Source organism: Myxocyprinus asiaticus, chromosome 28 (genome assembly GCF_019703515.2).
Source record: "Myxocyprinus asiaticus isolate MX2 ecotype Aquarium Trade chromosome 28, UBuf_Myxa_2, whole genome shotgun sequence".
NCBI classification, from domain to species: Eukaryota; Metazoa; Chordata; class Actinopteri; order Cypriniformes; family Catostomidae; genus Myxocyprinus; species Myxocyprinus asiaticus.
This window is the reverse complement of record NC_059371.1, coordinates 110577-398934: the sequence shown is the minus strand read 5'-3', so window position 1 is coordinate 398934 and position 288358 is coordinate 110577. Positions and strand designations below refer to the sequence as shown.

The 288358-nt window shown below is 40.0% G+C and overlaps 5 protein-coding genes across 9 annotated transcripts; 2 read left to right on the top strand and 3 right to left on the bottom strand.

Moving 5' to 3' along the window:
- Positions 1–58356: 58356 nt before the first annotated feature.
- kcnk15 (potassium channel, subfamily K, member 15) lies at positions 58357–62726 on the bottom strand. The gene is made up of 2 exons (XM_051660437.1): positions 62137–62726; positions 58357–61482 (listed from the first exon to the last, which is right to left on the bottom strand). Exons 1-2 carry the CDS (start codon positions 62417–62419, stop codon positions 60551–60553), a joined length of 1215 nt encoding a protein of 404 aa, XP_051516397.1. The 5' UTR covers positions 62420–62726; the 3' UTR covers positions 58357–60550.
- Positions 62727–109756: 47030 nt separating this feature from the next.
- ogfr (opioid growth factor receptor) lies at positions 109757–141191 on the top strand. Its single transcript, XM_051660425.1, has 7 exons — positions 109757–110037; positions 131588–131656; positions 131768–131849; positions 132541–132619; positions 132773–132839; positions 136685–136833; positions 139084–141191. Exons 1-7 carry the CDS (start codon positions 109933–109935, stop codon positions 140066–140068), a joined length of 1536 nt encoding a protein of 511 aa, XP_051516385.1. The 5' UTR covers positions 109757–109932; the 3' UTR covers positions 140069–141191.
- A 1554-nt stretch (positions 141192–142745) lies between these two features.
- On the top strand, positions 142746–184277 carry col9a3 (collagen, type IX, alpha 3). The gene is made up of 32 exons (XM_051660411.1): positions 142746–142949; positions 143674–143745; positions 144709–144744; positions 146075–146146; positions 146314–146367; positions 155278–155313; positions 160283–160306; positions 160496–160549; positions 162089–162142; positions 163603–163644; positions 164374–164430; positions 164561–164614; positions 164749–164802; positions 171325–171378; positions 171507–171560; positions 173943–173996; positions 174100–174153; positions 174249–174302; positions 174387–174440; positions 174650–174694; positions 175231–175284; positions 175505–175558; positions 177010–177063; positions 177283–177354; positions 178212–178247; positions 178328–178372; positions 178473–178505; positions 179006–179152; positions 180978–181032; positions 181119–181301; positions 182999–183076; positions 183247–184277. The coding sequence occupies exons 1-32, from the start codon at positions 142884–142886 to the stop codon at positions 183429–183431; spliced, it is 2040 nt and encodes a 679-aa protein (XP_051516371.1). The 5' UTR covers positions 142746–142883; the 3' UTR covers positions 183432–184277.
- A 301-nt stretch (positions 184278–184578) lies between these two features.
- LOC127419217 (uncharacterized) lies at positions 184579–234668 on the bottom strand. The gene is made up of 6 exons (XM_051660447.1): positions 234071–234668; positions 217320–217404; positions 216682–216823; positions 215227–215425; positions 187820–187961; positions 184579–185051 (listed from the first exon to the last, which is right to left on the bottom strand). Exons 1-6 carry the CDS (start codon positions 234577–234579, stop codon positions 184926–184928), a joined length of 1203 nt encoding a protein of 400 aa, XP_051516407.1. The 5' UTR covers positions 234580–234668; the 3' UTR covers positions 184579–184925.
- Positions 234669–238675: 4007 nt separating this feature from the next.
- On the bottom strand, positions 238676–287456 carry si:ch73-181d5.4 (death-inducer obliterator 1). 5 transcript variants are annotated; one of them, XM_051660405.1, is made up of 17 exons: positions 287355–287456; positions 285208–285266; positions 284298–285046; positions 282753–282930; positions 282144–282407; positions 267246–267432; positions 252364–252727; positions 249352–249511; positions 249150–249233; positions 248916–249062; positions 245977–246124; positions 245222–245708; positions 244955–245120; positions 244749–244838; positions 244433–244628; positions 244253–244339; positions 238676–244081 (listed from the first exon to the last, which is right to left on the bottom strand). In XM_051660405.1, exons 3-17 carry the CDS (start codon positions 285044–285046, stop codon positions 239739–239741), a joined length of 7650 nt encoding a protein of 2549 aa, XP_051516365.1. In that variant the 5' UTR covers positions 285208–285266; positions 287355–287456; the 3' UTR covers positions 238676–239738. The 5 variants fall into 5 exon arrangements, with proteins under 5 accessions (XP_051516365.1, XP_051516362.1, XP_051516364.1 ...); XM_051660402.1 differs by having other exon boundaries at positions 238676–244339; XM_051660404.1 differs by having other exon boundaries at positions 238676–244339; positions 244955–245108.
- Positions 287457–288358: the final 902 nt, after the last annotated feature.

Below are 288358 nucleotides of genomic sequence, written 5' to 3'. Positions count from 1 at the left end.
ACCCTCTTGATGAGAGCGCCACCAGGAGGGCCGTCTTCAGAGACAAAGTACTGAGCTCGGCCTGCTCCAGGGGCTAAAAGGGGGCTCTCTGTAGGGCAGGTAGGACCACAGAAAGATCCCAAGAGGGAATCAGGTGTGGTCTAGGAGGATTCAACCTCCTCACGCCCTTGAGGAACCATCGGGTGAGGGCCTCCCGTCCAGTGTGTCATGGTAAGCTGCTATGGCAGCCACGTACACTTTCAGGGTAGAGGGAGACAGCCATCTCTCCAGCCCTTCCTGAAGGAAAGACAGCACAAACCCAACGGTGCATCTCTGTGGGTCTTCCCCAAGGGAAGAACACCAGTTTGTGAAAAGACGCCACTTCAAGGCATACAGCCGCCTTGTAGTGGGGGCTCTGGCTTGAGTGATCATGCTTACCACTGCTGGGGGATGGGAGGTCCGTGGGGGTTGAGCTGGCGAAAACGCTCCCATATCCACATCCAGATCGCCCGCGGTGCTTGCCGGCCCGGCTGGCTGAGCGTCAGCCTAGGACGGAGCAGGTTGGGGAGCAGCTGCGGTGGCTCCTTGCTTCATGAAGAAGGAAGTGAGCCTTAACTGCAACGTTCTAATGGGCATGTTCTCGCAATGAGAACATAACCCTTCCACGAAAGCTGCCTCGGCGTGCTGGCGCCCCAAGCACTTGAGACGTATTTCATGGCTGTCCGGAGTGGAGAGATAACGGCCACCTTCCGTCGCGCAAACGCGGAAGGACATCTTTAAAAAGATGGCAAGCGTCTGCGTGAGCTCTTTTAGAAGGAAATATTCTCTTTTGAATATACTCAGCCACCAAAGCGCCCAGGGGAAGCACAACACTCGACCGTGCGAGAGTGACCGCTGATATGCGCCGTAAAATCCAGCAGCGTAAGCGAAAGGTGAGAAGACGAACACAAGCAAGTATTCGGCTCCGAAGAGAAAATCTGAATGAGTGGTGCACGCCATCTCCTTTTATACCCGTATGTCCGGGGGTGGAGAGCGGCATGCAAATTCCACTCGCAAATTCTCATTGGCCTTTTCTATTTTAAGCAAAGGTGATTGGAGCTCTCAAGATCGAACCCCGACACAACGTCGAGTGAGTGACAGATAGGGAAACTTCACATTATGCAGGACAATTTTTTTTAAGTGTACCCATGGATGGAGAGTGCATGCATATCCAATGTTATTCTGCTAATAAAATCCTGTAGGCCTATCAACTTTTTAACAGCTGGAAAAAGCCATTTGAAAGGGAACATAAAGTTAATTCTAAATAAAAATAAACTGTACCTTGGGTGGCAGTGCTGCAGAAGTCATGAATATTAATTATTTTATGCACAATAAGAGATTATTTTAAATCACCCATTTTGATCAACAGTCATTCTTAATGATCTATTCAATCACTCAAATAGATATTTCACATAATATGGTAATTTTATCTCTACATCTGCCACTATCAGTCTTGGGATTTTGTTAGTCAGTAGATGAACACATAGATCAGCAATTTAATCAAGAACATGACTGATTGGTCTAGTGCAGTGTTTCTCAACTGGTGGGTCATGGCCCAAAAGTGGGTCACATGTCTATTTGGTCTGGGTTGTGGACAGCAGGGAAAGAACAATGCCATGGTTCTCCCATCGAAGATTTTTTGGGGCGATTGTCCAAATGATAGCCCATTTAGGACTACCGAAGCAAATTTAATGAAAATCTTGCATTCAGCTAAAGGCTTCTCATCTGCACTGCAATATTTTTCGCGGTCCGATTAAAGCTTTCGCGCGAGTGTAATGGAACTAGCTCGCGCGAGTGTAATGGAACTAGCTCACGCTCGTGATCTGCTCTGCTCTCTGCACACGCTCTCAACAACCTGGCTTCCCTTGATATTGTGGTGCACACTGCGCAGACCTCAAAACTGATGAGACCCATTTCAATTCTAGTGAGACTTTTCTAATTTAAAGCATTACAGAGGAAGTCAAGTCAAACCTTTCAAACAGCAGGCAGCCCATACATGCCAAACAGGACTGAGGAGGAAAGAGCAACACTTTGCTATGTGCTAAAAAAATTTTTTAAAAAATTATTATACCTCATCACCTTTACATAATTGTTTCACGGTATTGTAGTAAAATTAACTGTTATATTTCGACAAAATGTTATAGTTTCATATGAAATAATCTATAGGTAGAATCTATTAGACCTCATTTTTATTTCAACAGTGGCAGATGTAGTTAAAGTTTCAAAATGTGTTTTGGCTAGTACTTCATAAATACTATAATTTATTATTATTATTATTATTATTACTATTAGACTAGCTACATTGACCTAACCATGGTAATGAGGAGCATTTTCTCCTGTGTAATATGTATGTTCTATATGAATGATGTTTGAAATTAGGAAACAAACTGGATAATAATAGGCTCATATAAATAAATATGCACCAACTGCGCTGTTTTATAAATGATTTCAATGTAAACGTGTGCTAGATAGATGTCTTTTGCGGCTTGTTTGTGTTTTTAGATGCCATGTCAAGTTTAAAAGAGCTTAAACTGTTAAACGTCTCAGGTTGAGACACATATGTTTTGCTCTTTTGTGGCGCTGCGTATAATTTTAGTGCAAAGTTTTATGAGTTTTCGAGAATGTTTAGGCCTCAAAAATGTGACTCGTTTCATATCGAACTTTGTCAGGCCGCCACGGACACGCCCTTCAACGAAAACTCAAAGATTTGCAATTTAATATCACCAAGGCCTTTAGATTAAGACTGACTACATATAATGTTGATCTGATTAAATCTCTGGGAGAAGTTTGTTAAAGTACAAGACCTGGAATTGGCTGTTGCCAGTAGGTGGCGCTATGACTATAACTGAATATTGGCACGAAGATGTATTCAGGCCGGGACTATTATCAAACATGTGAAGTTTGGGGCAGATTGGACATTGTATGTATGAGTTATAACAACTTCCTGTTTCATGGCGAATCATCGAACTTTGTCAGACCGTCACGGCCACGCCATGCAGTGAAAAGCATCACCAAGGCCTTTAGATTAGAATAACCAAATATGAAGTAGATCAGATGAAATCTCTAGGAGGAGCTTGTTAAAGTACAAGGCCTGGAAATGGCAAAAACTGAGCAAAAATTGAAGAGAAAAATCAAAATGGCTGACTTCCTCTTGAGTTTAGGATATGGGTCCAAGAGACTTTTTTGTAGGTGTAGGTGAAACATAGCATAAAGCGCACATCGTCGAAAGTTTGTAGGTGGCGCTATCGAGCCATTTTGCCACACCTAATTCTGAAACCCATATCAGATGTAAATTTTCACCACTTTTGATGCGTGTTCAAAGTTTCATGAGTTTTCCGGTATGTTTAGGCCCTCAAAAATGCGATTCATTTGGGAAAACAAAAAGAAAAAATACTACTAATAATAATAATAAATGCCTACAAGAACAATAGGGTCCTCGCACCACTGGTGCTCGGGCCCTAATAATAATTGTGAAAAAAACATTCCAAAAACAATAGGGCTTTAGCACCTTTGGTGCTCGGGCCCTAATAATAATAATAATAATAATGAGGGGTCCCCCTGTCACAGGGGGACGTAGAGCCCTTGCAAAATGTAGCCAGAGCAAACTGGCAAACATTTGAGATGTGTCCTGAGCAGGAGTCAGAAGCAAGAAGCTCAATATGGTTAACGACAAAAGATTAATTGTGTTATTTTAACATTATGTTGTTTGGTTAGAATGTATACTTTCTAAAATAAATGCTCTTTTTTAAAAATAGATAGGTTGCTAAGTTTCCACCATTAGAAAGAAACCAGAAGGTCTAAGAAATAATGGTAGCGAGCTGAAACGATGTAAAATGCAAGTCCATTGATTAGAGATAACCAGTGCAAATAATTTATGGACTCAGAAGAGATAGCAAATGTGTATAAAGCTAGAAGTATGGAACAGTGATGGCAGAACGGACAGCTGGCCTTCTCAGGTTTATTGGTTGCTCAATAAACTATTACCTTTGACATCTGGAACCCCTGACTCTGAGAGTTTTCTTGCAAAGAGGAAAGAATCTTCAACAATTTTCCACGACATATCTTGGCGACCACGAAGAGACCGGAATCAAGGCCAGGAGAGTGGAGGAGCCACGAAGGGTCGGCTGGCACGGATTGCACAAAACCACTGGCACCAAAACTGAGGTAAGCACTTTGCTTAAAAGGTGTTTTCGTGTGATCTGATGTAAGTCTGACCTAGTAAGTGGTTGCTCTGCAAAGCCTTGCCGGTCCGAGCCTAACTAAATTACTAATTGGCTAAAATAAAGAGTGGGGTCCAGATTTCAAATATTGTGCATGCAAATATAAATAGATATTGTAAGTGATTTAAAGTGTGCCAAAAATTCTGTGGATGTCGCTCTCAGCAGAGCCCCAGTGATGAAGGGGAGCCTGCACTAAGTCAGAGGCCCTTAGCTGGCTGAGGGGGGTGTAATCTGAGGATAATACTGTGCCTCAAAGCAGCACTGCTGAGAAACCGGGCATTTACAGATCATACAGAAGCAGCATGAAACCCAGAAGTGGGTCCTCCCAGAAGTGGGATATAAAAATCCTATATAGGTTGCCAGAAGTGGCATTAAAGAAGGTTTTGAAGTATTTAAAAGCCCGGGCTGAGCAAAGTTGAGAGGTTTTACTGAAAATTTTTATATGTGTTTTGAAGTATGTGTGACATTGACCGCATTGTCTGCTTGTATGTGCTGCTGGTTTTGATTATACTGTGCTTATGTTGGCTGCGTTGCGTGCTTTTGCTGATTGCGCTAAATTGTGTTGTGTATGCGAGTGTGTAGTTAAATGTGCTGTAATATAAAGAAACAGGCGTAAACTGTGTATATGATCAGAACAAAATGGATAAATGAAAAGTAGTAAAAGAGGTTAGAAAAAGTATTCCAAAAACTAAGAATGTTCCAACTATCGACTATTTGGACACCATCCAAACTGTAACTGGTGTGATCCAGACAAAGAAACACAGTTGTTGTTAAAGAAATAAAAAAGCGCCTGTTTCTTGATCTCTTTCCTCCCCTCTCAAAACTAATTATGCGATGTGAGGTCCCTGAGAGGGAACGAGGGAGGGGTGGGGTGAACAAGCTGCGAGGAAAAAAAGGCAGATAAGCTAAGTAGTGTGTGTGTGAATCCAGGGAAAATAATGATTAAATAGATAAGCACAGAATATAATTTTCTCTTCTTTCCAGTGTTCCCAACTAAGGAAAAATGCAGAGACTAACAAGTTATGAGAGAGAAGAGGTTCCCCAAAGGCAAGATGAAGCTGAAGAAGAATTAGAAACGACATTAATAGAAACCAGAGGGATCAGTAATCACTTCTGGAGGGAATCGGAGTATGTGGATGTTACAGGAAGCAGAAATGAACTAACAGAGCAAAAGAAGAAAGAACCGCTGAAAAACTTGGTCAGAATTACAAATTTGAAGGAGATAGAATATGAATGGCCATGGGTAAATTGGACAGCAATAGTATGCAAGCATTTAACAGTGGAACCATTGGTAAAACAATTGGAGGGTCTTTACATGTTAAGCCCAACCCAATGGGGACAAATGAGGGTAACAACAAGAAAACCAATCAATTTAGTATACATTCCTTATCTCAAAAGCGAAATTCCATATTACAGAATCCACACAACAGAAAAACCAGGAGAGGGAGGAGCATCTGTCCTGAAGAATGTGACCCTTTATGTCAGTTCAGACATAAAGCCAGTGCAGTGGGAAAGTAGGGTGCTGTTCAGCAGGAACAGTGATGGAGAAATGATGCCAGTCTACACCACGAATGGAATAATAGGAAAGGTGGAAGTGATGATTGGCATAAGAGCAGATAAGACATGTGTGGATGGAAATATATGGAGGAAAGAGAAGACAAATAAACTAAACCAGTAACTTACTCTTGTAAAAATACAGATGATTATTAGCATCTAATTGTTGTACTAATAATAATTTTCTTTATTTATCACACACATATACAGTGAAATTATTCTTTTTCACATATCCCAGCTAGACTGGGGTCAGAGTGCAGGGTCAGCCATGATATAGCACCCCTGGAGCAGATAGGGTCAAGGGCCTTGCTCAAGGGCCCAACAGTGGCATCATGGCGGTGCTGGGGCTTGAACCCCCAACCTTCTGATCAGTAACCCAGAGCCTTAACCGCTGAGCTACCACTGCCCTCTTACTAATTGAAGTATGCAAAAATAAAAAGAAACTCAACTGACGTAATAAGTGAATTATACAAAAATAAAAAGAATCTCAACTGATGTAATGAATGAATTATGAAAAATAAAAAGTCCAACTGTTGTAAATAATGAATGAGATATGTAAAAATAAAAATAGAAGGAGAGGAAGAAGAGGGAGGGGGATACTAAATAAAAATGAGAGGGAAACTTTAATTAACTTCCTTGAACCCTTTCATTTGGAATGTTGTGATAGAAGTGAATTAAATGTTTCTGTGACTTTATGGGGAGGGTGTCAAGTGGAATTAACCCCATTTCTCACTTTTATACACTGGGCAGGAGGAATAACTGCCACAGGTCGCTGGTTTGCTGTAGAAGAGCCATGGAGCTTTGATATAATAACCTTAAGAAGAGACATTATCTGGATGCAGAATAACTCATGCAGGTTAGGAGCAGAGAAGACACCTACAAGACCACTGAATGAAAAACAAATAAATGCTGTTTTAAAATATTTGAGAAAAACTAACAAAATTCCTTAAAAAGAACAGTAACAAGTCCTCAACCCAGCAAAAACCCAGGGGAAGTCAGGGGTCGGATACTTTTAGTGGTCCTTGTCTGGCCAACCTGTTGAAGACTAGGCCAATAGTGAAAATAAGCTGAGGTTAAAGGGGTTAAATAAACATAAAAAGTTTATTTTAATAACAGACAATAATGGCATTGACACCTGTGGAACAAATATGCACAGAATTTCCAGTATGCGGAGAAATCATAAGGAAGGTGTCTAGGGAATGGGAAAATAGAACAAAAGGGTTGAACACAAAATGGCCAGCAGAGGGAACGTCGTGGTTACTTGTGTAACCTCTGTTCCCTGATGGAGGGAGTGAGACGTTGTGTCAATGTAGTGACACTAGGGGTCACTCTTGGGAGCCCGAGACAGCTCTGGTCTTTGATAAAAGGCCAATGAAAATTGGTGAGTGGTATTTGCATGCCACTCCCCCAGACATACATGTATAAAAGGAGCTGGTATGCAACCACTCATTCAGGTTTTATGCTGAGGAGCCAATATAAGGTCCGGCCATTTCAGCGGGTAGTTCAGCGTTGTGGCAGGAGGGACACAACGTTTCGTTCCCTCCATCAGGGAACAGAGGTTACGCAAGTAACCACGACGTTCCCTATCTGTCACTCACTCGACGTTGTGTCGATGTAGTGACACTAGGGGTCCCTATACGAAATGCCACAATTGGCTGAACTGTGTTACGTGAACTGCCGGTGTGTGGTGGGCAGACTACTGTGTGCCTCATAGCCAGCACACCAGGTCGACACGTAACCTCCCCCAACATAGTTATGAGTGTCGAACGGCCCTTTGGGGATGTCGACTACCCAAAAGTTAGAGACAGGCTTAACCCAGTCATGGCCTCTTTTCCCCTTCACTTTTTCCGCTCCCTAAAAAAGAAGGGGGATTATCCGACTGGACCGCCAGGTCTAGGCGGGGGGTGTCCCTCCCAAGGGGAAGACACTGCGGAGATCACACCTCGCCCAAAGAGAGGGGGGGATATTTAACTGGAAGAATACAATCACATGGTCTTTCCAACTATGTGGAGAGTCTTCAAGGTAGATCCTACCCAACGGGGGAGGAGTTACTACAAACATGGAGACTGGGGCAGAGGGGCTCTGCCCAAGGAAACCACAGTTTGCCAACAGGGAAACGAATTAGCGGAAGATATACATCACATGGGATTAGCCTTACAGGGAACCGCCACATGCGGAGCACCTACCCCAGAACAGGACTCTTAGTTAGCACGTGTACTGAGCTGGCAGCGAGTCTCTCCAAAAACTCGACTGCCACAGGGCTCGGAGGAAGTCAACCAGGGAACAAAACTTGTGAACACTACTGGGAATTAATGGCACACGTCTTCTGCTCAGAAGGAGGTGGAAGGCGCTATGTGCAAGCGATACACCCGGCCGGCTATCCCGGGCTTATCCGCTTGTATTGCGTGCCACTACCTGGGATGAAACCAGTTCCACCTGGAGGTTGTAGAACCTTGCAAAGGTGTTGGGTGATGCCCAGCCTGCTGCTCTGCAAATGTCTGTTAGAGAAGCACCCCTGGCCAGGGCCCAGGAAGCCGCTACACCTCTGGTAGAATGGGCTCGTAGCCCTACCGGGGGTGGCATGTCCTGGGCGTGATATGCCATAGTTATGCCATCAATGAGCCGATGGGCGATCCTCTGCTTGGAGACAGCGCTTCCTTTCTGCTGTGCACCAAAGCAGACAAAGAGCTGCTCAGAGTTCCTAAAGCTCTGCGTGCGATCCAAATAGATGCGTAAAGCGCGCACCGGACACAGCAATGACAGGGCAGGGTCTGCCTCCTCCTGGGGCAGTGCTTGCAGGTTCACCACCTGGTCCCTGAAAGGGGTCGCAGGAACCTTGGGCACATAGCCCGGTCGGGGTCTCAGGATCACGTAAGAGTAGCCCGGACTGAACTCCAGGCAAGTTTCACTGACAGAGAATGCTTGCAGGTCTCCTACCCTCTTGATGGAAGTGAGCACAGTCAGGAGGGCAGTCTTCAAGGAGAGTGCCTTAAGTTCGGCTGACTGCAAAGGCTCAAAGGGGGCTCTCTATAGACCCTGAAGAACTACAGAGAGGTCCCATGAGGGAATGAGGTGTGGTCTGGAGGGATTCAGCCTCCTGGCGCCTCTTAGGAACCTGATGATCAGGTCGTGCTTCCCTAAGGACTTACCGTCGACTGTGTCGTGGCGTGCTGCTATGGTGGCAACGTACACTTTCAAGGTGGAAGGGGACAGCCTCCCTTCCAACCTCTCCTGCAGGAAGGAAAGCACTGATCCGACTGCGCATCTCTGGGGGTCTTCCCATTGGGAAGAACACCACTTAGCGAACAGATGCCACTTAAAGACATACAGACCGATTAGGTCTTCTGCGTCCCGTCCAGGGGCCAGACATGGAGATTACAAAGGTCTGGTCGCGGGTGCCAGATGGTGCCCCGTCCCTGAGAAAGAAGGTCCTTCCTCAGGGGAATTCGCCAGGGGGGGCTGTCGCAAGGAGCGTGAGCCACTTGGGCATGCGGCGTAATCAAACAAAAAGGCAACAAAAGATTTTCCACCCGGCCCTCCTCCGGGGATGGATTGGTCTTCTTACCAGCTCCAAGTGAGTGGGTTCCTTTGTCCTTGGGTCACCCGTCTCAGGGGCGCTTTGACGACCTCCGTGGGTTCTCAGGCACCGACTGTGAGACGGGTGGCGGGAGTCCCCAAATCGCCCCCATTGCTAGCCGCGCTGGCCTCATACCCGGAGTTAGAAGGACTGAGGCGGGGAGCCGCTGGGGTGGCTTGCTTTTTTATGAAAGCAAGCCGCAACTGCAACGTTGCCATGGTCATGTTCTTGTAATGAGAACATGAACCATCCACAAACGTTGCCTCCGTGTGGGTCACGCCCAGACACGAAAGACAGCGATCATGACCATCCGAAGTTGAGAGATAACGACCGCAACCAGGAATAACACACAATTGGAAAGACATCTTTAAAAAGACGCATCTTTAAAAAGACGTTCCGTGTGTGCCGCTCTTTTTAGAGAAATATACTCTTTTAGAGGAAAAGGCACTATCACAAAATATACTCTCTTTGTTTTCTGCCAAAGCACCCAAGGGCGTTCTCTGCAGTGCACCAGTGCAGAGGAGGGAGAAGCCGCTGAAATGCGCCGTCAGATCCAGCAGAGGTGAATGAACAGTAGAATTCAGCTCAATGAGCATGACCGTTCGGCTCCAAAGAGAAAATCTTCATTGGCCTTTTATCAAAGACCAGAGGTGTCTCAGGCTTCCAAGAGTGACCCCTAGTGTCACTACATCGACACAACGTCGAGTGAGTGACAGATAGGGAACATTTGATGTAGCTATGTGTAGAGAAATTGAGGCATTAGTAAAACATCATAAGGCAAAAGACAAAGTAAAAAAGAGGGAAGAGAAAAGAGACAAAGAGAGAGGTATACTACAGCTGTTTAAATATCGTGGAATACAAATACTAAGAAATGAAAAACAGCAAAAGAGAGCATTGGATGATAAACATGAAGAAAAAATGGAAAGGCCTCCGCCCTATGCTCCACCCCTTGAGCAAGTTGAAAAGTGCCAAATGCCTGTCATAAAAGGATCAATGGAAATAAGAGGTGAGGTAGAGATAAAGGATGATAGGCAAGAAGGGATTAATGAAGAAAGAGAAAGGGAGGCATCAATTTATGAAGAAAAAAGGGGTTCAAGAGAAAGCGTGGGAGTAATAAAAATGGAAGAAAGTGCAGGGAGGTTTTATTCTCAATAGGAACTACTGCAAATAATAACAGGAGTAGTGGCAAAACAGAATGAAGAAGGTGAAAGCGTGTTAAGGGAAGAGTTCATACCTGAGGGAGAACTGGATGAAATAGTAGAGGGTCTATAACATGAGTTAATAAGAACAGGAAAGAAGATGTCAGAAGAAAAGGAAGCTAGAAGAAAATCAATGAAAATTGTCTTCCTGAAGAAAGACAAAAGATGCTCAAGATCAAGAGTCCCCTCAAGCAGCCTTAAGAAATAATATAAATGAGTGTCAGGCAGACTGCTAATTGAAGATCTGCCTGAAGAGAAACTGGAGTGGCAGAGATGTCAAAAGGGCAGACTGATAAGGAACACAAGCAACATGGACCTAGCTGGTGATTGTTTAAGTGACAGATACCTGGGTAAAAAAGATAATGATGAGCAGAGCTCTCTGAGCCAATCCAGTGATGAAGATTTCAGCGATGGGGATCCAGCAAGTGAAAAGACAAAGCAGTGTCCTATTTTAATAAAAGGAAAACAAGAGCAATATGTGCCATGGGCCAACCAGGATCTAGATGGACTGATAGCTTGACTTCCAGACATACATGAAGGGGCAGGGAAATGGATTAGAATGGTGGAGGAAGAAATGATGGGGAAACTTCTGACTATTGGAGATATCAAAGCCCTGCTAGCTAAGTGTTTGGGAGGCGCCAAGATGAATGAGATTATCCATGAAGCAGGCCTGGGACAGGCAACTGATAACACAGGAGTTGACGGAGTTCCTTTTGCTGCACTAAAATATGGACAGCTCTAAGAAAAGGCTACCCAGCACGAATGGATCCAAAATCACTGCGAGGAGAACCAATAGGTGAGACAGAAATCCCCACTGCCTACATCCAAAAACAACTAAGAAAATGGAAGCAAGAACTGGAAAGAGACCCGGAGAACGATGCAGTGATGACAACACTGTTCAGAACTGCCATAGTAGATGCTATGCCCCTGTAAATGTGCCTACACCTGCTGCTCATCCTGTATTAATGCCCCCTGTGCCTGTCAATCAGAATGTAACACCAATATCTGGAAGTGCCTCACAGCCACCAGCATCAGTGGTAATATATGTAAAACCAGAACAGCCAAATAATAGAAACTGGAACAGACCGCCCCAAGGAGGAAGAGGAAGAGGGCGACAGAACAACGGCCCAAGAAATTATGGACCCCCAGGAGTATGTTGGGGATGCAATCAGCCAGAACACAGTAAAAAAGACTGCCCTGTTAATCCATGGCTAAATAACCAGTCACCAAGCCCAAGCAGTAACCCATGGCAGCAAGAATACCCAGCTCAAGCGCAAGGTCCACTCAACCCATGGCATGGACCACAACAGGGCTACTAGGGCTGCCCAGAGGATCCTACGGGGAGGGGTCAGTTTCCAATGATATCATCTGATGCGGATCAAGAACCTATGCTGCAGGTTAAAATATAGGGCAAAATAACACCAGCTATGCTAGATACTGGAGCTACGTTCACATGTATGAGTCCAGATTATGCCTCTCACCTCCCCAAGTCTGGAAAATATGTAAAGACGGTAAGATTCTCGGGACAAACGCAGCTAATTCCAATGACGGCTCCAGTAAGCATACGAGTAAAAGACACAGAGATAAAAATTCCCATTTTAATATCAGAACAAACACCTGTCAACCTGTTGGGGAGAGATGCTATATGTAAAATGAACTTACAAATATGGTGCTCTCCAGAGGGAATATTCATAGACAGTAGAGGAATCAAACAAATGGTTGTTACAAAACCCCAAGATCTCCAAGAGCCCCAAGCCAACATCTATTGGTTAGGAGGTTTAGGGAAAGGGATAGTGGATACAGTAAGCAAATGGGTAAAATACATTGAAGTGCAGCTCTGTGAATCAAGTGTACCAAAAACTGAATATCACTGTACCCTAATATATGATCAGAGGAGGGGCACACAGCTTGAAAAGAAATGGCTAGATGACACAAAAGAACAAAAAGTTCCCTTACACTCACAGGACATAATTGTGGGGCCAGAAGCAGCTGCAATGCAAATGGAAAAAGTAGCTTTATTGAAAAATGGTTCCAAGTATCAGACTCAACTCCACGTTACCTTATATGTAAGTAAGGAAAGTCAGCAAAAAGAACTAGGACCAATGATGAAGAGAGCAGAGCAGGTAAAATGGACAGGAACAGATAATCCTCTGATCTTCGAATCACCAAACAGAACATACTTAAAAATCTTGTGTGCTACTAATATGATAGGTACTCCAAGGGTTGTGGTTACTACTAAAGAAAAAGAAAAGCCAGAATCAAAAACAGCTGAATTAATGATGGAAATGGAAAAACAAGTACCAGTTAAAGTATGGTCTCAACATGACACAGATGTAGGTTTAGTGAAATCTGCTAATCCAATCAGAATTAAAATCAAACCAGGAACACAACCACCAAGAAAACAGCAGTATCCATTAAAACAGGAAGCTGTAGAAGGTATTAAGAAGACTATTGAGGGATTACTTAAGGCAGGAGTACTGATTGAAACATCCAGCTGTCGTAATACACCCATACTACCAGTTGCTAAAGCAAATAGGTCAAAATGGCATTTAGTGCATGATTTGAGCGCAGTTAATGAGGTAGTGGAAGATTGGCCCGCAGAAGTTCCAAACCTGCATACGCTGTTGACTAATGTTCCACCTGCTGCCAGTTACTTTACTGTGATTGATCTGTGTTCTGCATTTTTCAGCATTCCTCTAGCAGAAGAGAACAGACACCTTTTTTATTCACCTATCAAGGTAAACAGTATACTTACACTAGAATGCCCCAGGGATTTAAACATTCACCACATGTGTTCAACCAAGCACTGAAAGCTGATTTAGAAGATCTCAGACTTGACAGCACATTAATACAATATGTAGACGACCTGCTGATTTGCTCATCAACAATAGAACAATGCCACCAAGATACTATCAAAGTGCTTACTAAACTGGCTGAGGGGGGCCACAAGGTCTCTAAAGAAAAACTGCAATACTGCTTACCACAGGTAGAATACCTAGGATGAATTATTGCACACAAAACCAAGGCTATATCACGCAGTCAGTTGGAAGGAATTAGTAAAGCACCTCAACCACAGACAGTGGGGCAGATGATAACCTTTTTAGGAATGACAGGGTTTAGTGCTGACTGGATAGAAGATTATGCCATCAAAACGGCCCCATTGAGGGCATTGATGAAACAAACAGGACATCAAAATCTGCGAGCTCAATTGACATGGGATGCTGATGCATTGATAGCATTTGAATCATTGAAAAAAGAGCTTCAGACAGCACCTGCTCTAGCAACCCCAGATTATACCAAACCAATTCACTTGTATGTAACAGACAGAAGGGATGGATATGCATCAGCAGTTTTAATGCAAGAAATCTGTAGTAGAAGGAAAAACAACCAATAGCTTACTACAGTGCCAAACTGGACAATGTAGTACAAGTTTACCCACCATGTTATCAGGGGCTTGCTGCAGTATACTAAGCTTATGACAAGGCCTCTTCTGTGACAATGGGGTACCCGGTAGTGATTTACACTCACCATAAAGTTACAGAATTACTGGAACAAGGAAGATTTGCGTTAACCCAAGCTAGGTGTTTGACATACTCAACGCTGCTAACCTACCCAGACGTTACCATAAGGCGATGCACAATGGTAAATCCAGCCAATTACATTCCTCTAGAAGGAGAGGGAACACCTCACGAATGTGTAATGGAGTCCATAGCTTTTGCTCATTTAAGACCAGACCTAGAATCAACACCAATCAATAATGCAGAAGCAGACTATTTTGTTGATGGGTAATGTTTTAGAGACCATCTGGGGAATCATGCTGGGTATGCCATTGTCAAGAGAGGAGATAAGAATTTTGTTCCAGTTGTGGTCCAGCATTGTGAACAACCATGCTCAGCACAACTGGCTGAACTAAAAGCACTCACTGAAGCATGTCTGCTGGATAAAAACAAAACTGTAAATATTTATACAGATTCAGCTTATGCACATGGAGTATGTCATCTATTTGGAGCAGTCTGGAAACAAAGGGGGTTTAAAAAAAGAGATGGCACTCCAATTCAGCACAATGAGCAGATCATTAAACTAATTTCAGCAATGATGCATCCAAAGAAATTGGCTATAGTTGAATGTCAAGCTCATAAGAAAGGCAATGACTTTGTCATCCAAGGTAATAATGAAGCTGACTCTGATGCCAAAAAAGCTTCAGGATGTCAAGTAGCAGTAATGGCAACATCAAGTGTGTTCTTATGAACACACACTCTGGCAACACAGAGGTGCAAGTAGAGATGTAAATGGTATATGGCGGTCCCATGAAGGACACTTGATTGCTCCAACAGCACTTCTTAATATTCTAATCTCAGATGCGCATGGTTTTGACAACTGCGCAAGGGGGGAGGTGATTAGAAAAATAAAACGACAGGGGTATTGTTCTCCATATCTACAGGCAATGGTAGACTAATTTTTAGCTGAATGCGAAATCTGCGCTAAACATAATGTCAGGAAGGGCACATCTGCACCAATAGGTCACATACCAGTTCCAGAAGGATGTTTAAGCATCTGGTAATGGATTATGTAGATATGATAAAAGCAATAAGAGGCAAAAGATACATGTTGGTAATAATAGACAGATTTAGCAGATGGGTAGAAGCAGTACCATCAGCAGATCAGGGAGCACAAACTGTGATCAAATTTCTGACCAGAGAAGTCATTCCAAGATTTGGAATATGAGTGCTTTAATAGATCCCAAGGAGAAGAGGATATGGGAGAATTTAGAGGAAATTGTGCAGTACAGTGGCATCTAAACAAACAAATGTTCAAGCAGGAAAAAGTTTGAAGGGGACGTATATGAAACAGCAACAATAGAGACAAATAGAGACAATAGAGACAAATTTCACAATAATAAAAGGTACGAGGTGTGTGGGCAGACTCACAGGAGATTGCCTTAGAAATTGTGAGAACCAGACTCTAGCTTCCCCTGTAATAAGAATATATGAGGAACAAACAGCAGCAATAGCAGATTACTTTTGGTTATGTGGAGGAAGACAGTTGAGAGCTATACTACCACAAAATTGGAGAGGAATATACACCAGAGTAAGGCTAGTGCAAGAAGTAACCATGTTAACATGGGACCCCCAAGAACTTGAATCCCAGACTATACCCAGAAACATTGCCCAAAAACCAACATAGAGTAAAGAGAGCATATAAGCCAGACCCTAATGTCTACTTAGATGCAATTGGACAACCCAGAGGGATACCAAAGGAATTTAAAGCCAGAGATGAGATAAAATCAGGCTTTGAATCTATATTTTTATGGATAACACCCAATAAGAATGCAGAATGGATTAATTACAGTTATTACAATCAACAAAGATTCATTTATTACACTGATGAAGCACTGAAAGCTTTAGGAGAGCAGTTAGCAGCTACAAGCAAAATTACATGGCAAAATAGACTGCACTGAATTGGCTGTTGGCAGAAAAAGGAGGTGTATGTGTAATGTTTGGAGCTGACTGTTGCACTTATATCCCAAATAATACAGCACCTGATGGCTCCTTTACAGCAGCAATGAAGAAGTTGCAGAATTTAAGAGAGGAAGTAACTGCAAATGCAGGCAGTGACCAACAATTTGGAAACTGGTTTGATAACTTATTTGGGTCATGGAGACAATGGCTAATTAAAGTAGGAATAATGATAGCCACAGCATTTGCTATTTTTATGTTATTATTCTGTTGTGTTGTGCCTTTTCTCAGATCAATGATGGCTAATGTGGCAGCCAAACAGATGGTTAATGTGTCTGTGAGACAGTCCGGGTTTTACATTGTGACCACAATGCGTCCCATAACCATAGGTCCTGGACTGGACGAGCTGGGCGAATTTTAAGATAGTAGGGAAGGGGAGCCTTTTTATTTTTTGACTCTATTTTTACTTCATATTGTTTCTGACACTGAGGGAGTTAGCATATTCATTGTATTTTCTTTTATCATAAAATTTGGTAGAACTCTAAGATGGATAGAGTAGGCAGGAAGATAGAGGGTGTTATGTTTGTTATTTTGGCATATACCCCTTCCTGAAGTTATTAGTCATGTACTATTTCACTCATTAAGTTTAGTTATCAATTTTTAATTATGTTTAAATTTTTAATCAAGTAAAAAGTCTGAATTATAATAGAATGCATTATGATTAAATAAAGTATTTTACACTGAAATATATATATAAAGTTTTGTTAAACACTGAATCAACAAATGCCAAGAAGAGATGAAGAAAGGATCGACAAGCACCTCAGTGCTTAGCAACAAGAACAAGACTCTACTGGAGGTTTAAAAACCCACTGTCTGCATCAACACCACCAGATAGCACTCCAGGCTACCGGAAATGTCTGCGAGTTCCTCTAGCATCGTAGGACATATTTTAATGTAGAACAATTTACTAATATTTTATGTTGATTTACTAAAATAAGTGTAATCACTGATATACTCTAAATCATGCAAGGCTAAGATTACATGCACATGCTTTTACAAGAAATTTATTTGTCTGTAATTGATGTAACCCCCAAGAAACAGTTTAGCTAGGGAGGTGAGATCTTTTACTCCATGACTTGTATTGGTCACCTGACAGGAATGAAGGAGACTGACTTGTGAGGTTGCACTCTGGGAAAGGGTAATAGGGATGAGACTATGAAAAGTCTCAAAGGGGGGATATATATGGTATATTTTTAAGAGTGTGCTGCTGACGTAATTGCCTCAGCCTGGATGAACATTTAGTAAATATATTATTTTTATACAAAGTGACACAACTTTTTTAATTATATTTATCAATGGGACACGGCACTACAGTCGCTACAAAATCATACAATATTATTAAAATAAAAATAATATATAATAGACCAACTGCCAGTTAGCATGCCAAGTGATGTGGCTTCCGATTTCTCACGTGTTGTCCATTAGAGGCAACACCTCGCAACAACACCATGATGTGCCAAGCAGCAATATTCTAATACATATGGCATGCATAGTTCACAGTTAGTGGTGGTTTGGGACAATATTTACTGAAAATTGAGACAAATTTGCAGAGTGATCCCAACTCTAATTCTAGCTGATGGGATTAAGGCAGTAGGTTACAGACGATGGGGCAAGTAGACCAATCAGATGAAAGGGGCATTTCAGTGTCACTCACATGTGCATATCAAATATTCAAGGTGTAAACTAATTTTTAAACACTGAAGGAAATTGTTTTAAGCCTTTTTTCCCCCAATCTCTTTATTCCTTTTTAAATAGAAAATGAAATGTTCAACAGGAAATTAGTTTGTATCTACTTATTTTATTAATCAGTGTTAAAACCAATAAAAAACCCCACATTTTTAGTTTTTCATTTTTGGGTTAAAAAAAGAAAAAGGAATGGATGCAAAAGTAAACGGGCCCCAAAGCTACCTTGTTAAATACAAAGAAATGAATGTATTATGATGTTTCTTTTAACAGCACAAATCACAAATTAATTTATTAGGAACGTTACGCCAGCAGAGAAGGCTTTGCTGGCCCTGAGAAACTGCCACTGGCCATATACGAAAAAATACAATTAGAGTTCATATATTTGAGCATTTATATACACATTTAAATTCCACAAGTGTTTAAAAAACATGCTACATATATGAAAATTGTCATTTTTGTCATATTGTCATATTCTGTATATTGCATATATCTACTGTACATAATTGACATTTTTATATCAGTAAAAACATTTATGAACACTTTCAGCATACAAGTGTTCAGCATATATTGCCATTTTCAGATTTGTAGTCTACTGTATTAATAGCACTTCAAGTTCTAATCACATTTTATTACACAACTTATGGGGATTTTAAGTGAATGTAAGGGATTCTTTGTATAAATGTGGGTTTTGTGTCTCATTCTCAGCATGCAGGGTGAAGATTGAACACTAGCTGTGATGTATGTGTGCTGTCTGCGGTCTGTGAATGTTTAGAAGGATGTTGATAGTGAACGCACAATGTGGAGGAGAAGCTACACTGTTATTATGGAAATGATACAAACATCATAACATATTCCTTTTTTTGTAAACTTGTTAAATACAAAGAAAGGAATACGTTATGATGTTTTTCAATCACCGCATGTCAATCACTCTCACCTGTCTTCATCATTTGTACTCACGTCTGGTTTGTGTCGTGTTTGGTATCGTTGAAGCATTAATTTTTGGCAAAGATTTAATCTATCACATCACATCTCAATCTAGTTGATTGAGAACATGAACTGTGTGCAGAGCTGGAATAGATGAAAGGCTACACTGAAGAAGTTCAAATAGAAGATGTTTCTAATTTAATTTGTTTTGGTCACTGCATAATTTCCATACTTTTGTGTTACTTCTTAGTTTTGATGATGTTATATTCTAAATTCTAAAAACACTAAGATTTTAGCCACGATCTGAGACAAATTTCGGGAATCCTAAAGGATTTCTCTCATCGCAGGGCAAAATAGTAATGTAATTTTAGTGCAGCAACAAATGCATTCAAGCATGTGAAATGCACGTAACATGATTTCAAACATTGCGCTGAAATTTCAAAGAAATATTTTGAATATTAGCTAATATATAGGACTATGCGAATACACAAACATCATCAACACAAGTCTTGGCAGCTTCTAGCAGAATTAAAACTAATAAATGTATTCAGAGGTGAATAGCCTACTACACAACTGAATAACCAGAATAACATTTGCATACAGGTGTGAGGGATGTCAGAATTTCACAAGTAACACAAAGAACAAAGTATTCCTCTCACTTGGTTGTCCCCTCTGTGTGCGAATGATGCGAAGGTCTATTGAGATTTTACTAAAGTTTGTCAGTTGGTGGCGCTACAACAGTGACCCACAATAGCCACATCAATGTGATCAGCCTGCAATAAAAAACATTTGGCTCAATTCTGATGTTTTTAATTTTCTGCACTCAGAAGATATGAGACATTTCCTTATTCCAACTTTTTGATGTTATTTTATCATGTCGCCATGGCAACAACATTCGATATATCAAAAATCCTTTCGCAATTTAGCATCATCAATGTCTTGGCATGATGTCGCACACATTTGGTACCTGTAACATGAAATTCCTAGGAGGAGCGTTTCGAATTCCAGAGTATGCATTTTTCAAAAACCAAAATAGCTGACTTCCTGTTGGGCAGAGCTAATACAAGCCAATGAGAAATATGGCTGTAATGGCAAGAACAATGTCCTCACCAAAACTTGTAAATATCAGACAAACTCTGTGGCAACCACAGCGATAAACTCATTCGAAATGTTAGGGGGCACTATGGAGTCCACTGGCCACACCCAAGACAAATGACAAAAGAATTCTAAAATCTTGCTAAACTTTGATGGGTGTGCCAAGTTTCAAGAGTTTTGAAAAAAGTAATAAGCATTTACGAACTAGGGGGCGCTGTGGAACCGATGAGGCACGTCTATGCTGAATTGCAATATCAAATCAAAAGATGTCCTAAGACAAATGTATGCGTAAACTTTCATACATTTTCAGCCATCATAAACCCCTCAAAATACCACAGGAAAATGTGAAAATCCCACATTCCATCCAACATGGCTGACTTCCTGTTGGGCAGAGTCAAATACAACCAAGTTAACTTTGTCTAACATTATGAGAGAAGTAACCATACCAAATCTTGTGCACATCTGAGCAACTTCATCTCAACCATTGCCTGTGTTTGGAGGCGCTGTAGAGCTCCTCGACCACACCCAAGCCTAAACACTACATAACTTTTTGATTTTATGCAGGTCTGATGTGTGTACCAAGTTTCTTGAGTTTTCAAGCATGATGAATGCCTTATAAATGGGTGAATGCATTAAAAATAAAAATAATAATAATAATAATTAAAGCTGCAAGCAGCGATGAACGGGCTCTCGCACCCTGGTGCACGTTGGGGCTGTTGTGCCAACTCCCTGTGGTGACCATGATTTTTATGACATATATTTGTTCATAACTCAACATTTAAAACACTAGCACCTAATTTGTGATTTCTCAATGTATTACTGAAGCTAGAGGAAATAAATGACATCAAACGAAATATCAATCATTTTATAACTATACATCAAAACATGTCACTTCCTGTTGCCAGCAGGTGGCGCTATGACTATAACTTAATATTGGCATGGAGGTGTATTCAGGCCAGGACTGTTATCAAACATGTGATGTTTGGGGCAGATTGAACATTGTGTGTTTGAGTTATTTCATGGCAAAAAGTTGAAAATTGTCGGACCGCCACGGCCGCGCCGTGCAGTGAAATCTCAAAAGCTTCGCAATTTAGCATTGCCAAGGCCTTTAGATTAGAATAACCAAATATGAAGTAGATCTCATGAAATCTCTAGGAGGAGTTTGTTAAAGTATGAGGCCTGGAAATGGCAAAAACTGAGCAAAAATTGAAGAGAAAAATCTAAATGGCTGACATCCTGTTGAGTTTAGGGCATGGGTCCAAGAGACTTTTGTAGATATTGGCATGTTACACATGTGTACCGATTTTCATACGTGTAGGTAAAACGTAGCGTAAAGCACACATCGTTGAAAGTTTGTAGGTGCCGCTATCGAGCCATTTTTCCACACCTAATTCTGAAACCCATATCAGATGTAAATTTTCACTACTTCTGATGCGTGTGCAAAGTTTCATGTGTTTTCGAGTATGTTTAGGCCCTTGAAAATGCAATTAATTTGGGAAAACAAAAAGAAAAAAATAAATAATAATAAATATAGCTGCAAGCCATAGGTCCATTTCGACTTGGTGGCTTTCGGAAAACAATGCATGATGGACACAGCAACAACTCAACATTAAGGTAAACTTGGACCCTAATCATACAATGAGTAATAGATATATGCCACCATTCCAGTTTGACTACAACTTCACAAAATTTTCCATCAGCAGTGTTTAAACAATTTAAGCAATTGGGGTAAATGTAAGATAACTTTTTCAAAGTCTGTTATAAGTGCCACACTTCCTGCTGCCAGTTGGTGGCACTATGACCGTGACCCACAATAGCCATGTCCATGTGATTAGCCCCCAAGAAAAAACATACAACTCAATTTTAATCTAAATCACACAATGAACGCAGAAGATATGAGACACTTTGTAATATAACAAAGTTTATTTATGCAGTAATATCAATTAATAATTAATACAATGCAGTCAATAAACTTCCGACTTACAACTACAAACTAAACAGTGATATGATTAGATATGGAAACTAAAATAATCCTATAACACATAAGGTGTTTGTGTGTGTGTGGTTAGTACAAGAGAGAGAGAGAGAGAGAGAATTAAGTGACGGCCCCAAATCCGGTTTCGCGATCGTGGAAGAGGAAGCAGCTGTTAGTTTATCACTCAGAGACGCGGTGGACGGCTTGTAAACCATTCCATGTTCTTTGATTCTTTAATGGATAAACTCAGTTTGCCGGTCTCACCTGTGATGGCGGAAATGCACAACAGTCCAATGTGGTTGGAAATCAAATTCGTGATAATTAATACCCTGAGTATTAATAATGAGCGGACATGGCGGTCCGTAAACTGTACAAGCAAAAACCTCGGTACACATCAGTAACACACTATAATATTCTATCGCTGCCCAGACGTAAACCTCTTACTTGAATCGCATGAGGATGCAGAATGTGTGTTCATCCGTCCTTTAATTCAGACTTGGTTCCTCGAGGTTCGGGTGATGACGGGAGGCCGTTTCCTCGCTCTGTCGGCGGGCGGTACGGCTGCTGATTCTCGGCGGGCTGGCTGAGAAATCAGTGATGTCGACTTGATTGAAGATGGAAGAGAAATCTTTTATCTCTTCACTTCTGCAGGCAGACGGATGAAGATGCGGATTGCTCAGCGGTCTCCTTCGGATCCGTTAGGTGGAACACAGAGTAATCTCAACTTGTCCAGCAAGATGGAGATTGTATGGCCACAGTTTCATGTCTGACGTTACTTCCTTGTGCCACAGGGCTGCACCTGAGAACAGCGATGAGCTGCGTCTACACACGGTGAGCAAAGTTGCTGGAAGCAAATCCCGGAAGCATTTCAGAGGTATTTCTACTCCTGATGATGTCATGGTTGAGGTGCGTTCTGTTGTGTGCCTCATCCAATAGGAGCTGAGAGTTCGATCCTTTAGTGAGCAAGGCTTCATGGGATTTGTAGTCTGTTTTGGACTCCCTTTGTTTGATTTTGGCGCGGTTTTTATCAGTAAGATTTACGACTTGTTATGTGGGGGCCTGAGTTAGGTTTTACGACTGTGTTAGGCCTGCCTTTGTCTTCTATCTGAATACATGAGGCCCAACATATTGCAATGAAATGATTTACCATTTTTATTTATAAATCAATCTGATTGGCTGATGAATTTGACAAACTGACTTTAGATGCCTATTCACCTGCATTGTTGAGGGATTCTGAAGGCATGACGGTAGAGATGGACGATACCACTTATTTACTTTTCGATCCGATACCAAGTACTTTTAGGCCAATATCACCGATAATGCATCCTCAACAATGCAAACCGATACCTCTATTAACCTGTTGATGTGCAAACCTGAAGAACATCACTGGACCCTTTCTAGATCCCCTTCAATTTGCTTATCGAGCAAACCGGTCTGTGGATGATGCAGTCAACACAGGATTGCATCATATCCTGCAACATCTGGACAGACCAGGACATATGCAAGGATCCTTTTTGTGGACTTCAGTTCAGCTTTCAACACCATCATCCCAGCTATACTCCAGAATAAATTACACCAACTCTCTGTTCAAATGTCTATCTGTCAGTGGATTACCAGCTTTCTGACGGACAGGCAGCAGTTTGTGAGATAGGGGAAACTCACTTCTAGCACCTGTACAATCAGCACTGGTGCCCCCCAGGGATGTGTGCTCTCCCCACTAGTCTTCTCCCTCTACACCAATGACTGCATCGCCAAGGACCCCTCTGTCAAGCTCCTGAAATTTGCAGATGACACCACTGTCATCGGCCTCATCTGAGATGACAATGAGTCTGCATACAGAAGGGAGGTTGAACAGCTGGCTGTCTGGTGCAGTCAAAACAACCTTGAGCTGAACACGCTCAAAACTGTGGAGATCATTGTGGACTTTAGGAGAAACACCCCAACACTGACCCCCCTCACCATTCTAAACAGCACTGTGGCAGCAGTGGAGTCATTCAGGTTCCTGGGCACTACCATCACACAAGACCTGAAGTGGGAGACCCACATTGACTCTATTGTGAAAAAGGCCCAGCAGATGATGAACTTCCTTCGCCAGGTGAGGAAATTCAACCTGCCACAGGCACTGCTGATACAGTTTTACTCAGCAGTCATTGAGTCTGTCCTCTGCACTTCAATAACTGTCTGGTTTGGTTCAGCTACGAAATCAGACATCAGAAGACTACAAAGGAGAGTTCGGACTGCTGAGAGGATTATTGGTTGCACCCCCCCCCCCCCCCCCACTTCCAGAGTGAGGAAAAAAGCTGGAAAAATCACTCTGGACCCCACTTACCCTGCCCACTACCTTTTTGAACTGTTGCCTTCTGGCCGACGCTTCAGAGCTCTGAGCACCAGAACCGTCAGGCACAGGAACAGTTTTTTCCATCAGTCTATCCATCTCATGAACAGTTAAACTGCCCCATTGAGCAATAAATATGTGCAATACACAGTTTAGTTTTTCTTATATTTATCCAACACATCCAACCTCTTCTGCCATTTCATTCCTCTGGGGAAAAAAACAAAACAAACTGCACTGTACATAACAAATTTGTATTTGCACTGTACATAACAGATTGCATTAGATTTGCTCTACCCATGTGTATGTGTGTATGTATGTATGTACATATGTGTTTAATTAGTTTTATTTATTTTTTTATTATTATCTGTCTTGTTGCTGTTTTTGTATTGTTTTTGTATTGTTGTACACTGGAAGCTCCTGTCACCAAGACAAATTCCTTGTATGTGTAAGCATACTTGGCAATAAAGCTGATTCTGATTCTGATTACTTATATATATATATAGGCCTAAACAGAAAATTATTAGGCTGCTTTGTTTACCCTTAAAATATTAGTTAGTATAAGCCACATATAAAACCTCAAAATGAACCATAGATATTATTATATGGTTACTATTACTGAAACCAAGTTACCATATGGATACTACAGTAATGCTGTAGTAAAACCATGGTTAATTGTATAAAATTGTATTTTAAAACCATGGTTAATTGTATATTCTTGGTTACTGACAAAAAAAAAACAAGGAAAAAAAAACATGGTTACTACAGTCGTGGTTACTAATACAATATTACTACAGTAAAGCCGTGGTAAGTTTTCATAAGGGTATCATTTATTAACGAGGATTAAAGATCATTATCAATGTTTTAACAACTCTGAATTTAAATAAACCTGTAAAAATTGTCAAACAAGGCCATTATAATACATGTCACATCTAGGTTTGTCATTACTTAGTGTGTATAACTCCAGATGCTGTTTTTCTGTCATTACTTCAGGAAAGCACTGCTCCTTCTTTGAAAGAGCACTATCACTGAAAGGGTGAGCGCTGTCTGACTGCTGGTGTATTTGAGCATTTCTGTGCAAGATGAGCAGAAACAAAATAGTTCCGGTGTCATGCAACAATTCGCTCATTTAATTCTTTTTTTCCACTTTGAAGCTTATGAGATGCATTCATATTCATGTACTCTAAATAATAAGTGTGTCATAATTTTGTGTGATTCTCAGCATGCATGGTGAATATGTGCAGTAATAAATAATAAAGTACAGGCAAAGTATATGTAAAGTATGTAAGTTAAATAGGTCTATGTGTAATATGTTTATATATGTAGCACCGTGGTCCTGTGAGGCACGACATTTCGTTACCCTGTATGTCTCTACATATAGCGGAATGACAATAAAGCTCACTTGACTTGAGTTCTAGTCTTACACTGAGGGGCCGTTCAGCCTGGATGAACATTTAGTAAATATATTATTAAATGTCAAAAATGTTTTTTCTTCTTTTCATTTTATATAAAACGTTTTAATAAATAAATAAACAGAAAATACTTGGAGAAAAGTGTAACACGTCAGCAATATGAAAGCATTAGGCTACAAAACGAAAATAAATAAATGATTGCATTTTTAGTTTTTTTCTTTACATTTATTACATACATTTTCTTTACAATGTTATTTTAATTACTATTTTACTTTTAATAAATTTACTTTAAATGTCTGTAAACTTCTTTAGTTAAGATTCACATCTCACCAATTTTATTTATAAATAAATAATAGAAAATAGAAAGATTGAACAATTTATACTGGTAAGTATTTATGGGACGTTTTAATCCAAATCAGCAAATACAGTTGGATACAATTATAGAAATATATATTATGTTTGTGCATTATCTATAGGGAATTTGCAAGCGTGATATATTATCAGCCTTTATGAATTTTCAAAATTTTCTAAAAAGTCATACTATAACCCACCTTTTTTGTTTTCTCCAATGTGAACGGTGAAGTTTGTAATTTTTCGGGCCACAATTCTTTTTATTTCCACAATTAATATTTGCTTGTGGTAGCTCATTATTACTGTAGGCTACCTCCCGCACTCGCGTTCATTCTCAACATCTGTACTTTGCTGTATTTGCGATCAGGCTGTCTTATTATATGCCTATTTGACAAAACCCATCTTTCTTGTAAATGTTAGCCTATGCTCGTCATGATGGAGTGGTATTAGAGCAATGGAAATGCTGATGTCCTGACTTTCAGAGAGAAAAAAAAATGCTCCTCCATGGTGGGCCAATTTCTGCGTTTCGCTCCTATTACGCAACACTCCCGTAACGTGAGTCACGTTCAATGATCGGGATGATTGGGACCACAGTTGGCTATGATGTGTATTGTGCAGTCTGACATAATGTCGCACAGTGTGCCATGGCAATATCAATGCGTTCATATCGAACAGTCTGACAAGCAACAATCGTAAAGGACTATTATAAATTTCATAATAATTTCACAAATAACACAAAAAACAAATTATTCCTCTCACTTGGTTTTGCTCGAATGTCCCCTCCGTGTGCGAATGATACGAAGATCTATTGGGATTCTACTAAAGTTCGTCACTGACAAGGTTTGCTCACAGACTTGGCACTAAACAGCACATGTAGCCTCACGAATGGACACGGAGTGGCTGCATCACACTTTTCTTTGAGCATAATATTGCACTATTGAGCGCTAAGTATTTTATTTATTTATTTTTCAAATAGGGGAGAGAGAATGCAAGGTTGCCAGATTGCATAAATTAAGTATGACAAAAGACGAAATATTTCCTATTTGTGCAAGTATAAATCTCTGCTTGGGGTGTTTCATCTATTATCTGGCAACCCTGCATATTACAAGCTTGTGGATGCGGGATAGGTCCCAAAGCCAGATAAATGAAAGATCTAATAAAAAACGTTCATGATAATTGGACCCGCCGGCGGTAGTTTGCCCTGGTCTGCAATTGAGGGTGCTGTGAGTAAGTAAAGCTTTATTTAGCACCCTCAAGCACCCCTGTAGAACCAAGCCTGAAATAAGAGTGAGTCACTGAGTGTTTGGGAATCATTCAACAATGGAGCTTGGCTGACTTCTATTGGACATTTCTTGTAATTGCCACTCAGAGCTGAGCAGAGACAAATGACAGTATTTCTAGTATTTTTACATTTCATTTGATATTTTTATTATATTTTATTTATATAAAAAATTAACAAATAGGTTTATTAACAATAAACTTTAAAATTCAAACATGCAAAATACCTCAAAACATTTGAATATATGCCAAAAGGAATGATGAGATTTAATGCATTGTCATGGCAACAGTATTAAAGATATCAATAATACCTTCAGAATTTTAAATCTGCACTGTCTTGGCATTATTCTAAAATTTTTCAAAGCAATTCAGGTTAACATAAAAGGGAAATTTCAAAGTCTGTTAAAAGTGACACACTTCCTTCTGCCAGTTGGTGGCGCTACGACCATGACCCACAGTAGTCACATCAATATGATCAGCCTGCAAGAACAAACATTTGGCTCAATTTTGATGATTTTAATTTTCTGCACGCAGAAGATATGAGACATTTCCTTATTCCATTTTTTTGACATTATTTTATCGCTTTGCCATGGCAACACCGTTCGATATATCAAAAATCCCTTCGCAATTTAGCATCGTCAATGTCTTGGCATGATGTCGCCCACATTTGGTACCTGTAACATAAAATCGCTGGGAGAAGTATATCAAATTCCTGAGCATGCATTTTTCAAACAATCCAAAATGGCCAACTTCTTTTTGGGCAGAGCTTATGACTGTCAGCACAAAAGTTGTCCGGCTTGATGAGATGTATATGTGTACAAAGTTTGGTGACTGTAGCTCAAAAGGGATGTGCTACATAGCCCCCCGAACATGCCCATGTTCTAGGTGGCGCCGCAGAGCTACCCCCCCACCACACCCCCCACCTGTACCATTGGCACGCCCTAATGGCCAGCGACTCTGATGTGTGTGCAAACTTTCAAGAGTTTTCACGCATGTTATGTACCCCAAAAGTACTGAAAACCTTGAAAATAATAATTAAAAATAATAATAATTATAAATATAGCTGCAAGCAGCGATGACGGGCCCAAGCACTACGGTGCCATCACCATCTGGTGGCTCTAGGAAAACAAAGCATGGTGGCCGCATGCATTTGAGAGGGTAAATATAGAGGACTTTTTCAAAGTCACACAAAGTGTCACATTTCCTGTTGTCAGTTGGTGGTGCTATGGCTGTGACCCATAATAGCCATATAAATGTGATCAGCCCCCATTGCCAAACATACAGCTGAATTTTCATCAAAATCATACAATTCATACAGAAGATAAGGAAATTCCTGTTTCACATTTTTACTCTTAATTTATTGCATCACCATGGCAAAACTGTTCGATATATCAAAACTCCGTTTGCAATTTAGCATCTTCAATGTCTTGGCATAATATTGCCTAAATTTGGTGACAGTCACATAATTTCCCTAGGAGGAGTATTGAAAAGTTCAGGGCCTGCAATTTTCAAAAAATGCACATTCAATCCAAAATGGCTGACTTTCTGTTGGGCGGAGCTAATGACTGTAATTTTGAAAGTTGTCCGGCTTGATGAGAACAATATATGTAGCAAGTTTGGTGATCATAGAAGAAACTGACCCACACAATTTTTGTCAAAAGTTGGTGCTACAGAGCTCCCTAGCCACGCCCATGTGTTAACTTTTTCCCAGGCCTAATGGTGACAACTGTGATATATGTGCAAAATATCATGAAAATTCAAGCATGCCAAGTTCCTCAAAAACATGTGAATATACATAAAAAGGAATAATGACATTTAATGCATTGCCATGGCAACACTATTTAAGATATTACAAATCCCTTCAGAATTTTAAATCTGCACTGTCTTGACATTATTCAAATTTCCTTCCGCCAGTTGGTGGCACTACGGCCGTGACCCACAATAGTCACATCAATATGATCAGCCTGTAAGGACACACAATTTTTATGTAAAATCACACCATGCATGCAGAAGATATGAGACATTTCCTTATTCCATTTTTTTGATGTTATTTTATCGCTTCGCCATGGCAACACCGTTCGATATATCAAAAATTTTAGCATTTTAGCATCGTCAATGTCATGGCATGATGTTGCCCATATTTGGTACCTGTAACATTAAATCCCTGGGAGGAGTATATCAAATTCCTTAACATGCATTTTTCAAACAATCCAAAATGGCCAACTTCCTTTTGGGCAGAGCTTATGACTGTCAGCGTGAAAGTTGTCCAGCTTGATGAGATCTATATGTGTACAAAGTTTGGTGACTGTAGCTAAAAAGGGATGTGCTACATAGCCCCCCGAACATGCCCATGTTCTAGGTGGTGCCGCAGAGCCCCTCCCATACCCCCCCACCTGTAACTCTGTCACGCCCTAATGGCCAGCGACTCTGATGTGTGTGCAAACTTTCAAGAGTTTTCACGCATTTTATTTACCCCAAAAGTACTGAAAACTTTGAAAAGAATAATAATAATAATAATAATAAAAGTAAAAATAAAAATAAAAATCCTTAGAAGAACAATAGGGTCTCCGCACTTTCAGTGCTTGGGCCCTAATAATGATAATAATAATCCTTAGAAGAACAATAGGGCTCCGCAATTTCAGTGCTTGGGCCCTAATAATAAACGCCTAGAAGAACAATAGGGTCCTCGCACCATCGATGCTCGGGCCCTAATAATTGTGAAAAAACATTCCAAAAACAATAGGGCTTTAGCACCTCCAATGCAGACCTCTTGGCCTGCACCTTCAGTGCTTGGGCCCTAACAAGGGGTACCCCTGTCACAGGGGGACATAGGGCCCTCACAAAATTTAGCCAGAGCAAACTGGCAAACGTGTGAGATGTGTCCTGAGCAGGAGTCAGAGCGCTTGGAATGGCAACAAGAAAATTAGAGATTCATCAAAAGAACTTGATGAGCATGTTGATATAATTCCTGATCTATCCATTCAAAATGAAAGAAGCAATTGATTTGCATCTAGTTTGAATGTCTTGTCTAGATCAGATGCTCTCAATCTACTTAGGTCTCTGAACTCCAAACAAAAAGATATTTTCTATCAATTAAGACAGTGGTGCTTAGAGAAAGTTAGAGGTAAAAAGCCAGAGCCTTTCCATGTATTTGTTACTGGAGGTGAAGGAACAGGAAAGCCACATTTAATCAGAGCTATTCATTATGAAGCGACCAGATTATTATCCCAAATTGCAACTGCTCCAGACAAAGTTTCTGTTCTATTGACAGCACCTACTGGAATTGCTGCTTTCAACTTAGGTGCCAAGACCATCCATAGTACATTTTCAATCGGGACAGATGTAAAATTGCCTCACACACCTTTAGGAGAAGAAAAATATATACAATGCGTGTGGTATTTAGTGACTTGCATATACTGATTATAGATGACATTTCTATGGTAAACCACAACCTACTAGCCTATGTCCATGGTAGGCTTAGACAAATAAAGCAGACAGGTGACTACTCTCCATTTGGTAAAGTTAGTATAATTGCTGTGGAAATTTTTTCCAATTACCACCTGTGAAAGAAAAACAACCTGGTTACTTGCATAACCTCCGTTCCCTCATGGAGGGAATGAGACGTTGTGACGATGTAGTGACACTAGGGGTCACTCTTGGGAGCCCGAGACACCTCTGGTCTTTGATAAAAGGCCAATGAAAATTGGCGAGTGGTATTTGCATGCCACTCCCCCGAACATACGGGTATAAAAGGAGCTGGTATGCAACCACTCATTCAGGTTTTATGCTGAGGAGCCGAGACAAGGTCCGGCCATTTCAGCGGGTAGTTCAGCGTTGTGTCCCTCCATCAGGGAACGGAGGTTACGCAAGTAACCGGGACGTTCCCTATCTGTCACTCACTCAACGTTGTGTCGATGTAGTGACACTAGGGGTCCCTATAGGAAACGCCACAACTGGCTGAACTGTGTTATGTGAACTGGCGTTGTTTGACAGGCAGACCACTGTGTGCCTCGTAGCCAGCACACCAGGCCGAAACGTAACCTCCCCCAACATGGTTATGAGTGTCGAATGGCCCTTTGGGGACAAGTCGACTACCCAAAAGATAGAGACAGGCTAACCCAATCGTGGCCTCTTTTCCCCTTCTTTTTTTCCACTCCCTAAAAAAGAAGGGGGATTATCCGACTGGGCCGCCAGGTCTAGTCGGGGGGTGTCGCTCCCAAGGGAAGGACACCGCGGAGACCACACCTTGCCCAAAGGGGGGGGGGGGATATTTAAGTGGAAAAATTACATCACATGGTCTTGACGACCATGTGGAGAGTCTCAAGGTAGATCCTACCCAACAGGGGAGGAGTTACTACAAACATGGAGACTGTGGCAGAGGGACTCTGCCCAAGGAAGACGCAGTTTGCCAACAGGGAAACGAATTAGTGGAAGATATATATCGCATGTGGTTACCTTACAGGGAACCGCCACATGCGGAGCACCTACCCCAGAACAGGGCTCTTAGTTAGCACATGTACTGTGCCAGCAGTGAGTCTCTCTGAATACTCGACTGCCACAGGGCTCGGAGGAAGTCAACCAGGGAGCATAGTTTGTGAACACTACTGGGAATTAATGGCGCACGTCTTCAGCTCAGAGGAGGTGAAAGGCGCTATGTGCAAGCGATACACCCGGCCGGCTATCCCGGGCTTATCCGCTTGTATTGCGTGCCACTACCTGGGACGAAACCAGTTCCACCCGGAGGTTGTAGAACCTTGCAAAGGTGTTGGGTGTTGCCTAGCCTGCTGCTCTGCAAATGTCTGTTAGAGAGGCACCCCTGGCCAGGGCCCAGGAGGCCGCTACACCCCTGGTAGAATGGGCTCGTAGCCCTACCGGGGGCGGCACATCCTGGGCGTGATATGCCATAGCTATGGTGTCAATGAGCCAGTGGGGATCCTCTGTTTGGAGACAGCGCTTCCTTTCCGCTGTGCACCAAAGCAGACAAAGAGCTGCTCAGAGATCCTAAAGCTCTGCGTGCGATCCAAATAGATGCGTAAAGCGCGCACCGGACACAGCAATGACAGGGCTGGGTCTGCCTCCTCCTGGGGCAGCGCTCGCAGGTTCACCACCTGGTCCCTAAAAGGGGCTGTGGGAACCTTGGGCACATAGCCCGGTCGGGGTCTCAGAATCACGTGAGAGTAACCCGGACCGAACTCCAGGCACGTTTCGCTGAGAGAGAACGCTTGCAGGTCTCCTACCCTCTTGATGGAAGTGAGTGCAATCAGGAGGGCAGTCTTCAAAGAGAGTGCCATAAGCTCAGCTGACTGCAAAGGCTCAAAGTGGGCTCTCTGTAGACCCTGAAGAACTACAGAGAGGTCCCATGAGGGAACGAGGCGCGGCCTGGAGGTTTCAGCCTCCTGGCGCCTCTCAGGAACCTGATGATCAGGTCGTGCTTCCCTAAGGACTTACCGTCGACTGTGTCATGGTGTGCTGCGTGTGGAGGGAGAAGCCGCTGAAATGCACCGTCAGATCCAGCAGAGGTGAATGAACAGTAGGAATTCAGCTCAATGAGCATGACTGTTCGGCTCTGAAGAGAAAATCTGAATGAGTGGTTGCATACCAGCTCCTTTTATACCCGTATGTCCAGGGGAGTGGCATGCAAATACCACTCGCCAATTTTTAGTGGCCTTTTATCAAAGACCAGAGGTGTCTCGGGCTCCCAAGAGTGACCCCTAGTGTCACTACATCGACACAACGTCGAGTGAGTGACAGATAGGGAACCACTGTTTTTGCAAAATGCTCCATTGGATTTGTGGAACAGCACATTTGCGCTGTCAGAATTAACAATCATCGTTAGACAAAAAGACTCGCTGTACCGCATGCAACAACAAACCCAGCACAAGAGAGTCTTTTAAACCAGATCTTTTTCATGAATCACCCAAAAAGAACTGAGGGTTTGAACTCAGGAGCTCAGTTTAGCAGTTTGAATCAGATTCACTTTCTCCATGAATCAGCTGTGAACTCACAACTGGGAGTGCAGACATTTCAAAATAAGAGTCCGATGTGTATTTGGGGCTTCTTGATAATTAAAAGTCCCGTATTGTGTACCACTTTTTTTTCCCTTCTGGTAATTATTGATTGGGATTGGAGTAAAACAATAAACTGCATCTGGGATTTCATTCAATTTGCACTCTTGTTGTCTCTGTGTCTGGGTCATCCGGTAGCAGTAAAGAAAGACTAAGGCAATATTTTAAAACAATTTATATACATATATATACAGGGTTGGGGAGTTACGGAATACATGTAATGGGATTACGTATTTAAAATACAAAATATAAGTAACTGTATTCCACTACAGTTACAATTTAAATCATTGGTAATTAGAATACAGTTATATTTAAATAGTATTTTGATTACTGAAGAGATTACAATGCATTTTATTGTCATTTGTTTCATTTAATATTTAGTCCTTTCAGATGGAAAACATTTATACATATAAATGATGCGATCTAAAGTGCATTTGAACAGCGGTGAAACACTTTCTTATGATGTGGTACATTCATACGAGCAGACAGAAAAGTAAGTTTGAAGTGGAAGAAATAGAAATAAGCCTTGTGTAAATTGTCAGCTTTACACTAAGCTAAAATGCTATTTCTAGCCATTTTACATGCACGATCATTTTTTTTATCAAGAAAATTCACATTGGATCATAATATTTTTCTAGTAAGACCTTTGATATTAGGGCAAAAATCGTATTCTTGATAATACATTTTGTATTGTTTTCCTGTAAAAATATCTAAAATTCCTTAAAACATGATTTATCTTGTTTTAGAAACAACACTGCATAAGATATTCAAGTTTTTCAGAGAAAGTATTTTTAACGTGTTTTTTGTCTTAATGTACTGTCAGAGTTTTTATAGTAAAAACAAGTGAAAAAAAATCTACCAGTGCTGAAGAAGTAATCCAAAGTATTTAGAATACATTACTGACCTTGAGTAATATAACAGAATACATTACAAATTACAGTATGTATTCTGTAATCTGTAGTGGAATACATTTCAAAAGTAACCCTCCCAATCCTGTATGTGTGTATATATATATATATATATATATATATATATATATATATATATATATATATATATATATATATATACATACACACACATACATATACACACACACATATGCAGTTGCAATCAAAATTATTCAACCCCCCTGACCAGCGATACATTCTGGTGATTTGAATTAAAACCTCATTAAACAGTCAAAGTAAGTTTTTAATACACATTTGAGTGATTTTAAGAACAAAGAGTTCAGTTTACCTAAATTTTAAAATAAAAAAATAACTAATTCTCTCCACAAATATCATGTCAGAAATATTCAACTCCCAAAGTCAATCATTTGTGGAGCATCCTTTATCCTTAATAACACAGCGTGGCTGTGACATGGCATGGAGCAGGCCGAGGCGTAACATGGCCTGGAGCTGACTCTGGCGTGGCTGTGACATGGCCTGGAGCTGACTCTGGCGTGGCAGCCATGACGTGGAACTCGGGCTTGGCGGCCATGACGTGTAGCAAAGTCGTGGAAGGTGGAGCCATGGGAGGCTCAAGGGATGAAGCCGTGGCATGCGGAGCCATGGTAGGCTCGAGACTAAGAGTCCTGGATGACTGGGAAAAGACCTCAGTGGTCGTGAACATGAGCAGAGTCTTGGGAGTGACCTCTGTGGTCGTGGGCATGGACTGAGTCTCAGGAACAACCTCTGTGGTCGTGATGAGAGCAGTAACCATACCAAGTCTTGTGCACATCTGAGCAACTTCATCCCATCCATTGCCTGCGTTTAGAGGCGCTGTAGAGCTCCTCGACCACACCCAAGCCTAAACACTACATAACTTTTTGATTTTACGCAGGTCTGATGTATGTGCCAAGTTTCTTGAGTTTTCGAGCATGATGAATGCCTTATAAATGGGTGAATGCGTTAAAAATAAAAATAAAAATAATATTGAAAAAACTTTACAAAAACAATAGGGCTTTAGCACCTCCGGTGCTCGTGCCCTAATAATAATAATTGTGAAAAAACATTTCAAAAACAATAGGGCTATATATACCGAAGGTGCTCGGGCCTTAATAAATATAGCTGCAAGCAGCAATGATGGGCCCAAGCACCATGGGTCCATTTCCACTCGGTGGCTTTCGGAGAACAATGCATGATGGACACAGAAACAACTCAACATTAAATGTAAACTTGGACCCTATTCATACAATGAGTAATAGATTTGACTATAACTTCACAAAATGTTCCATCAGCAGTGTCTAAACAATTTAAGCAATTTGGGTAAATGTAAGAGAACTTTTTCAAAGTCTGTTGTAAGTGCCACATCCATGTGATTAGCCCCCAAGAAAAAACATACAACTCAATTTAATCTAAATCACACAATGCACGCAGAAGATATGATACACTTACTGTTTCCCTATTTTTGCCATTAATTTTGTGAATCGCCATGGCAGCACCATTCGATATTTAAAAATCTGTTTGCAATTTAGCATCTTCGATGTCTTAGCATAATGTTGTCTAATGCGGTGACAGTCTAATGAATCACCATTCAGAGACTCTATTTATCTATCTATCTATCAATTTTTAATTTTTTGCTAACTGATTAATTTTACATTTTTGCTATGATTTAATATAATTATTTATTAGAAAAAATATGTAGATCTAAAGATTATATTGTAATTATTTTATTTACCATTTTTATTTATCCATAAACCGGCTTTAAATTAAGTTAACAAATGTAATTCATGGCATTAGGTGTTAAGATAATCTAAATAGATTTTAATACGAGCACAGAAGTCATTTAGGCTTGTAATTTCTTTGCAATTCTGTTGTTGCATTTTTTTCTCTGTGCACAAAATAAATGAAGAACATTAACTTTGAGTCTGCATTCGTTATTCATATGCACAACTGTTTAAATAGCCTCTAAATTAATGTAGGGCAAATGAGGATATAAACTAGTTTAGAATACTGCATGTTTGCCCACAGAATAATTATTCAAAGCATAAATGATGTGGACTCTGGCATGGCGGCCATGATGTGGAACTCGGGCATATATTACCAACTGGTTACCAACAAACAACTATTTGTCATGGTTCCGGCATTTGTGCCAGCTCATACTGTTGTTTGTTTTTCTCTCACCCTCCAGTCTCACAGGTGGAGCCATCACGCAATCAGCATTTCCATGGGAACGGTGATTGATCTCTGGGAGATGCTGATCACAGCAATGATTTACTTGCCCGATACCATCTGCTTCACTCTGATTGCACTCCCTACTTATTCCTTGTGTGTCACCTCGTTATTTGCCCATTTATTGTTCACTGTCATGTTAACTGTGCTCTCTTTTGTAGTTGGAGCATGATCGTGTGTCTGTTGGTTGCCCCTCTGTCAAGGTTCAGTTACCTTCCTGCTTGCGTCAGCCTCGCCAGTTCTGTGCCCAGTTCATGTGGCGGTGGATTCATCGGTCTCTGCCCGCGTCTTGGGGACTATATCATCTGGACTTTGCACCCCCCATGACACTATTGAACCATGACCTTGCCACAATGTCGTCATGACAGACTGACACCTCTCCAAAGTTACAGTTTGGCAATGAATACAGAAATTTCACTTTTCCGGTTGTCACAACATAATCAGTTACATTGCCACAACTAAAGTTTGGTCATCAAATCACAGTATAGTTAGGAAATGGGCATGTAATTTGGCTAGCTGGAATTACAAAATGGCTGAATTTCCTGCTGCTCTTCTCAAACTTTGCAATGCAATTTGCTGCATTTTTTGGGGTTGTTTTGCAGTGGAAACTCACAAATCATCATTATATACCTCTGTAATTGTGTTAATTACATTTTAAATGCAATTACATGTAAATTTTTTAGTGAATAATAACCGAATATGCAGTTAACAACCAAAAAATGCACACAAAAATAGCATACATTTAGGTGAAAGCTGTGGGTATTGAAAGACGCTTAATTATTTTTGTATCATAATTTTCTGCCTCAGAGAATGCAATAAAACTTATCTAAGTTTAAACTAGATCTGTAAGCTAAAAACACAACTGAGGATTCAATAATTAGGCCTGTTGCCATTATTACATTGTCTGATATTTAAATCTGGTATATGGCCATATACAGCCGTGGCCCGTGCATTTTAAGTCTAGGCCTTCAGTACGATTCATGCATTATGAAAACACAGTTTCACAATGAATAAGACACCTTACGCCCATCCTACATTACGTGGCAGTCAACTAATAATACCAATGGAATTAAAAAAAAAACACGTCCATGCATGAAAGCCAGAACCAAGGAGGTCTAATGCCAAGAAAAAGCTCTCTAATAATATTTGCTATTTAAATTTTAATTGCAATAAATGTTGTTTCGTCAGGGTACACAGTTACTTATAAAAACTTGATCCGACACTGAATGCTCAAGCAGCCTAATTTACACTTAGAAAACTCCTGATGTTGCTATAACAAGGCAAGAAGCACTTACCAATTTGCTTGAAGTGGAAATCAGCCCTCCTTTCCTGTTTAATTAATTAATCGCATGATCATGCAGAACATCTCAGGTTTTTAAATCCATAAGAGCCGTCAGCAAGATCTCGCGCTCTTCGCTTTCAAATTACATCACTTAAAGCATGATTGCATCACTCAGCGCCAGCTAGTAGGCCTGGACTGGGACATATCCTAAAGACCACACCCACAAGAACAAATAAATCAATCTGATTGGCCGACGAATCTGACAATCTGACTTAAGATGCCTATTCACTTACACTTTTGAGGGATTCTGTGGAATTCTGAAGGCTTGACAGAGTGGAGCTCAGACTCACGCACTGCCATGGCTAACGAGCATGGCTTCGGACATGTGATTTGTGAAAGAGTTGTCACACTTTGCTTGTAAGCATCGAGGAATAAATCTTTTTGTTTTTTTGCTATTCGTTTGTAGTTTAATTAGGTGTGGAAAGCGATTGAAAATACATAGGCAAAAAGGTCAATGAGAATGAAAGGATGAAAAAATATTTATTTATATTTGTTTGTGTTATAATGTTATGCCAGCAGAGAAGGCTTTGCCAATAAACAAATACAATTAGAGTTCATATATTTGAGCATTTATGTACACATTTAAATTCCACAAGTGTTTAAAAAAACATATATTGTCTTTGTCATATTGTCATATTCTGAATATTGCATATATCTAAATAATTGAAATTTGTATATCAGTAAAAAACATTTATGAACACTTACTTTCAGCATACAAGTGTTACAAGTGCATATATTGCCATTTTCAGATTCGTAGCCTACTTTATTAATAGCACTTCAAATTCTAATCACATTTTATTACACAACTAATGGGGATTTTAAGTGAATGTTAGGGAGTCTTTGCATAAACACAGGTTTTTGTGTCTCATTTGCAGCACTCAGGGTGAAGATTAAATGCTAGCTGTGATGAATGTGTGCTGTCTGCAGTCCCGCGAAAGTTTAGAAAGATTTTGATAGTGAACGCACAACGTGGAGGAGATACCTACACTGTTACTATGAAGATGATACAAATGGCAGCTGTGCATTTGTATATGTTGCGACTGTTTCATGCTTTTCAAGCATTTGTTTTGCCATTGTCAAATATGAAGGAAAGTGATGGGATTCCCTCAGATTTATGTTTTTTGCAGAACATTTGCAGGAAATATAAAAAATGGCAAGCTACCGCAAATAATGGTTGAATTTGCAGGATTACAAAATCGGTCGTGTCTAGAAGGGATCCCTCTTTCGTCAACTTCTTTCACATGCGCAGTCTGTTATGTATAGTCTAAGTATGTGTAACGGTGTTCATCATTTAACTGTGTTTATCAAAAGAATGACATAAAATTAAAGATCAGTTTGAGATGACTATCAAAATACAAATGGCATGCTCATGATATACAGCGTTTGAAGTCGCACAGCAATGATGAGTGCTAGTAAAAGATTATTTTAAAAGGTCTAATTCGACAAAAAGTCATTTTTGATGATCAGTTCAAGCTCTAAAATAAATAATTAACATAGTAAATTTTATAATTTTATCTCCTTGTGTGCTATTGTCGTTCATGAGATATTGTAAGTCAGTAGAAAAGTATATAAATCGGTGCTGGTAAAAGGAGTCTGACTGAGTGGTCTAGTGGTAATTTATTCACCCATTGTATAAGAGGGTTAGGGTTCTTATCCGCCTGTAACGATGCTGGCAATGATAGACGGACGATGAAGATGATGTTGTGTGATGAACCAAAGTGCACTTTATTATCAATCATAAAATCCAAAAACTGTAACTCCTAACGTGAAAAAAATAAAAAAACATGAACTTGACTTGACTTGACATGAACAATCCAACAAAGTTACATTCACAATACCTGACAATGGACAATGGCAAACATGATGCTTAAATACATGGGCAAGGGAGAAACATGACAATGATAACCAATGACAAGATAGAACTGATAACAAGGTAACAAGACAATAAACCAATGAAAACAAGACACATGAACATGGAAGGAAACATGAAATCACATGACCAAAGAAACAGGAACAAACATGGCATGGAAACAGGAAATAACATGACATGAAACCACATGACCTGAACAGGAACAGGAACTAAACTTTAAAATAACAGACATGAACACAAAATATGAACAAAAACACATCTAGACGTGACATCCCCCCCCCCCAGGGGCGGCTCCCGATGCCCCCCCCCCAAAAAAACACAGAGTTCAAGAGGGGGCTGGGTGGGGGGGGCACGGCGACTTGACGTGGCTACATGGCATGACGTGGTAACATGGTATGGCAGTATCCTGACTTGGCCATGGTAGGCATGGATGCTGACTCATTGGCTGTGGCAGGTGTGAGCGCTGGCTCGTTGAGCGGAGGCAGAGGCAGACCTGGACCGTGGAGCAGAGGCGGGTCTAGACTGTGGAGCAGAGGCGGGCCTGGACAGTGGAACAAAGGTGGGCCTGGACCATGGAGCAAAGGCTTGCTTGTGACATGGCATGGAGCAGTCTGGGGCTTGGCTGAGACATGGGATGGAGCAGACTGTGACATGGCATGGAGCAGACTGAAGTTCGGCTGTGACATGGTGTGAAGCAGACTCAGGCATGGCTGTGACATGGCATGGAGCAGACTAGGACGTGGCTGTGACACGGCATGGAGCAGACTCAGGCGTGGCTGTGACATGGCATGGAGCAGGCCGAGGTGTGACATGGCATGGAGCAAACTCAGGCGTAGGTGTGACATGGCATGAAGCAGGCCGAGGCGTGACATGGCAAGGAGCGGACTCGGGCGTGGCTGTGACATGGCATGGAGCAGACTTGGGCATGTCTGTGACATGGCATGGAGCAGACTCGGGCGTGGCTGTGACACGGCATGGAGCAGACTGAGGTTCGGCTGTGACATGGTGTGAAGCAGACTGAGTCTTTATTGTGACAGGCTCAGGCGTTGCTGTGACATGGCATGGAGCAGACTCAGGCATGGCTGTGACATGGCATGGAGCAGACTCGGACGTGGCTGTGACACGGCATGGAGTAGACTCAGGCGTGGCTGTGACATGGCATGGAGCAGGCCGAGGTGTGACATGGCATGGAGCAAACTCAGGCATAGGTGTGACATGGCATGAAGCAGGCAGAGGCGTGACATGGCAAGGAGCGGACTCGGGCGTGGCTGTGACATGGCATGGAGCAGACTCGGGCGTGGCTGTGACACGGCATGGAGCAGACTCGGGCGTGGCTGTGACACGGCATGGAGCAGACTCGGGTGTGGCTGTGACACGGCATGGAGCTGACTCTGGTGTGGCTGTGACACGGCATGGAGCTGACTCTGGCATGGCTGTGACATGGCATGGAGCTGATTCTGGCATGGCTGTGACATGGCATGGAGCTGATTCTGGCGTGGCTGTGACATGGCATGGAGCTGACTCTGGCGTGGCTGTGACATGGCATGGAGCAGACTCAGGATCCGGGGCAGAAGGTGGCGTAAGCTCTGCGACCATGACGTGGGACCCTGGCTCGGCGGCCATGAAGTGGGACTCTGGTTCGGCGGCCATGATGTGGGACTCCGGCTCGGCGTCCGCCTCCCCCACAGTGAATGTAGAATCACTTATTTGCAGGGCAAAGTCGATATACTGAGCCAGATTAAGGGGACTGCGACCGCCAGCCATCAGGGAAGAGATTGGCTCATTCAGTCCCACCCGGAAAATGTCCTTAAGGGCAACTTCATTAAAGTCCACCAGGCCAGAGCGCAGAAGTCCTCCACATAATTTTCCAGGGAACGATTCCCCTGGTGAAAACGAAGAAGCTGGATTGCTGGGTTCATTTAGATCGGTCAGGTATTCTGTAACAATGCTGGCAATGATAGGCAGACGATGAAGACGATGATGTGTGATGAACCCAAGTGCATTTTATTATCAATCTTGAAATCCAAAAACCGTAATTCCCAACGTGAAAAAAATACAAAAACTTGAACTTGACTTGACTTGACATGAACAATCCAACAAAGTTACATTCACAATACCTGACAATGGACAATGGCAAACATGAGGCTTAAATACAGTTGTGCTCAAAAGTTTGCATACCCTTGGAGAATTGGTAATATATGTACCATTTTTAAAGAAAACATGAGTGAGCAGGCAAAACACATTTATTTTATTTCTTATGGGATTCATATTCAACTGTTGGTTATAACAGAATGGCACAATCATAAAACAAAACATGACAACAAAGAGAAAAATGAAATGACCCCTGTTCAAAAGTCTTCATACCCTTAGTTCTTAATACTGTGTATTGCCCCCTTTAGCATCAATGACAGCTTGCAGTCTTTTGTAATAATAGTCTATGAGGCCCCAAATTCTTGCAGGTGGTATAGCTGCCCATTCGTCTTGGTAAAATGCCTCCAGGTCATGCAAAGTCTTTGGTTGTCTTGCATGAACCGCACGTTTGAGATCTCCCCATAGTGGCTCGATGATGTTAAGGTCAGGAGACTGTGATGGCCACTCCAGAACCTTCACCTTTTTCTGCTGTAACCACTGGAGGGTCAACTTGGCCTTGTGCTTAGGGTCATTGTCGTGCTGGAAAGTCCAAGTGCGTCCCATGTGCAGCTTTCATGCAGAATAATGCAAATTGTCTGCCAGTATTTTCTGATAACATGCTGCATTCATCTTGCCATCAATTTTCACAAGATTCCCCGTGCCTTTAGAGCTCACACACCCCCAAAACATCAGTGAGCCACCAACATGCTTCACAGTAAGGATGGTATTCTTTTCACTATAGGCCTTGTTGACCCCTCTCCAAACATAGCGCTTATGGTTGTGACCATAAAGCTCTATTTTAGTCTCGTCACTCCAAATTACAGTGTGCCAGAAGCTGTGAGGCCTGTCAAGGTGTTATTATTTGTGGCATTGGCACAGTAAAGGCTTCTTTCTGGCAACTCGACCACGCAGCTCATTTTTGTTCAAGCATCGTCGTATTTTGCTACTTGAAACAACTACACCATCTTTTTCCAGAGCAGCCTGTATTTCTCCTGAGGTTACCTGTGGGTTTTTCTTTGTATCCTGAACAATTCTTCTGGCAGTTGTGGCTGATATCTTTCTTGGTCTACCTGACCTTGGCTTGGTATCAAGAGATCCCCGAATTTTCCACTTCTTAATAAGTGATTGAACAGTACTGACTGGCATTTTCAAGGCTTTGGATATCTTTTTATATCCTTTTCCATCTTTATAAAGTTCCATTACCTTGTTACGCAGGTCTTTTGACAGTTCTTTTCTGCTCCCCATGGCTCAGTATCTAGCCTGCTCAGTGCATCCACGTGAGAGCTAACAAACTCATTGACTATTTATACACAGGCACTAATTGCAATTTAAAAAGCCACAAGTGTGGGAAATTAAACTTTAATTGCCATTTAAACCTGTGTGTGTCACCTTGTGTGTCTGTAACCAGGCCAAACATTCAAGGGTATGTAAACTTTTGATCAGGGCCATTTGGGTGATTTCTGTTATCAATATGATTTAAAAAGAAGCCAAACAACTATGTGATGATAAATGGCTTCATATGATCACTATCCTTAAAATACTTTTTTTTTTTTTTTTGCATGATCAGTGATATTTTCAAAATCAATGCCAAAATTTCACTATTTCTGCCAGGGTATGCAAACGTTTGAGCACAACTGTACATGGACAAGGGAGAAACATGACAATGATAACCAATGACAAGACAGAACAGATAACAAGGTAACAAGATAATAAACCAATGAAAACAAGACACATGAACATGGAGGGAAACATTAAATCTCATGACCAAGGAAACAAACATGGCATGGAAACAGGAAATAACATGACATGAAACCACATGACCTGAACAGGAACAGGAACTAAACTTTAAAATAAAAGACATGAATACAAAACATGAACAAAAACACATCTAGACGTGACACTGTCCATATGAAACTTTATATTTTAATTAACAAAGATTGCATCCACACCTCAGTGGATGTATATATTGAGTGGGGACATATTTGTTTGCATTTTTCTTTGGGATTTGACTGGAAAAGAGCGCAAACTGCGGAACTCACAGCAACGAGAAGCACTCGCTGCCCATTCTCGATTCCTCAAATACATCACTGTTGTTTAAAATTAATAGCAGTTCATAAGCATGCCCTTGTTATTTTGCTAGCAACCTTTTTATACAAATCTTTTTATATGTCGTTCTTTTGATAAACATAATAACTGATGAACATAGTTTCACATACTTAGACTATACATAATGTACGAAAAGGGATCCCTTCACGACACGACCCGCAAAATCCTGGAGGGACTGCGAAGTGGTATTTTGGGAATCATACAACAATGGAGCTTTCCCTCTATTGGACATTTCTGGTACTGCATCTGAACAAGTTAATTGCCACTCAGAACTAGGTTAGACATATGGCTTTGATTTTCTAGTATTTTTACATTTCAGTTAAAATTTGTATTATATTTTATTTTTTAATAAAAAGGTTTGTGCATTACATTTTCATTACAATAAACTAAGACTTCTATAGCTTTTTATTTCACTTTAAAAATAGTTTTCACTTGCACAATAAATTACCATGGCAGCAGTATTTAAGATATCAAAATATCCCTTTACAATTTTGCATCAGCAGTGTCTTGACATTATTAAAAAAAAACAATTTAAGCAATTCATGTAAACACAAGAGGGATATTTCAAAGTCTAACAAAACTGCCTTATTTCCTGGTGCCAGTTGGTGGCGCTATGACCATGACCCTTAATAGTCTCATAAATGTGATCAGCCCCCATTACCAAACATACAGCTGCATTTTCATCAAAATCATACAATGCACACAGAAGATTTAAGGAACTTCCTGTTTCACATTTGTGCCCTTAATTTATTGCATCAAAATGACAACACTGTTCAATATATCAAAAATCTGTTCGTAATTTAGCATCTTCAATGTCTTGGAATAATATTGCCTAAGTTTGGTGCCAGTCACATGAATCCCCTAGGAGGAGTATTAAAAAGTTCAGGGCCTGCAATTTTCAAAAAATGCACATTCCATGTGCAAAATATTGTGCAAGATATTTTGTGTGCAAAATATCATGAAAATTCAAGCATACCAAGTACCTCAAATACATGTGAATATATATAAAAAGGAATAATGACATTTAATGTGTTGCCATGGCAACACTGTTTAAGATTTGAAGAATCCCTTCAGATTTTTAAATCTGCACTGTCTAGACATTATTCTATAAAAAAATTAAGCAATTCAGGAAAACATAAGAGGGATATTTCAAAGTCTGTTAAAAGTGCCACACTTCCTTCCGCCAGTTGGTGGCACTATGACTGTGACCCACAATAGCCACATCAATGTGATCAGCCCGCAAGACAGACGCCGTCTTACATGGCTATTTTAAACTTGTTAACTGTTACTGGCCAACAGGTGGGCTGTCTGAGTGTGACTAAAAAACAAATGCTTTGTTTTATATCAAAAACTTCAAATTTAAATTGTTCAAAGAGTGTATTTTTAAAACATGCGACATGTGAGCAGCAGTAGGCTACTTGTGTTTCATGTTCTCTGCTTATGATCCAATCCAATGATTGAATTAAAAACAGCATGCATTTCATTAAGCTTATTTGAGATGGGCAAATTCTGCGCAGAACCGATGACTGTTGATCACTGACAGGTGCGTGCCGGTTAGAAATCTGTCCGACTTTCTGTGATATCATGACAACGTATGTCAAAAATACTCCTGTAAGAGTAAGGTGGCCACAGTTGTAGGAGGCAGGTGGTGCAGTTGCATTTTCCTAGCTGTGTGAACAGCAAGAACGATGAGAAATGACATGCTGACAACACTGCTTAATGCCCATTGGCTTAAACAACCGTGATGTTTTGTTCTTTTTTAATATGTTTGATTTTTTATCTCTAATATAATTTTTTTATGTGTATAAATTATATGTGAATATTCTGACAGTGCAATCTCTGTATGGGATATGTGATTGGTATCATATTTCTGAAATACAGTTGCAATCAAAATTATTCAGCAATACATTCTGGTGATGTGAATAAGTTTTTAATACACATTTGAGTGATTTTGAGAACAAAGAGTTCAGTTTACCCAAATTTTAAAATAAAAAAATAACTAATTCTCTCCACAAACGTCATGTCAAAAATATTCAACCCCCAAAGTCAATCATTTGTGGAGCATCCTTTATCCTTAATAACAGCAAATAAATGTTTCAGGTAAGTGTTCTCAGGCTTCGGACACCTCTCTATTAGAATTTTTACACATTTCTCATGAGCAAAAGCTTCCAGCTCATTAACATTCTTTGGTTTCTGTGCTGCCACTGCTTCCTTGAAATCCCAACAAAGGTTTGCAATGGGATTTTAATGATGGACTGAAAGGGCCATTTAAGGACATTCCACGACCTACCCCTGAACCAGATTTTGGACAACCTGGATGTATCCTTGGTGTCATTGTCTTGCTGGAAAGTCCAGTGATCACCGAGCTTCAATTTACACAGTGAAGGCATCACATTTTTCATGCCAAAATTGCCTGATGCCTGAAAGAATCCATGGTGTCAGTCACTTAGTCAGGATAGCCATTTCCTGCAGCCGCAAAACACCCCCATAACAGGACTGACCCACCTCCATGCTTGACTGTGGGGATGGTGTCATTCTTCTTGTCATCTTACTCCAGACGTACTGCTGACCCATGGGTCTAAAATTCATTTTCAGTTTAGTGTCATACGTCTATAAAGCCTTCTTCCAGGACTCCACAGGTCTTTCCTAATTACTTCTTGATTATTCAAGTCAACATTTCCCTTGGTGAAGTTTTGCTTTCTTCCACACCCCAAGAAGGTTGCTGTTGTACCATATTTAAAAACTTTATGAATGGTGCTGCCAGCTTTGTCTACTGGAAATTGAAGTGCCTTGGAAATGTACTTTTAGCCATGACCTTTCTTGTGTAATGAAATAATCTCCTCTATTAGCTTTTGAGACAGATTATTTTTAATTGCATTTTTTTGCATAGAAATACATTTTTGCTTACAATGCTAAACTTAAATTTTAAAACTTAAATAAGTGCCATTGCAGATTGATGACTTAATTTTGTTTTAAAACAATTACTTGTGTAGCCTTACATATTTAAGAAACAGCTACATGCAATAGGGGTTGAATAATTATGACATGACTGTATTTTTAAAAAATCCTGCTATTTAGAAATATTAGGTTATATATTCACACTATGACTTTGAATGTGTCACTCAACTGATATAGATGTAAAGTTAAAAAATTCTGGGACATCAGAAAAGCTTACTTTTGTAAATCCTTACTGTCTTGGGAGGGTTGAATAATTTCGATTGCAACTGTATCTAAAATACTTGTCTTTATTAAACTAAAATTTATGGAAAGACACATCTTATTGGGGAATTAGATAACAGGTATATTGAGTGTTTTGTTCATCATGTTTATTTTCATTTAAAAGCAACAGAATTTAAATTGCATCCACTTTATTAACATCAAAGCACCTGAATGTGAATCAAACGATATATGCCTTTGATCTCGTAGTGGTTGATCCACTACGAGAAGTGAGAACTGTCTGACTTGACAGTTCTTATTTCACTCCTCCCCAGACTGCACCAGCCTGCTCTCATCTACTTTAAATGAAGGGCATTTGACATCTCAAACGAGCCTAACACGACGGTCCACTAATGAAAATGGACTTATCAATTTTATCCAAAAGGGGGTAACTGCGGGGATAAACAGACTGATCCTCTATTTTTATGTTATAATGTAATCAAAATGTCTAATTTCAATAAAATATTGATCCTTATTTATTTTTATGGTATCAAAATCGATCGCTGTGTCCGAAATCATTGACTCATTCCCTATTTCCTATATAGTGAATGGCAGTGAGTGCACTATAACTCAGCAGTGAGTTAATGAAATGGGTGAGTGAATTTGGATGCTGGCGTATACACCAAGCATCGGAGCTCTGGGGCTATCACAGAAACAACATCACATATGAACTTTTAAAATACTGGTTGCATAAAGCACCTTGTGGCAGCGGGGACATGGTCAAGCGTTCGTCCAGAGAGAAAGAAAGGGGTAAGGGTGCACACCCCTGAGCGCTATAATGTCTAACACATGTTTCTGATTGCAGTAAGCACTGGGGAGAGCGATAAAAAGGGACCATACCAGAGACGAACGTAGAGAGAGTTACCATATACAGCAGAGACTGTGAAGCTGTATGCACTGAAAAGCGTGATTATTGAATGCTGAAAAGCTATTTTGAGTTTTGTAAAAAACAACGAACCCCTTCACACTGGTGCCGAAACCCGGTAAATTGGAGGAAATACACAGGCATGGAGTCCTCGTAATTGGCGGAATTCATCAAGTCCCTCGCCAGTATGCACCATGCACAACATCAGGCCCTGCTTGAGCTGCACCAGGACCAGGATCGCCGATTCCAGGAGGTGCTCCAAGCTCAAGCAGAGGATTGACACTTGATCCAGAGCTTACTACACCAGGAGAAAGCCCCAGTCGCAACCCCGGACACAGCAGCCCCCATGCCTCCGGTAGCCCTCATGAAGATGGGGGCAGAAGATGATCCAGAGGCATTCTTGAACTTGTTTGAGAGGATGGCCAAGATCTGGGGCTGGTCGCATGCTCAATGGGCAGCCAGGCTCATCCCACTGTTGTCCAGGGAAGCTCAGCTCATGGCGCATGATCTGAGGAAGACCATCCTGCAGCAGGTCAGTTGCAGCCCTGAGCAGAACCGACAACTCTTCCGGTTGATGAAGATGGATGTGCGTGGCTGCCCGTATGCCTTCACTCAACAGCTCCAGGACGCCTGCTGCAAGTGGCTGCTGGCTGAGGATCATGATGATGAGGGAGTTGTCGATCTTGTGGTACTGGAACTGCTTATCCGTTGTCTACCAAAAGGAATGGCAGAGTGGGTCCAGTGCCACCACCCGTGTCACTGGAGGAGGCCGTCCAACTGGCGGAGGACCATATGTCGGCGTATATCAGAGGGTGAAAGAGCCCTCCCACTCTCTCCACTACCCCTGTGTCCCCCCCCCTCTTCTCACTCTGTCCCTTTGCTGCAGCCCATCCCAGTTCCCTGAAGGCATGGAAATGTGCCACCAAAGCCAACTCCCTGTTCGCGGGGGTTTGTCCCACCGCCGGTGGCCCTCCCACTCAGGCGGATGTACCTGCTGACACAAGTGCGGGCGTAACGCCTGGGCCGGCCTGCTGGTGTTGCGGGGATCCAGGGCATTTCTGGGACCAATGCCCAGTGATGGAGCTGGGAACTGTGGTCCGGGTCCCCGACACTCCATGGGCTTCCCTGATTGATCCAGAGCATACAGAATACTGGTGAGTGTCAAGGGGAGTACACATGAAGCCTTGGTGGATACGGGCTGCAACCAGACCACTATACACCAATGTTTGGTTCAAAACAAGGCTTTGGGCACAAGCAAAAGGGTGAGTTGTGTGCATGGGGTTATTCATAATTATCCTGTAGTTACACTCATTATTACATTTTGGGGAGAAAAGCATAGAATGAAGGCGGCGGTTAGTTCCCGCCTCACCCATCCACAAATTTTGGGAACTAATTGGCCAGAATTTAAAAATGTATTAAAGGGAATATGTGTCCATAGGATTTTCTGAGGGGGATTTCCTTTAGGCATGCCCTTGACCAAGTGAAAGTTATTGATGGTCAACGGCTCCAGCCAAACATCACACTTTCATATCCATATTTTGCTATTATAAAAGAGCGATTGTATCGAGTGACACAGGATGCTCAGACAAAAGAGGATACAACACAGTTGTTAATACGGTAGAGCCATCAGGAAATGTTATTCCAGATGGCTCATTATAATCCGATGGTGGGTCACTTAGGGCAGGAAAAGACACTGAACCGACTAATAGCCCATTTTTATTGGCTTAGCATTCACGAGCATGTTTGCAGGTGGTGTGCGGCATGCTGTGATTGTCAGCTGGTGAATCCACCGGCCACCCCAAGAGTGCTATTGTGCCCCCTTCCGTTAATCGATGTCCCCTTCAAAAGAATTGGCATGGACCTCATCGGGCCATTAGAGTAGACAGCACGCAGACATCGCTTTGAATTAGTTCTGGTGGACTATGCAAAACGATATCCAGAAGCAGTGCCTCTGCGCAACATCTCAGCACGTAGTGTTGCGGAGGCACTCTTCAGAATAATCTCCTGAGAGGGGATTCTGAAACAAATCCTCACTGATCAAGGCACAACATTTATTTCACGAACACTACGCGAACTGTACAAATTATTGGGTAATAAATCGATGTGCACCAGTGTTTGCCATCCACAAACAGACAGGTTGATGGAAAGATTTAATAAAACCCTGAAAAAATGATTCGTAAGTTTGTGCACGAGGATGCAAGAAATTGGGATAAATGGCTTGAACCCCTGTTCCCTATCTGTCACTCACTCGACGTTGTGTCAATGTAGTGACACTAGGGGTCACTCTTGGGAGCCCGAGACACCTCTGGTCTTTGATAAAAGGCCAATGAAAATTGGCGAGTGGTATTTGCATGTCACTCCCCCTGACATACGGGTATAAAAGGAGCTGGTATGCAACCATTCATTCAGATTTTGTCTTCGGAGCTGAACGGTCATGCTCATTGAGCTGAATTCTACTGTTCATTCACCTCTGCTGGATCTGATGTTCAGCAGCTTCTCCCTCCTCTGCACTGGTGCACTGCAGAGAACGCCCCTGGGCCCGGAGTATATTTTCTGAAAGAGCTTTTTCCTCTAAAAGAGTATATTTCTCTAAAAGAGCGGCACACACGGAATGTCTTTTTAAAGACACGTCTCTTTAAAGATGCCTTTCTGATTGTGTGTTATTCCTGGTTGCGGTCGTTATCTCTCAACTTCGGATGGTCATGATCACTGTCTTTCATGTCTGGGCACGACCCACACAGAGGCAGCGTTTGTGGATGGTTCATGTTCTCATTATGAGAACATGACCATGGCAACGTTGCGGTCGCAGCTTACTTTCGTAAGAAACCCCGCCTCGGTCCTTCTACCTATGGGTATGAGGCCAGCGCAGCTAGCACTGGGGGTGATTTGGGGACCCCAATGGGATCGCTTCCACTGGGACCTCCCATTCCCCAGCACGCTCGTCTGCCCCAGTCAGGCTTCCGGATGCATCATCAGAGAGCGGACTTTTCCAGTCGGACGCAGAAGCCTCAGCTGGGCTCCCCCCATCTGGGACGATTGCCCAGTCACAGGCTGATGCCGAAATGACGGACATGCTTTCCCGGGCGGCCGCAAGCGTCGGGTTAGAGTGGAACCCTCCACTCTCCCCTGAACCCTTGGGGCTTGATGATTGGTTCCTGTGCTCGCGGCGCCGCTCAAAGCAGCCATGCCCCGCTCCAGTGCCTTTCTTCCCGGAAGTGCACGAGGAGCTGATAAAATCGTGGGAGGCACCTTTTACTGCCCGGCCCCGATTCCGCAGTTCCCCCGCTCTCACTACCCTCAATGGTGGGGCGGCCAGGGGCTATACGGCAATTCCCCCAGTGGATAAAGCACTCGCGGTGAACCTATGCCCACAGAGCGCTGCCACCTGGTGTGGACGCCCTAAGCTCCCGTCCAAGCCCTGTAGGCTCACATCATCCCTGACGGCTAAAGCCTACAGCGCTGCTGGACAAGCCGCCTCTGCCCTGCATGCCATGGCTCTCCTGCAGGTCCACCAAGCCAAGGTGTTGAAAGAACTGCACGAGGGTAGTTCCGCCCCAGATTTGATGCAGGAACTGCGCTCGGCGACCGACCTCGCTCTTCGAGCGACGAAGGTCATGGCGCGGTCTCTCGGGTGGACGATGGCCACATTAGTGGTCCAGGAGTGCCACCTTTGACTCAACCTGGTCGAGAGGGGTGAGGCTGACAAGACACAGTTTCCTGCTGCCCCCATTTCCCAGGCTGGCCTATTCGGCAACCCGTCGAGGACTTTGCCCAGCAGTTCTCGGTGGTGAAGCAGCAGACAGAGGCTATCCGGCACATTCTGCCCCAGTGCGGCTCAAGATCCCGCACCCCACCTGCTCGTCGCCAAAAGCGTCCCCCTGCAGTGACTGCACGGCTCTGCCACAGCCCGCCCCTTTGGCCCGGCCCCGGCGTGGAGCCCACTGCAGGAAGCAGACACCACCCGTCTCACAGTCGGTGCCTAAGAACCCACAGAGGTCGTGAAAGTGCCCCTGAGATGGGCGACCCAAGGACGAACCCACTCACCTGGAGCTGGTAAGATGACCACTCCATCCCCTGGACGGAGGGCCGGGTGGAAAATCTTTTGTTGCCTTTTTGTTTGATTTTGCCGCATGCCCAAGTGGCTGCGGTACCCAACAGTTCAGCAAAAGAGCGGTTTCCTTCCTCCCTGGGTCACATACCCAGTGTGCACAGTCATCATCACGACCACCGTCCACGGGTTTTTCCTTGCAGGATTCGCGCTCCAACGGTGGTCTTTCTGCCCCTGAGCACCCAGCTGTGGCACACAGCCGCCCCCAATGTGGCAGTCTCCATGGGTTATGAGGACTGGCCTTTTCCTCACCCATCCCAAGCTGTTCTGGGGGTGGTCACAAGGAGCCAGGTAAGTGCTGCGATGTCCCTAGACTCAGCACGACCACGATGTGGTGTGGCACCTCGAGCTCCGCCCCGCCGTGAGGCCCCACCTGCCAGTACGTCCGACGACGTTGTCCCCTTGGTCCCCCTTGCGCGGAACTTGGATGCGTGGCTTGCGCTTTCCAATCCACCACGATTGCTGATCCGGACTCAGCTACGCAATTCAGTTCGGTGGTATTCACTTCACCTTGGTCAAGAATGAAAATGCTTCTACCTTGCACGCGGAGATAGCTACCCTCCTACGGAAGGGCGTGATAGAACCTGTCCCTCCAGCCGAGATGAAGAAGGGGTTTTACAGCCCCTACTTCATCGTACCGAAAAAAGGCGGTGGGTTGCGGCCAATCTTGGACCTGCAAGTACTGAACCAGGCCTTACACAGACTCCCGTTCAAGATGCTGACACAAAAACGCATTCTGGTAAGCGTCCGGCATCAAGATTGGTTCGCGTTGGTAGACCTGAAGGATGCATACTTCCACGTCTCGATCCTTCCTTGACACAGACCCTTCCTGCGGTTTGCATTCGAGGGTCAGGCGTATCAGTACAAAGTCCTCCCTTTCGGCCTGTCCCTGTCTCCTCGCGTCTTCACGAAGGTCGCAGAGGCTGCCCTTGCCCTGTTAAGGGAGGTGGGCATTCGCATTCTCAACTATCTCGATGACTGGCTAATCCTAGCTCACTCTCGAGACGTGTTGTGCGCACACAGGGACTTGGTGCTCTCACACCTCAGCCGACTAGGGCTTCGGGTCAACTGGGAAAAGAGCAAGCTCCTCCCGGTTCAGAGCATCTGTTTTCTCAGTTTGGAGCTGGACTCAGTCTCTTTGACGGCGCATGCCCAGTCGGTGCTGGCCTGTTTGAAGGCGTTCAAACAGAAAACAGCGGTTCCACTGAAACTTTTTCAGAGGCTCCTGGGGCATATGGCATCCTCGGCGGTAGCCACCCCGCTCGGGTTGATGCATATGAGACCGCTTCAGCACTGGCTTCAGACTCAAGTCCCGAGATGTGCATGGCACCATGAAACACATCGTGTGATCATCACGCCGGTCTGTCACCGTCTTTTCAGCCCTTGGACCGACCTCTCGTTCTCGATCTGTGGTGGTAGACACGATCACTCAGGCTAGGGCCCCCTCTACGAGGTGCCTGTATGCCTTTAAGTGGCGTCTGTTCACTAAGTGGTGTTCTACCCGACGGAAAGACCCCAAGAGATGTGCAGTCAGATCAGTGCTTTCCTTCCTGCAGGAGAGGTTGGAAGGGAGGCTGTCCCCGTTGCCACCATAGCAGCACACCATGACGCAGTCGACGGTAAGTCCTTAGGGAAGCATGACCTGATCATCAGGTTCCTAAGAGGCGCCAGGAGGCTGAATCCCTCCATACCGCACCTCGTTCCCTCATGGGACCTCTCTGTAGTTCTTCAGGGTCTACAGAGAGCCTCCTTTGAGCCTTTGCAGTCAGCCGAGCTTAAGGTACTCTCCTTGAAGACTGCCCTCCTGACTGCGCTCACTTCCATCAAGAGGGTAGGAGACCTGCAAGCGTTCTCTGTCAGCGAAACGTGCCTGGAGTTCAGTCCGGGTTACTCTCACGTGATCCTGAGACCCCGACCGGGCTATGTGCCCAAGGTTCCCACCACCCCTTTTAGGGACCAGGTGGTGAACCTGCAAGTGCTGCCTCAGGAGGAGGCAGACCCAGCCCTGTCATTGCTGTGTCCGGTGTGCGCTTTACGCATCTATTTGGATCGCACGCAGAGCTTTAGGATCTCTGAGCAGCTCTTTGTCTGCTTTGGTGCACAGCGGAAAGGAAGCGAAAAAGAGGGGAAAAGAGGCCACGACTGGGTTAAGCCTGTCTCTATCTCTTGAGTAGTTGACTTGTCCCCAAAGGGCCGTTCGACACTCATAACTATGTTGGGGGAGGATACGTGTTGACCTGGTGTGCTGGCTATGTGGCACACAGTAGTCTGCCCACCACACACCGCCAGTTCACGTAACACAGTTCAGCCAATTGTGGCGTTTCGTATAGGAACCCCTAGTGTCACTACATCGACACAACGTCGAGTGAGTGACAGATAGGGAATGTCATGGTTACTTGTGTAACCTCCGTTCCCTGATGGAGGGAACGAGACATTGTGTCCCTCCTGCCACAATGCTGAACTACCCACTGAAATGGCCGGACCATATATCAGCTCCTCAGCATAAAACCTGAATGAGTGGTTGCATACCAGCTCCTTTTATACCCATATGTCCAGGGGAGTGGCATGTAAATACCACTCGCCAATTTTCATTGGCCTTTTATCAAAGACCAGAGGTGTCTCGGGCTCCCAAGAGTGATCCCTAGTGTCACTACATCGACACAACCTCTTGTTCCCTCCATTAGGGAACGGAGGTTACACAAGTAACCATGACGTTATTTGCAGTTCGATAGGTCCCACAAACCGGGTTTTCCCCATTCAAGCTGCTGTATGGACGGCGGCTGCATGGTGTGCTCGATATCATGCGGGAAGCTTGTGAGGAGGGACCCTAACAGCAAAAATGAAATTCAGTACTGACACTTTGGGTCAACTAACACAGGAGAATTTACTCCATGCTCAAGAACGTCAAAGCCGACTGTATAACAGGGGTATTCGGCTACGGGAATTTGCACAGGTAGATAAAGTGCTCGTATTACCCTCCACATCGAGCTCCAAATTTCTCGCCAAGTGGCAAGGACCTTTTGAGGTCACATGACGAGTGGGAGATCTCGATTATGAGATAGTGAGTGTGTTTTTTCACAGGTACAGCAGAAGCTCAGTGCGCTGCTGTGCCTGTGAAAAAACCCACTCCTCTTGATAAAGTTTTAAAAATTGTAGCAAAATAAGGAAAGCTATAAGAGAGCTAACACATGCTGTCGAGAAACTCACTTTGCAGACACAACACTTCTGTTGCTGACTAATTTTGTGACACAAGATTTAGGATCTTCTAGAGACCACATAAGGACTTCATCTCGTACTTCAATTAGTGTTGACTGTGGCTTGTCTCTCACAAGCTTACAAAGCTCCCTTCTAAGGCCTGCATCCCTAATCCCCTCAATGAATTGATCTCGGATTGCCAAATTCATATTTGATATTGCATTTGATGATTGTTTGAGGATAGAACTCAGAATTTGAGACAAAGCATCAGAGTAAGCATGAATGTCATCACCTTCCATTTGTTTACTGTTATAAAATGTTTGTAATAATTGAAACACACTGTGCTTTTTTCGAAAAGCTTCACTCAGGTACACAAAGAGGTCACATAGTCGCTTTGTTTCATTCCCCATCCATAATCTGACCTCTTCTAAGGCTGCACCCTTTAAGAGGGAGAGTACGAGATCTAACTGGTTCTCTGTGGTGTGATTTCTAGCATGTAACACCCTCTCTACTTCTCAAATGAACTCATCAACGTTTCTCCCATTATTGCTGAATTCACCATTAAAAGGTTGGATGTAACACTCTTTTGGCACATATACATAAGACCTGGTTGGATCTCTACTCAAATTTGCGATAGATGCCATGGTCTCGTCATGCTTTTTGTTGAGTTCTTGAATCTGTCCTTTATCATCATTCATACTATTACCTGTATCATGTTCACCACTAGTGTTTTGTAATATTGAATCATTTGATTGTGACATTTTGAAATGTTTAAATTATCTCAGTTTTACTCAGTAAAATCCGGTGAAAGTTCACTTGTGAGCAAAAAGTGTTGTATCAGTCTGTAATGTTCAAACCAAAGGATATGTTGCAGAATGTCTGTATAATATACTTATTTTCTTGCTTGTAGAAAGTCACTGGATAGGTGTCTCATCAAAGAGTACCCAGAAGAATCAGCATAACTAAGGTGCCCTCTCTTTCTCTTCCAGCAGTCTCGTCACCTTGCCATGTCACCTCTGGCCGACGTCCGTTTCTACCGGATTTTCTTTGTTCTAAATTTTTTTTACACAACATTGGATTATTCACCCAAGCTAGTTAACAAACAAGTAATTTATTTTACTCATTTTAAAGCTAACAACCCAAGGTAAGATTTGAAGTAAAGTTTGAGGCTATTTGGGTCTTACAAATCAGTGGTCAGCACAGAAAAGAAACATTTGCATTTTATGAGATTCCGAAATAAAGTTTCACTATGCGATATTTTTGAAAATAATTAAAACTGTGGTATTATGGCAACAAAACAAACTGTACGGACACCTTCCTGAGAATGAGAGCTTTCATTTGATATATGACTTGTCTATTTAAGTGCTATGTGAAGGACTTTTATATACATTTTAAAATTTCTAAAACGTAACTTCTAGGTGGGGCCAATTTGCAACACAAATTTTTTCAGGCCTTATTTTGTTATTTTATGTAACTAAATGCAAAAGTTATGGGGTTCTCTGAAAAGATCAGATTCCAAGCTTTCAAATGATACTTATGCATCCAGGGACTTCAATGTTTTAAGTGATGTTTTAAATGGTTTGCCATATAACGCCTTCCCACGGATCTATAACAAACACTCAATTTTATCATACGCCTCTTCTGAACATATTTAATGTAATTTATAAGCATTTTGTGTGAATTTTTATATTTACCCAAATAATTCTCAAACAGTGAACAAAACCAGGAGCTCTCTTACACAACATATGTTCTCATGTCTCTAACCAGCACACATGCGCAACACTAGGAGTGCCAGAAAGCAGGTGTTGCAAAACTCCGGTTCTTAAAGGGGCCATAACCAATTTATGTCTAGAGTTAAATGTCATGAAATTTCTCAACTTGGCTACATTTCATTGGACTGTTTTTGTGAGGCAGACCTGGAGAACCCTGGATTAATCTGTGCATATAACATGTCAACCAGATGGCACTAAAGGAATACTCAATATGTGTTATTTATTAACTGCATGCATGGACCTTGTGGTTCATGCGCATTCAAGGACGCACATTCATTAAAGGAATAGATCACCTAAAATGAATATTCTCTGATCATTTACTCCCCTCATATCATGCCACATGTGTATGACTTTCTTCTGCAGAACACAAATTATTTTTAGAAGAATATCTCAGCTCTGTAGGTCCATAAAATGCAAGTGAATGGGTGGCAAAATTTTGAAGCTCCAAAATGCACATAAAGTTAGCATAAAAGTAATCCAGTGGTGTAGAGCTGAGGAGGGTGGGGCCGGGCTGGAATTATGCACGCCCGGTCACCAATCAGCCTGTTGGGGCGTGAGAGGGATAAAGGCGGCCGGGGACGACAGTTCGAGAGAGAGAGAATTACAGGCAGCTGTACTGTGTGTGTTTATGGTGGTGTGTTTTTGGTTAAATTGTTTATTAAATTATTATTTAAGTTGTCAAGCCGGTTCTCGCCTCCTCCTTTCCTTCGAACCCCCCTACAAGTGGTTATATCAAAATCTTAAGAAGTGACATGATAGGTGTCGGTGAGAAACATCAATATTTATGTCATTTTTCACTATACATTCTCCCCCCTGCCCAGTAGAGCGCGATGTCCACAAAGAATGCAAATCACCAAAACAAAAGAACGACTTACATACTGAAATTTTTCTTCAGAAGCCATGGATTTCACCACTGGAATCTTATGGATTACTTTTGTGCTGTGTTTATGTGCATTTTGGAGCTTCAAAATTTTGGCACTCATTCACTTGCATTGTATGGACCAACAAAGATGAAATATTCTTCTAAAGAAATTCAGTTTGTGTTCAGCAGAAGAAAGAAAGTCATACACATCTGGGATGGCATGAGGGTGAGTAAATGATGAGAGAATTCTCATTTTGGGGGGAACTATCCCTTTAAGTTTTATATATATATATATATATATATATATATATATATATATATATATATATATATATATATATATATATACAGAGCTGTGAAAAAGTATTTGCCCCATCCTGATTTCTTCTGTTTTTGTGTATATCTCATACTAAATTGTTTTAAAAAAAAAATCAAACAAAATCTAACATAAAACAAAGGCAATCTGAGTAAACACAAAATACAGTTTTTAAATGCTAATGATATTTATTGAAGCAAAAAAAAGTTATCCAACACCAACTAGGCCTGTGTGAAAAAAAGTATTTGCTCCCTTTTTCAGCAGCATGATGTTGGCTACAAGGTCTCACCCAGTAGCACACTATGCCAAGGTCAAAAGTAATGATGAGGAAAAAGGTGACTGAAATACATCAGTCTGGGAAGGGTTACAAAGCTATTTCAAAGTCTCTGGGACTCCAAAGAACCACAGTGAGAGCCATTATTTCCAAATGGATAAAACTTGGCACAGTAGTGAACCTTCCGAGAAGTGACCGACCTTCCAAAATTCCTCCAAGAGCACAGCGGCGACTCATACAAGAAATCACAAAAAAGCCAAGGACAACATCCAAGGGACTGCAGGCCTCTCTCGCATCAATAAAGGTCACTGTTCATGACTCTAATATCATAAAGACACTGGCCAAAAATGCCATCCATTGAAGAGTGGTGAGGTGAAAACCACTGCCAACCTTGTTGATCCTCAAAGCTTTTGGGAGAATGTTCTTTGGACTGATGAGTTGAAAGTGGAACTGTTTGGATGACAGGGGTCCCGTTACATCTGGTGTTAATCAAACACAGAATTCCACAAAAATAACATCACACATACGGTCAAGCATGGTAGTGGTAGTGTGATGGTGTGGGGAGATTTATTTGATTATGCAAATCAGCAAATGTTCTCTATTACCAGCTTCTGTACAGGCAGATTGATGCACTATTAGTTCCACTAAATGAGTTATTCAAGTGACAATCTATTTTTGATCCTCCAGATGAAATGAGAGAATACCACTGCTCAGGAGAATAAGCAACAACAACAAAAAATAGCTGTTTATGTTGAAAGTGTTAAAAGGGTTTTATTAAACTCAGAGCCTTTATATAGCTAAATAAAAGCTGGTTTGTTAGTTGGTTGATATGTAGATATAAAACAACACTGTCACGTGCTATGGATGGACTGCACAGCAACCAAAGAAATTCAGGCACTGTATAATTATTGATTGTCCACATACAGCATTAACTCTTCTTATAATTTAGAACAATAAATTAGTGATGAAACTAAACATCTTGCTGAGGGGAACTGTGTCTCAGTTTCATATCTCAAGAAAGATATGCCCTTTCAATACCTTACTTGTGTAACTGTGCAAATATTAAGATGTATTAACAATAATTGTTGTTCTCCAAATTCCTTCCATGTGCTTAAATTAAAATTAAATTGAAAATTCTCTACGGGCAGGTTAGTTTATTTTCTGTCACTGCATTCATTTTGTTATGCAGTTCTTATTCAACTTACATGCAGCACAATAGAAAAAAATACAAATAAAACCCACAGCTAATCAAAAGATTATGATAGACATAACCTTAAGCATTCATCATTCATTCTGAATTGTGCATGCATAAAGTAAAATCAAACATGTCATGTACATACTGTACTTAAAAAGTAAAAAGCAGAAATGAGTTTCCCAATAGTGTATCTAGTCATTGATGATCACTTCTGACTGTTAAAAGCTAAAGAATTTTACTATACTGCTTTTACTTTACTATAACCCCTTTGTGCAATCTGGCATTAAGTGTTTTGCTCAAAGGCACTATGGTTGAGTAGAATTAAATATCAGTAAACCAAATATTCTTAAATCACATCTAAATGGGACTGAACCTGCAAACAGGTCAGATCATAAATCAACAGGCCTCCACTTCATGCATTATAATATCACTCTAAAGACAATGTATGGCAGTATTTATTTCTCTCTTGGGGATGATATTTCATACTATATACAGTATATACTGCAGCTAGTTTAATGCCCAGGGTTCAATCTCATTTTGTACAAATATGGATTAAGATTAAAAAGACAAAGCATAATGGGATCAGCATAGTTACCCTTTCATTGTGCCAAACTGTGTCATAACATCAAGAATGGACAGTTATCATGTTTGTTATTTCCTTTCGAGGATTGATTTGCCAGATACCTGAAAATGTATAAAGTATGCAGTTTGGCTATTTGCAGTATGTGTTACTGTTAACAAAGTCATGAAACCTGTCGTGAATCTGAAGGAAATTTTTCGTGTGAAATTTTCTTGTGCGTAAAAGTATGCAAAATCCACGCAGTTACTAGTCAGAGAGACCCATTGTCTTAGCTCATTTGTGCTACAAAAAATAAATACCTATTACAATATACACACCATCTAAAATTGACACATCATCTTATAAGGTCTGTCCAGCATGTGCTACACTGATTTCCTCCGTAAGCGCGGCAGCTCTCTAAAGCTGAGCCCAGGAGAGAGAGAGCTGCCTGGAGAGGACAGGACCGTATTGTCCCTGGTTGAAGAACCACCTCTGATTCTGTAGGACACAGAGTTGTAGTACACATAGTTAATATGTGAGTCAGGGCACTTGTGGAGTGATGGAACAGGGCTGTCACAGAGGCCCAAACGGTAGCAAACGCAGGAGCACAGCATGCCCAGCTGGGACTTTTGTCGCTGTTGATTCTTAAGTAACGGCAGGGGCAGAGGTGAGTACAGACCACGTTCTTCTGCTGGCGACAAGATGAGGTTGGTGCGACTTGTGCCCTCTTCCATGGGCAAGAACAAGTTGCTGTGGCTGTGATTATCTCGCCTGGCATTCATGGCAGTGAGGTTGCGACCCCTCTTTAAAGAGGCCCGTTCCTGCGCGTCCCGTTTCTCATCCTCGCTGTTCATAGTGAGGAACCTCAACACCACCAGGTTGAGGAATGCTCCGATCACCGTCAAGCCCACGAGGATGTACATGAAACTGAAAACCACATAAGGTGTCTTTTCTTGGAGGTCCTCCTTCTTCTGTAGAGCCACAAAGTCCCCGAAGCCAATGGTGGTGAGAGTTATGAAACAGTAGTAGTACGCATGGAAAAATGTCCAGCCCTCAAAGTGGGAGAAGGCAGCGGCCCCCACACACAGAGTCCCCAGGCAGGACAAGAATCCCACCAACACCATGTTCTCCATGGAAACCTCTGTACGATGAAGGCCTATACATTTCTTTATGTGGCTGAGAAGGTAGCGCATGAATGTATTCATTCTCTCACCTAGACTCTGAAACATCACCAGTGTTAGAGGGATGCCCAGAACAGCGTAGAACATGCAAAAGACCTTTCCAGCATCTGTGCCAGGTGCTGCGTGACCATAACCTGCAAAAAAGCTTTAGATCAATGACTTAAGGCAGACACCAGTAATTATGAAGCACAAGTTTGTCAAGACACACTGATAATGTTGGCTTGACTGTAGTTTTACAAAAGTTTGATGGTTAATTTGAATTTCAGAATTGGGTATATGCAGTGTTGGGTGTAATCTGATTTCAAATTAATAAATTACTGTAGTATCATTACTTTTAAAGTAAAAAGTAATGTAATCCATTACAATTTAAATTCTTGTAATCAATTTGAAGAGACGTTTAAAGTTTGAAGATCATATGAGCCTTGTTCAGTTTGAAAATTATTATGTGGTTGTTAATGTGTTCTGACTGGTTAATGGTTGCTAGGCTATAGATCTTGCAGCTGGTGCTACTGTGCCAAGCCAGCATAATTATTAACAAGATATGAGCAAGCCTGTATGGAATGCTAAATCTGCTGTGTACATTAAACACTTGGGTTAGATGACACCAGTTACTGAGTAGCCTATTACAATCTGATTAATTGGTTCCAATATTTCTAAGATAAAGAAACACACATATAAATGGATGAACATTAAAATATTTATAAGGACAGGTCATTGCAGTAGCCTAGTTTCTAAAGCATAATTCTTAAATGCTTTGTTGCTAGTAGGCCAAAATCACTGAAACTTACCAATCGTAGTGATTACAGTAATGGCAAAGTAAAACGATCCAGCGAATTTCCACTGTCTTCCAGCGCGATGCGGCTCTGCCTGCAGCACTACTCGCTCGATCTCCCAATAGTCATCTTCAGTAAAGCGATACTTCCTCTTCATGTCGCTGCGTTTCTGCTCTAAGATGCGTTTTCGTGCGCTCTCGGTCTCGGACTCCAGCGCGTCAAAGACCGCGGCGCCCACAAGCAAGTACGAGAACATGCAAATAATGAGAGAGAGCGTTCGCACGTTCTGCTTCTTCATCTTTATCTTCAGAGGAACTCAAACAGGTCGGGCGATTTAATGCATCTGTATTAACGCTAAATCTGTGCGCTTTCAAGATGTTCGCACCTATGGAAGTACAACGAATCCAGGTTTTGTGTCAGACACGTATCTGAGGAAGAATGGGGTCCATCATTTTCTTCATGTCTTGGTCTTTCTCTCCCAGCCTGTGCCTCATATGTTCGATTAGCAGTTAAAATAGCATGAATTTGTTAATCCTCGATCAAATTAACAGAGCGGTCTCTTTTTAAACCAATCCTCCTGTAATGCGAAAATCGTGCAAGGGAGGTTTAGAAACTAAGTCTGTCATGTCTAGCAAGCAAACAATACAAATCTCCTGAACTGCAGCTGTACGCGCAGTCAGCTGATAGACATGACCAAAAACTACAGAGAGAAGAGATTGTAGCTGGTGCATAGAGTACTGGAGGCATGTGACCATATGATGAGTGCTGCTGACGCCCCCAACAAACTAAAGATCCTCAGTTTACACAGTGGAGTGCTAGTGTTTAAATATGAGCAGCCGTGGCATGTCGCTGTCCAAGGTGCTGAACATGCAATGACATTTCAAGTTAAACAATTGATGAATTCACTACAAATGCAATTTTGAATGTCAGCTGTGTGGCTTGTCAAGACAAGTCGAGTCATTTTTATTTGTATAGCGCATTTCACATCACACATCGTTTCAAAGCAGCTTTACAGAAAATCATGCTTTATTGATATTACAGTTTCATTTTCTGTCAGAGTCATCATTGTGCAGTTTGATAAAAAATATGATTATAAATTGTGTATAAAAATAAGTAAATAATAAATGTATTTTGAACCCCAATGAGCAAGTAGAAGGCGACTGTGGCAAGGAACACAAAACTCCATAAGATGTGGCTTGTGTTGCCACTTTGTGGCCCCAAACATTATTTGGACAATTATATCACTGCATTAAATAAATATCAAGCAATATACTGTATAGGCTATAATATGTAAACATCAGCAATTTTTATGATAGAACTTTAATAATTACAACTAAAATGTAGCAACCATGAATTAATGAAATGTTTTATATTAAACTAGGCAAAAATTTTAAACATTGGTCCAGTAAGCCAAAACCAAAGAAAAAAAGAATGAAAATATTACATAATATCAGTGTCAAATATGATCTTACCTGAACAATTTCAGAAGGTTTTGTCACCTTTCTGTCTACACTGATTGTATTTCTAGAATAGATATGCCACAAAAATCACCAATAAAATAAACAAACAAACAAACAAATAAACATGGAAAGGTCAAAGAACAATATCATTGTTTAAATGTATTCTATGACATAAGATTATTAATGTCACATACATCCCTATGAAGGAAATACAGAATGTCTGTTCGCTTTCAGATTTTTGGCTGGTGGTTGTACACGAGACATTTTTTGTCATTCAGTGTTTCAGTGAAAAAGACTAACAATAAAGAGGTCTGAGATAAAAACTTTCCAAAAGTTACCAAAATGTAAAAGGTTTTCATCTGTTTAACAACTTTAACCTGGCAGTATAACAGACAACGCTGCACCAAACATCAGTCCAGGCATCAGTCCAATTGTCCAGGTGTGTAGACTCAGAAATAGTATAATCCAAAGGCAAACAAATGAGTTTGCTGCTCTGATGCTGCATTTAATTTACACAGAATTTAAGCAGCATCAGAACTGCCTTTGATACTAGGGGATGAGTTGGGTCAGAGCAGGCTTAATTTAATCTGGCTTTTGTGTCTTTACACAGAATTTTGAGCAGGCTCAGAGCAGACTTAACCTGCAATGTAAATACACCTTATGTAGGAATAAAAAAACTTACATCAATTTATTTACACAGAGTCCCTAACAGAGAAAAAGATCTGCAAAAAGTGCAGTAGCAAAACGTTTTTGGGATTACCCCTTCGCCATACTATGCATGTTTATTTATGGGATACTTAGAAGAGAGGTATATTTTGAATAATAACCCATTTTTACATAATATCACAATGTGGAAAAGATATGTGTATGATGGTCTTTTGCATTTTTAAGGGTCCCATAAATGTTTTTGATGATTTTCTTCTATTTTTGAATAACATGTTTTACTCCATCTGATTTAATGCAGAAATTGATCCACACCCGGTTTCGTTACTCGATACAAAAGTTCAATTTGAATCCGGTACACCTACACCTTGTACGTCTTTACATACTAAACCTACAACAAAAACAGTAGGCTATTTTACATGCCCTGAATTATTTGAAAAATGGATTACCATACACACAATTTCTTTTGCTGAAGTGGATCTGTACCTTAGAATTTGATTTTGAGTAGAAAGTAATAAATTGTAAAAGCAATTTTGTTTAAGGGGATATCCAAAGAAGTGGCTTGATGATGCTCTTGATAGAGTGCGTAACACAGCCTCCACACAGATTAAGAAAGATAAACCTTTTTCTGTTGTATGCACTACTACATATTCAGTTTACAGTCAGGAAATAAAGAATTTAATTAAAAAAAAAAAACATTGGCATATACTATTGAGCGATCGTGTATGTGCGTTGTTTAATGATCCTCTGCTTTTTCTCATATAGGACAAAACAATTTTTTTTTTTTTTTTTTTTTTTTTAATCTGACACCTTTACTGCACGTGCGAGAGTTGGATGGATGGTTGTAAAGCATGTTTTTTTTTCCCTGCCTTCATTGTGCTACACGTAAGAATGCATGTACGAGAACTTTCTCTTTAAAGAGAGAACATTTTTAATAGGTCGGTAACTGGCCGAACACATAAAATCGAACAACTTGTTACATGTATTTCAACGAGCTTCACATGTCTGCCTTTAAATCCTCCAAATATTGGCCACATTCACTTCCATTGTAAGCGCCTCACTGTAAACCAGAAATTTCCTTTTTTTTTTAAGAAATGTATTTGCTCTCATGTCCTTGCAACAAACAGTGTGTTGGCAGAACAAATAGACAGATTAGAAAACGTATTATGCTCGGGGGGGGGGGGGGGGGGGTTGCTCTGGCTAAACAGCATACAACGGCAATATTAATTTTGTGTAGCCTAATACAAGTCTTGTTTTAGAGAAGTAAACTGAGTAGATGTTGGTGGCCAATGTTTAAGAACTACAACTATAAACAGTATGTGATTAAATTAGTTTCTTTTTGACAGTCCAATTGAATTGCACATAAATAACTAATACTGGCATTAAGTTCATGCTGTTTAGCCAGAGGGGAACTGGCCCCCACTGTGAGCCAGGTTTCTCCCAAGGTTATCTTTCTCCATTAACCTACATTCTGTGGAGTTTTGTGTTCCTTGCCACAGTCGCCTTTGGCTTGCTCACTGGAGTTTTAAATACAATTGATATTTACTTATTTATTTTCAGACACAATTTACAATTACATTTTTATCAAACTGCACAATGATGACTCTTAAGACATTACAGATATTACAGCTTCATTTTCTGTTAAAGCATGATTTTCTGTAAAGCTGCTTTGAAACGATGTGTGTTGTGAAATGCACTATACAAATAAAAATGTAGTTGACATGATGAAACCCTAAAATGACTGAATAAAATGATGGCTTAAACAACTTTACAGCTCAAATAATATACGAGTTTTAACAGAAGAATTAATGTAAATGCTTTCATAAAATATAAGCTTCACATTTCTGCTGTTAAAGCCTCCAAATATTGGTCACATTTACTTTCATTTTAAGTGCCTCACTGTAAACCAGAATTTAGCTTTTTTTAAAGAAAAGGAGGGATAAGTCTAATAATTTTTTGTGGTAATCAACATTATGCCAAAAATGCTGTCAATTGAGCTTAACGTCTATTAAACCCGGAATATTCCTTTAAGGCTGTGACCAAAGTTAGAGCTAGGGCTAACTTTTTTCCCTAAATTTGTCCCTTTCCCTAAATATTAAACTCTGGCATGTAACTTGTCTTCCACTGTTTATGCTTATAGACATGGATGATCCCTCAAATTGTGCACTAAGAAAGAGACAATAAACTATTAAAAACCAGCTCACCTAATCGAGAGCTAATCGTTGCATAATTAGAGTTTGCATCACTTTTACTATTGCTGTGATTTAAACAAACCCCTAACACTTGTATTTAAACTTGTTCTGCACCATTTATGCTTCAGGCATGAATAATAGGCTACCTCAAATCTTATGGCTCAGTGAGGAAAGGTGTATTATTATTCAAAGCAATTGGACTTGGCAGACAAAGAAACAACCAAAACAATCCCATAGATTTACTAGAACTACCTAGTAATCACACACAACACCCTAGCATTATGACAGCAAGTTTTTAATGGGTAAGCACCTGTAATGATTATCCTGACAACCACTAGATGTCACCACATTGTTTCCTTGTCTTTAGTTGGTTTATGGGTTTTGTAGTTCTTTTTCGTTGTCTTTGTTCATTGGTCCTTGTGTTCATAAGTGTTAGGTGTCCCAAGTTTCATCATTAGTTCTCTGTGTATATGGTCCCCATGTTACCCAGTATTCATTGTCAGTTGTTTTCCTTTCAGGCTGTAGCATGTTGTTTCTTTTGTTTCTTGTTCCAGTGTTTGCATTGCAATTTTTTATTAAAACTGCTATGTTTAGATCCTGTACTCTTGACTCATCATTCTGTACATCATTACAGCACCACTCACATTTTCTTGTAGAAATGTAAAAATCTTGTTGCATAGTACAATCAAGGAGTCAACATTTGGCTGGTTAACATAGTTCTTAGGCACTTCTGGGATATTCTGTAACTACACATTATCGAGGCAAAAAGCATCTTTCTCCATTAACGTCCTTTCAGAAGTAGCCGTGTATTGTGGCAACAAATGTTTTTTGCAAGCAATTTTCATTATATTATAGTTCCGTCAGGACCACTCTGTTTGGAATTTATTTGTAAATGTTTTGTCAGGAAAACTCTGCTCTGGGGGGGTTCAGTTTCCATCAATTAACCAGATAATTTACAAGCAAATTGACAACTGATTGATGATAGATCCAATAATTGATAATAATTCAGTACTAATAGTGATCCAGTACAATGGTTGAGTTCAGAACAAGGAATCAGGAAGATGATGATAACAGTCTATGGCACTGAAAGATGAGGTTATCTCTATACGGACAGAAGATGCATGCAGAAAGGCTCAAGTTTAGCTTGAGCGTGAGTGGGAGCTGGGGATGGGGGTGGGTGAGCAAACCTCTGTGTGACAGACTAGAGCAGTGGTGTGTTCTGAATGGTGTGTTTAAATATACTTCCTAAAGGTAGGAGGTGGAGTTTATAGATCAGCTAAGCATCAGCTGATGAGCCAGCTGGCACTCTCTAGTCTGTCTGAACTACACTTAAGCTCCATTTCAGTCAGAACCACTCTGTGTGATTGGAATTTATTTGTACAAGCTCTTGACAATAGTTTTGGCAGGAAGGCTCCACTCTGAGGGGGTTCAGCTTCCATGCTGAACACATGGTACACCTCGCTGAGGCTCGAACCCCCAAACATAATGACAGAAAACATTTAGTTCTAAGGTTAGTTGAGTAACACGGCTCCCTGACGGGACAAGTAAAAGGTGACGCGCCATGATACTCGAGGAGCGTGGCTCCTTTAACCAAGATGAGGAAGCGTACCTCGGTTACGATTGCAGTGAAGCTCCCTGACGATACAAGGCAAAAGGCAGCGTGCTGTGATACTCGAAGGAGCACGGCTCCTTTAACCAAGGCATAGGTAGCTTACCTCAGTTACGACTGCGGGGAAGTGTGGCTTCCTGCAATTAAAATTTCATTGTTCCTGCAGATATAGCACGTATAGGCAGAAGGCGACCGTCATCCCACAGTCTTTAATGTTAAAGCAGGGATGGTTGAAGCTGCTGTTGGAGTTGTTCCGATGCAGTGGCGAGCAGTATAGGGGTTAGAGGCCAGTCCACGATGCTGACAGATGCGGCGGTGATGGTAGACATGACATTCCCATCCTCAGTAGCAAACAGGGGCTCGTTAGGACTTGCGTGGACTCTGGGACTGGATCATGGAAGAGAAAGGACAGAAATCAGTATTAGTTATGTAGGGCTTTACTGGTTGTTTAGATCAGTTTTACTATCAGAAATAATTGGTAATTATTTCTATAGTTATTAATTAGCATTTAAACTAATTAATTGAATCTAACTCATTAAAACCTCATATGAGGCTCCAGTAAATGTAGTGCACTACGTTTAGGAGCGGGTTTGGTTATTAGCAATAATTAATAATTATCAAAGATAATTATTAATTATTAAAATCAATAGAACATTGATTTGAATCAAAGTTAGTTTTTTTTAATCCTTTAAATCGACAATTATCAAAAATAATCGTTAATTGTTAACATCGATGAAACATTGATTAAAATTAACACTAGCTTATTGATCCTTCAAATTCAACAATCATCAAAGATAATTATCAATTATCAAAAATCAATAGAATATTAATAAGGATTAACATTGACAGGGCACCACCCTAGAATCAGGCACTAATAACCAGATAGCATAACAGTCTCAATATTAGATTGTTTTCTTAGGAAAATCAACATCCGAAAAATATCAAATTTCGGAAATAAAAACAATGAATGAAGGCTTGAATCTGAGCACTGACATCCCATCAGCATGTGACACAGGTGTATGCAAAACAAACCAAAACACTTCTCTTTGAAATATAACAAAGTTTATTTATGCAGTAATATAAATTAATAATTAATACAATGCAGTCAATAAACTTCCGACTAACAACTACAAACTAAACAGTGATATGATTAGATATGGTAACCAAAATAATCCTATAACACATGAGGGTGTGTGTGTGTGTGAGAGAGAGAGGTTGTGTGTGTGTGTAAGTAGGGATGCGCACAAAATTGTGGACGTGACTCTCGTGGAGTGTATGTCATGCGAGACTTCCGGCCAGAGTATATGGCCGCGAATGTGGGCGGAGAGAAACCAGTCAATGGTGTCTACCAGTTTACCGCGTGTATCCGCTTGTACGATAGCTTAGGGACAAAGCTGAGCTTTATCATGAAGCTATCTACTAGCCAAAAATGTGTGCGAGAATGTTTGTGAGGAGTCGCGCGTGCGTGTGTGTGTGTGTGTGCATGTGTATGTGTGTGTGTGCGTGTGTGGTAAGAACACGAGACAGAGAGAGAGAGAGAGAGAGAGAGAGAGAGAGAGAGAGAGAGAGAGAGAGAGAATAAAGTGATGGCCCCAAAGCCGATTTCGCAATCGTGGGAGAGAAAGCAGCTGTTAGTTTATCACGCAGAGACGCGGTGGACGGCTCGTAAACTGTCCCGCGGTCTTTGATTCTTTAATGGATAAACTCAGTGTGCCGGTCTCACCTGCAATGTAACTCTCTCAATGGTGGAAATTCACAACAGTCTAATGTGGTTGGACTACAACACAGCAAATCTCATTAGTGACAATTAAATACCTTGAGTATTAGCCGCAATGAGCGGACTCGGTGGTACAGTTTAAGGACAAGCAATAACCTTGATACACAAGAATAACACACTATAATATTCTATCTCTGCCCAGATGTAAACCTCTTACTTGAATCAGATGAGGATGCACCTAGAATGTGTGTTCATCCGTCCTTTAACTCCGACTCAGTTCCTCGAGGCTCGGGTCGGGCGGTACGGTAGCTGATTCTCGGCGGGTTGGCAGAGAAATCAGCGATGTCAACTTGATTGAAGATGGAAGAGAAATCTTTTCTCTCTTCACTTCTGCCCACAAATGGATGAAGATGCGGATTGCTCGGTGGTCTCCTTCAGATCCGTTAGAGTGTTCGGTAGAACACAGAGTAATCTCAACTCGTCCAGCAAGATGGAGATTGTATGGCCACAGTTTCAAGTCGGACGTTACTTCCTTGTGCCACGAGGCTACACCTGAGAGCAGCGATGAGCTGCATCTACGCACGGTGAGCAAAGTTGCTGGAAGCAAATCCCGGAAGCATCTCAGAGATATTTCTACTCCCGATGACATCATGGTTGAGGGATGTTCTGTTGTGTGCCTCATCCAATAGGAGTTGAGAGTTAGATCATTTAGTGAGCAAGGCTTCATGGGATTTGTAGTCTGTTTTGGACTCCCTTTGTTTGATTTTGGCACGGTTTTTATCAGTAAGATTTATGACTTGGTATGTGGGCCTGAGTTAGGTTTTACGACTGTGTTAGGCCTGCTTTTGTCTTCTATCTGAATACATGAGGCCCAACACTGGTATCAAGGTGATTTTTAATGGATGTATGAAGTCAGTATTGCTTGAAAGTGTGCTTGAGCAATATTTCACACAAAATCTGATTACATGATGCCAAACATTTACAGAAACACCTTTCTTACTTGTCTGACTTGAATGTTTAGGATAAATAGAAATGGTTAGTTTTCAACTAAAATCAGCTAGTGTAATGTATAGGGAAGAGTTGAAAGCCTTAGTTCATTCAGTAAATTCCCCACACTTTAGGAACCAGTAGAAAGCACTGGAAAACATCTTCCTATGGTGGAGGATTTGGACAGCTGTAATGGTGCTTTGAGGGAGAGAAATGGACTCACTGCAGCTTTATGCAAATGAGTTAAAGCTTGTGTGACTTTTGTGAAGGAGTGATTGAGAATTTGCAGACACACTTGTCAGGAGTGTGACAAGTCCACAGACACTTTGTAGGGAATGGTAAAGGTCCCAATGTGCACCTAAGAGGTGGGTGGGGATGAAAGGAACCTGCAGATATACCAGGTAGGGTGTGGAAATACGTGTTTCCACTTCTATAAAAGTGTTAAACTTGAACTGTAAGCACCTGCAGAGGAAATATAATTTTTATGTGAATTCTTCTGTAAAGAAAACAAAAAGGTTAAGAAAAGCAGTTGCAAACTATAAAATGCATAACTGCTTTTATAATGTTATATATAGTTATATAGTATAACGTTAATAAAGCAGTAAAATGTAAATCTTGTACTTGCGCCTCTCAAGTGCATTAAACAATTCCAGCAATTAGGGATGTATATGAATAACTGGTCATCTAACCAAGACCTAAAAATCAAATGGGAAGCTTTAGATTTAGACCATACTGAGGATCTTATTTCAATGAGAGCACCTTGCGTATCAAGAGGTATTAGGTTCTTCGCGTGGAGGAGCAGACTTTCCTCTTACCATTAGAACACAATCATTCAATCAGGCTCTATGTATTGTGTATTGGGCTTATTGAACCAGAGCATCTGCTCTAATAAACCATCAGGTTTTCGTATTCTGTCATGTTTGAAATAGTGAAAATGCGATGAAAACCCACATTTCTTCAAAGCTTAGTGCAATGCTGGGCTGTAACAATGCTCAACTTTACTCACTATTCTCTGGTTTGCGAATGCTTATTTTAATCAATCAATCATTTGTAGCACCATAAAAAAAAGTTGACCACTGCGCTGTACAACCACAATCCATGAGGACATGACAATCAGAAATTTAAACACATACAACACACTCTTCGGTTGATTATAGCCAGATCAAAGAAATAAGTCTTTAGCTTTGACTTAAATTCAACTGTTGTGCAAGCAGATCTGTGGAACACAGGAAGACTGTTCAATATCTCAGGGCCAGCTACAGCAAAGGCACGGTTGCCTCACATCTTTAGTCTTGACCTGGGAACCATCAATGTCTCTGATCAGTCTCTGAACAGGTTTATTTATACACAGTAGGTCAGAAAGAGAAGGTGCCATTCCAAGACTTATGCCCATTTCACATCACATGTTTGAGCAAGACTGTCACATTTGAAGAAAGTCACAAGAGCGGGATCTAGATGCAGCTTAACTTTAATAACAAATAAATCAAATACAAAAACAAGGTAAAAACAAACGTTACAAACAAGATAGCAACTGGAACATGAAATGGTGAAAAAACATAACAACTGACAAATACTGAGCAGACATCAGGGCATTACATACACAAGGATGTATAAACGAGGGGAATACATTCATCCAAGAGTGAAGATCAAGTATATTTATGAAATTGTGATTCAATAATAATCATGCCAGACACATATACATATACAACCCCAATTCCAAAAAGGAGGGATAGTATGAAAAATGCTAATAAAAACAAAAAGGAGTGATTTGTAAATTATACTCACCCTTTGCTATATTGAAAGCACTACAACCACACATTGTATGATGTTTTACCTTTTTTTTTTAATGTACAGTAATTTCAAATCAGCTGATTGCAACACCCTCCAAAAAAGTTGAGACAGGGGCAATTTAAGACTAATAACAATTTGACAAGTTGAAATAATGGATGTGAAACAGGAGATGTTAAACAGGTGAGGCAATTGTGTCATAGTACTGTATACTGTATAAGGAGCCTCCAAAAACAGCCTAGTCCTTCAAGAGCAAGGATCGTTCAAGACTGGTCAATTTGCCAAGAGATGCTTCAGCAAATAATCCAGCACTTTGAGAACAATGTTCCCCAAAGACAAATTAGAAGGAGTTGGGGCATTTCACCCTCTACAGTGCACAATATAGTTTAAAGATTCAAGGAATCTGGTCAAATTTCGCTGCGTAAAAAAAGGGTAAGACGAAAACCACTTCTGAATGCGCATGATTTCTGATCCCTCAGACATCACTGTCTTAAAAAAACATCATTCATCTGTAATAGATGTCATGAACATGGGCTTGGGATTACTTTATTAAACCTTTGTTAGTCAACACCACTTGCCGCTGCATCCACAGATGCAAGTTAAGACTTTACTATGCAAAGCAGAAGCCCTACATCAACACTGTCCAGAAGCACTGCTGACTTCTCTGGTCTCATCGTAGATGTATAGTAGAAGAGTGGAATTGTGTTTTTTGGTCCGAAGAGTCCACATTTCAAAATATTTTTGAAAAACACAGCCGTCAGTCTGACGGGACCTTGGCAGTACTGGCCTGCCCCAGTGTTTTGTGTACCCCCTTTTTGTGAGCGCATGATTCCGGTTGTTTGGGACCGCTGTGCGCGAGTTACCGCCATGTGCTCTCTGGTGATGTCATGGTCCTGTTAACCTGTCAAGCTAGGTTTTGTCTGACAAGGACCATGACATCATCATCCCCTGTCTGTCTTGTGTTTTGTGTATGTGCTTTGTGTGGGCACACGGGTCTGGTAATAGGTTATCGCCATGTGTGAGATACCGCCGTGTGCCGTCCGGTGATGTCATGTTCTTGTCACCTTGCCAGGTTGTGTGTTTCATTCTGACAAGTCCCGTGGCATCATCGTTCCCTGTCTGTTTTTGTCAAAGCGTGTTTATGTTTTGCCCTTATATGTTTCAGGTGCCACTGGCACATGGAATCAGCATTTCCATGGGAACCCTGATTGTTTCTATGGGAACGCGGAACATGTCAACCTTCAGCTGCGAGTGGCAACTGCCCCTTGTTTGTTTCCCTACTTATTTAAATCCACTTGTATGTCATGTCTGATGTTGGATCATTGTTGTTGTTGGATGTTGTTGATCTATGGTTTTATGTGAGGTCCAATGCTTGTTTACCTTACAGTTTGCCTTTGACTTCACCTGAATTCACAGCCCAGTATCCCTGGAGGAGGATTCCTCATGCCTTGTCGGGGGAAAACATCGCCTGGGCTTTGTTTTCAGTTTAAAGACTTTTCCTGTTTACTAATAAACTCATTTAAATATTTCCTCTGCTACTGGGTCCTGTCTCTCACGTTCCTGAGAGAATGATCCAACCACACATGGACCCAGCGAAGGAATCTTCTCTTCACTCCACCCTCTCTCAGCGAGAAGCCCTGCTGAGGTGGCACTAGGATCAGATCTCTGCTTGCGGAACTCACCATGGTGGTTCAACAACTCCGACCATCTTCTGATCCCAGCTTGCCTCAGGACACACCCCCATCGGCTTCGTCGACTCCCCAGATCTCTTGGCGCCCAGAGGCGTGGATCCTCCCTCCAACTCTGTTCTCAGGTGAGGGATCTTGTAGCGCCTTTCTGTATGATTTCCCGAAGGAGAAAATGAAGGTGGCTTACATCATCCTGTGCCTCACCAGAAAGGCTGCTGAGAGGGGAATCACCATGTGGGACAAAGAATGCCCTTGTTGCGCCTCGTTTCTGGCATTCGGCATGGAGCTCTGCCATGTGTTCGATCCGGCTGTGCTGCAGTGTGATGAACCGATCACCGCCCGGGGGAGGAGGAGCCAGATGCCTGCTCCTTTGCCACTGCCAGCGTCCACGGCCATGGAGGCCATTTCCCTGCTGCTGTCAGTGCCAACGGTCACTGAGTTCATTTCCCTGCCACTGCCAATGTCCACAGCCACGAGGGCCATTTCCCTGCTGCAGCCAGCGCCCACGCCTGCCACGGCCAACGTGCCAGCACCCATGCCTGCCACGGCCAACGTGCCAGTGCCCACGCCTGCCACGGCCAACGTGCCAGTGCCCAAGCCTGCCAAGGCCAACGTGCCAGCGCCCAAGCCTGCCACGGTCAACGAGCCAGCGCCCACGCCTGCCACGGTCAACGAGCCAGCGCCCACGCCTGCCACGGTCAACGAGCCAGCGCCCACGCCTGCCACGGTCAACGAGCCAGCGCCCACGCCTGCCACGGTCAACGAGCCAGTGCCCATGCCTGCCACGGTCAACGAGCCTGTTCCTGAAGCCTCATCCATCCCAGAGCCAATGCCTGAAGCCTCGTCCGTCCCAGAGCCAGCACCTGAAGCCTCGGCCGTCCCAGTGCCAGCCTTCTCGGTCATGAATGCTGCTCCCACGTAGGATGTTCCACAGTTGCTGCCAGTGCTCCCAGCCATGGAGGCCGTTCACCAGTTGCTACCAATGCTCCAGGCTACGGAGGCTGTTCCCCTGCCTCTTCCAGTGACTACAAAGTTAGTTTCCCTGTCTCTACCTGTGTTCACAGCCACGAAGGATTTTCCCATGTCACCACCAGTGCCCATGACCACAGAGGTCATTCCCCTGTCTCTACCTGTGTTCACAGTCACGAAGGCTGTTCCCCTGCCACTGCCAGTACCCACAACCACGGAGATCATTCCCCTGTCTCTACCTGTATTCACAGCCACGAAGGATGCTCCTCTGCCACTGCCTGTGACCACGGAGGTCGTTCCCCTGTCCCTGCCCATGCTCACAGCCATGGAGACTCTTCCCCTGTCACTGCCTATGCTCTCAGCCATGGAGGCTGTTCCTTTGCCACTGCCTGTTCTCACAGCCAATAAGGCTGTTCACCAGTACTCAGCCACTGACGCTGTGCCCCTGTCTCTGCCAGTACTCAGCCATGGAAGCTGTTCCCCTGTCACTGCCAGTTCTCACAGCCACAGAAGCCGTTCCCCTGTCACTACCAGAGCTCACGGCCACAGAGGCCATTCCCCAGTTGCAGCTGCCAGTGCTCACAGCCACTAAGTCCATTCCCTCTGCCCTGAGGCCTCCTCTCAGGCCACCAGACCCTGCCTTCACCCTGAGGACTTCTCCCAGGATGCAAGACCCCGCCCTTTCCTCAAACTCCATCCCTGGTTTCCCTCACTTTCCTTCATTTCTTTGATGTTTCCTGTTCTTTGTTACATGTTTGTGTTGTCTGTCTTTTTCTTTTGTTTGATGTTCCCATTGGGATGCCAGGAGGTGTCCCTTTGAGGGGGGTACTGTCACTGTTCTGCCTGACAGGACTGTGGCAGTATCAGCCTGACTCAGTGTACCCCCTTTGTTTGGGATTGCCATGCACAAGTTACTGCCATGCACTCTCTGGTGATGTCAGGTTGGGTTTTGTCTGAAAAGAACCATGACATCATCGTACCCTGTCTGTATTTTGTTTCGTGTACGTACTTTTTATGGGCGCACTGGTCTGGTAGTAGGTTACCGCCGTGCGCGAGTTACCACCATGCGCCCTTCACTGATGTCAAGGACTTATCACCTTGCCAGGTTGTGTGTTACGTTCTGACAAGGCCCGTGGCATCATCATTCCCTGTCTGTTCTTGTCAAAGCGTGTTTACGTTTTGCCCTTATGTGTTTCAGGTGCCGCTGGCACGTGGAATCAGCGTTTACATGGGAACCCTGATTGTTTCCATGGGAACGCTGATCATGACAGCCTTCAGCTGTGAGTGGCACCTGCCCCTTGTTTTTTTCCCTGCTTATTTAAATCCCAACAGTTCGCCTTCGCCTGTATTCACCGTCCAGTATCCTTGGAGGAGGATTCCTCGTTTCTGCCCGTGTGTCAGAGGAAACCGTCACCTGGGCTTTGTTTTCAGTTTAACCCGCAGGGGTCGATGGACGTGCCGACGTATCCTGCTGGATTTTTTTCCTCATAACAGCAGAAACAACTTAAAATACTCTGTCATTTTTGGGCATACAGATAAGTGTAAGACATCATTAGAGACTATAAAGGGTCTACTTTTATTTGTGTACACTCACAATAATGACAAAACCTTGTGCTTTTGTAAAATAAAGAAAATAAACAGGGTGCGCTTTCAGCCGTCTCTGTCTCCGCGAGCATCTTTCTGAAACACGTCACAAAAATGAACTGAAACTCAGCGAATACTTATCAGACAAACATGAAACATATGTCTAAAGAATGCTTAAAATGTCTATTTTAAATAAAACAATTCAAATTTAAAACAAATATTCTCCTGCAATGTAATCTGTACGAAAAAGAGATGCACAGTTTCTCCTGGCTCAGCTAATTATCGCTAATGTGATCCCACCCACGCGCAGAGGGAGCTATTCATACAGTAATGTGCTGAGGCGATCAGTGCAAATGGTAAACGCCCCCAACAATGCCTTAAAAAGCATCAAGTTCATCATCAGATTCATTCACTTTCCTGCACGTTTGGAAGATGGCACGCAACACAGGTGAGGAAGCTGTACAGATGGTCCTGGATAGTGATGAAGAGTTCACATTTTCCTCAGAAGAAGAGCGGGACACCGATGATGAACGTTTGCATTTTGAAGAGCGACTTCATCCAGCCGAGGATACAGTTTCGGATGAGTAAGTCTTTACTTACATTAGTTGACATGCTATTTTATATAAACATGTACATATTTTACTAGTTGGACTATTTCCAGACTTGCCAGCCAGTATTAAGTATTGAAATTTGAAATATGTCCTAATAGGCAAGTTTTAGTTACATTTAAATGTTGTTTCGGCTAAAGCAGGTATTTAAATTGTATGCTGTATGATATAAATATATGATATGTAATATGATATAAAAATAATATGAATGTTTAGATTATATTTTAACTAGTGTTTATGCTGCCTCATTATCATCAACGAAGCATGTGCTCGCAAATATCTGAAGACTGCAGTAATGATGTTGAAAATTCAGCTTTGATAACAGGAATAAATTGCATTTTACAATATATTCAAATAGAAAACTTTAACAATTTAAATTGTAAAAATATTTCACAATATCACTGTTTTTTCTGTATTTTGGATCAAATAAATGCAGCCTTGGTGAGCAGAAGAGACTTCTTTTAAAAACATTAAAAAATCTTACCGATCTAAAACTTTTAAACGGTAGTGTAGGTCAAAAGTTAAGTCATTATGTAAAGAAAATGTATAGTCAGACTAATTATTTTAACTTAAACTTGATTTTGTGAATAAGCTACAAACAATACATTCAATTATTAAGTCTTCACATTCATTCTCTCTCAGTCACATTCCTCATTGATAGGCCCAGGGGAGGGGTCTTTGTCTCTTCAGGTGTGAATCACATCAATATTCATGATCATCCACGCCTCCTTACATATGGCCTTTCTAACACTAAAAGTGTCTTACAGAAGTAAATGACTATATTATGTATGAATGAGTGATCAGGATGGTTTTTTTTCTTCAAAAAACACACATAAACGTTATTTTCTCAAATATACAAACATGTACATACATGTTGCTCACATATTATTGTAGCCCAGCTTTGCTGAATACAGTGTTATCAGACTTTAGCTATTAATATGTTTTTAAGCAACTGAAAAGCACAAATGTCAAGGCATGTCAAAACATCTCCAGGGCCCAAAACACCCTCAGACCCCAGAGGGTTAAAGACATTTCCTGTTGGCTAATAAACTCATTGAACTGTTTCATTGACTGCCCTTGGGTCCTGTCTCTCACGTTCCTGACATCTGGACCAAAGAGAAAAAGGACCATCCAAGCGGTTATTGGCGTCAGGTTCAAAAGCCAGTGTCTGTATGTGCCAGGGGTGTCAGTGCCCATGGCATGTGTAACCCGCACATCTGTGAGAACACCATGAATGCAGACAGATATATCAAAATTTTAGAGCAACAAATACTAATATACAACACCATCTTTTCCAGGGATGTCCCTGTATATTCCAGTAGGACAACTTTAAACCACATTCTGCCCAGATTACGAGTGCATGGCTGTGTGAGCAGAGAGTGTGGTTGCTAGATTGGCCTGTCTGCAGTCCTGACCTGTCTCCAATTGAGACCGTGTGACACATATAGACACACCATACAGCAACGAAGACCCTGTACAATTGTGCAGCTAAAGACCTACATAAAGGATGAATGGGGGAAAATTCCACTTTCTAAACTCTAAACTTGTGTCTTCAGTGCCCAAATGCTGGAAATCACTCGACTGTCCCAACTTTTTGTAGCATGTTGCAATCATCTTATTTGAAATTACTGTACATTTAAAAAACAATGAAATTCACAGGTTAAAACATCACATACTGTGTAGCTGTAGTGCTTTCAAAATAGCTGTAGAGGTTCCAGCAAGAAGGAAGCTGGAGCCGGGGTTGCAGTCCAGGTTAATCAGATTTTTATTCTCACAACTCAAACTCAAAGTCTGCTTTTCAGCCAGTCTCTATTGTTTTGCACACACAGCTTCACTACTAACAATAAACAGTATAATGTTGACAACAACATACAGCTTTCCAGCGTTCAGGGTGTGTGTGCCTCGGTCTCTCTCTCCTTGTCTGTTGCTCCGGCGGCCTTTTAAAGCCTGTCTCCATTGTCACTGAAATGAGACACAGGTGTTCAATATCAATAATCACCAGGTGATGGTCCTTACTGCCTCCTCTCTCCCCAGTGACAGACACGCTACCACATCCTGCTCCACAATAGCAAAGGGTGAATATAATTTACAAATCACTCATTTTTGTTTTTATTAGCATTTTTCATACTGTCCCAACTTTTTCTAATTGGGGTTTTATGCAAAAGCATTGATCACTTCAACTTAAAAAGAAAACTTCCATAAAGAAAAGGACAATTCCCGATGTTGCTTTTTAAGGTGCATGTTGCATTTCGGTCCAAGCGTTCAAGAGTTTTTAGTCCAGATGTAAATAAACAGATAAACAGTCAATTTCTCACTAACCCATGGACCTTCAGGTAGGATTTTCAGTAAAACTGAAGTTCAGTTGTAGCAAATATATAGTTCAGCATGAACGATAATCCAAAGCATAACAAGGCAGTAGTCCAAGTGGGTGACATCAATAGATGAAGAGTCAAAGTCCAAAGTGTAATCCAGTTGAAATAACCTCAGTATTGGATAAACAATCAAAGCACAAAAAACCCTCTAAACAAATTAAAAAAAATCAAACCAATGAAACAAATGAGAGCAAACACTGAATCAAGTAACAAAATAAGAAACAAACAACTTACTCTGAGTTGTACAACACAAGATGTTCCTCAACATAGGGTTTTGGTGTAAATAAGCTATAGTTGAGCAAACACTCATAGCCACTGCCAGCACACCTCTCTAACCAGTCTTGCTCTCTGCTTTAAGAAGGGAAATCCTTCCTGCTAGAGTAATTCCCTAGTGCCCCCTCAAGGTTGGAAATAACATAGTGGTTTTAGCAAATAAATGGAACAGTTTAATAGAACTGTTACGGTGACTGATTGAATTTCAGCCTGCCTGGCAGACATCTCGGCCTGGATGAAGGAAAACTACCTGCAACTCAACCCAGCCAAGACTGAACTCCTTGTCTTTCCAGCCAACCCTGCTGTTGAACACAACATCACTGTGCAGCTGGGTGCAACTACAGTAACGCCTTCCAAAACGGTTAGAAATCTAGGGGTAACCATCGACAACAGACTAAATTTCACAGACCACATCTCAAAGACACAAGATCATGTAGATTTACACTCTACAATATCAGGAAGATAAGACCCTTCCTCTCTGAACATGCCACACAACTACTTGTCCTGTCACTTGTCATAACTAGACTGAATTACTGTAATGCTCTCATTGCAGGCCTCCCTGCATGTGCAATTAGACCCCTGCAAATTATCCAGAATGCAGCAGCATGTCTGGTCTTTAATGAACCAAAGAGAGCGCATGTTACACCACTCCTTGTCTCTCTCCACTGGCTGCAAGTTAATGCACGTATCAAATTCAAGGCTCTGATGCTGGCATACAGAACAGTCACTGGGTCTGCTCCAGCATACCTAAAATAATTTATGCAGAGCTATGCGCCCACTAGAAGCCTGCGGTCAGTTAAGGAACGTCGCCTTATTGTACCAACACAAAGAGGCACCAAAACACTTTCCCGGACTTTCAGCTTCATCATACCACGATGGTGGAATGACCTTCCCAACTCCATCCGTAAAGCTGACTCACTCTCTGTCTTCAAAAAATGACTAAAAACACATCTTTTCCATGAGCACTTAACCAGTCATTAAAAAATGTATGCATTGTTGCACTTTAATCTGTTTTGAATACTATTCTGATACTAGTGAAACTTTGTAAAATGGCACTTTTCATACCACTGTCTCCTTAAGATGATTCGCTTTTGTTTTCCTCTTTTGTAAGTCACTTGTAAAAGCGTCTGCCAAATGAATAAATGTAAAATGTAAACTGTTACACATTCCCCCCCCCCCAAAAAAAAGAAGGCTTGACATAGCCGTAAAACCTTTTTAAATTCTCTACATGGTACGTCTCAGCCTGCTTGGGGTTGGTTGACATTTCAACTTTAATTTACTTGGTTCAACTGTTTTACAACTTTCACAGGTCCTTGCTAATTTGGCTATGAACGCATACCCTGCATGAGACAATGGGTGAGTACAAACCTAGACAAGTTCCCTTTCCTGCAAAATCTCCTGCTGTCTTCTCCGGTTATAATAATTCCCTTGTCGGTTCTGGGATCTCGTGACATTTTCTTTCACTTTCTCCAGAATGGATTGCTGGCGTTCAATAACATCATAAGCAGAATGGTCAGGATTCTGAGGATGATATTCAAATCATTCCAATGGTCCCTTTAGTCTGTATCCTATGGCAATATCTGCCGGGGTATATGCAGTACTTTCCTGCCATGTAGAATTTATCGTGAACCGGAATTCATGGATCCATCAGTCCCAATGTCTGTGGTTATCTTTGACATAGGAGGCGATCATGACCATCTCTGTCAAGTTCATCTGCGTGTGATACGTGGTGGTGAGTTTTCTAGATTACCCCCACTGGTTGCAAGTGGTTTTCAGAAATTGTGAGGTGAACTGAGGTCCACGGTCCGACACCAGGTAAGTCCAAGTTCCCCAGTGGGTAAAGATCTCCTTGATAAAGATGTCAGCCATCACAGGAGTCTTTGCTGAATGTAAAGAAACACCTCCACTCATTTGCTGCAGTAGTCCATGACGACCAGCAGATATTCATTCAATTTTGAGCTCTTTGGGAATGGTCCCATAAGATCTATACTGAGCATTTATCCAGGTTCCTCTATAGGTGTAGACTGAAAGTGTCCAGAGAGTTTGGATATTGTGTAGTTTGCAGTGATTCCAAACATCCTGACGAATTTCTGGCCATTACACTACATTGAGTAGCCGACGTAATATCTTCATACGCCCCAAGTGTCCACTTAATGGGCTGACGTGCAAACTTGATGAAATTGTTGTCGGAGATTTGTTGGGATAACCACTTGCAAAAGATTACCTTTCTGACAGTCAGGAATGCATCTGAACAAGAAGTGGTTTTGTACAATGTACTGAATGTGATCAGGATATTGCGGGGTAAGTTTTGCATCATCCCATAAACCTTGCAGAGCTTGGTCACTTTTCAGACTTTTACCAATCTCTTCCTAGTCGATAGGCAAATCCTTACCTCCCTTGCCTCCTGATCGTCCGCAGGCTCCTCCCTGACCTCTTAATCATCCTCCAGATCCTTCTTCGTCTGCTTGTCCTAGCCTGCCTTCCCATCAATCTTTGGGCATCATAAGTCACCCCTTTGGGGGAGGGGAGGTTCTGTCAAGAACTGCCCTTTGTTTTCACCTTATTTATGGACTTCATTTCCCAGGATGCACCTTTGTTAATTACCCTCATCTGCCCTCCATCTTCCACAGCTGTTCCCTGTTCCATCATCATCCTTCTGTGTATTTATACCATCTGGTTTCCTTCCCTCATCATCGGTTCTTGTTAGTTTGTTTGTTAACATGTTAATTCAAATGTTACATTCATGTTTACCATCAAACTGCTGTGACATTTGATTTGCCTTTTTTCTCAAGTGTTTTATTTTCATCTTATGTCTTTATCTTCTGAGTTACATTAAATAAAATAGTCTGCGTTTGGATCCACACTCTCCCTTCTCATCTCTCCCATCAACATTACAGGTTCTTATTGAACCACAACCACAATTGGATGATATAATTCGAATTCAACAGAAAGCAGGCCCATACGAACACACTGCATGGGATCATAGGGGTGCCAAGAAAGATTCACAAGGTATGTGGCGTTCACATGAAGGACAAATTGTTGCATCAACTTTGCTTCTCAATGATCTTATTTCAGATGCGCATGGTTTTGACCACTGCGCAAGAGGTGAAATTATAAGGAAAATTAAACAACAGGGATATTGGTCTCCATTTTTGCAAGTGAAGGTTGATGAGTTTCTTTCCACATGTGAAGTCTGTGCTCAAAACAATGTCAGAAAAGGAATAATAACACCCATAGGTCACATACCATTACCAGAAGGACCATTCAAACATTTGGTTATTGATTATGTGGACATGATAAAGAGAGTGCAAGGAAAGCGCTATATGCTTGTGTTAGTAGGCAGATTTAGCAGATGGCTGGAAGCAGTACCATCAGTAGATCAGGGATCAGGAACAGTAATCAAATTTCTAACAAGAGAGGTAATACCTAGATTCGGAATACCATCAGAAATTATTTCAGACAATGGATTGGCATTTATACAACAAAATGTAAAGAAAGTATTGCAACAACTAAGAATAAAACAGAGACTAGGATGTGTTTATCATCCACAATCACAGGGAATGGTAGAAAGGGTAAATGGTACCCTCAAGGCCAAACATAACAAAATATGTGTGAGTACTAAGCTCAGTTGGATTGATGCTTTGCCTCTTGCTTTAATGTGCTATCATATGCAAACTAACAGAAATATGCATCTAACTCCACATGAAATGTTTACGGGTCGACCCATGCCTGTGCCAAACTGGAGAGGTCCTTATAAAGGACCCTTGCTTGAGCAATTGCAAATGGAACTGAAAGCGTATATGCAACAACTAACTGCAACACACAAAGCTATCTATTTGCAGGAAAAAAGGAAGGAGCCTATTAAAGCAGAAGTACCCTGTTCAATTGTTCCAGGTGATCAGGTGTATCTGAGAGTATTCAGGAGAAAGTGGAACGAGCCCAGGAGAGAGGGACCCTATAAAGTGGTGAGAGCAATGCCAACAGCTGTCCAAGTAGAAGGCAGCACCACATGGTACCATCTGAATCACTGCACCAGGGTACCCAGAGTGAGAGAAAGGCCTGAAGAGGAATCTGAAGGAAGCAATACTGAAGATCAAGAAACACCAGGAGAAGGGTCACATGATGCTGAAAGAAATGTACAAGGTGAAAAAGGCCAAGAAGAAACTACACGTAGAGAAGGAAGTAGACTGACAGACCATCAGGAAATGGAAGATGAGTCTGATAATGTGCCTGATACTGAGGACAACATACATGCTGCAACAGACACTGAAGGTCCAAGCCACACTGACCCCCAAGTACCAGGAGAAGAACCAGAATTCCCTACAAAAGTTGAAATATCTAGATCTAAAAGAGTCATTAGTCTGAATAATGATGAGGAAGAAATAAATCAAGAAGAAAAAGAGATGCGATAATTTGGGATTGGTTTGACTTATCGTTAGGAAAATGGGGTGTATGGTTAGTTAAAATTAGCATAATGATTGGAACAACAATCCTTGTGGGAGGAATAATATTCTGTTGCGTGTTACCATTGATCAAATCACTCTTGATCCGAGCAGCAGCGAAGCAGATGACATTGATCAATGTGAATGGTCCAATGCAATACAATGATAACTATCCTGGATGGACAGAAAGACAACTGGGAGGAAATTGATTCCTCCAATGAAGATATATATGAGGAGATGAATGATGAGCCATGCCCTGGGATGTAAGTGCTAGCCTAAACTCTCCTGAGTGGAGGCCCTCTACGTTACGCAAAGTAACTGGGTCGAAGATCTTTTGTCAACGGGATCTTTGAAAGAAAATAACTTTTTAGTGTCGGGTTACTTCTACTATTTTTGATGTCTTTGATATAAATTCAGCAAAAAAAGAAACGTCCTCTCACTTTCAACTTAACTGCAAACTTAACATGTGTAAATATTTGTATGAACATAAAAAGATTCAACAACTAAGACATAAACTGAACAAGTTTCACAGACATGTGACTAACAGAAATAGAATAATGTGTCCCTGAACAAAGGGGGGGTCCAAATTAAAGTAACAGTCAGTATCTGGTGTGGCTACCAGCTGCATTAAGTACTGCAGTGCATCTCCTCCTCATGGACTGCACCAGATTTGCCAGTTCTTGCTGTGAGATGTTACCCCACTCTTCCACCAAGGCAGTTGCAAGTTCCCAGACACTTCTGGGAGGAATGGCCCTAGCCCTCATCTTCCGATCCAACAGGTCCCAGACATGCTCAATGGGATTGAGATCTGGGCTATTCGCTGGCCATGGCAGAACACTGATATTTCTGTCTTGCAGGAAATCACGCACAGAACGAGCAGTATGGCTGGAGGGTCATGTCAGGATGAGCCTGCAGGAAGGGTACCACATGAGGGAGGAAGATGTCTTCCCTGTAATGCACAGCGTTGAGATTGCCTGCAATGACAACAAGCTGAGTCCGATGATGCTGTGACACACCACCCCAGACCATGACGGACCCTCCACCTCCAAATCGATCCCACTCCAGAGTACAGGCCTCTGTGTAACGCTCATTCCTTCGCCGATAAACGCGAGTCCGACCATCACCCGTGGTGAGCAAAACTGCGACTAATCAGTGAAGAGCACTTTTTGCCAGTCCTGTCTGGTCCAGCGAAGGTGGGTTTGTGCCCATAGGTGACATTGTTGCTGGTGATGTCTGGTAAGGACCTGCTTTACAACAGGCCTACAAGCCCTCAGTCCAGCCTCTCTCAGCCTATTGCAGACACTTTGAGCACTGATGGAGGGATTGTTCATTCCTGGTGTAACTCGGGTAGTTGTTGTTGCCATCATGTACCTGTCCCGCAGGTGTGATATCTGGATGTACCAATCCTGTGCAGGTGTTGTTACACGTTCTCTGCCACTGCAAGGATGATTAGCTGTCCTTCCTGTCTCCCTGTAGTGCTGTCTTAGGTGTCTCACAGTACGGACATTGCAATTGATTGCCCCGGCCACATCTGCAGTCCTCATGCCTCCATGCAGCATGCCTAAGGCACATTCACACAGATGAGCAGGGACCCTGGGCATCTTTCTTTTGGTGTTTTTCAGAGTCAGTAGAAAGGTCTCTTTAGTGTCCTAAGTTTTTATAACTGTGACCTTAATTGCCTACATCTGTAAGCTGTTAGTGTCTTAATGACCATTCCACAGGTGCATGTTCATTAATTGTTTATGGTTCATTGAACAAGCATGGAAAACATTGATTAAACCCTTTACAATAAAGATCAGTAAAGTTATTGGATTTTTACAAAATTATCTTTAAAATACAGTGTCCTGAAAAAGGGATGTTTCTTTTATTGCTGAGTTTAATTACTGATTTTGATCTTTATGCTGTAATATCCAATGTGTTGTTATGCTACTCTAATCAAAATGTTATGATTTTGAATGGTGTTTTCTGTTATATTCTACATAACCATGAAACCACGGGCAAGTGCTGAACCATTTACATGCTCATGCTTATAACACAATATTCTGTTATAAGAGTGTAGGGTTGAGGGAGACAGGATCTTTTACACCTCTTGTTAAGCGTGGGGGGGAGACGTTTGGTCCCAATGCTCCACAGGAATGCTGATCAGGTCATTGATAAGAGAGACTGTGTGACTTACAATTGGTCAATAGAAAGTGATGGGTGAAGAGACTGCATTGTGATGTAGCACTCTTGAATTAGGCTAAGATATTGGGACTTTGTAAAAATCCCAAAGGGTGGAATATATGGAATATTTTCATATAATCATTCAGTTAATTCATTTTGATAATTGAATGAATATGTATGCAATATGACAATGTGTAATTAATGTACTATTAATAACTGCATTATGAATGTTATTCAATATGTTAGATATTTAATCATTCATTTATTGATTTAATTATCATTTACTCAGTTTAATAATCAAAGTGCAAATCAATGGAAAATACAACTTAAATTCTCTATGGAGAATTACAGCCTCTCTCTGTATCTCTCTTTATGACCCTTTCTGTGAATAACTCAGAATGAGATGTGTGTGTCAGTACTAAAAGGATGATCTGTTTTAATTAGAGCAGAGTCAGGCACTACCTGGTTCCTGAAAGATGCAGATTATATATGTGTGTTAATTAGTGCTAGAAACGAGATGAAACGAATTTATGTGTGTAATAATACTGGAGGGAGAGGGAGAGATGTGTGTGTTGAGGATCAAACACCTCCTGTTGCAGCACATACATTTCTCCATCTTACAGGGATGTTTTGTGTAACCAACGACTGTAATAAGGGAAATCATTTAATATACTAATCAAAATAATGCAGAAAGTAATGATTGTTAGTCAATATAAAATATGTAACCATATGAAGTGATTACAGTGTGTTTTATGCATATAAAATGAAATAGTCATGCTTTTGCCACTATTGAAGCAAGTTGGGTCAGGATGACCAGCTAGAAGGGAGACGGTGGTGATGAAACTAGGGGGGCATAAGATGATTTTATTGGATGAAGAGGCCATCGCCCAAAGAGATAAGGAGAACAGAAACTGTATAAAATATGCATGTTCTAAAGTGTAATTTTAGATGCTCAATGGACAACCTCAGCTTTGTTACTGTGTAATAAAAGTCTATTTTTGGAAACAGAACTTTGCGTCTCTGAGAAATCTTTGACTCGACTGCGCTTCGATTGCTGTTTTGGGGAATCTGCCTTGACAGTGTATGTAAACTTCTGACTTCAACTGTAAAAAACGCTAAAAAAGCATATATGGGATGATGCCAGTTAACGGGCTAAACTAGCTCTTCAGTATACTTACTGTCTGATTATTCATATGACAACTAAAAAAGAAAACATTTGCAACATTTTGTAAGGAATTTATTTAATTTTAATTTATTGTATTTAAATATTTTATCAATTTTATTATGAAATGAAAAAAGTTCACATTTATCTGAGTGTGTATTTTGATAAAATAATTGAAATACGATAAGATGTATCATGCTGCATCAAGGCTTATTTTGTAATCAGATCATAATGATGTTTCTAAAAATGCTAATAACTTTTGATAATTTTAGTCTATTGTCATTGATAGACTCTTTGGCTGATTCCTTGAATGATGTATATTACATCACAAGTGATTCTATTAATTGCTTTTCGAGCAGTTTGCCTAAAATCTTCACAAAAATGCTATTTTCAAATTTTTTAGCCATTCCTGTGCTTGGCCCCGATAATTGCTCCTTGCAGCTACAGTATATTTGTTATTGTTATTATTTTCAAGGTTTTCAGTACTTTTGGGTTATTTAACATGCTTAAAAATTTTGCACGCACATCAGAGTCATCGGACATTAGCGCTGGACAAAAGGTGCAGGGGGGCTCTGTAGCGCCCACTTAAAAATGGGCATGTAATTTTTCACCAAAATTGGTACATATATAGTTCTCATCATGCCAAACAATTCTCATACTCACAGTTATTAGCTGCATTTAACAGACAGTCGCCCATTTTGGATTTTCTGAAAATCGCAGGCTCCGAACTTTTAAATACTCCTCCTAGGGAATTCATGTGACTGACACCAAATTTGTGCAACATAATGCCAAGACATTGTAGATGCTAAATTGGGAACGGATTTTTGATATTTTGAACGGTGTTGCCATGGCAAAGCAATACATTTATGGTGAAAAATGGAAAACAGGAAGTCTTCTGTGTGCATTGTGTGATTTTGATGAAAATTCAGCTGTATATTTGGTAATGGGTGCTGATCACATTGATTCAGCTATTATGGATCACGGTCATAGTGCCGCCAACTAGCAGCAGGAAGTATGGCACTTTTAGTAGACTTTTAATTAGCCCTCTTGTGTTTACATGAATTGATTCTAAATTATTTAGAATAATGTCAAGGCACTGCTAATGTAACATTGTAAAGTAATATTTGATATCTCAAATAGTGTTGCCATGGCAACACATTAATTGTTATTATTCCTTTCTTCCTATATTTGGGTGTTTTTGAGGCACTTGGCATACTTAAAATGTCATAACATTTTCATCATTCATCAGGGTTGTTGGCCATTAGGCCTGGGCAAAAGGTCACACATGGGCATGTAAGGCAGGCTCTGTAGTGCCACCTTTTGACTAAAGTGGTGGGGTCATTTTCACCTACAGTCACCAAACTTGGTACATATATTGTTCTCATCAAGCTGGACAACTTTCAAAATTACAGTCTTTAGCTCTGTCCAACAAGAGGTTGGCCATTTTTGATGGAATTTGATTTTTTTTTTTTTTTAAATTGCAGGCCCTGAACTTTTAAATACTCCTCCTAGGGGATTCATGTGACTGTCACCAAATTTAGACAATATTATGCCAAGACATTGGAGATGCTAAAGTGCAAACTGATTTTTGTTATATTGAATGGTGTTGCCACGGGGAGGCAATAAATTAATGGCAAAAAAAGAGAAATGGGGGGTAATGGGGGCTAATCACATGGACGTGACTATTGTGGGTCACGGTCATAGCGCCACCAACTGGCAGCAGGAAGTGTGGCACTTACAACAGGCTTTGAAAAAGTCCTGTTATTTTTATCCGAAACCCTTCAAAAGTTTTTAGAATAATGTCAAGACACCACTGCAGTAAAATTGTGAAGGGATTTTTGATATCTTAAATAGTGTTGTTATGGTAATAGTGTTGTTGATCAAATGACATCATGTTGTAGTCTATTCGGGTGTATACACTCAGCCATATGTTTAATTACACTTATGACATGAATGTGGCTGTGGTGTGCCAAAATCATAGGACCTCCAGCTGGCAACAAGATGTGACACTTCGAATAGACTTTGAAAAACACAACCCCTCTCATTTTCAGCCCTGTCATATCAAATTTACACAGACTAGTGTCAAATTGAGGGAGGTAAGGGGATTCTTGATATCTTACACTTTTCATAGCCACAAGTCAAATAACAATATTCATTTTTTTGACTGTTCAAGGGTTCACACTTGCCATAATTACACATTTATTACATTTGCCACAACAATCAAAGTTGCTAACCATTATGTCAAAGCAGAAGGTAAGACATGGTGTCTTGTTTACTCGACCAAATGCATGTCCATCATGCATCGTTTTCCAAAAGCCACCAGGTGGAAATGGACCCATGGTGCTTGGGCACATTGTTGGGCCTCATGTATTCAGATAGAAGACAAAGGCAGGTCTAACACAGTCATAAAACTTAACTCAGCCCCTCACATACCAGGTCATAAATTATACTGATAAAAATCATGCCAAAATCAAACAAAGGGAGTCCAAAACAGACTACAAATCCCATGAAGCCTTGCTCACTAAAGGATCTAACTCTCAACTCCTATTGGATGAGGCACACAACAGAACGCACCTCAACCATGACATCATCAGGAGTAGAAATACCTCTGAAATGCTTCCGGGATTTGCTTCCAACAACTTTGTTTGCAGTGTGTGGACGCAGCTCTTACTCTGTGTTCCACCAAACACTATAATGGATCCAAAGGAGACCGCCAAACAATCTGCATCTTCATCCGTTTGCCTGCAGAAGTGAACAGATAAAAGATTTCTCTTCCATCTTCAATCAAGTCGATGTCGCTAATTTCTCCGCCAGCCCGCCGAGAATTAGCAGCCGTACCGCCCGCCGACAGATCGAGGAACCGAGTCTGAGTTAAAGGACGGATGAACACACATTCTGCATCCTCATGCGATTCAAGTAAGAGGTTTACATCTGGGCAGAGACAGAATATTATAGTGTGTTATTCTTGTGTACCAAGGTTTTGCTTGTACAGTTTACAGACCACCATGTCCGCTCATTATTAATACTCAGGGTATTAATTATCACGAATTTGATTTGTTGTATTGTGGTCCAACCACATTGGGCTGTTGTGCATTTCCGCCATCACGGGTGAGACCGGCAAACTGAGTTTATCCATTAAAGAATCAAAGAACATGGAACGGTTTACGAGCTGTCCACCGCATCTCTGAGTGATAAACTAACAGCTGCTTTCTCTCCCACGATCGCAAAATCGGCTTTGGGGCTGTCACTTAATTCTCTATCTCTCTCTCGTACTAACCACACACACACGTGACCCCTCACAAACATTCTGGCACACATTTTTGGCTAGTAGATAGCTTCGTGATAAAGCTCAGCTTTGTCCCTAAGCTACCATTGACTGGTTTCTCTCCGCCCCCATATTCCCTGGCCGGAAGTCTCGCGTGACGTGCTCTCCACAAGAGTCACGTCCGCCATTTTGTGCGCATCCCTCCTTACACACACACTCACACACATACACACCTTATGTGTTATAGGATTACTTTAGTTTCCATATATAATCATATCACAGTTTAGTTTGTAAGTCGGAAGTTTATTGACTGCATTGTATTAATTATTAATTGATATTACTGCATAAATAAACTTTGTTATATTACAAAGAGAAGTGTTTTGGTTTGTTTTGCATACATCTGTGTCATGCTGACGGAATGTCAGTGCTCGGATTCAAGCCTTCTTTCATTGTTTTTTCCCGAAAATCAATATTCTTCAGATGTTGATTTTCCTAAGAAAACAATCTAATATTGAGACTGTTATACTATCTGGTTATTAGTCCCTGATTCCAGGGTGGTGCCCCGTCAATGTTAATCCTTATTAATATTCTATTGATTTTTGATAATTGATAATTATCTTTGATGATTGTTGAATTTGAATGATCAATAAGCTAGTGTTAATTTTAATTAATGTTTCATCGATGTTAATGATTAGTGATTATCTTTGATAATTGTTGATTTAAAGGATTAAAAAAAACTAACATTGATTCTCATCAATGTTCTATTGATTTTAATAATTAATAATTATCTTTGATAATTATGAATTATTGCTAATAACCAAACCCACTCCTAAACATAGCACACTACATTTACTGGAGACCCATATGAGGTTTTAATGAGTTAGATTCAATTAATTAATTTAAATATGAATTATTTCTGATAGTAATACTGATCTAAACAATGTAAAGCCCTACACTTTGTTGATTATAGTAAATATAACCAATCCATTTTGTGTTTTTATTTTGTGTAATCCAAATGAATATTGATTCGAACCCTACTTTGACTTCATCTCTAGCCTTAAATTCATTAGGTATACCCCTGGGTTGACCAATTGCGTCTATAAACACATTAGGGTCTGTTTTATAAGCTCTCTTAGTTCTATTCCTATCTTCCTTCATGAATTGTCCTAATTCCTACTGTGCCATGGTAATTTCCTTAATCAATCATACTCTAACACATATCCCTCTCCATCCTAGCGGTAAGGAGGCCATAAGTTGTTCTTTTCCACAGACCCAAAAGAAGTCTGCCACCACTATTGTCTGATCTTCATACAACTCTATTGAAGGTAACGCTATAGTTTGATTTTCACATTCTTCTGGATATATTTTCATTCCCTTTCTTAATCCTTGTGCTTGAAGTACTGGGGCTCTTACAGGTACATTTGATTGCTAAACATTTGTTTTGTCAAAGTACCAAATATTAGCACATCTTCCCTTGAATTCTCCCAAATCATGAGTTCCTTCAGGCTTACTATAGCACTCATACTCTTGGCTATAATCTATGTCGTACCATTTTGGGATTTCTACCTTTTCTCCTTTTATTTTAATATTTTCTTTTATATCCCCATATCTACACCAATCTCCCCAATGTGGTTCATTAAATTGATCCTTAAGGATAGAATTACTCAAAAAAGCCAAACACTCAGCTGAGCAATAGGGTCTAAAATGCTTTTTTTTAGATGACAAAAGTAGAAATTAAATTCAGCACATTTTCAATAGTCATGTGGATTTGGAACTACTATTACCTTGTTTAAGGGTGATTTGGAACACAGTAGGCAATTTTCCACACCGGTCTCTCTTGCTGTAAATGTTGCCCATTCGTACCATTCATTATTTTGCGCTGTTTCCCATAAAATATCTAATTTATTAATTTTCTCATTACTATTGATATCATTATCAATGTTTCTACGTTGTTTTGATATCTTTGTTTTTTATTAAATTCTTGCTCTGTTGGGGTTATTATTGAGTTGTTATTGGGTCTGACCGAGGGCTGAAAAATCAATTGTAGGGAAGTCTGGTTGAAATTTTGAGTTGTGGTATTGGCTGTAGCTTGGGCTTGTAGTAGAGAAGCTTGGGTGGTATTGATTGTGGCTTGAGTTTGTAGCATCAGATGCAGTAGATATGTGATGATCATCAGACATGCTATTGGACTCATTCTTTCCACTCTCTTGATTCTTTCTGCTTTGCTCAGCTGTTTGTGCATCTCTTTCTGTGCTTTTGACATTCTGCGCTCTTTCATCCTGTGTTTCTGGTCTCTCCTCACTTTTTTCCGTATCGTCTGTTTCAAGTCTCTCTCCTTCTCTTTCCTTCCTTACTCTGGGAACTCTTGTGCAATGGTTTAGATGATAACAGGTGGTGCTTCCTTCCACTTAGACTGCTGTTGGAGTAGCTGTCACCACTTTGTAGGGTCCCTCTCTCCTGGGCTCATTCCACTTTCTCCTGAACACTCTTAAATATACTTGGTCACCTGGGATGACTGGACAAGATGTCTCTGTCTCCTCTATGTGCTCCTTTCTCTTTTCCTGTAAATAGATAGCTTTATGTATTGCAGTTAGTTTCTTCATATAAGACCTAAGTTCCATTTGCAATTGGTCTAGAGGGGGTCCTTTGTAGGGAACACTGCAATATGGCACAGGCATGGGTCGACCCGTAAGCATCTCATGCGGTGTTAAGTGCGTGCTTCTGTTAATTTGCATGCGATAGCTCATTAGTGCAAGAGGTAAAGCATCAATCAATTAAGTTTAGTACTTTCACATATTTTGTTAAGTTTGGCCTTGAGGGTACCATTTACCCTTTCTACCATCCCTTGTGATTGTGGGTGATAAACACACCCTAGTCTCTGTTTTATTCTCAATTGCCCCAATACTTGTTTTACAGTTTTTTGAATGAATGCTGATCCATTATCTGAACTTATTTCTGATGGTATTCCAAATCTAGGGATTACTTCTCATGTTAGAAATGTAATTACTGTTCCTGCCCCCTCATCTGCTGATGGTATTGCTTCTATCCATCTGCTAAATCTGTCTATTACCACAAGCATACAGGATACCTTTTGCCTTGTACTCGCTTTATCATGTCCACATAATCCATCACCAGGTGCCTGAATGGTCCTTCTGGTATTGGTATGTGGCCTATTGGTGTTGCTGTTCCTGTCCTAACATTGTTTTTGGCACAAACTTCACATGTGGACAGAAAATCATCTATCATTGCATGTAAGTATGGAGACCAATATCCCTGCTGTTTAATTTTCCTCATCACTTTGCCCCTCAAGCAATGGTCAAAACCATGCGCATCTGGAATGAGAATGTTTAAAAGTGAGGTTGGTGCAATTATCTGTCCTTGATGTGAGCACCAAATATCTTGTGTGTCTTTCGTGGCTCATCTTTGGTGCTACATGGAATGTTCATAAGGACCTGCTTGTTGTTGAATTCAAATAATATCATCCAACTGAGGTTGTGGTTCTATAAGAACTACTGAATCTAATATTGCTACCTGACATCCTGATGGTTTTTTAGCTTCCAAATCTTCTTTGTTGTTACCCTTAATGACATAGTCATTTCCTTTTTTATGAGCTTGACAGCTGATGACTGCTAATCGTTTTGGTAGCATCATAGCAGAGATTAATTTACCTATCTGTTCAGCATATTGAATGGGAGTTCCATCACTCTTTTTGAAGCCTCTCTGCTTCCACACTGCTCCAAACAGATGACATACACCATGAGCATAAGCTGAATCAGTGAAAATATTTGCTGTTTGTCCCTTTGCTAATTGACATGCAGTCTTGAGAGCTTTTAATCCTGCTAATTGAGCAGAGCAAGGCTGTACACACTGTTGAAATATTACAGGCACAAATTCCTCCATGTCTTTCCTTACAACTGAAAATCCTGTGTAATTTCCCAAATAATCTCTAAAACTAGAACCATCCACAAAGTAAGTGACTTCTGCCTCAGAGATTGGCGTAGACTCAAGATCTGGCCGTAGCCTAATGAATGCCAGTGAATTAGCTACACAATCATGTGGCTCACCTTCATAAGCCATAGGAATCAATTCAGCTGGATTAACTGTATTACATCGCTTAATGGTAATATCTGGATACGTAAGTAATGATGAATATGCTAGAATGCGGGCTTGAATCAGAACAAATTTTCCTTGTTCTAGTAACTCCACAATTTTGTGATGCATATAAATGGTTATTGGGTATCCCATGGTTAATGTAGATGCTTTCTCATATGCGTAATATACTGCTGTAAGGCCTTGTTGGTAACATGGTGGGTAAACTTGCGCTACGTTGTCCAGCTTAGTGCTATAGTAAGCTATGGGTTGCTTTTTCCTACCACTGCAGGTCTCTTGCATCAATACAGCTGATGCATAACCATCAGCTCTGTTTGCCACATACAGGTGAAACGCTATAGTGTAGTCGGGATTACAGAGGGCAGGTGCCCTTTGTAGTTCTTTCTTTAATAGACTCAAACGCTAGCAATGCATCTGTATTCCATCTTAGTGGAGTACTTAAATTTTGCAGTCCTGCTTGTTTCATGATTTCTCTCTGTGGAGCTGTTTTTACTGCATATTCCTCTATCCAATCAGAACTGAAGTCAATCATTCCTAGGAAAGTCATCATCTGTCCTACTGTTTGTGGCAATGGTGTTTTACTTATGCTTTCTAATTGATTTGGCACTATAGCTTTTGTGCCATATGAGATCAATCGTCCTAAATATTCAACCTGAGGCTGGCAATATTGTAGTTTTGTTTTGGATGCCTTGTGACCTCCTTGAGCTAATTTAGTAAGTATTTTAATAGAATCTTTATGGCATTGTTCCAATGATGTGGAACAAATCATCTACATACTGCAGCAGAGTACTGTCTATCATTAGGTCTTCTAAATCAGCCTTGAGAACCTGATTGAATATATGTGGTAAGTATTTAAATCCTTGCAGCATTCTGGTATAGGTATACTTATTTCCAGCATATGTGAATGCAAACGAGTGTCTACTTTCCTCTGCCACCGGAACACTGAAAAAGGCGGAGCATAAATCAATCACAGTAAAGTATTTGGCATCAGGAGGGACATTTGTCAAAAGCGTGTGTGGGTTTGGAACAGCTGGCCAATCCTCTACTTTGATTGCTCGTAAGTCATGAACGAGGCACCATTTAGATTTGTTTGCTTTGATCACAGGCAAAATTGGAGTACTACAGTAACTGTTTGTTTCCATTAATACTCCTGCTTTCACTAGACCTTCAATAGTGTCTTTTATGCCTGTTTCAGCCTCAGGCCGCAAAGGGTACTGCAATTTTCTTGGCATGCGTGCACCTGGCTTAAGTTATATTCTTATTGGGCTGGCTGAATTTACCAGTCCTACACCTGTGTCATGCTGAGACCATAACTCAGCTGGTACCTGACGCTCCACTTCCTTAAACAGTTCAGCATCAATAGTCTCTACCAATTTGGGTGTTGTTATCATCTGTGTTTGTATTTTTTTATTTTTATTAATGACTACTTCCTGAGGAGTACCCATCAATATAGTCTCACACAAGATTTTGATGTAATTTTTGTCAGCAAAATGAAAAATCATTGGCCTAAATCTTTTGCTTTCCAATTTTTCCCTACATATAAGGATACATGTGGAGCAGAATCTGTTACATTAAACCAATTTTTTACAAATTCACTCTCAGTTATATTCAAAGCTGCTCCTTGTTTGCCTATTATGATGTATTGCGAGGTCATTTCGATTTTTGTCCTTCAGTTCCTTCCTGCCATTTCTTTTCTATTTTTGCATCTCTCTCAGGATCATATATCATCGTACAGTGAAATTCTGATTTTGGCAACTGCACTTCAGGAATCTGTGCTTCAATAAACTCTCCCTATTTATTAATTGTCTGTCTCACATCATTTTCTATCTGTTCTGTCCAGTACACATTTGCTCTTGGCTCAGAAATCATCATTTGAGTTCTTATTCCCTGTAAGTCTATATACACTCCGTATGGAGAACACCAAATTTGAAGCCCCAATTTACATAATGCATCTCTCCCTAATTAACAGGAGTCTGATTTGACACCAGGATAGGTATGGTTGCACTCTTGTTTTTAGTTTGGAGACACACTGGAGCAGTCATAGGAATTAGCTGCATTTGTCCCGAGAATCCTAGTGTCTTTGCAAATTTTCCAGACAAGTGGAGATGTGAGGCATAATTTGAATTTCACACGTATAAACCGCTTCTGTGTTTACTAGCATGGGTGTGGTCTTTCCCTCTATTTTAACCTGCAGCATAGGTTCTTGATCAGCATTGGTTGTTAAAATTGGAAGCTGACTCTCCCCTGTAGGTTTCTCTGGGCATCCCTAATATCCTTGATTTGGACCTCCCCAAGGGTTTACTGGGCCTTGAGATGGACCTTGAAATGGCTGTTGCCAACTCCTCTTCACTTTCTCTCTCCCTACTGTTCAATAGTCTACTTCTATTTCTCACCAACTTATCTGTGTCTTGTATTAATTTTTCTGTTTCTCTAATTTTCCTATTTATTTGTGCTTCTATTATTTGTGCTTCTGCTTCAATCTCCTCTTCTTCTCTTCTCACTTGCCCTAATGGTTCTTCTTCACATACTTTTTCTTTGTCATACTGTACTTTTATTTTCTCTAATGCTGTCCATGCCTGTTCATAACAATCTAAAGGCAAGTTTCTCTTACTTTTTCTATCCTGTTTCTTCTTCGGTCTCACCATTTGTTTTCCTTTTTCCAAGTCAACATGACCCTCCATCTGCATTTCTCCTAAAACTTCTACATTTCCCTTGAATATTGGGAACTGACCTTCTGAGGGCACATATGGAGGTGGTTTAACAAAGACCCCTCCTTTTTTACTTATCTCTTTTTCTGCATCCTTCAGTATTTTTCTTGCCTGTCTTATATTTTTCAGATCATTTTCTCCTTCCTTTTTGTACAGTGCTAGCACTTCTCTCTCTTTTTCCCTCTTTGTTTCTCTCTTTTTTATTTTTTTACTCTTATCTTTATTTTAATCATTTATCAGCGTTTCCATTTCCTTGCACAATGCTACATCAAATGTCCCTTCCTTGTGCAAGTCTCTCTCCCTGTCTGCTGGCGGTGTGGCTCTTTTATGCCGCTCTCCCCGTGCTCACTAAAATTAGAGACAGGTGTTAGACATAATCTAGCTCAGGTGTAAGCGCCCTTACCGCTTTCTCTCTCTCTGGATAGATGCTTGACCGACCACCCCCCACCCCCGCCCCGCTGCCACACATATATAATAATCACAGTGCTAATTCCAAATGATCCAATGTGTGTGATTTGCTGGCTAAGTCACAATCGATGACACATGTCTATTTTCAAAATGTGTAGTGGATCGATAGAAGTGGCTGCACTTCATATCATCCACTTATTACTTTTGTATTGTTATTAGTGATGTGTTAAAAACCAGGGGCCCTCTGGTTTGCAACCATGCCAACAACAATCAATTGGTTTGATTTACATGTAGGTGGAAATATTGAAATCTGGGTGGCAAATTTGCTTGCAATTAGTAATTAAATCATCGATGTGTGACTGTAGCCATGCTCATGTCCCATGTACATTGTTTCAAATAAGTTGTTGGAAAGTTGTAAATTGTGCATGTCATGTGTGTCATAATTATAACTGTTTTATGGAAACAGGTTTGTAATGTTGTACATATGAGAGGCTATGTGAATGTGAGAGGTAGGCCAGATCTTCAGTGGATTAGTACTTTCGGAATCTAGGCCATTATTTTGTTCCATGATGTGTAGAGGTTGAGCCTGGCTAGTTTTACTGTCTGTACCAGGTCAAGATGTCATGAGAGTGTAGTGATGAAATTTGTGCACTGTATGTTCATGTCTGGGAGATGGGTGGAACCTGTTCTAGAACAATTGGTGTTGCACAATTTGGTTCCGGTGCTAAACCGGGAGGCCATATAGCTATTTTTGTTTGTGTAGTGCTGGGAGGTGTAAATGGCCCCTTTAGACTGCCTTTGCACCCATCTCCCACATCCGTTGTCCTGGCCTGATGCAGGGGGATCAGAAACCTTTTGGCATCTGTCCCTCACAAAATTGCAACCTGAAATGGGAACAACCACAGAGAGAAAACAGTTAATGTTGAACCTTTAATTAATTTGCATTTAGACATGTGGTACTTTCTTTATTTTCCTCTGATGGTCAAAGCCAAACTGTTACAGACAGCTTTAGTCTCATACTGTATGGCTTGTGCCATCAGGGGGAAGATGCATTTTGCTTTACAAAAACATGTACCATTACAATGTCTAATGCAAATTTAGTTTCAGAGATCAAATTAGACTGGACATCTTTGGTGAGATCTGAATTACTGCTGATATTTTATTTCAGTTTGAAGTGTGTAGCACCTTAAGCTGTTCTTGCAGTTTCGCCTGCACAGTCTGCTGTTGTGAGCAATATAGGCTCCAGTTCTGCTGGGGAACTTTCTGAGTATTTTAATCACCCTTCCACTCATTAGCTCAAATGAGCTGATGCCCATAGCTTTTATTTATTTATTTATTTATTTATTTATTTATTTTATTGTTCTCAACACAGCTCTGTGGTCAAAGAATCAATTCACCTCTTTTGGTGATGTGTTGTCTGCTCAGCATTTTTTAAGGGTGCTATTCACATGTTTGATCATCTATGATCTATGATCTCTGTAGTCTGTCAGGGTTGTGAAATTTCTGCCTGATGTTTAGCATTTTACACACACATCTTTCATTGTCTACACAGTAGAATGGTTCCCCTGATCAGATTTAATTTGAATTGGTGCTTCTCAGCGAGAGATGATTTGTTCGTTATCACATGCCACTATCTTTACAGAATTGATGCACAGCAAAAAATGGCAAAAAACGACCGTATACCCTCCCTCTTGGCACTGATAAGCGAACCAATGAAATTCAATCGCAAGAATTCTTCAAGGCCTGTAAGGTTGTTCGGTTGGCAGTGTCATTACAAATATACATGGCCATGCTTAGCTATTAAAATATAATGCATATTATAATGTGATTATTATACAATTATATTATATTAAAAATAGTATAAATTAAAATAATTTTATTACTGGTCTCTGGAGGTTTTCTGGAATGAGATATTTGTCATCTCACTGCTCTTTTGAGAATACATGCCTTTTGATTTGGCCCTGTATCAGATGCAGGATCATGTGCATTGTATGCACAGGTCAGGCTGAAAGCCTTTGGACATGCTGCTGTAAACACCCAATGACTGCAGGCGCATATTTACATGGGTCATATTTCTGCTCAAGCTGCAGAGCTTTTGTGATTACAATATGAAATTGAATGCAATTTTCTCATTTTTTGACTTAAAATGTCACTAGGTGTATTCTCATGCGAATCTATTTGAATATGAAAAGGGGGCTGGGCAGAGGCAGAGGTGATGCAAGGCACAAAGAGTATTCTTGAATTTTAAAGGGTTAATGAAGTTCTTCCTTCTTTTTAAAGTTACTGAAGATTAATGCTAACTGTGAAAAACTACTGAGAGTTTGGTAATTGTGTAAAATTACTGATAGTCACATGGAATTTTGTACTCAGTATGGTTTAACTGCAGCTATATGGTAAATAGCACAGTGTGCCATATCAGAGACAAACATCTCCGACATAGTAACACATTTAGCTTGAAACTGATGAATAATTTCAAGAGAAACGTGATTACAGTTATTTCAGATTTACACAAGACGAAAAGTCTAGAATGCCCGAAGCATTTACAATTTCTAACCTGTGTTTCTTGTAACACTTACAGCAGAAACATTCAAGTGTTTTCAGAAATAAACTGCATTAGCCTATGTGTACATGCAGTATCACAAACAACTATCATCACGTGTTCTATGATAACAACAGCGTTTAGCAGAGTTGCAAATTTACATGGTACTCTTTACTGATTTATAAACTAGTGACAATTCTTTTGTTACTATTTTTTTTTTCCATCACATCACCCTGTTTTTCCCAGCCTTCCTTTTCATATGCAAATACATCAACATGTTTGTATCTCAATGGCTACTTTTTAGTTGTTTACAGTTGCTACCCGCTCATTCTTTTTAAATGTTGCGAGTTCGTTGCAGCAACGTAAATAAACAACAGCGATGGTGTTCATTGATTTTAGAATTAAAGTTCCAATTGCAATCCTCCCTTGAATACCAGAATAAAAATTTGGATGATGTTAACTCCAGTTTAAGTTTGATCTCTTGTCGCTTGGGCGAACAAAGTGATCATTAATTTGCAGAGCAAGAGATTTCGTTCCTCGTATACTGCCGCTACCACTTCCCTGATACACATGTGGTTTTGTCTAATATCTTTAGCCCCACCGGATTTTTTCGGTCTCCGGTCTAACAGTGGGTATTCCGACCTGTTATATATATGTGTCTAAATGGGGTGCATCTGTGCTTTCCTGAATGGATTTACCACAGCAGGTGGAGACAGGAAAGGAGAAGTTCAAACCTCATGTCCTGTGTGGAATGGAACTGAATTTCACGCTTCGAAAAACATCATTCGCCTGCTGGAGATCACAGAGGATTGTCACCACTTTGTAAACAAAAGGAAAGGGGAAAAAACCAAACTATTTGTTCGATGTCGGATTCCAATAGAATGGCCCCTTGAAGGTCTCTGCATTGTTCTGTCTTTTCTGAGTGCTGAACAAAAACACTTATCATTAATTTGCACTTTATAAATTGACTCCGTTATTACATTTATCTGACTCCAAGTTTTATATTAATCTGACTCCAATTTAAATTGACCTCTAATTTAGATAACAGCTCTAATTAGTTTCTGAATATTCTTTTAATTTGATCTTTTTAAGTTATTGATTACTCTGAATCATCTTAATTTCATTTGTCCTTTCGATCAATACTTGAATGTCACTTAGAGTCTCACGCCGGCTGTTATTTCAATAACGAGGATCTCACGTCACAAGATAGCCAGCTCAGTTCATAGTCAGAGGTTGTAGGGTAATCTAAATATCATCTGATTTGGCTGCTCTCATAATCAGATAATACCATCGCTTAGACACGTACACACAACCTGCTATGACGGATGATAAGCGATGACTGAAGTCTTACATGGATTCTTCTGTCATTAAGCTTCAGTAATGGTCTTATCCTGGTCTCATACTTGCGGTAACAAACAGTATCTTAACACAATCTACCGGTCACAAATGATTTCGGAAGAATTCAGAATAAATCAAATGATAACAATTTATTTGCCAGGTAGGATTTAAAACATATGTTACAAAATCAATCAAAGCCAATTTCACACATGATCAGAATAAACATACATTTCTAAAAATGAAAGACAAGTCAAAGTAACATACCTGGCAATAGAAAGTGACACGCGACGATAAGCGTGGGATATCTGACTACAGATTCCTGGTAGAGAAAACTACACACAGCAATTGTGTGGGATATCTGAGTACAGATTCCCCGAGCTCTTGGCCAAACTTCCTTAAATATTCAGACCTTATTAACATAGAGGAGATCATTTAAATTGTAGGTCAAGGAGGGGGATAGACCTCCAGAATTATGCAGTATTTAGCAAAGAACTTATAACTTTGTCACCATTAGTTTTACCAACATGGGAAAGAGACCATTATACCAGTCGCACAGAGACCTCTTAAACGATATCAAACACATACAGTTGCATTCTTTGTTTTCATGGTATTTGTTATATTTTTACATATAAATCTTGTGTCTTTGCATTGGTCCTGAACTGTTGAAGGGGAGAAGGGGGAAAGAGAAGAGGGGGGAACAAGGCGATTTGCAATTGATCACACGTGGTGATATTCAGCTGTAGATTTCAGCTTTATGAGAGAGTTCTATGATGTTGATTCTCGAAGAGTTCTTTGACTTATACCGGAAATGGCACCTTTTGGGTGTAGACATCCTGGTGCCAGCCTTACACCGATTAAGTAAAGTTATGACATCTCTTATATATATATATATAGAGAGAGAGAGAGAGAGAGAGAGGGAGAGAGAGAGATCAGGTGGGGTTTATCCAGTGGCCCAAACAGGGCATCCTGCCTCCTCCCCCACGTGACGCGTGACCTTACCAACGAGCTTACGTCATCCCTCTCATGAGCGCGTGTCACAGAGATGTAAGGAAGCGAACATTTGTAGTTAAAAAGTATATAAGTATTGTTTTGTTTCTAAAAATAATCAATCGTTTGGGTTCAGAAGAACTTTATTTGTCGACTGGAGACATGTGGATTATTTTGATGCACCCTAAATATGTATTTTGGACCATCAAAAATGGAGTACATTCACTTGCATTGTTTAAAGGAGGAGGCCTGAAATGAAATCCTAAAAATCTTAAATTCTGTTTTGATGAAGAAAGAAACTCAGATACATCTTGGATGGCCTGAGGGTGAGTAAATTATCAGCAAATTTTCATTTTTGGGTGAACTATTCCTTGAAGTATTTGGGCATTTTATACCCAGCAAAATTGAATTGATTTTTGACCCTTAATAAAACGGTTTTCGAGCGATGTGGACAGATGGGCTTCATTACATTTATCTATGACTGGGTTAATGTTATTAAAATGAATTGTATTCCAAAATTCAACTACATGCTACAATCTCTCCCTGTAGATGTCCCCCTCTCTTATTTCAAGCAATTTGATAGCATAGCGAAGTCCTTCATTTGGAATAGTAAACGTCCCAGATTACATTTCAATAAGTTACACAGGCCGATTGACAAATGTGGGCTAGGCTTACCCAAGACTTTGTTTTATTATTATGCATTTGTCTCAGACATTTGGCTCATTGGTCACTTCCACCTGAGAGAGCCCCTCCCTGGTTCTGTATAGAACAGGAAGTTCTTGCCCCTATTTCACCATTGCAAAACCTTTCTATCAAGCTAATCAGAGAAGTTAAGTTACACCCTGTTATTTCACATTTGCTCTCAGTATGGACAAAAGTGTCTAGACATTTTTTTTAAATGTTGCCTCGAGCATATGGCAGAATCCAAAATTATGTATTAATAAGTCCCCTTTCTGCTGGTCAGAGTGGACTGTGAGGGGGGTTACTACACTCGGTGACCTATATGTTAGTTGAGAGTTATATGAGAGTTGAGATTTTTTGAAAATATGGTTCAACATTTTAGGATTCCCAGATCTCAGTTCTTTAGGTATTTACAGCTGCACCACCTGCTCTGTACTATTTGGGGGGGTAGTATACATCCCCTAAAGCAGCAGATACTCTGGAAGCGGTGATTACTGCGTTTGGAAAACGCCATGAGGCATCAGTGTATTACTCCCTGCTAATTCAGAGTCTGGGGGATGGGGCTTTAACTCCGCTCAAGAGATTATGGAAGAAAGATCTAAACTTGGTATTGGAGGAGGGAGTGTAAAAGAGTCTAAAAAACATCAAGTCCATATCTAGAGATGCAAGGGTGCGCATTATGCAATTTAAGATTTTACTGTAGGGCTTTACTGGTTGTTTAGATCAGTGTTACTATCAGAAATAATTAATAATTATTTATTTAGTTATTAATTAATATTTAAATTAAATAATTGAATCTAACTCATTAAAACCTCATATGGGGCTCCAGTAAATGTAGTGCGCTACATTTAGGAGCAAGTTTGGTTATTAGCAATAATTCATAATTATCAAAGATAATTATTAATTATTAAAATCAATAGAAAATTGATGAGAATCAATGTTAGCTTTTTTTAATCCTTTAAATCAACAATTATCAAAGATAATCGTTAATTGTTAATATCGATGAAACATTAATTAAAATTAACACTAGCTTATTGATCATTCAAATTCAACAATCATCAAAGATAATTATCAATTATCAAAAATCAACAGAATATTAATAAGGATTAACATTGACAGGGCACCACCCTGGAATCAGGGACTAATAACCAGATAGTTAAACAGTCTCAATATTAGATTGTTTTCTTAGGAAAATTGACATCCGAAGAATATCGATTTTCGGGGAAAGAAAACGAATGAAGTCTTGAATCCGAGCACTGACATCCCGTCAGCATGACACAGGTGTATGCAAAACAAACCAAAACACTTCTCTTTGTAATATAAACAAAGTTTATTTATGCAGTAATATCAATTAATAATTAATACAATGCAGTCAATAAACTTCTGACCTACAACTACAAACTAAACAGCGATATGATTAGATATGGAAATAAAAATAATCCTATAACACATAAGGTGTGTGTGTGTGTGTGTGTGTGTGGTTAGTACGAGAGAGAGAGAGAATTGAGTGACGGCCCGATTTTGCGATCGTGGGAGAGAAAGCAGCTGTTAGTTTATCACTCAGAGACGCGGTGGACGGCTCGTAAAAGTCCCGCGTTCTTTGACTCTTTAATGGATAACTCAGTTTGCCGGTTTCACCTGCGATGGTGAAAATGCACAACAGTCCAATTTGGTTGGACCACAATACAGCAAAACAAATTCGTGATAATTAATACCCTGAGTATTAATAATGAGCGGACATGGCGGTCCGTAAACTGTACAAGCAAAAAAAACCTTGAAACACAAGAATAACACACTAAAATATTCTATCTCTGCACAGACGTAAACCTCTTACTTGAATCGCATGAGGACACAGGTAGAATGTTTGTCCCTCCGTCCTTTAACTCCGACCCAGTTCCTTGAGGCTCGTGTGATAACGGGAGGCCGTTTCCTCGCTCTGTTGGCGGGCACGGCTGCTGATTCTCGGCGGGCTGGCGGAGAACTTCAGAAATGTCGACTTGATTGAAGATGGAAGAGAAATCTTTAATCTCTTCACTTCTGCAGGCAAACGGATGAAGATGCGGATTGCTCGGCGGTCTCCTTCGGATCCGTTAGAGTGTTCAGTTGAACACAGAGTAATCTCAACTCGTCCAGCGAGATGGAGATTGTATGGCCACAGTTTCAAGTCGGATGTTACTTCCTTGTGCCACGAGGTTGCACCTGAGAGCAGCGATGAGCTGTGTCTATACTCGGTGAACAAAGTTGCTGGAAGCAAATCCCGGAAGCATTTCAGAGGTATTTCAACTCCTGATGATGTCATGGTTTGAGGTGCGTTCTGTTGGTTGCCTCATCCAGTAGGAGTTGAGAGTTCGATCCTTTAGTGAGCAAGGCTTCATGGGATTTGTAGTCTGTTTTGGACTCTCTTTGTTTGATTTTGGCGCAATTTTTATCAGTATAATTTACGACTTGGAATGTGGGGGCTTGAGTTAGGTTTTTACGACTGTGTTAGGCCTGCCTTTGTCTTCTATCCGACTACATGAGGCCCAACATTACATAGATTCTATTGGACCCCCTCTAGATTATATCAGCTGGAGCCCCTTTGTTTCGTGAGTGGTACGAAGAGATGGGCAGGGTAGCAGTTTTGGAAGAGTTGTCATATAGAAGGATGGCAACATGGATTTGTTCATTAGGAGGTGGGGCGGCTATTTGGCCTTTTTGGAGGGCTCTCAGGGAGGGGTAGTGGAGGGAGATGTGTTGTTTTAAATGTGTGTGTTGTAGCCTTTTTGTTTTTGAATGTATACTTTTCATTATGTATTTCTAAATATTTTCTACTGTTTTATTGTCTGTTTGTGTGTCTTGGTCAATTACATTTGACCACTGGGGTATCTGTTGTGTTGGCTGGGTGGGGGTGGTTAATGTTTGGGAGGAAGGGTTTTAAATAATATAATGTGATTCCAAATATTCTGTTATTTTTTTAATACTTTTTTTTATATATGTTATATGGAATCGATAAAATTGTTAATAACAAAAAAACCTGGAAATTTTAAAGGAAGAATTTTAGGATTTTGCATGTGCGATTTACGGAAAAGGGCTAAATAGTTGATCGGCGTGTGTCATGCGCAAATGGCTTGTATGCTTAGCGTGAGTCTCATCACACATTAATAGTGTTTATAGTGTTTATGACGAAGTTTATAGTAGATTAGTGTCACTGAACGGCTGGATGTCTGAGTGGTGTCTAGAGAATAGCAAAGGATTTATAGACAATTGGAGAAGTTTTTGGGGTAGACCTGACCTGCTAAAGAGAGACGGACTCCATCCCTCCAGGAAAGGTGCCACTCTCCTCTCTAGTAATTTGGCTCATAGTCATAATAGTGAGAGTATCTGACTAATTGGGGCCCAGGTCAGGAAGCAGACAAACTGGTTAATCCGCACGTCTGCTAGCTGCCTTGAGACGTCACACAGGTCACATAAACTACAACACATAGAGACTGTATCACCTAGGTATCATATAGAGACTGTGTCTGTCCCCTGAACTACCAAACACAAACCCCTGACTAAAAAGTGATTAAGGTCAAACTTGAAAAATTGTGATAATTAAGATAAACATCATATAAAGGTAGGGCTACTAAACATTAGATCACTTTCTACCAATATACTAATTGTAAATTAAATTATTACAGATCGTAGTTTGGATGTGATCTGTTTGACTAAAACCTGGCTTAAACCGGAAGAATATATTCGTTTAACTGAATCTACTCCCTCAGGTTATTGTTATAAACATGAGCCTCGTCTGAATGCAGCTTAGCTTCTCTTGGGAGAATTACAGTCTCTCTCTGTGTCTCTTTGTAAGGCCCTTTCTGTGAATGTTTTTTAATAAAATAGATTCAGACAATGCATGATTTTTCTGTGTCAAGGAATAATGAGTTAATGCTTTTAACAGAACAGAATCCGACATTGCATGATTTGATGCAGACCATTTGTGGAATTGGGAGTACTGGGGTGAACCGAAGAGCATGCATCAAAAGAAATGGGGAGTACTGGGGTGAACCGAGGTGCATGCGTCAAGAGAAATAGGGAGTACTGGGGTGAACAGAGAAGCATGCGTCAAGAGGAAGTCTCAAGGATAAAAAAAACCACCTGTGGCATCACACACACTTACTCTCACAGGGATGTGTTGTGTGTGACCATTAAACTGAAATAAGGGAAATCATTTAGTATACTAATCAAAATAATGCAGAAAGAAATTATTGTTAGTTAATATAAAATACATAACCATATGAGAAATCTTTGACTCGACTATGCTTTGATGGCTGTTTTGGAGAATCTGCCACGACAAGAGCAATGGCATCTCAGATCATTACCTCATTTCTTGTTTGCTGCAATCAGCTAAAGTCAATCAATCTACACCACTATCGTTTGGGTAGAACTATTCTTTCAACCACTAAAGATAGCTCCACTAATAATCTTCCAGAATTGTCTCACATAGTCAGTAAGCCAAAAAGTCTAGAAGAACTTGATGTAATAACCGAAAATATAAATACAGTATTATCTAGCACTCTTGATAGTGTCGCCCCCCTGGGCCTGGGTAGCTCAGCAAGTAAAGACGCTGACTACCACACCTGGAGTTGCAAGTTCAAATCCAGGGCATGCTGAGTGACTCCAGCCAGGCTTTCTAAGCAACCAGTTGGCCCGGTTGCTAGGGTGGGTAGAGTCACGTTGGGTTAACCTCCTCGTGGTCACTATAATGTGGTTCTTGCTCTCGGTTGGGAACGTGGTGAGTTGTGCGTGGATGTCACGCAGAATAGTGTGAGCCTCCACACGTGCTAGGTCTCCGTGGTAACGTGCTCAACAAGCCATGTGATAAGATGCATGAATTGACTTCAGACGTGGAGGCAATTTAGATTCGTCCTCTGCCACCTGGATTGAGGCGAGTCACTACACCACCATGAGGACTTAGAGCATATTGGGATTTGGGCATTCCAAATTGGGGAGAGAAATTTTTTTTTTTATCTTGGTGCCAATCAGCAGGTTTCATACTTGGGAATGAAACTCAACTCTGTAACCACAGCGGCAACTCCAAGGTTTGTTTTAGGCAGAAGAAAGTCATATGCATCTGGGGTGAGAGAATTTTCCTTTTTGGGTGAAAAAAATGCCCACTTAGGCAGGAAGAGCCATGTAACTGATGTGTAAAATGATCAGTCACAATTGGTTTTGTCATTACGTGCCATTAAATGTCATTTAAGACCACAAAGGGGAAAATTATATAATAACGGATGGCTCAGCAGCTCTGGCTATTGCACAGAAAACACACAGGGGAAAAGCGGAAAACGTAAAAAATGTTTTTATAAATAAATACTGTACAGACCATTTCACAGACATGATAAAGGGGAAAACAAGGAAAAATAGTTTTGATTCCTCATGGATGTTCCATCAATCCAGTCAATCAGGTGCTTCTCAGATCTTGTTTCTATCATTAATGTGTCAGATTCAAATGGCAGAGAGTAAGATGACTTACATTTGGGTCTGTTTCTCTGTCATATGCTATCATATAATGCTATCATATGCATTCAGAAGATAAAAAAAAAAAAAGCAAGAGAGAGAATAAAGAAGAGCTTTTTCATATGTATGCTGTAAACAATTTTCTCTGTTATTATATTTTATTAATTTATTATTGAATTAAGCAGAAATATTGTGTTTCAGTCTGTTTTGTATTCTTAAAAAAGAAAGTCTATGGAGCTTTCCATGTTATTCTTTTTTATATATATATATATATATCAATATGAGAAAATATTTTTTCTGTCACTAAATACATTTTGACAGAGGCATATAGGGGATGTAAGCTATATAATAATGTATAGGTACCTAGGGGAGTGTATTTAATTGTGCGCATAAGGCAGCAGTGTGTATATGGAATATATAGGGCAGTGGTGGTGATAACAGTCCATTCATTCATTCATTCATTCAGTCATTGACACTGAAGAGCGATGCTGCTGTGGAGTTTAGGCAGTGAGCTGCTGCGGGCCCGTGAACATCTGCACATCCAATGGAGCTGCGCGAATGCGCATCAAACTCCGGCCTATTACTTATCGCATTTATTATCACTCATATGATCTTTCGGGATGGACGACGACCTGGTGTGTGAATATGACTCCACCTGGGACACGGAGAGCGACGGGGATGAGCTGCAGGACACCGGCCGCATTAAAAAAACACGGCCCACATTCGTATGTTATTGCTTCTCATTCATCAAACTACTGAAGGATGATGCATTTACATTTTATGCACATATGTAGACATGCAAATGTTATTTTTATGTCGGATTTAAATGTCGATTTTCATTTATGTATTTATTTTAATTTAGGGGTTTTGGGTTAATATTTGTGTTAGACAGTCGGTTGCTCTGCCAATTTCACATGCATCTTATCCTCCGATGATTCACTGAGCACTAATAATTTAATGATAATTCAGTGAGGAAATGTGTGAATAAATACTTTTGAGGGGTTATTCTGGTCCTCTCACTATAGTTTGTTTATTGTTTGTTATTCGATCGCGTTCGCGGCATTAGCGCGTTAGCCCGATATTCAACACTAGAGCTCCGCTGACCGGAAGTGCGTCATTCGCATATGATCTACACTTCATGTGCATCTCGTCAGAGGCTCGCGGATGTTCTATGACAGTGGTTCTCAAACCTGTCCTGGAGGCCTCTCAACACTACACATTTTGGATGTCTCCTCAGTCAAACGCACCTGATTCAACTCATCAGCTCGTTAGTGGAGACTCCAAGACTTAAATTAGGTGTGTCAGAAAAGGGATACATGCAACATGTGCAGTGCTGGGGGTGCCTCCAGGACCGGTTTGAGAACAACTGATCTATGAGACGCGTAAAGTGTTTTTAGCAAGTCAGGTCACTCGGCGGCCATCTTTAGAACGCTCTCGGATAGGCTGAACAAGCGGCATACAAGTGCAGCTCCTATCTGCTTGAATGGGGAAATACAGAAATGTCCAAAACGGTTGGCCAAGATTACGTGAAAATAACATATTTCAAATCAACAGTGCGCTTCTTTATCTCAGATTATGCTAAAAAAAAAAAAAAACAAAGAAAAAAAAATGTTGCCGGGTTTAGTTAATGCGCATGCGCGTTTTCAGTTGATTGACAGGCGATGTCTTTAGCTGAAAGGCGATTGTTTCTTTTTCTTCCTTTCAACATCCGTTGACCGTTGGGCGTTACAATGTCTTCCTATCATTTCATAATACAAGTGACTCGTTTTAGCTAAATAGTCTCAGATCTGCGTTTAATTCAAATACAACTGCAGCATTTACACACTCCAAGCATAATCAAATAGATATTGTAGTAGTTTAAGAATGTAGTATAAATGGATTATAAAAGTATTATCTCTGTATAAATGGAAATATTGGCTAATATTAATAAGGCCTATACAGCTGATTTGCAGTTTTATTTGATCACAGTAGCCTACATATTTTGTTGTCCTTCATACTGACGTAAATATTTGTACACATGCAGTCTGGCTTGCCTCTCATTTTTACAAGCAAAACAAATCTAATGCCACTAGCAAAGTATCATGTTCTTGCCATGTTTTTTTTTTTTTTTTCTTTTTTTTCTGGACATTGTATTGGTACACTGTGAAAATATGTTCTTAATGAGTATCTTTGTCTTGTTTTCCAGTAAAATATGAACATCCTCAAAATAATATAAATTTACCTGAGAAACAAAACTGTGTAAGACATTCCAGCTGAAGTTACTTTTTTGGTGTTAAAATACTTACTTAGGGTGACCATATTCTGGTTTTCCATAAATAGGACACCTTTTTGGGGGGGATTCGGGAGGGGTGGAATAATAGGGATCAAAACAGTGTTACTATGAATGCAAACGTTATTAAGAATTTTCTGTGCAAATCTTCTGTAAATCTGCACTTTCGTTTGGGCATTGTATCCACTCAACTGTCATTTGCTGCTACTGTCAAGCAACTGTTTGATGCCGAACACAACAGTGCTTCACGCGTTCGCGGAGAGATTGACAGGCAAGAATTTGGCCAATAGTAGCTGCAAGCCTCTTATAAATCGACCAATTGGTGTGCGAGAAGGCGGGACTTACAAAGAGGGGTTAAAGCAATGCAAATATGCGCGTACACACAATGAATTATTAGACCAGATGCACATCGTAATGCAACTAAAGCCGAATCCCGGAAATTTTCGCAAATTTAGAAATCCCGGCCGGATGCTTTTTTAAGGTTTTAAGGACATGTCCGGGAAAAAGAGGACGTATGGTCACCCTAACTTACTAATATGCAGCTTGCTCTTATAAAGATCTCATTATTTTATATTTCAAACTATTATGATGCAATCTTATCATAAGACCCAGTGAAAAAAGTTTTACAATTTCCCTTTTTTAAATGTCAATATAGTGTTTGGTGCATAAAATATATATGATAAAAAATATTTATTGAAAGAAAAAAAATATTTTATTCATATTGTATTTGATCTTCTAAATTGAACTATGATACAATTCAATCCATATTTATAGACCAAGGAGTGGAAGTTGTTGGCCAAACTCTCAAATATTTGCTATCTCTGAAAAGCCCAGGGAGTCCTCTGATAATACCCCAAGATTCACCACTGTAGCATGTATGGGCTAAGAAAAACTTAAGTAACAAATATCCTATACAAAAATGAATTGCTGGGCCTCAGGAGGATAATGACCTTTAAAACCTTTTGTATCAAATATGATACATTAAAAAAACCATGTGCAAATTGTTTTTTCTCAATTTATTTGTATATTTTGTCTAATTGTACAAAAAATAGTTTAATGTCAAAAAATTTGCATTTTCTGACAGTAATTTCATATGTCAGGCTTTACAGGTTTAATGGAGGAAAAAAAAAAATCTCTTTCTTGCGTGGTAGCCAGGTGAATTTAAATGACTGTATGAATTGAAATGAATACCAGAGAAGGCTGATGACAGTTCAAACAGCATCCAAAAAAGGCCAGACGGGGGCAAAATGAAATCTGCCTGCTTCCACGTTCATAAATAAAAATCAGAAGTAACCATTCAAGCCAATCGGCTTTCAGTATCATGTTTAGGCTTCAAAAAGCCTGATTGTGGTTAACGCGACAGGTGAAGAGAAACTTTCAAAATAGCCTATGCCAAAGATGGGAAACAAATTATTGGAAATATATGACAAATAAATATGACACAATGAAGCAGTGGAGGATGGAGTTCATCTGCACACACTGTAGGTGAGTAGATGTTACTGCACATGGAATGGGGACCTCCATTCATTTATAAATGTTTGCATTGATCGTAGTCTGTAGGCCTAACTGGTGCTGTTGTATTGACAAGTGTTGAGTTGGTGATCAGAAAGATTATAACCACTGACACATATATATATATATATATATATATATATATATATATATATATATATATATATATAACTGGATCGCTGTTGCAATGTTAAACTGCCAGCAGGATGGGAATCCACCGGAAGTGTTTGAGCGGCCATCATAGTATGCCCAAACTCTCGTCAATGACTGACAGGCGAAAACACCCCCGTTCACCATCTCTGACCTGCGGATGCATTTCGCCCTCTAGTGACAATCATGTTTAATGTTTAATTAGCTTGTTATGGATAGTATTCGTTACGAGGGAGAAGATATACACGGATCGCGATGGCAGAGCATTCACCTACCCCGGTGTTTAGCCTATCATTGCAGCACAACAAGCACCAAAGGCAGTGGGAAAACTGTCCACAATTTATAATGTAAGTAGGAAAAGCTGTAATATCTGCTTGTTTAGGGTGACAACACATCCTTACCCCTGAAAGGGACTTTTAAAAAGTCAGACTGGGATTTCTAAATCGCCTTAAATGCCCGGGATTTGCTTGTTTTCATATTGAAGTGCTCGCTGTAATCATACATGGATACATGTCATAAATTACGTGTTCGTTTGCCATTTAAGCGTAGTGAATCAGTTTGCTTTGCGTGTCTCCCTCAGGTGCTGTGCGTGTGATAGAAGGAGAGAGAGCGCACGCTCTTATTTAAGTGACCGCGAGAAAAAGGCACATTTTGATGAAAACATAAAACAAGTAACTCTGAACAAACACTTCGATGATCACAATAAATAAGTCTGAAAATGTCTGTTTGTATCTTACCTCAGTTTCAGTGAACTTGTTTACATTCAGCTTATCTGTTTGCTGATGAAGTTTGTGAGAGGTGGATACCGCTTGATAAAGATACACATAACTCGCTTGGACTTTCAAGAAACAGGAAAAATTCCCGACTTTAGATAAATAATGACATGTGTAGGGCATTTGAGTTGTAGGGATGTACATGTAGATTTCAGATATTAAATCGGTGATTTAATGACTAATGTTTACTGGCTGAAATGAGATGATTTCTTATTAGTCAATAGGGACATTGGAATGTTTGGGCATAGCAATATGGCGGCGCAGTGGCTTCACTGATATGACCAATCCAGTTCTGTATATATAACAGTGATTATAACACAACAGTAGTTATCAAGACTATTTTAAGACATCATGCCAACAAAACACATATAATAAAACCAGGTTGAATAAAACATATTTAGACCCACTGCAATCTTTTATTGGTTTGATCTTTCAATACTGATTTATACATTTGCTTCCTCTGAAAATCTATAACTATTTAATTGCAAATGCTAGATAACGGGATGTAACTTAACTTCTCCGGTTAGTTTGAAAGAAAGGCTTTGCAATGGCAAAATGGGGCAAGACCTTCCTGTTCAATACAAAACCAGGGAGGGCTCTCTCTCTCAGGTGGAAGCAACCAATGAGCCAAATGTCTGAGACCGAATGCATAATAATAAAACAAAATCTTGGGTAGGCCTAGCCCACCTTTTTCAATCGGCCTATGTAATTTATTGAAATGTAATCTGGGACGCTTACCATTCCAAATGAAGGACTTTGCTATGCTATCAAATTGCTTGAAATAAGAGAGGGGGACTTCTACAGGGAGAGACTGCAGCAAGTAGTTACATTTTGGAATACAATTCATTTTAATAACATTAACCTTCCCAATCATAGATAAATGTAATGAAGCTCACCTGCCCACATCGCTCGAAAACCTTTTTATTAAGGGGTCAAAATTATCTCTAACTAAATCAGACAAATTTGCTTGTAATAAAATGCCCAAATACTTAATGCCCTGTTTGGGCCACTGGAAGGCGCCCAGCTGAAAAGCCGTTACCGGGCAGTATGCTGTCGGAGCCAAAGCTTCGGATTTAGATCAATTGACTCTGTATCCTGAGAACTTAGAAAAGTAATTAATAATTCTGTGTAGGAAGGACATAGATCTAGTGGGGTCGGAGACAAATAATAAAATATCATCTGCGTAAAGCAAAAGCTTATGCGCCATACCTCCCGCCACCACCCCTGGAAAATCATCTTCCTTTCTTATCGCGACTGCTAATGGTTCCAGGGCAAGACAGAACAATAATGGGGAAAGAGGGAAACCCTGCTGGGTGCCCCTATCCAGAGTAAAATAATCTGAAATTAATCCATTTGTTTGTACTGCCGCTACCGGGTGTCTATAAAGTAACTTAATCCATCCAATGAAAGTATTCCCGAACCGGTATATTTCCAAAATCTTAAAAAGATAATCCCATTGTAAAATATCAAATGCCTTTTCGGCGTCAAGTGAGATGGCAGTGACCAGAGTCTGATCATTCGCCACTGACCACATGATATTGATGAAACACCTAATGTTATCAGAAGAGCTGCGGCCCCGAATAAACCCCACCTGATCTATGTGTATAAGAGATGTCATAACTTAATCGGTTAGCCAGAATTTTTGACAAAATTTTTACATTTTGCTGGATCAGGGAAATTGGACGTTAACTCTTACACTCGCTTGGATCTTTGTCCTTTTTAAGTATCAGACTGATCTGGGCTTGTGTCATGGTTGGTGGAAGCTTATCATTCCTTAATGATTCTATATAAACTTCTAGCAAAAGTGGAGCCAGTTCTGTAGCATAAGATCTAAAAAATTCAGCGGCAAAGCCATCTGGCCCCGGAGCCTTGCCTGTAGGCAAGGCCCCAATTACCTCACCAAGCTCCTCCAAGATTATCTCAGAATCAAGAGAATTTTTTTGCTCATTCGTCAATTTAGGGAGTTCTAATGGTTCCATAAAGTTTCTTATATCTTCATCAGTAGACAAAGATGTGGAACTATAAAGATCAAGATAGAATTCTTTAAAAGCATTATTAATATCAATGGCCAAGGTAAAAATTTCACCACCAGCAGATTTCACTGAGGTAAGTGCCTCCTCCCACCCTTATCGGGACCAGGGAGATGCCTTACCTAACTCACTGGAAGGTCACGACATGGTCGAGTGCTCGCTGTGAGGCACGCAGCAGCCTGCCTGTGTCTGCTCCTCCATACCTCGTGACACGGTTCAGGCCGTTTCGTATAGGAGCCCCTAGTGTCACTACATCGACACAGTGTTGAGTAAGTGACAGACAGGGAACGTCTTGGTTACTGATGTAACCTCTGTTCCCTAATGGAGGGAACGAGACGTTGTGCTCCTGCCGTGGTGCTGAACCAACCGCTGACATGGCCGGGACTCTCTCTCGGCTCCTCAGCACAACTCTGAATGAGTGGTGCACGCCATCTCCTTTTATACCCGTATGTCCAGGGCGGAGAATGGCATGCAAATTCCACTCGCCAATTTTCAGTGGCCTTTTCTGAATAAAGCAAAGGTGATTGGGGCTCTCAAGAGCGAACCCCTAGTGTCATTACATCGACACAACGTCTCGTTCCCTCCATCAGGGAACGGAGGTTACATCAGTAACCAAGACATTCTCATCATGCTGAACAACTTTCATTCTCTCAGTCATTAGCTGCACCCAACAGGATGTTGGCCATTTTGGATTTTCTGAAAATCGCAGGCTCTGAACTTTTAAATACTCCTCCTAGGGGATTCATGTGACTGGCACCAAATTTGTGCAACATCATGCCAAGACATTGTAGATACTAAATTGGGAACAGTGTCACCATGGCGAAGCAATACATTTATGGCGAAAAATGGGGAACAGGAAGTGCCTTATATCTTCTGTGTGCATTGTGTAATTTTGATGAAAATTCAGCTGTATGTTTGGTAATGGGGCTGATCACATTGATGTGGCTATTATGGGTCACGGTCATAGCGCCACCAACTGGCAGCAGGAAGTATGGCACTTTTAACAGACTTTGAAATATCCCCCTTGTGTTTACATGAATGACTTCAAAATTCTTTAGAATTATGTCAAGACACTGCTGATGTAAAATTGTAAAGGAATATTTGATATCTTTAATACTGCAATCATGGCAATGCATTAATTGTTATTATTTATTTCTTCCTATATTTGGGTGTTTTTGAGGCACTCGGCATGCTTAAAATTTCATGAAATTTTGCACACACATGAGAGTTGTTTAAAATGTGCATGTAAGACGGCCTCTGTAGCACCCCCATTTTCACCTACAGTCACCATAATTGGTACATATATAGTTCTCATCAAGCCGGACAACTTTCACAATTATAGTTATCAGCTCCGCCCAACAGGAAGTCGTCATTTTGGATTTTTTAAATATTGCTATCTCTGAACTTTTAAATACTTCTAAGGGATTAATTTACATTTACGTTTATTCATTTGGCAGATGCTTTTATCCTAAGCAACTTACAAAAGAGAAATACATTATAAGCGCATCATCTTAAGGAGACAGTGATACGAAAAGTGCCGTATTACAAAGTTTCACTAGCATCAGAATAGTCGAATGACAAGTATTCAAGACAGATTAAAGTGCAACAAGAATTTTTTTTCTTTAGTGACTGGTTAAGTGTTCATGGAAAAGATGTGTTTTTTTCCATTTTTTGAAGACAGAAGGTGAGTCAGCTTCACTGATGGAGTTGGGAAGGTCATTCTACCAACGGGGTACGATGAAGCCGAAAGTCTGGGAAAGTGTTTTGGTATCTCTTTGGTACAACAAGGCGATGTTCCTTAGCCGACCGCAGGCTTCTGGTGGGAACGTAGCTCTGCAGAAATTATTTTAGGTATGCTGGAGCAGACCCAGTGACTGTTCTGTATGCCAGCATCAGAGATTTGAATTTGATACGTGCATCAACCGGCAGCCAGTGAAGAGAGACAAGAGGTGGTGTAACATGCATTTTCTTTGGTTCATTAAAGACCAGACGTGCTGCTGCATTCTGGATAATTTGCAGGGGTCTAATTGTGCATGCAGGGAGGCCTGCAATGAGAGCATTACAATAGTCCAGCCTAGTTATGACAAGTGACTGAACAAGAAGGTGTATGGCATGTTCAGAGAGGAAGATTCTTATCTTCCTGATATTGTAGAGTGTAAATCTACATGATTGTGCTGTCTTTGAGATATGGTCTGTGAAATTTAGTTGGTTATTGATGGTTAACCCTAGATTTCTGGACGTTTTGTAAGGTGTTACTGTAGCTGAACCCAGCTGCACAGTAATGTTGTGTTCAACAGCAGGGTTGGCTGGAAAGACAAGGAGTTCGGTCTTGGCTGGGTTAAATTGCAGGTGGTGTTCCTTCATCCAGGCTGAGATGTCTGCCAAACAGGCAGAGATTTGAGCAGTCACTGTGGTGTTGTTGGGCTGGAAAGACAATTAGAGCTGTGTTTCATCGGCATAGCAGTGGTAAGAGAAACCATGTGCCTGAATGATGGGTCCCAGTGATGTTGTGTATATAGAGAAGAGAAGTGGCCGAATCACTGAACCCTGAGGTACCCCAGAAGTAGTTGATGTGACTTGGACACCTCACCTCTCCAGGCTACCTTGAAGGGCCTACCTGAGAGATAGGAATTAAACCAGTCAAGCACAGTAGTTCCTGTAATGCCCAGAGAAGAGAGGGTGGAGAGTAGGATCTGATGGCTGACTGTGTCAAAGGCTGCAAAAAGGTCTAGCAGAATCAGGACGGATGATCTGGATCCAGCTTTCGCCTGTCTCAGCAACTCAGTGACAGACAGCAGGGCAGTCTCGGTGGAGTGTCTACTTTTGAAGCCTGACTGACTGTCATCCAGCAGCTTGGTCTGTGAGAGATAGGCAGAGATTTGATTGAAAACTGCCCTTTCAAGTGTCTTTGCCATGAATGGGATGAGAGAGACTGGTCTGTAGTGTTCTACTTGTGTGGGGTTAACTGCAACTTTTTTCAGCAGCGGGGTTACTCGAGCCTGCTTAAATGTAGTGGGAAAAGTGCCTGTAAGTAGAGATGTGTTAATTATGTGTGTTAATGCAGGTAGGATGGACGGAGAGATGGCCTGGAGAAGGTGGGAAGGAATGGGGTCAAGGGAATAGGTGGTGGAGTGGTTGGAGAGGAGGACTTTAGAGAGCTCAGTGTCAGTCAGATGAGAGAACATGGAGACAGAAGAGCTGCATACAGAAGGCAGGTATTTGACAGGGTGTAGTGCTGTATTGCTGATGGCTATAACCTTCTTAGTAAAAAATGTGTCAAAGACATCTGCTGTCAGTGATGTGTCAGGCGGTGGAGGGGGAGGACAGAGAAGTGTGTTGAATGTTCTAAACAAGCTGTGAGTGTCTGTGTGCTGTTGATCTTGTTCTGGTAATAGGAAGTTTTTGCAGATTTAACGTTATCTGAAAAAGTTGCAAGCTGATACTTACCCAGATCTGCTGGATCTTTAGATTACCGCCATCTCCTCTCAGCTGCCCTGAGGTCAGTCCGATGTTCACGAAGGACGTCAGAGAGCCAGAGACAGATGCTGTCTAGACAGGTTGTTAAAGTCTAGCTTAGTGTGTCTGTGGCAGTATTTACATCCAGGGTGGAAAATAAGTTTTGTTTGGGAAGAGAGGTAGAGACAGCAGTGGAAAAGCGCGAGGGTGAAAGAGAACGGAGGTTAAGGCAAAAGGAAACCAAAGGCGGAGTCTATTTTAATATAGATGGGAGAGTCATTTTGAATTGAACAAAGTAGTGATCAGAGACATGTAAAGGAGTAACAAGAATATTTGAGTTGGTATATTTACATGTAAATAATGAGGTCCAGCTGGTTGCCTGATCTGTGAGTTGCTGTAGTGCTTAGTGTTTCCAAGTCAAACGAGGCCAGAAGAGCATGAAGTTCAGTGGCCTGGGGCTTGTCTTGGTGTATGTTGAAATCCATCCTCCGGGAAGGAGGATAGCAGGACATCCAACTCCTTGAGAAAGTTTGCCAGCTGACCTGGAGGGCGATAGATGATGACAACATGAATTTTTTGTGGGTTTCTTTGTAGTAATAGCATGGAATTCAAAAGAAGTATTGTTACATAGAGAAGATTGTGGTGAAAATGTCCAGTTGTTTGGAATGAGCAAACCTGTTCCCCCACACCTACCGGTGTGTCGAGGGGTGTGAGAGAAGGAGAAGTTGTTGGAGAGAGCAACGGGTGTTGCTGTATCCTCTGGACGAATCCATGTTCCTGTCAGTGCTAGGATGCTGAGGTTCATGAGATTGTCACCACATTTAGACAAAATTATGCCAAAACATTGAAGATGCTAAATTGCTTACTGCTCAAGATGGCACTGAGTATGGCTGCTGCATTGCGAGCTCCAACCCAATGTTGCAGTTTTTTGTTTGTTTTGTCTACAATTCTTATGTTTTTTGTCTTGGATATTGTCTGCCTTATTGTCTACGATAGACAAACACTTTTGGACATTGGTTCTGCAATAGCACATCAAAAACCAGACTTTAAATACCTCAATGCCGACCCGCTGTTTACAAACACAACAGCAGAGCCCTTTGACTGGGCAGCCCGGCTGCGGAAACGTAGCTGGAAAAGGGTAAGGTGAGCCGGTGTTCTCGTCAGACTAAGACGTCGTGCAAATCGACCCCCACTACCCAGCATTCTACTGGCAAATGTTCAGTCTCTGGGGGGGCCTGGGTAGCTCAGTGGTAAAATACGCTGGCTACCACCCCTGGAGTTTGCTAGTTCGAATCCCAGGGCGTGTTGAGTGACTCCAGCCAGGTCTCCTAAGCAACCAAATTGGCCCGGTTGCTAGGGAGGGTAGTCACATGGAGTAAACTCCTCGTGGTCGCTATAATGTGGCTCATTCTCGGTGGGGCGCGTGGTGAGTTGAGCGCGGATGCTGCGGTGGATGGCGTGAAGCCACGCTATGTCTCCATGGCAACAAGTCACATGATAAGATGCGTGGGTTAATGGTCTCAGACGCGGAGGCAACTGGGATTCATCCTCCGCCACCCGGATTGAGGCGAATCACTACGCGACCACGAGGACTTAAAAGCGCACTGGGAATTGGGCATTCCAAATTGGGTGAAAAAGGGGGAAAATCCCCCCCCCCCCCCAAAAAAAGTTCAGTCTCTGGACAACAAGTTCTGCGAGCTGAGATCTCTTTCCAACGAGAGACGAGGGACTGCTGTATTATCTGCCTTACAGAAACTTGGATGTCTGCGGTGATTCCAGACTCAGCCATTGAACCTGTGGGGTTCTCCATGCACCAAGCAGACAGAGCAAAAGACCTCTCAGGTAAAAGCAGAAGTGGTGATGTATGTTTTATGATCAACAAATCCTGGTGTGATCAGAAGAATGTATAATCTATCAAGTCTTTCTTCTATCCTGATCTGGAATTTCTCATGCTTCTGTGTCGACCATTCTGGCTACCGAGGGAATTCACAGCGGTCATTTGATCACGTGGACTGGGAGATGTTCCGGTCCGCCTCTGATGACGACATCGTGGTCTACGCTGATACCGTAACGTGTTTCATCAGGAAGTGCATAGATGACGTAGTGCCGACCAAAACAGTACAGATCTACCCTAACTAGAAACCATGGATTAATAGCGATGTTCGTGCGGCACTTAATGCGCGGACCTCCGCTTTTAATTCCGGGAATGCGGAGGAGCACAAACAAGCCAGTTATGCCCTCCGCAAAACTATCAGAGCAGCCAAACACCAGTTCAGGGACAAGATTGAAGGACAGTTCAACACCACCTACTCTAGAAGCATGTGGCAGGGAATTAATATCATCACAGACTTCAAAGAGAATAAAAACTCCACCGTGAACACTGTTGCCTCTCTCCCAGATGAGCTTAATATTTTTTATGCTCGTTTCAAAGGAAATAACACCGCCCTCGTGGTGAGAGCTCTCACGGCCGAAGCTACAGAGGTTAGTTCACTCTCCGTCTCTGTAGCGGATGTAACCGATCCTTCCGATGGGTTAATATCCGTAAAGCTGCGGGTCCAGACGGCATTCCGGGCCACGTCATCTTAGCATGCACGAACCAACTGGCTGGTGTTTTACGGACATTTTCAGCTTTTCCCTCTCCTTGTCTGTGGTCCCCACATGCTTTAAAAACATCCACCACTGTGCCTGTACCAAAGCAATCCAAAATGACTTGCTTAAATGACTGGCGTCCTGTTGCTCTGACCCCCATCATCAGCAAATGCTTTGAGAGGCTAATCAGAGATTACATTTGCTCTGTGCTGCCTGCCTCTCTGGACTCACTGCAGTTTGCTTACCGCAACAACCGCTCCACTGATGATGCCATTGCATCTACACTACACACTGCTCTCTCCCACCTGGAAAAAAGAAATGCATATGTGAGATGCTGTTTGTAGATTACAGCTCAGCATTCAACACCACAGTGCCCTCCAAGCTTGATGAGAAACTCCGGGCTCTGGGCTTAAACAGCTCGCTGTGCAGCTGGATCCTGGACTTCCTTTCAAGTAGACACCAGGTGGTTAGAATAGGCAGCAACATCTCCTCGTCACTGACCCTCAACACTGGAGCCCCGCAGTGCTGTGTTCTCAGCCCACTCCTGTATTCCCTGTACACACATGACTGTGTGGCAACACATAGCTCCAATGCCACCATTAAATTTGCTGATGATATGACGGTGGTAGGTCTGATATTATTTATATTGTATACAGTCTTCTTATTTTGTGTATACTGTATATTGTATATTATTAGGTGTGTATTGTGTTGTGTAACAGATGTGTAAACTGTTATGTGTAAATCAGATGTTTATTGTAATTGTCATACTGCTATGTTGCTTGGAACCGCACCCAAGACTTTCACCCACTGTTGCACTTGTGTATGTGGTTGAGTGACAATAAAGGGATTTGATTTGATTTGAATGTGAACAGATTTTTGGTATATCGAACGGTGCTGCCAAGGCGAGGCATTACATTAATGGCGAAAAATGGGAAACAGGAAGTGTCTTATATCTTCTGTGTGCAATATGTGATTTAGATCAAAATTGAGATGTATGTTTAATCTTGGGGGCAAATCACATGGATGTGACTATTTTGGGTCACGGTCATATCGCCACCACCCGGCAGCAGGAAATGTTGCTCTTACAACAGACTTTAAAATAGTCATCTTATATTTACCCAAACTGCTTCAAAATGGTTTAGAATAATGCCAAATACATGTGTGCACCTTGCATTTTTAATCCTGTTCTTTGTGCATCTGTTCAGATCCCAGCCAAAGAAACAAAACTTTAGGCTATGTGAGAGCCCTTATGATGCGCATCACGTACATTCATGTTACATGCAATTTTTGCGTCACTTTCATTAATCTCTATGAAGCTGAGAATTAATACATTTGAAACCTCGTCTTAATAAAGCCATCATTAATGTATTTATGAAATACTGACAAACATGGAAGTTGTTTGTAACCTTGTCGAGGCGCCGAAATTGATTAAATATTACAGAATTTAATTACAGAAATAATGATGTACACATGTAAACTGGCAGGTTCACTTTATATAGCAGATGTGTATACAACCTAAACAAGTTCTCCTTGAACCTAAAATGTATTTATATTTTAATTCTTATTCTTATTATCATTATTATATTATTATTATTATCATTATTGTTTACATTTATAATCTTAATTTGCATTAGTAATTTTCCACCTGTTGGAGACGGATACTTGTGTGATGGCAAAAGGAAGGGTGCTTATATTATTTAAAGCAGTTGGGGGTTGATGTTATACTGTATTATGTCTCATGTAAATTTAGATCTATCTTTAGACCTAATTTAGACCTATCGTGTCGCATGCACAGACTGCGGAGACTGCCTATTGATTTCAATAAAAACATTTTCAACACTTTTTATCCTCTGAAACCGTGTACAGTGTTCCAATGATCAAAATATATGAATCTAACTTATAAAGTGTCCCTTTGTATCTGATAAACTGTGAAATATGTGAGAACAATACGTGTAGTAATTTATGGACTTGAGCAGTTCATAGCTCTAGTTTATTTATGAGCGTTTTTACGTGCTACTTAGATAACAATGCTTTTGGTAAATGTGCTATTGTAAGTACAATTTAAGTACTACTAACATTCAACTTAGAGCTTCAGGAAACTCAGCCCAAGCTTCACCCACGCCGAGCGGGACTGTGCGAATGTCTGTCTAGTTCTTTCTCCTGAATAAATTCAATTCCAACATAACCGCTGCAGTGTCCGGATCCCAATAATAACTTAGTGCTGATGTGCCAAAATACGACAAAGGATTTCTTTATTACTAAATCCTAAACTAAAGGGTGATTTAACTAAATCATCCACATCCATTTCTTGCAATGATGAAGCTGCTGGCTGGGCATTCTATCGTTGTGATAATGACGTGCTGTTACTCTTTTTGGCTTTATTGTCAAAGTTTTACCACTTTAATCTCAAAATGTTATGACTTTAATCACATATTGTTATGACTATTCTTGTCATTTTGACTTTATTCACAAAATATTGACTTTCTTCTTGAAATCTTTGAAAAAATATTTGCAATATTTTAATGCTTTGCATAAGAGTCATTTTTGTGTTGTGGATCTGTAACTTCGTATTAACACAAAGTAAATTCGATCTGTATTCTTCTGACTTTTTTTCTTGCTTACTCTTTTCGCACTGTTTTTGCACCTAAACATGGCCAAAAACATTGCAAACCTGCAATCAGTGATATGCAAGCAAAGAAAGGGTGTCATGAACAGCAAAATAGATTGACCATGCAGAATCAGTCTGTATGTGTAAAAATAAACTATTGCAAAAGTGTAAATTACTTGTTTGTGGCAAAAATATTTACCAGAAATAATCCGATAAACGTCTTTCCCTCTTTCCTTTTGTTACACTCACACTTTTGGCACAACTTTCTCACAAATGAGTTTTGCAAGCGTGAGGGGGAAGGCGGGTCTACCAGCTTCTTGTAACAAATCAAAATTAGGTTTTCGTTGACTAGTTTACTCTGACCTGATTGGTTAAATAACATGACAGACAGCTGCTTCTTCAAATGGCTCAGCATCATTCCTCTGGCGGAACGGTATATCTCCTCTCTTAAATATAAACCTTAATTATTAATACATGTTATTTTATTGTGTGTAAAGTTGAGCCGACACTATTTATTGATATAAATATGAATCTCTGTTATTCAGTTGTTTCTTCTTGTTGCTGTTCATTATTTTAATTAATTTTATTTTAATTATTATTGGCATGGCAGATGGTTGGATGAATTTCATCCATCCATCCAAATGCCAATGATAAAAGTAATTAAAATATAGTGTAAAACAGTGTAATGCATTATATTTTAAATGTGTACATCAGATTACAACTACTGACTTCCAGTTAAGTAAAGTACATTATTTGGGTTACACATTTCTAAAATAATATTTATGTAGAATACATTTTGAAACATTAATTATTTCCGCATGTATGTCTGTTTCAGTGGCATAGCCAAAAACTAAGCTCTGGGTGTGCCAAGAGAAAACAAGAACACTAAAGTAAAGTGACATGTACCATTGACAGTTAATAATTTTTTTTTTATTTTTTGTCCTACAATTTTGATGACTAAATTATTGCCACTATTATCAAAAAATTACGAAGTCCTGTTAATGTATTCAAATTTTAGGTTTAAAATATAGCAATGAAATCTGAAATTCAGTGTTAATTGATTGGATTATTTTGGAAAGATTCATAATTATTTTTCAAAATATGCTGAAGACACAAATGTAAATGGTGGGACAATTTGCACTATTTGGGAATATATAGAGTATGCTAGCCTATTTAATACAAAAACACATCAGGTTGTACTTTCACTGGCTCAAAAAAAATAAATGTGTGATGTATTGTTTGCAACAAAAGAACGCACAGCAGTAAGATCTTTATTGAACATTCTTTGCATTTAGGGAGCTTTGGTTTATGTGTGACTGCAAATATAAAGAGAAACATTATACTGATGTCAGTATGAATAAAGGATAACATGTCTGACTTGATGCAAACTAACAAACAGACGGTATTGGACAGGGTCACAGAACTTAATGGAGTCTCAGAGAGCAAGGGTGTGGATCCAACCTCAGTTTAACAAAGAAAAGTTATAATACAGCCCAAAGCAAAACTAGAATTGAAAACGTCATGGTTACTGGTGTAACCTCCGTTCCCTGATGGAGGGAACGAGACGTTGGTGTCGATGTAGTGACACTAGGGGTCACTCTTGGGAGCCCGAGACACCTCTGGTCTTTGATAAAAGGCCAATGAAAATTGGCGAGTGGTATTTGCATGCCACTCCCCCGGACATATGGGTATAAAAGGAGCTGGTATGCAACCACTCATTCATGCTGAGGAGCCGATATAAGGTCCGGCCATTTCAGCGGGTAGTTCAGCGTTGTGGCAGGAGGGACCAACGTCTCGTTCCCTCCATCAGGGAACGGAGGTTACTCCAGTAACCATGACGTTCCCTATCTGTCACTCACTCGACGTTGGTGTCGATGTAGTGACACTAGGGGTCCCTATACAAAATTTCACAAGGCTGAACTGTGTTACGTGAACTGGTGGTGTGTGGTGGGCAGACTTGCTGTGTGTCTCATAGCCAGCACACCAGGTCGACACGTAACCTCCCCCAACACAGTTATGAGTGTCGAACGGCCCTTTTTGGGGACAAGTCGACTACCCAAAGATAGAGACAGGCTTAACCCAGTCATGGCCTCTTTTCCCCTTCTCTTTTTCCACTCCCTAAAAAAGAAGGGGGATTATCCGACTGGGCCACCAGGTCTAGTCGGGGAGTGTCCCTTCCAAGGGGAGGACACCGCGGAGACCACACCTCGCCCCAAGAGAGGGGGGGATATTTAAGTGGAAGAATACGTCACATGGTCTTTCCAACCATGTGGAGAGCCTTCAAGGTAGATCCTGCCCAATGGGGGAGGAGTTACTACAAACATGGAGACTGAGGCAGAGGGGCTCTGCCCAAGGAAGACGCAGTTTGCCAGCAGGGAAACAAACTAGCGGAAGATATAGATCGCATGGGGTTAGCCTTACAGGGAACCACCACATGCGGAGCACCTACCCCAGAACAGGGCTCTTAGTTAGCGTGTGTACTGGGCCGGCAGCGAGTCTCTCCAACAACTCGACTGCCACAGGGCTCGGAGGAAGTCAACCAGGGAACAAATTTTGTGAACACTACTGGGAATTAACAGTGCACGTCTTCAGCTCAAAAGGAGGTGGAAGGCGCTATGTGCAAGCGATACACCCGGCCGGCTATCCCGGGCTTATCCGCTTGTGTTGCATGCCACTACCTGGGACGAAACCGGTTCCACCCGGAGGTTGTAGAACCTTGCAAAGGTGTTGGGTGTTGCCCAGCCCGCTGCTCTGCAAATGTCTGTTAGAGAGGCACCTCTGGCCAGGGCCCAAGAAGCCACTACAGCATGGGTAGAATGGGCTCGCATGTTTCACTGACAGAGAACGCTTGCAGGTCACCTACCCTCTTGATGGAAGTGAGCGCAGTCAGGAGGGCAGTCTACAAGGAGAGTGCCTTAAGCTCAGCTGACTGCATAGGCTCAAAGGGGGCTCTCTGTAGACCCTGAAGAACTATGGAGAGATCCCATGAGGGAACGAGGCGTGGTCTGGAGGGATTCAGCCTCCTGGCACCTCTTAGGAACCTGATGATCAGGTCGTGCTTCCCTAAGGACTTACCATCAACTGCGTCGTGGTGTGCTGCTATGGCAGCAACGTACACCTTCAAGGTGGAAGGGGACAGCCTCCCTTCCAGCCTCTCCTGCAGGAAGGAAAGCACTGATCCGACTGTGCATCTCTGGGGGTCTTCGTGTCAAGAAGAACACCACTTAGCGAATAGACGCCACTTAAAGGCATACAGGCGCCTCGTATAGGGGGCCCTAGCCTGAGTGATCGTGTCTACCACCGCAGGTGGTACCAAGGGGACAACGTCGTCGGACGTACCAGCAGGTGGGGCCTCGCGGCGGGGCGGAGCGCGAGGTGCCACAGCATGTCGTGGCCGTGCTGAGTCTAGGGACATCGAAGCACTTACCTGGCTCCTTGTGACCACCCCTGGAACAGCCTGAGACGGGGGAGAAAGAGGCCTGTCCTCATAACCTGTGGAGACCGCCACATCGGGGGCGGCTGTGTGCCACAGCTGGGCACTTAGGGGCGGAAAGGGCACCGCTGGAGCCCCAGTCCTGCAAGAAAAAGCCCGTGGACGGTAGTCGTGGTGACGACTGTACACACCGGGTATGTGACCCAGGGAGGAAGGAAGCCGCTCTTTTGCTGAACTGTTGGGTACCGCAGCCACTTGGGCGTGCGGCGAAATCAAACAAAAAGGCAACAAAAGATTTTCCACCCGGCCCTCCACCGGGGGATGGAGTGGTCTTTCTACCAGCTCCACGTGAGTGGGTTCCCTCATCCCTGGGTTGCCCATCTCAGGGGCACTTCAAGGACCTCCGTGGGTTCTTTGGCGCCGGCTGTGAGACGGGTGGCGTCGGCTTCCTGCAGTGGGGCAGCAAGGAACCGTGTCTTGTCGGCCTCGCCCATCTCGACCAGGTTGAGCCACAGGTGGCGCTCCTGGACCACTAGTGTGGCCATCGTCCGCCCGAGAGACTGCGCCGTGACCTTCGTCGCCCGGAGGGCGAGGTCGGTCACCGAGCGCAGTTCCTGCATCAAATCTGGGGCGGAACTACCCTCGTGCAGTTCTTTCTGTGCCTTGGCTTGGTGGACCTGCAGGAGAGCCATGGCATGCAGGGCAGAGGCGGCTTGTCCAGCAGCGCTGTAGGCTTTAGCCGTCAGGGACAACGTGAGCCTACAGGGCTTGGACGGGAGCTTAGGGCGTCCACGCCAGGTGGCGGCGCTCTGCGGGCATAAGTGCACCGCGAGCGCCTTATCCACCGGGGAAATCGCCATATAGCCCCTGGCCACCCCGCCATCGAGGGTTTTGAGAGCGGGGGAACTGCGGAGTCGGGGCCGGGCAGTGAAAGGTGCCTCCCACGACTTCGTCAGCTCCTCATGCATCTCCGGGAAGAATGCCACTGGAGCAGGGCGTGGCTGTTTTGAGCGGCGCCGCGAGCCCAGAAACCAATCATCAAGCCGCGAGGGTTCGGGGGAGAGCAGAGGGTTCCACTCTAGCCCGATGCTTGCAGCCACCCAGGAAAGCATGTCCATCATTTCGGCATCGGCCTGTGACTGGGCTGAGGCTTCTGCATCTGACTGGACAAGCCCGCTCTCCGATGCTGCGCTCGAGAACTCATCATCTTCGCGGGCCCCGAACAAGAAGCCAGACTCGCCGTGCGACAAGCCGGCAAATTCCTCCGGAAGCCCGATTGGGGCAGACGAGCGTGCTGGGGAATGGGAGGTCCGCGGGGGGATACCCGGCGGAGGTGATCCCATTGAGGTCTCCAAATCGCCCCCAGTGCTAGCCGCGCTGACCTCATACCCGTAGGTAGAAGGACCGAGGCGGGGAGCCGCTGGGGTGGCTTGCTTTCTTACGAAAGCAAGCCGCGACCGCAACGTTGCCATGGTCATGTTCTCGCAGTGAGAACATGAACCATTCATTAACGCTGCCTCCATGTGGGTCGCGCGCAGACACGAAAGACAGCGATCATGACCATCTGAAGTTGAGAGAAAACGACCGCAACCAGGAATAACGCACGATCGGAAAGGCATCTTTAGAAAGACGCGTCTTTAAAAAGACATTCCGTGTGTGCGCTCTTTTAGAGAAATATACTCTTTTAGAGGGGAAAACGCTCTTTCAGAAAATATACTCTCTAGTTTTTCTGCTGAAGCGCCCAGGGGCGTTCTCTGCAGTGCACCAGTGCAGAGGAGGGAGAAGCTGCTGAAATGCGCCATCAGATCCAGCAGAGGTGAATGAACAGTGTTATTCAGCTCAATGAGTATGACCGTTCGGCTCCGAAGAGAAAATCTGAATGAGTGGTTGCATACCAGCTCCTTTTATACCCGTATGTCCGGGGGAGAGGCATGCAAATACCACTCGCCAATTTTCATTGGCCTTTTATCAAAGACCAGAGGTGTCTCGGGCTCCCAAGAGTGACCCCTAGTGTCACTACATCGACACCAATGTCGAGTGAGTGACAGATAGGGAACTTACACTACAAACATCCATTGATCCATTCTTCATGTTTGAACTGACAAAGGTACAGGAAACATGAGGGCATAATATACACAAGACTAAATTAGGTTAACAAGACTAATTAACAAGGTACACCGGGGAGCAATAAAGGGGAGCACAGAGAACAGAGACACGACAAAAACCAAAACCAAACTTCAAACTATAAGTCTTAAACCTCTTAAACCTCTAGGAGCTGTTAGGGAAAATATCCCAAATATATTACAGTGTGCAAGCAACATTTTCAGTGGCATTTGCACACCCTTGCACACTCATTGCTATGCCACTGGTTTGTTTGTCTTTTTGTGTAAGCTGAGGAGTCCCTAATGAGTCATTGTAGGGGAGACACATGTGGTGTTGAATATATGGCTTAAGTGTGACAATAAAGAAGTAAGAAATATTTAAATGAGTGGAAAAACAAAAAACAATTCTGTGAAAAGTGTTTTAGAAAGCAACTTAAAAGTAATTAGTAATATGATTATTTCTCCTCATGAATAAATGAGTTATGTAATTTGATTTAACATTTTTGAGAATTAGTCATTTGTAGTGAATTACTTTGAGTAACCCAGTACTGATTACTGTATATCTGTATTATTACTTAGTTTCAAAATGATGGTAAATGATTTTGGTAAATGGCAGAAATTTTTCAGTTAATGCAACCTTTGGCCTCTTTTACAGTGTCACAAGCCAAAGAAAGAAAGCTAAATAGACAACAAAATGAAGAATGGACTGACATGTAGGCCTTCTTCACCCTTCCGAAAGCAGCTAATTCTTAACCAATCATGCAACATAGTAAAGGACTAGGCTAATATTACAGTATGTGACTTGCCATCGATTATGAAAGCACTTTGGTGGATGGTAACGGCTCCTCCGCAGCAGCTCCTCCACTTCCTGGCGAATGGCAGCGAGCTCCCCTGCCCCCTGGCGAATGGCAGCAAGCTTCCCCACCTCCTGGTGGATGGTAGCGGACTCCTCAGCCTTCGGGTGAACTGCTCCAGTACCACCGCATCAAACATCCTCGGCGTCGTGAACCTCCGTCAGCGGCGAGGGCTCTCTGACGGCACGTCTTCCTCCAGTCCCGGGTTTCCCACAGGTGTGGCAGACAAGCCTCTTGTTCATCGCGAAAGGAGGAAGCAGGAACCGGATTGACACTTAACAAGACTTTAATATTAACTTAAAACACTGAACTGCAACATAATAACAGGACAACACAGACACACAGCTCCGTGTGTGTCTCACTATCTCTCCAGCACTCCCGACGACCCCTCTTATCTTTCTCCCGCTGCTTAGGCCACTCAGCACCAGGCGCGCACACTCACAGCCCGGCCACGCCCTCCACCTCATCACACTAACATTAGTCTCTTTATTCTTTCCAGTGGTCCAACTCTTCTTCAAGAAACCTGAGGGCAGCCAAAGACATGCAGAACTACAGGCATGGATATCCAGTAAGTGTTCTCTTCTCACCTAAAACATCTGAAATGAAAATTAAATCCAGTCTGGGTCATGATACTATAAAAAGATGATGACATGATGTTTGTCTTTTACGTCGTTTATAGAATATCAATGAAGAGGAATGCCCAGAAGAAAGAATGACCAATTTAAAATTCTATCTCAATGAACTTAAGTCATCCCCTGATGGTATGTCCTCTCTTAAAGGGATAGTTAATTGAAAAATGAAAATTATGTCTTGTTTTATACACCCTCAAGTCGTTCCAAACCTGAAGGACCTTTTTAGTCCATGGAACACCAAAAGAGCCTATTTAAGAATATTCAGGCACTTGTTGCCATATAATAAAAGTGAATGAGGACTGGGAATGTAAAGCTCCAAAATGACAAAAAAGCAAGATAAAAGTGTCATATAGTGGTCCATACAACAAAATATATTATAAGTCACCTGAAGCCATATGATAGCTTTGTGTGACCAACAGACTAAAATTTAAATCATTATTCACTGAAAATCTTCCCCTCCACTGTACCTCTCAAATAAAATATGTCATGGCTGTTTGGTCATGAGACGCATGAGAATGACATTTGGCTTCAAATGCCCTTTGTTGTTGTCCATTCAAACTTTGCAGTCCATTTCAGAGCTTCAGCGGAGGGAAAGATTATTAGTGAAACTTTACATACTTAAATTTTGGGCTATCACGCAAAGCTATTCTTAAATAGTTCTCTATTTGTGTTTCACAGAAGAAAGTTGTACAGGTTTGGAATGATATGAGGGTGAGTAAATAAATCATTTTCATTTTGGGGGAACAATTCCTTTCAATTTTCAGAAGATAAGGTTTATCAGACTGTGAGCTCTTATTTTGTTACACGCTGTGATCTTTAGATGTGTCAATTGAGACATTTCATACGGAGTGGAAAACTGATTACAAAAGACTGGAGAGAGTTCATTCCTACATTCAGTGGTATGAAGCACATCCTGAAATATACACTAAACTTAACTATTATATTTATTTAACCTCTGATGGAATAAAATTTTATTGAAGTTAGCTAAGGATTTTTACTAGGGTTTCTAGGCAAATTAAATACTTTAAAAGTTAAAGCTGTATTTCACCTAGGTTGTTTCCCTTGCGAGAGCCGGGAGTGAACTACATGGCTGCAGAGCTCACCAAGAAGGAAATCCTGGTGAGTCAGTGATACAGTGGCTGAACCTGAATTAAGCAATAAGGAACAAGAGGCCGTATTGTGAATACAGTCATGGCCAAAGGGCTTTCACAATATAGCTCAGCCTTGAGGGCTTTATTGCATTTCTAAAATAGTTAATACAACATAAAAATGTAAGTAAATTATTATATATTTTTTTTATTTGTTATTTTATTATAAATGTATAAAATATATTTATTATAAACTCATTAAAGATATTGTCCCTGATGTAACGTATTGGCAGACAAGGAGCAGATGAAGACGAGACGAGATGACGAAGATGAAGATGAAGGACCCAAGTGCAGTTTTATTTACATTGAACCCAAAAGGAAAACAAAACAGAATGTAAACCAGAACATTAACTAAACTAGACTTAGCTTTACTTGAGTAGACATGGACAATGACCGAAACAGAACTTGACAGTGTTACACTTCCACAATACTCAAAAAAAAAGGACAATGGCAAACATGAGGGCTAAAATACAGAGACTGGGGCAAACAAGATAACAAAAACCCAATCAAAAGACTGAACCGATAACAAGATAACCAATGAACAGAAATAATAAGCAAGATAACAAGACACATAAACCTGAACCAATGAAAAGACAAGATTAATGAACATGATAACAAGACAATGACCATAAACTAATGAGAACAAAACACATGAAACATGAGGGTCACATGACAAGACCAGAAAATCACATGAAACAGGAACTACATTTCAAAATAAAAGACATGAAATCAAAACGTGAAAACATGAAATTGAACAAAAACACACAAACACGTGACATATCCCGGTCCTCAATGGGCGGCTCCTGACACCCAAACATAAACAACCCTAGAGTTCAATAGGGAGGGCTTCTTTGTGAAATGGCGGACTTGGACCTTGGGGCACTTTGAGGCAGGGAAACCAGGGGACCAGACAGGGCTAGAGACCACAGGGGACCAGAGGGTGCTGGAGACCAGGGCGAACCAGGCAACCAAGATGACCATGGCAGATCTGATGAGAGGCCTGTAGACCAGGACGGATCCGGCGGAGGACCCAGACACCAGGGCAAATCAGGTGAACAAGGCGGAGCCAGCACAGGACCTGAAAACCAGGGTGAACTATGCTACCAGGGCGGATCTGGCAGGAGACCAGGGCAGATCCTGCGGGAGACCAGGACGGATCCGGCGGGAGGCCAGGAGACCAGTGCAGATTCGGCATGAGGCCAGGAGAACAGGCCGGATTCGGCAGGAGGCCAGGAAAACAGGGCAGATCCGGTGGGAGGCCAGGAGCGTGGCCAAGTGAGAAAGCTGTGGAGTGTGGCATGACGAGACAGACGTGAACCGTGGAGCAGGGCCTTGATATGGTAGTGTGGCATGATGACACTGACAAGGCAGCGTGGAATGGTGAGGCTGACAAGGCAGTGTGTGGCATGGCAAGGCTGACGAGGCAGCAGGGCATGGCGAGGCTGACAAACAGCATGGCATGGTGAGGCTGACAAGCAGCAAGGCATGGCGAGGCTGATGAGCAGCGTGGCATGGCGAAGCACCGTGACATGCTGTACATTCGGTGGCGGAGCTGCTGGAGGCAGAGACCCAGGGGACGGAGCTGCTGGAGGCGGAGACCCAGGAGGCAGAGCCACTGGAGACGGAGACCCAGGGGTTAAGTCAGCCTGGCATAGTGGGTTAGACGTGGCGGCTTGGCGGGTCATATGTGGCAGCTTTGCATGGCAGGTCAGACATGGCAGCTTGACATGGCGAGACAACATGGGTTGGCATGGCAGGCGTGACAACATGGTTTGATGAGGCATCTGTGGCAACATGGCATGACAAGGCAGACATGACAGCCGAGGCTTCATGCGCTGGCTCTGGGTTGGCCGAGGCTTCATGCGCTGGCTCTGGGTTGGCCGAGGCTTCAGGCGCTGGCTCTGGGTTGGCCGAGGCTTCAGGCGCTGGCTCTGGGACGGCCGAGGCTTCAGGTGCTGGCTCTGGGACAGCCAAGGCTTCAGGCACTGGCTCTGGGACGGCCGAGGCTTCAGGCGTTGGCTCGTGGTCTGTGGCAGGCGTGGGCACTGGCTCGTGGTCCGTGGCAAGCGTTGGCGTTGGCTTGTGGTCCATGGCGGGCGTGGGCGGTGTCTCATGGTCCGTGACTGGCATGGGCGCCGGCTCGTGGTCCGTGGAGGGTGTGGGCGCTGGCTCATGGTCCGTGGTGGACGTGGAGGCCATGGAAGTGGACTCTGACGTGGTGGTGGACTCTGGCATTTTGGTAGCTGTAGGAGGCCCAAGTTACTCATCAGCCACTCCCACAATAAATGACGAACACCTCAGTATATGGGCATAGTCTATATACTGAGCCAGAGTCCAAGGAATAACGCATCCGGTTGGTTTCACATATAGTACGTTTTAAGTGAACCAAACCCAGTTCGGTTAAAGTGAACCAGAAAGGGAACAAGCCACTAATGACCTCAGTGCTTTTGGTGTTCACAATGTAAGTGGACTAAAAAGAGGACCCAGTTTCTTTTTTAGTCCTCTTCACATTAATATGGTCTCAGACCCCTTGTTGTTCACACCACAGCTCCTTAAGAACTCAGACCCAATTACAGCTAGGGCTGTCACGATTATTAAATTTGGCAGACAATAATTTTTCATAAATAATTGTGAATATTATGATAAGCAATTGTCAGACAAATTGTCATACTTATTAAGGTTCATGCATGCTTATTACAAATAGGCCTACACCTGAAGTAGTAATTAAATTAAAGAATATTGAATTTTTCAATATTTTGAAACATTTTGGGTCCTTTTAGGGGGGGTCTGAGACCACTGGGGTTGTTCACATATACACATTATACCGATCTGACAGCGCTTGGAGTGCTCAAACAAACTAGGTGTGAAAACGCCCTAAGCCTGCATGAAAAAATTGCTTGAGGGAGACCTCTCCAAACTCCGTTGCAGAGCCCTCAAAACTCAACTACGAAGTCCTCAAGGGGACGATTCCCCTGGCAGAGGTGCATTAGTTAAGCTGCTGGGTTCATAATTGGCGGTTGAGTATTCTGTAAAGTATTGGCAGAGCAGGAGCAGATGAAGACGAGACGACGAAGATTAATTAGAACCCAAGTGCAGTTTTATTTACAGTGAACCCAAAATGAAAACAAAACAGAATGTAAACCAGAGCATTAACTAAACTAGACTTGACTTGAACAATGACCAAAACAGAACATGAAGACAGCATTACACTTCCACAATACTTGACAAAAGGACAATGGCAAACATGAGGGCTTAAATACAGAGACTGAGGCAAACAAGATAACAAAACAACCAATGAGAAGACTGAGCTGATAACAAGATAACCAATGAACAGACAGAACTAATAAGCAAGATAACAAGACACATAAACCTGAACCAATGAAAAGCCAAGACTAATGAACATAAATTAAACCAATGAGAACAAAACACATTAAACATGAGGGGCACATGACAAGACCAGGAAATCAAATTAAACAGGAACTAAATTTCAAAATAAAAGACATGAAATCAAAACATGAAATTGAACAAAAACACACAAACGTGTGACACCTGACATGTCAACCAAGGTTAGTTTCTATGGGTGTTATGCGGTGATATAAACAGTAGCCGATGAACCGGTGTTTCATGCCATAGCTGTCATAATATTTTGTATTTCAACTCGATTGTAATGCTGTATTGATTGGTCAGCATCAAAGACCACAAACAATCAGTTTTATAATAAACATTGAACGACCAGACACCTTAAACTCGCTGAGACACATGATTCTAGTTAAATTTTTTCTGTGTATCACATATGGGAATGTCTGTTGTGCGCAGGCCTTCAGGGAGAGCGATGAAGCCAAGAGTCGTCTGGTGGATTCATATGACCTCATGCTGGGTTTCTATGGAATACAGCTGCTGAACAGAGACACTGGAGAGGTGAAGCGAGCTGACAACTGGAGAGAACGATTTGCCAATCTAGAGAGGTGAGACACACGTGGTTATTTTTTTAAATTAGGGATTCATTCAAACATGATTTTCTTTGTGTATCAATTTAATTCCAAATGTAAATTCTCTGTCCATTTATTCTGGTTTGTATATTTGTCCAAACCTTTGTTGAGTTATTTGAGTCATTTAAAAAAAATTCCAAGCCTGAGAAAGACCTGTTGTTACACTGAAACTGTGAAAGAAGAATGTAATAAATAAACTAATAAGAAACAACTATTAATATATATAACATTCTTACTGCTCAACTTTCTTCATTCAAAAGTTTTGGACAGCATCAGTAGAGAAATGCCTGCTTAAAACCAGTAACCTGATACATATATGTTTTACGCCCACCATGGACCAGTAAGAATGTTTTTACTGATGAAATAGTTTTTATTTATAGCCCTGAACTCAAATGGGGGGCTAGTCAAAAAAGGCCAGTGTTTTACCAGAAACCAGCTTGTGGAAATACTTTGTTATTAATGGTTATTAATAATGAAACATGACATGGAAAATAAATATTAGCATGCAAATATTCATTTAGTTTCTCCTCTTTGTAGATCAAAATAAAATAAAAAGTTTAGTTTCGTTTAGAGAAAATAAAAAAAGAAAAAAAAAACTAAATCAGTGCTCTGTTTTTGTTTAGCCATGAAATGGGATATTGTCTGAAATGGGTTTTTCAGTGGCTGATGTCAACATCTACAACATCGAGATCTACATAAAAGGCCCACTAATTGCTTCTCAGAATGCTTCACTATTTCGAAGTGTTCAGAACACTGCGTGCTGAGGACATTTTTTGGATACAGCCGTGTAAATGCAAGTGGGAAGACTCGAGTCAAAAGCAGCCACAATGACACAATGCATTGGAAATTATTTCCTGCCATGTATTTGCCGTATATTTTCAATATCCTGGAATACACAGATCTGAATCTCTAATATGTAGACCGTTATATATCAGTTGGCCTATTTATGATTGTTTTTAATTTGTTTTAAAAACAAAACAAAGCATGTTTATTTTTTATACTACAGAAACACTTTGTTTTGTATAAACAGAAAAATTATTTATGCTTATACAGTTCAATAAACATTTGTAAACTAAATGTTCTGGTGATAACTCACAGACAGTCAGCATGGGACTCGAACTCAAATATGAAAATCCTCAGATATTGGTTGAATACATTAACCACCAGGCTATACGGTATTTAAATTAACGTGAAATTGGGTTTACATGATAGAATAAAGAGTGTGTAGATGCTATCATGAACAATAAATCAAATTCCAGATTTGCTTTTTGTAAAACAAATAGATCTCTTTAAATACTCTCTCTCTCAAATGTCTCTTTCTCATAAACACATTTATCTGCTTGTCTCCAAATAAATCGTCTTCAGACAAACTCTAACATTCTTCACATAACTGACTGCACATTCAATGCATCCGTGGCAGACAAACACAAGTGTTGTACTATGCATGTAGGTAAATGTCTGTGCATGGTGGTAAATCCAAAGAGATGAATATTTTAATAACACAGCAAAGCTGATATCTTCTTGAGTTGTTACCTAGTTATAGTGGTAAACAGCTGCCGCTTGTGCTCACGTTGATGACGTAATCGGACCACGGTTCAGACACAAATAATATAATGTGAACAGAGACCAGTGGGGGATAGGGGGAGGAAGCGAACTCTGGTTTGGACCAAGCAATCGAACCAAGTGTTAAAGCACACTAAAAGTTTCTATGGGTGCTGTGCAGCGATATAGACAGTAGCTGTGTACATATTTTTTCATGCATAATAATTATAAAAGAATTGGCAAAATACTTTTTAAAATAGTTTTGGATGGAGCGTAACTACGCAGTTTTCAAAGGAGCCATGATTTCAATCAAAGCCTACCCTTATTGGTTTCATCTGTGATTCTATCAGGCTTCTTTGACCACCACCACTGTTGAAATGCTTGTCTTGACTAAGTCTAGTGTTTTTTAAGCTAGAACCCAGGGGGTCGCAAAAGACATTATTATTTGTTTGTCACTGCACATGTAAACAAAACAGTGTGGTTTGTGGTCAGTGTCATTTGTGCATTTGTTGACTCAAACATAACTAACAGCACACAAGACATTTTTTTGCATCTACCATCTTACTTGCATCCAAATACTTAGTGAATTGTTTTCTGTTTTGTTTGTTTGTTCATTTCTACATGGTCTCTTACATAGCACTTAAAAATAACATGATTTACCCTCTTAATCTCTTTTGCTTTCAGAAACATGCACAATAACCTCCGGATTACCAGAATCCTCAAGAGCCTGGGAGAGCTTGGTTTTGAGCATTTCCAAGCCCCTCTCGTACACTTTTTCCTTGAGGAGACCCTTGTCAGGAAGACTCTCAGCAGCATGAAACGCAGCGTGCTCGACTACTTCCTGTTTTCTGTGCATGACAAGCATGAGCGCAGGAAGCTGGTCCACTTCGCCTTTCAGCACTTTGAGCCCAAAGACAAGTTTGTGTGGTGCCCCAGAAAAATACAGAAACGCTTCAAGAAAAAGTCTGAGAAGCGGCAAAACTCTTTAGTTGGCAACGGAGAGAGTCCAGCGAACGATGAAGGTCACATGAGGCATAAAAATAAGGATGGAGAAACCACAAGTGAACTAAAACATGGCAACCGAGAATATGACATTATAAAAACTAAGAAGCAAGCTGAAGGTCACTCTTTTATGTGCGTAGACTCTGAAAAACAGTCAGAGTCCTCAGAAGACCTTGAGCCAAATCTGGAAAGTTCTTCAGTAGATTTACCTCTTAACAATGGTACCATGGTTGACAATGGAGAGATGGACATCTGTACTGATGAACCAAGCGGTGTAGAAGGCCAACAAGCGATAGATGATAAAATCAGTGTAGGTGGGTTGACTGAGATTACTCGAGTGGCAGAACAAATACTGGAGCTTGAAACAGATCAGGAGGTCTCAAAAATGAAGTGTGAATGTGTAGCTGGTTCTAGCACCATTTCAGCTAAATGCAATGATGCTCGGGATGATATAGAAAGTCTAAACTGTCCAGTCGAATTTCATGGAGCAACCTCAGGCACAAGAATAGAGAGGACAGTGCCTGAAAGATCTGCACACAATTCAACAACACAGTCTTCACAGAAGCTTCCCAGATCTGACTTTGAAAATACATCTGGAGTGACAGCTCATAAAGAGACAGAAGAAACGATGAACATCCAATTGGTGGAGAACAATGAAAACAATTAAATAAACTGCAACCAATCAAATGGACCACATAAGAAAGAGCCAGTGGACATGAATGATTCCTGAATACTGTAAAACAAGAACAATGAAATGCTTTATAAACCTAACATTATTATGACACAAGAATTGACTGGTTATTTTTTAAATAAGGGATTCATTCAAACATGATTTTCTTTGTGTATCAGTTTAATTCCAAATGCCATATGTAAACTTCTCTGTCCGTTTATTCTAGTTTGTTTATTTGTCCAAACTTTTGTTGTTATTTTCATTTAGGTTTATTTTTTTTCCAATTCTGAGAAAGACCTATTGTTACACTGAAACTGTGAAAGAAGAATGTAATAATTAAACTAACTTGAAACAATTATTAATAACAATATTTACGTAGTGAATATATATGTATAGACAGGTTACTGGTTTTGAGCAGGTATTTCTCTACTGATGCTGTCCAGAACTCTTGAATGAAGAAAGCTGAGCATTAAGAATGTTTTTATTGATGAAATTGTTTTTATTTATAACCCTGAACTCAAATGGTGGCTAGTCAAAAGGGGCCTTTGTTTTACAAGAAACCAGCTAGTGGAAATGCTTGGGTAATAATGTTTTAATATTTGGAATTGGTATAAAGAAAAATTCCAGTTGATCTTCATAACTCTGCATCTCTTTAACCAGAATTGACAAAAAAAGTTCAAATTCAAAAAGAGCTGGAATTGTAAGATGGTGATGTTCAAAAGAAAATCATAAATAACTGTAAGCTCATTGTTTGTTTGTTGTTGATGTTTTGTTTTGTTTTTTACAGTTATGTCTTATATTGACAAGCATAAGCACAGCTGTACTTAGTGCTACTTTATACCTGTCAGCTGTTAGAGGGATTGATTTGGATATCAGATACCTAAATAGATCATATTAATTTCACAGATCAATAATGTGAAATGAATATGATAAGAAAACAGCATTAAAAGAATAGAATGTTCAGGGCCTGTATTAACACCAAATTTTTCATTAAATCACTTTCTGTCCACCGTATATTATTCTACTGTTATTTTCAAAACTAATTTCTTCTATTAAGGTTCCCTGCACACGTGATTATAGGCATTTTAAAAACAATAATAAAAGTGTTTGTTTCATTTTGCTCAATTTCTGCAGTTGATTATAATGAAGATTAGAAACATAATATGCATAAACATAAAAGCTTTTCAAATCAGACAGGCCTCTTACGATCAAGCAATTCATGAGGATAACGCATACCACAGCACATAACGGTAATTGGATTAAGTGTTTTTTTGTTCATGCAGGAAATGTGAACAGCATGAGTGTGATGGATCATTTGAGCTGCTTGCCAATAATCCCAGAACTCACAATGTCTCATTAAAACAGTGTTTCTGGACCTAAATAATACTTATTTAATTACCAGCCTTATTACAGTATGTATGGCAGGCAGGCTACATAGTCTTTTACGTCTAGTTATGTATTCATTGCTGTATTTATGACTGACAAATTAATCCAGATAAGTTTGTAAAAGAAGGCTAGCCACACTAAAAAGTACCATGGTAATACAATGTTTTGGACATGTTTTATGGTATATACAAAACCAATGAATAGTTTTAAAACAGTATTCATTCTATTTTTTCTACATTTTAGAACAATAGTCCTTAAAAATAGCACATATCAAATAATTGGAATTATGTAGTGTGCAAAATGTTAAACAAGTCAAAACTATCCTAAATTTGAGCTAAGCTCTGCACACTCTCGCAGATCCATAGCCTATTCCCTCAGCCATCAATGCATATCTAGCTGTAATCTACTATATCTTTAGGTAGGGTGACCAAACGTCCTCTTTTTCCCGGACATGTCCTCTTAAAAAAACATCCGACCGGGATTTCTAAATTTGTGAAAATGTCCGGGATTCGGCTTTAGTTGCATTACGATGTGCATCGGGTCTAATAATTCATTGTGTGTGCGCGCATATTTGCATTGCTTTAACCCCTCTTTGTAAGTCCCGCCTTCTCGCACACCAATTGGTCAATTATAAGAGGCTTGCAGCAACTATTGGCCAAATTGCTGCTTGTCAATCTCTCCGCTAACGCGTTCAGCATCAAACAGTTGCTTGACAGTAGCAGCAAATGACAGCTGTGGAAACAATGCCCAAACGGAAGTGCAGATTTACAGAAGATTTGCACAGAAAATTCCCATGCTTTCGTCCAGGTCGAGATCCGTGGGAAGCAGAATGTATGACATGTAAAGCTGGCACTTATGTGTCAGTTGCTAATAACGGTGCACGTGATTTAGAAGCACACATTAGCTCTGCGAAACATAAAGGGTCAGTAAAAGGTGAAAGTTCATCAGGTAAATTAACGGACTACTTTTTGCGACCAGGTAAAATTGTTATCACATTGCTTCATTTTCCATGGCCATTCAAAATAATAGTAATAGTAAATGAAGGTACTCTCATGGCATCAAATATTATATTTTAGTACATGGACATTCAAAAGAATGTTGGACATTTTTGTTTATTTATATATACTTATGTTATGCTAATAGAGTGTCTTTTTCACTGTATTAAAGTTTGCATTCATAGTAACACTTTTTTGAACCCTATTATCCCCCCCCTCCCCCCTCCCTCCCCGTGTAAATACCAATTATATCCTCAAAGTTTATTTTTTCATTAGTCTGTATGTGAGTTCTGTGGAATCCTGAGCACGTCCCCCCTCCCTCTCGAGCCCTGCCCCTTCAGCTGCAGCCGTGGTTTTATCTTCAATCATACTTCGAGTCCGTGAGCAGCGGAACCCAGCACAGGCACAGGACTGCGGGGAGGACAGCAGCCATGGCTATGCTCTCAACGCTTCAGCTGCTCTTTCTGTTCCAGCTCTTAACATCATCTCTTACCCAGGTAAGACAGCCAACGAGCGGCAATCTCCGGTTACATTCAGTGGCTGGTTTGCGACACAGAACCTGCGGGATGCTTGAGATGATATATAAATGATAATTGATTGCTTTCTAATAGAATGTCTAAATTGAATATTATAATAATAGAATATTAAAATTTAAAGGACTGGCGTTTATACAAGTTAATTAACTTGCATTGCCAAGTTTATGCAGTTGCAAAATTGTATCTAGCACGATCATTTCAACTGATTATGTATTGTGGAAAACTGTAACATCTATTCACATCGTTGCGTAAATGGCCAGTAAACTCCATAACTTGTTACATTTATAAAAATAAATACAAAATTCTGTGAGTTTTAGACTCTTCTCTGTAAAGTGAACAGCACACATTTTTGTTCATAATTCTGATCAATTTTACTTAAGAAAACTGGGAATATCTCTGTAAATTCATATTGAATTGAATTTCTCCTGTGGGGATTAATAAAAAAGTATATCATATATCGTACTTCCCTGTTGATGCCTACTAATAGCAGTATTAATTCCAATTTCATTTAGATAGGGATCCTTTTGTTCTGGTGCTCAGATCAGGAGACATGACTTGAGGACTGCTTACTTTTACTTTATATACTTATGTTGCCAGTGTGTTTTTTTTTTTTTTTTTATTTATTTATTTATATATTTTATTGGATTATTGTAATATTTTATTTTTGGATTGTTTTTGTTTATAGCTGAGGCCAGGCCCCCATGGAGCACCTGGACTGCAGGGGCCCCCAGGACCCCCAGGGAAAGATGGCATTGATGTGAGTAGACACATATGCAATAATGAAATAATTGACTGAGATGAATGCAAAATAATTAATCTTAAAGCCTGGAGTAGATATGATTATTCAGTTAAACACACAACAAGACTTTTCTATTTCCCTTTTCATTATTTCTTTCTCTTTGCTTCTTTCTTTCCTTCTTTCTTTCTTTCTTTTTGGTGGAAAAAGGTGTGAGAGAATAAAATGAATACAAAAAATATAACAAACAAATTTAATGTATAAACAATACATATAAAAAGCATGTCTGACAGAAAGACAAAAATAGTAATTTTCTTTGTTTGGTAAAGCTGTGAATTGTACTACTGGTTCTACTGCTGTATTGATATGCTGACAGAAATTGGTTTACCTAATTTTCATTCTGTAAACTTCCATTCACCTAAAGCATTAATTTCTCAACATTAGCACGAATATTTGTCTATACTTCTTTGATATAATCATTTTCTCAGGCTAAATTATTGATTTCTACAAAAGGTTTCTTCGTGTATTAATTTAGATGGGTTGTGTTATATTGTTGGGTTACAACATATTCTTGGTAGAAAGAATGAAAACCCTCTCAAGAATTTACAAATGCAAACAGTGAATAACATTGAATGTTTCCTTAGTAAATTAAAACTGGCTTCACACAGACAGAAAAAGTGCAGTGACAGAGAGTCCATTCATTCAGTCTACAGAAATCAAACACAAGCGTCTAAAGTTTCCCCAACCCCCTCTAAACCCGCAATACTGCTCTCCACACATAACCCCCCTCACCTCTCAGTGTTGAGTATGCTGAGTGTTAGTATTCAGTAGAATATGCATAGTATGATAAAGTTTGTTAAAATCTCTAAATAGTTTGTTCAAGTTTATTGGTATAAATCTGCATAATCACTTTGGACTGGTGTGGAATCAAATAAATCAACAGATATGATAGAAAACTGAGTGGTTGTTAATGTTTCTCTGCAGGGTAAACCTGGTCCTGCAGGACTACCAGGAAAGCCTGTGAGTATTTCTGAATCCTGTGATGTGTGATGCATATAAACTAATCTTACTTCCGCTGTGTTAAACATCTCAGCCATGTTTGAACCCTAGCATTGATTTCAGGGCACCACTAACATTCCCAGTTTTACGATAATATTAGCCTGCTCTGGATGAGAAGTGAAAAGTTGTTAGCTGTACAAAGGCCAACAATTTCAACAGTATCACACTGCTAAGTTCTAATTGTAGCTTGAGTAGTACAGAAATTTGAGCAGAAAGAAACAGACACAGATAGATTTTTATATATAATTGCTTATGGAAGAGATGTGTCTTCAGCTGTTTTGTGAATGTTGAGAAGGTCTCAACAGATTGGGTGGGGATTGGAAGCACATTTCACCACTTAGAAATAGAGAATGTGAGTGATCTAGAGAGCCACTTCGTTCCTCGTTGCAATGGAACCACCAGGCGCCGCTCATTCTTTGTCCGCAGGAAGTGAGAGGGGACACAGAACTGGAGGACTGAGATGAAGAATGAGTGTTCTGTTTCATTGGCTGTCCTGAAGGCCAAAGTCAAAGCCTTGTATTTGATATGGGCAGCTACAGGTAGCCAGTGGATTGAGATCAAGAGGGGAGTGACCTGAGCCCTCTTTGGTTGGTTGAAGGTTCTGGACCATCTGCAGTGGCTTAATCATGCTAGTGGGGAGGCCAGCCAAAGAGCATTGCGGTAGTCCAGCCTTGATATGACAAAAGCTTGGACTAGGAGCTGCACAGCTTATTCAGACAAGAAGGGTCTGATTTCCCCGATGTTGTAAAGCGTGTACCTGCAAGACCGGGTGGTTGACGAGATGTGGCAAAGTTTAGCAGCTTATCATACACCATTCCCAGTTTCCTGACTTCCCTGGTTGGCATTAGTATTATTGAATCAAGATAAATTGTGAGGTTGTGGTCAACAGTACGGTGGCATTTCTTCATCCAAAGCAAGACATCTGAAAGGCAGGCTAAGATACTATCTGAGACGATGGGGTCTTCGGGAGCAGTGATGCTGGAAGAGTGTTTATGTCACTCTGGTGACAATACTTTCAGGATTACTCCACCCAAACTTCACCTTTATTTCTGTCATTAGTAAGGTCAAGAAGAGAAACTAGGTTCAGTTGAGTCACAATTTTGAGCTCCATCCACGGACAAAACAACACTTTGCATTTATCACTCTTAAAAAATGAAATGAACATGTGAATCTTTATCCAGTCACTCTGAAGATCTTTATAGCCATACAACAAATAGCAAGAAGATAGAATCAATACACAAATCATATTATATCAAATATTCTTTCAAATCTGTTTCTCTTTTGATTGCAGGGGCCAAAAGGAAAGGCTGGTACACCAGGGGTCGCAGGAAGTCCGGGATTGCCTGGCCTCCCTGGAGTGGATGTAAGTCTGAACAAAATAGCAGAATTTTGCCACATAAAAATGTTTTTATGAAATGTATCCAGTATTCCATGGTTGGTTGACATGTTATTTGTTACTAATAAAAATAATCGTGACATTATTGGTTCATGTTTTTAGTGCTCTTGATTGATGTGTGAAATGTTTTACAGGGTTTAACTGGTTCTGACGGGCCAGCTGGTAAGGACGGACCACCAGGAGCAACTGTAAGTCTGTCTGTCTATTTGACCTGTTGAGTTTAACAGATCTCTTAAAGCTGAAGTGTGTCATTTTGTGGATGCTAATTCCCCCAAAAAACTGTGATATTGTGGCAAAACATTGTTCTATTTGTTTAAGCCAAGGAGGTCTATAATACCTCGAGTTTTAGGCGTTGCTAGACCCTATGTAGGAGGACTTTAGTCCCCCAAAATCTCATCTCAGTCCCACAAAAATCTGTGACTTTGCAATCAGCACACAAATGTGTGATCTCTGCTAAAATCTCTTAGTTGATTTGTTGACACGCAAATTTTAATAAAGTGTAATTAGACTCATTTCGGTAAGCAAAATATATTAACTTGTTGCCACCTACTGGTGTAAAGGTGTGATTTACAAAAATGGTCACATTGATTTATGCCAAAATGAACACTGATTGGCTGATCCACAAGAACGTGCTCATTCTCAAGCCCTTCACCTTGAGCTTTGACATAAAAGGCAACATACAGTGAAAAATTAAAGTCCATTTCATGCTTTTAAGAGCCCTCCAAAAAGAATCAGGCACTGGTAAAACATCTACTATATTGTAATTAAATATTAGCTATATATAATGTGTGTTGCCATCCCCATTTTGAATGGCCGTTTATGGAGTTAGATACTTTTTGCCCCCACAGTGGTACAGTTACTGAAGAATCTGTGTAGCATCTACCAGCAGGGGCTAACGGGTGAACTCTGACCACTGGGTTTGAGCGGCCCCACATGTCAACTTCTGACTCAACCAATAGCAGGTTTTTGGCAGGACCACCTGTTTGTCTGAGTGTTTGGGAAACCTGTTTCAATTCAGTTTGGTGCCACTAGTCACGCAGAAATTACAAACCCGCAGCTTAAACTGGTTTAATTTCATTTCAAACAGCGTTTTGTGGCTCTTAACTGGGTCAGGAGCTACTTACAGCCACTAGCAGTTCCTTTCAAGAGTTTAAAGTGCATCAGGTGATTTTTGGTGTATTTATCCAGCAATGGTTGTGGTTTTACTCTAATCCAGCCAGGAATGTGAAATGTTCCCAGCACAGGGTTTCTGGCAATCAGTCTCTGGGAATCAGTGCAAATCACTGTTATTCTGTGTGACCGCTACCAGTGAACTGTATATTGGCCAGTTGATGTGACAGTGGAGAAAATATGCCATCATTAGCTGTTTGATATTGCTCTAATATCAATATTAAAGGATAATATCTTCAATGAAAACACATCTGAATAAACATTTTAATATGTTAACTGTACATTGGTGAAAGGTTGTTTTTATTGTCTCATTTTTTTGTTTTTTTGTTTTTTTTTCTCTAGTCAATTTGACTTGAAGTGAAATGTGCAGTTGTTTTGGATATTAAAATACTATCTTTGATCTCAGTTTAAAGCTGAAGTGTGTCATTTTTGCACCACTAGCGCCATCAAATGGAATAGCAAAAATAAACATTAGCTGCGTCCGAATATAAATACTTCCCTGCTATATAGTAAGCCAAAACAGTATGCTAAATTAGTAGTATGTCCAAATCCTCAATATTTATAAAAGAGTAAGCAAGAAAAAACCTGAAGACCTACTATTTCCATCGAGATTGGGAAATGTGCATCGACTAGACAGTTTCCTGTCCCGTAATACAACAAAAGCTGAGGAGACGTCATGTTCAAAACGCTGGATTTAAAAAAATAAGGGCAGAAACACACTAACAGATAGCCCCACCCTAAGGCTGGACAGATGGAAATGTTAGAAGTGCCACAGAGACACATTGTTTACACTTTTCAAAGAAATCAAGCTACAAAGAGCTTATAAATGTTTCTGTATATTAAGATGGGACAGGAGAAAGGATTTTAACATTAAAAATTACACACGTCGGCTTTAATAATAGTTGAATAAAAGTAAGCCATTGGTAGGCTGACTTCTGGAAAAGCGTAAATACTGTGAATCTGTGGTGCTTTCAACATATTGGCTATTTTGGGATGGAATGCTAGCTTACTGCTTATGGAAGCTACCAGAGCCGAAGTGGGATTCATATTCAGCTCGCAATTTCATGTCCAAATTACTTGAAAATTATTTACAGTAAGCTCTCTGTGTCTTTATACCACATATTGCATAAGTGAATCTTGAAGGGATAATTCACCCAAAAATGAAATTTCTTATCATTTACTCACCCTCATGCCATCCGAGAGGTAAATTACTTTCTTTCTTTGTAGAACACAAACGAAAATTTTTAGAAAAATATCTTAGCTCTGTTGACCCTTTTTAATACAAGTGAATGAGAAGCAGTGAGAAACAGGGCCTTGTTTCCCAAAAGCATCGTAAGCCTAAGTAGATCATAGAATCAATCTTACGATTCATCTTAGTTTTGTGTTCCGTTTCCCAAAAGCATCGTAACTTAAGTAGTACTTGAAAATGCTTGTAGATTAACGAGTGCTCTGGAGTAATCGTACAGCACTAAGAACATTGTAAGCATGAAGACTTACGCAGACACCTGTAGGACAAACGTGAAATTACACCTGATACAATTTAAATACCAATAGCTACACTTTATGCTCATTTAATATCAGTATACATACGTTTTATTTTATTATTATTTTTAACCGACAAGGATAATAATAATAACAGTAATAAATGCAGAAAATGGTTGTCAAAATTGGGTGAACAGATATATTAATAAGTAAACAAATAAAGTTATTTGTGGACTAGTTGGTAACAACAAAGTGGTGGCATGATTGTTGCAGAGAACTGTAAAAATTACAATCAGAGAGAGAAGAAAAAAAGTCAATAACTTGCTGCCATGCATGAAAATTGTCCGTACATTATATTGGCTCCGCATCCTGGTCTCATCTTCCTCTCTGACACCGAAGGGCGCTCTCACCCGCACCACGCGTTGTGTAGTACTGCACATGTTGTGTAGCATTGCTGTTACCGTTATCACTTTTGGAAGTAAAGAGCAAATCTCCCTTTGATTGGTGAATGTCCCTAAAGCGCAACTTCCACATGTCTCCTTATTTTGCGGTCCGCAATAACACGGTGAACCTCGTTATATTCAGTAAATGCTTGTCATTAGCAGGACTATACACAGGGTCTCCGCTGTCTTCACTGATCCTGGAAGCTTTAATCTCGATCCACAGAGCAAATTTTAAAATTGAAATATTAAAATGGACATCTGACGAACGAAGCAGTGATTGCGTAAAATAATTATATCATTCTGCACAAAACAATTGCAAAACAAAATGCAATTATGTGGTGAATTAAGTTGTACAATTAAGAAAATATTTTTAAATACTTCCAGCGTGCTAAATTACAAACATTTTTACAGTTATTGAACTTTAAATATAATGAAGTTGCAATGACGAGCAGCACTGTATGGTCACATTTCAGCACTTCACTTTTATGGACAGCGTCTCTCTTAAGTAGCACTTAAAGCGCAACCTCGCACGTTCATGTTAATTTGTAATTTTCTTTTTACTTGGAATGCAAATGTTATGGACAGCGGCAATATGGTTACAGTCTCTTTAAGAGGGTTTTCGTGCATGATACAATACTGAAGGCACTCTGCGCAGTTTGCTTCGCTGAGTTTCATGTTTTGAGAGTTGTAAAGTCCCATTATTTTCGTACCATGTTGTGCTGTTGCATATGTATTCATTTACTTTAAGTATTCTTTTATTTTGTGACAATAAACAATATTATTATCATTCTGCAATGATAAGAGTGAGGATTTCAGAGATTAACTGACTGAGATTGTGTGATGCTCTTGTACTAAAGCACGTTCATCCATTCATCTAATAGTATCTGTTCTAGCTGGATCTTCCGTGATCCTTCCCACGCTGTCAATGAAGCATCCGTGATGGAGCAACAGCCAATGTTTCGTCTCTCACAGCCCGTACTCTCATTTTTGGGTGTGAGACAATGAAATATGGTAGAGACTACATTCACTACAATACAGAACGCAATTCTGATCCCTTAAATACCAGATGATGTGGACGGTCGGCAACTGTTATGCAACACTTGATGAAAGTTTATTAATAAACATGCGGACCTGCCAGCCCAGTTTTGACCGGCCCACTGGGAATTTGCCCGATCCCCCCAGTTAGCCACTCCGGCCCTGGATGCAACACATTGGATTGTTCAAAATATTGAAGAAAAAAAAAGTTTGAAAATATTGATTGCATTATGCAATGAAAATATTTCAAACTCTAGTATGGTACATTGTTGTCATTATGTTTCACGTTTAATTCAGTGAGTGGCATCTTAGTCATCATTTTGTCAAATTATTAGGTCATGACAAGTCCCCCTCCATAATCAAATAAGGCCAAATTTTCCCCTCCAATAATTGATATCCTTGTTGCTGTTCTGCTGCAGACCATTATGCACTGCTGTCTAATTGTCATTAGGTTGTTGCAGGAATAACATAATGGTTTAAAAAAGTTTAATTTTTACTGCGCTCAGTAGTGTAACACCGCTCGTCAATGTCATATGAGATAACAGGGACCTCATGGATTATTCCAGTGTCATGCATCAGCAAGCAGTTCAGTTTAAAAGCGTTAGTGTCATGTAAGATGCGCTGTAATTATCTAACTAAATATGCAAAATTTGACCACTGTTTTATGATTGAAATGTTGTACCGGCCATTTTGAATTTAAAATATGTCATGTACAGTATGTGATTTTTATGTCATTCATAATTGTGAAATTGAAAACATTAACAGGGTAGATTTCAGCGAATCAGGCTTAAGACAAAGAGTGTGAATGTGTATATTGTAAAGGAACTGAATGAATGTAGTAATCTGGCAGGCTTTTGAAGGAGCTTTTTTAGAAAATCTCTTGACATTGTCTAAGAAAATTGTCTATCCACCTTTTCCCTGGGGGTCTTACTGGGGAAACGAATGTGGGTGGGACGTCCGCCGGAAGTTCTACACCATTACCTAGCTCTGGCTGCAGTCATTTTAAGATCGTTTACAGCTGGTAATAAGACGCGTTTCAGATGATCCGATTGCAAAGGTCAACGCTAAATATAGTTGTAAACGGGGTGCAAAATGTTTTGTGATTGGATCACAAAAAACACAAACAGAGGTAGTCAAAAAACTACATCGCATTTGAGGTTTAAAACGATGTCTGATGCGTCCCGGACAGCAGCAAAGCACCACTTCTCACCAGTCAATCACCTGCCGAACAAATGTTTAAACTTACATGTGGATTTCAAAGGAAATAACCATCCAATCGGAAAACTTGAAAAAGTGATTACAAGGGGCCTGGTAGCTCAGCGAGTATTGACGCTGACTACCACCCCTGGAGTCACGAGTTCGAATCCAGGGCATGATGAGTGACTCCAACCAGGTCTCCTAAGCAACCAAATTGGCCCAGTTGCTAGGGAGGGTAGAGTCACATGGAGTAACCTCCTCGTGGTCACTATAATGTGTGGTTCTCGCTCTCGTTGGGGCACATGGTGAGTTGTGCGTGGATGCCGTGGAGAATAGCGTGAAGCCTCCACATGCGCTACGTCTCCGCGGTAACGCACTCAACAAGCCACGTGATAAGATGCGTGGATTTACGATCTCAGACACAAAGGCAACCGAAATTCGTCCTACACCACCTGGATTGAGGCGAATCACTACGCCACAACAAGGACTTAGAGCACATTGGGAACTGGGCATTCCAAATTGGGGAGAAAAGAAAAAAAATCACAAAAAAAAAAGAAAAAAGAAGAAGAAGAAAAAAAAAAGAAAAAGCAATTACATACCCAAGTATGAGAACTTCACAGCTCTTAGTGTATCTGTCTGATTTGAACATGCAGGATGACATGAAGACAAGTACACACATCTGAAGCTGATCTAACACAGGTACTCCAATAAAACAACTGATAATTTTGCTCGAAATGTTGAGTTTGTGCTTAGAATAAATCTCAACTGCATCTGGGAGAAACAGCACACCGGTTTTGTTGACGCTTTCTCTGTCTTTTTGACTTTTTTGCAGTTTATTATCGTTCAGTAACACACTGATATAGTGATTGATGTCCATACAAAATCAGACATTTTCTCTTCAAAATCCCAACACTACAATTAAAGAATGAATGGATATATGCCACAACAACAGCTGTGTTAACTTGACAATGGAAGTAACACCCATATTTCTCGCTAAGCATCAAGGGACATAGGAAAAAGGTGGATTAAAAAAACACAAAGGCATTTTTCCAAACGGCAGTTTTGCACCCTTGAAGGGCACTGCAGGAAGGGGACGCCACTCGAAAGTTCGTTCCAAACAAAAATAAGAAAACGTTCTTTCTTTTTTTCACAAAGAGCCCTTTTACAAGATTGTTAGCAAAGGGTACATTCAGTATTAGCAATGCAGTACTTTCATGCTCCATTTAGAGTGCCCACATCAAGAGATCTGTCCTTCAAAGGGAGTAGGGCACAGGGATGATCACTTTCAATTGGAATTCACCCAAAGTAGAGCATTATCACCCACAGATCAGAACTAGAACATTAGACCTGACTTCTATTGTGCTTTTAGGTTTTGGCAAGGACAGTGTCATATATTCTTAATGCAAATATTATTAGGTAATAATTAACAATCAATTTAAGATTTTCTAAATAATTTATTTATGTACAGGTATTTAATTCATTCTGAATTCTGTACAGCATCTCCTAAGAGTCTGCTTTTAAAAGAGACCATTTTATTTTGAGTATGTCCTTGTCAGGTCTTTGCTCAAAAAATGAGCCACCAGTTGAAGGAGTAGTTCATCTAAAAATGGAAAATGTACTTTTACTCATTTACTCACCCTTATGTTGTTCAAAACCCATATGCTGTTACATTTCCTTGGAACATAAAAATATATATTTTTAGCTGCTCCATTCCATAGAAGAACAGTTATATTGAGGACAAATACTGTAAATTGTTATTAAAGGTTCAGTATAAAGACATCATAACGGTCGTCCATATGACAAGTGCACTATATTCCAAGCTTTCTGGGGCCTTAGAAAAGCTTAGTGTTGGACTACTTTTATGCTATTTTTATAATGATTTTCTCTCTCTCTCTCTGGACCTTGACAGCAGTGGTCAACAGGGGTGGGGGAAAAAATCGTTTCAGCGATGCTTCGCGATTCATACTCAAACGATTCTGAATCGGTTCTCAAAAGAATCAGAATCGATTCTGAGTTCAGTTTAAATCACGGCAGAGCAGTGGCGCGCGCCAAAGACAGATGTAGAAACAAAGTCGCGAGTTAAGTGCATACACTAAATTCAAGTGCACAAACACGACTGTTTGCAGACCAGCTGTATCAAACACATGACAATTTGTGCCCTAATGAAACTACGATCCCGAAATTCTTTTACAAACCCACGCACATAGCAACGGGAGAGTTTATTCGTGATAAGAAGCCAACAAACAACATGAAAGACGAGCTCGCACCCATTATTACACTGATTTGCACACAACGGGGGAAAACAGAAGAAAATGATGCATCGTAGCTTTTGCGACAGGGTCGTGCGATCTTCTACTCGCAGAGTAAACAGATGGAACTGCGTACGAGACGCTTGATAAATTTCTGAAGCAACAACTGCGCTATTTTAAACCACTTTACTATCACCTGTGCAGGTGAGGAGAGAAGCTGACAGCTGCACTCTCATAGAAGCAGATATATCTCTCATCCTGGACCAGCAACTTCCAGTTGTGGTTAAAAATGAAAAAGAATAGCATGGCATAGATTAGTCTTAAATAATAATTAAATACTATTAAATGATTTACAATGCTTAAACAAAAATAAAATAATAATAATAATATAATCAGTTGAAGTAATAGTATTCAGTGTGTTGTGATGGAAAACCAATATTTTTTTTTTTTTTAATTTTTTTTTTTTTGTGCTTTTAAGAGATTTTTTATGAGGTTCTAAAGAAAGAAACTGAAAAACTGAGATACTCTTTTAAAGTATAGAACCATTTATTTAATCTTGTGGATGTTCCATGTTTTGTTCACAGCTCATACTGAATGTAAAAGGCCAGTTTATGTAATGTGACTCGTTCTGATTTTTTAAAACAGCTGTTAAATAAAAAGCTGAAAGGGAAAAAATAGAGTAAAAAAATGTTTTTTTGAAAAAACTGAAAAAAAGATAGAAATTGAAGGACAAGATGCATTGTGATGCATCGAGAATCGTTTTATAATCGAATTGTTACCCTTTGAATCATAATCGAATCGAATCGTGAGGCAAGTGAAGATTCCCACCTCTAGTGGTCAATATGAATTGTTTCGTATGGAAAAGTGTTAAGATTCTACTGGGAGGAAAAAACGATGAGGGACAACTTGAGGACAGTAAATAATTTTGTGTATTTTCTTTTGGCTAGCCAGCTGATGTCATGTCATTTTACAGATACATCAATAATGAAAAGAAATTCAAATTATATTCATCTTTTCTTTGAGACAGCACAAAAAAGAAAGAAAAGATGACTGAAACAGGCAAACTGCTTGCAATGCAGACACAGTATTTGTCTTGTACTGTGTGAACTTTAAAAATACAAGTATCTTTTAAAATAAAAATATTATACAATTTTGGGCCTTTATCACATTTCAAGCCTTAATTCAGAACATTATTGCATTCAGCACCTTTAATATATTAAAGGACCAAAGAGGACCATTATATTTGTGACCTCAACTCCCATGACCCCCCCACCCCCAAATGGTTCAGTTGCCCCAGACATGGTCCTGGCCTTGCATCCATGCATATAGATAATTCACCTGCTACTCATACTGCATACTACAAAACAGTAAGAGTAGTATGAATGGGAAACCTGAATTTTGCAAAAATTACACACTTCACCTTTAAAAATAAATGTTTCCCATTTATCAGCCTGGGTCAAATAGAGTTTTCGGGTTGATCTATTTATTTGTGATTTTGATGATATACTTTGTGTTGTTGTAGGGTGACCCGGGACCTCCTGGACCAGGTGGACCACCTGTAAGTGTCAAATACCAATAAACCTGCAGTAAACAGCCAGTTTTAAACATTTAAAGCTTTCTGCAACAACACAGGAGCAAAGCATATTTTACAATCAAACCAGACAACTGTAGCTGCTTTATCATATTCATGTCATGTGCTCACATCTCAACACAAAAGACAAGCATCCTTCTTATACATTATTTAAAAGACAATGGGCCCTGTTGTAAAAGCACTATATTACGTGAAGGGTTTGAAATTAACACTCGCCAACCATCATTCTTAATAGCCACTTTGGGGTGACGTTTTTGAGGGTTTTTCCTGCATTGAAATTTCTATGAAATTAGGGTGACTTGGAGCCGTGCTGCCAAAGAAAATGTAATGGTAGGCTATTCATGCCTCTCACAACGTACACGCGCATCTGTACGGGGCGAATCAAGCGTGCTTTCGCGCGACCGCCGCAGCTCACATCAGCGTGCTCCTGAGATAGTGCCAGAGCTCTCCAAGTACTCCAGGGTGCAGTCTGGACGATGGGGCGTGGCAACATATTGGGGCGCGGCGACACGTGTAGCTCCGCCCACATCTGATTTCACTGGCTTATACAGCACAGCTTATTGGTGTATGGTGTTGATAAGTATGACGCTTTGAAGCTAAGCGTACACAAGGGGAGACTAGTCTCTGGTTGTATGAGGACATACATAAATCATTACGTCTGTGTATTACTGAATGAAAATAAAGCTAAAAAATTAAAGAAAGCGCTAACAACCGGCGCACAGTTTCTCTTAATTATAAGCAATTAATTATAAGAAAACGTGATGTTCAGAGCAGAATTATTAGAGTTATTTTAGTGCAGAACCTGTAACTGAGATTCTAATGTGTATGTATGCCTCTCACATCTGTCCCTCATATCAGACACACTAAATAAGTTCGTGAAGTTTTTGTGCGTTCATGCATTCGCTTTTTAAAATTTTCCGATCGTGCGATTATTTCTGTTTTTAAACCTCACGTAACGTGAATTGTAAACTCTTGTTTTATTATGCAGCGCTCCGCTGCTGTGACACAACGAGCCCAATGTCTGAATGTGTTTGAAGTGGACAGCACAGAACAGTCACAGCTCCTGTTGACTATTATTATGCAGCTAAAATACTTTTAAAAAATGTTAATGCTTAAGGTCACAGATATGCATAGCAAATAAGTGTCATAAGGTTATTTAACATCAATAACTTAAGAATGAAATTTCAGCTTTAATTTAAAAAAAAAAAACTAACATAATTGTCCACATACATGCATATTTTATTAAAAGGTAAATGAGGGACACGTGTTGAGTTTGCCATAACTTTTTATTAGCACTTATTCTGTAATGCAAATTAACTTTATTTTATTTGGCTTGTATTGTAGTGGACATCTTCTAATAAGCCTCTTGCAGCTGCTGGAGAAAGAAAAAAAAGTATCCGTCTCTCTCCTGCTGCCCATGTGAAGGAGTTTTATCAATTTAATATAGCTGCCAATGTATTGAAAACCATCTTACAATATGCCTCCTGCTGCTTACGTTCTGTCTCTGATAAGACGGTATGATCAAATATTTGCTGTGAATGACACTGAGCTATGCTTAAGCTATTAAGCCGCATTCGATTCTCGAACATCGTGTTAATTTTTTATATATATTCATTAACTTTACACCGACCAGTTTCTCTCACCTCGTGCAAGGACAACGTCCTCATGTTTCCCCGCCTTATGAATCGTTCCACTGTTTTAAGTTTGAATTGCTCCTTGTGTCGGAGCTATTCGGTATGTGTCGCCCTGCCCCATCCAGACTGCAATCTCGAGCTCTGGGACAGCGCAGAGCGAAACTTGTTTGATTCAGTCGGAATTCACTCGATATTGCGGCAGCCGGCGGAGACCACAAAACTTATGTGACCCATATGAATTCTACTGACAGCATTCTAGTATAAAGCTCTGTGTGGAAAAACTGAAACCTCTCATACTGATAGGGCAGCCCTAACATTATAAACAGCACTGACGAGGTAAAGTTTTTTTTTTTTTTTTTTTTTTTTTACTGCTGTAACATAAACTGGTAACTTGTAAATATTCTTATTAAATCTATTAGGTTGAAACTATTAGACTATATATATTTTTTACAACTGTGAAAGTTGTAGTTAAAGGTTTCTAAATGTGTTTAGGCTATTAGTAATTTTTATAACAAATACTATAGTTAATTTATAGAAAAGACTATCAACATCAACCTAACCACAGTAATGTGGAGCCATCCATGGTCTTACCTGTGGTAATGGTCTTATCATTACAAATGCCATTGTTAAACTATATAGAACAATGGTAATTTTAATGAAGGGGTTAAAACTTCCATGAATTACAGACAAATTATTGACCTGTTCTATCCTAGTCCTGTTCTAACTGGCAGTGTGTGCCTTCAGATATCTTAAAGGTGACTTACAGTGCATCCGGAAAGTATTCACAGTGCTTCACTTTTTCCACATTTTGTTATGTTACAGCCTTATTCCAAAATGGATTAAATTCATTATTTTCCTCAAAATTCTACAAACAATACCCCATAATGACAATGTGAAAGAAGTTTGTTTGAAATCTTTGCAAATTTATAAAAAATAAAAAACAGGGAAAAAAAATCACATGTACATAAGTATTCACAGCCTTTGCTCAATACTTTGTTGAAGCACCTTTGGCACCAATTACAGCCTCAAGTCTTTTTGAGTATGATGCTACAAGCTTGGCACACCTATTTTTGGGCAGTTTCTCCCATTCTTCTTTGCAGGACCTCTCAAGTTCCATCAGGTTGGATGGGGAGCATACAGCCATTTTCAGATCTCTCCAGAGATGTTCAATCGGGTTCAAGTCTGGGCTCTAGCTGGGCCACTCAAGGACATTCACAGAGTTGTCCCGTAGCCACTCCTTTGTTATCTTGGCTGTGTGCTTAGGCTCGTTGTCCTGTTGGAAGATGAACCTTCGCCCCAGTCTGAGGTCCAGAGCGCTCTGGAGCAGGTTTTCATCGAGGATTTCTCTGTACATTGCTGCATTCATCTTCCCCTCGATCCTGACTAGTCTCCCAGTTCCTGCCGCTGAAAAACATCCCCACAGCATGATGCTGCCACCACCATGCTTCACTGTAGGGATGGTATTGGCCAGGTGATGATAGGTGCCTGGTTTCCTCCAGACATGACGCTTGCCATTCAGGCCAAAGAGTTCAATCTTTGTTTCTCATGGTCATGGCAAACTCCAGGCGGGCTGTCATGTGCCTTTTACTGAGGAGTGGCTTCCGTCTGGCCACTCTACCATACAGGCCTGATTGGTGGAGTGCTGCAGAGATGGTTGTTCTTCTGGAAGGTTCTCCTCTCTCCACAGAGAAATGCTGGAGCTCTGTCAGAGTGACCATCGGGTTCTTGGTCACCTCCCTGACTAAGGCCCTTCTCCCCCGATCGTTCAGTTTGGCCGGGCGGCCAGCTCTAGGAAGAGTCCTGGTGGTTCCAAACTTCTTCCATTTACGGATGATGGAGGCCACTGTGCTCATTGGGACCTTCAATCCTGCAGACATTTTTCTGTACCCTTCCCCAGATCTGTGCCTCGATACAATCCTGTCTCGGAGGTCTACAGACAATTCCTTGGACTTCATGGCTTGGTTTGTGCTCTGACATGCACTGTTAACTGTGGGACCTTATATAGACAGGTGTGTGCCTTTCCAAATCATGTCCAATCAACTGAATTTACTACAGGTGGACTCCAATCAAGTTGTAGAAACTTCTCAAGGATGATCAGTAGAAACAGGATGCACCTGAGCTAAATTTTGAGTGTCATGGCAAAGGCTGTGAATACTTATGTACGTGATCTTTTTTTCGTTTTTATTTTTCATTTTCTTTTTTAAGATTTCAAAAAATCTTCTTTCACGTTGTCGTTATGGGGTATTGTTTGTAGAATTTTGGGGAAAATAATGAATTTAATCCATTGTGGAATAAGGCTGTAACATAACAAAATGTGGAAAAAGTGAAGCGCTGTGAATACTTTCCAGATGCACTGTAAATCAGTAAGCCTGTGTCCTGCTAAACTAATATAATTCTCATTCAAATAAAATCTCCAAACAAATGCATGCAGTTACAATCTCCAGTTAACTTCATCACTTTTTGTGGGGTGGGGGATTTTGTCTAGTGAAAATGCCGAGTGGCTAATGACTTTAGAAACTACTAGCCACAGTGGCTGGTGAGCCAAAAAGTTAATTTCAAACCCTGATTACGTGAAGTGTTATGAGGCACATCATAAATGCAAAGTCAATGGGCATGGTCAAGGAGATTTGAAGTCTAGGCGTTGGCGGAGTAGGTTGGTAGGATTTGTGTGCGCAAAGTGCAAGTGATATAAATGACGACTGCCCATTCTTAAGAATTCTGTACTGTAAGTATAATTAATCATACTGATCTGAAAGACAACATCATGGCTAGTATTAACTGTAATTGTCATGGACATCATTTTATGTTCCACTGTAAATTAAAAGTTCCATGCACTTTGATAGCACCTGCTGGTGGAGTCCCCAAACTTTAAATGCAAAGACTGAGGCCACATTCATACTAATCCATTTATGTTTGAAACCTCAGGTTTTAGTTTCCAAACATCATTGTTTTCCAAAGTATGCAGTAATGGAGAGCATTTTCGCAATTCTAGTGTGGATGTGAGGCATTAACATAGCAAAATCAATGTGTTTTTATATAGTAATTTTTTTTTAAATGAGTGTGGACATGGCAGTTTAGACTTCCCGCTGAGACACAAATTTTTTAGTGAATACTCCTAATGTGAATACACCCAGTTGTGTTGCTCTAACATGAAAAAATTGCACTTACATTAAGCTTTCTCATGAAAATTGGTAGGGTAACTTGTGTTCAAAAATAGGACCCAAAGTGTCACAGGAACAAAACTAGTGTTGTTTCATGACAAACATGCATACCAAACATATGTCTTCTCTTCTCTTTCTCAGGGCAGAGGCAGACCAGGAGCTGCTGTAAGTACAACCTGTAAAACTTTATCAAAGGTTTACAAATATGTTGATCATTTAAATCACCTGTTCACTCGAAGTATGGTCTGGCTCCCACAGAAATTAGCTTTGAATCCAACAAATGAAATTGAAATCCATATAAACCATATTTTGACCAACCAGAATTTGTTGTTGGTGTCCCATTAATAATCTCAGGGTCTTTCTGGAGCTAATGGACATCCAGGTGGAGCTGGACCTCAAGGCCCTCCGGTGAGTATTTGTTGCAAGTTCAAATAATGTAATGATTGTTTTTGTTATGTTATGGAATGATTTATAATTTCTGTTTAAATTTGCTATCCATCATCTATCTACATTGCACATGTGAACAACAACAGTTTCCACAACAGTGTACAGTGTGAATGCTCATCAGAATCAAGTGATTGTTGGTCTGATTAAATTGGACTTTGAGAGAAAACATGAGGATTTGATTTTGAGATTATTAGATTTTTGAAGGATGTGGCTGATTGAATAGCTAGTAGCCTATCAAATAAGCATCCATGATTGTGTCACGACTGAAGCAGAGGCAGGACTCAAACGCAGAGCAAACAGCAAAGACTTTATTAATACAAAAATAAACAAAGTCAAAAACTCAAACTACCATGAAGGGGGAAAAAATGAGGTAAAGGATGGGCTGGAGGAAAAAGGAAAAAACACACCCCAACCAACTGGATGGGGAACAGGACAGACTCGAACAAGACTTGAGGAACAAGACCAACAAACAAGACGAACTGGCACTGGACAGCACACACAAGGAGACTAAATAGGGAGATAAATCAAACAGGTTAACAAGCAGGGCAGGTGTGACTAATGAACTAATAATAAGCAAACAAGGAGGTGGGGTATAATGCAAGACAGAGAGACATGAGGCAAAACAGAAACAAAACAAAGCCACGTACTCTCACAAAAACGCAGACACCCGAATGGCACGAGCACATATCGCCAAGACAATAGGCAATATGCACTCATGCCAACCGACATATAAGACGAGAGAATGCACGGCAACGCTAACAAAGCAATGCCATGCATCCTTACACTAGACAAAGCCTGAGCGTATATCATGAAGCAAATACCATGCTATACATGCAACAGGCGACAAAATGAGACAGGACACCTGTGCAAGAGTTCAGCCACACACAAAGCTGACACCTCAGACCGAAGTGACCAAACCTCAGCACAACGTGAAGACAGCTTGCGACCGGGAGCGCAATGCATGTCCCCGGTCACGAGAGACAGACACGGATTATTAATGTGAGAGGATCCCGCCAATGTGACATATGCCAATACAAGACAAGACATGGAACATTAGACACCATGCTCCGGACATGAAACACGAGACCGACCGAAGAGGGGAAACCACAACCGAAGCCGTGCAATCAAAGACAGAAGACAAAACACAAGACAGACACAGAACAATGATGTCACGACCCTGTCACACAAAAAGCCAGACTGACAGAGTGACACAATCGTGACAGATTTTAGTTTTTTGTTTGTTTTGTTTTTTAACTGGTGGAGAAATGTTCAACAAGAGAATGTCTTGCTTTCAATTTGTGCTTTCTTGTAAATATAGCTGCTAAAGATACTTTCAGAATGAGAGAAATTATAAAAGAGAACATCTGAACAGAGAGTAGTTGAAGAGTTTCATTGAGTCCATTGTGCCCTCAAGGTGGACTTGAATTCAAACTCATTAAATATCAAGCCATGCTAAGCAATATCTTGATCAGTGACACAGGTTTGTGTGATGGGTTTTAGGGGCCTGACGGTCTTCCAGGACTTCCTGGTTTGCCGGGCTCAGATGGACCACCTGTAAGTATCACATACTCTTTATAAAGAGAATCACCCTTTTTATGATTTATTTGATATTATGTAGTAATGTGCACTTCCCTTTAATAATGCATACATTATAAAAGACAATAAATGTTACTAAATGTTAGTCTCTATACTACTCAGAAACTGGCAGTGCAATATTGCAGATACTGTTAACTTTTTTATGATAAATTGCTGCTATGTTCCTCATTTGTAAGTCGCTTTGGATAAAAGCATCTGCTAAATGACTAAATGTAAATGTACTGTTCTGATGCGGACACTTTTTCGTTTGTTTCTAATTGATAAAACACTAAACAACCACTATTATTCTGAATTATAATTTAAGGAAACGCAGTACTAACCCAAAATTGATAACCCAAATTATTTTAGAGAAGGATCAATTAATAAAGTAAAAAAGTATATAAATAAATTATATAAAATGTATGAAATATTTTAAAATATGGGGGGGGGGGGGGGGGGGGGTAATAATCAACTAAATTGAGCTGCATAGTGTGCACATATGATAGAAGGGGCTTCCAGATTTTGGAAAACAATATGTTGCATCGACAAATAGAATATTTAATTTTCTTGAGTTTCATAAAATGTAAGGCACCCTTTATCCATTGGGAATGTGATGGTGGATGAGGGCTTTTCCAGTTAAGTATGTCGTCTAGCCAACAATGTGAAAAAGGCTTAGAAATCAGGGAATTAGATGGGAAGTGGGTGACCTATTGGCAGGACACCAAACAGGCCAATACTGGGTAAGGCGGAAAGTTAAAAGAAGATATGACTGATAGAGATTCATACTTTGAGAACCAAAACAAGGAGAGGGCAGGCCCAGAACATTAGGGTAACGGGCTGAGTGACACCTATTACAGTCAGGATTAATGCCGGGATTAATAGGAGCTCTTAGACCATTAGGATCTATGAACAACCTTACATTGCAGTACTCAATGACGAGCACAGAGTGCAGAACTTCTGTCCAGGTCTCCTCGTCTCCTCGTCTATCTTTATACAGAAGTCCTGGGATTAGGTATCATAGAGAGAGTCAAAGGATGGAGATTGGAGAGAAGAAATCACATTATAGAGATTTAAAATAGACTCTTTAAAACAAGGGTTGACAACTCTCTACAGCAGATAGTGGATTTTTGTCAGGGTAATTAGGAAAATGTTTGTGCTCAAAATCTAAAATTTGCATACAGTATATCTAAAAAAGTGAAACTTGAGAATGTTAAAAGATTGTTGTTAAATGGGCAAAAGAGGCAAAGGTGCCATCAAAATACAGATCAACAACAGAAACAAGCCCATGATCCATCCATTATTGAGCCAGACAACCGACCAGCAGAGCCAAGTTGTTATTTAATTTTTTTTTTTTTTTTTTTTTGTCACACAGACATCCAGATACTTGAAACTGTGTATAAAATGTTTAAACCTTTAATGTATGTTCTCTGTGTTATTAGGGACTTCCAGGAACTCTCCCTGAAGGCAGTGGAGATCTGCTGGTATGGAGATGCTTGTTTGAGTATCTTAATATACAGTCGACTTTTCTGGACACTTAAGAAACTGAATGAGATTGCAATACATAACAAAATGTTTAAGCATTTATTTTACACTTTCTGGATGTCAGACATTAGTGGAACTTATTTATAATTAAAGTGATGAACTATGCGTGTGGTTAACTCTGCTAGGACCTGTGTGAACTTGATAGGAACTGCCTTCACCAAAAATCACCTTTCTGAGCCATATATCCATGAGTTGATTAAAAGCCATTGGAAATATGGCTTAGAAAAGTGAAGTTTATTCTGAGAAAATATCTAGTTTGTTTTTTTAAATTAAATTCATGCACTTTTTTTAAGTGTGATTTTAGTGTCCAAAATTTACAAGATATTTTTATGAGCCACTGTATGTAACAATCAGAATTTCTCAGTTACTGGACAAAGTCAAAGTGATAAGAATTGTGTTGTAAATGTAATGTGTATGTTTTCATATTAGCTTATCTCACAAAAACACACCAAATTCTAGTCACAATAGCATCTGCATTTCATTGGCTCTGTACCTATACTCTACACAATGACAATAAAGTTGAATCTATCTATCTATCTATCTATCTATCTATCTATCTGCAGCACATGAACATTGGTAGTTACTGTTGTCTTTTTAGGGAGGATAAATCTTCAGTGGTCTTGTTTTTCTTTGCATGCAGATTAATTGCATCATTTTCTTGTTTGTAGTGTCCTGCCATCTGCCCACCGGGTCCTCCTGGACCGCCCGGAATGCCTGGATTCAAGGTAATTCACACAAATAACAACAACATCAACATTTACAAGACATAACATCTTTAACCAGTCTTTTACCAGTTCTCGTCATTACATCATAAAGGAGCAGTAATATCTAAGCTAGTTGTGTGTTTAAATTTAGGGTCATACAGGTCATAAAGGCAGTAAAGGAGAGGTGGGGAAAGATGGAGAGAAGGTGAGATTTTACACCATTATACTGGATTGAAACACTATTGTGAAACTGTCCACATATTCTACTGTATTCATGAGAATGAAACTGAAGCAGAAAACAGCTTGTTTCATGTGTTTCAATCTGTGTTTTCTCAACAGGGTGATCAGGGTCCACCTGGTCCACCTGGAATCCCGGGAACAGTGGGTTTACAGGTGGGACTAATTAACACCTCGATTTACCTCAGGCAAACATGTTGTAGAGAGATCTACACCTAATTGCAATGATTATTAAACAGGGAAATAGGTATTTAGAAGGGCCTGTGTCACTTGTGTGATTATATTGGAGAGAATAGTTTTGATCACAAAATGCAGCACACAGCAGTGGCGTAACTATGTCAGCAGCCATATCACCCTGTAGCTCAAGACTGGCTGCCTACTGAAGCTAAGCAGAGTTGAGCCTGTTCAGTAACTGGATGGGAGACCTCCTGGGGAAAACTAAGGTTGCTGCTGGAAGAGGTATTAGGGAGGCCAGCAGGGGGTGCTCACCCTGTGGTCTGTGTGGGTCCTAATGCCCCAGTATAGTGATGGGGACACTATACTGTAAAAAGGCACTGTCCTTTGGATGAGATGTTAAACCTAGGTCCTGACTCTCTGTGGTCATTAAAAATTCCCCCCATTGGCTCTTATCAGTCATGGCTTCCTAATAATCCCCATCCATTAATTGGCTCTATCATTCCACTCTCTCTCCTCTCCACCAATAGCTGATGTGTAGTGAGTGTACTGGTGCACTATGTCTGCTGTTGCATCATCCAGGTGGATGCTGCACACTGGTGGTGGTTGAGGAGAGTCCCTTGTTCACTGTGTAAAGCGCTTTGAGTGTAGTGTCAGAAAAGCGCTATATAAATGTAACGTTCGTTCATTCAACTATGATCTTATGTGCCCCAGTGCAAAAACATGATGTCGCTCGGCAGCTCTTTACTCACATTGATTCAGTGGGGGGAGAAACTGGTTGAAGCTGCTGTGCTAGCTTTAAAAACTCAGGACTGACACTCATACTGAATCACTGCTTGTGGCGCAGGACACTGGCGCTGTAAGATTTCCAAAGAATCTCTACGGCATAGTACCAAAAATGCTCATAATAATTTGATACCTTGAATACAATAAGCCATTTTGATATTCTAGTTTTACAATAATATGTTATGCATAATATATAGAAATGTATTAATAATAGAAATGGTTACGTATAGTGTGTGGTAGAGCTATAAATAGGACGTTGCTCTTTCTTACTGTAGGACATGGAGTCCTTTGCATTTTGTTTTAGCGTTGCTTGCATTTGAAGGGCACAGGCCATCACGGACCCCAGTGGCTGCCCCAAGTAGTTCTTGCTGGACTGTAGATTTAATCCACATAGTCGATTTCCGTGATGTACTGGGTGTTTTTAATGCATATTATATTAGACAACAATAATAGATTATGTTATACAACTTGTTACACATGATATTATTTAGTGTTATCAGTACAGCAGGGGTGCATATTACCTCAATCACGATCAACTTGGCAAGACAACCACCAGTCGACCAACTGGTCAAACTGTAAAGGGATTAGAGAGAGAAACTATTCAAAGAATGAAATTCATAAAGGTGCAATATGTAAAATTTTTCATGTAATATTCGCCTTTTTTTTTTGCCAATGTGTGAACGGCTTGTAATGCAACTTAAAAAACGAGCCCTTCGCGGACTTCCTAGGTTGCCTATTAAAGCCTGTAGACTGATTTTCATGCGAAGGGAGCGGGTCGCCTTTGCCGGGAAAATCCAAAGGATGTGACCTTTATGCGCGCTCCCGAGAGCCTTGCCTTAGACATTAGCTTCTACTGAATCCCATCTGGCTAATCGGGAACGTGATCGTGGTCGAGCGAAAACTAGAGTGAACATCGGCAGGGTATTTGATTCCTGGAGGGACCTTCGTTCGGTTTTGAGGATCAAAACCGACCCTGAATTGGCGTTCTTCTTATTGGACAGGTAAGCTTACATAACTGCAAAGCATGTGAAATATAGTGCCATAATCATTTATCTGTGTAATTTTAGCTAACTTGATCTTGCCTGCTAATGATGACGAATTGCAAGCTACCTTGCTTCGTTTCTTTCAAATAATTTCAACGATCTTCTCTTTACTAAAATTCAGGTTAATGTCAATGTTAATCTGTAATTATTCAGCAAGGTAAACTACAATAATACATGAAATGAATGCTAGACAATGTTCAAGATAATGCAAAAAGCTCCATTCATTAGTGTAACGTAACTTGGTTATACAAAATATATATACATTCTATTATTATAAAACAATAGTGCATCGATATATCAAAATGACAGCTGTGATGGAATCACATCAATACTGAATTGTGTTAACATATTTATAATGTACAGTCTATTTTATAAACAGCTACTGTCATCATCCACCAAATTTAGCTAACAGCTATTGATAAAGCTGGCTAGCTAGCTAACGACAACATAGGCTATCGTATAAATGCAGTCAATATATCATACAAAGAAAAGTGATTACTTCAAACTACAGTCTCGCATAGTCAGATCTATATCCACACTTTGTTTTAGCCCTGTTCCAGCACTGGAGAGTCAAATATAATATGCATTCTCAAAGTTTGTAGTAAAACAATCATAACTGTGTAATTTTACTTATGCTACCTCATCTGTCAGCATGATGTCGGTGAATCACGTTCAGCATCTTTGTACGTTACGTCATTGTTTTGGTCGATGCTTGCTCGCGTTCCTATGGAGTGTGTGCGTGAGCACAAGCAACAGGTAGCTGGCTGCAGTTCACTTAATGGCCACAGGTGTCATTAACAAGGGTTTCTGAATCTTACGTACTGCACCTTTAAACAACGATTTATTTCCTCATTGCGGCTCCCACGCGGGTGGATTTCCAAAACATAAGATGGCAGGAGAACACTCTTTCATATTTGTGAGGACAGCTCTACCTGATTGGTTACGCTTACGATTAGAGGTAGGGCTATAGTTTCTCCAACCAATCAGGTGGCGCTTACCTGATAAATATTACTGAATTGTTCAATCAGGTATTGCTTTCCTCATGACTTTTCCCCTGCCATCCTTTGCCATCCATTTGGATACTTGCCCCCCACGCACTGTCTGACAGACGGCTTCTTTTTGTGAACTTGAAACAACATTTAACAAATTAGTCAGTATTAGTTTTTACATTATGAATCGTCAAAGTCCTCTGGTATTGGTTCCAACAACTGAAATGTTGGTATCGTGACAACACTGCCTGCAATGTAGAGGTGGGAATCATCACTGGCCTCACGATTCGATTTGATTCCGATTCAAAGGGTAATGATTCGATTATAAAATGATTCTCAATGCATCACGATGCATCTTGTCCTTCAATTTCTTTCTTTTTTCAGTGTCTTCAAAATGTTTTCAGTTTCTTCACGTGATAAGATGCGCAGATTGACTGTCTCAGACACGGAGGCAACTGAGATTCGTACTGCACCACCCGGATTGAGTCACTACGCCAACACAAGGACATAGAGCGCATTGGGAATTGGGCATGCCAAATTGGGAGAAAAATTACATCCCCCCTCCCCCCCTCAAAAATAAAAAAGAATGTGAAATATCAGAATAATAGTAGACAGAATTATTTATTTCAGCTTTTATATCTTTCATCACATTCCCAGTGGGTAAGAAGTTTACATACACTCAGATCTGGTGTAACTGAGTCAGGTTTGTAGGCCTCCTTGCTCACACACATTTTTTCAGTTCTGCTCACAAATTTTCTATCAGATTGATGTCAGGTCTTTGTGATGGCCACTCCAATACCTTGACTTTGTTGTCCTTGAGCCATTTTGCCACAACTTTGGAGGTATGCTTGGGGTCATTGTCCATTTGGAAGACCCTTTTGTGACCGAGCATTAACTTCCTGGCTGATGTCTTGAGATGTTGCTTCAATATATCCACATCATTTTCGTTCCTTATGACGCCATCTATTTTGTGATGTGCACCAGTTCCTCCTGCTGCAAAGCACACCCACAACATGATATGCCACCCCCATGCTTCACAGTTGGGATGGTGTTCTTCGGCTTTCAAGCCTTACCCTTTTTCCTCCAAACATAACGATGGTCATTATGGCCAAACAGTTAAATTTTTGTTTAATCAGACCAGAGGACATATCTCCAAAAAGTAAGATCTTTGTCCCTATGTGCACTTGCAAACAGTAGTCTGGCTTTTTTATGGCAGTTTTGGAGCAGTGGCTTCTTCCTTGCTAAGCAGCCTTTCAGGTTTATGCCGATATAGGAGTCATTTTACTGTGGATATAGATACTTGTCTACCGGTTTCCTCCAGCATCTTCACAAGGTAAGGATGGACACACACAAGATGCTGGAGGAAACCGGTAGACAAGTATGCTGTTGTTCTAGGATTGATTTGCACTTTTTTCACCAAACTACATTCATCTCTAGGAGACAGAATGCGTCTCGTTGTTTAAGTTTGCATTAAAAACATCCAGAATGTCATGTCTCTGAACATTTCACGCATTAGCATTAAAACATCTTCTATGACACGAACATCCATTTCATGTTAATATCAAACCCACTAATGTTCTGTTCCTTGATTGCACTTTTAGAACAAAACATAGGATGTTAAGTTTATGTGACAAAACCTGAAAATGTTTGGAAGAAAACAATGTGGTCTGCACTGTTGAAAAGACCAGCATCTGTTGTGTTGTGTAGTGGTCACTGGTTCGTGAATGAATCATACTTTTGCACCAGTTCTTTTTCAGTGAACTGGTTGAACCAGTCCACAAAATTGGACTGAATCAGTGGGAATAGATTGTGTCTTGAGTCAACACTGATCCACAAGCAGTGTTGGGTTACTTTTGAAATGTATTCCACTACAGAATACAGAATACATGCTGTAAAATGTCATTTGTAACGTATTCCGTTAGATTACTCAAGGTCAGTAATGTATTCTAAATACTTTGGATTACTTCTTCAGCATTGGTAGACTTTTTCACTTGTTTTGACTATACAAACTCATACAGTAAGACAAAATACACATGTTAAAAATACATTCTCTGAAAAACCTAAATATCTTATCCAGTGTTGTTTCTAAAACAAGATGAATCAAATTGATCTTGTTTCAAGGATTTTTAGATATTTTTACAGAAAAACAATAAAAAAATTATTATCAAGAATATGATTTTTGCCCTGATATCAAAGGTCTTACTAGAAAAAAAGAAATTATGATCCAACATGAATTTTCTTGATAAAAAATTATGATCGTGCCTGGTAACGTGTGCATGTAAAATGGCTAGAAATAGCATTTTTCTTAGCGTAAAGCTGACAATTTACACAAGGTTTATTTCTATTTCTTCTGCTCCAAACTTACTTCAAACTTACTTCTCTGTCTGCTCGTATGAATGTAACACATCATAAGAAAGTGTTTCACCGCTGTTCAAATGCACTTTGGATCACATAATTTATATGTATAAATGTTTTCCAACTGAAAGGACTAAATATTAAATGAAACAAATGACAATAAAATGCAAGTAATCTCTTGAGTAATCAAAATACTTTTTGAATGTAACTGTATTCTAAATACCAATGATTTAAATTGTAACTGTAGTGTAATACAGTTACTTATATTTTGTATTTTAAATACGTATTCCCATTACATGTATTTCGTTACTCCCCAACCCTGTCCACAAGTAACTCAATCAGTGAACCTGTCTTTTAGATGTGCCCAACACATAAAACATGCAAAAAAATTTCAGATGATAAATATAAATTAATTTGACTATTGTTAATTGTACATGCAAATTATATTTAGGTTCTGACTTTTAAGTTGCTATGAGGTGGATGAGCTGATTGTTATCTTTATATGCATTAGACACAGAACATCTCAGCATGTGTGCATCACTGTCTGTATTGAGTGCTTTAGGTGCACAATGTAGGAAACTTATCCAAGACCTAATCAATATGTGCCAGTCTTTTTCAACATGCAGGATCACTAAATGAAACACTGATGACAATAAACACCATAATTTATATAAATAGAAAAAAGTAACAGTCCAATCTATTCGAATGTGGTGGGCATTTATACCACGATGTTGTCAAGTTTTATTGCGAGCTGAATTACATAAAAGGCATATCATGACATAAAAGAACTAGTGAATTGCTTTTTTGAACCAAAAGAACCTTTTCACGGAAACAAATTGGACTTTCCATCACTAGTGTTTTGTATGTTGGTCTCCAGCATAAAATGCTTGGTTTCCCCAGCAAGCTTAACTAGTTTAACCAGCTAGACTTCCTTGGTCAACTAGTTTCACCAGAAAGACCATGCTGTTCCACCAGCTAGCACTGAGCAATATATACACCAGTTTCAACAAGCATGTCAAGTTAACTGGGGTCTAAGCTGCTCTTTTCTGAAGGGTGATTATGGAATGTGCAGGCAAAATCCCAAACTGAATTCTGACCATTTTATTTCATTACATTGACGAACGGGCAGAAATTCCATAATCCATATCACCATAAAATAACAGAGACTTCCTCAAGAAGACTCAGAGTTGTAATTACTGTTAAAGGATTATGTACAAAGTGGGGGTTAATATACATAATAAATACTTATTTCTTATCATTGTGAGGGGTGCAACATGAACAAAAGTTTATTGATTTATTCTTTTGTTCTGTCATTCACTCCATGACTTTAGGGTTCTCGGGGTCTGAGAGGTCTTCAGGGTCCAGTGGGTGCAGTAGGAGACAGAGTAAGACCCCATGACACTGTACACCAGTGACTTGACCTCACAATATACTAACAAACTGTATATCACAAGTCAATACAAACTTGTGCAGCTTGAGTCATCCCTTGATCAATCACATCTTCTCTGTTTAGGGATTTCCTGGTTTCAGAGGAAAACCTGGAACCGCTGGAGTCATTGGGAAAGCAGTGAGTGTCCCATAATTCTTTTAGCAATCGTTTTTTTTTTTTTTTTGTAATTAACATTTTTTTTAACAATGAAATTATATATATATATATATATATATATATATATATATATATATATATAAAATCAACATTTAAACCCCATAACCCCCAACCCTGCCCCCCAAAAAACAACCCTGTGGTCAAACATAAGTAAATATATAGAAATAAAAATCAAACCGACACTCATATATACAGGTGCATCTCAATAAATTAGAATGTCCTGGAAAAGTTCATTTATTTCAGTAATTCAACTCAAATTGTGAAACTCGTGTATTAAATAAATTCAATGCACACAGACTGAAGTAGTTTAAGTCTTTGGTTCTTTTAATTGTGATGATTTTGGCTCACATTTAACAAAAACCCACCAATTCACTATCTCAAAAAATTAGAATACATCATAAGACCAATAAAAAAAACATTTTTAGTGAATTGTTGGCCTTCTGGAAAGTATGTTCATTTACTGTATATGTACTCAATACTTGGTAGGGGCTCCTTTTGCTTTAATTACTGCCTCAATTCGGCGTGGCATGGAGGTGATCAGTTTGTGGCACTGCTGAGGTGGTATGGAAGCCCAGGTTTCTTTGACAGTGGCCTTCAGCTCATCTGCATTTTTTGGTCTCTTGTTTCTCATTTTCCTCTTGACAATACCCCATAGATTCTCTATGGGGTTCAGGTCTGGTGAGTTTGCTGGCCAGTCAAGCACACCAACACCATGGTCATTTAACCAACTTTTGGTGCTTTTGGCAGTGTGGGCAGGTGCCAAATCCTGCTGGAAAATGAAATCAGCATCTTTAAAAAGCTGGTCAGCAGAAGGAAGCATGAAGTGCTCCAACATTTCTTGGTAAACGGGTGCAGTGACTTTGGTTTTCAAAAAACACAATGGACCAACACCAGCAGATGACACTGCACCCCAAATCATCACAGACTGTGGAAACTTAACACTGGACTTCAAGCAACTTGGGCTATGAGCTTCTCCACCCTTCCTCCAGACTCTAGGACCTTGGTTTCCAAATGAAATACAAAACTTGCTCTCATCTGAAAAGAGGACTTTGGACCACTGGGCAACAGTCCAGTTCTTCTTCTCCTTAGCCCAGGTAAGACGCCTCTGACGTTGTCTGTGGTTCAGGAGTGGCTTAACAAGAGGAATACGACAACTGTAGCCAAATTCCTTGACACGTCTGTGTGTGTTTGATGCCTTGACCCCAGCCTCAGTCCATTCCTTGTGAAGTTCACCCAAATTCTTGAATCGATTTTGCTGGACAATCATAAGGCTGCGGTTCTCTCGGTTGGTTGTGCATCTTTTTCTTCCACACTTTTTCCTTCCACTCAACTTTCTGTTAACATGCTTGGATACAGCACTCTGTGAACAGCCAGCTTCTTTGGCAATGAATGTTTGTGGCTTACCCTCCTTGTGAAGGGTGTCAATGATTGTCTTCTGGACAACTGTCAGATCAGCAGTCTTCCCCATGATTGTGTAGCCTAGTGAACCAAACTGAGAGACCATTTTGAAGGCTCAGGAAACCTTTGCAGGTGTTTTGAGTTGATTAGCTGATTGGCATGTCAAAATATTCTAATTTTTTGAGATAGTGAATTGGTGGGTTTTTGTTAAATGTGAGCCAAAATCATCACAATTAAAAGAACCAAAGACTTAAACTACTTCAGTCTGTGTGCATTGAATTTATTTAATACACGAGTTTCACAGTTTGAGTTGAATTACTGAAATAAATGAACTTTTCCACGACATTCTAATTTATTGAGATGCACCTGTACATATATAAACAAAAATATACATATATATATATATATACACATACATACATCTTTTTGCAATCTTATGTTGTTCACATTACTATCAAGAATGTGTGATAGTGCTGCATGCAAGGACAGATCATGGATTGGGCCCACTGTCAGGAGCCTTGAGCTGGGAGGCCCGCTATGGCCTGACACCCATCAACAAGCCCCTGCAGATGTAAAATTGTTAGACAAACAGCACTTGATTGTAATTAAAAGTAAAATGTTATCTGTTCCTGATCCTTCTTAGCTCCAACAATGCCTTCCGCACACCTTTTTGCAGTTTTGATGTCATAGCACTTTGTTGGCACTTTTGCAATTGTGCATCTTGCAGTGATGAGTTATTTGGACCTTTACATATCACAAATGCAACTACAGGGGGCCTCCAAAGAAGCTGGTGCCCTGGGGCCTCAGACTATAATCTGTACTGGCTGCACAATTTTAGTTATACTAAGGAACACTCAACAATATCATAATTTTCTGTTTGTCTTATCAATAGTGAATCACATCAATAAAAGTGTGATGTGTGTATCTGTGTTTTGAATCTTTCAGGGTGATGCTGGTGAAAAAGGTCCTCAAGGATTTAAAGGCCCAAAAGGAGAGATTGTAAGTCAAGTACAAAACAAATTCAATTAGAGTAGTTTCCTCATTATAAGCATGCTGTCTATTTTAGTGTGATTTCATACTGTCAATGCCGTCCTCTCAATAGGGCAAAATAGGCCCTAAGGGAGTACCTGGAGGTGCAGGACCCAAAGGCGAACCTGTGAGGAAATGTTTTTTGTTAGCGTATAAAATCACATCTATTAGTATTGATGACCATGCCATTTTCCCATAAAAATGGTTCGTGTGGAATTGCAGGGCATGCCTGGCAGAGATGGGAAGGATGGAACTCAAGGACTGGATGGTGAAAAGGTGTGTAGAAGCTTGTTTATGTTGCGTTTCTCCATGTTGACAGCGTAAAACTGATGGATTGTTTGTTTTTGGTTGCGGCTGTAGGGTGATGCTGGTAGACCTGGAGTACCTGGTGAGAAAGGACCTAATGGTCTGCCTGTACGTATAATCAATAACGTTGAGATTTTAATATTTAAACTGTGTGATTAGCTTGTTGACCAAGAAGATATGAAATATTGCAAAGAGCTGCTGGATTTGCTTGTTGCATTTGTTTCAGATGTTTCACCATTCAAGCTTCATTAGATGTTTGACCAGTTGTCTTTCATCATTGTACCACTCACATTCATGTTTATCTGTGTGCAATTCAGGGTTTGCAAGGAAAAGCTGGTGCAAAAGGAGCCAAGGGAGGAGTTGTAAGTACATCTATCCATTGCAATTTACCTGCTAACAAGGACATTAATGGATTCAATATCATGTATATTTAGGAACTGTAAGAATGTTTTAGGACAAAAACAAGAACAGCATCTTGTGTCACTTTAATCTTCATCAATGGACAGATGAGTGGAAAGCTTGTTGATGAAAGATTAATACGATTTGCTCTCAAGACAAATTCAAAACAACAACAACAACAACAACCAATGCAAACACTCAGCTGTATTACGGTCAGTAATATATAAAACCAAAAAAAAAAAAAAATGAACAATGGATCTGTATCTGTATAAATCATCAAGGATTTATTTACAGATCATCTGAAGAGGTTTGTTTGTATGCTGGGAGGCAGACCAAGAGAGATTTGCAGTACACAAGACAAAAACACACTAGGGCTAACAGGATCTGATTAGCATCTTTGGAATAAATTGACATGAGGGATCAATCACATTTGATTTTGGTCGAAAGTTTGTCTAAAACATATTATATAATCTAATATGGTGTATCTTTCTGCATTCAGGGCAATGCGGGAGAGATGGGAGAAGCAGGACCATCTGGAGAGCCAGGTATCCCTGTATGTATCTGACTTATGACCCGACATGCTCTTTCAATTAAGACCTTCATTTTACCTGAGTAGCAATTACTGAGACATGCATAATGAACACAACAAAAAATAAGACAGAGTTATGTGGAGTAAGATCATTGAAACGTCAGGTAATGTTAGTATAGTGCTGTATTACTGATGTACTACATTATATATCCAACTCATGTGTACTGAACATGACTCCCCACAGGGTGAGATTGGCATCCCTGGCGAGAGAGGTGAAGCTGGACCCAGAGGAGTGGCTGTAAGTAACATAAATATTTTAGGCAAATGTCACTGTTTGAATGTTAATGCTCACGAAAAAGACAGATTCACTATTTTTGTGGATACAAAGCCACTGGTTGAAATGCACTGTGCATTTCAGCACCATCTTCAAATGTATATGAACATCTCACAGCTCTCATGTAATTGTATAAATTATTGAGGAGATGTCTGCTACACTATACCTTCCTGCTGATTATGTAAAGAAATCCAAATTTACTGTATTCAGGAACATGATGTTGTAATAGGAAAGCTTTACATTCAAAATAATATTTAAGCCTATTTTTGTTATTATTTATGTTTCAATTTCATAACACAATTCCATCAAATTGAATTGAGTGATCTTTAACTAAATTAAATTAATACAATTTTTAAAGTGAATGTTTTATTCATTTAATTTAAAGATTACTCAAATTAATTTGATGGAATTTTATCATGAAATTGAAATGTGTAAATCTTAAAAATAAGCTAAAATATTTGTTTGAGCGTAGGCTTTGCTAAGCTTACAGGATGTGTTCAGTCGAGCTTTCCAAGCTACAAGCTACTCCTAACCAGGCCCAGACGGAATCTGCTTCTGCAGATTTTCGCAGAATGTCATTCACAAAAGCTCTATACATTCTCTACCCCTTGTTTATGAAATATTTTGCCTAATTTGATAATGCTTTCAGTTACCCATAAGAGTGTAGTACTCTATGTTTAAATCCCTTCTGCAGATTCTACCTAAAAAACAGCACAGATAATGCAAAAAAGTAGTCAAATTGCTCTTTTCAAAAGGCTGTAAGCTATACTACACATAAGTAACAAAAAGAGGCTAACTACATAAAAGCTATTTAAATAAGAAAATATTTATATATCTATTATCTCCTGATATATATTTAGGGTGACATGAAATGAAACTTATACATTTATACAAAATAAAAACCAAAAAACTTATTAGTTAAATAAAATAAGGTTTATTATAAGTTTAACAAAGTCGAAAATATAGTGATAAACAGCAGCAAAAAAATAAAAAAATAAATGTTGCTCAAGTGAATCAGTGAAACATTTACGTGAACAAGATAATTATTATGTGAACTAGTAAATTTACCTGAACTGTCTGAAAGAAACGACTGACTCAAATGAATCATGTTCCCAACATCGAATCTTTTATTTTAACCAGTTTATTTACAAGAACAGAATCATTTTAGAGAATCGGTTCTTTCTGCAGTTTTCCCAGCACTACATGAGAGTGGACGGTTTCAGTGAGTGTGTTTGATTACTTCCTCGACTCTATTGCTGCATTCACAATATAATGTGATGAAGCATTTTGTGACGCTAAAGCACTACTCCCTGGAAAAATGTAGCTCATTACTGGAAAAGCTACACTACTGAAAAATGTAGTAAAGGTTGTAGTATTGCTACGCTGCATGTAATATGTGTGTGTGTGTGTTTTAGGGGGGCATTGGACTACCTGGAAACATTGGACCACAAGGTGTTAAAGGATTCCAGGTCAGTTGCACATGAAAATATTTTTTACATTTGTCTGGGAGCAAGTGCTATTGTAAAAGAACTCTTAATAATCAGAAGTGACTGCTGTGTCAAGAGTTATTTTATATCTTTGCACTATTCCACATCTACATAAGTTGATCATTTATTCTGAATGTTATAGCCCTTTTATCCAATTACTTGTTTTCTATAATGTAATTGTTATTTTATTTTTTCATCCAGGGCATTAAAGGTGCTCTTGGTGACACAGGTCTGCCTGGCCCGACAGGAATCAGAGGCGGGTTTGGTGAAAGAGTGAGTGATGTGATGTCTGTATGAAAATATTTTATAACTTTCCTGGCTCTTTTAACTTGCATGACAACAATACAGCAGTGTGTGTGTTATAACTGATTTACCAAAAGTAAAACAGCACGAAACACACATACACAAACTATTATATAATTATGTTTGCTTGACAAAGCCAACACTGTTATTGTACACACTTATTTCAAGATCCCTAACTGAGACCAAGCCAAGAGCTTTCAAGCTGCATCCAACAAATTAAACTCACAATCAAAACTCCCAAAGATCCATTATAACATTCCTCCTAGAGCCTATAAATATCATAAAATTATCTGTCGCTCTCTTTATTTCTTAACACTATACATCTTACCGTATTGAACCTTCATAAGGGCTATATAACTTTTATAAGCTTTATAAGTTGTCTTCAACTGTCAGAAAATGTTTTGTTTAGCCAACATCAAAGTTTGTCTGGCTGAACCTTCCTTTTTTAGTTGATTCCTAATAATCTCTAAACACACAGACAAACACACATTAATACAGTAATACAGAGACTGTAACACATTCACACATATTGTTTAGTTATTTAATCTCAGACTGTTCCCCTGCATCAACACAGCTCATATATTTTAGTAGGAATCTAAAGGTCCTGCTGACTTCCCTACAAAGTGTGCTGCTGTTCAGAGCTCAAGACGCAGAACAAAGACCGTCTATATTCTGCTGCCAAAGGCCTTCACACACACACACACACACACACACTACATACCTACCCAGTGCACCTACCATGGCACACACTTTCATTTGTTATTTATTTTTAAATCAAGTCAGTCTCTCTCTCTCTCTCTCTCTCTCTCTCTCTCTCTCTCTCTCAGGGTCCAGTTGGAGCCGGTGGTCCAAAAGGAGATATGGTAAGAATGATAATTTTATACTCTTTTACATATTACGAAGTATTGTATGTGTTTATATAGTGCTTATATGTGTGTTCTAGGGAGTTGCTGGAAGTGATGGTTTGCCAGGAGAGAACGGAGAACCCGTATGTATTTCAGTTGAATCAACTGAACCCTGGATGTAATTCAGTTCAATCAACTGAAGTTAAAGATATCCAGGGCTGACACTGTTTCCTTTTATTTCAGGGTCCATATGGTCCGGTTGGGCAGAAAGGAGAGGTGCGATCTATTTTATAAATTGCAAACCTCTTTCCCTTTCTCTTTATAACACATCATACATCAGGACTACATTTTATCTAGTGCACTAACTGTGAGATTTCAGAATATATTTCAGTTTAATTGCATTAATGATGCTAATCGATGGCTCCTTAAACTCATTTTAAGACTTTTCAGTAAGACTCAGGAGACAGAGTTCAACTCCCACAGCTGTGAGAGTCACAAAATGTGGTTTATACATTCTATTTAAGTGATATCGTACAACTGAAACGCATGTTTTAAAACATCTGATTATTGCATTTGGTAGAAATTTGAAAGTAGCTCAGATATATTTCCATTGTTATTCCACTCATGTTTTAAAAGAGATGTTTTAGATTCACATCTAATTCATAGAGTTGTACTGACTGATAAACACAGACTATATAACTTAAAACAAATGAAGGTATGTGACTAAATAAACTTGGTATCTGATGACTATAAATTCCTGTTTTTCTGTGTTATAGCCTGGTAAACATGGTGAACTGGGACCTAAAGGAGTTGTAGGACCACAGGGAGAGATCGGAGGCAGAGGAGCACCTGGAAAACCAGGACCAATGGGATTCCAGGGAGAACAAGGTTTTCCAGGGGTTGCTGGAAAGACTGGTGTTCCTGTGAGTAACTGCCTAATGTTGTATACTGGTGCTGTCTCTACTGTACTACACCAGGGGTTTTGCACCCCACTCATATGAACCAGTTGTTCTCGTTCAGGTCAGTTTGGCTCATAAATGGCTCTGTTGGGGGAACTCTCTAAGAATGAATTGCGGCCGGTAAAAGTTCTGTGGATTTGCACGCGTTGTCTGCACTAGTTTAGCACCCAGTTCACAAAAGGAATCATGCAGATTAGGCAAGGGCCCAAACGTGCCCACAAAATCTGTGCTGAACAAAGTTTGCTTGCAAAATTCCATACTTGCAGGTCGATTCTGAGCACCATGTTGAACTGATTCCTCTAATACAATAATCCAGTATGTTGGGTATTTCTCTGCTTGAACAGAAAGAGCTGAATACCAGCAAAATAAACTGCTGTTAATGGGTTAATTACCTCACTCAAACACATGCTATTTATACATGAGGTTAATCACTATATCCACAACATATGTAATATTACAATTTACAATGAACGGGTGAACTTGAACCAAGTTGTGTGCATCAGAATGCGTAACTTGCGTTGTGAATACACTGTAAATATGCTACACACAATGCAAAAACACATCTCTAAAGCAAGAAGAATTCAGAATACAGGAAGTTCTAAAAAGTTGCTAGTACTGCAGTATATCAGGGATCCAGACTGGTTGCATCTTGTGACCATTTTTCCTGTTTGTAAGAGGTTGCACTGGCGCAACTACAAAGTTGGCCAACTCTTTCTGATGTGCTGTCATTTTCTGTTGGGTATAAGGAGTATGAAATAGCGCTACCCAGATGAATTGTCAGCACTGCTCAAGGACAGAGCTGAACTTATTAGTTGAAATCCTCTTGTCAGGGTTTGGGGGAGAAATAGGACTCATTTGCAGATGGGAACAAGTCAAAATAAGGTTTATTACAAAAATAAAGTCCAAACAGGTCAATAATCAGACAACATAAAAATCCAAACCAAAATACTGGCCACTGAAAAGCAGGCAGGAGGGAAAAAAAAAAAAAAAAAAAAAAATACAGGCAAAGGCAAATACAAGACCAAACAGATAAGCCACAAAATCTCAAAACCAAAAGGGAAAATCCACATGAGTATTGACAAAAGGAACTGACAAACACAATAGGGAACTGACCAAATATATAGGGAGGAAAATCAGAAGGGCAAACAAGGAGAACAGGTGAAACAGATTAATCAATAATAAAACAAACGAGGGGGTGGGGTCCAGAAACGAGACAGAGCACATGGTGGCAAGAAATAAACAAAAGCCATGTGCTAGACAGGAAAACCAAAACACAAAAACAGAAAACGTGATAGGGTCCCGACGGTTAAAAGTATGTAGAACTCCCTGTCTAATTAACAGGTTTGGCTTTTACAGCAATTTTACTGAAAGCAGATCTAAATGTTACACCATAGCATTGTAGATTATAGAGAATTGTGTGATTTCAACTTTGTGGCAACAGTTAGTGGAGGCCTTTTTTTCTATTCCAGCCACAAAGTGAAGTAAATATAGAAATTATTTACCTGACCCCTTGAACACCTTTGGGCTGAACTGAAATGCAGACCATCGGCTAACATCACTGCCTTACCTCACTGATGCTCTTGTTTCTGAATGGGAGCAAATGCCTGCAGCCATGTTCAACATCTTGTGGAAAACAGAACCAGAAGAGTGAAAGCTGTTAAGAGGACCAGCTCTCAGATAATGCCATGGTTTCGAAATGAAATGTTGGCCATGTAGTGTGTCACCTGACACAAGTTCAGAATAAATGATTGGTTTGTTTTATAATTGATGATTTGTGATTGTGTCTCAGGGCAAACTGGCCAGTGAGCAGCAGATCAGAGAACTGTGTGGATCAATGATCGATGGTACGGCTCTTGTTTACCCTCAAATCTACCACATCTTATAGAAAACTGTGCGATAGTGTCAACTTACTGGCTGATGTTCATCTCAGATCAGATCGCTCAGTTGGCTGCTAACCTCAGAAGACCTCTGGCTCCTGGTGCTGTGGGACGCCCGGGACCACCAGGACCTCCAGGGAAGCCCGGAGAGGTGGGATCTATCGGTCACCCTGGAGCACGTGGACCACCAGGCTATAGAGGACTGCCAGGAGATCTTGGTGACCCTGGTCCTAGAGGTGAGAGACAGATCTTTAAATGTCTTTCTCGCAGTTTTCTATCAAATGTCCATTTGAATGAAAATGTAAAAAGAAAAGTTTTAATTTTTTTAAGTATATTCAAACTTAGAAACGATCTGTAGCACATTGAGTTTTACTCAAAAGTGTTAAAGGCAGTAAGTAAACTTGCATAAACGAATAGTTCATCCCAAAAATGAAAATTTGCTAATCATTTACTCATCCTCATGCCATCCCAGATGTGTATGACTTTCTTTCTTCTGCAGAACACAAATGAAGATTTTTAGAAGAATATTTCAGCTCCGTTTAACCATACAATGCAAGTGAATGGTGACCAAAACTTTGAAGCTCCAAAAGTCACATAAAGGCAGCATAAAAGTAATCCATCAAACTCCAGTTGTTTAATCCATGTCTTCTGAAGAGATACGATCAGTTTTGGGTGAGAAAAAAACAATATATAACTCCTTTTTCATTATAAATCTTGACAGCAGTCTCCTTGGTGATCATGATTTCAAGCTTGATTACACTTACTAGTGCTATCTAGTGCTCTTCACATGTGTCAAGCACTAGGAAGTATTATCAAGCTATAAATCATGATCAAACCTAGAGACTGCAATGGCAAGATGTACAGTGAAAAAGGAGTTATATTTTGTTCTGTACTCACACAAAACCGATGGATTTAATCACTGGAGTCATATGGATTAATTTTATGCTGCCTTTATGTGCTTTTTGGAGCTTCAGTGTTTTTGGTAACCACTCACTTGCATTGTATGGAGGTTTCGGAAATTTCTTTTCCGATCAGTTGTCAGAGGATTCATAAAGAACTGTATGTCTCTAAAGCTCTACATAAGTAAAAATGTTTACATTTTAGATGCTGTGAATATTATTTATTAATTTATTTATATGCTGTTGATATTATACATTTAAGTGTCTATCCAAATGTACAAAAATGTAAAAGTAAACTACATACAAATATCTATGCTAGCATTTCAAAATTTATCCCAGGATAATTTTTAACCCTAGGTTATTATTTATTCCACCTGGGTATGTATTTTTATGTTACCTGCTATAACGCTTAACTCAGAATTAAAAGTGGCCTTTGTCCAGGCTCAAAAAAGACCCTAACCAAGGGTTAAGAGTTTCATGACAAGTTTATACATTAGTTTCTAAGTTGTGTAAAGACATCATGTACAGGTTAAACCTGATAACCATGATAAACCTGAGACAAAGTCCAGAGCTAAACCACACAACTACCATCATCTCAGTTACAAGTATAGGCCGCCTTCTCTTTTCTGAAGGGCACTTTTGGAGATGCTGCCTCTGAGCATTCATGGCTGTTATAATGGCTAATGTTAAAAAAAAAAAATCCTTAACTTGGAACAATCTGCATCAGTTTAACATTTAAAAGTGTTTGACATATCGATCTGCCTTTGCTCATTAATGTGCTATGTCAGAGAAAGATATTTCCTCAGCACAGGACGTGCCTTGAAAAATTATTTTCAAAAGCCATTCTCTTGAGACTTTTAACACTTTAAGGACTACATAATGAAGACCAGTTTGGTATAATGTCTGTAAGCACCCAGTATATTAAATGCACCCAGGAACCATTTAACATCATTAATTTACACTTGACATTGTAAATTTGCTTTCCTGATTTAAAAGAAAACTAAGAATTTTCATGTCTCATCTCAATCCTGTAGGTGATGCTGGTGAGCAAGGTGATAAGGGACCTGTCGGTAAAGCCATTGAAGGGCCCATTGGAGACCAGGGTGACCAGGGTACGTACAGCCTTATAATAAATGTATTAAACAGCTGACTATACCAAGTTCACAAACTTGTCTAGTTAGATAATTGCAGGGACAAATCCTCCAAACATTCATGACTGATAAGAGTTAGAGTTAAACCACAGATCAACTAGTTTTATATCATCGTCCTCTCTGCTAAATAGGTCTGCCAGGAGTCCGCGGCATCGTCAAAGACGGGCGTGATGGTGCACCTGGAGACCCAGGAGAATCAGGAGAAGCTGGAAGAACAGGCCGAACAGGACACCAGGGTTCACCTGGAATCTGTGACACTTCAGCGTGTCAGGGTGCAGCCGTTCACGGGAAATCCTCCAACCCAAAGAACCATTAACCAACCTGTCCACACCATCAGGAGAGACATGAGAATTAAAGGGGGGGGGGTGGTGTTGGGCGGTGAGAGTAACAGAATTCCTTTTCATAAATGTTTTTGAGAGGGAATATGGAACTGGAAAAAATAATGTCAGTGGATCATCACAGCGTTTTCAGAGCTGAACAAATGTTGAGATGAAACTCGAGAACATCCTCAGGCTTGAAGAAGCAGCATGTGTAGATACAACCAAAGACTAAATACATCACTGAGTGACACGGTGGAAACTAGTTTATGTAAAAAAAAAAAGATTTCTCCTTCTAATACCACCTCAGATTAAAGTCCCTTTGTACAGTACCAGTTAAAAGTGTAATGACCCTCTAACGATGCATGACTTTGAGCTTGAAATTTGGGCAGAGGCAACAACAGTAAATTCTGGGGAATTGCTTGAGATATCAAAAACAGACGTGTAGAAATATTTTATGTATTACAGCAAGATTTTTAAACAGTTGTATTTTTATTCAAATTGATTTTCTTTGTCATTTTATTCTAAGTTACTTTCTTAAATGTTTAGTGTCCAAAATCACCCTTTGAAGAATAAAAAACAACAACAACAACAAAAAAAAACGCATCTATCTGGATGCTTCAAACACTTTTACTGTGAGAAATTTCATTGGCCATTTGTGGACTTTATAAACCTCACCCACTAGAAACTAGTGCTGTAACTATTAAATCTACATTATTTTAAATACTATTTATTATTTCTGAGTTACTGTTGTATGTACAGTGAATTTCTACAGCGCGGTATTGTAAGAAATACTAAATAAAGCCACTTTTCAGTGAATCGGTTCTTTTAGAGCTCAAGTCTCTTAACCCTTCAAAAATACAGCAATAATCAATGCTTATTTTAATAAATAATACTTTATTTAAACCACACATATTTATAGTACAAAATAAGACAACAAATGGCTATGTATCAGAACATTCCTTGCTTCATTTTCTGAATAAATCTTTTCCTAGATTTTTTGTTTAAATGTGAATTTTGACAAGTTGGCATAAACATGTCAACCATTAATAATAAAAAACAAATGTTAATAAAAAATAGTAAAATGTATAAACACTGAAAGTAAACAAGGATCATACAGTAACAAATATGCAACAGTGGGCTTCCTTTATTAAACATAAGCAGAACGAATTTCAGAAAGATTTTCTGTGTGAATTGTTTGTAAAATTTTGAATTGTTCATAGAAAGTTCTTAAATTGTACTGAAATGAATGTGACCTAAGAAGTTTTCTGAAAAATTTAAACAGAAATATGTTCTGCTCATGTTTTTACAAATGAGGCCTGTTAATAAGAATAAAAATGGAATAACATTACTCTCAAATCTGTTACTTGTGCAAAGAACAGTGCTTTGGTAAACACTACATAATCTGTAGTGTAGAGTGCTACACAAGTTAAAATTTTAAAAGGGAACTCTTTTCAGAGCTCTGAGCATCAACACACAGCAGAAAGAGGAAGTCAGTTATGTGAGGAAGAGTTGTAAGATTGTGTAGCATCTTTAGAGAGTTCTGGATGGTGAACCACTGAAACACAGCTGGGCTTCAGCCGCAGTCCAGTCTTACCACAGAACGTGCCCTGGAAATCCTACAACAAAAAGATTACTGTGCTTACATGCTTAAGAATATTCTGATATTAATCAGAATTTAGTCATATTCCAATTATGAAAGAATCATGTAAATGCATGAACCTGTTTGCAATATTGTAACATTCTATATTTATACGTCCTCCTATCCCAGGTTAAAATGCAAAAACAACTATAAAAGCCTCAATATTCTTCTAGCAGTTACAGAACAAATGGGTGTGATGTAATTTCAGACAAAATCTGGCCAAACTGAAGGTGTTTTAGACCCGGGTTAGACTTGGGTGACTGATCACAAGTGCTCAGCATTAAATACAGTGAGATATGCCACTAATCATCATTCTTTTGTCTGTATTCTGCTCATTTACACCTGTCAGGCACCTATTTATACACCCATCTTGTAGTATCAGTGTTAGGGCTGCACAATTAATTGAGCTGTCACAATTATATAATCGTGAAAAATTATAGCATTCCGTTTAGGTGTACTCCCATTGCACCAAAATTTTCTATTTACAAAATATTTTTTGGGTCGTTGTATGCATGCATGCAGAGGCAAATCTGACGTGTTTAAATTAGTGTAAAGGCATATAAGTAATGCTCACTATCTAAATTATACTGTGAACAATTTATTCCAAATTTTAAAAACACTTTTTGTTTCACATGCAATTAAAATATTAAAGCAATTCAGGAACATAATTCTCAAGTTTTGATGAATAGCCAACATAAAGAATATGGCATGCAACTGCCCCACACAAGATAAGTATTTTACTGTAAATACTATTATTCGAAGTTAATAATCGCAATTATAATATCAAAGGAAATAATCAGCAATTATGATTTGTCATAATCATGCAGCCCTAATCAGTGTCATCAACAGATGGTAACTGGTGCATATTATGGCATGTTAGCACATTAGCACCATGAATGCAAAATGTAAACATGATAAATTACACATTTTACACTACATATACTGTTTAATTAATTAAGGTTTTAGAAGGAGTATTGTGGGTCCTCATATTTAAATGTTCCTCTAAACGCCTTCCCCAGCTGTGTGGCTGGTGTCTGAATGTCGAGCATACTGTTGCTCGAGTATTTCGACCTTCTTTATAGCTCACAGTGTGACCACCTTTGCCTTTAAAACAGCCCCAATTCTCCTAGGTACACCTGGACACAGTTTTCTTGGATGTTGGCAGATAGGACGTTCCAAGCTTCTTGGAGAATTCGCCACAGTTCTTCTACCTGTTTAGACTGTCTCAATTGCTTCTGTCTCTTTATGTAATCTCAGACTGACACGATGTTCAGTTGGGGGCTCTGTGAGGGCAATGGCATCTGTTGCAGGGCTCCCTGTTCTTCTATTCTAATCTATTCTATTTGCAAAAGTAATGTTTGGGAGTCTAACATTTATATTTCCTATTGACACACTAAAGCTGAAGATATAAATAACCATCTTAAGACAAATGCTTTTGTGAAACATCTGATGTGCCTAAGACTTTTGCAAAGTACTTTATTTGTTTGACAATTAATTGTCAGCCAAATTTCATATATGTGACATCCCTAAAGTGAACATTCATTTATATCTGCGGCTGCAACGTCCAAACAAATGTGTGATATTCAGTGTGATAGAAGATACAGACAGTTGTGAAATGTCTTGGACTACAATTACATCTTGCTCTTGTGTGTTATTGTTGAGGACATGAATGAGAAATTAGTTAATTGTTTAATGTTTAAAATGACAAAAATGAAGCATAAAGAAAATGGCAAGAGCATCTCCAGTATTCCCAAGAAGAGAACATCTGGAAAGAGTGTGCATGTCTTAGTTTATTCAGAATATGCTGATTCCATTTAATTAGGGCTGTCAATTGATTAAAAGTATAAATCAAATTAATTAAATGGTTTGTTGATTAATTAATCGAAACACATTTAATCGCATATCAATATTTGCTGAAAAAGGCCCACAAATAAAGATAATTAAATTTATAATAATAAAAATAGTTATTAATATAATATTTAATACAAATAATATTAATTTATAATGAAATAGTAATAATATAATAATAATACCAGATAATTTAAATACATTATTGTGGCAGACGAGTAAGGCATTGATTTTATAATACCAACAGTGGCTTTAGAGGTCAATATATTGTGGAGTTATTTTCATATTATCGAACACAAGCCTATCACTGACCTACAGTCCTCAGCAATCCAGTTTACAATTGAGTTCATCAATCTGTAGACGTGGGCTGTTCTTACAGGATGTTTCCCACATGCGTCAAACAGACGCTTTTGGAGCATCTCACTGTGGTTAGGTCGCATTTCACTGGTTTTCAGCGTTTCTAGCCATAAATGCAGTGTATTTACGATGCTCTGTCAAGTTTAATGTAGTTAAAACTTCAAAAAATAATACAAACAAACACGTCATAAGACCCCAGCACTCTGCTCTGTCCAGCTGTTTTTGAAAAGCTGTGTTTGTTGTCTGAACAGCTGAAGTAGAGCTGACTGCCCCCGGCTGACTGTGAGTTGCAAAAACATGAAGCTTGAATAGCTCAGTTGGTAGGAAAATTCCTAATTACCATAGTGTGATAATTTGCGTTATTTTTTTCTGCAAAAAAATCTATCACTAAATTAACGTGTTAAATCAACAACATTACATTTCATGTAAAACAGTAAGTAAAACTATCCTAATAACTATGAAGCATGTAAACGTCTTTTAACCAGAATGTGGACCTTTATGGGAAAATGATGAACATGGTAAGTGAGATGTTGCTGGAACCTGTTTGAGAGAATCTCCATGTATTTCTCTAATGTATTTCAGGAAGGCTGTAGTCCACTGCAGGGTTGTGGCTTTATCAGTATCAGCGTAACAGAAAGGCACCAGCAGGTTCAACTCATCACAGCACAGACGGATTCTTCTCCTGAGGGCAAAGTGTGAAAGAGATAAACAAGTACAATATCTGTACCAAATTGTGAATGCTATCAGTTAAAACATACTAACCATTAATTATGTGCAAATGTGTTTCTGAGTAAAGGCGATAGCGACGTGAAAAAGAGAGACGATTGTAAACAAATGGCCCCTTCATACCAAAAGCAACGTGAATACCTGCTGTTAGAACATTCAAGTCTGTACAAAAAATGGCACTGATCAACAGTCAATTTCAACAGTACATTTTCGACAGTCAAAAACTACCATGGGATCAGTGCTAAAGACAAGCAAGCGAGTTCTCTAACAAGCAGACTGAAAAAAGAAAACGCTTTTCTCTAAAAGCTGCAGCAGTGATAACGAGTTTGTTGTTGATTTGCTCAACGAGAAAGATTTGAGATAATTTCTAACCATCTGGCAGTATAAACATGTACAACACCGTCTCAGCGATGATTAGAAAGAATTGAGTGTAAACAAATATTAACAGTTAAAACAAATGGTATCAAATGGAACAATACTTAATAACATTTTATTGCAATATACTGTATTCCACTTGTGTTATTTACATTTGTTTAAAAACCCTGCATGTTTTAACTGTGCAGTTACAAATTAAACGTGACAACATCTATGGACAGATGGTTCTCAAGATGGCACCACGGATGGCCGCCTCAGTGTGGAGCTCTCCAATTATTTTGTTGTTTTTGTTTGTTTGTCCTTTTTTTTTTTTTGTCCTGTGTTTAGTAATTTTTTCCAATCGGTTTTACCAGGGACGAACTGCTGAACATTCAGCAGCACATACCAGACAATCTTTTCCCGGTTTTGGACTATTCAGACGTTTTGCTGGACATTTTAGTCATTGTTGTTAAAGCGTGCTATGAGACGCAAGCGAGGGAAATGAGCCCTCCTCCTCCTCACAGATGCATATTGCTCTGTCACTAGAGCAGCTTTGGGACTCTCTGATCACTGTCTGGTTCATCTTCTTCCAACCTATAGGCAGAAACTAAAATCAGCTAAACCTGTAGTAGACTGTAAAAAGTGGACCAATGAGGCAGAGCTGGAACTACAAGCCTTCTTTGACTGCACTGATTGGAGTGTTTTTGAAGCTGCAGACACCAATCTGGATGAGCTCACAGATACTGTAACATCATATATCAGTTTCTGTGAGGACATTTGCATTCCTACTAGGACTTATTTGACGTTCAACAACGACAAACCATTGTTTACAGCAAAACTCAGACAGCTTCATCATGCCAAAGAAGATGCTTACAGAAGCAGGGATAAAATATTGTGTAATCAGGCCAAAAACATACTAAGGATATTAAAATGGCTAAAAGAAGCTACTCTGAGAAAAACAAGTTTTCAGCTAACGAACCTGCATCAGTGTGGAGAGGCCTGAAAGACACTACTTACTTCAAGACACCATCCCCCAACAATGTAGGGAATCAACAGTTGGCTGACGACCTGAATGTGTTTTACTGTAGATTTGAAAAGCCCAGTCTTACACCCCACACCCGCTCTGACCTTAACTTCACACAAACATCAACACCTCCTGGACTTCAGTTCGGCTTTCAACACCATCATCCCAAATCTCCTATGGAATAAATTAACCCAGCTTGTGAGACTGGGTAAATTCACTTCCAGCACCTGTACGATCAGCATTGTAGCCCCCCAGGGATGTGTGCTCTCCCCACAACTCTTCTCCCTGTGTACCAACAACTGCACCGCCAAGGACCCCTCCGTCAAGCTCCTGAAGTTTGCAGATGACACTACTGTCATAAGCCTCATCAAAGATGACGATGAGTCTGCATACAGAAGGGAGGTTGAATGGCTCTCACTGATGCAGTCATAACAACCTGGAGCTCAGCATGCTCAAAACAGTGGAGATGATTGTGGACTTTAGGAGGAACACACCAACACTGACCCCGCTCACCAACAGGACCTAAAATGGGAGACCCACATTGACTCCACTGTGAAAAAGGCCCAGCAGAGGTTGTACTTCCTTTGCCAGTTGAGGAAGTTCAACCTGCCACAGGCGCTGCTAATCCAGTTCTACTCAGCAGTCATTGAGTTTGTCCTCTGCACTTCAATAACTGTCTGGTCTGGTTCAGCTACAAAATCGGACATCAGAAGACTACAAAGGACAGTTCGGACTGCTGAGAGGATTATTGGATGCCCCCTGCCCTCCCTTCAAGAACTGTACACTTCCAGAGTGAGGAATAGGGCTGGAAAAATCACTCTGGACCCCACTCACACTGCCCACAACCTTTTTGAACTGCTGCCTTCTGGCCGGCGCTACAGAGCTCTGAGCACCAGAATCGTCAGGCACAAGAACAGTTTTTTTCCAAAGGCTATCCATCTCATGAACAGTTAAAACTGCCCCACTGTGCAATAATTACATGCAATACACAGCTTAGTCAATTATATTTAACATATCCTACCTCTTCTACATTACATTCCCTTGCACTGTATATAACATATTTTTATTTGTACATATGTATATATATACTTTGTCTTATTGTGTATTTCTATATATACTTATATTTTCTATTGGCTTTTTAAAAATAAATATTATCTGTCTTGTTGCTGTATTGTTTGTGCATTGGAAGCTTCTGTCACCAAGAAAAAATCCAATCCAAAAATCCAAAAATATTGGCAATAAAGCTCATTCTGGTTCTGATCTTAACGTCAAGACTCTGTATAATGCAAACAATTTCATTGCCGTGTGAAAAAAATTAAAAATAAATTAAAATAAAAATCGGCATACTCACCGAAAAAAAAACAAACAACTTGCTTTGTCGCAGCATGTACTGTATGCTCGTTCTCGGTGTGGAAGGCTCTTTAGTAATCCGTTATTTCTATTCAAACTCTCCACTGTGGCAAGAAATTATGCAGAAAACTCACTTAACAAACAGCCATGAGTATGAAGTGAATAATCTTTAAACTTCTAATACTGTGTCTTAACCACGTGCAATGTGCAAAAAGATTGCAGGTGCAATTTTCTGTTCACACTGAAAGTGTGGAATGGGATTTTGACATTTCAGTGTGGAGGCAGAGCTTGACATGAACTTTTTGGCTCACCCGGTACTGTGGCTGGTGAGCGGAATGACTAATTTTACTGACGGGGCATTTATCAGCGACATGCTCGCCTTGCATTATGATCATTGTATATTAAATATAGAACATGACACACATTCAACTTTAGTGAATACAGGTTTATTTATTGAAAACAATTGAATGAATAGTGCAGGACCAAGAGCAAACCTAATAGCCTTTTCTAAATGTAACTGACCAAGTAAAAGTTAGTAACCATATTAAAACAGTCAGGACATTGTTGAAAATAATTAACAGGTAAGCCAAATCTACGAGAGAAAAAATACGCTGAAAAGTTGCACGTATTTCTCGACGTGCAGTCGTGTATTAACCATTGATCTATGACAGCTATGACAATAACAGTTACAATGTAAAAAAAAAAATGACGTGCACACTGAATAAAAGACAGTTTAAGACATTAAGCGGTCAGCACCTCGTTGAAAATAAACATTCTTAATCAGCACATTAAAAAATGGCATTCCTAGCCTAAACAGTCATTTTCTAAGCTACTTACTCAAAAGTATAAATTTTTTGACGAGCAAAATTAACCCGTCGACATGGTCCGTGTAACAATGTGCGCTGGCAATGAAGAAGACGATGACGTAAAGAGAACCCAAGTGCAGTTTATTTACAAGGTGCAGTATCCAAACGTGAGTATAAAACAAAATATAAACATAAACGACTTGACTTGACTTGACTATGAAGCACAAAACACATCCACATTCAACAATACTTGACAATGGACTATGGAAAACATGAGGGTTAAATACATGACATGGGAGAACATAAACCAGTGAACAAACAGAACTCTAAACAAGATAATTAAACAATAAACCAATGAAAACAAGACACATGAACATAGAGGGAAAACAGGACATCACATGACTAGGGAACAGAAACTAGAATTTCAAAATAAAAGACATGAAAAACATGGATCAACAAAATACACAAGACAGTCCGGTGAAAGACGGGACTTGACTCACCTGAGGCGACAATTCTGAGCTTAAAAAAGCCTGTTCAGCGGAAAAATAACTTAAAATCACGCACAGATTTAAAGATGACTCAAATGTGAAAACGTCCGACTTTCGCACCACCACCGAAGTGATTTCTATAGCTACTTGTGCTTTGCGTTTTCTTGTCTAACTAGATGACATTTTCCTGCACGCGCCAAGAATGAGAGAGAGGGAAGAAGCACGTGCAGCCTGCGGTGAAATGAAATTTTTATCTGCTCCAGACAGGGGTGGACTGGCCATAGGTAGAACCAGGACTTTTCCAGGTGGGCCGGCCGCGAAAGGTTGCCGAACGGGCCACGACTGGCTCCCTCCCTGCTCGTCGTGGTGACGAGGTTTATAGTAAATTAGTGTCACTGAATGGCTGGATGTCTGAGTGGTGTCCGCAGAATAACATAGGATTTATAGACAATTGGAAGAGTTTTTGGGGTAGACCTGAACTGCTAAAGAGAGACGGACTCCATCCCTCCAGGGAAGGTGCTGCTCTCCTCTCTAGTAATTTGGCTCATAGTCTTAAAAATGATAGTATCTGACTAACTGGGGCCTAGGTCAGGAAGCAGACAAACTGGCTAATCCGAACTTCTGCTAGCTGCCTTGAGACATCACACAGGTCACATAAACTACAACACATTGAGACTGTATCACCTAGATATCACATAGAGACTGTGTCTGTTCCCCGAACTACCAAACACAAAACCCTCACTAAATTATTTAGAAAAAAACTGATTAAGGTCAAACTTGAACAAAACAAACAAATTAAAGATAAACACCATATAAATATAGGGCTACTAAACATTAGATTTCTTTCTACCAAAGCACTAATTGTAAATTAAATTATCATTGTTTGGATGTGCTCTGTTTGACTGAAACCTGGCTTAAACTGGATGAATATATTAGTTTAAATGAATCTTCTCCCCCAGGTTATTGTTATAAACATGAGCCTCATCTGAAGGGTTTTTTCACTGTACAATTTACAGTGAAGTTTTTGGTGTTACTCAGAGGACAGGATATAAATTTAAGTCTTTTGAACTAATAATGCTTAATGTGACACCTTCAGATATAGATATAAATAAAATAAAAAACTCTGTCGTCTTTTACCCTTGCTACCGTATATAGATCACCCGGGCCTTATTCTGATTTCCTTGGTGAATTTGCACTTTTTTTTTTTTATTAGATCTTGTAGTTACTGTAGATAGAGCTTTAATTGTTGGTGACTTCAACATTCACATAGATAATAATGAAAATGACACATTGGAATTAGCATTTATCGATATTCTCAACTCTCTTGGAGTCAGACAAAATGTAACAGGACCAACTCTTCGCCATAATCATACGTTAGATTTAATTCTGTCATATGGAGTTGATGTTGATAATATAGAAATTCTGCCGCAGAGCGATGACATCTCGGATCATTACCTCGTCTCTTGTATGCTGCGATCGGCTAATGTTACTCAATCTACACCACGCTATCGTTCAGGTAGAACTATTCTTTCAACCACTAAAGATAGCTTCACTAATAATCTTCCAGATCTATCTCATACACTCCGTAAACCCCAAAGCCTAGAAGAACTTGATGAAATAACAGAAAATATAAATACAGTAATCTTTAGCACTCTTGATAGTGTCGGCCCCCTTTCGATTAAAGAAAATGAAAGAAAAAAGCCCTGCACCATGGTACAATGATCACACTCATGCTCTCAAGAGAGCAGCTCGGAAAATGGAGCGCAAGTGGAAGAATACAAAATTAGAGGTATTTCGCGGTGCATGGAAGGATAGTGTCTGTAGCTACAGACAGGCACTAAAAGCTGCCAGGTCAGCATATTTTAGCAAACTCAGAGAAAATAACCACATCAAGCCTAGGTGTTTATTCAGTACTGTGGCTAAATTGGTTAGAAATAAAGCCTCAGAACCAGATATTCCGTCGCAGCACAAGAGTAATGACTTCATGAATTTCTTTACTGATAAAATTGAAATAATCAGAAATAAAATTGGAATTATGCAATCATCTGTCACAGTACCTCAGAAAACAGTGTCTCATAATTTTCCTCATGTGCAACTTCAATCCTTCGCTGTCATAGGTCATGAGAGCTAACAAAACTTATCGAAACATCAAAAGCCACAACATGTTTGTTAGATCCAATACCAACCAAGCTCTTAAAAGAAGTATTCCCAGTAATCTCAGAACCTCTTCTTAATATTATTAACTCCTCGCTATCCTTAGGACATGTCCCAAGAAACTTTAAAATGGCAGTTATCAAACCACTTATTAAGAAGCCACAACTTGATCCTGGAGAACTGGCTAATTATAGACCGATTTCAAATCTCCAGTTTATGTCGAAAATACTAGAAAAGGTAGTATCCTCCCAAATATGTTCATTTCTACAGAGAAATAGTATATATGAACAATTTCAGTCAGGATTTAGGCCTCATCACAGTACAGAGACTGCACTTATCAGAGTTACAAATGACTTGCTCTTATCATCTGATCGTGGCTGCATTTCACTTCTGGTGCTTTTAGATCTTAGTGCTGCATTCGACACGATAGATCACTCTTGAATAGGCTGGAGAATTATGTTGGCATTTGTGGAGTTGCATTAGCATGGTTTAGGTACTATTTAGCAGACCGCTACAACTTTGTCTGTGTAAATGAGGAATTGTACAACCAAACAAAAGCAAAGTATGGAGTGCCACAGGGATCGGTTTTAGGGCCTCTGCTTTTCTCCTTGTATATGCTTCCCCTGGGAGATATTATCAAGAATCGTGGAATAAGTTTCCACTGTTATGCCGACGATACCCAACTTTATATTTTGTTCAAAACCTGATGAGATTTCACAATTCTCCATATTAGCAGAGTGTATCAATGAAATAAAAGATTGGATGGCCAGAAATTTCCTTCTACCCAATTCCGACAAAACAACATCTTCAACAGTGAAGAATTAGGTGTTATATTTGATACCAATCTGTCCTTTGAAAATCAAATTATCAACGTTTGTAGAACAGCATTCTTCCACCTAAGAAATATTGCTAAATTATGACACATGCTCTCTGTTGCTGTTGCCGAAAAACTAATTCATGCGTTCATGACCTCAAGATTAGATTATTGTAATGCATTACTGGGAGGATGTCCAGCAAGATCAATAAATAAACTTAAATTGGTTCAAAATGCAGCAGCCAGAGTGCTTATTAGAACCAAGAAATATGATCATATCAGCCCCATTTTATCATCGTTGCATTGGCTACCTGTTAAATTTCGTATTAATTTAAAAATTCTGTTAACTACGTACAAAGCTTTGAATGGTCAAGCTCCACAGTACTTAAAGTGACCTTCTACCACGCTATATTCCATCACATTCATGCAAAATTCTGGCCTGTTAATAGTTCCTAAAATATCAAAATCCACAAAAGGAGGTAGATGCTTTTCATATTTGGCTCCTAAACTATGGAACAGTCTCCCTAACACTGTTCGAGATACAGACACACTCACTCAGTTTAAGTCTAGACTAAAGACTCATCTGTTTAGCCAGGCATACAACAAATTTATCCTTCAACTCACAATTAGGCTGCTTTAGTTAGGTCTGCCGGAACCAGAAACAGTGATCATGATCTATTACTCTGCAATACATTGAATGGCATCTATGCTAATATTATTTTATTTGTTTCCCTGTCTCAACCTCGGGACTCCTATCCTAAGGTCAACAGAACCGGCCAGATCCAGCTCTGTTCCTGCTTGGTGTTGGACTCCACTCCTCCTACATGTCAAATCAAATCAAATCAAATCAAATCACTTTTATTTTTCACACAACCATATACACAAGTGCAATAGTGTGTGAAATTCTTGGGTGCAGTTCCGAGCAACATAGTAGTCGTGACAGTGATGAGACATATACCAATTTACAATAAACATCAGATTTAAAAATTTAAAATCTAATATATACATAATTACACATAACACAATATACAAATAATAACATACAATGCACAGTATACAATACACACAATATAGAATACACATAAAAATAGTATATATAAAATATACAGTAGGTTGTATTGTACTGTATTGACATTCAGGCTGTCGGTTGATAGTAAGTTGCCAGTGTGTTGTTAAGAGAGAATATAATTTATGACAGTCCGGTGTGAGATATAAGAGTAATAAAGTGCAGTGCTGATGTATTTTGATCGTGAGAGATCAAGAGTTCAAAAGTCTGATTGCTTGGGGGAAGAAACTGTCATGTAGTCGGCTGGTGCGGGTCCTGATGCTGTGATACCGCCTGCCTGATGGTAGCAGTGAGAACAGCCCATGGTTCGGGTGGCAGGAGTCTCTGATGATCCTCCGAGCTTTTTTCACACACCGCCTGGTATATATGTCCTGGAGGGAGGGAAGCTCACCTCCGATGATGTGTCTGGCAGTTCGCACCACCCTTTGCAGGGCTTTGCGGTTGTGGATAGTGCTATTGCCGTACCAGGCGGAGATGCAGCCAGTCAGGATGCTCTCTACAGTGCTGGTGTAGAACCGTGTGAGGATGTGGCGGTTCATTCCAAACTTCCTCAGCTGTCTCAGGAAGAAGAGGCGCTGATGAGCCTTCTTCACAACAGCCTCAGTGTGGACCGACCATGTGAGTTCCTCAGTGATGTGGACACCGGGGAACATGAAGCTGCTGACTCTCTCCACCGGTGCTCCATTGATGGTGATGGGGCTGTGTTCTCTTTCTCTTCTCCTGAAATCCACCACAAGCTCCTTTGCCTTACTGACGTTGAGGGAGAGGTTGTGCTCCTGACACCAGTGTGTCAGAGTGTGCACCTCCTCTCTGTAGGCTGTTTCATCATTGTCAGTGATCAGACCTACCACCGTCGTGTCATCAGCAAACTTAATGATGGCATTGGAGCTGTGTGTTGCCACACAGTCATGTGTGTACAGGGAATACAGGAGTGGGCTGAGAACACAGCCCTGCGGGGCTCCAGTGTTGAGGGTCAGTGATGAGGAGATGTTGCTGCCTATTCTAACCACCTGGCATCTGCTTAACAGGAAGTCCAGGATCCAGCTGCATAGTGAGCTGTTTAAGCTAAGAGCCCAGAGTTTCTCATCAAGCTTGGAGGGCACTATGGTGTTGAATGCTGAGCTGTAGTCTACAAACAACATTCTCACATAAGTGTTCTTTTTTTCCAGGTGGGAGAGAGCAGTGTGTATTGCAGATGCAATGGCATCAACAGTGGAGCGGTTGTTGCGGTAAGCAAACTGCAATGGGTCCAGTGATGGAGGCAGCACAGAGATGATGTTATCTCTGATTAGTCTCTCAAAGCATTTGCTGATGATGGGGGTCCGAGCAACAGGACGCCAGTCATTTAAGCAAGTGATTTTGGATTGCTTTGGAACAGGCACAATGGTGGACGTTTTAAAGCATGTGGGGACTACAGACAAAACGAGGGAAAGGTTGAAAATGTCCGTAAAAACACCAGCCAGTTGGTTCGCACACGCTATGATGACACGGCCCGGAATGCCGTCTGGACCCGCAGCATTGCGGATATTCACCCGTCGGAAGGATCGGGTTACATCCGCTACAGAGACGGAGAGTGAACTAACCTCTGTAGCTTCGGCCGTGAGAGCTCTCTCCGTGAGGGCGGTGTTATTTCCCTCGAAACGAGCATAAAAAGTATTTAGCTCATCCAGGAGAGAGGCAGCGGTGTTCACGGCAGAGTTTTTATTCCCTTTAAAGTCCGTGATGATGTTAATTCCCTGCCACATGCTTCTAGAGTTGGTGGTGTTAAACTGTCCTTCAATCTTATTCCTGTACTGACGTTTTGCTGTTTTTCGGAGGGCATAACTGGCTTGTTTATGCTCCTCCGCATTCCCGGAATTAAAAGCAGAGGTCTGCGCATCAAGTGCCGCGCGAACATCGCTATTAATCCAAAGTTTCTGGTTCGGGTAGATCCGTATTGTTTTGGTCGGAACAACATCCTCTACGCACTTTCTGATGAAACATGTTATGCTATCAGCATAAAGCTCGATGTCGTCATCAGAGGCAGACCAGAACATCTCCCAGTCCACGTGATCAAAACAGTCATGTAGCGTAGAGTCTGATTGGTCCGACCAGCACTGGATCGTTCTGAGGGTGGGTGCTTCCTGTTTCAGTATCTGCCTGTAAGCGGGCAGAAGCAGAATGGAAGAGTGGTCCGATTTGCCAGATGGTGGGCGGAGGAGGGATTTGTAGCCATTCCGGAAGGGAGAGTAGCAATGGTCCAAAACCTGGTCCCCTCGTGTGTTAAAACGAATGTGTTGGTGGTATTTGGTGCGACTGATTTGAGATTGGCTTTGTTAAAGTCCCCAGTCACAATGAATGCGGCCTCAGGGTGCGCGGTTTCCTGCCCACTTATAATCCTGTACAGTGTCGGCTTGTGGGGGAATGTACACAGCTGTGATAATGACCGCTATGAATTCCCTCGGTAGCCAGAATGGTCGACACAGAAGCATGAGAAATTCCAGATCAGGAGAGCAGAAAGACTTGATAGAATGTATGTTCCTCTGATCACACCAGGATTTGTTGATCATAAAACATACACCACCTCCTCTGCTTTTACCTGAGAGGTCTTTCGCTCTGTCCGCTCGGTGCACGGAGAACCCCACGGGTTCAATGGCTGAGTCTGGAATCTTCGCAGACATCCAAGTTTCCGTAAGGCAGATAATGCAGCAGTCCCTTGTATCTTGGAAAGAGATCCACGCTTTCAGCTCGCAGAGCTTGTTATCCAGAGACTGAACATTTGCCAGCAGAATACTGGGTAGCGGGGGTCGATTTGCACGGCGTCTTATTCTGATGAGAACGCCGGCTCTGTTTCCCCTTTTCCTTTTGCGTTTCCGCGGCTGTGCTGCCCAGACAAAGGGCTCCGCTTGCGTGTTTGTAAACAGCGGGTCGGCATTGAGGAATGTGAAGTCCGGTTTACGGTGTGAAATTGCTGAACCAATGTCCAAAAGTGTTTGTCTGTCGTAGACAATAAGGCAGACAACATCCAAGACAAAAAACATAAGAATTGTGAACAAAACAAACAAAACACTACTATGTTGTGTCAGAGCTCGCAACGCAGCAACCATACTCCGCGCCATCTTGAGTCCAATTTCTGCATTGTGCATTAAGTTACCAGTTTTTGCAGAGAGTGGTCTCTCGAAAACTCTCGAGTTAATTTCTCGAGTTAATTTCCCGATCTAAATGGGGGAACAATTTGTCTAGACTCAACATTTTCTAGTGTCTGGACTGCATCTGCAGAGTTTTATGACTATGCATACAAACGGTTTGATATACTGGCAATGAAAACTTTATATGTGAAGATAAATTTCACGATTTCACTGCAAATATCACTTCAGTAATGCTGGAATTGCAGCAAGTGATTTTTAACCTGTCAGCAACAGTGGCAATAGTTTCAAATATTAGCGTGCACAATTATTAGGCACCTAGGTGACCCTTTTTTTTTTCACCACTAACCTAAAATTTAACAGTAAAAAAGTAGCTTTTAGTAAATAATTCATGCAAATAATACAATTACAAAGTAACATTTTGGGCATTTCAAGATATTCAGTGGGTAATATAAGCACACTTCTTTTCAATAACTTTCATGAACCTCCAATCCATAAATTCTGTCAGTTTCGTGATTGGTTCTACACCAATTTTAGCTCAAGCAGCAACCACAGCCTCCCAGATGTCTTTTAAAGATGTGGATTGTTTTCCCTCACTGTAAATCTCGCATTTTTGAAGGGCCAACAAGTTCTCATTTGGGTTCAGTTCAGGTGAGGAATGTGGCCAGTCATTATTCAGTCATCTTTCAAGCCTTTTCTGGCTAGCCAAGCAGTGGAAGACTTGTAAAAGAGCCTTATCCTGCATGAAGATCATGGTCATCTTGAATACTGCTGAATTCTTCTTATACCAATGTTCAAAGAAAGCATCTTCTAGAAACTGGCAGTAGTTTTTAGAGTTGATTTTCTGTCCACCTGCAACCCGGAAAGGTCCAAAAAGCTCATCATTAATGATAGCAACCCACATCATTACCTCTCCCCATTCTGATGGCACCTGACCCGAACCCATATCATGTGTGTGTTAGTGATCCAGCTATGTTTCCACACATCTGGTCCGTCAAGAGCCACTCTTATCACATCTGTCCATAAAACCTTTGAAAAATCAGTCTTCTGGTATTTCCTGGCCCAATCTTGATGCTTCAGCATGTCATTCTTATTAATTTGAAGACGTGTTTCAGCCTTCCTCCCCTTAGCAAAGACTCTGAGAACTAGGCACCTTGTAATTTCGGAGACTCCAAGTGCGTTACAGCTCTGGAAATTGGTGGCACTGGAAGCTAAAGGGTTCCTGGTGGTCTTACATTTCTTTTGTAATTAATTTGCACTTTTACTTCTCAACACATTTTTGCGGCTCTCCTGACTATGATTAATAAAGTTTTTCACTGTCTTGTGGTCACACCTCAATAGGATGTTAATTTGAAGAGAGTTGCATCCTTCTGATAGGCTTCTCAAAATTTTTGCATTTTTTTGTCTGTTAGATCTCTTTTTTTGGCCCATTTTACCTGTAGTAAGAAAGCTGCCTAATAATTATGCACATCTAAATACAGGGTGTTAGTCACTTTAAGCAATTAAGCCATTTCAAGCAATGGTGGGCGGAGCTACTCAGTGCAATGTTGCAGAAATATGAACCAGGGGCCTCATTAATAAAACATACGTACGATCAGATCCTAAATTACATGGATTTAATTTCCTACGTCAAAAGTGAAAGCATGTTGAAGTCCTTCGCAACTGCACGCCAAATCTTAAAGTGTGACTAAACAGCGCTAGTCAGCAGAAGCGCGCAGCCCAGACAAACCCTTCACACGATCACCGCTCATCACGAGAACATCAGGTTTAGCAGCGCTGCAGTGGGCGGTCGCGTGAGTAAACGTGGCTGGTTTGCGTTGGTCATGCTGTGCAGTTGAGCAGATGACAGCCTACAGTTTATTTTATTATTAGTTGCATTTTGCTTTCAGAACAATAGCTTACTTGCCTAGTATAAATAAATAGTTACCGCTGAGATTATCAAGCTGGCATACGTGGTCCTTAATGTTCCACACACACAAGACGGTGACTCTGAAATCGACATAATTAAAGGTGCACTCAGTCATTGTTTTCCTCATTACAAATTTTTACTCAATGAAATGAACAGTAATTTTGAAATATATGTATAAAACCGATCACTCACATGAGATGAAGACTCCATTTTAGTAACCTTATAAAAGTTGTTTTATTCTGCATGGACAGGGTCTGTCTGTCTGTTTGTCTGTCTATCTTTCTTTCTTTTTGGAGGAGGTTTGGCACAGGGATTAACAAGGAAAATTTAAAATGTCACTTGTCAAAAATGTTGCAGACCCAAGCTGGTTGGCTGGTTTCAGAGGGGGTTTGAACACTTTTTAGCTGGTCAGGCTGGGAGACCAGCTAAGACCAGCTAAGGCCAGCATGCCCAGCTAAAAAACAAGGTGTTCAAAACCCCTTTAAACAAGCCTGACCAGTTATGGCCAGGCTGGGCAACCAGCTAAAACCATCTTATCCTGGTTTAAGCTGGTCTTTTCAGCAGGGCAGCATTTAATGATTATTTCAATGACCTTGTAATGTAAACATCATGTAGTATTTACATACAATAATATGGTAGGTCAAGGCCAATTTATTTATATAGCACATTTAAGAACAACTAGTGTATACCAAAGTGCTGTACATATGCAAATAAAACAATAACAGGATACAGAGGAATAAAAGACTAATAAGAAAATAACAACACAAAAACAAAAACAAAAAATTACCCATAAAATCCACAATATACATTCATGTAAAAGCCAAGGAATACAGATACGTCTTCAGGCGTGATTTAAAAACAGGAAGGGAAGGGGCAGACCTAACGTCCAGAGGTATACTATTCCATAGTCTAGGGCCAGCAACAGAAAAAGAACGATCCCCTTTAAACTTTAGGCGAGAGCGAGGTATATGCAGGAGAAATTTGTCTGAGGATCTGAGGGTTCTAGAGGATTGTTGATAACTCAGAAGTTCTGACAGATAAGAAGGGGCCACACCATTTAAAGCTTTGAAAACAAATAACAAATAACTTAAAATGAATCCTATATTGCACCGGTAACCAGTTGAGAGATGCTAAAACCGGTGAAATGTTTTCCCTCTTCCTAGCACCATTAAACAACCTTGCAGCTGCGTTTTGAACCAACTGCAAGCGATACAGCGATGAGTGATTTAGACCCATAAACAGTGCATTGGAATAGTCAAGTCTAGATGAGATGAAGGCATGGATAACTATCTCCAGATCCTTAAATGAGAGCAGAGGTTTTAATTTGGCTATTTGCCTTAACTGAAAAAAGCTACTCCTCACCACAGCATTTATCTGTTTTCCAAAATTTAGCTCTGAGTCAAAAATCACACCTAGGTTTTTTGCAAAAGGATGAACATTTGAAGACAGAGTATCTAGGTTCCTAGTGATATCAGAGACAGCACCAGGGAGACCAAACACAACAACCTCAGTTTTGCTCTCATTTAATTGGAGAAAGTTTTTTTGCATTTAATGTCCATTTTAGAATATTAGCGTGGTCAACTGAGTGGAATGCAGCACTGAGATCGAGTAACATTAGAACTGCAGATCTACCAGAATCCAGAGTAAGCAATAAATCGTTCGACACCTTGAGAAGTGCAGACTCAGTGCTATGTTGGGATCTAAAACCTGATTGAAATGTATCTAGAATATTGTTACCAGAGACAAATAGGGAAAGCTGATTAAAAACAATTTCCTCCAAGATTTTTTTTTATAAAAAAAGGCAGTTTAGATATGGGCCTGAAATTTTTAAGATCGGTCATGTTTAAATTAGTCTTCTTGAGAAGTGGCCTGATCACTGCCTGCTTAAGACATGACGGAACACAGTCACTGTTCAAAGAGCTATTTAAAATGGCCAATAAACTAGAGCCAATAGTTTCCAGCACCTCTCTAAAGAGCCGGGTGGGAATAACATCAACAGAAGAGGTGGTAGGCTTAATCTGTTGGACTATATCCATAAACTCTGTGATGGATATTGGTTCGAACCGATCAAACAGAGCAGAGCAGGTGACTGGTTCAGAGAGGTCAAGACTGCTAATAGTCATACTAGATTGTAGGGCATCCATTTTACCCATAAAAAAATCTAAAAAAGCTGTAACGTCTCAGGTGTAGCATCAAGGCTTGAATTAGTAGTAGGAGAGAAGATTTTAGTTATTATATTAAACAGAACTTTGGGATTATGAGAATTATCTGATATTACTTTAGAGAGATATTTGTTTTTTGCATCTTTTACAGAATGTTGGTAAGCGGATAGTGTTTTTCATGAGTTCATAAGACACATGCAGTTTGTCTTTTTTCCCCATTTACGCTCAGCTTTCCTAAAATCCTGTCTGAGCGCTTGTGTATTATTATTCAACCAAGGTTCTGTCCTAAATTTAGGTTTTGAAATTTTAAAGGAGCGACAGTCTAAGATGGAAGTGCAGATATTATTAAAATGGGTAACTATCTCTTCTATTCCTAAATTTGAGTAATTATTTCAGTGTGCTTTCGGAAAAAGTGGAGAAAGCCTCCGAAAAATGACTAGCCGTAGCCGTGGTAACGAGGCGAGAAAAAGACCCAGGGGAGTACAATTTTAAAATTTGGCCAGGCAATATAACATTAAAAGCAACAGGGTTATGATCAGACAGACAAAAATCAGAGATTTTCAAAAAGTGTACAGAAGTGTCAAAAGATAAAACATGATCAAGTGTATGACCGTGCTCATGAGTAGGGCCAGAAATATGCTGTGTAAGATTAAAAGAGTCAATAAGCTGCACAAACTCCCAAACCAGTGTCTTGGAAGGACAGCAGATCTGAATATTAAAGTCACCAAGAATAATAAGATTGTCCGTAGTAGGCAGAATGTTTGATAGAAAACCAGCAAATTCCAGAATAAAGTCCTTATTATAGTTAGGTGGCCTATAAATGAGAGCACAAAGTACTGGACTAGGCAGCTGAGCTTGTAGTAGTTGTACTTCAAAGGAGTTATACTGATCCATGGGGAGCAATCAGCACTTAAAAATGTTTCTAAAAACTGAAGCCAATCCCCCACCTTGCCCCACAGTCCTGGGGGAACTAAAGAAATCATATCCATTTGGGGAAAGTTCAGTTAAAGGATCCAACTCACCAATGCGAAGCCAAGTCTCCGTTATGAATAAGAGGTCCAAGTCCTGGGACTTAAAGTTATTTAAAATGAATGTTTTATTAAGAAGAGATCTTGAGTTTACCAGAACCATCTTAGCAACATGAGTATTTTCTTCAGATACCACGTCTGGTGGCTCCGAGTAGATCAGTGACTGAAGATTTCGTAGATTTGCTCCTCTTCTGATAATACGTGGCCATGCTGTATCGCAAAAAAATTTAGCCGTATCTGGCAGAATAGGCAATAGACAGGTGTATCGGGGCTCCATGATGTGAAGAAGAAAGAAGTTTCCATATCGGCCGTCGACTTCATGCATATCGCAAAGCATCGTGGACGTGCGCAGAAATCTTTTAATCCTGACCAAAAGGCCGCCCCAGTTTCCACGCTTTCTGTGGCGTTTCTTCCGGGAGAGGTGAGGAAAACCGGGTATGAAAAAAATCCTGGTTACTTGCGTAACCTCCGTTCCCTGATGGAGGGAACGAGACGTTGTGTCAATGTAGTGACACTAGGGGTGTACACCTCTTAAACATCTCTGGTCTTTGATAAAAGGCCAATGAAAATTGGCATACGGGTATAAAAGGGGCTGGTATTCAACCACTCGTTCAGTTTTGTGCTGAGGAGCCAAGACAAGGTCCCGGCCATTTCAGCGGGTAGTTCAGCGTTGTGGCAGGAGGGACACAACGTCTCATTCCCTCCATCAGGGAACGGAGGTTACGCAAGTAACCAGGATGATCCCTATCTGTCACTCACTCGACGCTGTGTCGATGTAGTGACACTAGGTGTCCCTATACGAAATGCCGCAACTGGATGAACTGTGTTACATGAACTGGCGGTGTGTAACGGGCAGACCACTGTGTGCCTCGCAGCCAGCGCACCAGGCCGACACGTAACCTTCCCCAACGCTGTTATGAGTGTCAAACGGCCCTTTGGGGACAAGTCGACTGCCCAAAAGACAGAGACAGGCTAGCCCAGTCGTGGCCTCTCATCCTCTTTTTTTTCCCTCTCCCCCCCCCAAAAAAAGGAATTAACCGACTGGGGCCACCAGGTCTATGTCAGAGGGTGTCCCTCCCAAGGGTAAGACACCGCGGAGACCAAACCCCACCCAGAAGGGGGGGGGGTATTTTGAGTAGAAATACGTCACATAGTCTTGCCAAACTTTGTCGGAAGTATGTCATGTGGAGAAGTCCCATGGTAAGTCCTACCCTACGGGGAGGAGTTTCTACAAACATGGTGACTGGGGCAGAGGGGAGGAAGGAAGACGCAGTTTACCAACAGGGAAACGAATTAGCAAAAGATATACGTCGCATGGGGTTACCTATGGGGAACCACCACATGTGGAGCACCTACCCCAGTACAGGGCTTAGTCAGCACATGTACTGAGCCTGCAGCGAGTTTCTCCACGAACTCGTCTGCCACAGGGCTCGGAGGAAATCATCCAAGGAACACAGTTTGTGAACATTACTGGGAGTCAACAGCGCACGTCTTCAGCTCAGGGGAGGTGAAAGGCGCTATGCGCAAGCGATACACCCGGCCAGCTGTCCCGGACTTACCTGCTTGTGCGTGCCACTACCCGGGACGAAACCAGTTCCACCTGGAGATTGTAGAACCACGCAAAGGTGTTGGGTGTTGCCCAGCCTGCTGCTCTGCAAATGTCTGTTAGAGGGGCACCACTGGTCAAGGCCCAGGAGGCCGCTACACCCCTGGTAGAGTGGGCTCGTAGCCCTGCCGGGGGCGGCACGTCCGGGGCGTGATATGCCATTGTGATGGTGTCAATGAGCCAGTGGGTGATCCTCTGCTTGGAGACAGTGCTTCCTTTCTGCTGTCCACCAAAGCAGACAAAGAGCTGCTCAGAGACTCTAAAGCTCTGCGTGCGATCCAAATAGATGCGTAAAGCGCACACCGGACACAGCAACATTAGGACTGGGTCTGCCTCCTCCTGGGGCAGGGCTTGCAGGTTCACCACCTGGTCCCTAAAAGGGGTCGTGGGAACCTTGGGAACATAGCCCGGTCGGGGTCTCAGGATCACGTGAGAGTAGCCCGGACTGAACTCCAGGCAAGTTTCGCTGACAGAGAATGCTTGCAAGTCTCCTACCCTCTTGATGGAAGTGAGCGCAGTCAGGAGGGCAGACTTCAAAGAGAGTGCCTTAAGCTCAGCTGACTGCAAGGGCTCAAAGGGGGCTCTCCGTAGACCCTGAAGAACTACAGAGAGGTCCCATGAGGGAACGAGGCATGGTCTGAAGGGATTCAACCTCCTGGCGCCTCTCAGGAACCTGATGATCAGGTCGTGCTTCCCTAAGGACTTACCGTCTACTGTGTCGTGGTGTGGTGCTATAGCGGCTACATACACTTTCAAGGTGGAGGGGGACAGCCACCCTTCCAACCTCTCCTGCAGGAAGGAAAGCACTGATCCGACTGTGCATCTCTGGGGGTCTTCGCGTCGGGAAGAACACCACTTAGCGAACAGACGCCACTTAAAGGCATACAGGTGTCTCATAGAGGGGGCCCTAGCCTGAGTGATCGTGTCTACCACCGCGGGTGGTAGGCCGCTTAAGTCTTCCGCGTCCTGTCCAGGGGTCAGACATGGAGATTCCAGAGGTCTGGTCGCAGGTGCCAGATGGTGCCTCGTCCCTGGGAAAGAAGGTCCTTCCTCAGCGGAATTCGCCGGGGGGGTTTGGGCTGTCGCAAGGAGCGTGAGTTCTGAGAACCATGTCTGGGTGGGCCAGTAGGGTGCTACCAGAACGACCTGCTCCTCATCCTCCCTGACCTTGCACAGGCCTTGAACCAATCTTGATGCCGGACGCTCGCTAGAATGCACTTTTGTGTCAGCACCTTGAACGAGAGTCTGTGTAAAGCTGGTTCAGTACTCACAGATCCAAGATTGGCCGCAACCCACCGCCTTTCTTCGGTACAATGAAGTAGGGGCTGTAAAACCCCCTCTTCATCTCGGCCGGAGGGACAGGCTCTATCGCATCCTTCTGTAGGAGAGTAGCGATCTTCACGCGCAAGGTAGCGCCGTTTTCGCCCTTCACCGAGGTGAAGTGGACGCCGCTGAACCTGGGCGGATGCCTGGCAAACTGAATCGCGTAGCCAAGTCAGACGGTCCGGACCAGCCATCGCGACGGGTTGGAAAGCGCAAGCCACACGTCCAAGCTCCAGGCGAGGGGGACCAAGGTGACAATATCGCTGGACGTACCGGTGGGTGGGGCCTCGCGGCGGGACGGAGCCTGAGGTGCCACGCCGTGTCGTGGCCGTGCTGAGTTCAGGGATATTGAAGCACTTACCTGGCTCCTTGTGACCACCCCCAGAACAGCCTGGGACGGGGGAGGAAGAGGCCTGTCCTCGTGACCTGTGGACACTGTCACATCAGGGGCGGATTTGTGCCACAGCTGGGCGCGCAGGGGCAGGGAGACCGCCACTGGAGCGCCGAATCTGCAAAAATGGAATGGTGGACGGTGGTCGTGATGACGGCCGTGCACACTGGGTATGTGACCCAGGGAACAAGGAAACCACTCTTGCTGATCTCTTGGGTACCACAGCCACTTGGGCATGCGGCGCAATTAAATACAAAGGTAACAAAAGATTCTCCTCCCAGCCCTCCACCGGGGGATGGAGTGGTCTGCTTACCAGCTCCAGAGCAGTGGGTTTCGTCGTCCCTGGGTCACCCGTCTCAGGGGCGCTTCGAAGCCTTTCGCGGGTTCTTGGCGGCCGACCGTGAGACGGGTGGAGTCTGCTTCCTGCGGTGGGCTCCACGCCGGGGCCGGGCCGCAGGGGCGGGCTGCAGTGGAGCCGGTGCAGTCACTGCAGGGGGACGCCCTTGGCGACGAGCAGACGGGGTGCGGGATTCTGAGCTGCACTGGGGCAGGATGTGCCGGATAGCCTCCGTCTGCTGCTTCACCGCTGAGAACTGCAGGGCAAAGTCCTCGACTTTCTTACAAAAGCAAGCCCCGACCGCATCGTTGCCATGGACAAATTCTCGCAATGAGTACATGACCCATCCATGAACGCTGTCTCCATGTGGGCAGTGCCCAGACACGAAAGACAGTGATCGTCGCCGTCAGAAGGCGAGAGATAACGACCGCAACCAGGAATAACACACAAACGGAAAGGCATCTTTAAAAAGACGTGTCTTTAAAAAGACGTTCCGTGTGTGCCGCTCTTTTATAGAAATATACTCTTTTATTTCTGCCGAAGTGCCCAGGGGCGTTCTCTGCAGTGCACCAGTGCAGAGGGGGGAGAAGCCGCTGAAATACACCGTCAGATCCAGCAGAGGTGAATGAACAGCCGTGGGAATTCAGCTCAGTGAACATCGACCATTAGGCTCCGAAGAGAAAATCTGAATGAGTGGTTGCATACCAGCTCCTTTTATACCCGTATGTCCGGGGGAGTGGTGTGCAAATTAATAATTTAATGTGTTTGTTTTTTTCAGACCCTGTTGTATTCCCATACCATATGCAAATACCACTCGCCAATTTTCATTGGCCTTTTATCAAAGACCAGAGGAGTTTCGGGCTCCTAAGAGTGACCCCTAGTGTCACTACATCGACACAACGTCGAGTGAGTGACAGATAGAGAACTTATCTCCTTCCGGAACTCAGGCACACAAATCCATGACAGTGGATTTTATATCTAGAAGTGTTTGGCGAAAACTGGTAGCTGCACTTACTTTAGAAAAACTTGCCAACCGCACAGGAACATTCCATATGAATGTATGAATGAACGAATGAATACCTTGTGCATTTGCCTTAATTGTTTTCTGTCTCATCATATTAGGAAAATTGTGGGCATTCTGAAAGGCCATGTGCCATGAGTCCATGTGCCCATTCATATGTGCATGATTTTAAGATGAACTGTGATTATAGTGTAAATCGTTCGTAGTAACATTTAGCAAATTGTCATACAGTACATTCATATTTAAGATCATTCTACGAATGTCTTTTATAAAAAAAAATGTCCTATTGCTTGCCAATGGCCCCGGCTAGTTAGGACACAGCGTGTAAGACTTCTTCAACACAACAAAAATGTGTTTAAAAACTGTAGGCAACATTTATGGGTGGGAAATGTCCCTACCACTTTTTGAAATAGCTTTCGTCAGGTAAATGTCTATTGTAGAAGAAACATTGCCAGTTCTTGAGCAGGAATTTCTATTTAGATTGTGTGTGTTATAATAAGTGGAGATCTGGCGTTGGAATGTGTCACTTTGAATGTTATGAACTGGATACTCTTGTCCAGTAAAATTGCTAAGCACAATGCAAACAAATGTGTCACGATTCATGAAATACATTCACTGATGTACAGAAAAATCTTGGTTTATTAAAATATTTTTTCTTAAATAATTGGTTCAAAAAAATTATAAAGTTATACTAGGGAATACAACAGGGTCTAAAAAACAAACAAACACATTAAATAATTAATTAGCAAGTAAATACAAAACCACTGAGGCTACCTGGATGTTTTTAATATTTTATTGTGCATTAATGTGTGTTTTTTTTTTTTAAATAATATAATACAACATTAAAACTCTAAATGAATTCATTATGAATGCATGTAGCCTAAAGTATGTAGCCTAGCCTATATTGTAACCCTTCTCTTTAGTCACTTGTTTTTCAGCAAGACATGATGCAATAGACCTAATTCACAGTAGTGCCATGTTTGATTTTTAATGAAAATGACAACGAGGCTGTGAGGGATAGACATACTATCTCTTCAATGGCACGCACAGTATAAAGCTGTAAATAGCTCCAAGATCCCATCTGATTTTCCACAACTCATGTTGTTTGGAGTTTTTTGTACAGTTGAAGTCAGAAGTTTACATACACTTAGGTTGAAGTCATTAAAACTAATTTTTTAACTACTCCACAGAAGTCGTTTAGGACATCTACTTTGTGCATGACATGAGTCATTTTTACCACAATTGTTTACAGACAGTGGGTCAGAAGTTTACATTCACTATGTAGGGCTTTACTGGTTGTTTAGATCAGTGTTACTATCAGAAATAATTAATAATTAATAATTATTTCTGTAGTTATTAATTAATATTTAAATTAATTAATTGAATCTAACTCATTAATACCTCATATGGGGCTCCAGTAAATGTAGTGTGCTACGTTTAGGAGCAAGTTTGGTTATTAGCAAAATTAATCATTATCAAAGATAATTATTAATTATTAAAATTAATAGAACATTGATGAGAATCAATGTTAGTTTTTTTTAATCCTTTAAATCAACAATTATCAAAGATAATCGTTAATTGTTAACATCGATGAAACATTAAAATTAACACTAGCTTATTGATCATTCAAATTCAACAATCATCAAAGATAATTATCAATTATCAAAAATCAATAGAATATTAATAAGGATTAACATTGACGGGGCACCACCCTGAAATCAGGGACTAATAACCAGATAGTAAAACAGTCTCAATATTAGATTGTTTTCTTTGGAAAATCGACATCCGAAGAATATCGATTTTCTGGGAAAAAAAAACAAAGAATGAAGATTTGAATCCGAGCACTGACATCCTGTCAGCATGACACAGGTGTATGCAAAACAAACCAAAACACTTCTCTTTGTAATATAAACAAAGTTTATTTATGCAGTAATATCAATTAATAATTAATACAATGCAGTCAATAAACTTCCGACTTACAACTACAAACTAAACAGTGATATGATTAGATATGGAAATAAAAATAATCCTATAACACATAAGGTGTGTGTGTGACAGTGTGTGTGTGTGTAAGGAGGGACGTGCACAAAATGGTGGACGTGACTCTCGTGGAGAGTATGTCATGCGAGACTTCCGGCCAGGGAATATGACCACGAATGGGGGCGGAGAGAAACCAGTCAATGGCGACTGGCGTCTACCAGTTACCGCGTGTATCCACTTGTACGATAGCTTAGGGACAAAGCTGGGCTTTAGCATTTAAGCTATCTACGAGCCAAAATGTGTGCCAGAATGTTTGTGAGGGGTCACATGCCTGCGTGTGTGTGTGTGTGTGTGTGTGTGTGTGTGTGTGTGTGTGGTTAGTACGAGAGAGAGAGAGAAGTGACAGCCCTAAAGCCGATTTCACGATCGTGGGAGAGAAAGCAGCTGTTAGTTCATCGCTCAGAGACGCGGTGGACGGCTCGTAAACTGTCCCGCGTACTTTGACTATTTAATGGATGAACTCAGTTTACCTGTCTCACCCGCGATGGCGAAATTGCACAACAGTCCAATTTGGTTGGACCGCAATACAGCAAAACAAAATCCTGATAATTAATACCCTGAGTATTAATAATGAGCAGACATGGCGGTCCGTAAACTGTACAAGCAAAAACCTTGAAACACAAGAATAGCACACTATAATATTCTATCTCTGCCCAGACGTAAACCTCTTACTTGAATCGCATGAGGACACAGGTAGAATGTGTTTTCCTCCGTCCTTTAACTCTGACCCGGTTCCTTGAGGCTCGGGTGATGACGGGAGGCCGTTTCCTCGCTCTGTCGGCGGGCGGTTGATTCTCGGCGGGCTGGTGGAGAACTCAGAAATATCGACTTGATTGAAGATGGAAGAGAAATCTTTAATCTCTTCACTTCTGTAGGCAAACGGATGAAGATGCGAATTGCTCGGCGGTCTCCTTCGGATCCGTTAGAGTGTTCGGTTGAACACAGAGTAATCTCAACTCGTCCAGCGAGATGGAGATTGTATGGCCACAGTTTCAAGTCAGACGTTACTTCCTTGTGCCATGAGGTTGCACCTGAGAGCAGTGAAGAGCTGTGTCCACACGCTGCAAACAAAGTTGCTGGAAGCAAATCCCGGAAGCATTTCAGAGGTATTTCTACTCCTGATGATGTCATAGTTGAGGGACGTTCTGTTGTGTGTCTCATCCAATAGGAGTTGAGAGTTCGATCCTTTAGTGAGCAAGGCTTCAGGGGATTTGTAGTCTGTATTGGACTCCCTTTGTTTGATTTTGGTGCGATTTTTATCAGTAAGATTTACGACTTGGTGTGTGGGGGCTGAGTTAGGTTTTACGACTGTGTAAGGCCTGCCTTTGTCTTCTATCTGAATACATGAGGCCCAACAACTAAGTTAACTGTGCCTTTAAGCAGCAGTTCCAGAAAATGATGTCAAGACAGTTAGCTTCTGATAGGAGGTGTACTGAATTGGAGGTGTACCTGTGGATGTATTTTAAGGCCTACCTTCAAACTCAGTGCCTCTTTGCTTGACATCATGGGAAAATAAAAATAAATCAGCCAAGACTTCAGAAAACATTTTTTGGACCTCCACAATCTAGTTCATCCTTGGGAGCAATTTACAAATGACTGAAGGTACCACGTTTATCTATATATACAATAGTATGCAAGTATAAACACCATGGGACCACGCAGCCATCATACCACTCAGGAAGGAGACGCATTCTGTGTCCTAGAGATGAATGTAGTTTGATGCAAAAAGTGCAAATCAATCCCAGAACAACAGCAAAGAACCTTATGAAGATGCTGGAGGAAACCGGTAGATAAGTATCTATATCCACAGTAAAACAAGTCCTATATCGACATAACCTTAAAGGCTGCTCAGCAAGGAAGAAGCCAAAGCTCCAAACCTGCCATAAAAAAAGCCAGAATACAGTTTGCAAGTGCACATGGGAAAAAAGATCTTACTTTTTGGAGAAATGTCCTGTGGTCTGATAAAACAAAAATTGAACTTTTTGGCCAGGATGACCATCTTTATGTTTGGAGGAAAAAGGGTGAGGCTTGCAAGCCAAAGAACACCATCCCAACCGTGAAGCATGGGGTGGTAGCATCATGTTGTGTGGTGCTTTGCAGCAGGAGACTGGTGCACTACACAAAATAGATGGCATCATGAGGAAGGAAAATGATGTGGATATATTAAAGCAATATCTCAAGACATCAGACATGAAAGTTAAAGCTCGTCGCAAATGGGTCTTCCAAATGGACAGTGACCCCAAGCATTCCTCCAAAGTTGTGGCAAAATGGCTTAAGGACAACAAAGTCAAGTTATTGTAGTGGCCATCACAAAGCCCTGACCTCAATCCAATAGACAATTTGTGGGCAGAACTGAAAAAGCATGTACGAGCAAGGAGGCCTACAAACCTGACTCAGTTACACCAGTTCTGTCTGGAGGAATGGGCCAAAATTTCAGCAACTTATTGTGAGAAGCTTGTGGAAGGCTACCCAAATGTTTGACCCAAGTTAAACAATTTAAAGGCAATGCTAACAAATACTAACAAAGTGTATGTAAACTTCTTACCCACTGGGGATGTGATGAAAGAAATAAAAGCTGAAAAAAATCATTCTCTCTACTATTATTCTGACAATTGACATTCTTAAAATAAAGTAGTGATCCTAACTGACCTAAGACAGGGAATGGTTTCTACGATTAAATGTCAGGAATTGTAAAAAATTTAGTTTAAATGTATTTGGCTAAGGTGTATGTAAACTTCTGACTTCAACTGTATACTGAGTGTTCTTGAAAAGGTATTTTTCCAATGTTTTGTCTGAGGAACGATCCATAAACGCTTTAAACTGCAGTGCATCTCATTGAAGAGACTGTACGTCTATCCCTCACACTTTTGTTGTCATTCCCATTAAAAATCAAATATGGCGCTGCTGTGAATAAAGTCTAGCATGTGCTGAATAAAACTTTTTTTTTCCTTGGCAGATACCTTCAACAAATACTTTAACAGGTAGTTAAAGGGCAGTTCATTTAAAAATGAAATTTCTGTCATCACTGCTCACCCTCGAGTCTGTATGAATTTTTTTCTGCTGTTGAACAAAAAAAAGAGATGTTAAGCAAAACATTTAATCTCAGTCACCATTCATCGTCACTGCATCTTTTTTCATTCAATGAAAGCGAATTGTGACTGAAACTCCTTAATATCTCCTTTTGATATCCACTGAAATAAGAAAATCATACAGGTTTGCAACAGCATGAAGGTAAGTGATGACAATTTTCATTTTTGTGTGAAATATCTCAATTAAAAGTCAAAACTCGTCAGTTACCTTAAAAATGTCTGTTTGAAGTTGACAATATGTATTGAAAATGTTAACAGATTAAATTATGAATGAGAACTGTGCTGCATAATTAGTTATGATGTATATTGAAAACAGATTATATACTAAATATTAAATATATATATACAATATATTTTCATATTATGTATATTATCAATATTTTAATATTTATATAATTACATTATTGTTTTGTATATTATTGATTTTTTTTTTTTAATCGACTGACTCAGATGGCAGAGAAAATACCTGTATATGTCAGATCTAGAGAGATGGAGATGAAAGATATAACAGGTGTAACTCTGCAGCTGAGAAGTTCTGTTAGCTTTACAATTATTGTCAAAAGTGATGTAAAATAAGGAAGCGCCATGATTTGAAAGGCGTCAAAAGACCGCTCCAACCTTGCGCGCTTGCAAATTGCAACGTTGGCAACTTTTTCGATTATAAGCAGGAGCGACAGTGTTAGCGCATCGCTAGCTTACAGTGACGCAGAAAAAAAGCATTTGCATTTCTGATTAACGGGTTTATGAAGGTTTATACATGTCTAACATCGTAAGTTCAGTAAAAATGCGCTTCCCTGCACGTGCTTACACTAAACTCAAGCATCAGCTTCTAAATGCTGGCTGCACGAGAGACAGAGAGCGAGATTCTGCTGTTTCAAGCCTTTCCTCTATTGATGGCCCAAAATTTAAGACCTCAGCAAACGAAATGTAAGATTTCTTGTAATTTATTTAACTAATTATAATTTACAAAGGCTTTTTAAGACTTTCTAAGGACCCACGGGTACACTGATTAGTTGAAATTATCTGTGTATAACCTAATTAATATTTACGACTTTCGTGGCATGACAACCAGCTACACCCCCCTCCCCCAAACTGTCTTTCAAACCTTATTGAGCCAACATCCTTATAACAAACCTGCGATCTCTCTCCTTTCTGTTGTGTATTTCTCTGCGCTGAGTTTGTTCCTGTGGAGGTCTCATCCTTCTGCCACGCTTAGCACCCGACATGCCAGCACGTGGCTTCCAGTTCTCTGAGCCTTCTGTGACGTTACAGGACCTGAGAGCCCTGGTTCTGGCACGCTTGACCGGGAGAACGGCTTTACCCACTACATCATCTAAAGTGACGAGAGAAATAGACCTTATTCACAGCAGCGGCATCTTTGATTTTTAACGGGAATGACAACGAGGCTGTGAGGGATAGACGTACAGTCACTTCAACGGGCTTTTCCGCAGTTTAAAGTGTTTTTGAATGAATGAATGAATGTTACATTTATATAGCGCTTTTCTGACACTACACTCAAAGCACTTTACACAGTGAACAGGGGACTCTCCTCAACCACCACCAGTGTGCAGCATCCACCTGGATGATGCGACAGCAGACATAGTGCACCAGTACACTCACTACACATCAGCTATTGGTGGAGAGGAGAGAGTGGAGTGATAGAGCCAATTAATGGATGGGGATTATTAGGAAGCCATCACTGATAAGGGCCAATGCGGGAATTTGGCCAGGACACCGGGGTTACACCCCTCCTCTTTTTCAAGAAGAATCGTTCCACGGACAAAACATTGAAAAAATATATTTCCAAGAACATTCTATACTGTGCGTGCAATTTAAGAGACTGTATGTCTATCCCTCATATCCTCATTTTCATTCCCGTTAAAAATTAAAGACGGCACTACTGAGAATATGGTTTATAGCAGACTTTAATCAACCATTAACACTTTAACACATAACTTAAGGGAATAATACCCCCAAAAATGAAAATTATCTCATAATTTACTCACCCTCATGCCATCCCAGATGTGTGACTTTCTTTCTTCAGCAGAACACAAATTAAGATTTTAGAAAGAATATTTCTGCTCTGTAAGTCCATACAATAAAAGTGAATGGTGACCAAGACTTTGAAACACCAAAAGGCAGCATAAAAGTAATCCATAAGACTCAGAATAAGAACACTAAGAAGTTTAATCCATGTCTTCTGAAGTGATACGATAGGTTTTGAGTGAGAACAGACCAAAATATAACTCCTTTTTCATTATAAATCTTGACATCAGCAGTCTCCTTGGCGATCATGATCTCAAGCTCGATTACACTTACTGAAGTCGTCTAGTGCTTCTCACATGCATCAAGCACTAAGAAGTGTAATCGAGCTTGAAATAATGATTGTACCTAGAGGCTGCAATGGCAAGATGTACAGTGAAAAAGGAGTTACATTTTGTTCTGTTCTCACTCAAAACCGCATTTTGATGCTTCAAGTTCTGGTCACCATTCACTTGGTCACATCTGGGATGGCATGATAGTGAGTATATGATGAGAGACTTTTCTTTTTTGGAAATGATTCCTTTAAAGATGAGCAGTGAATCTTACTTTTCATTGTGGTGGTGGTTTGCAGGTCAGTGGTGTCAGTGTAAATAACACACGGTGCTCTCGTCACAGAGTCTGCACCTTTATCTGCTCTGAAACTGAAGGTCAGCTCTTTAGGAATGACCACCTCAGATTGCTGACCACCCTGAGAAACATGACCAATTGGTTATTATGCTGGAATAACACTAAGCAGACAGCAAATCTATGAGTAGTTGACAAATAAAATATGCAATAACTTTAGAATTCATGTATATAAAAACATTGAGAAAGAGTATATTTTACATGCTATAACAAGTCACCCATTCCTTTATGCTTTTGTTTTAGCAGTTTACTTACTTTCCTAGTCCTGCAGTGTGACAAATTAAAAGTACAGATATTACATGTCATAAAAATGCAAGTATAATAATTACACTGCAATTAGAAAAATGCTGTTTAAAATAGCATGTCACACTGCAGGTCACTGCAAGATACTACAAAAATAAAACTGAGCTAGAAATATGAGTCCATTTGATTGAACAGTGCTGACCAATATCCAATCAAATAACCTAATATGAACTGATGAATATTATGATGGTAGGGCTCTCAGCACCCACAATGTTGAACAGATTCCCTCCGTGTGGATAAGTGCACTGTATTTTCACCATCTTGTCTGATATGCTCCACTTCTCTGTTTGTGCATGTGTGCATACTGGAGTCTCCGTAGAATGACACAACATTGACATGAATCTGAAAGACGAATGATGAAATCATTATAATATCAGAGGTTTTGTAGAATAAAGACATTGGGTCTCATTCACTAATAATTGCATACAAATATGTGCAGAAGGTTCCAGAACAAACTGGATTCACAACAGGTGTGTACTACGCACATAATTTTATACTTACCTTTGTCTTAATGTCGATGAATCAAAATGATAAATAAAATGTATTATTATTTCTATGTACCTGCAGTTAGAAATTAGCATAAAACACATCCAAACCCTTGCCATATAATGGCTTTCTGGACAACCTCCGTTGTACAGCCATTCATCACTCTCTGCAAATGCATCTTTACTCTCTCTAAAGGGTTGTTTCTCACAAAACCTGTTAAGGAAATGTCCTGGGCATAATTAACCACAAATCAATACAAAAATATATATTTTGCATAAAGAAAATTAAGCAAAAGATGAATTAGGTAAGTGGTCTCAGGTGACATATTCGGCATGGGTGTAGAAGACCTTCAGCCTTCCCTGGGGGCTTTCATTATTAACAACCCTGACACAAATAAAAGGATTTATACTCCTTCGAATAGAGTCTAGTTTAAAAATTGGGCTCGGTTGAATTTCCAATATATTCATCAATTATTACAGGATCAATCATTCAAATCTTTTGAACAACTGGTAACCGAATTTAACCTCTCAAGGACAGATTTTATAGGCATCTTCAAATGCGAAGTTTCCTCCTCAAGCACCCAAATTGGAATAAGTTAAATGACTCCCCTTCACCGATTGAAAGTATTATAATTGAAGCACAGATTAGGGAAAATGTCAGTAAGCCAATTAGTAGTATTTACTGAGCATTAATCGTAATTAATAAAGCTAATACATACCATGTAAGGAAAAAGTGGGAGTTAGAATTTCAACAGGTAATTTCAGAGGCAGATTGGTCCGAGATGTATGCAGAAACTCATAAAGTGACTAACAGCAACTTATGGAGAGAACTTCAATGGAAAGTCAAAAGTAGTTTTTTCAGGACACCTCAAATAGTAGCTAAATTCAGCCCAAATCAAACTAGCGCCTGCTGGAGAGAGTGTGAAGTGCAAATAGCCACCCACACTCACATATTTTGGAACTGGCCGGTAATTAATCACTTTTGAACAAAGGTACTTGACTTTATTAGAATAAACGTGAAAGTGGAGTTACCTAGAGTCCCTTCGATAGCTATCTTGGGACTTAAACCAGCAATAGGTGAGACTAAAAAACAAATGTACCTGATCAGAATACTTTTGGCGGCAACCAAAATCACAATTAAATGGCTAAAGAAATATTCGCCAATGATAGAGGAGTGGATTCAAATTGTTAAGGAGATTATTGTTACGGAAAAAAATAACATAACTAAGACTCCAGATGAATACATTTTCAGATAGATGGAATACCTTAATTGAGATCCTGGACAATCAGTGGTAGTGGAGTTGGGGGGGGGGGGGGGGGTTTGTTATTCTTGGAACAATCAATGATCCCAGCTAAGGGTTGTTTGAATATTTTTATTTAATTAATATTATAGGTGTTTATATATATGTATATGTTTTTTTGGTTTGTTTGTTTGTTTTTCTTGCTAATGTTTGGTTTAGATGAAGGTTTGTTGATGGATGTTTTCTCATTTTTATGTGATGATTTACATGAGATGTAAGAAGACTGTTGTTTGTAAGAAACCTTTTGGAAAATTAAAATAAAGAGTGGAAAAAAAAGAAATTGCTAAAATGAAAAAAAAAAGAAAAAGAAAAAATGAAAGAAAAAAAAAAAGAAAATTAAGCCTACATGTAGGACCATTAAGTTTTTTTGCATTGTGACATTAATTTCAGAACACTTAAGGACATTTTACCCCCCAATTCTCATTAATGTAGAGTGTCTGGATATTTTACAATGAACTTTGTTTATTGTTTTTTGTCTGCCATGCTTTGGTTGCCATCGTTAATTCTCAAATATTTCCACACTGTTGACATTTCTGCTGATGTTTATGTGCGCTAATGTTTACGAAATGACATACATACACTGGCAGCCAAAAGTTTGGAATAATGTGCAGATTTTGCTGTTTTGGAAGGAAATTGGTACTTTAATTCACCAAAGTGGCATTCAACTGATCACAAAGTATAGTCAGGACATTACTGATGTAAAAAACAGCACCATCACTATCTGAAAAAAGTCATTTTTGATCAAATCTAGACAGCAGCCATCACTCCAACACCTTATCCTTGAATATACAACTAACTACAATAGTTAGTTCCGGTCCTCGAATCTGACTGGACGACAGTAGGGATGTAACAGTTTCAAGGTTTCACAATATACCTCGGTTTTAAAACGGACGGTTATCATACTGTTTAAATATTCTCATTGACGGTATTGCATGAATATAAAGACAGATTTTTTTCAGAACTTTTTATTTTTTAATTAAGATGGAATCTGCGACATTTACAGCATCATATAAACTTGGCGAGATAAGGTAAATCGTTTAATTGCGCCTTCCTCATGTTACATTCGACTGTCACTCAATTTTAAAGGTGACATGCAGGTGTCGTGAGTGCAGTGCATCAAGAGCACATCAGAAGTGCGACACGAGCGGAGCACATCATACAGACATGTCCGAGCCTGAACCTTTATTTCCGCCGCCAAAGCAGCGTTGATGGTTACCCACTCTGTAAAGTTTATCACAAAAAAGGAACGGTTCAGACGGGAAATGCTTCAAACCTTAAGCACCATCTCCGTGAGCACCATCCCACGGAATTTGCGGAGATGATGTAAGTGGAAATACAGTATACAGGATAATAAATTATAGCCCCTGTTTCATAAAAACACCAGATTCAATGTAGTTTTACATTATATGTAATGACTAGTTAGGCTAAAGTTATGTTTATGCTTTCTGTCACATTCACAAATGCAGCAAACTGTTTTAAGCACTCGTTCAACTTTATGATGTGCCAACTGTTTGTTCATTTGCTTGAGTGCAGCACAACAGTAGGCCAACAATGTGTTTGATACTACTAATAATATGTTTTATCTGTAAAACCTAGTACTAAATAGGGTACATGGCTTTTGGTGTGCAGGAAATTGACAGTGACAATATGCATGCAGGAAATTGACAGTGAAATTTTGGCAGAAAATAGACAGTATTGGACAAAATGCCAAAAAATAAACTGCACATGAATAATATATTTTCAGTAGGTATTGTTTAGAATTAAACTAAATCACAAATGCAACAAATTACTGAATGCACACAAATGCATATCTGAAGTGTTAACCTAAGCAATAATCATTAAAAAAATTACAATTCAATTTCATAAATTATAAAATAACAATAACAAAATATTTTTAGTTATAATCATCTGACTACTGTACATGTTGCAAATATATATATATATATATATATATAAAAATAAAGTTTTTATTGTTTTACCTGTTTGTGATTTTTTTTCTCTCTTTTTTTTTTTACCTTGTTGGATTAAGAGTGTCCTGATGTTCAAGATCAAAAGTTTAAGGATTAACGTTGAAGAAATCCAAAATAAAGTTCAAGAATTGGTTATAACTGAAATATATTTATCTGTGTGTTTCAGACATATTTCATAACCAAATATTAAACTGCTAATATCATCAATGCACCTCAATACTGTGATACCGTGGTAATTTTTGTGGTGGTTATCATACCGTGAAAATATCATACCGTTACACCCCTAGACGAGAGACGTTCCATGAGCACTGATGGTCTCACACCATCAGTACTCGGACGCTTCACTGTGTGTATCACTCCGCTTGTGTTCGTGCTGTTCTAAAGTAAAGTGTAAGAGCAGTGCATATGTGTTAAGAGCTATTGTATGTGTGTCTCTTTACATGTATTTATTTTTTTACATTACATATATTAGCCAGCAGGTGGTGGCAAAAGATAATTTTTGTGTGATATGAGCCAGTTAGGTGACGTGAAGTGAATCCGCTTCAGTCAGGGTTTACATACAACAGCTCTATGTGATCGCTCATATTACTACTACACTACTAAAGATAGGAAATAGTTTTAGATGAACAACTTCAGCATTGAGGCTCATCACAGCTGAGAGACACAACAGAATGATTAATTACACAACAAGGTGCTTACCTCTTACCGGACTTTCCATATTGGAGAGGACGTCTGTTTAAAATGGCGGAGGAGATTGCGGTTTCTATACTGAATGACTCTTGCGCACTGGCTACCGCGAAATAGGGCTATTTTTCCACTGAGAAAGCTGATCTTCAGAAAGCTGACAGCATCTCTGCTTGGGAGTGGCAACAGGTGATCGCACATGCTCCATCTCTCTCCATCTCTCTCTCTCTCTCTCTCTCTCTCTCACACACACACACACACACACACACATCCATCCTTGTTTATCCAATGACTTGTTAGAAACAGCACAAGCCGTGATACTATTTCTGAAAAGACATTTTTGAATTATTAACAGAGGCTTGGATGCATCATTTGGTTTGAACCAGCAACGGCAGATTCTGATCCGTCACGTAAGAAAGTAGTTCCATGCACAAATGCATTTTTATGACCGTACTCAGTTTTTCCTAATTTTTTAAAATTTACTTTTTCATTGAACTGTTGTATATAAGCAATATCACACTCGCGATCGTGCTATATGGCCCTAAATCAGCACTGCTGTGATTAATATTGCACTATTGCAATATTGCACTCTTGCTTGTGTGATATTGCTTAAGTAATCATGCTAAATTGATAATTTGGTACTAGAAAATCACTTGCCATTACATCAAACACAGCTGAAAGTTATTTTGTTTGTTAAATGAAGCTTAACATTGTCTTTGTGTTTGTTTTTGAGTTGCCACAGTATGCAATAGACTGGCATGTCTTAAGGCCAATATTAGGTCAAAAATGGCAAAAAAGAAATAGCTTTCTCTAGAAACTCGTCAGTCAATCATTGTTTTGAGGAATGAAGGCTATACAATGATTGATATTGCCAAAAAACTGAAGATTTCATACAAAGGTGAACACTACAGTCTTCAAAGACAAAGGACAGCTGGCTCTAATAAAGGCAGAAGAGATGTGGAAGGCCAGATACAACTAAAGAAGAGGATAAGTACATCAGAGTCTCTAGTTTGAGAAAGAGACGCCTCACATGTCCTCAGCTGACAGCTTCATTGAATTCTACCCACTCAACACCAGTTTCATGTACAGCAGTAAAGAGAAGACTCAGGGATGCAGGCCTTATGGGAAGAATTGCAAAGAACAAGGCACTTTTGAAACAGAAAATCAAAAAGAAAAGGTTAGAGTGGGCAAAGAAACACAGACTTTGGACAACAGATCATTGGAAAAGAGTGTTATGGATCTTAACCTCATTTTTTGTGGGATCAGCTAGACTGTAAGGTGCGTGAGAAGTGCCTGACAAGACACATCTATGGCAAGTGCTACAGGAAGTGTGGGGTGAAATGTCACCTGAGTATCTGGACAAACTGACAGACAGAATGTCAAGGATCTGCAAAGCTGTCATTGTTGCACATGGAGGATTTTTTGATGAGAACACTTTGAAGTAGTTTAAGAAGTTCTGAATATTTTTTTCAAATTGTAATAGTAATTTTTCATGTTATTAATGTCCTGGCTATACATTGTGATCAGTTGAATGCCACTTTGGTGAATAAAAGTACCAATTTCTTTCCATAAGAGCAAAATCTAAACATTATTCAAATTTTGGCAATCAGTTTATGTCAGATGGTGAATTTTTTTGGTATCTGACCATTTTTAAGAGTACGAGCAGATGGGCGCAGTATCGGATGGTACTGGGACATCCATACATTGTACAACAATGGGAATATTTAGCCTTTGATTCATATCTCTACTCTTAGTCTTGTATCTCTATCCAACACTGGCACAACCTCATTATAGATTACATTCACTTTAATTAACACATTCGACACGCCCTCTGAACATCTCAATATCTGGGACCCAAGAACCTGACAGGTTTCGGGCCGGGTTCGGGTAAGTTTTTCAAGTAGGACTTCGGGTTCGGGTCGGGTTCGTATGAATGAAAAAATAAACAGGCTTACCGAACTTGTTTCGCACACACGCTCTCACTCACAGTCACATGCGACCTGTTGGGGGCCGTTCACACCAAATGTGTTTTTGCGCACGTCTGTTCTGACATTTGCACCGTGTCTCGCCTTTTCTTCAGTGTCTCGCACAAGACCGGCACATTTTAAACACCATGTCAAGTTAAAAGGAACTTCAAATTTTCAAAAACGCATGTTGAGACACCTGTGCTCTGTTTCATTCTTTGCGCTACGTCTAATTTGTTTTTAACACAGCTGTCACAAAGATTCAACAATCTGAACAAGTTCAGGCTGCACAGAGGGGACTGTTGCAGTGTTTCATGTTATTCCAGATTGTTCTGCACCAAGCGAAGTTTCAGCAAATAAACGGTAAGTCAATGCTTTTTTCCCCTTCTGCTCTCGTGTTTTGAGGGGCTGCTGTACCTTTTTAAAACTGTGTATGTTTACTGTTTCATTAGTGTTACGAATGTTGCCTATATGCTTACATAAAATACAGCCTATTGAAACAGTACTTGCTAGGAGAATAAATTAGATAATAAGCCATTTCGGGTTCGGGTCGGGCTTAAAATCTGATGGTATTGTTCGGGCCGGGTAGGATCACAAGGTCTCAGGTCGGGTTTTATTTTAAGGCCCGTGCAGACCTCCATCTGGGACCCCATTCTAGAGTATTTCAATATAAGTCTTTTTAAAAACCTGTTTATTCAAATATGTCACCGCTCACTACAGCTGATTAATATATATCATGCTTTTCTCGATTTCACTCCTTCTCTGTCTCCTTCCTTCCCCCTTCCCTTTTTTTTCCTTTCTCCCTCTCCTATCTAAAGTATAAGTTGGAATAATTATCGCTGCTCTACCAAAGCTACTTTGTGGGTACTGCGGTCCTGCGGATGGAGGGAGGCGGTCTGTACTGGTCGTCACGCGCTGGGGTATGTGGGCCCCGGGCTCTCTCCATGGTTTGTCGGCCACTGGGGACTGTTCAATGTTGGCGGTCCTCAAAGGGTTGTGCATGGGTACCTCAATTGCCCCAGTTACAAGAGCTGGACCTGGACAGTAGGGGATAGTCTAACACTTCCTTGAGTATCTTTGGTTTTGAAGTTGCACTGCAAAAAAATATTTTCAAGACAAGTATGTTTGTCTTGTTTTCCAGTAAAATTATCTAAACATTCTTAAAACATGATTTATTAACTTGACAAGCAAATTTCCTTAAGATTTTTTAAATCATGTTTTGAGGAAAATCAAACAGAATCTAGTAAGATAAATGTTTAAAACAAGAAAAAAAAATTGCCACTGGGATAAGAAAAATAAATTTAATTCAAAGGGAAAACAAGTTTCTTACCCCATTGGCAGATTTTTTTTCTTGTTTAAGTCTAAAGTTCACTTAATTTTCGGGGGTGGCACGCCGCGTTGGGGGCCTGGGGGTCTATGTGCCCCCAGGCTGGTTAGATTCGGCTATTAGATCCCATCATTAAGAAATAAATTATTGTTATTACTATTATAATTATTGTTATTACATTTATTATTATTATCATTCTTTTTTTCCCTCGTTTCTTCCTCTATTTCTCTCTACTTTTAAAAATTAACTGTTTAGGGGAGTCACGTGACGTCGTGCAAGGATCGGACGTGTGAACGGCGAGCTCTGCACACTTTGCTAGTTTTAATACTTTTTATGACATAAACCGGTGAGATTCAATAAACTCTGTTCCATAACTGTTCTAGGAGGGCAATATGTCAAAGAATTCAAAATCCTCGGGCTCTGAAGACATTAAAAGACACTTACGTGTTCAAGCTGACTCCCCCGATGTAATGATGTGGTAAACAAATGGATGATGACGATGACGTGAAGAACCCAAGTGCAGTTTTATTTTTCAAACGTGGACCCAAAACTCCAACTACAAACGTAAACTAAACAAAAACAGGAACTTGAACAAAACATAAACATGAACTTGACTCATGAACTTGACTTGGCTATACATAAACTTGACTTGGCATAACAAAACAACAAGGTTACATACACAATACCTGACACTAGACAATGGCAAACATGAGGGCTTAAATACACAGACATGGGTAACAAGACAACCAATGAACAGACAGGACTAAAAACAAGATAACAAGACTAATAAACTAAAACCAATGATAAACTAGAACTGATAACAAAAGTAATCAACCAATGAAAACAAGACACATGAACAGGGGAAACACATGACAAGATCACATGTGGGAACAGGAAATCACATGACAAGACACAACATGACCAGAACAGGAATTAAACTAGAAAATAAAAGACATGAAAACAAGAGCAAAACACATAAACATGACATCGGAGCAGGCCACGAGCTTGGGAGTCGATTTAGTCAGAGAGGTGTGGGAAATGCAGCGAGAGATGCTGAACATGTCGGCAATGCTGACGAAGGTCGTTGCTGACCTGGAGGATCTTGCTGTGATATGTCGATCGATCACCGCCATGGAGGTGAAGTTCACTGATATGGTTACAAGAGTGGGGGATGTCAAAAAACGGATCGATTACCTGGAGTCATCGGAGAGGGAATTATCTGCTAATCCGCAAGTGACCAAGGTGGATTTGGAGCGTGTCTGAGAGAAGTTAGAGGACATGGAGAACCATAGCTGGCGGAATAACATCCATATCGTTGGAATCCCTGAGGGAGCAGAGGGACAGGATACAGTGAAATTCCTGGATGGGCTCTTTCCGAATCTGCTCGACATAGCAGGCCATAAGCTGGAAATCGAGCGAGCTCACAGGGTTCCTGCTCATCGATCCACAGAGGGAGACAGGCCCGATCAATTCTGGCCAAATTTCTGAGATCATCCGATAAAGATCTTGTGTTACATGAGGCGAGCAGTAAAGGAAGGCTTTCTTGAAAGAACCAGAGCATTTTCCTGTTCCCAGACTTTGCAAATTCGACAAGAGAGAAACGTGATCGATTCAAGAAATGCAAGAAACTTTTACGGAACGGAAGGTCGCTTTTGCACATTTCAGCCGTGTGGACCGGCTCACTGAACATTCGCTTGACTGTGAAGATTCTGTGCACTTTTTTTTGTGGAGTGGCACAACTTCGGGACAGTTTTGTGGATGAATCTACATGCTCTTTATGCTTATTTCTCCTGTTGGCTGGGGTTTATTTTGTGGAGTTTTTCTTGCAAAGACACTGAAGTGATTAAGTCATTTGTTTGCACTCATGTTGCAGCCGAGTGGACCGGCTCACTGAACATTTGTTTGACTGTTTGAAGAATCTGCACATTCTTTTTGTGCTGGTTCCACCTAGCGGCTAGAGTTTATTTTGTAGAGTCACACCTTCAGGACAGTTTTCTGGATGAAGCTACATACTCTGTGCTTATTCCATCTATTGGCTGGAGTTTGTTTTATAGATTATTTTTTGAATGTGTAATTCTATCTCACAAAAATTATATAGAACCACCGGACTTGAGCAATCCGACTGCAAAGTTGTCGCAGTGGTTATCGTAGGCGTACATGCACTGTTTGAGTTTGGAGGGATGGACACCAGTTGGCGCTGTCGTGCGTGGGGTTAATGCACATGTTTTGTTTGATTTTTTGTTCTAGGGGATGTTCAAGTTTTGATGGGTGCACTAATGTTGGAATGTGGTCTTTATAATCTTGTTTTTGACACACTATCTATTTTTTCTTATATGTCAAAATGTTAAATGTTAATGAGTGGATTGTCTCTCTCCATGTGGAATGTGAATGGGTTGGGGCACCCCATAAAAATAAAGATTATTTCTCTTCTTAAGCGTAAGAAATATGATATAGTGTTTCTTCAAGAAATGCACATTTCTCCGCAGGAAGCTGAAAAATTTGGAAAGATATGGGGTGTGCATTTTTTTTTTTTTATAGTGCTGGGTCGTGTAAGAGCAGGGGAGTCATTACGCTGTTAAGTAAACATCTACAATTCAAATGTCTCGAACAGAGTAAAGATAAATTAGGAAGAGTCATTATTGTTTTAGCTGAAATTCAGGGACAAAATCTTATTTTTGCTAACGTTTATGCACCTAACATTGATGATCAGGGCTTTTTTATAGATCTTGAAGGGATGTTGCAAGCCGCTGGCACCCCTCATGATATAATATTGGGAGGAGACTTTAATCTTTTGATGGACTCAGTCCTTGATCATAGCGAAGCAAAATTGTGCAAGCCCCCTAGAGCAACACTGACTCTTCACAGGATGTATAAAAATCTTGGTCTTACAGATATTTGGAGACTTTTGAACCCATCAGGTAGGGACTATACATTTTCTCATCAGTCCATAAGATTTACTCTAGAATAGATTATTTTTTATTTTTTACATCCAAGTCCCTCATTTCATCTGTTGTTGATTGTTCAATATGGAAACATTTTAGTCTCAGATCACACCCTGGTGTGTTTAGAGGTGTTGCCACATATGAAGAAAAGGAAATCATATAGTTGGTGCTTTAATGTATCCCTTTTGCAAAATCCTGAATTCCAACAAATGCTTAAGGCTGAAATCAATGTCTATATGGAGACCAACTGGTCCTCAGTATCCTCTGCGGGCGTGGCTTGGGAGGCACTTAAGGTGGTTCTTAGGGGCCGGATCATACAGTATGCTGCATTCACCAAAAAATCCAAAGCACAAGAACTCATGGAATTGGAAGGGAATATTAAAAGTGCCGAGACAGAGCTGAAGCGCCGAATGTCGTCTAATGGCCTCAGAGAATTGACCCGATTGAAATACTGATATAATACTATTTTTTCGCGGAAGGTGGAGTTTTGACTATTCAGGGCAAGACAGTCATACTTTGAGTTGGGGAACAAAGCAGGGAAGCTTCTGGTTAGATATATAAAACAGAGAGAGTCTTTTTCTACCATTCCCTATTTACCTCAGCCACTGATATTATTAATGCTTTTAAAGAATTCTACCTTGATCTTTATAGTTCCACACCTTCGTCTACTGAAGAGGATATTAGAAACCTTGTGGAACCATTAGAACTTCCAAAACTGTCGGCTGAGCAAAAAACTCCTCTTGACTCTGAGATAAACTTGGAGGAGCTTAGCAAGGTAATTAAGGCCTTGCCTTCAGGCAAGTCTCCGAGGCCAGACTGCTTTGCCGCTGAATTTTTTTAGATCTTATGCTACAGGACTGGCTCCACTTTTGCTAGAAGTTTATCCGGAATCATTCAAGAATGGAAAGCTTCTGCCAACCATGACACAAGCCCGGATCAGTCTGATTCTTAAAAAGGACAAAGATCCAAGCAAGTGTAAGAGTTACAGTCCAATTTCCCTGATCCAGCTAGATATTAAAATATTGTCAAAAATTTTGGCTAACCGATTAAGCAAAGTTATGACATCTTTTCACGTGGCTTCTTGAGGAGTGTTACCGTGGAGAAATAGCACGTGTGGAGGCTTTACGCCATCCACCGCGGCATCCACGCACAACTCACCACGCGCCCCACCGAGAGCAAACCACATTTTAGTGACTACGAGGAGGTTACCCCATGTTACTCTACTCTCCCTAGCAACCGGGCCAATTTGGTTGCTTAGGAGGCCTGGCTGGAGTCACTCAGCACACCCTGGGATTCGAACTCGCAATCTCCAGGGGTGGTAGTCAGCGTCTTTACTCACTGAGCTGGGATTATCTTTTTAAGATTTTGGAAATGTACGAGTTCAGGAATACTTTTATTGGATGGATTAAGTTACTTTATAGACACCCGGTAGCGGCGGTACAAACAAATGGATTAATTTCAGATTATTTTACTCTGGATAGGGGCACCCAGCAGGGTTGCCCTCTTTCCCCATTATTGTTCTGTCATGCCCTGGAACCATTAGCAGCTGCGATACGAAAGGAGGGTGATTTTTCATGGGTGATGGTGGGAGGTGTGGCGCATAAACTTTTGCTTTATGCAGATTATATTTTATTATTCATCTCCGACCCCACTAGATCTATGCCTTGCCTCCACAGAATTATTAACTCCTTTTCTAAATTCTTAGGATACAGAGTTAATTGGTCTAAATCCGAAGCTTTGGCTCTGACAGCGTACTGCCAGTAATGGCTTTTCAGCCGGGCGCCTTGCAGTAGCCCAAAGAGGGCATTAAGTATTAGGGTATTTTATTCCCAGCAAATTTGTGTGATTTAGTTAGTTAATTTTGACCCTTTAATAAAAAGGTTTTCTAGCGATGTGGGCAAATGGGCTTGATTACATTTATCTATGATTGGGAAGGTTAATGTTATTAAAATGAATTGTATTCCAAAAATCAATTACCTGCTACAATCTCTCTCTATAGATGTCCCCCTCTCTTATTTCAAGCAATTTGATAGCATAGCAAAATCCTTCATTTGGAATGGTAAGCGTCCCAGATTACACTCCAGGAAGTTACAAAGGTCGATAGACAAAGGTGGGCTAGGCCTACCCAAGATTTTGTTTTATTATTATGCATTTGGACTCAGACATTTGGCTCATTGGTTGCTTCCAACTGAGAGAGCCCCTTCCTGGTTTTGTATTGAACAGGAAGTTCTTGCCCCTATCTCGCCATTGCAAAGCCTTTCTATCAGACTAACCAGAGAAGTTAAGTTACACCCCATTATCTTGCATTTGTACTCGTTATGGACAAAAGTGTCCAGAGGGTTTAATTCGGACATTTATTTAAAAGTTGCTTCGAGCATATGGCTGAACCCAAAATTATGTATTACTAAGTCCCCTTTCTGCTGGACAGAGTGGATTGTGAGGGAGGTTAATACGCTCGGTGACCTATATGAGAATGGAGTGTTGAGGTCCTTTGAAAATATGGTTCAACATTTTGGGATTCCCAGGTCTCAATTATTTAGGTATTTACAGCTGCGCCACCTGCTCTGTACTATTTTTGGGAGTAGCATACATTGTCTGTAGCTTGTTTTGTTTTACTTTACATATTATATATTTGTTGCATGTTATGCATGTCCTGTATCATATAACATGTCCTGTTATCTAATTCTTATGTATGTACACTGGCGGCCAAAAGTTTGGAATAATGTACAGATTTTTCACTTATGGAAAGAAATTGGTACTTCTATTCACCAAAGTGGCATTCAACTGTCTTGTCGGGCACTTTTCACACACCTTACAGTCTAGATGATCCCACAAAAGCTCAATGGGTTTAAGATCCGTAACACTCTTTTCCAATTATCTGTTGTCCAATGTGTGCTTCTTTGCCCACTCTAACCTTTTCTTTTTTGTGTGTGTGTTTCAAAAGTGGCTTTGTCTTTGCAATTATTCCAATAAGGCCTGCACCCCTGAGTCTTCTCTTTACTGTTGTACATGAAACTGGTGTTGAGTGGGTAGAATTCAATGAAGCTGTCAGCTAAGGGCATGTGAGGCATCTATTTCTCAAACTAGAGACTCTGATGTACTTATCCTTTTGTTTAGTTGTACATCTGGCATTCCACATGTTAGAGCCAGTTGTCCTTTGTCTTTGAAGACTGTAGTGTACACCTTTGTATAAAATCTTCAGTTTTTTGGCAATTTCAAGCACTGTATAGCCTTCATTCCTCAAAACAATGATTGATTGACAAATTCCTAGAGAAAGCTGTTTCTTTTTTTGCCATTTTTGACCTATTATTGACCTTAAAGAGCCCATATTATGCTAATTTACAGGTTCATGATTTTATTTTGGGGGTCTACTAGAATAGGTTTACATGCTTTAATGTTCAAAAAACACATTATTTTTCTCAACATTTCTGCTAAACCTATTTTCATCCCCTGGCTCAAATGCTCTGATTTAGGTCCTGTCTCTTTAAAGCCCCCCTTTCCGAAAAGCCCAGTCTGCTCTGATTGGTCAGCTGGCCTAGTCTGTTGTGATTGGTCAACCGTGTTGAGCGTGTGTCGGAAATGTAACGCCCCTTACCATAACCGAGTTTCAGGCTTCCTAAGCAGCTGTAAAAACTATTGTAACTATGGTAACAGTGGTGTCGGTTTTTGTCGTACCAGTTTGAGTCCGATAATGAAAGTTTGGAAGAACAAGCTGATTGACCCGAACCACCTTTGCAAGCACGACTTTAACAGGACGTTTCACAGTGGTAAGTTTTAATACTGTAGCTTTCTAACAAATACACTCTTCATTATTGTGAACCTAACAAAGCTTCAAGTAAGACACATAGTGCATCTAAGTTAGTCATCATTTGCTGGAATGGGTGTAGCCGAAATCTTTTCCGCCGGAGCTATGAACGGACAACAGAGGCTTACTCCCGGTTAGAGAGCAAGTTAGCCATGGACTACTATGGATAGCAGCCGTAACATTACAGCTTGTAATTATATAAGACTCTTGAGATCGACCATTTTGTTACACAGTTTTAAGTAAAAGCTGGCCCACAGCTGAATAGTAAACCCTAACCAAAACAATAACATTACATAGCAAGTTAGCCGAGCACTACCGTGGATTGCAGACGTAAAATTACTGTTTGTTCATGATAGTAAAAACAACAAACAATCTGCATAATTCTACACAATTGTAGGTAAAAGTGGGCCCACAGCTGATTAGCAAAACTATTTCAACACAATAACATTAGCTAGCAGGTTAGCAGAGGCCTACAGCTGTGCACTGGGTGTAAACCACAGCTAAAACACAAAACTCCGCTTTTGAACACTCGGTAGCAGATAAATCCACAAATAATCAAGCATACTTACAGGTACTTACATGACCCTGAAGCGCCAGATTGTCCCAACAAAGTGGGAACTGCCCCATCTTTCAGGAGTAACCGTCTTGAAAATCCGGCATTGGTTGTGGTTGTACTGTTAAATAATTAAAAATACATTTTAACCACTGATTCTTCAATTCGTCTGCCTTTGGAAGTCCAAACAAAGAAGTTTTGCTTTCGCAGTGAAGAAAACTGTCTTCTCGACATGGCGACAACACTAACCCAACTCATCCTGGTGGGCGGGCCAAAGTAGCCCTTAGGCAGGCATTATGCAAATGTGGTACACTGTGACGTAGATACTTTACGGAAGAAATGGCTGGACTACAATCCAACCGTTTCTTGTAGTTCTTGAGCAGTGTTGTCTGCGGGAGAGAATATCTCCCTTTTGCGTAGACTTTGTGCTTTGTAACTGTGCAGACCTTTTACATGCACAAACAGCTATAATACACACTAAAGGAAAGGTAAAATTCCAAAAAACATAATAGGCCCTCTTTATGACATGCCAGTCTATTGCATACTGTGGCAAATCAAAAACAAACACAAAGACAATGTTAAGCTTCATTTAATGAACCAAATAGCTTTCAGCTGTGTTTGATATAATGGTAAGTGATTTTCTAGTACCAAATTGGCAAATTAGCATGATTACTCAAGGATAAGGTGTTGGAGTGATGGCTGCTGGAAATGGGGCCTGTCTAGATTTGATCAAAAATTACTTTTTTCAAATAGTGATGAAGCTGTTTTTTACATCAGTAATGTCCTGACTATACTTTGTGATCAATTGAATGCCACTTTGGTGAGTTAAAGTACCAATTTCCTTCTGAAACAGCTAAATCTGCCAATGTATGTTCGACATTGTTTTGTAAAAAAACAACAAAAAAACAATGGGAATAGTAAAACAATACAAGTAACCTGATAAAACATCCAAACGTGCAGAGATGCTTCTGTTCATGAAAAAGAAACTGCCCCTTACATTTACAAAAGTATCCTAATTGACAGACTTTACATTTTCAGTTATTACTGTTTTATTTTTTGATTTGTGAACATTACATTTTTTTACAAAGGGAGAGCTAACAGTTATCGTATCGATGAGTACAGAAAAGGAACTTGTACTTGGTCTCCAAAAAATGGTATCGGGACATCCCTAGTACAATTATTAAAATCACAATCAGCAAAAATGTAAGGCAGAACAAATGGAGAACTACTATGATGTATAGCCTAAATACTGTACTATTTAAATATTGTATTTAATTATTTATCTTTTTGCGTTGCAGTAATGAGAATTGGGGGGGGTTGTATAATTGTCATGAAAATAATGTCACAATATAATACATTTTAATGGCCCTAAAAATAGGCTTATGTTCTGTATGGAAAATATGATTTCTTATTTGTTTCTTTTGATTTTGGAGTAAAATAAGACCATTACATTTTCTTGACAGGTTTCGTGAGAATCACTCAAAGATACTCTCTCGCATGAGCGAGATCTTCAAATTAAAGCCAAGTGTGCCATTCTTAAAACCAGATCAAACAGAATAAACAGCTTTTGTTAGGGCTAAACCATATGTCAGTCTATCCCAGATTTAATTGGGATCACACATTATTTTTTGTCAGTTTAGGTAAGATAAATAATAAGTAATAAGTAATAATTAAGACTTACAGTAAGGTCACTTAGCAGTAAAAAATAATAATAATATAAATAAAAAAAACTTTCCGACTTAACGCATTCCATGTTTTTAGCGGTCTGGGCATCAGCGATTTTTGTATAAGATTTCAGTTTTAAATTTTAACCTTAACTGTAGAATAACTTCAGCGCAAATGTATTAATTAATCATGATTTCTGCATGAAAATAAATTATATAAAAAAATATAATATCTGTAATTGCACGTTTAGTGAATGAGACCCAATGAGTTATCATGGCAAATAGATTGTTGTCACATGGGTTGCATCTTAACCTTTTCTCCAGACGGACACGTGCAGGTGGACTTGGTCGCCCCTCCAGTGGCCTTGCACCTCTCTGATGAAACAGGTCAGCCTTCTGGTCTATAACACACTGAACCTTCTCCAGCACTGAGCCCGGGACCTCTGCACCACCTGCCGGCGTCCTCTCACATCCAAACACGCTGCTCACCTCATCCACCAGCAGCATCTTAATCTCATGAACATCCACTGATCCAGGATTACTGAACTGGGGTATAATGCACTGGCCATCTGAGGGGACGTCTGACTGACACGTTGACGGAGTGAGGGACGAGTTTTCAGACAGGTTTCCTTCAGGGTGTGGAAGGCCTGAGCTGTCTGTCTCTGACACCTGAGTTTCGATATGACTCTGAATGATCTGCTGTATGTATTCAACCTCTGTCATCTCGATCAGGTTTAACTCTGAACTCTGACTCACGATGACACTGACGGGTTCTGACACACACAGGTCTGCTGCAGTCTTACAGGCCATAGAAGAGCTCATTCTGAAAGAGGAAAATTGACCACATTAAGGCTACTTTCTTCATACACATTCTTGGTCAAATTGCGAGGGATCATGTCTTTAATTTGTATTATCCACCGCTGTCGTCACACCAAGAAATTAAAATGACAGAAAGATCCTGAGAGCTTTGTTTTCAAAGAGCTCCCATATTAATTCAGTCACTTGCCTATTTTACACTAGAACATATAGGTTAACTGTAGTACCTATGGTATTTGGGTCATAACTATAATTACCAGGATGATTTAAAAAAAAAAAAAAAAAAAAAAAAAAGGCTACCAACTATTAAATTACACCCTTTAAAAAGACTTTAAACTATTTTAAAATTAATTTAAAATAAAAGAGCACAGCTTTATCTGACTATAGCCTGTTAGCAACCTCATTTGGTTAAAACTCAGTGAACAATTAATGTAGTTTTTGTGAATTCAACCCGCGGGTTTTCCCGCCCTCATGTGCGTTTAACGTTAACGGCTGACTGACTATCCCATGCCTATAATAAATATGAATAATCAAAAATATAATGTCTGTAGATTATGGATCAGACCGTAGATAGTAATAACAATGAGTTCAGTACAAAATATTAATGTTTAACGACATAATTTCACTTACCTGATGCTGTGCGGTTGGTTAAGACTGAAATACGCGAAAAACTCCGGTGCGTGACGTAAAACGTGACGTCACACTTCTGTTTTCTTTACATTCAATAACAAATATTATAACAACTGTTTAATTCGTTACTATGCTAAATTATGAGGGTTTTTGTTAATTACATCGATGTTATTACAGCTATTACAACAACCAGTTTTTCAAATCTAAAAAGACATCAAAACAGGTGAGGCGTGATGTCCCACTGGGAGCCACGCCCACTTGAGTAACCGTAATGTGGGGGGAAATTATTTTAAGATTTACGCATTTCAATTACATGACAAAATTCCAACAAATTGAGTAATTTTTAATACAATTAAAACAAAACTCAATATTAAGTTAAATTTAGTTACAAGACTAAATTTGATAACATTTTATTATGGAATTTAAATGCATAAATCTGATAAACGCATATACAGGTGCATCTCAATAAATTAGAATGTCGTGGAAAAGTTCATTTATTTCAGTAATTCAACTCAAATTGTGAAACTCGCGTATTAAATAAATTCAATGCACACAGACTGAAGTAGTTTAAGTCTTTGGTTCTTTTAATTGTGATGATTTTGGCTCACATTTAACAAAAACCCACCAATTCACCATCTCAAAAAATTAGAATACATCATAAGACCAAAAAAAAACAAAACATTTTTAGTGAATTGTTGGCCTTCTGGAAAGTATGTTCATTTACTATATATATGTACTCAATACTTGGTAGGGGCTCCTTTTGCTTTAATTACTGCCTCAATTCGGCGTGGCATGGAGGTGATCAGTTTGTGGCACTGCTGAGGTGGTATGGAAGCCCAGGTTTCTTTGACAGTGGCCTTCAGCTCATCTGCATTTTTTGGTCTCTTGTTTCTCATTTTCCTCTTGACAATACCCCATAGATTCTCTATGGGGTTCAGGTCTGGTGAGTTTGCTGGCCAGTCAAGCACACCAACACCATGGTCATTTAACCAGCTTTTGGTGCTTTTGGCAGTGTGGGCAGGTGCCAAATCCTGCTGGAAAATGAAATCAGCATCTTTAAAAAGCTGGTCAGCAGAAGGAAGCCTGAAGTGCTCCAAAATTTCTTGGTAAACGGGTGCAGTGACTTTGGTTTTCAAAAAACACAATGGACCAACACCAGCAGATGACATTGCTCCCCAAATCATCACAGACTGTGGAAACTTAACACTGGACTTCAAGCAACTTGGGCTATGAGCTTCTCCACCCTTCCTCCAGACTCTAGGACCTTGGTTTCTAAATGAAATACAAAACTTGCTCTCATCTGAAAAGAGGACTTTGGAACACTGGGCAACAGTCCAGTTCTTCTCCTTAGCCCAGGTAAGATGCCCCTGACGTTGTCTGTGGTTCAGGAGTGGCTTAACAAGAGGAATACGACAACTGTAGCCAAATTCCTTGACATGTCTGTGTGTGGTGGCTCTTGATGCCTTGACCCCAGCCTCAGTCCATTCCTTGTGAAGTTCACCCAAATTCTTGAATCGATTTTGCTTGACAATCCTCATAAGGCTGCGGTTCTCTCGGTTGGTTGTGCATCTTTTTCTTCCACACTTTTTCCTTCCACTCAACTTTCTGTTAACATGCTTGGATACAGCACTCTGTGAACAGCAGCTTCTTTGGCAATGAATGTTTGTGGCTTACCCTCCTTGTGAAGGGTGTCAATGATTGTCTTCTGGACAACTGTCAGATCAGCAGTCTTCCCCATGATTGTGTAGCCTAGTGAACCAAACTGAGAGACCATTTTGAAGGCTCAGGAAACCTTTGCAGGTGTTTTGAGTTGATTAATTGATTGGCATGTCACCATATTCTAATTTTTTGAGATAGTGAATTGGTGGGTTTTTGTAAAATGTGAGCCAAAATCATCACAATTAAAAGAACCAAAGACTTAAACTACTTCAGTCTGTGTGCATTGAATTTATTTAATACACGAGTTTCACAATTTGAGTTGAATTACTGAAATAAATGAACTTTTCCACGACATTCTAATTTATTGAGATGCACCTGTATATATATATTACTTTAGAAATGCTAAGAATTTAATAAGGACACAGGATTGTTTACAAAATCATTTTAGGTTTTAATATCAAAATTCTAAAACTGCTATATGAATTTTAAGGTTTCCACACTGTTGTAATAACGATGACATGAAAAGAATCGATTCTGTGCCATCATTATTCTAGATAAGTCTCAGCGATTTAATACTGTACATTTCATTTTCAAACTAATTTTCTGAAATGACTTGTGATACCACTATTAGAAATATTTGTATTTGTACTAAAGATCTTTCATAACATAATGTTAATGTTCACTCGAGTGGTGGTGGTGTAGTGGGCAAAAACATAACTGGTAATCAGAAGATTGCTGGGTCAAACCCCACAGCCATCACTATTGTGTCCTTGAGCAAGGCACTTAACTCCAGGTTGCTCCAGGGGCAATAAGTGCCCTGTAAATCGCTTTGGATAAAAGTGTCTGCCAAATGCATAAATGTAAATGTCATAGCTTCCATTTGAACGGGAAGTCTTTAAAGGGGTCATGAAATGAGGAATCAAATTTTCCTTGAACTTTTGACATTGCAAAAGAGCATTTGCTGAAACCAAGCTGCTAAAACGTCTCATTCTCTACTTCCTCCACATTGTGATGTCACAGTGTAGAGGACATTTCCATCTGACAGCCTCCACAGCAACACATCAACGCCTACTTTACCTCATCACTTCCATAGCCCAGTAGTGGTGAGCAGTGAGATGGCAAGGAGAAATCAGGTCAGTCAAGAGCAGAGAACCAATCATAACAGTGGCCGTTTACTGTCAAGTCTTAAATGAGAAGCAGCACCTTAACCGAGCGTTTCTGACAGTCAGAATGAGAGTGGAAAATGATAATAAATAAAATAAAAACATAATTAGCACCATGAGCTAACTCAAACAGCAAGAGCTTTTGGGGAACAATGTGGAGCAATCAATGTATGCTCTTAGAATTACAAACTTCAGGGTTTAATGCTGATTAATGTGACATTTGTGTTACAAATATATATGACTGTTTTGTGCAAAAAACTTCACTAACATAAAAAGGACCATCATGTTTATTTTGCCTCACCTCCTATCTACTGTACCTGAAAAGATGTATTTAAGATCATACGTGTAAGGATGTGATTTTTAATACTAAGAATATGATTTATACTGCAATCATTAAAATGATTTATCATTAATTATTATAATTTATTAAAACTAAGAATTCTGACAATCATTGTGTACCTGTACATATGGCTGTTTTCTTCTTCACCCAAACATTTATGTGTGTTCTTTATCAAGACTGACCAAATAAAATGTTTTAGATAAAATTCTAAGCTCACATGTGGCTGGTCCATAAAACAGTCTTTCACCATGATTTACTGATAAAGATGTGAGCTAAACAGTCTAACCATACAAATGTTCAGTGTCTCCCAATATTTATTTTTTTTGTGTGCAAAATGTGCAAGTATGAACTAAATTCTGAACAGTTATGAACTGTCCTCTCTTAATAATGTACAAATCATTGCATGCCTCCCATTGTTTATACAGTATATACTTGCTTAAGTGTGTGTTTTAATGCCACAATGGCCAGGCATTTTTCTAGTGATCTCCTGTGGATTGCAAAAGTTTACCAGAGCAAATGCAAACTTACATTTTCAAACCTGCAGCTCTTTGCATGCACACAAATGCATAATGGACAAATAACAGAAGTTACTGTCCAAACAGTCTAAACTCTGCCATATCGAAAACTACTCATTTAATAAAGATAGTTTATACTCATATTAAAGCTGAGAGTATACTTTTTATCCCCAGTTAATGTTTCATTAAAACATTAAGATGAAAAGAGTGTCACTGTCCAAACACTGGCAATTAATAATTTATATCAAAGGTGAGAAACGGTGTTGCACTCGTCCAATACTTGATTACAAAATGGCCACATCATTTTGTTTTCCTCCATAGTAATATTTGTAATTATAACAACACGCACACAATCATAGATCATCAGAACATAGGCCCGGCTTTGTGGTTCAGTTCTTTACTACATAAATCAGAGGACATACACAAGGTTCTTTTGAGATTCTAACTGACTTACAAATGTGCATTTAGGAAACTGCTTAAAAATGTATGAACACAAATGTACATTGTTATTTAGTATCTCATGAGAACATGAGTCAAGAGCTTTGCAGGAGATAAAAATCTAAAACGTTAGCATAAACTTAAACAATGAACGTCCTGCTTAGACTCTTTTACATTTCAAAAACTTAACAAGAAAAACCTTTTTCCTTTTCAGCAATCAACTGAAAGTATTCACATCGGTATAGCAGGATCTCTCAAGAAAAATTCAATACATTAATCATGTTTTGCTGATGTAGCCAAACAATATCAAGAGTAAATTCTAACCACATAATGGCTTAAAACAAGATCTATCTTGCACATGTACACAATATTCATTTAAACATTCAGGGGGTTGCCTTGCTCCTATTTTCCTTGTATATTCTAATTTTGATGTCTATCTATGGCATAATCTTGCTGTCCCCCATAGTCTAAATCTTGACTCCTCGACCAATCACTATGGGATCTGCTCCTATCATTTCTTTGCAGTAAGCGGCCACGTGCTCTTGCCCTTCCTCTACAAAAATCTCTTCTGTCTGAGTCTATATCTCTACTCATTTCTTTCCCTCTATTGTCTTGATTTTTATCAACAAACCTTTCCATTTTTCCGGCCCTACTTCTACCATTTCTTCCTCTTGACCTTCTGCATGGTTGTCCATAACTACTGTCCAGGACACTTTGTTCTCTCCTTCTGTCTTCATGCCCTACTCTTTGTTCTTTTTGAATGACACTTTTCGAGTTAGCACTTTGCTGAGGGTTAAAATTGTGACCAACTCTTGGCTTCTCTCCATGAAACAAAGGTCCACTGATGTCCTCTGTGACATGACCTTCTCTTATGGCAGTTGGTCCCTGTGGCCTATTGCATTCTTTGTGGAAGTTAGGCCTTGGTACCCTGGGGATGAGCGGCCTAATTGGACCTCCAGGTGGAGTGGGGAGTAGCGGACCTGAACGTCGTAAAGGCAGAATATTTGTCTGTCTAAGTAGGCCTTCAACATGTGGCCTTTGCTGTCCCATAGTCAGACTCTCACATAGATTTGAATGCCGTGTCTTGTTAAACTGAGTTGGAGTTGAGGTCGAATGGTGGGGAAGGTCAGATGATTGAGCTTCATTATGATCCTCAAAATGTTCAATATTTTGAGGCGAAGGCCTTCTCTGACCATGAAAATCAGTAGATGCTTCTCTTTGGCCCATTAACTGCTGCGGTGACTCAAAACGAGGTCCCTTTATTTGCACATTAATTTCATGGTGCCTTTGAAAAAATGTCCCTACATTTCCTCTACCTCGTCCTCTAAACTCAGATTGTTGAACCCCTCTTGTTTTACCCCTAATTTCTGAATATTGCTGCCCTTCAAACTGGCTATGGGTTGGACCACATGTTGGGTCTTGAGAGTGTATTTGAGCCTGTCTCAGAATACATGTCTGGGTCCTGTAGTCTTCCTCATCATCTGCAAATGTTTGGTGACAGTTAGAGTGTTGTGGTTCATATGCATTATGTGGGGAAGAATGTCCTCTTGGCCCATTAGGCTGCTCATGTGAAAAACATTTGTAATCAGACTGCCCCTCATGAAATTCCTTAAATGGTGCACAACCTCTTGGATAATTAAAGTGTGGAGGATAAGATTCATTTTTGTCAAACTGTTCTTTGTGAAACTGTCTATGTGGAACATACCCTTTTGAAGAATTACAGTGTGGTAGTTGCAAATCTCTTAACTCTTCTTCAGATGGCCCAGCAACATTAGGAGGGCTCACTGGTTCAACTGAATTCAGCTGTAGATGGGCTCTATCATGCATTAACTGACGTAAACCACTGTGACCATCCATACCATGCTGAAAAGGGCATGGCCCTGGAGATGGGCCCCTTGGCCCAATTGTTTGAGAAGGTCCAACACTCTCAAACATCTTTTCTGTGAATGGTCCTTTGGGCTGACGGTCTTTAGTCAATCCAGAACTCTCATGCATCACAAAGCCTGGGGATTGGACCCTTAGTCCAAAGTTTTGAAAAGGTCTAGAACCTTCCAAAGCACTAGGGTTGGCATTCATATGCTGACCAAATTTAGGACCTCTTTGTTCCATCATGGGCAAAGTAGGAGGCTCCCCTGATGGTTTCCACTTATCATAACATGAAGCAAGTGGAGCCCTAGGTCGATTAGGATTAGGAGGCCTGAAACTGCCCATATGCACAGGGGCAGGCCCTAACAGTGACTCTCTTTGTTGGAACTTGGCAGAATCATTTTGCACAGGGGAAGGCCCTAATATTGACTCCCTTTGCTGAAACTGGGCTGACTCATTTTGCATAGGGGCAGGCCCTAATATTGACTCTTTTTGCTGAAACTGGGCTGACTTATTTTGCACAGGGGCAGGCCCTAATATTGACTCTCTTTCCTGAAACTGGGCAGACTCATCTCTCTGAAAATTTTGTTTTTTCACATTATTGTGATGAAATCGATCGGTTTCAGGTTCTTGAAAACTGCTTTCATGTAACAGGTCTGTGTCTTCTGAAAGAAACCCTCTTCTTAACATGTTATTTGGATAATTTTGGTGATCAAACTGGCGATGATCGAGCTGATTGTTGTGGTCTTCCTCATGCACTAAAAGTTTGCTTCTTTCTTTCTGAGGTAGTTCTTGACGTGTAATATCCCTGCAATAGAACTGGTCAGGGTCAGATTGTGAAAAAGCAATTTCTGGGTTATCTCCTGGGCATAATTTTTCAGTCTCATGTTGGAAATAATTATGCTTTTGTATTAATGGCAGACCTCTCTTTTGAATAATCTGTCTAGACCTGCCAACATTAGCTATTTGGTTTAGTGGTGGCTGGTTAGATGGAGCTCCCCTCACCAAGGACTGACTTTCTGAATCAAGGTGTAAAATGCCTTTCTGTACTTGGGGTGGTGCTGTAGTGATGTTTGTTGGCTGGAAAGTTTGATCATGGGCAACATTACCACTGCCAAGTGAAGGCAGCAATGATCCTTGTTTAGAAGACTGGTCAATTTTGTTGAGGGGCACATTATCTCTATTCATTTCAGAATGGCCAGTGAATGGCTGATTACTATAAAATGACTGTAATGAATCTTCACCAGCATTTTGGGACGCTTGAGGTTTCTGGTTGCTCTGATCGGTCTCATGCCCCCTTTGCAGTTGATTCGTAGTTTGATTTGTAGCAGTATCACACTGCAGTTTACCACTTTGTCGTAATTTGTGCGGAGATTGCATCTGATTGCTGCCTGGCTCCAGGTCAGAATCTGGTTGTGAAGACTGAGTGCTATGCATTGCAAATGGTCCAGGCTCTTGCTGGTCGGTCTTATGTGACTGGTAACTACCATCCTGTGACGATCTGTCTCTCCGGCATGAGCGTGAACTTGTGGAATTATGACTTCTCCTTTTCCTAGACGAGTCTCTGTGATGGTGATCACGCCTTGTTCTTGAGGATGTCAGTCTTTTTCTGTCACTGTGACTTCGCTGAGAGACGTGCTCTGCAGATTGTCTACTTCTGTGCCGTTTGTCTGAATCATCCTTTGGGTCTCTATTTTTATGCAATGCTCTTGAAGATGCCCTATCTTGATGGTATGATCTGCGCTCATGCCGTGACCTTCTTGTTGACCTATTGGTGATCAATATAGACCTGCTACCTTCGTCTCTTGTTTTGCTAGAATACTCTGAGTGGGAGCCTTTAGTGATGTGTGATTGTCCAGTTTCAATATCTGGCGACCCTTCTTTAGGTTTTGTTTCATCATATGCCGATTTCTCTTTCTTTGTGTCCAATACTACATTCTGTTCTTCTTCCATGTTTAATAATTCTTGTGTTGCACTTTCTTTTTCAACAGCCTCACATTCAGGCTTCTCATTCGCAGCATCCTGGCTTGTTTTTTGACAGGTCTGTGCATCCCTATTCTTATAAACTGTTGGAAAAAAGGGCATTTTTTCCTCTTCTTCCCTGCCAAACGATGGGGGTGGTGACATCAGAGCATCAGAAACAGAAAAATGGGCCATGGAAACACCAATTGCTTCCTTGTGTAGACGCAGAGTCTCTGTCTGTTCTTCTAGCTGCCTTTTCTGTTCCTCTATCTGCCTATTTAATTCTTCCAGAATTTTTTGCTGCTCAGACAAAGTTGAACTTGAAATGTTGACCTGTTCACAGATGTCAGCCTTGTGAGGTATGGCATTACTTGTGAGGTAACTTTGCATCTCCTCAAACACCGTCTCGTCCTCTGGATCATAGGCTACATCACTGTTCGCTTTAGTGGTTTCTTCTATTGTTTTAGCCTCTGACACTTTGGGTATGTTATTTTTTACACCTTTGTCAACTGCATTATACTCCTCCTCAGGGTCATACGGTCTATCATCATCATAATCATTATCATCAGGTGCTGCAGTTAGAACTTTAGACTCCACAACTTCAGCTGGAGTCGGCTCCATGGCTCCAAATGTAGTAGCTGGATCATATTCCTCAGGATCATAAGGCCTATCATCACATAACTCAATTATATTTATTGTTTCTTTACACATCTGTTGTTGCTGAACTTCATCTGTTGAAGAGCTCATCTTACACTCTGGGACATAAGAGTGTTGCTTCTTTTGACCAAATAATGTGTTAAGTATGGTCTGAAGTGGTGTAGTGCAGAAGCTGTCTTTGGATGGGTCAGTGTTGATAGATGTGGTGGGTTTTGACACAGTTAACACACTAGACAGAGAAGATGGGCCAGAAAGGGACCTTGCAGAGCATGGTGGGTCTGGTGACACAAACAAAGGTAAAGGTCTGTGAACATTTGTGTTGATGGGGATATCAGTATCACAAGCCTTTGTGTTATGTTGTCCAACATCAAATATGAGAGTGTTTAGTGAGGTAGGATTGCTTGTTTCCTTCTTCTCTGAGCGGATCAGGGATCTAGATTTCTTCTCACCAAACTCTTGTGGCAATGCCTCAGGCTGCTTTGGTTTCTGACAGACCGCCAACCCAATTAGAAGATTAGGGTGATTTTGTTCGAGCCCTAATTTAAGTAATTACATAGAAAGGTCAAAATCATTATCTTTTGACATTATACCAGATCAGTAATCTTTGACATAATCAGTGAATGATTTACCTGGTCCATCTATAGGAAGTAGTACATCAGGCATGGACTGTTTTGCACACAGGGGAATGAGATAAAGATCTTTGATGTGTTTAGAAATATTAGAAACAACCCCAAATCTCCTTCGACTGTTGAAATAAGAGAACAAAGACACATATGCAACCTCCTCTTCGTCAGATGATGGATGGAACCGAATCAATGACAGCACCTGTAAAAAAATTAATAGTGCAAATACATTTAATTAACATTTAATTGAATGATATACCTTTAGCAGATATATTAAAACTATATGAAAAAAATGCTATTATTTTGTAGATCATGTGCTTACCTTTGCATCAGATGTTTTTATCAACTCAACATATTCCCACACAGTTTGTGGCAATATCCTGCCTCCAATTTGGATAGTGTCTGGTAAGTCCTTAATGGAAACAATATATACATGTAATACCTATTGACCAGCATTTAATATCATCTATACAACATGCTTACGAATTACGAAAAAACAGGACAATAAAAAATATTGAGAAATATTGCCTCTTTCAGAAAGTCAGGGGAGCCTGAGATTAAGTATCCCTTTGTGACGAATTTGGCCACAGTTGGCATGTTGAGAAAGCCCTTCCATAAAGTGTCCTGCTTGGATAAAAACTGTCTTGTCCCCTTGTCAGATGGAGTAGGAGAGTCCAACAGCCTAAAAAGAGAGCTACATGATTAAGAAAGAAATTATATTTGTGAAATATAGGTTGTTGCAATTAACTGCATTACTATTCATTTTCAATCATTTTCAAAAGTGACAGCACGCACCTTGTGGTCGAGCCATATAAAGTGTCTACCCTGGAAGCTGACGAATGCGAGGGTTTCATGAGAATAGATTTTGGCATAGGAGGCGGCACGTGCAAGGGATGGATCGGCTTTATCTCTTTAGTAGTTTCACTGACATTGAGCACTGGGGGTGGATGTTGCTGTGGTGGAGAGACAACCGTTGGACCAGAACATGTTGGAGTTAGCCGGTATTGAGCTGTACGGGGGTCTCGTCTTGAGATGGACACAGTGGATACTGACGGGATCAGAACAGGGGAGAAATCCACTGATGGTGTCTGTGTTTCACAGTCCTCTGCATTTGGAGAAGCAGGCGACTCCATTACATCAGCATCTAATACTGGCTTAATAGGTGGGGGTGCTTCTTCCATCACTTGAACAACAGATGAATGTTTCTCTTCTACGCTATCATCCTTTGTCTTCTCCATCTTGGGTTTTTTTGGTTCAGGCTCCCCTTCAGTGGATACTTGGCCTATAGGTTATAAATTAATTTGTAACAAATTATACTGTGTTGCAGGGCTCTGGCTTTTTAGTCCACATGCTGGGAAATATATGGGTAAATTACAGGGTTGCATCAATTACGGTATCCTGAGGTTTGCAATCCTTATTCATTAATAAAATTACATTTTTATGAAAATGTATTCATATGTTTTATTATGTAGCACTCAAGACTGTGCTATATTCTCCAGGAAAATAGACAGTGCATGTTAAGTAGCAGTGTGGATTTTAGAATATCATACCTGTACATATCCTGCAGTTAAGGTCAAACAGATGGCGTTTATGTTCTGGTGTTGTGTCTTTCAGCATGCTGCTGATCACGTCTGGGACATCTGAGTTTATTTTCCTCGTTTGGCTTTGCTTGAGTTGAGTCAGAGATGATTTCACTTCCTGAGGACACAAAAGGATTGATTGCTTGATTGTTCAGAAGAGCAGAAATGTTCCAACTAATTGAAACAAACTCTCAGTATGTGTAACCATTGGCTTGTAATTAGTGTTAATCTTGTCAATTAAATTACTGACGAAAATGTTCTTTGGAGCTTTAAATTTATTTTTTTTAAATGATAAAGACAAGACTAAAAATCATGATAATCATCAAATGATTTTAGGTGAAACATATTGTTGATGAAAATATGACATGAAAAAAAACTGCAATATATTAACAATGCACTAGCACCGTTTTTTATTATTATTTCTTTTTTAAAAAGAAAAATCTAGAAAGAATTGATTGAGGTTATCCAGTCACAGTATGTTGGGGATATCCTCGCTTGAGGGGCATGACCTGAAAGAAAACCAGCTACAGCGTTTACATCAGTGGTTCTCAAAGTGTAGGGCACGCCCTGTAGGGGGGACGCGGAAGACTGACCCGACCTCAAATCTCGTTCACTTTCACACATTCATCAAAAATAGTGAAAATGCACACAAGAACCGATGTGTGCAATTTCTTTTCCTCTTAATTTTCTCCTAACTTGCACCTGGAACCACAGCGCGTCCTGCATGTGCAGCTCTTAACAGCCCAAAGCATTGATGTCAGGTGCGCTCATGTAAACAAGGTCATTCTTGCATGTGCGCCAGTTTCAAATGAGTAACGAGGTGAATTAACACTTAAATTTCGGTCTGTTCCTCACACAACACTATCATATGGCTTCAGAAGAATTTAAATCTAAGGCACGAGTGTTATGGATGACTTTAATGCCACTCTTATGTGTGCTTTCAGAGCTTGGACACAAACACGATCCTCTCGTCCCTCAATCTTGTGTTTCACGGATGAAAAATAATACTGATTCTGAACGACGAGGGTGAGTAAGTGATGGTGGAAAGGTCCGTTTTTATTAAAGTTTATCATTATCATTAATCAGATTAGTGTTGCCACTTTTGAAGTTTCAAAATAAGGGACACTTAAATTGTCCACATCCTTCACAGTTTTAGCAATAAATATACCCTTTCTTATATGCTGAAATTCCTGACCCCTGACTTATATATATATATATATATGTTAAAAATATATTTATTTTTATCTTTTCGAATATTTGTCTCCTTTATCTTATTTATGTATACATTTTGGTTGGTTTATATGTATTTTTTTTTCTTCTTCACCTGTACTTGTCTTTATGACTCAGTGATTGTATTCATACATTGTTTGATCTTACTGAACATTTATATAGAAAAAAATCCACAGTTTTAGCACCATTTGTGGACTTTTCGGATGGTCCTTTACCCACCATAGGCACATTTTCCAACTTATATCAATATTAAATTAGTGATCTGGAACGATCTGACCAGCTTAAATACGGGACAAATCGCATCCCATATTGATTCGATAAGGATGCATAATTTTATCTTTAAATACAGGACGATCCCGTATTTTACGGGACGGGTGGCAACCCTGAATCAGGTGCAAATTATTGTCCAGAGGTCCTGACCGCTACCGAAACAGCGCATAGACGGCGCTGTCACGTGATATGTTCCTTTTTTCAGCGCTGGCTAGGATGCGACAATCACAGTCATTTATTATTACTGGATGAGGATTTAAAAAAAATTTTACTTACTAACTTTAACTTTATAGAGACTGCTGAAGCTTATTTCCATTCATAGGTATAAATCCTTGCAATTATCAGTTTTTATTAAAAAATAACTAAAGTAAAACTGTCTCCAATGAGATATAAAACTTTCTGGTAGTTAAAATGCGGATGAATGGAGGATTCGGTTTTCTGAGCGGCCAAGCGTGGATTGAAGTGTAACTTTTCATTCAGTTTTCATTGTATTTTTAAATAAAACCTTTTTTGTCAAATGAAGATGAAAGAAAATTTAGTTTAATCTTTTAAAAAATGATTTTCAATTAGATTAATTGATTATTTTAAGTTTTTCTTGTTTCAAAGGGGGGCGTGACCTGAAAAAATTGAGAACCACTGGGCTACAGTATATCACAACAAATCCGCAATATCCACAACAAACGTAATATTACAACTTATATCTACACAGACAATAAAGCCAATGAACAGGTGAGATAAAACTAAGTTACGCACTAGTCAGAATGCATAATTAGCATCGTCAATATACTGTTTCCTTATGAACGCGCTTAATGTAACACAATATACTTACAGTCTAAACTTCTAAAAGTAGCTAATACTTCTGTATATTCATCATACGCTGCATATTATTTCAGGAACTCATGTTTTAAGGATAGTTTTCTCATGTTGTTTAATCTGGCATATAACACATATTCATCTTTAATGTGTTTGATACATGTTTAAATCATTGTAAGTAGTTTATAGAATTGTTATTTTCATCAACTAAAATAAAATATTAAAATATAAATAAATTGTAAAATTGAATAAAATAAATGAATAAGACGTGGCAAAATATTGACTAAACTTAAGACATTTTCATTAAAAAGCAAAAATTATGCCTAAAGTAAAAAAATGTGTGAAAATTAACACTGCCTGTAATGTATTTTCTTTCTCTTTGATTAAATCTATGCATGAATACATATATGAATCTATTTTTTATAATTATTATTTATACTCCATAATTGTTTATATTGCAATCACTTAATATTTTTATTTTCTGATATGTGAAGCACTTTGAGAAACATTTCATGTATGAAAGGTGCCATATAAATAAAATGTATTCAATTAAATTATTATTTTTAAAAGAAATTCATAGTGGCAGGTCAACTCACTGAAGGAGCGGATTTGCTCAATGACTGTTTGCTCTCTACATTGACCACTGTCTCTGGACAGACAGGAGGATGTTCTTCTATATCTGTGGAAAGAGAAGACGGTACCTTCTTCAAAGACCTCTGAAGCACCGGGTCACCAGTGCACTCCTGTCGGGGGAACAATGGGAGAAACACTTTACCTAGATGATAACTAGCTGTGCTTAATGTCATCATGAGTTGTACACAGATGCTTACCTCAACAGACTTCGTGTTCTGCTGACTCAGGTGGATGAGTTTGACTGGAGAAATTTCTTTTTTCAAAACCTGGTGACACAGCTCCTAAAAAAAAAAAAACATGTTAGAAGCAACAGAAAGCAAAATCAAATAGATAAAATAAACAAAACTAAAATAAATGTTTTCATTTCGCAAATCCAGTGATAGTTCACAAAAAAATCACCTTGTTTTTGGGATCTTTCAGGCTGAGCTTGAGATGCTGGTATTTACTCTTGTACTCCCCACCTGTGGTGTAACACATACTGAACATCTCTTTCTCCATGTTCACAGCCAGTTTCTCAACTTCACTTTCAGAGATGTTCAAACCATCACTTGCATTTAGTCTGAGAAGAAAATCATCATAAAACATTACCAAACAGTATTCATTAAAGCAGAGGTTCCCCAACTTTTTACAGTGACATACCCTTCCAAACATTATTGGGGTTCCTGTAGCTCAACTGGAAGTGCATGGTGCTAGCAATACCAATATCATGAATTAGAATCCCAGGGAACACACAAACTGATAATATGTTTGCCTTGAATGCACTGAAAGTCGCTTTGAATAAAATCATAAGCCTAATGCATACAGTAAATGTAAATGTGAAAATATGTATATTTAACACAAATAGCTTTGTAAAGCAACTCCCTTATAACAAGCATGTTATTTGCACAAAATCAATCCACAGGCCTATTAATAAATGGCTCAAAGGGCCTCCCTTGTGTCGCAGGAGCAGGATACAGTATAAGATCTGCTGGTGTTGTGACAAAGGCTACGTTCACACCACAGCTGAATGTGACCCAGATCTGATTTTTTGCTCAAATCTGATTTTTTGGTTAGGTTGTTCACATATAACATTTTAAATCTAGCCCATATCAGACACTGGTCTGAACAGCCGACACTCCTAAACTGACCCGATGCGTATAACAAACTCCGGCATGTTCATCATTATAGTATGAATAATTAATTCAATTATAATTAAAAATGCAATTATCAGTTTTTTAATGCAGATAGGACACATGCCTATCTGATAATATGTCCACGAGTGTTGGAGATAGACTGTTGATGGATAAAGTATTTTCATGTAGTCATTTGCCTTTGTATGGTGGAATTTATAATAATCATTGGAGTTCAAGTGTAATATTACCTACAAGCAAAACAACCATAAAACCGAAAGACAGCAGGAAAAACGACATTACATATATACTGTATGTATGGTAAGAAGAGTTATCTTTATTTCAGATTTCCATCGACTGGCTTGCATTCGTATTTTGATACAGTTTGCGAAATATAGAAACTGTGCGAGTGACACAAGCAAAGAGCATCGTTATATACATTTACATCTGTATATTTTCATATGCATTTTTAACGTGCAATCCAAATGAATTACTGAACCCAACTGTTGAAGCCTATACTTTTATTTTCTTTCTTTAAAAAAAACTGAATGCATTAAATAGACAGATATGACTCGCACTTAAATGTTTGAAAATATAACAGCCGTATATATATATATGCTGGAAATCAAGTGTGCAAATGATGAATGTTGAGGTAGATTCATGTAAAGATCACATTAAATCTGACCAGGCTGCTCACACCAAAGACACAGTGGAAAAAAAGTGGATATTTTTCTGATTTATTTCCACATATGAAAGTGGCCCAGATCAGATTTGAAAATGTCAGATTCAAAGTGCTTTTGGCTGTTCACACGATCATCCAATTAACAGATCTGTGTCACATGTGAGTGAAAAAATCAGATTTGGGCCACATTAAGATGCAGCGTGAATGTAGCCAAAAATTGTGCATCATTGCCGGCCCACTTCAAGCACTGCAGCGAAGTATCAGCACAATTGCGAGGCCAGCTCAGAAAGGTACATTTTTATGTCATATTTGACACTGAAAATCAAGATTGAGCTAATTTGCTGACAAAAAAATCATGCAACGATAAAAAAAATAAAAATAAAATAAAAACAGCGCTTTTCAGAGTGAGCAAATATTTACATGCGAATGTGGAAAATGATTTGCCCGCACCAGTGTGAGTGACGTTTGACACCTGAAATCAAAACTCATGAACTTATATAATACCATTAGAATAAAAACTCACTAATACATCTGACCTTATGAATTACTTTTCCCACTGGAATTGAAGAGAAAAAAAAAAAAACTAAAATCATGTACTACTGAAAAGTGTGAGTCTGGTGATAAAGTATCCATATGACTAGCTATCACTTAGCAATGTACTGGCGATTACGCACTCACGCACAACGCATGAGTGGATGCAGTTTTATTAACTGCAATTTGATTGGATTCTATTTATCTGACCTTTATGACACCACCATTTTGGTGTTTCTACACTGCATGCTCAAAATAATTTTGCCTGTGTGAAATACAAGAACTTGGTTTGAATGATATTTTGGACTGGGAAGAAAATAAATAATTGGTTTTGTTTGCGTACCATCTCATCGTCACCTCACAAACCTCCAGGGGTATGCGTTCCACAGTTTAGGAGAAATGTTTAGATATTTTCATAAATAAAGTATATTAAAGGAGTAGTTTACACACACACACACACACACAACATTTTGTCATCATTTACTCACCCTCATATTGTTCCAAACCTGTCTGACTTTCTTCTGTAGAAACAAAATGGAGTTTAACATTAAGCAAAATATCATAAAAGTAGTCCATACGATTCATGCGCTATATTCCAAGTGTTCTGAAGCAACATGTTGACGAGAGTGAGGAACAGATTGTCTTTATCCTCTGTAAATCTTCCCTTCAGTCATTACTGTCAAAGCATGTTCGTGTTTGTCAAACTTTTACAACACATGAAAACCAATGCCGTTTGGCATTGACATCAAACCTATCACAACATGTATTCACACACCATATCTGATGATGTGGGCAAATCACAAGATTTCAAAGCTGCCGTAGAGGGGAAGGGGATTTTCAGTGAAAATTCAGTCTGTTCCTCACACAGAGCTATCATAAGACAATAGCAAACAAGTTGGCGCTCGCAAGTATCCATCCACATATACTACCTTTGAGTGGAAAAAAGCAGACTGCTAAACATCTTTTGTTTCAAGAAAGAACGTCATTTGGGGTTGGAACAACATGAGGCTGAGTAAATGATGACAGAATTTTCAATTTTGGGTGAATTATTTCTTTCATGAAGACATGACTTTGAAAAATTTCTCTAACCTTTGAAGCAAAATTTCAGTTAGCGAGCGACGAATGTTCTGTCTGATCTGTAGTGGACTGGAGAGAGGGACTGCAACAGGTTCGTCCGCTGCAGGTCGGACATCTGGGTGTTTGATGGACTCAGATGTTGCTGTGGACTCAGAGGGCTTTTTAGCGACAGGAAATGGGTTTTTAATGAGCGTGCCTCTCAGAAGCTCCAGGCGTGGAGATCCTGGCATGGTTTTCCTGGCTCTTCCTGGTGTGGATTTCTTTATCGGTGGGGCTGCAGGTGCCTTTTCAGGAGGGAGACTATCTAGTGTCAGATCTGAGAGTTGGCTCTGTGGTGTGTCTGTATTGCACTCAACTTCCTTTCTGTCTTCAATAGCTGGAGGATAAAGATAATTGAATTATGCCAAATTGTCAATTGGTCTGGGAGGGAAAAAATTAAAAATTTGATATTTTTTGAAAGTGTGTATGGAGGTGTATGGTCTGTTGGTCAAGTGAAATAAACAACTTCAAGAAAGAAACCTCACTCTTGGACTTATGCTGCTTTCACATGCTATTGGAATCATAGTGAATGAGTTTCCTACTCTGAAATAGCACCTGAACGCCCCCTCAAGTCGTTATTACGATCATTTTGGTACCTCGGTTTCCAAGTTGAGAGACAAACTTTCAACATGGTAGAAGAGCGTACGGTTTCTGCAGTAAATGATACACTGTAAAAATAATATCCGTAATTTAATGGTAAAAGACTGTAAAAATGCTACAGTAAAAACGTTAATTAGTTAACAGGTAGTTACCTTAAAATATACGGTAAAACATTGTAATATATTTAAAAAGACAATACATGTAATACCAATTTACATTAAAACGTTGTAAAAATATTTTAGATGTAAAAAATCCCGTACAATAAACTGTAAAAATGTATATTATGTTTAACAAGAGAGTACATGTACTTTTTACGGTAAATTATTGTTAAAATTACGGTAAAATCAATAATCGGGCATTCCCAGACTTCCCTGCATGACCCATAATTATATTTTATGGGGATAGTTATGTTTCTTCTTATTTTTAATAGCAGTTATGTACTTTGGAGTGTTCTGTGCTATATCTGATGTATTTTAGTTCATGTTTATTAATATGTATTTTAATTTCACATATGTTACCCTGATGGTGTTTAGTGTTTGTGTGAGTGACACAATACTGTCTCTACATGTTTACTGGTCATTGCTCCTGGAAGAGCCACTATTGATGAACTTCATGTCATCATGCCCTTCTGTAAATACTATGATGATTAACAATACATTATAAAGTAAAAAGCAGATTTTTACAGTTTCATATATCATGTTCATTAATTTAATAATATAAATGACGGCAATACACCGTAAAATATACAGGCATCAAAATTACATCCTATAAAGCCTGAAATATGGTTACTGTATTTTTTACGGTGAATTTCTGGCAAACACAGCTGCCAGTTTTTTACCGTAAATTTAACAGGCTTTTTTTTTTTTACAGTGAAGGTTTTTAATAAATTTTTCAAAATGCAGTTACCTTGTTTTGACTTGCTGTTTCAATCATTACCAATTATGTAACCATTAAAAACTATACACTTTTTAAGTAGAGATAACAGCATGTATTTTCCAATGTATTTCTATGTACAAAAACGCCACTGTCGTCAACAAGCTGACTAACATATATTATGCTGTCAAAATAAGAGTTCCCCAAGAAATATGAAAGAACGTGGCATAGTCCATGTTTCTGACAACAAAGCACTGGAACGAGACATAAGTTTGACTTCAGAAGTGGAAAGTGGAATAATTGGCTAGTTGCATAAGGCGCCATGTTTGATTTCTGGTTTAGAGAAAGTACGCATAGTTACTTCCGATTTCGCTAGGCACCGCTCCAGAGACCACTGAAAATGGCATTTTATATGAGATGTTTACAGAAAAGAGATTTAAAATGTATTGTAGCATCGCAATGAAGACACGTGAGGCCGATCTCATAAACAGTGTGTTTATTTAAGGCTGCTGTCGGTAACAGCCACGATGTATGCTGTAATTGTTTGAAGAAGCACATTTGAAACAGTGGCGAACCCCTTCTGCCCACAGTCTCCCCTTGCACACACACACTCTCTCACACACACACACACACACACAATCTCTCTCACGCACACACTCTAACTCTCACACTCGCGCGCACACACAGACAGACACACAAACACACACACAGAGCACACAAAACATTCAGGAACAGCTCTCAATGCAAGAAATTACAACCCAGCCAAATGCATACCACAGCAAATTCCTCTTAACAGTTAGAATAAAACAAACAACATTTCAGCACGTTACAGTACGTTATGTAGTTACGTTGATGACTAAAAAGGTAAGAAACAATAATAAACATCAGAAACAACAGTAGCTCATTTTACTTTCTGTGAACATTAATAAATAATGCTAGGCTTGGATACAGATTTAGAAAGATATATACAATTTGAAGTTGGATATACACCTGCAGGGTAAATAAGGTCATATAAATCCTCTGCTGGACAACAAACAATTAATTTTATAAAGTTGCAATTTCTGTTAATGCCTATTTTTGATTACACATGCACCCTTTAGTCACTTTTTGGTAAAACTTTACAATAAGTTTCAATTTGTAAACATTGGTTAATGCAATTGGTATAATGAACTAACAATGAGAACAATTTTACAGCATTAATCTAAGTTAATGTTTCATTTACATATACTATTGTTCTTTGTTAATTTCTGTTCGTTCATAATACTGTATATTGCCTAATGTTAAAGGGATAGTTCATCCAAAAATGAAAATTCTCTCATGATTTACTCACCCTCATACCATCCCAGATGTGTATGACTTTCTTTCTTCTGCAGAACACAAATGAAGATTTTTAGAAGAATATATCAGCTCTGTAGGTCCACACAATGCATGTGAATGGTGATCAAACCTTTGAAGCTCCAAAAATCACATAAAGGAAACATAAAAGTAATCCAAACGACTCCATAAGAATCCATGTCTCCAGAAGTGATATGATAGGTGTGGGTGAGAAACAGATCAATATTTAAGTCTTTTTTTTTACTCTAAATCTCCACTTTAACTTTCACTTTCAGATGTTAGCGTGAGACTAAACAGGCACCACACGTGACTTTCAAAGCCCTAATCTGATGGCAATGTGGCGAAAACTCACAGGCGCCATCTTGTGCACCTAGCCAATTCTGATAGCATGAGAAGGCAGCATTTTTATCCAAATTATTTATGAAATGTTGTGACTCTTGAAAAGACACAGAAAAGTGCCTTGCACTTTTAGATGAGCAAATCTGGCCTTGTCTCAGAGAGTGGCCATCAGGTGTTTGCAATTGCTGTAAGGCATTCATTGCTCCAGCAGGGACTACATGTTCGGACATATCATCTCTTCCACTCTTAAGCCGTGCCCTCACCACATGCCCAGACTACCTGAATCGGTGTACTGTCATCTGTCATCTTGCTTTTTTAGTAGCACACATGCTACACAACAGAACTCAGAAGAGGTACACATATTACAAAATCTTTGGCCAAGAGGCATCCCTGGCCAAGAGCAAAAACTCGTTTTCTCACAAAAATTCACACGAGAAATTATCACGAGATTTGTTTCCAGAAATAGAAGTTCACGATCGGCTCCAGTGGTGAGCACAGACCTTAGCAGGGGTGGAAGGTCAAATTTTTTTTGAATGAGTTGTACTCATCTCTAATCTCTGCTCCCTCACTTCATCCTGTCGTCTCTGCTGCTTCCACTCTGACATCATTATCCTCTTTAGAGAACTGACATTTTTAATATACTTTTTCATTTCCTTTCATATTAATGTAATGTTTTTTGACTATATTCTGGCATTAATATGTTGGACCTTTTAGCAGTAATGTGGCAGAACCATGGTACAATGATGGTACCAAGATAATAATACTATGGTTCTAAATTGTTACCATGGTAGCCTACATGTCCAAAAATGGTAATTCCATGGTACTTTTTTAGACTAACGGCTCATTCATTTAAACAAAAAGTAAACTGTTTTTTGCTGAATCAGACAGCTCCTTCAGTTTATGACAGTATTTCACAGAAAAGTATTGAATTTCTATCTACAGTGAAAGTGATATGAACACTCCTGTTATTATTAACAAAGCTGTCTAAACTACAAGTGTGTAATGCCGGAAATGCGGTCGCAATCAAGAATGATTATTTGATGAACTTACAATACTGTATATCAGGTGTAGGCAGTGTTGTCACGATACCAACATTTCAGTTATTGGAACCAATACCAGTGGACTTTGACGATTCATAATGCAAAAACTAATACTGACTAATTTGTTAAATGGGTAAACATTGTTTCAAGTTCTCAAGTAATTATTCAAGACAAGGAAACAGTCAGTAATAAAATAAGAACACAGAAACAAATGAAGAAAACAGTGCTTACAATTTCTAACAGCAGTATCAAATATTCAAGTAAACATTCTTACATTCTCGTGGATTACAGGTCTTCACTGTATGATTACAATACATTCATATTTTTTTTTAAAACTACTAAAGTTATCCAGCCAAGAGCAATGAATTGTTTTCTTGTTACTATTAATGACTTAGTGGCAGGTCTATCAGGCTGCATTTACATTGCAAGTCCTAATGCACAGATCTGATATTTTGATCAGGGCTCAACCATAAGGACTGCCCAATGGCCTGGGGCCACGGTGAGAGAGATTCGGGCCAGTTGCTAGAACTGCCACTTGTCCGAATGGGCCAGGACTGCACTTAACGTTGGTGCAAAAATTACACGGCGCGAACACAGACTTCTAACAGAGCACTCAACTTTGTTAAACCCCGGTTATACTGTACATGTGGCTGGAAATCTGAGCTTCGCAGTATTCTAAATGCAAGTACATTTAAGAACTAGGTATGTTTCAAAATGAAAACATTAATTTGACATGCTAATGGCATCTGATATGAAAAGAATCAAAATCACAATGGCTATTATTATTATCAAAGCTGTTCAGCTCGAAGATTACATTTAAAACGGTCTACTTTATATCATCCTCATTATACACCTGTTACACATCTCATTTCATGTACAGGTATTTTCTTTCTGTGCATTGTGTATCAGTCAGTGTTGGTCTTGTTAGGGTTGTCTAATTTCATGTTTATATCCACATTCTTGATTCATAAATCAGGCCTAATATCCACCTAATGTATATTACACATCACAACCAATTTAGTAGCAAGGTCTCCTCTCTCAGGAATTCATGTTTATTACATTCACAGACAACAATCAAAAGTTGGCCCAAAAGTTGACAGCATGACTAAACAGGTGACCGAAAACCCATCCTCTGCTTCACTGAAAAACACGTGAAAATGGCAGGAAGGCTGAGGTTATATCATGTATTTATGAATTAATGTCTATAAAGCGCTTATATAAGGCAAAAAGCTGCGATTTACAGCTATCTTGCAAACTATAAATGATACAATTATGGGGTAAATTATTATGGTAAAAACAGCTATTTTTAATTTTTGTGTTGGGGCATATGAAAATGATGGCAGGGCAAGCAGAAATCCTTAGTGTTGAGCCCTGTTGATACAAATCTTTTTTTTGTCCCGGTGTTAACACTTACTTCACACGTAACTGACTGTTTCCATCAATACCTCGCCAAGACAGGCATTTTGAAATGTATTTGACCATCACACAGGCACGTATCCACATTACCGTGAACGCTCTCACAACATGCACACAAAAAGAAGCCGTCTGTCAGAGAATGCATGGGGAGCGAGTTTCAGAAACAGGGGAAGAGTAATTTATATTCACAAGGAAAGCGATACCTGATTGGACGATTCAGTAATATTTATCAGGAAAGTGCTACCTGTTTGGTTGGAGAAACCATAGCCTTAATCATAACCGTTAACAATCAGGTAGCGCTTTCCACATAAATATGAATGAGTCTTCTCCTGCTATCCTACGTTTTAGAAATCCACCCGCGTGGGAGCCGAAATGAGGAAAAAAGTGATCTTTAAGAATTTTGTTATTTGAGTAGTTTCTCTCTCTACTGTTTACCGTTTGATCAGTTAACAGATAGATCAGTGGTTGTCTTGCGATCGACCATTCGATCGGGATCAACGTAACAAGCACCCCCTGCTGTACATAGTGTGAACTTTTTATCTGACCTGTTACTCATCAGGAGCAATGCCACTTCGATGACCCCAAGGGCGAATTACCAACAGCATTTTTGAACCCTTGATGGGCACTTCACTTCAACAATGGTTACACCAAACTAAAGTGAGAAAATTAATCTTTCTTGAAGGGCCAAAGTGTACATTCATACAGTAATGCCTTGATCCCTTCATAGCACCCACTTCAAGGGCTCTGCACTTTGAGAGATGATCACTTTCGATTGGAATTCGTCCCGATCTTCTGTAGCATGCGAAGGTAAAGGCACTTCAGTTTATTACAATAAAACACAATTATGATCAAATTGTGTCTTTACATTCTTGTACAAGGATGGATAAGATTTGATTGGTTGAAGCATTTTGCTGTTGTCGCTGAATCGCTCACACTACAAGATGCTGTGGCGATAATATCAAACATGCTTGAAAAATACTGCAGCATCTGTGACAGCTCAAGTCTGGTTCAGATCATGTCGCTAAACTGCTCATACTTGATGTGCATCGCAGACCACAGCGACCACCGATTGGGGGGGGGGGTCCTCGCAGACGTTAAAAATCTGTCTGCGACAGCAAAATCCAATCACAAATCGTGTAAAGAGAGCATAGCTTTACTCGCTCTGGACTATGCAATAGAGTTTGGCTCCTTAAATTGTTGTTGTGCTTCTGTTATGTACACTGCCAAAGTACAACCATGAAAAGGTTTCTCCTTTTTCAGCATATGTGGGCATATAAATACGATTATAATCAGATCTTCATTTGAACAACAATGGATGAAGGTTATATAATTTAACAAATGATGAAAATGTTACATCTTTTAGTCAACAAAAATATGAACATATCAGCTCCTACATTTAGTAGCTGGAATCGCCCCCTTCAACCAAAATAACTTCTTGTACGTCAGGGCTAATCAATTCTGTTTGTGGAGGGCCACATCCTGCAAAGCTTACTTCCAACCCTGCTCTTACACACCTGCCAATAATTTAAGTAATCCTGAAGACATGATTAGCTGGTTCAGATGTGTTTGATTAGGGTTGGGGCTTAATTCTGCAGGACAGTGGCCCTCCAAAAACAGAAACGAATAGCCCTGTTGCAAGTGTTTATTATAAGTTACGGAACATCAGCTTTGAGAGATTTTTGCCTCTTCCTCCATGCAAAAATTCCTTTAACCTTTTTCCTATTTCTCTTTAAACACTCTCACCAAAACACAACACTCCCACAACTAAGCAACACAGTTGGTTTGAGGGTGGTCTTCTCATATGACATGTTTGGTGCTCACCACAACCTTTGACTCCTCTGTCCAGAGCACATTGCTCCAGAAGTCCTGTTCCTCATGTAGGAGTTGCATGACAAACTTTATTCTTGCCTTTACATGATGCAGAGGTTTCTTCCTTTCTGGCCTCCCATGTAGACCACCTTTCTAATGGTTGACACTGCACTTTTACATTGACTGTTGCCGGAACTCATTCTTTGTGTCTTCTTCAAGCATTTTGCTCTCTGATGTTGGGCTAAACTAAGTGGGACAGCCTGGCGCATCCATTTGTAGATTTCTTTTCTTAGAAATGGCTTGCGTACATTTCCAGGCTTATTAGCATCAAAAACTTTACATCTCAGAGCTTTAGTCAGCACTTTTGATCATGGCATGATCGTACTATGTACTTCCATGGCTATGACCAAACCAGGTGTGGCCCTCATTTTTAGTATATTTTATTAATGTTTACCTGAATTAAAGACATTTGGTGTAGTGATAAATGGGATGTACTTTCCCTACATTTAGAGAGGAATGTAGAGAATTCCTCTCTATCCTTCTCTGATATTGTGGTCAGAGAATGATGCTGCATTGAAATGCCACACAACACACATACTCACAGCTAGCTATCCATTAGAGAGCTGTTAATTTTGTAGACAAAAATATAATTGTGCCAAAATATTAACTTATTTAATTATAAAACTAATTATTAAAAAAATAAAATACTTTTTTTTTTTTTTAAATGGATGACTTGGACCGAATAATTAAGAAAAGCAGCCACTATGTGCCCAACATGTAGATGGGAACTCCTTCAATACCGTTTAAAAGCATCCCAGGGTGATACCTCAAGAAGTTGGTTGAGAAAATGTCAAGAGTACATGTCTGCAAATCCTAACCCTAACAGACAACACTTTAATATTGACATCAATATCTGGACTGGTCTAACAAATATTAAGGCTGGAATGTCTGTTTAATTCTCCAAAGGGCCACTAGAGGGTATCAGTACTCCACCAAAAACTTTCCTGTAGAAACTAGGGAAACACAATCTTATTTGAATAACATGAAGCTACTGGTTTAAACGTTGTTTAGTAATTAGGAATCATATTTGAGATTATTAGTGGGTTGGTTGATTGATTTCTTTTATAAAGTTTTTATTAAGTCAAAGGTCTGATTAAAATTTCAGATCTACAGCAAACTACAGCTATAAAAAAAATGGTATTGTTATTTTTGTACTAGTCTCTGCAAAGATTTTCATAACTTAAAAGTATCTCAATCTATAAATGTCCTGTATTGTTATTTTCTATATTCTGCAAAAATAACATCTGGAATATGTTGCAACTTTCAAGTGCAGAAAAGAGCTACGATAACTATTGTCCTTGTTTAAAAAAAAAAAAAAAAACAAGCTTTGAGCTTGTGAGTTCTCATGCTGCTTGATATAGATATGATTTTAAAATCTGTTGTGTGTGTGTTTTGGTGACATTTTGCCAGGGTGCATCTGTTATGCTCATAGATGTTAATCACTTAGCAATCTGACAGCCAAATCAGAGGGTCTCCAAGACCAGATCATTTCGGCATCTGCACTTTATTCCCACAGTCATAAAATGTGATCATTTTATTGAGATCTGTGCTTGTAGTATAGACCAGCAATAGCCCTGAAATGATGTCACACTCTCTAGAACTTGATATACATAAAAGGTTAGACATCATCTTCAATGTTGGTAACAATGACGATAAACAGTGTGCCAAACAGACTGACGTTAGAGCTTATGTCCAGGGATTGTCCAGTCTGACAGTTTTATCTGTGTATCAGCTTTAATGTCATGTAGAACAGGATTACGGGTGTGTTCCATGTTGCTAAAGAAGATGCAGGAAGGTATTTTTTTTGCATCCCAGATCTGATTCAGATCAACTGGCCTAAATGACTGCACTGGGGAATGTATCACGCATCCAGAATTCATGTGAACTCATGCAAATAACTGTGTCATGATTTTATATGTAGATGAGGCAGTACTTGTATGATGGTTAAGACTCGGTGTGGTGTAGTGTGCTGGTGTAGTATAGCGGTTATGGCTCAGAGCTGGTAACTGGAAGTTTGCTGGTTCAATCGTCAAGCTAACACCATTGTGTCCCTGGCAAAGGAAATCAACCCCAGCATCCTCCAGTCATAGTTATATCATGACACCTTTCAATGTGACATTGTGCTCAAGTCAAATTCCACCAGCCCTGGTTGTGGTGATAAATGAACCTTCTGTTCTATTCTAAGAGACTTTTGGGGAAAAAGTCATATTACATTTTTTGTTGCCCAAATGTGTGGGAGACTCAATTTACAATTTACAGACACTCAATTTGCAGGGAAGTCTATGGTCTGATCACACCAAATTTGTGCTTCAATGATCAGTTCTATGTTTAGTGCAAAGCTAACACAGTACATGACAATAAGAAGACTACAGTCACAAATCACTACAGTTAATCATTGTGTTGATGGACTAATACTTTAGGAATTCTGTGACAGGAAAACCTAAAGATAGAAGGGAAAATAAATGATGTTACATACAGAATGATCGTGATGGAGAAGGTGCTGTGGTTCATAAAATCACTGGGTCTTTTCACACTGGAGCAGTCAAAGACCACCTCATAAACAACTACACAGCTGAGGACTGCTCCATCCAACTGGACAGATCAGTTTTGCTGAGTAGTAGGAACTTTAACTCAGTTCCCAGTTGAAGACAATACAGTGCCAGGAAAATTACTTTTTGTAGGTAGTGTATCTATGTTGTAAGCTCACCATAGAGCTATTAAACTGAATGTGGTTTTATTGAACAAAGTATCTGATCTGTAAAGCTGATTTGTAACTTCTAAACTATTTTAAAAGTTGATTGGACTATTTAATGTAGAAGTTTAAATTATTTAACTTTTATGCCATTCAATTTGATCACCTTACAATTTTAAACAGAGAGAAAATACAATGTAAAATTTGGTCTTGAAGGTAGAACTTACAAACTTTTGACCCAATTCATGGGGTTAAGACCAAAGTATACCTTGGTTGTCTACGTTGCTGATGGCTCTGCGTACAGTATGAGTGGCGCAATTCCATCATCAGCACAGTACTCATCTGTGCGCATCTTCTGCACATGCGCCTGCCATTGACTGTACTAAAAAAGTATCACAAAACAGCGCTTGTGTTCGCCTGTGGTCAAAAGAGTATACTTTGAAAGGCAATGCGGTCGACCAGGTGCGATCCGATTAGGAACGCAGAAAAATGAAGTATACACAAGCCTTTAGGCTAAGCACTATGATCTTGTTGCATCTGCTACCGAGCATGCAAATTGGAGCAGTAATCTATCGAGGCAATACCCATAATTATAATAACCCCTTGCGCTTGGATTTATTTGTGTGTGTTTGGTCAAAGCATGGCAACATCTAAGGCCATGTAACTAACTGCTGTTTAGAATAGATGCTTTTTGCTTTAGTGTTTTTAATGATGTCTTGCTGTAAAAAGTTGTAATTTTTTTCCAAGTCACCATCAGAGTGATTAGTACTCACTTTGGTGAAGTTTCTTCCGTTTTTTAAATTGACTTAACTCTTCGAATGTTTTAGTGGTAATCACCTACACTGCTTTTTAAGTAAGCCTAACTTATTAGTATTCTGGTGAGGCTGACACCTGACCATTAGTGGAAATGGAAGTCTGCTTATCAAAGAATAAATTGTTCTAAAAACTATATTTTCTAAACTAGGAGAACATATTTATGCTCAGCTAAAGTAAAACATCGAAGCTTGTTCAACTTGGGTATGTTTGTAGACTTCGCTGTTTTTTTCTGAGTTTGTTGGCTTTAATTGAATTAATTTGACCTTAAACTGAGAAAACTCAAAAAGTCCTGAAGGTGGCTGCCTTAAATTAAGCTCTCAACTTCTGATTTTTAACAGTGAACATGCCAGGTCAAATTTCAACCCTAAATCAAAATAAATAAGACAACACATTTGAAAAAGATAATGAAGCTGATTTTTTAGATTTTTTTAGATTTTGTTTTCATTGTGACATTTTACAATTACATAAAAATAAATTAAACTAATGAGAATCATCAATGAGAACAAAACTCAAAAGTAAAACAGGAAGCATTACAGAAAAGAGAACTGGGGGAGGTAAAATGAACTCAACTGTAATGAAAATAATACAGAAAAAGCATACTTCATTTTATGCATTTGATTTTGCTTTTGATTTGGGGGTAAAATATGACCTGGGCATGTTTCTGTTAGAGTCCAAATGAAAATATTTAAAAAAAAAAAAGGAAATGCACTGACGACATCAGCAGTTTAATTTCGATACACTTTTAACAAACTGACATCAGTACAGGACTTGTTTAAGTGGTTAGTAAGATAAAGTCTGCATTAAATAACTGATGAAAGATCAGAACTTATGTATATCTAAGGTGATAATGTGGCTAAGACAGGAAGCGACATATTATAACATATTTCATTTTCGGCTGGACAGCTTTTGTCTAGCATATTCAAAGTATTTTCAGAAAATGTTCAAAATTGTCGATTTGCATGTCCAGGGTTTCTTTCATTTCCCGTTTCTTTTGCTATGGTGTGCTGTATGGCTCTTTAAAGTCGCACTTAAGTGCCTTGTGAAACAGGAAGTGGGGGCGGGACACCCCCAACGACTCGTCTCATTTTAAAAAATAGAAAATTGGTTTTCATTTACAGCCACACACACACACACACACACCCCTTTCCATCATGCTGCACATGCAAGAGCCACTTACCGGGGAAACTTGTGAAGCGATCTCAATACCGGCCAGCTTTTCTAAAGTTTTTAGAATGGAATGATTATCTAACTGTCAACATTACTATATAACCAGCCCACAAATGCACACAGCACTTCACAGTCATTGCTAACGATGAGGCAGGAGCCATTGTGCCAATACAGATGAATGAGAAACAAGTGAAAAAAAAAAACAATATTGAAAAAACAGTCATTGTTTTTGTTATTGAAAAAAATTACTGTTTTTGATTAAAGATTTTTTTTTTTTTTTTAATAACGTGCATATATAAACTTTATAATAAAAACAGAAACATCCAATAAGAATATTTTTAATTAATGGTAATTTTAACGTTCTGTTCATTTGAGACTTTTTCAAAGAAATGACGAATGTGGTGAAGTGATGGAACTGTGGTCAACAACTTTGGAAATATAATGGAACATGTCAACCAATTAGAACCAAACACTCAACAGAATCCAGAACTCAACAATTGATGTATAGCTTTCAATTTGCTGCAAATATTTACTTTCAAACATTTTAAACGTTTCTATTAGGGCTGTCAATCGATAAATAAATATATATATATTAATCGACTTATATGATGTGCTGATTAATTAATTGCATATCAATATTTAGTAAGAAAGGACCCCAAATACAGATCGGTTCAGCTGTCTTGAGCGCCAGAGCGCGTCATCTGTGGAAGACTGTACTGACTGCCCCCTACTACCACAGATTCGCAAAAATATTAAGGAGGTACATCAAGTTTGAATTGACCCTTCGCTAAGCTTGAAGTGACATTGAAGTGAAATTTTAAAGAATTTTTTTTTGGAAAAGACATTGTTAAATTACACAGTAATTTGATTGAAAACTGTGGAGACTGTGAATCAGAATCGAGACAAATGGTTCTCACAGTCACATAAAAAGAGAAGTGTCATTTTATGGTGCTTACACACCTGTTAACTGCATTAGATTTGCTTCAGTTGAGAGGCTGTAACACAACACCTTCAATGTAAAATGTCACCATTTGAGTTTTGCTATGATGCAATGAGAACCACTTGTGATAAGATCAAAGAAAAACATTGGCCTGTTAAGAGTGGTCTGCTGTGACCCAGTGGTCACTGTGCAAAGAGGTTAACACACATTCTCTAATAGCTCAGAACCTGTTCTGTTGTGCCTGTCAGAAATGTTGCGTTGAAGGTGTATGCAAAAATGTGCTTGTTTGGGTTTCATGTGTGAACTGGGACAAAACTAAGCCCAGAGCACTAAATCTAAATCCATGTTATTCCTGGAGAAGAACATCACTAGTCTGGTTTTGATACTACTTATCCAACCGCTACCACTTTGTTTGTAAATGAGGACCTGTCAGATTAAACACAAGTTTAAGAACAGAGTACCACAAGGCTCTGTATTAGGTCCTAAGCTGTTCTTGTATATGCTTCTCTTAGGAGAGATTTTCAGGAAACATGGAATTCGTTTTTACTGTTATGCTGATAATACACTTTATATTTTTATAATACACTTTAAGCTTTATATTTCCTCCAGACCTTGTGTTGAATTTCCTTCATCTACCATAGGGGTGTATGCAGAAGCAGCATTTGTAGAACTTCAAGGCTTGCAGGATTGATTCCTTGGAAGTTTTTTGTTGGAAATATTGTTATTGAAGGAACATGATGTGCAACTTTAAAAATGCCTTTTTAGTAATTTTGTGGTTAGATGCAAGTTTGTGTGATTAGTGAATGTGATTAGTAAATCTTCAGGGCTCTGAGTATGGCGTCTTTTGGGAGTCAAGTACTCAAAAGACAAATTATCCAAGTACTTTGGGTCCATCTGGACTATTTTTCAATAGTCACCAAAGTTCAGTCCGGTCAGTCAGCTGTTGATTTGGATATGACTGTTCTTTCAGCTTTTCAAGTTTTTCAGATAGTGTCAAGTAAAAAAACAAAAAAAACAAAACAACGAGCTTTGAAAACAACCCTGCATTCTGTTCCATTATATTGCATTCCATGTGGATGTTTGAAAGGAAGAACACATCCTATGTGAACAGTCTCAAATCACTTCAGCGCTGGATGCTTTTGCTGCCCCCGAATGAAAGTCACCGTGTACAGTGTTGATGCAAATTATTGTCAGATGACACTGATTGCAAGGTACCGTTTTTCATGATCGAACATTACGGAGTACTTAGGTATTGCTCAGAGGCTCAGGGATCTGTGCACATACCTATTACCATAACAGCATTCTTAGTGCTGCCACAGTTTGTTTGTCCATCTAACTAAGTGCTTTCATAACATGATCCAATGTCCCCTTTCATAGGTTTTGTCATAAGTTGGTTTGAATAAAATTGTCTGCATGATGTGGTAATTGTGTAAATGCGGTAAGAGCCATGGCTTAGCAGTTAGGAAACATACATATAGTGCTCATGTGGGCATTGCAACTTGTCAAGTCCAGCTTGTGTCTAATATCCTCACTAAATAACCATTTGTAAACACCAATCTTCCAGATTTTTGTCCTTTAAAGCCTTTTTAAGTTAAAAACTAAAGAATAAGTGTACAAACTTACCTCGACATACAGTTATCAAAACCTATGTATAGACTCAGTCCACTGAAAAGATCAGTTGAGAAAGGGGTGTGGGTGGGTGTGTGTGTGTGTGTGTGTGTGCACGTGTTTGGCAGATGTAATGCAGCTCCTTGTGTCTGATACATACTGTGTTTGTCATCTACAGCAGGATCTGATGATGTTGTTATTGATGTTGGTTTCTCAGGGTCAGTGACTGCAGCAGGACACACTGACTCTCCCTTCATCACCTCCTGTTTGCTCCCAGTCTCTTCCTGTACAGCTTTCTCACTGATCTTTACCTTGAAAAGCTTTGCAAGAAATGATCGTTTCTGGCTCTGAAACATGAAAGCATAAGAGTGAACATGAGTAAACAACAAGAGCAACAAAGCATCAGCACTGAAAACAAAAGGTGTGGTTCTCCATATATTTGTGCATAGGGAATACTTTTTTAATCTTTTATATTATTATTTTTTTTTTTCACATTTATTGAAAAATAAAAAATATATATTTAATTTATAAATATTATGATGATGACACTAGTATATGGCACAGTAAATCATCCATTACACAGGGCTCCAGACTAAAAAAAATGACTAGAGAAGCAAGATAAAAAGCCGAAGACAGCTGATAATCGATTATCTGCAGATAGTAAAAAAATATATACCTATGTATATCTAATTTGTTAAAAAAAATTCTTTGCCTTTCCTTACTGTAACAGGGAGGCCCAGACACAGAGGCTGCAAGAGTCAAAACTAAAGGAAATCTCACATGCAATTTATGCTACCAAAATATCAATAATAACCAGAAAAAAAGGTTAAGTACATAACGCTGGACCGTGGACTTATTTCGAAAAGTCTGTACTCCCAGGTGTTCTCACAAACAGATAAAGGAAACAAAATATGCATTCTAATAACAATTTACAATGAATTACAATATAAACACTACAATGTGAACCATTTTTATATAACAAAATGAGCAGTGATTCATCAACAGTAGGAATGGGATATCGAATATATCGAAACCAAAAAAATCACGTACCATATCGAGACAAAACTCAATATTTCAAAATTTGCAACAGTTTTCGGTCCATGTGATTATAAATAAAATGCCCCGTCAAACATCATAATCTCTAATCGCTTGATTTTACACCTACTGCATTTTTTCCTACACTGTTTACAGGGTTCACATAAGGTGTTTGAATTTAGCTTTTAGAACAGGGGTATTCAATTAAATTTCCAACAGGTTCAGTCTCAACATCTCCATACCACCAATGGTCCGGACAATAATAATGTATCATTTTGTAGCCATTCTGACTAATCTCAATGTGTAAGTAATGCAAATTTTATGTAATAGTTATTATAAATTTCCAAGTTGTCAGCAATAGTACTTTGTAAAATGAGAAGAAACAAAAATCATAAAATCAACAGTCAAAAATTCTCTTAAGAACTGGGCAAGAATGATGACATTGTGGTCCAAAGACAACAAAAGTAGTGGACTATGGGGGAACTTCTACCATTTATAGCTACATAGGAAAGATACCGTATGGGGGTTCAGAGGTAACCCCTGAGAGAAAATGTAGGTAAAAGTCTTAATGAACCATTTTTATATTTTCCTTAAAATGCAAATCTACCAAAAACAATGTACATCTAAATAATGCAGTTTAAAATACTGTTTGCTATAGTTAATTATAAATGGGCTGGCTATCAAATAATGGAAATGTTTTTCATTATAAGCAGAGAACTCGTAATTTCAAAGTTTTAAATGTCTTTCTTACCATCCAAGCAAGAGATATTTATCTCTGATTAATTTTCACAAAATGTAAACAAAAATCTTTATTATCAATAGACTCAAAACATGTTGATTAATAAAGCTAATTTTAGACGAAAAAAACAAACAAATCAATTGTCCACGTCACAAACCTTGCTTAGCTATACCATCGGAGTCATATCAGACACATGAAGATTGTTTCTGCTTCATTTTTGTTTTCTGCAGTGTATTTTAGCGAAAGATGCTGGTATCCATCTATATCGCTGCTCACTGTTATACTCTTCTTCGGTCTACTGTCTTTAAAATAACCGCGTCTGCAGCTCTACAATGCAGCGCCTCATGTCGCAGGCTGGGGGACAGAAGCAACGCATGCGGAGCATGAAAGGGCGTAAATGAAGCGTGTTTAGTGCTAGAGAAAAACATTAAAAGGACGCAGCATTGATAAATCAGTGCTATCTACGCCCCGGAGCACTTGCGGTGTACACAGCTCCGTTGTTTTGTGACGCTGCTAACCTAAAGTGTAGAAACACTGAGATGGGGCAACCGTTGTCATGATGTCTCGTGGTCCGGATGTAAAAAATCCGGGGTCCGGACCTGGACCGCTGATGACCGCTGTTTTAGAAATTTTAGTACTGGAATACCTTGTTTTGTTGAAAACTGCTTGAGATTAAAATGGACCATTTCTTATGTGTAATGTGTCCAAAGACGAGATCCACATACCTCACTACTATTGAATAATGAGTCTTTTAATATCCTTTCTGTTCTTCACAGTCAGATATAAAGCAAAAAGAAATATTAATTTTAATCACAAATAGCATGGATGCGCTAAAAACAGACTTCTCTCTCGTTAATAAATTAAACACCTGTGTGAGTCTGTGAGATGCATGTTGAACTCTTAAATTGACAGTGCAATTTTAGGACTTGATATACAAATGAAATGTAAACTCAGTGTTATTACATGTAAATTGACAGCTCATTTAATTATTATATAGGGCTGAGGGAAAAAAAATTGATTCTGTTACAAATTGTGATTCTTGAGCCAGACAATTTTAAAAGTCTTTTTTATTTAATAAAAATATTTTTTTTTTTTTAAAAATACATGTTTATCTTAATGCTACAGTGATTAACATAAATATGGGAAGCTATATTTGTGTAAAGTTCCACATTAACAAGGTTTTCTCTCTTTAATTCTTTACATTTAGTCCTTTAATGCCGACACAAGCCGACACAGACCGGGCACTCAAGGAACTGTATGGGATTATAAGTGAGCAGGAAACCGCGCACCCTGAGGCCGCGTTCATTGTGACCGGGGACTTTAATAAAGCCAGTTTAAAATCAGTCGCACCAAAATATCACCAGCACATTAGTTTCAACACACGAGGGGACCGGGTTTTGGACCATTGCTACTCTCCGTTCCGGGATGGCTACAAATCCCTCCCCCGCCTACCATTTGGCAAATCGGACCACTCTTCCATTCTGCTTCTGCCCGCTTACAGGCAGAAATTGAAACAGGAAGCACCCACCCTCAAAACGATCCAGTGCTGGTCGGACCAATCAGACTCTATGCTACAAGACTGTTTTGATCACACGGACTGGGAGATGTTCCGGTCCGCCTCTGATGACGACATCGAGCTTTACGCTGATAGCGTAATGTGTTTCATCAGAACGTGCGTAGAGGACGTGATTCCGACCAGAACTGTACGAATCTATCCGAATCAGAAGCCATGGATCAATAGCGATGTTCGCGCGGCACTTAATGTGCGGACCTCCGCTTTTAATTCCGGGAACGCGGAGGAGCATAAACAAGCCAGTTATGCCCTCCGAAAAACTATCAAAACAGCAAAACGCCAGTACAGGAGCAAGATTGAAGGACAGTTTAACACCACCAACTCTAGAAGCATGTGGCAGGGAATTAACATCATCACGGACTTTAAAGGGAATAAAAACTCCGCCATGAACACCGCTGCCTCTCTACTGGATGAGCCAAATACTTCTTATGCTCGTTTCGAGGGAAATAACACCTCCCTCGCGGAGAGAGCTCTCGCGGCCGAAGCTACAGAGGTTAGTTCACTCTCCGTCTCTGTAGCAGATGTAACCCGATCCTTCCGACGGGTGAATATTCGCAAAGCCGCGGGTCCAGACGGCATTCCGGGCCGCGTCATCAGAGCGTGCGCGAACCAGCTGGCTGGTGTTTTTACGGACATTTTCAACCTTACCCTCTCTTTGTCTGTAGTCCCCACATGCTTTAAAACATCCACCATTGTGCCTGTACCAAAACAATCAAAAATAACTTGTTTAAATGACTGGCGTCCTGTTGCTCTGACCCCCATCATCAGCAAATGTTTTGAGAGACTAATCAGAGATTACATCTGCTCTGTATTGCCACTCAATCTTGACCCGCTGCAGTTTGCTTACCGCAACAACCGCTCCACTGATGATGCCATTGCATCTACAATACACACTGCTCTCTCCCACTTGGAAAAAGTGCCCTCCAAGCTAGATGAGAAACTCCGGGCTCTGGGCTTAAACAGCTCGCTGTGCAGCTGGATCCTGGACTTCCTGTCAAGCAGATGCCAGGTGGTTAGAATAGGCAGCAACATCTCCTCATCACTGACCCTCAACACTGGAGCCCCGCAGGGCTGTGTTCTCAGCCCACTACTGTATTCCTTGTACACACATGACTGTGTGGCAACACATAGCTCCAATGCCATCATTAAGTTTGCTGATGACACGACGGTGGTAGGTCTGATCACTGACAATGATGAAACAGCCTACAGAGAGGAGGTGCACACTCTGACACACTGGTGTCAGGAGCACAACCTCTCCCTCAACGTCAGTAAGACAAAGGAGCTTGTGGTGGACTTCAGAAGAAAAGACAGAGAACACAGTCCCATCACCATCAATGGAGCACCAGTGGAGAGAGTCAGCTGCTTCAAGTTCCTGGGTGTCCACATCACTGAGGAACTCACGTGGTCCATCCACACTGAAGTCGTTGTGAAGAAGGCTCATCAGCGCCTCTTCTTCCTGAGACGGCTGAGGAAGTTTGGAATGAACCGCCACATCCTCACACGGTTCTACACCTGCACTGTGGAGAGCATCCTGACTGGCTGTATCTCCGCCTGGTACGGCAATAGCACCGCCCACAACCGCAAAGCACTGCAAAGGGTGGTGCGAACTGCCAGACACATCATCGGAGGTGAGCTTCCCTCCCTCCAGGAAATATATACAAGGCGGTGTGTGAAAAAAGCTCAGAGGATCATCAGAGACTCCAGCCACCCGAGCCATGGGCTGTTCTCACTGCTACCATCAGGTAGGCGGTATCGCAGCATCAGGACCCACACCAGCCAACTCCATGATAGCTTCTTCCCCCAAGCAATCAGACTTCTGAACTCTTGATCTCCCACGATCAAAATACATCAGCACTGCACTTTATTACCCTTACTCTTATATCTCACACCGGACTGTCATAAATTATATTATTATTATGTTCTCTCTTAACAACTGACTATCAACTGACAGCCTGAATGTCAATACAGTATAGAACGTACAGTATTGTATATATATATATATATATATATATATATATATATACACACTTTAATATATTTTTATTTTTAATTTTTATTGAATAATGTGTATCTATATAGTAAAAAAAAAAAAAAAACAGCGTATTGTATACTGTACAGTGTATGTTATTATTTGTATATTGTTGAGTGTAATTATGTGTATAACAGATGTTTAAATTGTGTTAATTTGATGTTATTGTAAATTGGTATATGTCTCATCACTGTCACGACTGCTATGTTGATCGGAACTGCACCCAAGAATTTCACACACCATTGCACTTGTGTATATGGCTGTGTGACAATAAAGTGATTTGATTTGATTTGATTTAATGCACTGCCATCTAAGTGCCGTTTGTTCACTGTCGGACGTCAAAATCCACTGCTGTGATCAATTTTCCTGTTATTATGCATAACCCAAAAGTTTATTAGAGATGTTGTGGAGAGTATTTGTCAGGAGTCATTCTGCAGATTCTGTCTGGCACTGCTTTAATAAATAGTTAGCTGTAAAAAGGCTTATCAAACTGTTGGATGCCGTAAACAACATCTCGCATCCCCACAGTATTTATAATCTAACAGAGGGTATTAATGCGCAGTGGTGGGTAATTTCGCACATTTACCCACCACTGTAGACAAGAAATGGCACCAGACACAAAAGACGCGTGTTTGAAGATCAAGCAAAAGAAATCCCGGTAATGTAATGTTTGCTGATTTGCGACATTGGGACTATGGTGAATTGTCATGTGTGTCATAATTCAGTACAGCCCCAGCAACGGTTCTTGAACAAGTTTACTCTTTAGCCTCCATTTGTATATTGCAAAATTATTATTACGATAATAGTAACAGCCTATGGTAATTAATGTTATATTTTATATTCTAAAATAACAAAATTAACTTGATAAGTTAAAATGATATACACCGATCAGCCACAACACTAAAACCACCTGCCTAATATTGTGTAGGTCCCCCTCGTGCCACCAAAACAGTGCCAACCCACATCTCACAATAGCATTCTGAGATGATATTCTTCTCACCACAATTGTACAGAGCGATTATCTGAGTTACCGTAGACTTTGTCAGTTCAAACCAGTCTGGCCATTCTCTGTTGAGCTCTCTCATCAACAAGGCATTTCCATCCACAGAACTGCTGCTCACTGGATGTTTTTGGCACCATTCTGAGTAAATTCTAGAGACTGCTGTGTGTGAAAATCCCAGGAGATCAGCAGATACAGAATGGGGGAAAAAATGTGATCTCAGTGATTTTGACCGTGGCATGATTGTTCGTTTAATCTTTTTATGAAGTTTTTATTTCAAAACTTAAAATCGCAATATCACAATACATATCGAATCGGCTGGGAAATATCGTTGTAATATTGAATCGGGAGGTCTGTGGCAATTCCCAGCCCAATTATTATACATACAATTTCATGATATAATATTAATTGATAGAATGAAGAACTTTTATATTTTTTAGTTCTATTGCATGTTTTGCACCCGATCAGCCTGAATGTAGCCCACTATTTTTTGAAGGCTTATTCGTTTGTGATCTTCTCTTAAAGAGAAAGGAATATGAGAAACTCTAATTATTTAAACTTTGAGCATTTATACTGTATATTAAAAGAACTTTATTTTGATTGGAATTATCATGTAAATTTTTCTCAAACATTTTTAAAAAATAAACAATTTTCTGTAATACTTTGTCATTTAAGTGTTGTTATATCAAATCGCGATTATACTGAATTGAACCTGAGATATGCATATTGTCCTATCCCTAATCATCGGAGATCCCATGTTACAAATGTCTGGTATTCCCACTGATCTATAAAATTGAACTGGATTGCTGATGATGTCATTACAGTGAAGCCACTGCACCACCAAATTTGTAAATCCAAATATTCTAGTGTGCCTTCTGGCTTAATAGGAAAATAATCTCATATCAATGAGCAAACACTAGTTATTATATCTAATGTTTTCTATCTGAAATCTGCCTGTACAGTCTTATAATGTAAGTTTTTCATGAAAGCCTGAGTGAATTGTGTGTATTTTTATCAGTAAGAAGCTCTAACAAACTTCAGCGGTGAACACATCAGTGGAATGTAAACAAATTCACTGACACTAAGGGTAAGATACAGACATTTTCAGATATATGTATTGCGAGCATTGGAGTGTTCATTCCAAGTTACTCTTCCGTTAATCTTTTTATCAATTCACTAAAATCATGTTTCTCCAAAAAACTACTTCTGACTCATATGTAGCTGTAACCGGCGCTGCCCTGTGCTTTCAATCTGCAGATATTGTGTGCAGATAATGATGAGACCAGACACCAGTATACAAACTCACATTGGCTTGTTTATTGGCTGCTGTGGTCTGTGTAGATATAACAACAGATGCGTTTCAATTAAAGGATTGTCCCTTGAAATCACTCTTCTCAGTCTCAAGGGTCGTGTCTAGAAGGTAATAGGGCTGGGCGATAGGACGAGGTAATCGGATATCAATGGTATTTTACAAATATCCCGATGCCGATTGCGACACTCATTAACAGATGGTTTATCAACAATATTGGGAAATGGCAAAACCATGGATCTGGGAACTTGTTAAATATATTAAACAGTAGCCCATGGTGTGAAATTAGCACCTGCCAAATGCAACAAGGCTGAAACCAGTTCGCAAGCTCCTCGTCCAAATGCAGATATCCCATGCGCGTGTAATTTTGCTCATCTACCCGCAATAGGCGGGCAACATGTGAGATGTCTCGGAGTGACGAGAAATGCTGTTAGACACAAAGACACGTACTTGAAGAAACACACTTTATTATATTTTGAAGAACAGACAAAAGAAAAGTCATCAATGCCTGTGTCTGATTCACTGTTTGTTCAGAGGCATGCAGCACGAGCCCATCTCGTGGAACAAGCGCATGTAAACAGTTATCACTATTTTTTTTCTCCGTTTCACTCATCTGAAAACTGTTTGCAAGAATAACATTGTATATGAGAATGCTGCAAATGACCTCCGATCATCTCAGGAGGTGCTGAGAGTTTAGTTTGCTTTATTTCCATGGAGCAGTTCACTGATAACATGCATTGTGAATGCAACTCTTAAGGTTCAGTTAAATATATCTTTGCATTAAAGTAACAAAGACGAAAAGTATTATAATCATAAAATAATACAAGACACATTCACCTTGAACCTAAAATTTAGTTCCATTTTATTTTCTTTAGGCAGCAAGTTTCTCAGCAATTTTCTCAAGTATTACCAGAACGCAATACAAACACAAATTTGATAAGAACACATTTGGTAGCATTATTCTGAGAACAGGGAAGGGAATTTATTAGGCTTATTTATTAGGGGCCAAGCACCGAAGGTGCTATGGCACCTATTGTACCCGTTATTATTATTACTATTCTTCCTCCCAATAGGAGTCTATGGCAGCCCATAGAACCGTCCATATACTTGCGGCCAAAATTTTGTAATAATGTACAGATTTAGATGTTTCGGAAGGAAACTGGTACTTTAACACACCAAAGTGGCATTCAACTGATCACAAAGTATAGTCAGGACATTACTGATGTAAAAAACAGCACCATCACTATCTGAAAAAAAGTCATTTTTGATCAAACCTAGACAGGCCCCATTTCCAGCAGCCATCACTCCAACACCTTATCCTTGAGTAATCATGCTAAATTGCGTCTCGAAAATCACTAGAGATAATGTTAAAGAGGTGTGTGAACTTGCAAAAATTATGTCAGAAACTGTAATATGCTCTGGCCCCCTCCCTGATTGTCGTGGTTACGAGGTTTATAGTAGATTAGTGTCACTGAATGGCTGGATGTCTGAGTGATGTCTGGAGAATAGCATAGGATTTATAGACAATTGGAAGAGTTTTTGGGGTAGACCTGACCTGCTAAAGAGAGACGGACTCCATCCCTCCAGGGAATGTGCCGCTCTCCTCTCTAGTAATTTGGCTCAAAGTCTTAATAATGATAGTATCTGCCTAACTGGGGCCCAGGTCAGGAAGCAGACAAACTGGTTAATCCGAACATCTGCTAGCTGCCTTGCGATGTCACACAGCTCACATAAACTATAACACATAGAGACTGTATCACCTAGATCAGTGTTTCCCAACCACTGCGCCGCGGCACACTTGTCAGGTGTGCCGTGAAAAATTATCAAATTCCACAAAATAAATAAATGCATGAAACAAAATTCTAATTTCAGGGACCCAAACTCCTCACCTTTCAGAGAAATTCACCATTTTGAAACCATAATCAGTCACTTTTGTGATTGTGAAGAGCAATGATTTATGTGCAAAAGTGACTGATATTTATACACGTTAAGGGGCTTTCACATGACTCGCGTCAGCGTTGCAGAATACTCACCAATGATGTCTTTGAGAGTACTAAGCAAAAAGAAACATTTAAAAACTGTCCAAATTTGTGGACAGACATTGAATGTCTCATAATTTCTTTTAATTAAATATTACCTTATCGTTTATGAATATCAGAGACCCCAGTTATTGAACTAATTTAAATTCACCAAGAAAAAGCTTAGACCTAAACATAAACAAGTCCTTTTATTACTTTCTGCTATCAAAGCAACTGCAAGCTTTTTTTCTCTCTTCCAAATACGTTTTCAATGTTTATTGTGCACACCTCCCGCTTTTTTAAGTGGCAAACTCGTAAAATCGCCCCGTGACGCTTTCTGCAACTCTTGTCATGTGGAGGGCAATGCGACACCTCGACTCAACTCCTGTGAAATGAGCTTTACAATGACGAAAGAACATTACTGAAACTCAAAATTATTATTTGTCTATTATTGTGGTCTTTTCTGATAAAAGTCATGCTCAGCAGTTTAAATAGGCTACTGTAGGAAAATGATACCGTTGATCTGCTTTGTTTATAATTCTTATACTGAAGTCAGTAGATTTGTAGCCATGCAAATTTTAATAAAGGAAAAGGTAAGGATGTTATTGAAACTCACTATTATTAGACTATTATTGTTGTCTTTTTGGATGAAAAATAATGCTCAGACTGAAGGAAGACTATAGATCTGCTTTGTTCTTTTAATGCTTAAACACTGTAAAGTCTCTTGGTAGATTTCGGTCATGAATGACTCGAAATGATTCACTGACTCACTCATAGCACATAAGACACTCATTTGTCGCCACCTAGTGACATTTCCAGAAGGGGTCACTGAACTAATCATTTCATAAAATTGAACAAATTTGTGAAACAGAAGCAAGACTCACCAAAATACTCTTTATTTTGCAGCTAATTCTGCACAGTTGTAAACTTGAATAAACTTGAATCACTAAAATAGCTGGAACTGGTGCTTTTAGCTTATTCTTGTAAAAATATATCCCCAGAGAAAATGTTCGTGGACCAGTGATTGTCTTACCTTTTTCGCCCCTTATGAGTTTGCATCCCTGTAATTTGTTGTGGCATTGCAAGAACAAATCTACAAATTAGACAAGAAGCAAATTTGTTGTTTTTTCATTACCCATTTAGCGCTCTTGCCGCCTGTGACCACACACAGCACAGCCTACCTATGCGACTTGTTTTTTTTTTGTTTTTTTTTGCATAGCCGAATTTCAAACATTACATGTAAACACACTACTAAGACAAACAGAAAACATGGACAAGTTATTGAAAAGGAAAAATATTGACAATGGTTAGCCTATGTGGGATAGTGGTGTGCCGTATAATTTTTTAGTGGTAAAAAGTGTGCCGTGACAGAAAAAGGTTGGGAAACACTGACCTAGATATCATATAGAGACTGTGTCTGTTCCCTGAACTACCAAACACAAAACTCTCACTAAAACATTTAGAAAAAATTTGATTAAGTTCAAATTTGAAAAAAAAAATACATATTATTTTTGAAGATAAACATTTTATAAAAGGTAGGGCTTCTAAACATTAGATCTCTTTCTACCAAAGCACTAATTGTACATTAAATTATTTCAGATCATAGTTTGGATGTGCTCTGTTTGACTGAAACCTGGCTTAAACCAGATTAATATATTAGTTTAAATGAATCCACTCCCCCAGGTTACTGTTATAAACATGAGCCTCATCTGAAGGGTCGAGGAGGAGGTGTTGCTACAATTTACAGTGAAGTTTTTGGTGTTACTCAGAGGACAGGATATAAATTTAAGTCTTTTGAACTAATAATGCTTAATATGACAACATCAGATATATATATATTAAAAAAAAGGATACACTGGTGGCAAAACGTTTGGATTAATGTATAGATTTTGCTGTTTCAGAAGGAAATTGGTACTTTAATTCACCAAAGTGGCATTCAACTGATCACAAAGTATAGTCAGGACATTACTGATGTAAAAAACAGCATCATCACTATTTGAAAAAAGTCATTTGATCAAATCTAGACAGCAGCCATCACTCCAACACCTTATCCTTGAGTAATCATTCTAAATTGCTAATTTGGTACTAGAAAATCACTTGCCATTATATCAAACACAGCTGAAAGCTATTTGGTTCATTAAATGAAGCTTAACATTGTCTTTGTGATTGTTTTTGAGTTGCAACTGTATGCAATAGACTGGCATGTCTTAAGGTCAATATGGCAAAAAAAAGAAATGGCTTTCTCTAGGAACTTGCCAGTCAATCATTGTTTTGAGGAATGAAGGCTATACAATGCTTGAAATTGCCAAAAAAATGAAGATTTCATACAAAAGTGTACATTACAGCCTTCAAAGACAAAGGACAACTGGCTCTTACAAGGACAGAATGAGATGTGGAAGGCCCAGATACAACTAAACAAGAGGATAAGTACATCAGAGTCTCTAGTTTGAGAAAGAGACGCCTCACATGTCCTCAGCTGACAGCTTCATTGAATTCTACCCACTCAACACCAGTTTCATGTACAGCAGTAAAGAGAAGACTCAGGGGTCCAGGCCTTATGAGAAGAAATGCAAAGAAAAAGGCACTTTTGAAATAGAAAATCAAAAAGAAATGATTAGAGTGGGCAAAGAAACACAGACATTGGACAACAAATAATTGGAAAAGAATGTTATGAATCTTAACCCCATTGAGCTTTTGTGGGATCAGCTAGACTGTAAGGTTAGTGAGAAGTGCCCAACAAGACGGCCACATCTATGGCAAGTGCTAAAGGAAGTGTGGGGTGAAATGTCAAACTGACTGCTAGAATGCCAAGGATCTGCAAAGCTGTCATTGCTGCACATGGAGGATTTGTTTATGAGAACTCTTTGAAGTAGTTTAATAAGTTCTGAAAAAAAAAAAAAAAAAAAAAAAAATCAAATTGTAACAGTAATTTTTCACGTTATTAATGTCCTGACACTGTTCAGGATGCAGACACACTCAAGTTTAATCTAGACTAAAGACTCATCTATTCAGCCAGGCATACACCTAATTTACCCTTCAACTCACAATTAGGCTGCTATAGTTAGGTCTGCCGTAATCAGAAACATCCATCACGATCTATAACTCTGCATAAAATTGAATGGCATCTATGCTAATATACATTTTTTTGTTTCCATGTCTCAACCTTGGGATTCATATCCCAAGGTTACCAGAGCCAGCCAGATCCAGCTCTGTTCCTGCTTGGTGTCGGACTCCACTGCTACATGTCGCTGAAGGATGATGACAAACTACAGCTGCAGAACTTTGGACTGCATGAACCTTGGACTTAGGATGGACCCTACCGAACCTCACCGAAATGACCCCCACTTTTGAGCCAACTCTAAACTCAGGTTGTCTCTTTGCCATCTGTGCATATGACAACTGAGTGGCACAGTGTGTTAATGCACTAGATTGTAGTTCAAAAAAGGCCCTGGGTTCGAATCCCCACCTAGACAAGCATTATAGTTGATTTTATATTGAATAGTTGTAGGGCTTATCCCTGATCATTTCTGCTTGCAGATATTATTTTTGTTCTTATTATAATAGTTATTCTGATATATACCTTTTATTAAAACTGTTTTTATATCTTTTGAATGCATTGTTGATTTAAATTTCTTTTATTTTTTTATTATTGTGTTTTTTTTTGTGTGTTTTTTTTACAGATAATACAAAAATACAACTGTCAAACAAAGAGCTGCACAATAGAGCATCACAGATGTAAGGTATTGCTTAATATAATACAATTGTTATTTTATTATTATAGTAAATAATACATAACTATGGAGTAGTGATATATTTCTGTCATATTTTTGTCTATTAAAATGGAACTTACTTTTGAATTTAAACTGCTAAAGGCAGCAATTAAATCAACTAACTGCATGTGCACATGCAGATTATATATTTATTTCATTATAAATGCTGTTTAATAATAACTCTAGGATATATCATGGATTTAATTTGTGCACTGTAAGCTTACGCATTGACATTCGTCAGGTGGTATCGGTTTTGGTATCAGAGCCTTTTTACGAGTACGAGTATCGGACCCAATTCCGATACCAGTATCGGTATCAGGACATCCCTAATTTAAATTAAAGTGTTATTTTATGTGTTTTTGTGTGTTTTGTTTTATGCGTTTTGTTATGTTGAGATTTAGAAGAGTTTCTGTTATGTGTGAGTTTTAGGGTTTACCGTTATCGTGAATAGTTTAGCTTGATCTTAGGATGAGGAATGTGTGGTGCATTATATTTATTGTTCTCTTTGAGTAATTGCTGTGCTAACCATAGCATAGTTACCAAGAAGTCACTGTCACTCATTGAGGCAGTTGGGGCATACTGCAGTTTCACTGAGAAAGTGACTCTGATTCACTGTTAACCTTAGCTTCAGGGTTCAAACCTGTTTCGTGAATCTTTCTGGCAAATTCATTAAAAAATACCCAGTTCAAAAGAGTCATTGGTCAGTGAATCAGACACGACTCGTGTTGTGTTTGCTGTTGCATGCAGCGAGTCTCTCGTCAGAAAGGGTAAAAAGCCGCATAAAAGACACACTGGTGCATGATCTAAAGATGTAATAAAAAAAATTTATAATTAAAAGATGTTTTCTGCCAAAACCACTTATGAGCACAAACAAAGTATTCTCGACTGTCGCCAGTGGTGACTATATTTAAAATTACTGTCGCAATAAGGGGATTTAAGAGTTTCCTACGCTTCAGTGTGCACAAGCAACTTTTGGAAAATGCTTGAAAATGGCAGTGAGGACGGAGAGCGTTTTGAAAACGAAAATGCTGTTTTCAAATTTATTTTTGGCCACTAAATTAGACCACCCTCCAAAGACATGTCCGCAAATCCAAACATGCAGAATGACTGACAGTAATATGTGATTTCTTCACATCTATTTCAGTGATTTTTGTCAGGAAGTGCAAAACATTTTGAGTGCTACAGTGAAAAAATGAGTTAGAGCAGCTTTAATTGCACAATTGAAGAATCCTTTTCAGGTAGGTTTATAGGATTAAACAATAAAAAAAAACTCTACATTCAACGCATTTTTCCTGCTTATTTAAGTCTTCCTATATTACGATATGTAATTATTGTTTTTCCAACCCCGCTCCCAAAATCCCCCATTCCCATTTGTCAGTTCATTTGTACAAACCCTGCACATGTACACAGTAACTTTATTATGTTTGTTCTAAGCCAAAAAAAGAAAAGAAAAAATAGGAATACACATTGGTGTATTAATAATGTAGCAAAGGGAAACAAATACATGTATCCTCACTAAAATGCCCCATTTTGGGCATCATAGATCAGAGTGATACAGATGTGTTTTAGAGTAAATGATGTTTACCTTGATAATTTCAGCAGATTTAGCAGTAGGTTTAGTCTCAGTTTTGGGTTCAGAGAGATTCTTCATTGCTGCTGCTGCATGCTGCACAATACACTGATGACCACAGTACACGGACTCTGGCAGAGCAGCATTACTGCAGCCCGGACCAATACAGCTAGGAAGAGCAACCTTCTCATCCACCATCTTCTGCTCCTTTTCCTCCACCTTCACCTCCTCCTCCCGTGTGTTTTGCTCCTCCATCAATGATTCTACCACAATCTCCTCCTGAGAGAAAACACACAATTTCACAAAACAATAAAAATATTAAATAAACATAAATAAATAAAATCTAAGAAAGTTATTTGTTTTCTTCAATTAGAATGTGTACAATAAAAATGCTTATATTCAAAATATGCAAAGTATCAAAAATGTTGGGAACTGGCACCAGTATTTCAGCTAGTTAGGAGTTTGCAGTCTTAATTGAATATGGTGAGCAAGAAAGACTGAAAGAAAGAATACGTATACACACAACTCATCTGGATCTAGACTGTATCCTGTGTATCCTACATTTATGCTAATAAGTGAAAATGGACAGATGACATGCTTAAAACCGCAATAAAACCGTTTTACCGCATGAAATATGGTGATTCTGCTAGTGCTTTTAATCTTCCTGGTGATGTGGTCTTCAGAGCATGAGGGACACATGTATTGTTTTCCACTCTTCTGCAGGAAATGATCATGAGCTTCAGTGATGCCAACACAGTCAGTGTGACACCACTCTCGACAAGAGTCACAGCAGATCATTGACCTAACAGAGAGAGCAGTTATTGACTGAGTGATCTGAGTAAGACAGAAAAACCCTGAAACTGTTTAAACAGTTTCTCCAAAATATCTCCTTGTGTATTTCATGGAAGAGAGAAAGTCAAATGTGTTTGGAATGACATGAGGGTGAGAAAATGGTGACAACTTTCATTTTTGGGTGAACTATAATTTTAAGTCAGTAGCTACCAACCCCTATACCAGAGGTCATAATGAAAGAGTACATGACAACAACAAACTTTGAAGCAGCATTTCATTTGTAGAATGACATTTAAATATCAGTGTTCCGTTCAAATCTAATGCTGCTTGTTTTACTGAGAAGATTTAGTTACTATTTAGTTTAGTATTGTTTTCTGTACTGTACTATAGTTTATTTATTTATTTATTCAAAAATGGGCAAAGTCTTGGACTATTTAGGATTACATTTATTTTTACTATTTAAGACTTATTATTTCTTACTTTTCCAAAGAATTATAGCTGGCAGCCTGAAAATTTTAAATGAATCATGGGTGATTATTGACTCTGTTTAAAGAATTAGTTCACCCAAAAATGAAGATTCTCTCATGATTTTCTCACCCAGATCAATATTTAAGTAATTTTTTAATCATAAATTCTCCTCCCTGTCATATGGATCTGTTTCTCACCCATACCTATCATATCACTTCTGAAGGCATGGATTAAACCATTGGAGTCAAATGGCTTACTTTTATGCTGCCTTTATGTGCTTTATGGAACTTCAAAGTTCTGGTCACCATTCACTTGCATTGTATGGACCTACAGAGATGAGATATTCTTCTAAAAATCTTCATTTGTGTTCTGAGAAGAAAGAAAGTCATACACATCTGGGATGGCTTGAGGGTGAGAAAATCATGAGAGAATTTTCATTTTTGGGTGAACTATCCTTTTAAGGGGGCTTAACCCAACATATTGATTTCTGAAAACTTTCTGGGGAAAAAATTTGGTTTAGGGATGTCAAAAACACAACAAATTAGACCACTTTCCCATGTACGTACGCATATTTGCATTAGTGCTCGCTTGCATATTTGCATTAGTGCTCGCTTGCACATTGCGATTATGCAGCTGCGCATGATGTGACCAGTCAAATGCTTCGTCAAAAAGCACGTTAATCATGAAAACAGTCGGACTGTCTTGAATATGTGGGGCAAAAATATGTCTCGAAATACTGGATCATGAAAATTAGGACTATTATACCTGTTGCTGTCCATTATGTCATTTAACAATACTGACAAGAAAAAAAACACTCACTGCTCAATTTATTTCTTTATTACTGAATGTTGTTTTGAATACGCAAACATATCAAAAATTCACCAAACCCAACTGACCTCTGACGCTCACCTGTTATTGTGTGTTTGTTGACATATACTGCAGACAGCATCCTGATCCATCCTCTTACTCTCCTCCTCTTCCTCAGTCTCACGCTTTTCCTCTGCAAACTCACCATCTGTCTTCACTCGTTCAGCTCTTCTGGCACCTCCAACAGCTTTCCGAGCTCCTGTGACAGCAACTGAATCTCCACATGCCTGTCCAGCTGTGGAAGAAAACATGTTTCCTCCTGATGTGTCTTCTGTGGTATCTAACACGTTCACATGATCTTGTTCCAACAGTAGTCGCGTCCCTACATCTGTATCTTCAGAGTTCACACCATCATGACCTCCGTGTTTGAGTTCTTCCAGTCGCCGAGCTACAGCGCGCTTCCGAATCTCTCTGAGAGTGAGATCATCGCTGTCTTTGACTTGATCTGATACGATTCCCTCACTCAGAGACTCCTCGCCTGATTTCAGCTCCGCCACAACACCCTGCAGCGCATTGTCGGCTTCCATAGCTTCATCTTCAGTGCTGAACTTCTCATCAGCGGGTGTGAGCACGGGCGCCAGCGCACGCCCGCGACCCCCACGGCCTCTTTTAGAGGCTGCAGTCTGTTTGCCCCGGCCACGCCCCCGCCCTCGACCCTGAGCGCTGTGACTTGGGGCGGGAGGAGGGATGCTGTCCACGGAGCCAACAGCTTCCAAAAATTCTCGTCTGGCGATGGTGCTCCTGCGGAAGCCCCAGGTTTTCACCGTCTCCTTGGAAGCTTCCTCCTCCATCTTACTCAGCAAAGACAACATGAAAAACATGTTTAAATGATTCCTTCACTACAACTGAGTCACTTAAACAACAGCTAAAACAAGTTAACTCTTGCTAATTACACATTTCAAATGGCAACATAATTTCAACTGTTAAGTAATTAAAAAAGAACTGTTTGTACCTCTTGTGTTTTTACTGTAGTTTTTCAGGATTCTCCAGTCTCTTATTTCAGCACAGTGCCTGCAGATAGTATTACATAGCACAATATTATTTTGTATTTAATTATGACCGCTAAACTCACTGTATAACTGTTGTCCCAGGAAACCTATTTCCAATGTTATATGGTTTCATGTCTCACGTACCTTTCCACATTCTCGTTCTTCTCACATATTAAAAACACATATCAAAATTTCATGTCCATTTAATTATTTAGTCAGTTGTCATGCAATAAGCAGGATAACGTACAGTCAGCCGGTCACTATCTGCTTCATGTCGTGGTCCTGATCACTTTGACAGGTTTTTTTTTTCCACAATAGTGACAGACTAACTGTACATTATTCCTTAAGCCATATTAACCTTTTTGACTATGAATGTCTGAAACGTTGCTGTACAGTTTCAGGGCTCAAAGTTTTTTTATGTCTTGCAAACTTAAAACATTTGGTTTTCTGTTATAATTTGAATATGGTTGTTGCAAATTGTGCTGGTTTAAACATGTCACAGATTAAAGTTAACTCATTGGCTAACATAGATAAGGTTTTGTAAAAACTGCAATAATGATTTGTGATAGTCTTGGAAAAATCAGAAAGAATGGTTTGAAAGTCACAAACTAATTAGTAGTTTAAAGTTTTGCATCTAATGTTGTTGTTTTCCAGCAAAAGTGTGACAAAAGTTTGACTTTATAATATTTGTCATGGTCTTTCTTACATTATATAGTACAATTTCTAGCTAATATTGCAAGGTAAAAACCTTTAAATCTGTTTTTATTTATCCATTTATTTAAAAAAAAATTATATATATAAATAATAACACAAAGTATTTTTCTGGCATACATAAAAATACGTTGCTGAAGTGTTGAGCACTGCAGTTTGTAAATATTAACCCCAATGTAATTCATTGTTGTGTAACAAATAGTGTGCATCATTAATACTGTGAAACCCAAACATAATTTTCTGAGCTTCTTGAATTCAATACTAAAGAAGGTACGTCTGTATGATCATTAACATTAAACACTTACGTTTTCTTTTATCAGCTGGTATGGGTCACTCAATCTCAAAAATAAAAATTGATTGAAGGGTATCGTTAAAGTGTGCAGCAAAATTTCAGGCAGGACCTTGCATGATTGGTCAGTGAAAAAGGTCCAGTCAATTCTGGCTGATTCAAGCCACTCCCTGTTTAAGGAGTTTAAGCTGCTTAATCTGCCAACATGTAGGACAAGTAGACTTAAAAAGTATTTTGTCCCAGCTGCCACTGGTTTTTTAAATAAATCAACTTGATTCTTATGTTGTAATTAATGTTTATTGGTCTCGTAATTAGTATTATTTTCTTTCCCTGTTGTATTTATTGTCTATTTATTATTGTTCGTCTGATGGTTGTGTGTCGTTAATGCTGTCTGTACAACAAATTGCCCCTTGGGTATAATAAAGATAACCTTGAACCTTCAAAATAGCATCCCTGTTTTTAACAACCACATCAACAGTCAGCATCTTCGTTAATACTCCACATTTACACTCAGCAGTCAGTACACTACTGAATGAATCATTACAGGGCTGGAAATATTAGTATCACAGCTTGTGAACTGTAAAATAGAGTAATTTAAAAACAAGAATTATGAAACACATTGTAAAGCTCTTCTCATGGTAAACAAGCTGTAATGTTGTGTCATATGTGCCACTGAAAGGGAGATTTTACCTTATTATCAAATCTAAAGAAAAGAGACTAGGGTCATGAACTTCAATCAAACTTAGAATCTAACTGATCAAAATGACCTTAATTTAAACATTACGATTTCCACAAGACATGAACAATCAAACCTACAGCAGATTATTGCTGAATAAAACGCTCGCACGTGAGTGTAAAAATCTAAATTCACAAACACTATGATCTAAACAGCGCATTATAACCTCATGTATAACAGACAGCTCAACACACACACAAAAAACCTTTCTTTCACGATAATAAACGACGCAGTATGAGTGCGAGTTAGCGCAGGTGCTAATCTGTGAACAGTCTTCATAATGACACTCACGCTTCGCGCATGCTCAGTTCACACAGCTCAATATCTGCACACAGCATTCACTCGCACACTTTCATTCCTGTAAATAAACTTACTCCAATTATTCATATCAACAGCATTCAAACAAACAAACAGTGAGTATTTCTTCCGTTTTGTCCATGAGGGCGTGACGCGCTGAAGGACGCGGCGGCGGGAAAGACGCAACGCAGTGCTGGGATCCGGTACCGAGCAGCGACACTAATGGACTGGATGACAAACAGCATGCTGAGACAACAAAACGCGAGGAGAAAATGTTCTTAATTATAATTAAAATGATGAAAACAATGCACACTGACTCTTAATGGTCCTTAAACTTGTCCTTACGGGCATATCTTCTATGGTCCTTAAACTCTAACTATGAATGCAGATGAAATACATACAGGAATGCATCTCTAGAGCGCGTCCTAACAGCAATGTCTATGAATGTGACGTTGTGATTGATTTGAGATGTTTGAGAAGTACTTAAACTTTTAATAGCCCTAAAATATGCTTCATTTTATTTTTCAAAATATCTTTTTTATTTCGGGGTAAAATACGATCTGCACATTTTCTTGACAAGGTTCTACAGATTCACTTGTTACATTTTATTTCTGTCTTCTATTTATTGTTTTAAATTCCTTTTCTTACACACTGTCATGTGTAGTATGTGTCTGGATGTATAGCCTAATGCACATTTAGGCACATTTTGTCATACAGTAGCTACAGAATGGGCATAAATTATTTTCCTAATTATCTGATGCAACAGTTGTGGGAAGGTTTATGAGGGCTGATAAATGGCTGATCAGTAATTGCAGTAGGTTATAACTATAACTCAGCGTTAAACCCTGTCAAAATGCGAAGTCAATTAGTTTATTTAGCTCTTTTCGCACTTGTGCGTAAGGTGTTTCATATTCACATCCCCTTCGAAGTGCACACAGCTGCACGCTCCTGGCTTAAAAGGATAGTTCATCCAAAAATGAAAATTCTCTCATCATTTACTCACCCTCATGCCATCACAGATGTGTATGAATTTATTTCTTCTGCAGAACACAAATGAAGATTTTTAGAAGAATATTTCAGT

Coding starts and splice junctions, on each gene's coding strand:
- kcnk15 (XM_051660437.1), bottom strand. CDS start 62,419: ATGAAGAAGCAGAACGTGCGAACGCTCTCTCTCATTATTTGCATGTTC. Junction 61,483..62,136: donor TACTGTAATCACTACGATTG/GTAAGTTTCAGT, acceptor GCTTTTTTGCAG/GTTATGGTCACGCAGCACCT.
- ogfr (XM_051660425.1), top strand. CDS start 109,933: ATGGACGACGACCTGGTGTGTGAATATGACTCCACCTGGGACACGGAG. Junction 110,038..131,587: donor AAAAAACACGGCCCACATTC/GTATGTTATTGC, acceptor TATTCTTTCCAG/TGGTCCAACTCTTCTTCAAG. Junction 131,657..131,767: donor ACTACAGGCATGGATATCCA/GTAAGTGTTCTC, acceptor CGTCGTTTATAG/AATATCAATGAAGAGGAATG.
- col9a3 (XM_051660411.1), top strand. CDS start 142,884: ATGGCTATGCTCTCAACGCTTCAGCTGCTCTTTCTGTTCCAGCTCTTA. Junction 143,746..144,708: donor CAGGGAAAGATGGCATTGAT/GTGAGTAGACAC, acceptor GTTTCTCTGCAG/GGTAAACCTGGTCCTGCAGG. Junction 178,248..178,327: donor GTGGTCCAAAAGGAGATATG/GTAAGAATGATA, acceptor TGTGTGTTCTAG/GGAGTTGCTGGAAGTGATGG.
- LOC127419217 (XM_051660447.1), bottom strand. CDS start 234,579: ATGAGCTCTTCTATGGCCTGTAAGACTGCAGCAGACCTGTGTGTGTCA. Junction 216,824..217,319: donor GGAGCATATCAGACAAGATG/GTGAAAATACAG, acceptor CATGTTTCTCAG/GGTGGTCAGCAATCTGAGGT. Junction 215,426..216,681: donor AACCACCACCACAATGAAAA/GTAAGATTCACT, acceptor TCGTCACTTTAG/ATGATGTAGTGGGTAAAGCC.
- si:ch73-181d5.4 (XM_051660402.1), bottom strand. CDS start 285,046: ATGGAGGAGGAAGCTTCCAAGGAGACGGTGAAAACCTGGGGCTTCCGC. Junction 249,234..249,351: donor TGAAAGATCCCAAAAACAAG/GTGATTTTTTTG, acceptor TTTTTTTTTTAG/GAGCTGTGTCACCAGGTTTT. Junction 245,121..245,221: donor TTATATGGCTCGACCACAAG/GTGCGTGCTGTC, acceptor TTAATCATGTAG/CTCTCTTTTTAGGCTGTTGG.